Genomic DNA, 285,748 nt, shown 5'->3' with positions numbered 1-285,748 from the left:
AACGATAGTTCAGGTATACATGCCGACGTCGCAAGCTGAAGATGAACAGATAGAGAAAGTTTATGAGGATATTGAAAGGGTAATGCAGTATGTAAAGGGGGACGAAAATCTAATAGTCATGGGCGACTGGAATGCAGTTGTAGGGCAAGGAGTAGAAGAAAAGGTTACAGAAGAATATGGGCTTGGGACAAGGAATGAAAGAGGAGAAAGACTAATTGAGTTCTGTAACAGGTTTCAGCTAGTAATAGCGAATACCCTGTTCAAGAATCACAAGAGGAGGAGGTATACTTGGAAAAGGCTGGGAGATACGGGAAGATTTCAATTAGATTACATCATGGTCAGACAGAGATTCCGAAATCAGATACTGGATTGTAAGGCGTACCCAGGAGCAGATATAGACTCAGATCACAATATAGTAGTGATGAAGAGTAGGCTGAAGTTCAAGACATTAGTCAGGAAGAAGCAATACGCAAAGAAATGGGATACGGAAGTACGAAGGAATGACGAGATACGTTTGAAGTTCTCTAACGCTTTAGATACAGCAGTAAGGAATAGCGCAGTAGGCAGTACAGTTGAAGAGGAATGGACATCTCTAAAAAAGGGCCATCACAGAAGTTGGGAAGGAAAACATAGGTACAAAGAAGGTAGCTGCGAAGAAACCATGGGTAACAGACGAAATACTTCAGTTGATTGATGAAAGGAGGAAGTACAAACATGTTCCGGGAAAATCAGGAATACAGAAATACAAGTCGCTGAGGAACGAAATAAATAGGAAGTGCAGGGAAGCTAAGACGAAATGGCTGCAGGAAAAATGTGAAGACATCGAAAAAGATATGATTGTCGGAAGGACAGACTCAGCATACAGGAAAGTCAAAACAACCTTTGGTGACATTAAAAGCAACGGTGGTAACATTAAGAGTGCAACGGGAATTCCACTGTTAAATGCAGAGGAGAGGGCAGATAGGTGGAAAGAATACATTGAAAGACTCTATGAGGGTGAAGATTTAGAAGAAACAGGAGTCGATTTAGAAGAGATAGGGGATCCAGTATTAGAATCGGAATTTAAAAGAGCTTTGGAGAACTTACGGTCAAATGAGGCAGAAGGGATGGATAACATTCCATCAGAATTTCTAAAATCATTTGGGGAAGTGGCAACCAAACGACTATTCACGTTGTTGTGTAGAATATATGAGTCTGGCGACATACCATCTGACTTTCGGAAAAGCATCATCCACACAATTCCGAAGACGGCAAGAGCTGACAAGTGCGAGAATTATCGCACAATCAGCTTAACAGCTCATGCATCGAAGTTGCTTACAAGAGTAATATACAGAAGAATGGAAAAGAAAATTGAGAATGCGCTAGGTGACGATCAGTTTGGCTTTAGGAAAAGTAAAGGGACGAGAGAGGCAATTCTGACGTTACGGCTCATAATGGAAGCAAGGCTAAAGAAAAATCAAGACACGTTCATAGGATTTGTCGACCTGGAAAAAGCGTTCGACGATATAAAATGGTGCAAGCTGTTCGAGATTCTGAAAAAAGTAAGAGTAAGCTATAGGGAGAGACGGGTCATATACAATATGTACAACAACCAAGAGGGAATAATAAGAGTGGACGATCAAGAACGAAGTGCTCGTATTAAGAAGGGTGTAAGACAAGGCTGTAGCCTTTCGCCCCTACTCTTCAATCTGTACATCGAGGAAGCAATGATGGAAATAAAAGAAAGGTTCAGGAGTGGAATTAAAATGCAAGGTGAAAGGATATCAATGATACGATTCGCTGATGACATTGCTATCCTGAGTGAAAGTGAAGAAGAATTAAATGATCTGCTGAACGGAATGAACAGTCTAATGAGTACACAGTATGGTTTGAGAGTAAATCGGAGAAAGACGAAGGTAATGAGAAGTAGTAGAAATGAGAACAGCGAGAAACTTAACATCAGGATTGATGGTCACGAAGTCAATGAAGTTAAGGAATTCTGCTACCTAGCCAGTAAAATAACCAATGACGGACGGAGCAAGGAGGACATCAAAAGCAGACTCGCTATGGCAAAAAAGGCATTTCTGGCCAAGAGAAGTCTACTAATATCAAATACCGGACTTAATTTGAGGAAGAAATTTCTGAGGATGTACGTCTGGAGTACAGCATTGTATGGTAGTGAAACATGGACTGTGGGAAAACCGGAGCAGAAGAGAATCGAAGCATTTGAGATGTGGTGCTATAGACGAATGTTGAAAATTAGGTGGACTGATAAGGTAAGGAATGAGGAGGTTCTACGCAGAATCGGAGAGGAAAGGAATATGTGGAAAACACTGACAAGGAGAAGGGACAGGATGATAGGACATCTGCTAAGACATGAGGGAATGACTTCCATGGTACTAGAGAGAACTGTAGAGGGCAAAAACTGTAGAGGAAGACATAGATTGGAATATGTCAAGCAAATAATTCAGGACGTAGGTTGCAAGTGCTACTCTGAGATGAAGAGGTTAGCACAGGAAAGGAATTCGTTGCGGGCCGCATCAAACCAGTCAGTAGACTGATGACCAAAAAAAAAAAGGTCCAAACATTACGTGAAAGACTCGCTATTTTCTGTAAGTATCAGTACACGAAAGATGAAGTATTTTACTGTATTGTTAACATTGGAAACTGTTTTATCTATCAAGATATTGAAAGGTCTCAACTTATTTTTCTAGTGAAACGTTTTATCTTTTTAACAGAATTCTGTAACCAATGAAAAAGAGAAGAACAGTGTTATATAAAAAGCACTCTTATTATTGAATCTTATCGCAAAAACGACCAGAAAGTGGGTCAGCCGTAAGCGTGAACTCTGCTGATGGATCACAGATTCATCTAGGCAGTCACGTAAACATCGCCTGAAGGGGCAGAAACTGAGGTCTTCCGGCGGACGCCGTCCACGCACACTGCATGGCAGAAATAGTGGAGGACCCAGAAGATGCGGCCGGATACCAATGTAGCTCCGTACACGTACACACCGTCGGTGATTATCCAAGTGACTAGAGTTACAATTCTCTCTGTCAGGTAGCACGGCCACGAGAGTGCATTAGCTTTGTTCGCGTTTAGTGGACCGAGCGAGGTGGCGCAGTGGGTGGCACACCTAACTCGCATTCGGGAGAATGGCGTACAATTGTATGAGTAGAATGGTGCTACTGCTTCATGATAACGCACTTCCCCTTATTGCGAATGTCGTAACGCAGAAGTTACAAAAATCAGGTGAGAACACTCTCCGTATAGAATCATCACGCGTTAGGTGCATCAAAAAGTGTTTTGAGTGATCGACACGACAATTCCTGCCGGACGAGGATGTGCAACAGGTAGTTACGGAATTCTTCACGCAGCGGACACAAACGGATATCTTGAACCTGGTGCGTCAGTAAGACGATTGCCTGAATGCTCACGGCGATTTTGCCTGATTGTCACACCGGTTCTAGAGTGTACGGCCTGCGAACGGAAACTTCCTCACCGCGTCTACATCTCAGAAATTAGTACTGTGATAGAAGCCACTGCAGACGCAGAACGTACATCATTTCTGAAGTACTGTTGCATAATTTTCTATGCAGCACCGGATATTTTCACACGTGGCATGGTTCATGGCTTATTCTAGACAGTGCAGGGCTTGTCAGTTCAAATGGTTCAAATGGCTCTGTGCACTATGGTACTTAACTTCTGAGGTGATCAGTCCCCTAGAACTTTGAGCTACTTAAACCTAACTAACCTAAGGACATCACACACATCCATGCCCGAGGTAGGATTCGAACCTGCGACCGTAGCGGTCGCGCGGTTCCAGACTGTAGCGCCTAGAACAGCTCGGCCACTCCGGCCGGCGCTTGTCAGTACAACTGTCGTTTTATAATGGCAACGGAACGGGAGTCTTCAGACACAGTGCACTTACACTTACTTAAACGTGACACAAGACAGAAACGCGTTATTACCGATTAAAAGAATTTTTTCTGTGTTCACCGCACAATTTGTCTTCACAGCTCACAGCAAACAGGGTTTAGCGTCCCGTCCATGACAATACCATTGTACAAGGACGAGCTCGGTGTGGTCGAGGGCGGGAAAGGGAATCGGACGCGTCCTTTTCAAGGAAAGCACCCGCCATTTGATTTCCACGATTTAGAAAAAACCACGTAAAACTTAAATCTGATTAGCCGCACACGGACTTGAATCGCCGTTTCCTCGATTGGGAAACGGGTGACGAAACTAGTTCGCCACCTCTATCGGTGAAAATCTAAAGGAATGCTTCTACCGATGTCATTACGATTACATTTCTATGTCTGTGGTGTGGTACAGCGCTAACTGTTCTCGAATAGTGTCGATAGGTACGGGGTGTCCCGAAAAAGTGGTGGAACGCCACAATCGGGAAGTGCGTATACCCAGCCAGCAATACATTACGACACAGAGATCGCATTCTGAGCCAGCTGAGTATCCACACGCTGCTGAGATGAAAGAGGTGCGTGGTGGCGGGACGGCACGCTGATTGCAAAGGTGTACTGGGAAAGCTAAGCCGAATCTATGAACGGTCGGCTGCACTTCTGCGAACTGGCACGTAGCTCGGAGCGCTCACCGGCGCCCTACATTTTCCACTCCTCGGGATTAATTATGCGTAATCGGTCCTGACCATCATTGTGATGTCCCCTCGACGAAAGCTCGCCGGTTTCTCCGAGCGACCTTAATCACACACTGGTGGGCCTCTGCTGGCGCCGGGGCTCTGGAGAAACCAAAACATCAGCTGACCCGGATGCGTGCATCGCGGCGAGCGATCCAAGAGAGCAACAGCGAGTGGGTCAGCGGCCTCAGATAGCGCCTAGTTCTCGCCTCAATGCGTTCCGCCAGCGTTCGCGGTCTAGGCCATTCGGCGTCTACCGTGAAGCCATTTATTGCCCCCTCACTGCGCGGAGTGTCTCTGAGGAAAGTAAATCAACGCGTGTGTCGGGCTTAATGTCTCGGAAAAGGCTAGTAATGTACGTAGTGATCCTGACATACGCAAAAACAAACAGTCGAAACATTCGTTCGTAAAACATTTGTGTCTTGCCACTGACATATTCGAATGGCTTTTTTCTTATCCTGGCACGAAAATATTTTATTTTTCGATGAAACCGCTGTATATGCTATTAATTATATATGATAAATCATTATCACCATCAAAACAGGTTCCAGTAAATCACAGATGGTTTCAGTGTTCCATATTAAGAGAACATTGCGAATGAACTGCTTGCACTGATAATATTCTGAATGTAAAGTAGAAGTCGATGCCCTTCTTGAAATCACGTACGTTTTCTACATATTCTAACGTGTAATTTCCAACAATCGCAATCGGCCACTTTTGGTGCCACGAATAAACAGCTATTAAAAAACTTCAGTAAAAGTAAGTTGACTTACTTTTTTTTCTCTCTTTTCTTTTTTTTAGAATGCAACTTACTGATTTTTACTATATCACTGTTTATATTTCTCAGAGGATTTATATGAAAACCTCAAAGATCAGTTCTAGAGATCTTCGAGGGTTGAACAGAAAGTAATGCACCGTATTTTTTTTTTCTCAGCCGAAAACAATGCTATGAATGCGAAACGTTACGTATGTATTATTTGAAGTCTTCTGACTGAGTGCGCCAAGTTTCCGGCACTTCCAACACACAGCGTAGCTGCAGGACAGCTTCAAAATCGCGACTGTAGGTGATGTACGTTACAAGCAACGTGCCGTCATTGAATTTCTCACTCCAGAGAAGGATACTGTGAGGAAAGTACAAAGTCTATGGAGCAACATCTGTCGACAGAAGTACATTTAGTCGCTGGGCACGGTGAAATGAAATGATCGTATGGCATTTATTGGCCGGGATTTGCAGCGGTCGGGGACGCGATCCACGGTTGTCACACCTGACATATTGCAACGAGCTGATGTTGTCATTCGCAGTGAAAGGATGCCATTCCTAGAGGATATTTTGAGGAAGATGAGAAGGTGGTTCACTTAACGAAGCACTGGCTCCGCCACCAGGACAAGGATTGCTACCGACAGGGCATAAACACCCTTGTTTCGCGCTGGAGGAAGGCCACAGAACGAGATGGAAAGTACGTCTAAAAATAGGATGTGTAGATAAAATACTATTCTTTCGTGTGTGTAACTGCCATTATGCTCAATAAATAACTGTTGAAGAAAAAAGATGTGCTGCATTCCTTTCTGGGCAACCCTCGTAGAGTAGAGACACTATACTGATTATTAATGCGTTTAGCACGTTCAAAACCGACCTTTTATGTTATAGATCTCTTAGATGCATATCATTTTGGTTTTAGGAATGATAAAGCCATCAGATTGGCAGTTCCGAAATTGGGCTCGATACCGGAAGTAAGACTGGAGAAAAATCAAGACACGCACATAGGAGCTGTAGACGTAGAAAAAGCGTTCGACAATGTAAAATGGTGCAAGATGTTCGAAATCCTGAGAAAAATAGTTGTAAGCTGGAGGTAAAGGCGGCTGCTATACACTATGTACAAGAAACAAGAGGGAACAATACTACTGGAAGGCCTAGAATAAAGTACTCGGATTGAAAATGGTGTAAGACAGGGCGTAGTATTTCACTACACATCGAAGAAGAAATTATGAAAATAAAAGAAAGGTTCAAGAGTGGGATTAGAATTCAAGGTCAAAGGATATCAACGATAACATTCGCGTGTTTGGAATGGAATGAACAATCTATTGAGTACAGAACATGGTTTGAGAGTAAATCGAAGAAACATGGACACATGGCAGAAATGAGAGCACGAAGTAGACGAAGTTAAGGAATTCTTCTACACGGTAAATAATAACGGCCAAACAATTACAGAATAAAGATTTATTGAAATCCTTGACCACGGTTTCGGTATATCTAAATACACTTAAGCAGGAAGACATCTTCATTAGCAAAAAATTTAGCAACATAACTAACAAGGGAACCTCCCCATCGCACCCACCTCAGATTTACTTATAAGTTGGCACAGTGGATAGGCCTTGAAAAACTGAACAAAGTTCAATCGAAAAAACAGGAAGAAGTTATGTGGAACTACGAAAAAATAAGCAAAATATACAAACTGAGTACTCCATGTGCAACATAGGTAACATCAACGAGAGCGTAAGCTGAGTATCGCCCTGGTCCCGTGGTCAGCGTGAGCAGCTAAGGAGCGAGAGGTCCTTGGTTCAAGTCTTCCCTCGAGAGAAAAATTTAATTTCTTTATTTTCGCGAAGTTATGATCTGTCCGTTCGTTCATTGACGTCACTGTTCACTGTAATAAGTTTAGTGTCTGTGTTTTTCGACCGCACCGCAAAACCGTGCGATTAGTAGACGTAAGGACGTGCCTCTCCAATGGGAACCGAAAACATTTGATCGCAAGGTCATAGGTCAACCGATTCCTCCACAGAAAAACACGTCTGATATATTCTATACGACACTGGTGACGGCATGTGCGTCACATGACTGGAATTTGTTGTTGACCCACCTAACTTGTACACTTGGCGAATGGGTTAAAAGATTCTTCTACCTTGCCCGATTCAGGTTTTCTTGTGGATGTGATAATCACTCCCAAAAAACTGATGAAAACATAATAGTTTGTCACATCAAGTGAAAATAAAAAATTAAACTTTTCACTCGAGGGAAGACTTGAACGAAGGACCTCTCGTTCCGCAGCTGCTCACGCTAACCACGGGACCACGACGCTCCGGTGCCAGTACTATCCTTGTTGTTGCCTATCTTCCGCATGGACTACTCAGTTTATATATTTTGCTCATTTTTTCATAGTTCCACACAACGTCTTCCTGTTTTCTCGATTGATGTGTGTTCAGTTTTTCAAGGCCTATCCACTGTGCCAACTGATAACTAAATTTGAGAGGGGTGCGATGGGGAGGTTCCCTTGTAAGATAGAAGAAAAAATTTTTTTTTCCTTTATTGTAATTTTAAAACCTGTGGAACAGGTAGGCTGGCAGCAGCACAATACGCCGCTCTTCAGCCGAAGAGAGTACAATGGCATAAACAGAGAAGAGACAGCATTTGGAAAAACGGCGGGAAAAAACAGTAGACACATGAACATAAAAAAACATGAAGCCGTTCACACTCGATGACAATCCACACTACGAACTGTTGACACGACGCACAAACACTGAAGAAGACGATGGCACTGGTGAACGATGGAGTGTGACGGTGAACACTGAACACTAAACATGACGGCACACACGAAACACTGATGGCGGTGATCTCCGGCGCGCGAATGTCCACTTAGCGTGTGCGAGTCCGGGGACCTGCCAAGAGGGGAACAGGGGTGAGGTGGGGAAAGGGGAGAAAAAGGATGCCAATGGCTGAGGAGACGGGGGCAGGAGGAGAGGGACAGGGGAGGGGAGGCCCGGGGGAGGAGGGGGGAGAAAGGGAGGAGGGAGGGAAAAGGGAGAGAAGGGAGGGAGGGAGGGTGCCCAGAGGAGCAAGCACAGGAGGAGGGTGGGAGGATCAAAGTTGGTAGGAGGGGTAGATGGAGGGGAGGAGGGCATCATCAGGGAGGGGGAGCTGGCGGAAGCCACCTTGGGAGAGGGTAAGGAGGGTGGAGAGATGGAGACCGGGTAGGACATGCGATTACAGGCGCGGCAGCGGGCGGGGGTGGGAGAGGATCGGGGAGATGAGCGGGTGAGGAGGATCAAGTTTGCGGGAGGTGTACAGGATCCGTATCCTTTCAAGGAAAAGGAGGAGGTGGGGAAAGGGGTGAGATCGTACAGGATCCGCGTGGGGGAGGGGAGACGGATGCGATAGGCGAGGCGGAGAGCATGACATTCAAGGATTTGGAGGGATTCATAAAAGGTAGAGGGGGCGGAGATCCAAGCCGGATGGGCATAACAAAGGATAGGGCGAATGAGGGATTTATAGGTGTGGAGGATGGTGGAGGGGTCCAGACCGCACGTACGGCCGGAGAGGAGCTTGAGGAGATGGAGTCGGGAGCGTGCCTTGGCTTGGATTGTCCGGAGGTGGGGAGTCCAGGAGAGGCGACGGTCGAGGGTGACGCCAAGGTACTTAAGGGTGGGAGTGATGGCGATAGGACGGCCATAGATGGTGAGATAGAAATCAAGGAGGCGGAAGGAAGGGGTGGTTTTGCCTACAATGATCGCCTGGGTTTTGGAGGGATTGACCTTGAGCAACCACTGGTTGCACCAAGCGGTGAACCGGTCAAGATGGGACTGGAGAAGGTGTTGGGAGCGCTGTAGGATGGGGGCAAGGGCAAGGAAGGCGGTGTCATCGGCAAACTGGAGAAGGTGGACGGGGGCTGACGGCGGCGGCATGTCCGCTGTGTACAAAAGGTACAGAAGGGGGAGAGGATGGAGCCTTGGGGCACACCGGCAGAGGGGAAAAAGGTGTAGGAATCTGTGTTATGGATGGTGACACAGGAAGGGCGGCGGGAGAGAAAGGAGCCGATCAGACAGACGTAGTTAATGGGAAGGGCGAAGGTTTGGAGCTTGAAGAGGAGACTGGAATGCCATACGTGGTCATAAGCACGTTCGAGGTCCAGGGAGAGGAAGATTGTGGAGCGACGGGAATTAAGCTGTTCGGAAAGGAGATGAGTGAGGTGAAGGAGAAGGTCGTCGGAAAAGAAGAACGGCCGAAAGCCACACTGAGTAACGGGAAGGAGGCGGTGCTGGCGGAGATGCTGGTGGATGCGGCGGGTGAGGATAGATTCCAGGACCTTGCTGAAGACCGAGGTAAGGCTGATGGGACGGTAGGAGGAGACGGCGGACGGCGGTTTGCCAGGTTTAAGGAACAGAAGGATATGGGAGGTTTTCCACAGGTCGGGGTAGTAACCGGTGGACAGGACTACATTGTAGAGCCTGGCCAAGGTGGAGAGGAAAGAGACAGGAGTTTCACGAAGGTGACGGTAGGTGACACGATCGTGACCAGGAGCGGTATTGCGTTTTGTGTGGAGTGTAACAATGAGATCCTGTGTAGTGATAGGGGCATTGAGTTCCGTGTGTGCAATGTTGTCCAAGTACTGGAAACCAGGAGTGAGGGGAGGGAGAGAGGTGTCAGTGCGATCGCGGATATCCAGGAAGAGGGAGTAATCGAACTGGGGATCATCGGGGATGGAAAAGACATTGGAGAGGTAGGAGGCAACGTGATTGGCCTTACTAAGGGTGTCAGGGAAGGGGTGATCATCATGGAGAAGAGGATAATAGGGGGAGGGTTTAGTTCCGGTAAGGCGACGGAAGGCCGACCAGAACTTGGACGAGTTGATTGGTAGGGTAGCATTTAAACGGGTGCATGTCTGTCGCCAGTCCCGGCGTTTCTTAGCCGTGAGCAAATTACGAATGTGTCGCTGGAGTTGCCGGTGGCGTCGTAGTGTGTCCGGGTCACACGTGCGGAGGAAGGCACGGTAGAGACGATGGGATTCACGGAGGAGGAGGATGGCCTGTGGGGGTAAGGTAGGACGGTGGGGGTGGATGGCGACAGTAGGGACATGGGCCTCCACGGCCTCAGACAAGGTCTGCTGGAGAAAGGACGCGGCATGGGTGACATCGTCAGGGTGGTGGTAGGTGAAGGGGTGGCTATCGACCTGGGTGGAAAGGGTATCCCGGTAGGCATTCCAGTTGGCATGGGAATAGTCATGGACGTACTTGGGGGGAGGGACATTACGAGGGTCGGGGTGGGGGCGACGACCGTCTGAAACGGTGAGGAGGACAGGGAGATGGTCGCTACCAATAGGCTCCAGGACATCCACCGTTATGCGGCCAAGGAGGTTGGGGGAGGAGAGGATAACATCAGGAGCGGAGTTGGATTCGGGATGGGTGTGCTGGGGGATGGGGATGAGGTCGCCTTGAAGGGAGGAGAGGAACCGATGCCACCGCTGTAACTGGGTAGCGGAATGACTATGGATGTTGAGGTCGGCGGCGATCACGCAGGAGGAGAAGGTACGGACGACGTGGGAGAGGAAGTAGAAAGGAATAGGGGCGTTGGAGCGGACATAGATGGTGGCGCAGGTAATGGTAAGGCCGGGGAAAAAGAGACTAAGGATCAGGTGTTCGGTGGGGTCGGGAAGGAGAGGTTGGAGCCGAACGGGGATCTGGCGGTGGTGACCAATGGCAACTCCGCCACGCGCAATTGGGAGGGGATTATCAGAATGGTGGAGGAGATAGGGTGAGGAGTGGATGGAGTGGTGGGGTTGGAGGAAGGTTTCATTGAGGAGGAAGGCATCCACGCGGTGGGTGGCAAGGGGAAGAGGTTCTTGTTGGCGGGAAGGGAGCGGATATTGTTGAAAAGGATACGTTGCTGTCGCGCCATGACAGGGATTTAGACGAGGGTGTCAAGACGGGAGAAGGTGAAATGGGCCTAGTTGTTGGAGTAGGTGGCGTACATCTTGAGTTGGAAAATGGAACGGGCGGAGGGTGTGGGGTGGGGGCGCTGAAAAGGATGAACATTCTGAAGGACAATGGTGAGGAACCTGATGATGTCCTCAGCGGGGGGGGGGGGGGACGAAGGGAATTGCCAGGAGGGGTGGGGGTGTCCAGAGGACAGACAACAGACAGGGACGGTCAGTTCAGGAGTGGTCGGAGGGGGTCGGGCTTTACACTTTTGGGAGTAGGTGGGATGGGAGAGGTTGCAGGTATTGCAGGAGGGAGGGGATTGAAGGTTAGGGCACTGCCGGAGGAAGTGCGCTTGCCTACAATGCGAGCAGGTGGGGGCCTCGCGGCACTCAGCTGTTCAGTGTGTGTTATAGTGCAGACACCTCTGGCAGCGCAGGGATTGAGGAGGGGAATGGGAGGGGTCGACCTTGTAGCGCTGGTTGAAGAGGAGGGCACCCTCCTTCAGGAGACGGTCAATGGAGGGGGCGTCCTCGGAGAAAACCCGCATAAGGCGAGTGGGCCCGGCCGAGTTGAAAATGTGGCGGACTGCCCGCACCTCCAGCGTGGGATGCGCCTTGAGCTCCACCAACACCTCCTCCTCCGTGATCGACGGACTGAGCCGAGTGATCACAGTGGTGAGGGTTGGCGGGCGACGTGGGGGTTGGGGTTGGTGGGTAGGAGATGGAGAAGGAACAGGGGTGAGGGAGGCGTTGGGGCCAAAACAGGTGATGGGGAGGCGGGAGAGGATGTCAGTATGGAGGGTTGGGCTGGGGGAGGAGATGAGAACAGAATCCCGTCTGGGAGTGAGGAGAGAGATGGGGGCACCAGGGAAGTGTTGGCGGAGGAGGAGGGAGAGATTCCGGGCCTCGAGAAGGGAAGGATCGGGACGGGAGAGGAGGTATTTGTATAAAGAGGGGGGGGGAGGACGAGGAGGAGGAAGAGGAGGAGGAGGAGGAGGCGGAGGGAGCAGGGCCAGGTGGGGAGACATCCATGGCACCCTGGGGGAGGGGGGGGAAGGAGGACGGGGCAGGGCCTTTTTGGTAGCGGAGGAGGTGGTGGTGCCACTAGGGCGTTTTATGGCGGCAGAAGGGCGGGTGGTGATATGAGGGACGGGAGCTATAGGGAAGCGGTGGGAAGGGACAGGTCCTGGCGTGGACGCAGCAGTCGGCGCCGGAGATGGTGACGGTGAAGGCGACGGCGACGGCGACGGCGACGGCGACGGTGGCGGCGGTGATGGCGAAGGCGATGGGGAGAGCTGGGCATGGACAGTGGCCCGACGGGCCACCACCCTAGCTGGAGCGGCAGTGACAGGCTGGGGGAGTGGGGGGAAAGGATCTGAGCGAGAGGAGCGGGAGGAAGAAGCTGGAGAGGGGGCGACAAAGAGCGAGGGCGAAGGGAGAGTGAGAAGAGGTGGGATGGAAGGAGGGGGGTGTGACTGGGCACACCATGTTATAGTGGTGGTGGCGGCGGAAGGGGAAGTATAAACTATGGCTGTGGTGGTAGTGGTGGCGGTGGTGGTGGTGGTGGTGGTGGTGGTGGTGGGGGCGGACATGACGACAGGGAGAAACAAAAACGCACAGGACGAAAAAGAAAGGACACAAACTGGGGACGGACGAAAACCAGGGACGGCGACGGCGACGGCGACGGCGATGGCGGGTGGCAGGAACGCCGCAGCTGCTGCTGCTGCTGCTGCTGCCGCGGACGGGGCCGGGGCCGTGGCTGCTGCTGCTGCTGCTGCTGGCTGGCTGGACCGCTGCCGCTGCTGCTGCTGCTGCTGCTGTTGCAGGAGGACTGGCTGGCTGCTGCCGGCTGGACCGCCGCTGCAGACCAGGACCGGGACGGGGACCGCTGCTGCTGCTGCTGCTGCTGCTGCTGCTGGACTGCTGGACTGCTGGCGCCTGCAATACACCTAATGCTTCGATTAGTACCGAAAGGTCAATCGAAGGGCGGTATCCTTCCGGATTACCGCCGAAGACGTACAAAAAAAAATACACTTATAGCTTTAAGTAACCATGAAAAACACCAAAGTATTACAGGCACAAAAACGTTTAGTCACTTACTAAAATCACATCCTGCCATGGAGATGCATAAAACAATCGTGCCAAAAGCGTCGTCAGTAGTTAAAATTAAAATATCACCTCCATCTATACAGCATAATTACAAAGAGATGGTCGATGCGAACACGGCATACTATCAGTACTTAGGCTGTGAACTAGCGTGAAGAGGGTATGGGAGCACTAGGGCAGACAATTTCACCGAGAGAGGGCACTTGTCTGCGCGAGTAAGACACTGGGATACATACTCATGCGCATCAAAATTTTAAAGGTTGTGCTAGCTTAAACCCTCTGTCTTAATAAAGAAAACAGATCAGAACCGCCGGCCACGGTGGTCTCGCAGTTCTAGGCGCGCAGTCCGGAACCGTGAGGCTGCTACGGTCGCAGGTTCGAATCCTGCCTCGGGCATGGATGTGTGTGATGTCCTTAGGTTAGTTAGGTTTAAGTAGTTCTAAGTTCTAGGGGACTAATGACCTGAGAAGTTGAGTCCCATAGTGCTCAGAGCCATTTGAACCATTTTTTTTAGATCAGAACCATTTGAAACACCTGCATACAGTAGAAAATTTGAACACCAATTTGCCTGTGTCCTAGTGTCAAACAGGTGAAGCTTGCGTTAAGGAACATAGCAAACGAGAGAGGGCACTAGTGTTATGCGCAATAATCTCGCGCAAATTAAAGGCTAGGATACATATTAGCGAAAACAAACAAAATGTTGTAAATCGAAACCGTCTGTCGTCATGAAAAAAAAAGACATAACGGAATCATTTAAAATAGACATACACATCGAAAACCGCGAACAACAATCGTCAATAATATGTTTGGTCGTTATCACTTACCGTAAAGATTTTCAACAGTTGCTGCTTCAGTCATGTTTAAAATTTTGGAATTCTGCCACCTTGGACGCAACATAACCCCTGGTAGACGAAGCAAGGAGCATATAAGAAGTAGACTAGCACAGGAAAAGAGGGAATTCCCGGCCAAGAAAATTGTACTGGAATCGAACATAAGACTTAATATGAGAAAGATGGTTCAAATGGCTCTGAGCACTATGGGACTCAACTACTTAGAACTACTTAAACCTAACTAACCTAAGGACAACACACACATCCATGCCCGAGGCAGGATTCGAACCTGCGACCGTAGCGGTCGCGCGGTTCCAGACCGTAGCGCCAGAACCGCTCGGCCACCAGCGGCCGGCATATGAGAAAGAAATTTCTGTATATGTATGTTTGCATCGCAGCATTCTACGGCAGTGAAAGATGGACTGTTGGAAAATCTGAACAGAAAAGGAAAGAAACATTTGTGATGTGGTGCTAGAGAAGAATGTAAAACATTAAGTGGACTGATAAGGTAAGGAATGATGAGGTTTTCCACAAAATCAGTGAGGAAAACATATGGAAAACACTGACAAGACGAACGGTTAGGACGCTGGGACATGTGTTAAGACATCAGGGTATAGCCTCCATGGTACTAGAGGGAGCTGTAGAGGGTAAAATCCATAGGGGACAACATAGATTTGATTACATCCAACAAAAAATTGAGGTGTAAGTCTTGCTCTAAGATGAAGAGGTTTACACGGGATAGGAATTCGTGGCGGGCCGCATCAAACCAGTCTGAAGGGTAATGACACACAAAAAAATCTTTAAGTATGCTTTAGAACAGCCCTGTGACTTGCGCGGATTAGTAATGTAACGCATCAGTGGCCACACCCTTCATGTTGCAATTTACTAGTGATAGTCAATTCCCGTTGTCCAGGTGTTAATAATCTTTTTCGTCGTTTCTAAAAATCTCTTTCACACGTTGAGGGTTAACATGAAATGAAAAACCCATTAACTTTGGGTCAGACGTAACGCTAAGTATCTCAAAAAGATTCATCGAATTCCACAATACTATAAATTACACATTCCTGAAAGAAACGCGGTGTAGATTTTAACTCACGCATCGCAACCAATAGTTTAAAATGGTTCATATTGGCTCTGAGCCCTATGGGACTTAACTTCAGAGATCATCAGTCCCCTAGAACTTAGAACTACTTAAACCTGACTAACCTAAAGACATCACACACATCCATGCCCGAGGCAGGATTCGAACCTGCGACCGTAGCGGTCGCGCGGTACCAGAATGTAGCGCCTAGAACCGCTCGGCCACCGCAGCCGGCGGTACATGTCAAGAATCGAGAGGAAGTGATAGCGGAGATCCGAGTACCATGTGAATGGTCCAGGCGAAGCTTCGGCCTAGGTTTACACCATGGAGGTGTACGTGAATGGACCGTGAGTATAGGTGGTGAAGGCAAGGACTCCACATCAGGCAGAAGAGATCGGACGAGAACCGCAATCGTAAGCCCTGACCTGGGCCTCCATTGCAACCAAAAGTTTAGCTCGGCGCCAGTTGTGAGCTACCAATCGAAGTTGTTGGTAGGACTGTCGGTGTTGCAGCTAGTTCGCTCACTCGGCTGCGAGAAACACTTGTCTGGATGTGTTGGCGCTATGGTTTTCTCCATGCCGAAAAATTTCATTTTTAGAGGGGCAGAGCACCAAGGCACACGCACATACATGTAAGAGCATACATGTAGGAGCAGTGAGCTGCTTCAACGATGTGTCGGCCGTAAGGGGCCTACAGATTTTGCATTGTAACATCTCACGGTATGCGATTCTTTTTAAGGGGTCCTGAAAGACTCCGTCATGTTCTTCCCCTGTCAACAACTTTGAACGAACTGCGACACCGTGTAGCAGCAGCCTATCAGGCGGACTTCGGTCGTGCATCCTGTGGAGTGCACATTGACCAATTGTGACAGATAAATGAGAAGTTAAATAGGTTACTCGTCGTCTTTAGCAAATGTGATAAAACTATTATTAAGAACAGTTTTTTTTTGTTATTTATTCCATTCTACTTCGTCTTCCACGTGTATGTGTTGAATATTTGCATTTGTATAAAGCACTTTCAATGTACTTAACACATTTACACTCCTGTCCAATGTCCTCTCATCATTTTGCGCGTTTTTCACGCAAAATGAGGGAAGGATAGTGGCAGTTATTCTATATGACTGTAAATGTGAAACTGCGGAAGAAAGAAGCCAAAAAATAAAGAAAAAACACATAAATGGGAAATTTGATCCAACACGTAATTGTAAAAAGTACCCAAGACATAACCTTGTAAAATCGAACGGTTCTTTTCATAATAAATAAATTAAATCACTGAGAACCATAATGGCCCAAGGCACAGGGCAAAGTTATGAGAAAAATGGATTTTTGTGAATATCGAATTTGTAGTCAAACCATCAGGCCCCATAGGTCTCACTTGTTTCTTAACCAAGTCTCAGCACCCTATATTTTATATAAAAAATAATGTACCAACTTTACGTTATGAAAATGAATTAATTTTTAGGTTTATATTTATTACTAATGTTAGTGCACAAATTTTCCGTAACTGACTATTGACAATAGCGTGTTCTGACAGTTGTAAAGTTTGCAATTAATGAGAAACTAGAATCTTAACATAAAGAACAGATATAAAGGCACCACACACAATAACACATCTTGATCCGAGTATCATCATTTTCACTAAGCATATTCAGTGGCTTGAGGTTTAGATGAAACTGTCTATATACCTCCGCTTACGAAGTACTACTACTACTACATACATGACATAGACAATTATCTTGGAAACCCAAGATAACAACTGAGGAGTGCAGTGTGCAGGCTTTCAATAAGAATGAAATGAGTGGCCCTCAACTACGTACCCTCACATTCAGAGTTGAAATATTAAAAGTGTTGGCTGGTTTCGTTGTCTAGAGGCTGGGATACGTAGTTGACGCACTACAAGCCAAATACTGCTGAGTCTACATTATACAATATCAATATACACATGAGTCGAATGGTCGAAGGTTCCTATCACTCGGCAAATTGCGAATTTTGTAAGTTATATAGAAATTTATAAATAAAAGATTACAATTAAATAAAATCTGCATGTACTATTTTAACCACTTCAAATGATGAGTACGATACCAGACGTGTCTTTAAGAATGCTCTTTATTATTGTAAAACACTTATTGGTGTCGATGGTCCAGCAATTAAATAAAATATAAGTTGAATAACTGGGAAACAATAGATTCCCACTTCACATAATTAGTTATGAACAACAACATAGCTTGCGATATATTTACTTCTAAACGCATACTACGTCTTCACTGCAGAAGCCATGGGAGTCTCACAAGTGCACAAGTCGGCACTACGAAATATTTCTATGTCCCGCGACCACGCGCAAACTGCTCCACTCTGTCTTTTCCGCGACCGACTATCGCGCCTTCTCGTCCAGCTCCCTCTCTCGTGTCCTCTCCCGCACCTTTCTCCTACTTCCACCCAGTCTCCCCATTCGCTGGCGCTGTGATTGACTAGAGCGCTCCAACCATGTCTTCAAGCCAACCCACACTCACAAACATGATGAAACACATTCGAAATACTGGATTTACATTTAAATAACTTGAAATTAACTAAATATTCCTACAGCTGGACCATAAAAACTGTGGTGTCACCGCCAGACACCACACTTGCTAGGTGGTAGCCTTTAAATCGGCCGCGGTCCGGTAGTATACGTCGGACCCGCGTGTCGCCACTGTCAGTGATTGCAGACCGAGCGCCGCCACACGGCAGGTCTAGAGAGACTTCCTAGCACTCGCCCCAGTTGTACAGCCGACTTTGTTAGCGATGGTTCACTGACAAATTACGCTCTCATTTGCCGAGACGATAGTTAGCATAGCCTTCAGCTACGTCATTTGCTACGACGTAGCAAGGTGCCATTATCATTTGATATTTATCTTGTGATGCATGTACCGTCAGACCGATGTTCACCAATTATGGATTAAAGTTAAGTATTCCAGAAGCTCCGTACTTTATTTACTAGAATCAACTCCTTTAACTGTTCCAGACCTCACGCCAGCCTGCGTGAGCTTAAACGCGTGCCTTTCGGCTATCTCCTAGTGGCTTGGCTGTCTTGCCAAGTCACAACAAAAACTCTCTCTCTAACACACATTATTAAATACAAAAACAAATCAAATAAACTTGTATCAAAGGGATAGAAACAAAAGTCGTCCAGTAGCCTAATGTCTCTGTGCTTTCTAAAACACAGTAAATAATTAACCAGTTTCTTCATGAATAGGATATATCGGATATAACCAAATAAATAGACGAATAAATATATTTATAAGCATTCTGCCACCGCTTTTTCGTGTCACTGTGGAATACTTATGGCCTGTCACCTGACGCAACTGGCCACTTTGACCTCCGATAACTCATGTGCTATTCAAGTTATATGCCTGTAACTCATACCAATTTAGGTTTACACTAATTGCTTTCTAAAGACACGTCGATCGACAAAATCGGATGAACCGGTTAGTTTTGGAAATACGTTGCAAGGTGTTACTGGTATACTAAATTTTACTGGTATACTAAATTTTAAACTAATAAAGATACTGAAAATCTGATTACACCATCAGAATCGTCGTGCAAATAATGGTAATGTAGATGTTTATTTTTAAGGTATCATGATTGCTCTGGTTATTATTAATTTCTACATGAGCTGTGTAATGTCTGCCACTATGGTTTCACAACGTCCGCCATCTTAGGCACTTCGTGGTATACAAATCTCCTTCATCGACACAAAGCCCATTCCGCAACACAGTGCTAACATGGAATTCCCAGCCACGTGGTCGGCCTGGATCACGCGCTGGGGCTACCCCTCTTGCTCCAGCTAATGTACGGCACCACTCGGTCGCTGACGAGACCCGATTAGACGACCGGCCCAGCGGCCACCCCAACTCCGAACTTAGAATATTTTCAGGGTGCCACAATTCGCCTGTTTCCTCACAAGAGCAATAATATTATGCTTCATGGTGGTGCTTACGGGCGCTCAACGGAGAGGTATTATGCTTTGTGCTTCGGGTGCATACAGAAATGAATGTCAGAGAAATCAGTGACACAGACTTTCGCGAATATTCATAGATACAATGTGGACCAACAGCATAGATAAATAATTTACACATATTGTTCGGGTGATCTGATGTTGTAATTTATAATATTAAATACCAAGATCGCTTGATGTGAAATACTTTCTTTCACGACCAGTTTTGACTGTAGCTAGCTGCGTCCTCAGATTCTCAGCTCTCCGACAAACATAATAATTACACATCACTCTCGTCGCATACTGAGAACACGCTCCATTTATAACAACACAGCTCCACATTGATTTGTCAGATATATAAAACTTCAAAATGGTTCAAATGGCTCTGAGCACTATGCGACTTAACTTCTGCGGTCATGAGTTGCCTAGAACTTAGAACTAATTAAACCTAACTAACCTAATGACATCACACACATCCATGCCCGAGGCAGGATTCGAACCTGCGACCGTAGCGGCCGCGCGGTTCCAGACTGTAGCGCCTTTAACCGCTTGGCCACCACGGCCGGCATATAAAACTTGCTAAGTAACCAATAAGGTGCACGGAAGCAAGAACAGGTACACGAGTAAAGACGATGCGTCGTCGACAACTCAGGAAGACCACGGAATACATGGTGTGAACATTTTAAACGTGCTATGAGGCAGCTATTTCTCCGAGACTGTGAATACTAAATGTTTGGAAACGGAAGGAATTTATCCTGAGAATTGTCAAGAAATAATAGAGGGACGTAGTTTCATAGAAAAACGGAGTATCTGCAGTCACACGGTTGGTGTTTTCTTTACATGGAACCACTTTATATTGTACGCGTACTGGCAGAACGGACGCATACTATGTAATTCACAAACTATAGAGCACAGCAGAGTTTAATTGATGCACCTCCTCCATATTTAACAAATTTATTTCTAATCTTCAAACCAATGAAATTGGTAACAAGGCATCTTGTGTTCCTTAAAAAGTAGAAACTAAAACTACAGCCGACCGGAGTAGCCGAGCGGTTCTAGGCGCTACAGTCTGGAACCGCGCGACCATTGCGGTCGCAGGTTCGAATCTTGCCTCGGGCATGGATGTGTGTGGTGTCCTTAGGTTGGTTAGGTTTAAGTAGTGCTAAGTTCTAGGGCACTGATGACCTCAGACGTTAAGTCCCATAGTGCTCAGAGCAACTGCAGCGAAACATGTTTTATGGAAGATAAAACAGAACATACAGTAACATCAACCAGCACGTAGAAAGTTAACAGTCATCGAAATTATTACCATTTTATTAACATGCTCCATTATACAGTGTAATACCACGTCTGTAGGTTTACTTAATTATGACAAAAAGATAATTTAAATATTACATAATTTTTCTTACATTGGCTACTGCCTTAAAGTAGTACAGAGATTGGTTTGGTACCGGTGACTGATATTTAAACATTTGGAAACTCGTTTATTAAACTTGCCAGTAGCATGTTTCTCTGCCTCTCCAAGCTGCTGAATTCCACTAACATGTGGTCGACAGTTGATTACGTTTAGTACATGGACACATGGCTCGTTGGTTATTCTGAATCGATAGGAGTGGTAATTAACCTGCGGTGGGACGTATTTAGGGCTGACTGATTTACATTCGTCAATATCAAAAAGGGATGAATTTTAACAGTCACCACCCTCAAGAGGATGCACGCTGATACTGTGGCGCAAGGGTTACTGAACGCTAATTTGCTTTGGCCCTCATACGTATACGAGGTGACTAAATTCTCACAAATACAGTTGCTACAGAAATTATGTGGTAGCCCCTCCAAAATGCGTGAACTGCTAAAGGAAGATAAGTTTCGACCACGAACCGAGAAGACTTTGTGCTAAGCTATAGATTTATTTGGGTAAGGACTAATTAAAACTTGGATCTCAACACAGAAATTAGAACGGGAAGTTGTACAAAAATCACGAACATGAAGAAATAGTTCAAATGGCTCTAAGCACTATGGGACTTCACATCTGAGGTCATCAGTCCCCTAGACTTAGAACTTCTTAAACCTAACTAACCTAAGGACATCACACACATCCATGCTCGAGGCAGGATTCGAACCTGCGACTGTAGCAACAGCGCGGTTCCGGACTGAAGCGCCTAAAACTGCTTTGTCACAGCGGCCGGCCGAACATGAAGAAGATTTGCTGTTTGTTTGCTAACAATAGATGCCTGTGTTCCTAGTTTGACTACAGCAAAACGTGCTGTCGACTCTGCTGTGAGTGGAGGGCCGTTCATACTAACACAGAAAATGCCTAACAAAAAAAGCGATTTACTACCCATAGAAAAGCCGTCGTTTTACATGCAAACAGAGAGGCGCTGACTGCGGCTACTGCAGATGGCAGCAAGGTAGTAAATGATGGTAATGCAGCTCAGCATTCGCTACCTGCCGGTGCTGCGACATTTTACCAAAACCGCAGTCGTATGGCGTGAAACACATGGGTGTACGGTGCGCTGCAGAAGCTGCAAGAGTCAACAGCCCAGCGTCCCTTCTGCGCTACTCCGGAGTGGAGCACGATTAATTCGAGGCTGCGTTAATTTTCGACGGGATGTCCGGACGAGCACAAGTCTGTGCCGTTCTCTCCGTGGACACCACAACACGAACACCGAACCCCGTTGCTCTCGAAAATTACTAATCGTAGCACCAATCATGGCCCTGAAAGAGACGCCCTATGCTCCCACTACAAAAACAGAAAAATGCCCTGCGCCAATCTCAAAGCGTCCCGTTAAAACCAAAAAGCGACGTTGAACGTAGGCTGACGTCACAGACCGCCCACCAATCACAGGCTCCGCCAAGTAGGGATGCGGGACAACTCAAGCTAGGCGTGCAATGACAGACTATGTAAATCTGCCGGTCTACTTGCGCTGTCTCTCCGGCGGGCGTCCCATAGAGCCATAGGGCAATTTCTGCGTATTCTAACACACCAAGCCGTGAGGGCACTGCAGCCCTGCACTCTGCCATGTTGCAACAAAGACGGCTTCTAGCAACGCAGAGAGCGGTAACTTAAAAGACGGAATGTAACTGTGAGGACCTTCGCCACTTTCACGTATCGTTCTCGCTTTCTACCGGGTAGATCCCGCACTCGCCACATTATGTGCCCCCTGGCCACCCTAACTCGGCCGAATGCACCAGCCACTTACGGCGGGCGAAACGTAGCATTAAGAAAAGAAACCCTTCCCCTCATCGACGAAATTCGCCGGACATGCAGGTCCTGTGACCTCAGTCACCGATTCGTGCCTCGTATTCCATAACAGAAATAAGGCGACAACATGTGGATTATGATCTATTTGCATGTTGCAGTACTAAAAGAAAAAAAAGACAGAAAAACAAACGAAAGGGAAAGGACCTTATGGGCCTTCCAACGAGAGTCGAGGGAACAGAAGGGCCTGTCACATTTCAGTAGCAAAACTTCAATTTTCCGTGTCAATTCAACATCGCTGTGAAATTAGGTGAGATCGGTCATTTGACGGCTCGTCTTTGGTGACCCGTTGGAAAATACTCTCTTGTAATGATTCCTTTTGTAGTCTATTGACATTATTTTTCCCTTTCTTCCAGAGCTGCTGTGCGTGACATTTGTTTCATGAAGTTCTGAGATGCTTGATACATTATGTGCGAGTGTATCGGCAGACATATTCACTGCTGTTTGACAGCCACTAATGTCGTGGCTTAGTACTGTAATGCATGACAGTTCTCCAGTTATAACAATACGGGAGTGTACCTACATACAGGGGTTAACGCATATAAATGCAGAAATTTTCATATGCGCTACTTTAGTATGTACCCACTTCAGTGTATTACTTGTTTCTTCTCTGTGTATAACAATCTTCCCACAAATACGTCACATAATTTACTACGTGATGTTTTCTGCGCGGCTCGTAGTGGCACCACTAAATGGATTATGCCTGTCAGTATAGACTCACCGTTTTCTGTCAACGTTTCCACACTTCAACAGCTGATCTGCTACCCAAGGAAAATCTGCATTCATGGCTTGCTCGTGCCACAAGTACTTGGAGGTACTACCCAACCCAGAAGAAACATACGACTTGTTACAGCTATAATTATTAATCTACTAATGACGTAAATACGGATGTTATGTTGTTCAATACACCGTCCTAAGTCACCAATAGAAATATCTGCACTTATATCCGTTATACCCTGCGTATGTTTTAACTTCATCTCTCTCTTTCCCGGAAGCAGACACAACGTTGGTATCACTGCACCTGGGACAACATTTGCAATTGTAACACAACAGCAAAGTCTACATTTAGCAAGAAAAGGAGATTCTAAACGTCTCTCAGTGCTTCACTTTTCTGTCATTTATTGCGTTGTTGCAATAGAAGATAAACCATTTTGGGTGCTGAGCCCGGTATTAACCACAATACATAACATACATGCAGCTGTTATTAACAGATGACTTGAAACTGCGAATGACAATAAGGAAACTGAAATGCTAAAAGTTTTTTTTAACTATCACCACACATGAATCAAGATGAAAAATAAATGCAAAAGAAGACACAAATGAAAATGGCTAGCTTCCAACAAAGAGGCACTTTCATTGTATACTCAACTTTAGAACAGTGGAACAAAAAAATTAATCTAGGATTTCAAGAGCGTGAAAAGCGCTTGGCGAGAAAATGGGATACATGCACAAAGAGGTACCATTGTTAAATAACGAATCTGTTTCGTTGCAGTAACACTGCGCGTTGCCATTCGCTTTCTTCATTCATTTAAAGTTTCACGTTGTCACTATGATTTGATATGATCAATAAATTTGACCATATCAAATCATACTAACAACTACAAGCTCTGAGACTCGTTCTGATACTCGATTCCTGAATGCAAGCGACGTGAAGCGAGAAGAAAGTAATTCCCAAGTGTGTGAGGTCTACGAACGTTGTGTAACGAATGATGCAATGGCCTCGAAGTGGGCACGAAAGTTGAATGAAGGTAAAGAGGTCAAGATAACGGTACTTGGCCACCCATAGCCAAAAAGAAACGAAACACTGACTTGGTACCATGTGGCTTTCATCTCTTCCGGGGGCTAAAGGAGTTTCTTGACAGTGTTTCAAGGAGGCTGAAGAGTACTCGAGGGACGATTATCGTCACGGGAAGTCACATTCTTTGGACAGAGCATACATAAGATGGCTCAAAGCTGTGAGAAGCGCTTGATCAGTAGCATAAAAGCAAACACAAAATTTATGGTGGATACAACGTGATAAAAACGAAACTATCGCTGAAAAATATTACTACATACATGAAGTCTTAACGTTCTTTTTGAGATAAGCCTATTACTATGTGATACCATAAAGATATAGTGAATGATAAAACATGCTACTTCATTTGAGCTAAAGAAAATACACCGATGAACCAAAATATTATAACCACCTGTTTAATTGCGTGTTGGTCGACTTTTATTACACAGTACAGCAACGAATCTGCTTGGCATGGATTCTAGGAATCCTTGATTGGTATCCAGAACTATGTGGCACCAGACGTCTTCTCACGGTCACTAAACTCCCGCAAATTGCAGATCGGTGGTTTGTAGGCACGCAGCTAGCGCCTGATGTGTGTTCCAGTGGGTACAGATCAGGGGAATTTGCTGATTAAGATATCAATTTGAGTTCACTATCATTCTCCTCAAATCACTGCATCATGATTATGGCCTTGTGTAGCGGAGAGTTATCCTGCTGGAAGATGTCATCGCCTTCGGAGAAGACTTCAACCACCAAGGGATGCAATAATGGGCTCTTCAAATGGCTCTGAGCACTATGGGACTTAACTTCTGAGGTCATCAGTTCCCTAGAACTTAGAACTACTTAAACCTAACCAACCTAAGGACATCACACACATCCATGCCCGAGGCAGGATTCGAACCTTCGACCGTAGTGGTCGCGCGGTTCCAGACTGTAGCACCTAGAACCGCTCGGGCACCCCGGCCGGCGATGCAATAATGTCCACGTAGTTCACTGCTGTCATGGCGTCTTCGAGTCCATAGGTCCCATAGAAGCCCAATTCAGTGTACCCCATAGCAAAATTCTGCCCTCACCGGCCTGCACCTGTGGCACTGTTCGTATTTAATGCAGCCATTCTCGTGGATGACGGCATGTAAGGACTGAACCATCTACATCTACATCTACATCCATACTCCGCAAGCCACCTGACGGCGTGTGGCGGAGGGTACTTTGAGTACTGCTATAGGTTCTCCCTTCCATTCCAGTCTCGTATTGTTCATGGAAAGAAAGATTGTCGGTATGCTTCTGTGTGGGCTATAATCTCTCTGATTTTATCCTCATGGTCTTTTCGCGAGATATACGTAGGAGGGAGCAATATACTGCTTGACTCCTCGGTGAAGGTATGTTCTCGAAACTTCAACAAAAGAGCGTAACGAGCTACTGAGCGTCTCTCCTGCAGAGTATTCCACTGGAGTTTATCTATCATCTCCGTAACGCTTTCGCGATTACTAAATGATCCTGTAACGAAGCGCGCTGCTCTCCGTTGGGTCTTCTCTATCTCTTCTATCAACCCTATCTGATACGGATCCCGGAATGCAGAGCAACACTCAAGACGTGGGCGAACAAGCGTACTGTAACCTACTTCCTTTGTTTTCGAACTGGATTTCCTTAGGATTCTTCCAATGAATCTCAGTCTGGCATCTGCTTTACCGACGATCAACTTTATATGATCATTCCATTTTAAATCACTCCTAATGCCTACTACCAGATAATTTATGGAATTAACTGCTTCCGGTTACTGACCTGCTATATTGTGGCTAAGTGATAAAGGATCTTTCTTTCTGTGCATTCGCAGCACATTAAACTTGTCTACATTGAGATTCAATTGCCATTCCCTGCACCATGCGTCAATTCGTTGCAGATCCTCCTGCATTTCAGTACAATTTTCCATTTTCTCGATATACCACAGCATCATCCGCAAAAAGCCTCAGTGAACTTCCGATGTTATTATCCACAAGGTCATTTATGTACATTGTGAATAGCAACGGTCCTACGACACTCCCCTGCGGCACACCCGAAATCACTCTCACTTCGGAAGACTTTCCTCCATTGAGAATGACATGCTGCGTTATGTTATCTAGGAACTCTTCAATCCAATCACACAATTGGTCTGATAGTCCATATGCTCTTACTTTGTTCATTAAACGACTTTGGGGAACTGTATCGAACGCCTTGCGGAAGTCAAGAAACACGGCATCTACCTGTGAACCCGTCTCTATGGCCCTCTGAGTCTCGTGGACGAATAGCGCGAGCTGGGTTTCACACGATCGTCTTTTTCGGAACCAATGCTGATTCCTACAGAGTAGATTTCTAGTCTCCAAAAAAGTCATGATACTCGAACATAATACGTGTTCCAAAATTCTACAACTGATCGACGTTAGAGATATAGGTCTGTAGTTCTGCACATCTGTTCGACGTCCCTTCTTGAAAACGGGGATGGCCTGTGCCCTTTTCCAATCCTTTGGAACGCTACTCACTTCTAGAGGCCTACGGTACACCGCTGCAAGAAGGGGGGCAAGTTCCTTCGCGTACTCTGTGTAAAATCGAACTGGTACCCAATCAGGTCCAGCGACCTTTCCTCTTTTTAATTGTTTTTCTATCCCTACCATTTTGCCATGGCTCTGGTGTGACAAGAAATACGATTCATTGGACAGACGACACATTTCTATTGCTCAACAGTGAAAACTCAGTGATGCTGTGCCCACTGCAAACGCAACTGATGACGTGTTTGGGTAAACACAAACAGGTAGGGGTATTGTGATGTGGAGCTCCGTGCTCAACAACGGTCTCTGAATGATGTGCTCCGACAATTGTGCCTGCACTAGCATTGTGCTCTGTCGTCGGATCTGCCACAGATCGCTGCCTGTCCTGGATTACACAGCGGGGGGACCCCGACAGCTACGATTTTTTAGGAGACCTGGTCGTCCAAAACCATACGGTCTAGTTGTTATTTTATCATCCGTGAACCACTTTCTATCGGTGCTTACGACAGTAGTGCGCCAACAGGCGACCAGCTTCGCCGTTTCAGAGATTCACATTTCCAGCCGCAGTGACACAACAGTGTATTCTTTTGCAAAACTGATTATCTCAGTGGATTTCCGGTTTTGCGGCCTGTATCTTCCCTATAATGCCCGAATGACTGCCCATTCGTCTCTGTTCCGCTTACACTCTTTCCTTACTGTGTCATGTTTCCCCAACACCACCAGGAGGCATTCAACGCATATCACTGACCTCAATTTGAAGTAGGAGTTTGGAGCATAGACTGTACTCTAACATTATGAATCACCTTGAAGAAAATGAGTTATTGATGCATAACCAACATGGGTTCAGAAAATATCGTTCTTGTTAACGCTGCAAGCTCTTTATTCCCATGAAGTAATGAGTGCTGTCGACAAGGGATCTTAGATCGATTCCACATTCCTAGATTTCCAGAACGCTTTTGATACCGTTCCTCACAAGCGACTATTAATCAAATTGCGTGCATATGGAGTATCGTCTCAGTTGTGTGACTGGATTCGCGATTTCCTCTCAGAGAGGTCACAGTTCGTAGTGATACACAGTAAATCACGTAGTAGAACAGAAGTAATACCTGGCGTTTCGCATGGTAGTGTCATAGGCCCTCTGCTGTTCCTGATTTACATAAATGATCTAGGTGATAATCTGAGCAGCCCCCTTAGATTAATTGCAGATGACTCTGTAATTTACCGTCTAGTAAAATCATCAGACGATAAATTCCAATTACAAAATTATCTAGAGAGAATGTCTGTATGGTGCGAAAAATGGCAATTTTCACTAAACAAAGAAAAGTGCGAGGTCATCCACATGGGTACTAAAAGAAATCCGATAAATTTTGGGTATACGATAAATCGCACAAATCTAAGGGCTGCCAATTCGACTATATACCTACGAATTACAATTACGAGCAACTTAAATTGGAAAGACCACGTAGGTAATATTGTGGGGAAGGCGAAACAAAGACTGCGCTTTGTTGGCAGAACACTTAGAAGGTGCGACAAACCCACTAAAGAGACAGCCTACATTAAACCTGTCCGTCCTCTGCTGGAATATTGCTGCGCGGTGTGGGATCCTTACCAGGTAGGATTGACGGAGGACATCGAAAAAGTGCAAAGAGGGGCAGCTCGTTTCGTGTTATCGCGCAGTAGGGGTGAGAGTGTCACTGATATGATACGAGAGTTGGAGTGGCAGTCACTGAAGCAAAGGCGGTTTTCTTTGCGGCAAGATCTATTTACGAAATTTCAATCACCAGCTTTTTCTTCCGAATGCGAAAATATTTTTTTGATACCCACTTACGTAGGGAGAAATGATCACCATAACAAAATAAGAGAAATCAGAGCTCGGACGGAAAGATTTAGGTGTTCCTTTTTCCCACGCGCCATTCGAGATCGGAATGGTAGAGAAGTAGTATGAAAATGGTTCGAGGAACTCTCTGCCAGGCACTTAAGTGTGAACTGCAGAGTAACCATGTAGATGTAGAGGTAGATGTAGAACTTCGCGGAAAGCAGCGGTCATAATGTCTTGACCACTCAGTGTATTCTCCCTGTTGAAGTAATACGCATGTCCAGAACGTATAGTTTCATACGACAAGTAATGACATGCCCCTTCTATTTTCTCTGTTCACACTCAGCATCTAGCGACGTATCAGAGTCATCTCAGCCAAACGTCATTTACGAGAACGCCTACGCAGCTGTCATTAAAACTACAATGTGAAGGTTGCATTTAAGAAAGAAATTGGCAAGAAGTGTACTTTGCGCTTGGATATTCAAGCGCAACCGCATCAAACTAGTAGGAGTAATTTCACATACATTCTGTGTACAAGGGAAGATTACGTAGCGGATTTGACAATCAGAAATTGCATTTGAATATTGGTTATTTGTGGGAGGGTCGCATATCGGCGTGTGCTTCCCTATCAACATAGGCCGGAATTCCGTTAGATAGAGAAATACAGAGACTGGTTTACGTGGCAGGGACTTGACAAGTATTTGGAAGTCCCCAGCAGAAATATTGATCCATGATGCCTCTATAGCCGCAGTAGGCTTAAAAATGTATTATTAGCAGTATTGCAAAATTCTTCAGCGTGTGATGAAAAAGGCAAAAACTGTGTTCTATGCACAAAAAATTCGAAATTCCAAAAAGAAAAGCCTTATGGGGTAGCCGTGCGGTCCGCGCGGTTCCCTCCGTCGGAGGTTCGAGTCCTCCCTCGGGTACGCATGTCTGTGTTGTCCTTAGCGGAAGTTACTTTAAGTTAGATTGTTGTTGTTGTGGTTTTCAGTCCTGGGACTGGTTTGATGCAGCTCTCCATACTACTCTATCCTGTGCAAGCTTCTTCATCTCCCAATACCTGCTTCAAACTATATCCTTCTGAATCTGTATACTGTATTCATCTCTTGGTCTCCCTCTACGATTTTTACCCTCCAATACTAAATTGGTGATCCCTTGATGCCTCAGAGTATGTCCTACCAACCGATCACTTCTTCTAGTCAATTTGTGCCACAATTTTCTCTCCTTCCCAATTCTATTCAATACCTCCTCATTAGTTATGTGATCTACCCATCTAATCTTCAGCATCCTTCTGTAGCAGCACATTTCTAAAGCTTCTATTCTCTTTTTGTCTAAACTATTTATCGTCCACGTTTCACTTCCATACGTGGCTGGACTCCATACAAATACTTTCAGAAAAGACATCCTAACACATAAATCTATACTCGATGTTAACAAATTTCTCTTCTTCAGAAACGCTTTCCTTGCCATTGCCAGTCTACATTTTATATCCTCTCTACTGCGACCATCATCTGTTATTTTGCTCCCCAAATAGCAAAACTCCTTTACTATTTTAAGTGTCTCATTCCCTAATCTAATTCCCTCAGCATCACCCGAGTTAACTCGACTACATTCCATTATCCTCGTTTTGCCTTTGTTGATGATCATCTTAATCATCTTATATCTTCCTTTCAAGACACTGTCCATTCCGTTCAACTGCTCTTCCAGGTCCTTTGCTGTCTCTGACAGAATTACAATGTCATCGGCGAACCTCAAAGTTTTTATTTCTTCTCCACGGATTTTAATGCCTACTCTAAATTTTCCTTTTGTTTCCTTTACTGTTTGCTCAATATACAGCTTAAATTACATCGGGGATAGGCTACAACTCTGTCTCACTCCCTTCCGAACCCTGCTCCCTTTTCATGCTCCTCGACTCATAACTCCCGTCTGGTTTCTGTACAAATTGTAAATAGCCTTTCCCTCCCTGTATTTTATCCCTGCCACCTTCACAATTTGAAAGAGAGTTTTCCAGTCAACATTGTCAAAAGCTTTCTCTAAGTCTACAAATGCTAGAAACGTAGGTTTGCCTTTCCTTAATCTATTTTCTAAGATACGTCGTAGGGTCAGTATTGCCTTAAGTGTTCCAACATTTCTGCGGAATCCAAATCGATCTTCCCCGAGGTCAGCTTCCACCAGTTTTTCCATTCGTCTGTAAAGAATTCGCATTAGTATTTTGCAGCCGTGGCTTATTAAACTGATAGTTCGGTAATTTTCACATTTCTCAACACCTGCTTTCTTTGGGGTTGGAATTATTATATTCTTATAAGTTAGATAAAGCAGTGTGTAAACTTAGGAACCGATGACTTATGCAGTTTGGTCCCATAAGATCTCACCACAAATTTCCCAATTTTTTTTCCAAAAAGAAGGCAATGTCAATTTGGATTGTTACTAGGCATGAAGAAAATATACTGGGCAAGTCAAATGACACCGAAGTCTAAGAGCACAGTATCAGTGAAAGGCATGATATGAAATCAATTCAACCAAATTTCCTAACATTACCTAAAAAGACAGAGACAAAAACCGGCCCATCGAAAGCAGATCCTATACATGATTTTTAGAGGCAATGCATGCAACACCACTACTAGTCATTTTTGCCAATGTATTTTATGAAACCTCGTGGTAAACGATTAAGTTATGTGTTCATTAACTAATAGGCCTACCACGTCCAAACCTCTTAATGATACTCTTCACTAGCCTGTCTGCCACGGTATTATTCTACTTCAACATTGTCTCTTATAGTGTTGGTTATGAAAGCAATTACGACCACAATAGTACTTCGTACATTCGTTAGCAGCCCACATGTACTTACCGTATGTGCCAGCTGAACCAACATTTTATTATGAGACTCGGCCACTCAACAAGGAAGACTGGAAATTTCAGTTGGCTTAATACTATGATGGTCTTCTATACCGGCATTTAAAAAAGGATTATTTGGAACTTGCCTTGAAACTTCATGGCAGATTAAAACTGTGCTGGACCGAAACTCGATTCGGGACCTTTGCCCTTCGCGGGCAAGTGCTCTACCGACTTTTTTTATCTCATTTGATCGTTATTGTTCGTTCTCTTTGTTCGGGGCGGACGTCCCATGACACTTTTCCAAGTTCAGCATTGATACATTAACCCATATTATTTTATTACAGACCGACTGAGATACTCGAGCACGACTCGCACCTCGACCTCGAAGTTTTACTTCCGCCAGTACCTCGTCTCCTACCTGCCGGTAGAGCACTTGCTCGCAAAAGGCAAAGGTCCCGAGTTCGAGTCTCGGTCCGGAACACAGTTTTAATCTGCCATGAAGTTTCATATCAGCGCACATTCCGCTGCAGAGTAAAAATTTTATACTAGAAGTGGCCTCCTTGTTTTTCTCCTTGTATTACATAGGTAAGTCAAGTAGGTCGGCCTAGACTACCTCGTTTTCACTATGGTCAGCACTTATCACAATACGCTCATTCTCCTCTAACTATCATGCCTGAAAATACGCCGCCGCAACCAGCTCTTCACTCTCGGCTGCAGTGAATTTCTTGGATTCTGAAAGCCCATCACCACCCGCCGCTCCAGCCGGAACGATGACCCGTGTGACAGCAAACGCCCATCAGCCTCTGTTGTCCGCCCGTCAGGCGGCCTTGCTGATCCGCCATATCTTTCCTGCTTTCTATCTCCAGGAAGTGGTTCCCGTCCTACAAACCGTTACCAATGTTCCGTTCGCTGGACGATTCCCGCCTACCTCCGTTCCATTGCGACTGCCAGTCGGTAGTAGGGCTCCGAGCGTTGCCGTTTTCTGCGCGCGATTTCTTGTGTGTTCCGTCGCCATATCAATTTAGAAACACACCACCGGTAGTGGGAAACATGAATGTGCCTTCATAAAACATTAACGTAGCCATACCAGAAGAACTGTCACACCCGCTTGTTCACAGAAGTTATAGAAATACATAAACACGAGATAGCTCCAACAAGACAGAAGAAAGCCTCAGAGTAAATGGATCCTGGCTTCCCGTGCTGCAGCGAACGACCGTCGCGGGTAGCAAGAGAACCGCACCGGGAATGACCACGGAGAAGCCCTTGGACGTTGTCGCCCCAGGGCCCCAGGTACATTTAGTTTGCGGCCGTGAGCTCGGCTCCAGTACACCACCAGCAATTGGGGGGGGCTGAAACTTTGACGTTGCCAGCCACTCGTGCTGGCGAAACATCAGAAAAATCATCAGACGAACATCGGCCGAGTAGCCCGAGACAGAAGCCAACAGGAAGTTCGTCACATAAAATTCATAAACGCATCGTTTCTCACTTACTTTGCAGCCTATTCGTGACATTAAGGCATATGGATGGGTCGGAATAACCGTAGGTGTACCCTGTTTCGTTTGCCTAATCTTACACTCCTTTTCCCTCTTCCCAGGCACCTCACTCCGCTCCCATCTTGGAAGACGCTGCTGACAATGGAGGTGTCGTATTTGGTGTTCCTTTAAATGGCCGAATACGGCCTATGTGCACTGCAGTGGTGAGCGTTTGGAATTCTAACTCAACATCAACAGTGATGTCATTTCTACCACTTGATGAGGTAGGTAAGGCGTAACAACTTTCTGAGTCTACCCTTTCGGCACATAAGTGTTGGCTACCATGACCAGTTGTCCGACGTGATATTCCTGTAGTATAGCTTTCTCATTAAGGGGGCCTTCCTGTCGTTCCAAAGCCTAAGCGTTCATCTGTTTAACTTGGTTCCAAATAGTTCTTAACGTCTTTTAAAATAACGAACCATTGACACATCTTCTCCTGGAGAGTGTTAATACAGCATAGCTCAAAAGAAGATGGCGTCTTTTTACTGCAGAGAACCTTGTGTTGGGATAAGCCTGCACTCTCGTGGACTTTTGAGTTATACGCTGCTACTACAGAAGGGGAGTAGTGTGTCCTTGCCTTTGTGTTGTCAGCTCATGTTGTGGCGAAACAAGCGTTGTATCATTGAAGAGAGGCGATCGAGTGTGCCGGCACTTACCCAAGTTCACTGCCAATAGCGCCACGTCACCACAACGCGTCTGTGCGTAGCACACAAGTATTACACCATAAGTTAATTATGGAATTAAAAGTTAGAGTTGCTTTTCCGAACTTCGTCATAAAGAACTGAACTGTAAGATTTAATCTGGTAGTAAAGAACTGAGGGATAATAGCAAACACTTAAGGAACATTGAGTCTAGCAATAAAGAACTGAATGATAGTAACAGAGCATTAAAGGATAAAGTGACCTCAAAACTGAATAGTTTAAATTATAAAATTGATGCTAATCATTATGATCCTCAAATCAGAGTAAGGCAACAGATAAATAAACTGCATAGTACTTTCGAAAGCGAAATTGGCAAAGTTCGCAGAGAATTCAAAGACGCAGATGAACTTCTGGAAGGGAGAATGTCAGAAAGAATAGGTAACGAATCCAAACTATGGTCTAATCGATTTGAAGAAATAACTTGTAGAGTAAAAGTTTGTCAAAAATATATTAAGAAAGTTAAAGCAGATTGTGTGCAATTAATGTGAACATGTTGACAAAACACGTTCTGACAGAGCGGAAGCAGTAGAAATAAAAGTAGAATAACTAAGTACTGGTATTACTAACATAGAAAATAACCTCTGGTAGTTCTAGTACAGCTATTGTACAACATGTGGCTTCAGTTGACGCCACTTTCATCGGATGTCGTCAGTTTTTCCGTTTTGATGCACACAAACAAGTTCACCCATTAGAGCTCTGGAATGATTTTGAGGATTCTTTGTCTAATGCATGGTCAGCGCAAGAGAAAATTTCTTTCATAAGAAGTCATTTGTTAGGAGATGCTTTGCGGTGGTCACCTGACGTAATAATAAGATGTAAAACTCTTCCTGAATGTAAATCTACGTTTCTTAATGAATACTGGTCACACAATAAACGAAACGATGTTTTAAGATAGTTTTTCAGCGGTAAAAGGTTGCTCCAGGACGTGAGTCAATAAAAGAGTTCTCTACGAAGTGGGTTTCACGGCAGTCACATCTGACAGAAAAGATGAAACCGGAAATGATTATCATGGGACTAGGAGGTAAGCTGCCTCGGTACTGGCAGTAAAGGATCATTTCCGCACCTAGAGATAATGTGGGTAGGTTCATTGAACATTTAGGGCGAGTAGAAAGAGCAGCTGCTACTGAGGAGCAGATACACAATAATAAGAGGTCTTTTAACAAACAGGTAAACAACAGAAATAATGACAGCGGGAACGTGAATGTTAGAAATGTGGAGATTCGGAATACGAGGCCTAATTATCATAATTAAGGCCGTAGTAGAGGAAGGGGGGGTAAACAAATGGTTCAAATGGCTCTGAGCTCTATGGGACTTAACTTCTGAGATCATCAGTCCCCTAGAACTTAGAACTACTCAAACCTAACTAACCTAAGGACATCACACACATCCATGCCCGAGGCAGGATTCGAACCTGCGACCGTAGCGGTCGCGCGGTTCCAGACTGTAGCGCCTAGAACCTCTCGGCCACTGCGGCCGGCGAGGGGGTAAACAGTCACCACGCTTTTGCAACAGTTACTACGACGAAAGCAGAAATTTAAATCATGTGCCGTTGAGATAAGACGGAGAACAATATGCTACCCTATCTGATTCAGTATCAAATGAACATAACACGCCCCATGTGGGAAACTAAATCCCAACTATGAGGAAAATGGCGCTCGCAAGGCGGAAGCAGTAACACAGCCAGAAACAAAAACACAGACCATAGTCAGCCACCACATGCAAATAGAAAACAAGGATGATGAAATAGGAACAAATAGTACCAGTGATTTGTTAAATCACTCTCATAATATGGTTGACTGCATTTTGGATATTTTCGAAAAATGGGTCAAGGAAGAGAAAGAAAACGCTATAGTTAATATGGCGGAAGAAATTAAAGGGTTTAAATCTAATAGGCACGAAGATGAAATATAGGCTAACATCTTCGACATTGATGGCAATCTGAAGACAAAAGTTGCGGTAGAGGAAGTAGAATCAGTTTTGCAAGGCTTTGAAGAGGAGGAATTGATGGATGAAGGGGAATGAGGTCAAAGTACCTCATAGCTGTATTGACTTGCCACAAACTGCCGACAACAGTATTATAGGTAGCAATGCTGCGCAAGGACGCAGTTGCTTACAGATAAAGATTAGTTTAGCTGATGTGTAGCAAACGGAAGTGGAGGTAGTCGTCAAGTGTTTTGATTAAAAATTGGTGGACATGTTGGAAAAGGCAGCTAAAAATGTAGAGATTGATTACCCCCAGAATCTAAGTGTGAATTTACTTGCTACTGACCAAAACTACTTTAGCTGGAAACAAATTGAGAAGGATTCATTAGAAGATGTTTATGAGAAACCTGTACAGAGTAAAATAACCCACCCTAATATAAAAACTAGCATCTCAGGGGTAACAGTGCGATGTCAGATCTTGAAAGTGGCAGTTGGTTTGAAAATAATAAGTGCTACTTATTATTTTGGTATAGGTGACGTGATAATAGCTCATCTTGTTTAACAGTAATCAGTTTAAGTGTTGAGATATTAATAGGCACAGATTTCTTATCAAAGTATCAGGGGAGGATTGATTTTGACTAGAACAACTTAATTTTAACCTTCCTGACTCTCAGGTAATACAGTAATCTTTTACAGGAAGTTATAAAGGCATTAATAATGAAACCTTGGCACTGCCTATTAGTGTGATGAGGAATAAAGTATACTTACTGGAACATATTGAATTCAGCAATAATGTGCAAGATGCTAATGCAGATGGGAACTATATCCTAGAGGAAATAGATGCTAAAGTACGCCAACAAATCAAATTTCTGATAAAAGGGCTTTGAACAGAAAAATAAGGCATGATGCGAAAGCGTTTCCTACTAGTTCTAGCATTGATAAGTTAGTAGCAGTCAAAACTAAAGAAAGATCTAAAACCAAGCAGCTTATGCACGTTTATTGATAAACATGCATAAACTTATTGGTTTTAGATCTGGTAATAAGTAAACCTCATGCAAACCCATTCCGCTTGGAATAGCCAAAGAGTACGAAAGAACTAGGTCTGCGAAATATTGTAGATCTGAAGAAATTTAAAAATAACAGTATCTAGGTACTGTAGGGAGTCTGCCACTCTTTGGGGGATACACAGTTTGGAAAACTGTGCGGTCCCAGCTGGATGAAACTTTATTTCCCTTTGAAGTTTCATTCCCTTCTTCTGTCCTATCTTAGTAAGTAAGGAATAGATGTCTTCATGTTGTATATATGCTATTAGTTTGTAACGTCTTCTTAGTGATCAAGAGTGAGTTCCGAACATGACTATACCCAAACGATAACTTACAGCCCGCATCTCGTGGTCGTGCGGTAGCGTTCTCGCTTCCCACGCCCGGGTTCCCGGGTTCGATTCCCGGCGGGGTCAGGGATTTTCTCTGCCTCGTGATGGCTGGGTGTTGTGTGCTGTCCTTAGGTTAGTTAGGTTTAAGTAGTTCTAAGTTCTAGGGGACTGATGACCATAGATGTTAAGTCCCACAGTGCTCAGAGCCATTTGAACCATTTTTTTTGATGACTTACAACAGAATGTAACAGGTAGTTTGCAGGAGTAAATTACAAAGGTTAAAATAACAATGGGTAACTTTTGAGCACCAAAGGATAGTAAACTCGTGGCTAAAATAAATAAATAATAAATAAGATCCATAAGAAGGGTTAGTAACTAAGAAACCCGGAGCACTTTGCATTAAGAGAAGTTATTAAAGCTGGAATGTCCTAAAATCTGATTGGTTGGTTGGTTTGGGGTATAAAGAGACCAAACTACAGGATCATCAGTCCCTTTTTCCTGACGCAAGCAAGGCTCAAGTTATAAAAACACCCAACACTACACCTAAAAAGAAAACGAAGGGAATGAACAAAAACGTGGAAAACATACACCACAAGGAAAAGTAGAAGAAGGTATTAAAATCATAGAGCAGTTGATCTGGGGTGGTTGATCACCATAATAAAAGAGTATGAGCCAGCCACTCTGCAACGCATTAAAATGTCCACCCCAGAAATACAAGGAGAGATGAACACATGTAAGGAAAAGACGACCACCAAGACAAACAAATGCAAAGAAAATGCGACAAAGTTAAAATGGAGGGAGGGTGGCGACCTCAGAGAGAATGTTAAAAACATCCTCACAAATAAAACGTAAAACTAAATCTGCTGTTGAGGCATTGTCGCTCAACACCGAAGGCAGGGTGCTCGGAGTTGTCGTTTAATGAAGTCTGACATGTGCTCGATTGGAGACACATCTGGTGATCAAGAAGGTCAAGGAAACATACCGACATCTAGAGCATGTTTGGTTACAACGGCGGTATGTGGACGAGCGTTATCCTGTTGGAAAAGACCTCCTGAAATGCTGTTCATTTATGACAGCATAACTGGTCGAATCACCAGACTGACGTACATGTCTGCAGAGTGCGTGGGCTAACCACGATAGTGCTCCAGTTGTCATACAAAATCGCAAGCCAAGCCATAGCTCCAGGTATAGGTCAAGTGTGTCCAGCACGCAGACAGGTTTGTGGCAGGCCCTCAACAGGCCCCCTAACCAACATACGGCCATTACTGCCACCGAGCTTTAACCAGCTTTCATCAGAAAACACAACAGACCTGCACTCTGTCCTTTAGAGCTCTCGATGGGCACCATCGAAGACACAAATGGCGGTGCTTTCGTGTCAGTGAAACACACGCTACAGCCCATTTGGCTCGCTGCTGTCCTCTAAAAAACCGATTTGTAACAGTTCGTCGTATCACTGTGGTGACACCTGCTTCTCAGACTGCAGCTGCGGATGTACGATGGATGCGCCAGAGCAATGTCCCGAACAAAATACATGGTTTTCCCTTGCGGTGGTGCCCCGTGATCGGCCGACGCCCAATCTTCTTGTGAGCTTACTTTCTAGTGACCATTGCTGACAGCAACCGTGTACCTGCCAATCCAGCCTCTCGTGGCCCTATTGAACGACCTCTTTCAAACTCAGTGAGGTGTTGTTAATGGCATGTTTGTCACCTTAAAGTCATTCTTAACCAACATCAACTCAGCACATCCAATCTCAACGGTAACTAACGCTCAAAATCGTTACAGCGTGTAATTAAAGCAAGCCTGATTTGCATCCTCATAGTGGCGCTAATAGCGCCACTCTCATGTGACTGGAACGAAATTTGAATAATCACCTTTCAGATGCAGAAACACGCCTACCATCTTTCGTTATTTCGCGCAACTCCTTCTTGGTGTTGCGATTTTCTTTTCACCAAAGTATACAAACTGATCTGACACGTTGTTGAATCTATTATGCAGTCGTGTATGTGACTCCTTTCTGCACTAACGTTGTCCTCCCCACCACCGTCTTGATGTCTTTGCAGAGTTTGTTTTTGATCCTTGTACTTTATTCATGGTTTTATTATTTTTTGGGTAACGAGAGAAAAATATTTGTAACAACTAAGAACATTGATGAACAAATATTTTGTGAAGCTGTTGTGTAAATATCAATTGTTTTGAAGAAGTTTCTGTAGCGCGTTCTCGAGTTAACACCATTGAGCCATGCTGTGGCTCGCATTGGTGCCGTGTGTAGTTTCTGCCAGACCGTATCTTTTAATTGGCAAGGTTGCATTGTTTGTCTTCTTCTTGTGTTCACTGGCGCCACTTGGTTCCGTAAGCCTTGCCAGTCGGCTAGTGGCAACAGCGGCGCTTATCGATATGTAGTTCTGCTGCCCTATCTTTGGAGCGACCCCGTTCCTTTTCCATGTGCTGTGGGTGTGGAGTTCGGTTTTGGACGCAGGAGCAGCAAAGTCTGTGCAGAGCGACAACAAGCTGGGACCGCTCGCGTAGGGTAGTGGTCATTAGGGTGCACGACCTCGTCGAAACCTGGTCCTGCATGTTTGAGTGCTTTGCAATTCGCGTAGAGAAACCTACACCACTGTAAATCTCACGATTCTCCATTGACTTGGGTCGCGTTGCTGCTTGTAGTGTCGCCCAGGCGAAAAGCAGTGAGAGGAGTACCTGGGAAAGGGGGATTTGATTAGCCTTCCTGAGCTTCTAATTACTATTTACTATTTTCAGCTTCTTACATTGTTAAGTTCAACCAGCAGTATTTTTCTGTCTTGTGGCCGCTAACGCCCCAGTTACTTGCCCTGGGGGTTGTGTATGTAACGGCAGTGTACGTTTCCTCGCCTTGCCGCCGCTGTCCGGTGAGGTGTATAACTTTGACACCTTCTTGATTCTAGGTTGAGTGACGTTCTTCTACTTTAGTGGGAGTCATTCCTTCTTGTTCCGGACGCTCTAAAGACAGTATTATGCAGGCTGAGCCCCAACTGCCAGTTCCGGTTTTGGCGTAATTTTACATCTTGCATTTGTTTTGTTGGATGTGGCTCTGAGCACTATGGGACTTAACATCTATGGTCATCAGTCCCCTAGAACTTAGAACTACTTAAACCTAACTAACCTAAGGACAGCACACAACACCCAGCCATCACGAGGCAGAGAAAATCCCTGACCCCGCCGGGAATCGAACCCGGGAACCCGGGCGTGGGAAGCGAGAACGCTACCGCACGACCACGAGATGCGGGCTTTGTTGGATGTCAGGTAGCCTCACCAAGATTATCATTAGTCGCTCGTTAGACTGCCACTAGTCCGAGTTACCATCTTGTGATCTTAATGCAACTCTTAGCTACCTTTCTCTTCACTCGCAAAAGTGTTTTTGGTGTGACTTACTCAGAGATCGATTCCTGGAGCACCGTCTGTCACTGGCCCTTGTGTTTTATTTTATTATTGTGTTATTAACTTACCATCATTTGTCTCACCTGTTTGGTGATCTGTTGTTTGTTTTTTTAAATTAACTTTTGCTATGCAATTCGCCGTCTGACAGTATATCTGCAATTTTTTTTTATAACTGCCATTTTGGCGTTAAAAGGTCTCCAGCCATGATTGTGGTTACTTGCTTTAAAATTCTGATTGCTACTACATTGTGTTGTTTTCAAAAATTATTTTCTGTCTGTATTTTATGTGTTAGCTAAATTTTTTTAAATAATTGCCATTTTGGGCGTTAAAGGCCTTCAGCCGTGATTGTGCTTGCTTGCCTTAAAATTCTGATTGCAACCACATTGGCTTGTCTTCAAAATTATTGGCTGTCTGTATTTTATGTATTTGTTAAATTTTAAATAACTGCCATTCTTCGCGTTAAAAGTCTTCAGCCGTCATTGTGGTTACGTGCCTTAAAAGTCTGATCCCGACCTCACTGGCTTATTTTCAAAAATTATTTACTAAAATAAATGAGTGAAATTGCAAAACAAACCAGTAGTAATTGATTCGGGCCCTGTCCACAGTCGTAACCCAATCCTGCCATCCTTAACTACCAGGTCTCAATCATATATAGTTCTTCTAACACAACTGGTAAATGAGTTGTTCAGGAACCTTTTTCTCTAGTGAAGACCCCAATATTAAGAAATTAAAAGTGTGCTCTAATACTTTAACTGGTGATCTAGCACTCCTTTCAATATGTAAATTATCTTTAAAGTAGTCTTCACCTTACGCTTCTTTGTACAAGTCAATAATGCAACAGTACATCATCATAAAGTCACTACACATTATTGTACGATGTACCTTATTAGTTATCAAAACTGACTGGTGAATCAGCAGACGACAATGACACCTCATACATAATTAGAAATGCAAGCATCTTCACTGTGTTGCATTGCTTGAAGTTTAATGACCCAACAGCTGAGAAACACCACTTCCGTTGTCCACCACGAACTGAAATCCCCTGTTAAAAGCAATCCGTGACGATGAACTGCCCGCTGCTCACGCAATCAGAAACCACAGTGTGGGCAGTGTCTTTCCGAAACGCCTTCTGAGTTGCAGTCTTTCTGTTAATTTGTATGGTACACCAGTGAACCCGTGTAGTTATCATGAAAATGGAACTTTACTGCTCGATGTAGTTTGTTTGAGAAAATTTACGTATGTGAACTCGAAATAGACAATTCAAATGTAAAAATTAGAAACGAAAAATAAAAAAACTTCTGAACCTCCAGACAGTAGACACCCTGTAATGAAGCACATAATTGCGTAGAACGTTGGTCAAGAGGCTTTTGTTAAGAATCGCTTCACCTGCTGATAGTAACGTGAAACGACAGCTAGTACTTAACTTTCTTGCAAGGTTTTCACAGCTATAATTTTGTTCATAGGTTCTGTTCGAATAGTTAGGTAAACACAGAGTGCGGTGTTTTTCGGGGACCAAAAGATGTGGCGCGGTGTTTAATACACGACACGTTTTCGGAAGAGCGGCTGTTCAAATATCTGTTCGGTCATCCAAATTTATGTTTTCTGTGATTCTTTAAATCCCGTAGGGCGAATGCTGAGTTGCTTTCTTCGAAAGGCCGCCGCTCATTTGCTTCCCGCTCTTTCCCCAATCCGATATTCTGCTCCGTCTCTAACTAGTTTGCCGTCGAAGGGACGTTAAACTTTTATTTTTCTTGCTTCCACCATTCCTGAATAAGTGCTAAATAAATCGCAGGTTGAAGTGGTAGAATGCTGGTATAATGTATCACCTTTCTCAAGCATCTATATCGCACAAAATTAATCAAAGGAATCCGTTTGAAGAAGCAACACTGTTCAATGTGTGGAGGACATAAACAGAGATGTAGACTTCACTTGTCACCTCAGACTCGTAGTATCGAAAGAGAAAAGTGTAATACCAGGTGAAATGGAGTGACGAGAGTGAAGCTATAGAGAGCTGGTTGGGAATAGGAAGATACTGCGACCAAAAGTAAAATATGTTTAGAAAACAGTTTGTTAAAAACAACCAACCTCGTTGCAATAACAAACATGCACCAATATTAGGATGACAGTAAGCATTAAATATTTTAAAATTAAAAAAACTGCTGGACATGAAGGTAACAAGAAGTTGCAGATAGGTAACAAGGAGTTAGGGATCGAGAGCTGGCAAATAAAACAGCTTAAGGCTAAATAACAAGTGACTTGCACATATCAGCAAAAAAACCTGAGGCTTCGGTTCCCACAAATTTAAAAGAATGAAATAATAAACACAACAACTAAGAAGTGCTTTAAGGCATTACAGAAGGTATGTTTCATCGGCAAGCCAAAATAATTTAAATTACAAGGAGGAACAGTACAACAGTTAACAAAGTTACAGCGCAAGGCTAATCCAAAGTTATTCTTAGCAATTGTGGAAACGGCATAAGGCCCAATAATAAAAGCTTACCATAGTGACGTACGCAGAGTGATTATACGAAGAAATTAAGAACGACAAAGGCAAAACATACATTGGACTTTGGCAGTATTCAGACAAATTATATCATGTGCAGGTTAATAGAATCACGGCCGATGGCCATGCCAGAAGTTTTACAAGCGGTGAAGGTGCCGATGGTGAAGGCGCCGTAAAGTTTGCCTGAAATTCGGCTTAGGAACAAGAAGTCCATATGTAACCATACAGCGAACTTCTCACCGCAATGGCCAAACAAACAGAACACTGAACTTGTACTAAGGGTCGCTTCTAGGTGTTTCCGCTTAGATTTACTTAAATGCAAGGGGTGAATTTAAAAGAAACATTTACATCAAACCACATACAATTGAAACAATTAAAATATCAGGACGAGTCGAACACTTAACGCTAGGCACTAGCCGCTCAAATACACAGACAGAATGGCGGCACATAAACAAATGACAATTAATTATCACACAGGTGACTAGTTCGAAAATAGCAAATCACAATGCGGACCTGATGTAGTCAGCTGGCCAGCCACCTTAATGAAATAACCCACAGGATCGGGTAAGGAATACAAAAAAATGGTTCAAATGGCTCTGAGCACTATGGGACTTAACAGCTATGGTCATCAGTCCCCTAGAACTTAGAACTACTTAAACCTAACCAACCTAAGGACATCACACAACACCCAGACATCACGAGGCAGAGAAAATCCCTGACCCCGCCGGGAATCGAACCCGGGAACCCGGGCGTGGGAAGCGAGAACGCTACCGCACGACCACGAGATGCGGGCTAAGGAATACAGCTAGGTCCCTGATAGATAACACACTATATAAAGACTGATCTGTCCTGTAACATAAACATATTGACAGAATCAAATATTATTCCAGTTACTTTTGAAACCACTGGGTAGAATAAGTTCGATAAGAAGTGAAAACATTAACAGTTTTGAAATACGACTGGGGTGGGCAACAAATAAAGTCAAAAGGCAAGCATTTGCCGGCAAATTCAAAACATACAAATAAGTGAAGATATAAATAAAGAAATTACGCGAAGCGAAATGTAGTGTGAGGAGGGCTATGCGAGAGGCGTTCAATGACATCGAAAGTAAAGTTCTATGTACCGACTTGGCAGAAAATCCTAAAAAATTTTGGTCTTATGTCAAAGCGGTAGGTGGATCAAAACAAAATGTCCAGACACTCTGTGACCAAAATGGTACTGAAACAGAGGATGACAGACTAAAGGCCGAAATACTAAATGTCTTTTTCCAAAGCTGTTTCATAGAGGAAGAGTGCACTGTAGTTCCTTCTCTAGATTGTCGCACAGATGACAAAATGGTAGATATCGAAATACACTCCTGGAAATTGAAATAAGAACACCATGAATTCATTGTCCCAGGAAGGGGAAACTTTATTGCCACATTCCTGGGGTCAGATACATCACATGATCACACTGACAGAACCACAGGCACATAGACACAGGCAACAGAGCATGCACAATGTCGGCCCTAGTACGGTGTATATCCACCTTTCGCAGCAATGCAGGCTGCTATTCTCCCATGGAGACGATCGTAGAGATGCTGGATGTAGTCCTGTGGAACGGCTTGCCATGCCATTTCCACCTGGCGCCTCAGTTGGACCAGCGTTCGTGCTGGACGTGCAGACCGCGTGAGACGACGCTTCATCCAGTCCCAAACATGCTCAATGGGGGACAGATCCGGAGATCTTGCTGGCCAGGGTAGTTGACTTACACCTTCTAGAGCACGTTGGGTGGCACGGGATACATGCGGACGTGCATTGTCCTGTTGGAACAGCAAGTTCCCTTGCCGGTCTAGGAATGGTAGAACGATGGGTTCGATGACGGTTTGGATGTACCGTGCATTATTCAGTGTCCCCTCGACGATCACCAGTGGTGTACGGCCAGTGTAGGTGATCGCTCCCCACACCATGATGCCGGGTGTTGGCCCTGTGTGCCTCGGTCGTATGCAGTCCTGATTGTGGCGCTCACCTGCACGGCGCCAAACACGCATACGACCATCATTGGCACCAAGGCAGAAGCGACTCTCATCGCTGAAGACGACACGTCTCCATTCGTCCCTCCATTCACGCCTGTCGCGACACCACTGGAGGCGGGCTGCACGATGTTGGGGCGTGAGCGGAAGACGGCCTAACGGTGTGCGGGACCGTAGCCCAGCTTCATGGAGACGGTTGCGAATGGTCCTCGCCGATACCCCAGGAGCAACAGTGTCCCCAATTTGCTGGGAAGTGGCGGTGCGGTCCCCTACGGCACTGCGTAGGATCCTACGGTCTTGGCGTGCATCCGTGCGTCGCTGCGGTCCGGTCCCAGGTCGACGGGCACGTGCACCTTCCGCCGACCACTGGCGACAACATCGATGTACTGTGGAGACCTCACGCCCCACGTGTTGAGCAATTCGGCGGTACGTCCACCCGGCCTCCCGCATGCCCACTATACGCCCTCGCTCAAAGTCCATCAACTGCACATACGGTTCACGTCCACACTGTCGCGGCATGCTACCAGTGTTAAAGACTGCGATGGAGCTCCGTATGCCACGGCAAACTGGCTGACACTGACGGCGGCGGTGCACAAATGCTGCGCAGCTAGTGCCATTCGACGGCCAACACCGCGGGTCCTGGTGTGTCCGCTGTGCCGTGCGTGTGATCATTGCTTGTTCAGCCCTCTCGCAGTGTCCGGAGCAAGTATGGTGGGTCTGACACACCGGTGTCAATGTGTTCTTTTTTCCATTTCCAGGAGTGTAGAGAAACAATTAAAATCGCTCAAAAGAGGAAAGGCCGCTGGACCTGATGGGATACCAGTTCGATTTTACACAGAGTACGCGAAGGAACTTGCCCCCCTTCTTGCAGCGGTGTACCGTAGGTCTCTAGAAGAGCGTAGCGTTCCAAAGGATTGGAAAAGGGCACAGGTCATCCCCGTTTTCAAGAAGGGACGTCGAACAGATGTGCAGAACTATAGACCTATATCTCTAACGTCGATCAGTTGTAGAACTTTGGAACACGTATTATGTCCGAGTATAATGACTTTTCTGGAGACTAGAAATCTACTCTGTAGGAATCAGCATGGGTTTCGAAAAAGACGGTCGTGCGAAACCCAGCTCGCGCTATTCGTCCACGAGACTCAAATGGCCATAGATACGGGTTCGCAGGTAGATGCTGTATTTCTTGACTTCCGCAAGGCGTTCGATACAGTTCCCCACAGTCGTTTAATGAACAAAGTAAGAGCATATGGACTATCAGACCAATTGTGTGATTTGATTGAAGAGTTCCTAGATAACAGAACGCAGCATGTCATTCTCAATGGAGAGAAGTCTTCCGAAGTAAGAGTGATTTCAGGTGTGCCTCAAGGTAGTGTCATAGGACCGTTGCTATTCACAATATACATACATGACCTTGTGGATGACATCGGAAGTTCACTGAGGCTTTTTGCGGATGATGCTGTGGTGTATCGAGAGGTTGTGTCCGCCCCTCGTGGTCTCGCGGTAGCGTTCTCGCTTCCCGAGCACGGGGTCCCGGGTTCGATTCCCGGCGGGGTCAGGGATTTTTCCTGCCTCGAGATGACTGGGTGTTGTTGTGTCGTCTTCATCATCATCATTCATCCCCATTACGGTCGGAGGAAGGCAACGGCAAACCACCTCCATTAGGACCTTGCCTAGTAAGGCGGTGCGGGTCTCCCGCATCGTTCCCCTACGCTCTGTAAAGAAGCATGGGACTTCATTTCATTTCATTTCATCGAGAGGTTGTAACAATGGAAAATTGTACTGAAATGCAGGAGGATCTGCAACGAATTGACGCATGGTGCAGGGAATGGCAATTGAATCTCAATGTAGACAAGTGTAATGTGCTGCGAATACATAGAAAGATAGATCCCTTATCATTTAGCTACAAAGTAGCAGGTCAGTAACTGGAAGCAGTTAATTCCATAAATTATCTGGTAGTACGCATTAGGAGTGACTTAAAATGGAATGATCATATAAAGTTGATCGTCGGTAAAGCAGATGCCAGACTGAGATTCATTGGAAGAATCCTAAGGAAAAGCAATCCGAAAACAATGGAAGTAGGTTACAGTACGCTTGTTCGCCCACTGCTTGAATACTGCTCAGCAGTGTGGGATCCGTACCAGATAGGGTTGATAGAAGAGATAGAGAAGATCCAACGGAGAGCAGCGCGCTTCGTTACAGGATCATTTAGTAATCGCGAAAGCGTTACGGAGATGATAGATAAACACCAGCGGAAGACTCTGCGGGAGAGACGCTCAGTAGCTCGGTACAGGCTTTTGTTAAAGTTTCGAGAGCATACCTTCACCGAAGAGTCAAGCAGTATATTGCTCCCTCCTACGTATATCTCGCGAAGAGACCATGAGGATAAAATCAGAGAGATTAGAGCCCACACAGAAGCATACCGACAATCCTTCTTTCCACGAACGATACGAGACTGGAATAGAAGGGAGAATCGATAGAGGTACTCAGGGTACCCTCCGCCACACACCGTCAGGTGGCTTGCGGAGTATGGATGTAGATGTAGATGTAGATGTAGGAGGATCGTCGTGTACAGTGAGCGAGCTCATCGGCTGGTATGGTGATTGAGCGCCTTGTAGCACACAATGATAGTCTAGGAGGATTACAAATTTTTGTTACTATTACGTTTTTCCATACATGTAATTTATATTGGTAAAATGCGCCATAGCTTTGTACATGGATCAGGTGTAAAGATTTACCTTTGTGATTCCAAAGTATATAATACGCTTTTTAAATTGTGTAAAATTTTCACGAGACTAATTTCAAAATATTTCAATATATCCCCGTCTAATACGATGGCACCACCTGACGTCTACACGGCAAGTCACAAGGGCTCCGAGGCGCCTAAATTTAATCCATGTGAGGCCATCGGTATGAAGTGTAGTTTTAACTCTACTGGTGCTATGGAAGTTATAATTTTATCTTTTATTCATTTAACAACCCAACTGGGAGCACTCTGTTTTATAAATGGCAAATCATATGGAGTTTAATGTATTTGTGTTTTGTTTTCAAAATGTCAACGACACTTGTATGTGAACATGTATGCAAAGGTATGTAAAAGCTTTTGTAAAATTTGGGTCATCCCAAAAAATGGTTGTGTCATGTGCAGATTCCCGATTACCTATTTTCCTTTAATACAGTGTAATTCCAATAGAAGATGACAGCACGATTCTGTAGAAACTAGTAATTGGAATAAAGGTATTAAAATCAAGTGATCTTGGGCTTCACGAAAATTGTAGGTAATAGGAATAAAATAAAAGACACCTTAAAAAAAATCTAGCGAGCGTGACATAAAAGATCATGACAAGAAATTTACAGAGTGAAATTAATGAAAACGCCTGATGACACTATAAGTCCTCCACGCCGGCAGCAACGCAGAGAGAAGACAACAAATTTAATGCACGTTCGCCAAAATTTTTGAATACATGGTTTACATGAAAAATACAACCGAGCGTCCTTGGCTCAGAATACCCGACCGGAGAAATGATACAAACATATGTGGGTGCAACAGCAGGATGCAGTTACTAAGCGCAAAATTAAAGGACCTCGCCATGGTTCATAATATTGGCAAGCAACGGTTCCCCATACCCGAGTTCCTTCCTTCAATGGTCAGATCGCTGACAGTTAAATTCCCGACGGTTGTGATGACGCCGAGAAGACTCCGCATTCGAGGCTTCCGCCTTCCATCAATGTTCGGAGAAAACGGAGCGCCCAGACGACCCTTGTAAACGCGGACCCCAATCTACCACTGCCGCTAGCCATTCACTTCCCACATAGCTAGCCAAGACCGGGCATGTACGTCCGTTCACCGCTGCTTACGCGCGCACTCTTGAGGACAAACGTGCTCTGGTCTCCCAGCAGCGGACCAGAGACAAACCTAGCGCAGATAGAATCGATAACAGAAAAGATGTCGCTCATGCACAGTGCAGGGAGTTCGTTCTAAAATTAAGTGAGACCAAACTTACGTACTTGTTTGCAAACAATACAGAACTTCCAGGCAGGTTAGCTGAGGACGATGTCCTTCTCAAAAACGAACAAGAATTCTTCTACTGGGGAGTAAGATGACAGTACATATCAGAAATGAAAGGGATGTTGGTTGTAGTGTACAACAAGGCAAATTAGTTTTCAACATAATAGGGAAACTATTTGTGTGAAACGAGTTTAGAACGTTTTAGTATTTTAACTCCTATATAATATTTTTAACTCTGTAACGAATTTAGAACTCGTTAGTATTTTAACTCCTGTATAACATATTTTAACTCTGTAACAGATACACGTGGACTCCGCACAAACAGTGATGGTCACTTGGTAAACAGCCTGTTGGTCCACCGCTGTAATGCAATACAGTTCCGCAATTCTGCGTGATATGGGTTCGATTAGTCCTTGCTAAATTTCCGGATACATGTGACAACAGATGTCTAAGCACAGGTCATGCAATAAATTACGGGCTAGTAGTTTTTGGAGGATATCATCCCAGAGGTCTTCCATCGGACTCAGATCAGGCGATTTTTATTGACAAGATATCAGCGCGAGTTCACAACCATACTCCCAAAACTACTGAAGCACGATTCCGTCCTTGTGACATGGACAGTTTACCTTCTGGAAGATTCCGTCGTCGTTGAGGAAGACGTCAAGCATTGAGGAGGACGGGAGTGCAGGTTGTTCATAATGGTACAAACGTAGTATGCAGCTGTCGCGGTGCCTCAGACTACTACCACAGGTCCCACTGACGCCCGCGTGGATATTTCTAACAACACGGTACTTACATTACCGGCCTGTGTCCGTGACGGGGGGCATCTTTCGAGCAGTCGCTCCCCTCAAAGAAGGCAGCCATGACCATAGAACTGGGCAAGCCTCTGAACTGCAGGTTCTGTGACGCATACTCGTGCTTTCATCGTCCATCAACAACTTAATATAGATGCTCACGACAGTAGCACAGAAGCAGATTCAGCTTTGCCGTTGCCGACATGACCCTTCCCAGATGTCGGCTCATAATAATCTGGTTTCTGTGAAAGTCACTTATGTCAGTGAATTTCGCCATTTTCAGCCCGTGTCTTCGCCAGAATGGCTAATTTGAAGGAAGGACGATTAAACGTTCCATCGACAACGAGCTCATAGAGACGAAGTGTAGATTAAGGGAGGATGGCGAAAAAAAAATCCGCCATGCCCTTTAAAAGGAACCGTCCTGGCATTCTCCTCGAGGGAAGTCAGGGTGGCTAGACAGGGATCTGAACCTTCGTCCTCCCGAAAGCATTTCGTCTGGCAGCTGGAGAGCCATAATGTTTGTTACGGTAGTGGTCGAGATTTTACTAATATAGAGGGTCATTCAAAATAAATAAGGCGAAAAGAAAGTATTCCTTTGACTAAAGTAATTAATATATTCCATAAATACACTTGTAAAGTGTAAGGTTAAATTTCATAGTTTGAGTTGTCAACTTTGAATAAGGGACAGTCGCCATATGTTTCATCTCTGATGTTAGTATTCAAAACGGTAGCATTCGCGATAGGAAAAGGCGTATTGTGTCATAGAATACACAGAAACACCATCAAGAATCGTTGTTCAAAGACGTTTTCTGATAGAGTCTGGTAAAGTGGTACTACTCCAGCACAACATTACTAGATGGTCACAGCAAAGCGAGGAGGCGAGATATATATACAAAGCAGAAAACAACAGGACGGCCATCAATCGAGAATGAAGTGGCGGATCACATTCAGAACCCCAGAAAATCCACGCATCGTGCAAGCAGAGAAATGAATGTGTCGCAGTCAACAGCCTGGCGTTGTTGTGCAAGAGCCTGCAGTTTAAGGCTTACAGATTCAAACGTAGCACTCGCTAAAACCATCCAATAAACCAAAACAGAGGCAATTATGCATTTCCTTTCAAGCACGGATGGCGGTGGATGGTTTCGCAAGCAGACTTGTGTTCTCTGACGAAGCCACGTTTCACTTAAGTGGCAAAGTGAGCAAGCACAATCCAAGAACATGGGTGCACGAAGTCCGCATGTCTCTCTGGAACATGAACGTGATTCTCTGAGACTTAATGTTTTTGTGCTATGACCAATGGCAGAGTCTGGTCGTTTCTTCTTCTCAAAACCTACCGTAATGTATCTCGATGTGCTTTCTTTTGGTTGTTACACTTGGCACAAGCCGACTTCATTTTTCAGCAAGACGGACTCCCGCCACAGTGGCGTACCCTCGTATGCAGTTACCACAATGACCATCTTTCACAGCACTGGACTGGTCGTACTGGGTCGAATGAAGAGCCGTTCATATTGTGCCCCGCCCCCCTCCCCCTCCCCCGGTCGCCTGCCCTTACACAGGTAGACTTTTTTCTTTTGGGGATGTGTGAACAACATGGTTTACATAACATTTTTTCCGCAGGAATTATAGTAACTAAGGCACCAGATGGTGCGGTTCTTTCCACTGAACGTTGAAAAGGGTCTGGCTGGCTCTGCAGCAATGGATAGAAATCTACAGTGTCACAAATGCAGCCCACAGCGAATAACCGTGTGAATGTCCGTAGGAACTGTGAGAGTTAACCTCTCTGTCCACATGTGTATTTCTGAAATAAAGTCATTACTGTAATCGGACGGACACTTTTTTGTCCATTTTTAATCAACCTGTATGTTCTTAAATTTGCATTTCATTGCGCGAGACGCGTACTAAATCAAATGAATCACAGTGTCTTAATCTGAACTTGAGTGCGGGATATCCACATTAAATAAAAACATATCACGATATCTTGGATTGCACGAGTGCAGCAATTGCAAATTATATAAAAGGACTGGGGATGCCAGCCGCAAGAATATAAAGAGGTTGGTCACAAACTTTCATTTTTATAAACAAATTTGCCGTTGGACTACAGTTATTGAACTACGCATTGGAAGTTACTTTTATTCATGAAGAAGGAAATAGTAATTTCCCCATTATCAGTTACTAGGTTCTCAGCGTCGTCAGGACCACTACGGTCGCAGGTTCGAATCGTGCCTCGGGCATGGATGTGTATGCTGTCCTTAAATTAGTTAGGTTTAAGTAGTTCTAAGTTCTAGGGGACATGACCTCAGATGTTAAGTCCCACAGTGCTCAGAGCCATTTGAACCACTTTTCAGCGCCGTTAGTGTCTAAACCATGGTCGCTGCAAGACGAACGGACCTGGCAGGCGAACTTGCACGGTAGCTGCAGTGTATTTTTTGGGGCGATAATCAGGCTGCTATCAGCATGGCGGGTGGCAGCATCCCGCATCAGCGAGAAGCCAGCTGGCAGGCGCGCTGCAGACTGCTGACCGTATCTCCCGGCAGGGCGTATGGGCCGGGCAGAGCCGTCTAGATCACCAGAGCCTTCTTTCCCGTCTCGCCAACACGTTTCACTGCTTCGCTTTGCAGGAGAGCCTTCAGATTTCACTCAGGATATTACTTAAGTCCATTTGCAGTTCGCCAACTGCTTTAAGGATAACACGCAGACTGTATTCAAATATTGGGCTGGTGCATAAATTCGTAGCGTTTTTCCATAAGTCTAGTAAACACAACAGATAACGTAAAAGGGACTTTAGTCATCAGTAACATATTCTCCTTCGCTATTTTCAACAGTCTGCCAACACCGGGGTAACTTTTTGATTCTGCGACTGTAGAAATGATGTGATTTCGAGGAGAAGAACATGTCGAACCATATTCTGAGCTCATTTTCATCCTGAAAGGAAACAGAAAAGATTGTAACAACTACAGAAGTATCTCTTTAATCAGCGTTGTGGGTAAAATCTTCTCAGGTATTATTGAAAGGAAAGTGCGAGTATGAGTTGAGGACAAATTGGATGAAAATCAGTGTGGGTTTAGGCCTCTTAGAGGTTGTCAGGACCAGATCTTTAGCTTACGACAAATAATGGAGAAGTGTCACGAGTGGAACAGGGAATTGTATCTATGCTTTATAGATCTAGAAAAGGCAAATGACCGGTTCCTAGGAGGAAGTTATTGTCTGTTCTACGAGATTATGGAATAAGAGGCAAACTTTTGCAAACAATTAAAGGTCTTTACATAGATAGTCAGGCAGCAGTTAGAGTTGATGGTAAATTGAGTTCATGATTCGGAGTAGTTTCAGGGGTAAGACAAGGCTGCAACCTGTCTCCACTGTTGTTCATATTATTTATGGATCATATGTTGAAAACAATATTATGGCTGGGTGAGTTAAGATATGTGAACACAAAATAAGCAGTCTCGCATATGCGGATGACTTAGTTGTGATGGAAGAGTCTATTGAAAGTTTGCAAAATAATATTTCAGAGCTAGATCAGAAATGTAAGGACTATGGTATGAAGATTAGCATCTCCAAAACGAAAGTAATGTCAGTGGGAAAGAGATATAAACGGATTGAGTGCCAAATAGGAGGAACAAAGTTAGAACAGCTGGACGGTTTCAAGTATTTAGGATGCATATTCTCTCAGGATGACAACATAGTGAAAGAACTGGAAGCGAGGTGTAGCAAAGCTAATGCAGTGAGCGCTCAGCTACGATCTACTCTCTTTTGAAAGAAGGAAGTCAGTACCAAGAATAAGTTATCTGTGCAATCTTTCGACCAACTTTGTTGTAAGGGAGCGAAAGCTGGGTGGATTCAGGTTACCTTATCAGTAAGGTTGAGGTTACGGATATGAAAGTAGCTAGGATGATTTCAGGTACTAGTAGATGGGAACAACGGCAGGAGGGTGTTCACAATGAGGAAATCAAAGAAAACTGGGAATGAACTCTATAGATGTAGCAGTCAGGGCGAACAGGCTTAGATGGTGGGGTCAGGTTACACGCATGGGAGAAGCAAGGTTACCCAAAACACTCATAGGTTCAGCAGTAGAGGGTAGAAGGAGTCGGGGCAGACCAAGGAGAAGGTACCTGGATTCGGTTAAGAATGATTTTTAAATAATAGGCTTAACATCAGAAGAGGCTCCACTGAATAGGGGGTCATGGAGGAATTTTATAAGGGGGACTATGCTCCAGACTGAGCGCTGAAAGGCATAATCAGTCTTAAATGATGATGATGATGTTGATGATGATGATGAAGGAAGTTAGTTAAAAGTTGTTAGATAGAAAGCGGAAAAGGTGAAAATCTGAGAACGCCAGATGTAGATGGGAGCAGGCTTTCTGGTTGTTGTCCTTGGATTGTCTCTGAAAGACGTCTCAGTTGTTGACAATAAATGTCAGCAACTGACAGCACACCACATCGTCGCTGTTCCACAGGATGTATAACACTATCTTTCGTCGATGTGTTCAGGTTTTTGTACGGGAAGTTGCTGCTTTGTTTGAGCTCAACCATGCCTTTATTTTCCTTATGTTAGCATAAAGAGACAATTTCTCGTCACCAATAACGATACAGGATAGGAATGTTCGGCGTTGTTAACGAGCCATTTGATGACGAACAAGCAGAGATGCACCTTTGGCAACCCGCTGATTTCTGTGATTTTGGTTTATAACATGTGGTGCCCATGCACCCGATTTTGAACCTTTCCCACGGCATGCAAATGTCGCTCGACGGTGGAATGATCTCAGTTCATCACATTTGCCAGTGCATCCGATCCACTGACGTAGATAATTGTGGATTAATGTGTCTGAACGATCTTCATCAAACGCCGAAGGTCTTGTTGAAGAGTCACAAATGTCGAAACGATCCTCCTTAAAACGAACCAAGATCTTCCCCATGTATTATGCCCATACACGGTGCAAATATTTCTGGATTCCTCCGCTGCTGTCACAGCCTCTATTGAACTCATGAATATGTCGGAAATGTTCCGATTTCTCCACTTGGCACTCCATTTTCTAGCGTCCACAGCTCCATTCACTATATCCAAATGACAAAATGACAACACATAAATTCAGCTAGCAACAGAGAACCACAAATAAAAAATAACACTCGCTGAATCAGCCAGTAGCAACCGGAATACCAACAGGCAAAACAAAAACGCTATGAACTTATGCAGCAACCTAATAAAGTATATGTTGTGTAGTAGAATACGCGCATACAAATTTCAAGTTATTTACAAAATGTACTAACGGGCATTGTTACTAATTAATGACTTCAGAACAAAAACAGCCCCATCCTACTTTCTTTTTTGTTATATGTGACGACAATCACTGGTATTATTTTTAGAGTGAGCAATTTTAGCTGTGATCTACAACTAACTCACATCTAAATATGGCAACAGTAAACAAAAGCAAAAATGAACAACTTCGTTATAGAAGAAAACGATTGAAAGTGTCACACCAGAGTTGCAGCATAAATTTCTTGGTAACACACAAACGTATGTGTGTCGTACGGCTTAAAATAGAGCGTAAAAGAGTTTATCAACAAACAATGCTGTCTAGCGATAAAGTAATATACGTAGATTAGTACATGTTAGCCAAACTTTTCGATAAAATATAAAACGAAGGATCCATGTTACGAGACATCTAATGCTGCTACACTTACATGATACTTATAATGATAGTAAGATGGCTGTAGATTACTGCTGAACCGGGTCATCGTAAAAATAAATCAGTGATTGAAGTCAGTCATAACAACATAAGAGAAAATAGTTAGGTTTCCAATCATTGCCTTTTTCCAAATTGATAATCGCTGTATTTCTCACAAGCAGTCTCAATCGCAATGCTTTTTGCGATTTGTACGAAAATGTTCAAGTCGTTTTTATCAGAAGTGAAAACTCAAGACGTAATTTTTATAGCTCTAGACCAACTTGTTTCATCTGTCAAGTGCTCATATATGGAACGTGCAGGAAAACTTTAGAATGTTCGAAGTTCATAGATGGAACATAAAATATTTAAGTTCGGAAGCTGCCAGCATTACAAATACTTGGGCACTTGCTGTCGATATTTCACTGCGCAGAATATTAGGGAGAATCCAGAATTGAGGTACATTCACCGACTTAGTTCCACAAAGCCAAAAAGTCGTACTCACTGGCACTGCGCAGTACGCGCTAGCCTAACGTATCGGATGACTTTACTTAAATAACTTCGCTGAATTTTCACGTCTTCCTAAGCAGAAATATATGCTGCCCTACTTATTTCGGTTAATCTATCTTAAAATTATTTTAAATTTACATCAATATTTTATAGACACCTCTTAAGCTATAAAGCTTTCGTAAAAGCTCAGAAATAATAAATTCCTCAAATCTGAATAGTCAGGAAAGTTGCTACTATAGCGTAGTTTCCGTATTTTGTTTACGTCTGAACTTTGAAACCTCATCAAATACGTCAACGAAACATTAATTTGTGCCCAATGTTCGAATCAAAATTGTAGATATTTAGAAAACATAATTCTAAAATATGCTCTATCGATGTACAACATTCAAGTTATTGTTTAAAAGGAAATCAATTTTATTCCTACTATTGGGATTTTTTTTTTTTTTTTTTTTTTTTTTGTGTAACTTCCTGTGGGATCAAACTGCTGAGGTCATCGGTCTCTAGGTTTACACTCTACTTAAACTAACTTGCGCTAAGGACAACACACACACCCATGCCCGAGGGAGGACTCGAACCTCCGACGGGGGTAGCCGCGCGAACCGTGACCAGGCGTCCGAGACCGCTCGGCTTTACTGGTGGGCAATGTCTTTCTGCATGACTATGTAATGTAGCGACTATACAATGACGGATCTCGTAACCTGCAGTTGAGCTGTCAGTCACATTTTTTTCGCTTCGTAGTTACCGAAGTAGGTAACTTTAAGACGTTTTGAGACGGGATTGCGTGTTTATCACGACCTCTAACGTGTGACAGCTGTATGGGCGCGCTGTCTTATTGCCTGACTGAGGCAAGGACGCAACCGGCTCAGCAACACGCCCGAAAGGTTTGCCTGATCATCAGGCGCTATACAAACAGTATGTTCTACACTATTTTGCTTCTTTGTCTTTTCCTGTTATATCCTCCATATGAAACTGTGACCACTATTCAGAGGTAATGTATTTTGAATCAGTTGTCATTAGATGTGATGTATGTCACCATCTCATTCTTCGGATAAATAATATTTAAAATTGATAATCTTTTTCGTAATTACATCATCGCCATATATTTCTCTACGAAAAATAAATCGAATTAGCTTATCATGAACAATGACAAAATATACAACAAACACCGTCAATTAATTTATGAACTGTATTGAGCAATCAGGCACCACATACCACACTATAACCAAGGAGCAGTTGTAATCGCTACGCCTACAAAATCTAAATAATTCTGTATTCGCCAGAAACCCAACGCCAACTGTTAACCTGTAACCATTCTTTTAGGATTATGAGTCAACCTTTCATGATGCGGGCATAGGTAAAATTGGAAATGTACGAAAACAAATGGAACATTTACCATAACGCACGAAATTCAAAGCATATTCTTAGTGGAGGAAATGACATTAACAAACTAAACATGACTTTCATAATCGAAGAGTACGGAAGGACCATGACTACTGTCCAACCCAGAAATATAATAACTGCGAAAATAGTAATCAATTAATATTAGCCAATAAAATAAAAAATTATTGATTAATATTAATTGATTACTACTTTTTATTGAGAATATTATATTAGACCGATGATGATATATTTCAGTGAGAAAATATTTCGTTCTAAATTACAAATAGTGCTATGGATACATGTATCTATCATTTAAGTCCTCTTCTTCGCCAGAAATAACAAGCTTACTCCCATTATAAAAGCATTTAAAGATAAAGATGTAAAATGTAATGGATTATATTGCAGGACTTGTTGAGTAGGGTGAACAGAATGAGCCCACACTATGAACAAAGAGTAAACCGAAGAAAAACGAAAGAAATACGTAGGAAAAATGAGATTAGTAATAAAGTTTACAGACATATTAAAAACTACAAAGTAGACGAAATGAAGTTATTCTGCTACCTTAGAAGCGGAATAGCGTACGATGGGGGAAGCAAGGAGGACATAAAAAGTAAACAAGCAAAGGCAAAGAGGGCATTCCTGAACAAAAAATTCTGATAGTATCACACATTGGCCTTAATTTTGGAAAGAAATTTATGAGAATGGACAGCATTGTATGGAAGTCAAAAAAACGAGAACGTAAGAGAATCGAAGTGTTGAGGATGTGGTGCTACAGATGTATGTTGAAAATTAGGTAAACTGATAAGCTGCGGTATGAGAAGGTGCTCTGCAGAACCGGTAAACAAAGGAACTTATAGAAAACACTGACAAGAAGAAGGGAAATGTTGGTAGGACATGTGTTGAAATATCAGGGAATAACTTCCATGGTTCTATAGGGAGCAGTAGAGGGTAAAAACTGAAGGCGGTTGAGACAGAGATTGGAATAAATCCTACAAAAAAGGCGATAAGGTTGAGTGCAAGAACCGCTCTGAGATAGAGAGGTTAACACAAGGGAAGAATTTATGGCTGGCCGCATCGAATCAGAGTACTGGTAACCCCCACCCCCCAAAAAAGCACCAGATATAAATCAGTCACCCCTTCCTCCCGCCCAGAGACCATTAACATTGCCAACATGCCTTTGTTTTGGATTGGGGGTCTCATGACTGGCTTGATACGCAAACTTCTTCCATGTGGAAACCACATCATCCCAGAGTAGCATGGATATGTTCCGGCATTTGTTTTTCCCTACAATTTTTGCATTCCATAGCTCCCTCTAGTACAATGGAAGTTATTCCCTGGTGTTTTGAAACATATTCTATCATCCTGCCCCTTCTTCTAGTCAGTATTTTCTAATGTTTGTTTCCTCCATGATTCTGCGGAGAACTTCGTCATTTCTCATCAGTTCACTAAACGTTCAACATCTTTCTATAGCACTACATCTCAAACGGGTCGATTCTCTTCCTTCACGGTTTTCCATACAACGCTGTGTTCTATAACAAGATTCTGAGCTAAACGTTTCACTAATTAGGGACTTCTTAGAAACTTGTAAATTTCTTTTAGCCAGTAGTACCCTGTCTCCATATCCTAGGATGCTTATTGTGTTCTATTCGTTTCGTTTATCATACGTTGTTTTATTTCCAGGGGAGGAGAATTCCTTAACTTCGTCAGCCTCATTTCGCTCAATCTGTGCGTTAAGGTTATCGCTAATCACAGTTCTGATCCTCCTCTTTATTTCTTTTACTATCAGAACATAGCGTCGTCTTTAGACTGTCTTTGACTTCAACAGTCCTGTAGTTCTTCCACCTTTTCACTGGGGATAGCAGGGTCGTCAGCGAATCTTATCATCGATATACTTGTGAAATAGCCTTGTGTGAACTGGTTCCTAGCCATAATCCATATGCAACCTTAACAGCCAGTGCAGGCTGAAATGATGGGGTTAAACAAGTTGAAACGCAAAGACGGTGATGATCCTAACATTAAAACGTAGGGTGGGGGATCGCAATTTTGCTGTTAAATTTATTACGAATGGTAAGGAGAACAGCTCACTAAAAGAATAAGAATCAAAACACAATTAACTAGTTCGTTTATAATAACTAAAAAAATCTTCAGGGCATTAATCAATGAGAAATGTACAGCCATGCTCAAAAGTATCCGAACGACCTGAATTGCATTTCGCCTGATTCGCATGCAACCCACATAACGCAGCTGTCTAGCAGGTACTCTAATCGCTCCTTGGTACAGTCGTTTGACTATTGAAACTGGTTCCCACAAGTCACCACTAGAAAACACTGCACTGTATCGCAATAAATCAAGATGTAAAGTTATACCGTGATACTAGAAATATCAGAGAACACTATCACTGATAAGACTGCCCTTAAGGCTTGTAAACTCACATTTATTGCAATATATGACATTCGTGAAATTTTACCACACTCATTATTACGTCAGATAGGTAATGCACGTAGTAATACCGTACTTGTTATTTAACACAAAATGACATTAAAAATTTAAGTTATTCACGAGCTGCTAGTTGAGAATATGTATGAACTTCAAATGACACGACGAACCGTCTCATTCTGCATATGGATTCAAACTCACGTCATGCAGACTAAGATTTCGTGACTGACGGAAACTAAATGTCATTCCTAACTAGGCATACAGAGAGTGATATACCTCACTTTAAGACAGTATCAATTAACAAATATCAACTTTAAATTACATAACGTAAACATTTTTAACGGACGCGAATTCCTACCCAGCAGCTATTGTCCCTGTTAACGAACTACGAGAGATATTAAATATTGGTTCTTCACAAGTAACTTACTTGAAATGCTGCTTTGTGTGGGACAGGCATTCGAACCCAGAACGTAATTGGATTGTTATCGAAGCACAATCAACAGTGACATATCGGATTTTCTCGGCAGTAGCTTAATGTTTTAACTGAAATGACGAGACGGAACTTTAATTTTTTCCTTCCCTTGACTCCAACCTGACACCTATCGCTGTTATATTCTAGAGAAAACGAACGTTAAATATGGGTTTATTACACCAGCAGCGACATGTTTGAACTAGAGATAATATAACGAAGAGTTCAGTGCTGACTGGCAATAGAACCACACATATATCGTTGTTGACTTGACACAAACAGACGTCAGCTACCGAATTATTCTCTACCAGCAATTCGGAATAACGTCCTTGAACTTACAGTGATCTCTCAAATAGTTCTGTCTCTCACTGCAAGTCAAAAACGTCAGATATCTCTGGTGTTGAAAACGACTGAAAATGCATTAAAAATCAAAATTATTATCCATCAGCAGATAGGTGTTCTCACGCTAGAGCTTGATAATACATAATGAAAACTTTAGTGCCAAGCCAGGATTCAAACCCATTCACGCGCAATATGCAGAGACATTGAGGAATCTGCAGTTTTGAACAAACAACAAATAGTAGTCGAGCTGTATTGTCACGAAGGGATCAAATATCCTTGTTAAGAGCGGTCTGAGTTGCATTCCCAGTTCAGAACCAATTTTATGGATGCAGAAAAGCTCAAATAAAAGATGGAATAAGTGCCCTGTGACCCTACATAGCGTTTGTTTCGTCACTAGAAATATATAACTAGTATAAGAAAGGTTACTGGTGATAGAGTTCCCACATTTCGCCACTCCTGACTTAATTGTGATTCAACCTAACGTCTACTTGGTAGCGAAGGAATATCATGTTTAATGTGAATTTCATACCACAATGCCATTATACCTTCTTCACTTGGCATAGCCAGAAGAGAATAGAATCAGTCTGTCCCTATTAAAAATCATTGGCAGAAGTTGGAATAGAAACCAGACCATCATCACAGGAACCTATCATCAACCGTACAGACCACCAAACCCTCTTTGCTTAGACTTATTTTTCCATCATAACACCGTTGCGGCACACTCGATGAGAATTCTGACACACAGGCTCCCTGTAGTGGTTTGCAGCATGTTCAGTACATTCATTTACTTGGTTGACCGAATTGCCATGAACTAACTGCCTCAGCTACCCAGTACATACATTCGCCTCTGTTTTGTAATCACCGAAATAAAATCAGGTAACTGCTACTTACATAGAACTGCCAACAGTGTAGGATGCAGAAATTTAAATAGGAAGTGTTCCTTTCCATTTGAGCAGAAGTCTAGATTGGGCCATACGCATTATCTCACAGTACTGTGGAATGCGGAAGTTCTGGAGGAACTGTTGTTGACTTCTGCAGCTGCTGTAACTACATGATAGCTAGCAGCGTAACGGTATGCACCGCGCCCTGTAAATAAGATGTCGCGAGTTCTATTACACGTGATGCTACATTATTTTAAACGCAGTTCTGCCGTCTGCTAAAGTTATCAGTTTAATGGAACTTTGAACATAATTCCCTTCACTTCTCAACCCAAAATAGCCGCATGTGGAAAAAGGGCTAACTTCTGTGACATTTTGTTCTTTTCAGCTTTAATAGACGGCCAGGCAGCAGATGCATCTCGAAGCTTTTGTATTATGTATGAGGACAGCGCATTGTACCAAAACAGAAAAGTATTAAAGTATTTTCTACATTAGCTGTTGTTTGGTTGTGACATTTTATTCTTCTTCAAACCTTGTTTGACAGCTTTAACTCAGAACAAGTTTTCTACATGCATGGAATCAGTAAACTGCATGTGCATTGTCAGACTGTTATAGATAACATCAGAGAATTCGCATGTAACGTTGATGATTAATTTCTCTCGCATGTTTCCTATTGTTTTAACAACACTAAAAGAAACCTTACGAAAACTGTGCACTGTATTACAAGAAATGAAATAAAACTACCCACGATAACCTTATGACGAAAGTCTGTTTTAATAAAACTGTGTATCTGTACACAAGCGTGCCTCTATCGGTACGAATTAGTAAGATATTACTCACTTAGATTTCAATTTGGTCTGTGTTTAATTGGTATGTTGTGTCATACTCAACAGGTGGCATTTCATAAATAATGTTATGTATTCCTAGAAACCCACAATTTGCTTGTCAGCAGCAGACAGAGCCATTACTTGTTGTGCAGCATTGTAATTTATTCACCATTGCACTATGAGATGAAAATGAGAATTAATACTGTAATCCTCAAATCCTAGAAAAAAAGCTAAAAATATATCTATTCAAAAAAGCAGATAAAAATTCACTTGACGCATTCCTGAGAGACAATCTCCACTCATTCCAAATTAATAATATAAGTGTAGACCAGATGTGGCTTAAATTCAAAGAAATAGTACCGGCAGCTATTGAGAGATTTACACCAAATAAATTAACAAACGAAGGAGCTGATCCTCCTTGGTACACAAAACGTTCTAGAACACTGTTGCAGAAACAAACATGCCAAATTTAAACAGACGGAAAATCCCCTAGATTGGCGCTCTTTTACAGAAGTTCGAAATTTAGCGCGGACTTCAATGCGAGATGCTTATATCAGTTTCCACAACGAAACTTTGCCTCGAAACTTGGCGGGAAATCCAAAGTGATTCTGGTCGCATGTGAAGTACGTTAACGGCAAGAAACAATCAATGCCTACTCTGCAATATAGCAATGGAGATACTATCGAAGACAGTGTTGCCAAAGCAGAGTTAATAAACACAGCCTTCCGAAATGCCGTCACAAAAGAAGTCGAAGTAAATATTCCAGAATTCGAATCGAAAACAGCTGCCAACATGTACGTAGAAGTAAATATCCTCGACAGTGTTGCCAAAGCAGAGTTAATAAACACAGCTTTCCGAAATGCCGTCACAAAAGAAGTCGAAGTAAATATTCCAGAATTCGAATCGAAAACAGCTGCCAACATGTACGTAGAAGTAAATATCCTCGGATTCGGAAGCAACTTAAATCACTTAATAAAAGCAAGTCTTCTGGTCCAGACTGTATACCAATTAGGTTCCTTTCTGAGTATTCTGATGCATTAGCTCTATACTTAACAATCATATACAACCGTTCGCTCGATGAAAGATCCGTACCCAAAGACTGGAAAGTTGCACAGATTACACCAATATTCAAGAAGGTAATAGGAATAATCCACTAAATTACAGACCCATATCGTTAACGTCGATATGCAGTAGGGTTTTAGAACATTTATTTTGCTGGAATATAATGAATTATGTCGAAGAAAACGCTCTATTCACACACAGTCAACATGGGTTTTGAAAACATCGATCCTGTGAAACACAACTATCTCTTTATTCACTTGAAGTGGTGAGTACTATTGACGGATTTAAGATCGATTCCGTATTTCTGGATTTCTGGAAGGCTTTTGACACTGTACCATACAAGCAGCTCGTAGTGAAATTGCGTCCTTATGAAATATCGTTTCAGTTATGTGACTGGATTTGTGATTTCCTGTCAGAGAGGTCACAGTTCGTAGTAATTGACGGAAAGTCATCGAGTAAAACAGAAGTGATTTCTGGCGTTGCCCAAGGTAGTCTTATAGGCCCTTTGCTGTTCCTTATCAATATTAATGATTTTGGAGACGATCTGAGAAGCTGCCTTCGGTTGTTTGCAAGTGACGCTGTCGTTTATCGACTAATAAAGTCATCATAAGACCAAAACAAACTGCAAAACGATTCAGAAAAGATATCTGAATTGTGCGAAAAGTGACAGTTGACCCTAAATAACGAAAAGTGTGAAGTCATCCACATGAGTGCTAAAAGGATTTGTTACACGATAAATCAGTCTAATCTAAAAGCCGTACATTCAACTAAATACCTAGGTATTACGATTACGAACAACTTAAATTGGAAGGAACACACAGAAAATGTTGTGAGGAAGGCTAACCAAAGACAACGTTTTATTGGAAAACCACTGAGAAAATATAACAGATCCACTAAGGAGACTGCCTACACTATGCTTGTCCGTCCTCTTTTACAATACTGCTGTGCGGTGTGAGATCCGTACCAGATAGGACTGACGGAGTACATCGAAAAAGTTCAAAGAAAGGCAGCACGTTTTGTATTATCGCGAAATATGGGAGTGTCACAGAAATGATACAGGATTTGGGCTGGAAATCATTAAAAGAAAAGCATTTTTCGTTGCGACGGAATCTTCTCACCAAATTCCAATCACCAACTTTCACCCCGAATGTGAAAATATATTGTTGACACCGACCTACATAGGAAGGAACCGTCACCTATATAAAATAAGGTAAATCAGAGCTCGTTCGGAACGATATAGGTGTTCATTCTTTCTGCACGCTATACGAGATTGGAATAATAGAGAATTGTGAAGGTGGTTCGATGAACCCTCTGCCAGGCACGTAAATGTGATTTGTAGAGTATCCATGTAGATGAAAGTATTTTCTTGCGATTTCCTTATCGATGTTTGATCTGACTGCTCGTAGATCTTTCACAGAAAGGATAAATACGTTACAGTCTGTGCGACTGGAACCGCGAACCGCAACAGACGCCATTTCACAGTCAGCAGGTTACCACAGAGCTAGCAAAGACGTATATGTCTGGGCTTCCTCTTGCAAGACCAGTCGTGGCTAGAACTCGTAAACCGCTATTTAAATGACGAGATTAGTTGCGATTTCTACGTGCAACGACTTTCCTGGGCTGAAAACCGTAAATTTACAATCTTTTGTTACACCTCAAGCGATAATAACTCAGATTATTCAATGGAAATGACAGGTAAAATCAATTGAACTTTGAGGCTTAATTACGTGCACACCAGGAAGTAACTCGTCGAACACAGAGTTGCAAAACATACCTTGCCTTGTTGCCAAATCTCAGTTACAGTACCAGCAGGAAGAAGACGTACCGATGTCATCCTACAGCGGGCTGGGAAGTGACCATAGCTTGCGTCTCAAAGAAGCAGCTGCAACGACCTGGAATACGTAATGCGTCTGATTCGCATTTCTGTTACTAAGTTTAGGGACTGGAGCGTAGTTACTAAAAATACTCACAACTGACTGCAAACCAAGCATCATAAACCAGTAACTCTCATTGTTGTTATTGTATTTCTTTCATAACTGTACTCAAAATTAAGAAACTCATTCACGGACGTTTTCATGCCTTGCCGATACCCGAGCACACTAAAAAAATAAAAATAAGAAAAGAATGTGTGTGTGTGTGTGTGAGAGAGAGAGAGAGAGAGAGAGAGAGAGAAAGAGAGATAGAGAGAGACAAGAGAGAGAGGGCGAGAGAGACAGAGAGAGAGAGAGAGAGAGAGAGAGAGAGAGAGAGAGTGAAATAAAAAAAAATGAGAGAAAGGGTAAAAAATTGTTGAAAAGAAATTGAATACTGGTCTGTAGAGAAATCTTTCACTAAAATGACACGTTCCACATCATTACGAAATGTCGTATTCATGATCTATTCAACAAGTATTAATCTAATCTAATCTAATCATACCATATTCCTGACTAGCTGTGAAGAGTCATGAATTACCGAAATTTTCGCCAATTTCAGTAACCAAATCTAAACTTGAAAATAAAAGACGACAGTTTTTGTAATAAACCGGGACTCCTATCACGACCCTTTCATCCCTGTTAACTAATCAAGAACGATGTCTGATATACCTCCGTTCAGAAGTAAGAAAGTGAGTATGCATTTAAAGATGAAGCACATGATGTGAAGTTCTGTGATGGAGATACGAACCCAACACGTAATCGGATTGTTAACTAAGGAAAATCGAATGTTAAGTGTCGGTTTTGCTTACCAACTGCTAGGTGTTTGGATCTAAAATAAGGATACAAATCTTTGTGCCTGAGCGACAATCGAACCGCACTCCTACCGTTCTTCATTATCGTCCACGAATATAGCTTAAGAATCAATTGCTTACTCACCAACAGTAAGATGTGTACGTGTTTCACCAGAAATTATTGGCAACACAAGAACAGACATTAAAAATGCACGTCAACTTTCACAAGAAGACCGGTGTGCACGTGATAGGGCTTGAAATGAAATTATGAATATTTTTGTACTGGATCAGGAATCGGACCCACATACTTATCTTTGGAGGAGACCTAGACAAGACTGCAGTCTTGGAAAAAGGAACGAAATGATTGAACTATACTGTTCTGAGAGATTCAGATCCTCGAAAGAGGACATACGAATTCGAATCACAGTCCAGCACCAAATTTTTCAACGTCTCTAGTTCAATCAGGTACAAGTAAAATAAGAGCCCTGTTCCTTTAAATGGCTATCGGTTCATCAAAAAAAAATTTCTAATGTAAGTAAGTTTACTGGCGACAGTATTTTTGTTTACCATGACCTCCACCTATGTCATTTCTCAAAGTAAATTGGCTCTGTCCAGTTGGGAACAAAGGAACGTTATGTTTAATGCTGATTCTGGATTATAACGTCTTTTTCTTGAGGTTGCCAGAGGTAAAGTAAATCTGTTTCTGCCTCTTAAGAGTAAATGCCTGAACCCACGCATTGCACTTGTCATAGTTCGTTCCACAAGACCACATTTCCCAGCCCCAGGAGTGTGCTGTAACGGATGATGCGTTTAGCTTACAAACGTTAGTTACGGTGGAAAAAGTGCGAGTCTATGAAATGGTTAAGTAGAAGGAAGCTTCTGACGCGGAGATTGTGCTGTTCTCACGTCAGCAGGATGTAAAGACTCTTCTAGGCATGAAAGCCTCGATGTGAAGTCATTTTGACATTTTCACTAATTAAGGAAATTTCTTAGTTCGAGAAAATTCACTGTGAAGTGTGAAGTTACCGGATAAATCAAGTATTAAAGTCATTATTACTATCATTTTCATCATACCGCTGCTGGAACACATGCGCTTGAAGATCATTTAAGGCCTTTTGGTCATTATAGAAGTAGTTGGCTAAAAACAGGTTCTTTCCCTGTCTATGGAATCCTTTTCATTTTAATATCAAACATCGGCAATTACTCGTAGATTACATTAAAACTAAAGTAATTAATGAATATGTTACTTGATAGCAAAAACGAGCTGCCTTTCTTCATTTACTTGCGCCTAGAAATAGCTGTCGAATACTGCCAAACCAAAAGCCAAGGGATATACGTCGCTGTCAGTTCTTCCATATGATCTGGTCGACGTGACCCGTTTCAAGTTATGTATGACAGAAAATGTTTTAGAAAATCAATTGTTTTCCTTTGCAATAAACAGAAATATTTTCATTCTAAGCTACACAAGTTCAAAATTTTCACAATATTAGTTCAAATTTAATATTCACTTCTATAATGTAGGAAAGTGTTTCACAGTTGCAAAACCCGCATCCGGCTCATTGTCCTTACACTTAGTCGCTCACCATAAATTCTAGTTCAGAGTGACACCAGTTTAAGTAACCTAATGTAGCGAAGACTGTTTGCCAGAGGTCTTTCACACCGGAAAATATGCAATTCACTCATTGGGCTCCATAAGTACACTGCAACAGTAATTTCTGTGTGTATGCAATGCATGCGAATTGTAGAATTTAGTGGTGCTCTCTCTTCCATTTCTGTATACAATATGCCTGACCTAGGCGGGCCCTTTATCATTACAGGCCCTGGGCGGTGCAACATCATACTGACAACAGTAATGTGCTTCTACTTGCAACCTCACTGTTCTTTTTACCTGATTTTGTAATCACTTAAATAAAACATGACCTTCCAGTGGGAGACATTTCGCCCCCTTTTCCTTCTGTGAAATTTGCCAGTAAGCTTTTTGCCTTCCAGCCAGCTAAATGCGGCAGAGTACGACCGGTAAACGATTCACAAACCACGATTTAGTGAAGTTAAGACGATTTCTTTAAAAATTAGCGTAGCTTAAGGAATTTAGTTTCTTCTTAAATCGTCTTATGCAGCAACTTTCAGAGATATTTCAAATAGGAAAAGCTCTTTATCCAGGTACGAAGGTTGTAAAACAAACTTCCCACAGTTAGTGTCAGGTTGATCTTTTCGTCTGATAGCACTGCGTACGTATTTTGTCTAAGAGGTGTCACAAGTAGTGTTACTGTAGCTGTGGGAATCATTGGTTGAAAACGAGTTTAACACCAATGGGTACAGCAATGCTAAATCTTCAGAATGATTATCAGCCTAAGTCTGAATTCATCCACAAACTGAGGCGTATTTACAATATTGAAGCTAGATTATGTATCCTTGTCTTCCTTGAGTGGGCATTGGAAGGTGTTGACACACACGCATACGAGGGAAATCCCAAAAGTAAGGTCTCCTAAGGGAACGCAAGTACTAACGCAGACACAAAGGAGAGATCATTAATTTTAATGCCAAGTAGAAACCACGGTAGCAGCTGCATGGTGGCAAACTGATAAAGAGCAAGACTACGGGTACGAAGGTCTCAGGTTCTATCTCTCGTCAGGCCAACGTTTTTTATGTGCCCTTTTGCACTTATTTCCCCTCCTTTTTCCAAGACTGCAATCTTGTCTAGGTTTTCTCCAAACGTAAGTATGTGGTCCGATTCCTCATCCAGTACAAAAATATTCATAATTTCATTTCAAGCCCTGTTAACGTGCTTTTTTAATGTCTGTTCTTGTGTTGCCAACAATTTCTGGTCAAACACGCACACATTTTACTGTTTATGAGTAAGTAATTGATATTTAAACTATATTCGTGGGCGATAATGAAGAACGATAGGAATGCGGTTCGATTGTCGCTCAGACACAAAACTTTGTATCTATTTTAGATTCAAACACCTAGCAGCTGGTAAGAAAAACCGACACATAACATTTGATTGTACTTAGTTAACAATCAGATTACGTGTTGGGTTCGTATCTCCATCATAGAACATCACATCATGTGCTTCATCTTCAAACGCATACTCACTTTGTTGCTTCTGAACGGAGGTATATCAGATATCGTTCGTGGTTAGTTACAGGGATGAAAGGGTCTTGATAGGAGTCCTGGTTTATTACAAAACTGTCGTCTTATATTTTCAAGTTTAGATTTGGTTACTGAAATTGGCGAAAATTTCGGTAATTCATGACTCTTCACAGCTAGTCAGGAATATGGTATGATTAGATTAGATTAGATTAATACTTGTTGAATAGATCATGAATACGACATTTCGTAATGATGTGGAACGTGTCATTTTAGTGAAAGATTTCTCTACAGACCAGTATTCAATTTCTTTACAACTATTTTTTACCCTTTCTCTCATTCTTTTTTATTTCACTCTCTCTCTCTCTCTCTCTCTCTCTCTCTCTCTCTCTCTCTTGCCCTCTCTCTCTTCTCTCTCTCTCTCTCTCTCTCTCTCACACACACACACACACACACACACACACACACATTCTGTTCTTGTTTTTATTTGTTCGGTGTGCTCGACTATCGGCGAGGCATGAAAACGTCCGTGATGAGTTTCTTAATTTTGAGTACAGTTGCGACAGAAATATAATAACAAATATGAAAGTTACTGATTTATGATGCTTAGTTTGTAGTCAGTTGTGTTATTAGTAACTACGCTCCAGTCCCTAAACTTAGTAACAGCAATGCGAATCAGACGCATTACGTATTCCAAGTCGTTACAGCTGCGTCTTCGAGACGCCAGCTATGGTCACTTCCCAGCCCGCTGTAGGATCACATCGGTTCGTCTACTTCCTGCTGGTACTGTAACTGAGATTTGGCAACAAGAAAAGGTATGTTTGGCAACTCTGTGAAAGACGAGTTCCTTCATGGTGTGCATGAAATTAAGCATCAAAGTTCACTTGCATTTTCCTGTCATTTCCATTGAATAATCTGAGTTATTATCGCTTGAGGTGTACCAAAAGATTGCAAATTTTCGGTTTTCAGCCCAGGAAAGTCGTTGCACGTGGAATTGCAACTAATCTCGTCCTTTAAATAGCGGTTTACGAGTTCTAGCCCCTCTTGAACTCGAAAAAGGTAATCACATTGCATACCTCATCGCTAGCTCTGGGGGCTGTGCTGACATGTGAAACAGCATTTCCAGTCACCCTGACAGTAACATTTTTATCCCTTCTGTGAAAGAGCTGCAAGCAGTCAGATCAAACATCGATAAGCAAATCGCAAGATTATACTTTCAGCTCATAGTGTAATGGTGAAAAACTTATAATGCTGCACAACAGGTAACGCATCTTTCTGCTGCTGACAAGCAAATTTTGGGTTTCTAGGAATCATCATCATCATCTTGGACAGTTTCCAGCCACTGGCTGGGTCTGTCGGGAACACAAGCCTCTCCATCGTGTTCTGTCTTTCCACCATTCCCCCTCTTCCACCTTCGTCCAGTTCTCTCCTCTTCTCGTCACACATTCCTTCACTCCCTTCACCCATCTATCACTTGGTCTTCCTCTGGGCCTCTTCCCCTCCAGTTGCAGATCAAACATGCTCTTTGGAATTCTTCCCTCATCCATTCTCTTCATGTGTCCATACCACTGCAGTCTTGATTTTTCTATCCTGTCCTGTACTGGTTCCTCCTTTAGTCTTTCCCTCACATACACATTTCGCAATCTGTCTCGTCTTGTTACACTCAACCTGCTCCCCTGGAACTTCATTTCACTAGCCTGTATTCTACTTTTGTCGCTTTTGTGCATTACCCATGTCTCACTTCCGCATGCCAATATGGGGACGAAGTAGGTTCGGTATATAATTCCCTTGGATTTCTGTGGCACCTCCTTGCTCCAAATAAGCCCCCTAATGCATTTGTAGAACTGCCCTGCTTTTCTGCACCTTTCATTTATTTCCATTGCGTTTCCCCTCTTACTTTCAATCATGCTTCCCAGGTACTTGAAGTTCTCTACCACTTGTAGTTTTTCCCCTCCACAAGTGATATCCACATTTGGCCTATTCTTCTTCCTTGTTGTGACAATTATTTCACGTTTCTTTGCAGAGAAATGCATTCCATATTGTGCTGCCGTTGCCTCCCATGCATCTAACTGCTCTTGCACCTCCTTCTCGCAATTTCCCCATAACATCAGGTCGTCGGCAAAAAGCACTGCTTTCATTTTATGATCTCCAATTGCATCTGATACTTGCTGTAGGATTTCATCCATAACAATAACAAACAATAAAGGCGAAAGTTCACTTCCCTGTCGCAGCCCATTTTCCAGCTTGAACCATGCAGTACGTTCCCTCCCCACTTTCACACAACTCTCACTTCCCTCATACATTTTTCTGACTTTTCGTGTTATTTCTTCATCTATCCCTTTTGCGTTCAGCACATCCCAGAGCTTGTCCCTACAGATACTGTCATACGCCTTCTCAATATCTAAAAAGGCCATGATTAAGTCCTTCCCGTACTCATAGTGCCTTTCCTGCAGTTGCCTTACCGCAAATATGAGGTCCGTTGTTGATCTTCCCGGTCTGAAACCCTACTGCTCTTCTTGCAGTCTACTTTCGATGCTGCTTCTTATTCTCTTCTCCAGGATCTTTTCATAGATTTTTCCACAGTGGCATAGCAGGGTGATTCCTCTGTAGTTCTCACATCTCCTTTTATCCCCTTTCTTGAAGATCGGGACTATAATTCCTTTCTTCCAATCCTCAGGAATTCTGTTCTCCTTCCACACCACCCTCAGCACTCTGTATAGCCACTGGGTTCCTACTTCTCCTGCTGCTCGTATCATATCCACTGTTACTTCGTCCCAACCTGGTGCCTTGCCCCCTTTCATCCTCTTTATGGCTTCTTCCACTTCATTCCAAGTTAGATCATCAATTTCCCCACTATTATAATCGTCTGCTGCCTTATGCTCTCCATCGCTGTTAGGTACCCGCTTGGCGGCATTCAACAGATCTTCAAAGTACTCCTTCGAAATCTTTTTGAGCTCATGCATTTCCTCCACAACTCTTCCATTATTATCCATGATCCTCAGGCACTCGCTTCTGTCGATCCTCTTATTTCTTACCATGGTGTAAAGTACTTTTTTGTTCCCTTCACATTTCTAGGAATACATAACTTTATTTAAGAAATGCCACATTTGCATACCTATTGAGTATGACACAGCATACCAATCAAACACAGACCCAATTGAAATCTAAGTGAGTAATATCTTACTAATTCGTACCGATAGAGGCACGCTTGTGTACAGATACACAGTTTTATTAAAACAGACTTTCCTCATAAGGTTATCGTGGGTAGTTTTTTTCATTTCTTGTAATACAGTGCACAGTTTTTGTAAGGTTTCTTTTAGTGTTGTTAAAACAATAGGAAACATGCGAGAGAAATTAATCATCAACGTTATATGCGAATTCTCTGATGTTATCTAATACAGTCTGACAATGCACATGCAGTTTACTGATTACATGCATATAGAAAACTTGTTCTGAGTTAAAGCTGTCAAACAAGGTTTGAAGAAGAATAAAATGCCACTACCACACAACAGCTAATGAGGAAAATACTTTAATACTTTTCTATTTTGGCACAATGCGCTGTCCTCATACATAATACAAAAGCTTCGAGATGCATCTGCTGCCTGGCCGCCTATTAAACCTGAAAAGAACAAAATGTCACAGAAGTTAGCCCTTTTTCCACATGCGGCTATTTTGGGTTGAGAAGTGAAGGGAATTATGTTCAAAGTTCCATTAAACTGATAACTTTAGCAGACGGCAGAACTGCGTTTAAAATAATGTAGCATCACATGTAATAGAACTCGCGACATCTTATTTACAGGGCGCGGTGCTTACCGTTACGCTGCTAGCTATCATGTAGTTACAGCAGCTGCAGAAGTCAACAACAGTTCCTCCAGAACTTCCGCATTCCACAGTACTGTGAGATAATGGGTATGACCCGATCTAGACTTCTGAAAGACAGGGAGTTACAGCTCTTCTTTTGCACTGCACGACGTTTTCAACAAACAGATAGAGCAATAGAGTAGCTCAAATGGAAAGGAACACTTCCTATTTAAATTTCTGCATCCTACACTGTTGGCAGTTCTGTGTAAGTAGCAGTTACCTGATTTTATTTCGGTGATTACAAAATAGAGTCAAATGTATGCACTGGGTAGCCGAGGCAGCTAGTTCATGGCAAATCGGTCAACCAAGTAAATGAATGTACTGAACATGCTGCAAACCACTACAGGGAGCCTGTGTGTCAGAATTCTCATCGAGTGTGCCGCAACGGTGTTATGATGGAAAAATAAGTCCAAGCAAAGAGGGTTTGGTGGTCTGTACGGTTGATGATAGGTTCCTGTGATGATGGTCTGGTTTCTATTCCAACTTCTGCCAATGATTTTTAATAGGGACAGACTGATTCTATTCTCTTCTGGCTATGCCAAGTGAAGAAGGTATAATGGCATTGTGGTATGAAATTCACATTAAACATGATATTCCTTCGCTACCAAGTAGACGTTAGGTTGAATCACAATTAAGTCAGGAGTGGCGAAATGTGGGAACTCTATCACCAGTAACCTTTCTTATGCTACACTCCTGGAAATCGAAATAAGAACACCGTGAATTCATTGTCCCAGGAAGGGGAAACTTTATTGACACATTCCTGGGGTCAGATACATCACATGGTCACACTGACAGAACCACAGGCACATAGACACAGGCAACAGAGCATGCACAATGCCGGCACTAGTACAGTGTATATCCACCTTTCGCAGCAATGCAGGCTGCTATTCTCCCATGGAGACGATCGTAGAGATGCTGGATGTAGTCCTGTGGAACGGCTTGCCATGCCATTTCCACCTGGCGCCTCAGTTGGACCAGCGTTCGTGCTGAACGTGCAGACCGCGTGAGACGACGCTTCATCCAGTCCCAAACATGCTCAATGGGGGACAGATCCGGAGATCTTGCTGGCCAGGGTAGTTGACTTACACCTTCTAGAGCACGTTGGGTGGCACGGGATACATGCGGACGTGCGTTGTCCTGTTGGAACAGCAAGTTCCCTTGCCGGTCTAGGAATGGTAGAACGATGGGTTCGATGACGGTTTGGATGTACCGTGCACTATTCAGTGTCCCCTCGACGATCACCAGTGGTGTACGGCCAGTGTAGGAGATCGCTCCCCACACCATGATGCCGGGTGTTGGCCCTGTGTGCCTCGGTCGTATGCAGTCCTGATTGTGGCGCTCACCTGCACGGCGCCAAACACGCATACGACCATCATTGGCACCAAGGCAGAAGCGACTCTCATCGCTGAAGACGACACGTCTCCATTCGTCCCTCCATTCACGCCTGTCGCGACACCACTGGAGGCGGGCTGCACGATGTTGGGGCGTGAGCGGAAGACGACCTAACGGTGTGCGGGACCGTAGCCCAGCTTCATGGAGACGGTTGCGAATGGTCCTCGCCGATACCCCAGGAGCAACAGTGTCCCTAATTTGCTGGGAAGTGGCGGTGCGGTCCCCTACGGCACTGCGTAGGATCCTACGGTCTTGGCGTGCATCCGTGCGTCGCTGCGGTCCGGTCCCAGGTCGACGGGCACGTGCACCTTCCGCCGACCACTGGCGACAACATCGATGTACTGTGGAGACCTCACGCCCCACGTGTTGAGCAATTCGGCGGTACGTCCACCCGGCCTCCCGCATGCCCACTATACGCCCTCGCTCAAAGTCCGTCAACTGCACATACGGTTCACGTCCACGCTGTCGCGGCATGCTACCAGTGTTAAAGACTGCGATGGAGCTCCGTATGCCACGGCAAACTGGCTGACACTGACGGCGGCGGTGCACAAATGCTGCGCAGCTAGCGCCATTCGACGGCCAACATCGCGGTTCCTGGTGTGTCCGCTGTGCCGTGCGTGTGATCATTGCTTGTACAGCCCTCTCGCAGTGTCCGGAGCAAGTATGGTGGGTCTGACACACCGGTGTCAATGTGTTCTTTTTTCCATTTCCAGGAGTGTAGTTATATATTTCTAGTGACGAAACAAACGCTATGTAGGGTCACAGGGCACTTATTCCGTCTTTTATTTGAGCTTTTCTACATCCATAAAATTGGTTCTGAACTGGGAATGCAACTCAGACCGCCCTTAACAAGGATATTTGATCCCTTCGTGACAATACAGCTCGACTACTATTTGTTGTTTGTTCAAAACTGCAGATTCCTCAATGTCTCTGCATATTGCGCGTGAATGGGTTTGAATCCTGGCTTGGCACTAAAGTTTTCATTATGTATTATCAAGCTCTAGCGTGAGAACACCTATATGCTGATGGATAATAATTTTGATTTTTAATGTATTTTCAGTCGTTGTCAACACTAACGATATCTGACGTTTTTAACTTGCAGTGAGAGACAGAACTATTTGAGAGAGCACTGTAAGTTCAAGGACGTTATTCCGAACTGCTGGTAGAGAAAAATTCGGTAGCTGACGTCTCTTTGTGTCAAGTCAACAACGATATATGTGTGGTTCTATTGCCAGTCAGCACGGAACTCTTCGTTATATTATCTCTAGTTCAAACATGTCGCTGCTGGTGTGATAAACCCATATTTAACGTTCGTTTTCTCTAGAATATAACAGCGATAGGTGCCAGGTTGGAGTCAAGGGAAGGAAAAAATTAAAGTTCCGTCTCGTCATTTCAGTTAAAACATTAAGCTACTACCGAGAAAATCCGATATGTCACTGTTGATTGTGCTTCGATAACAATCCAATTACGTTCTGGGTTCGAATCCCTGTCCAACACAAAGCAGCATTTCAAGTAAGTTACTTGTGAAGAACCAATATTTAATATCTCTCGTAGTTCGTTAACAGGGACAATAGCTGCTGGGTAGGAATTCGCGTCCGTTAAAAATGTTTACGTTATGTAATTTAAAGTTGATATTTGTTAATTGATACTGTCTTAAAGCGAGGTATATCACTCTCTGTATGCCTAGTTAGGAAAGACATTTAGTTTCCGTCAGTCACGAAATCTTAGTCTGCATGACGTGGGTTTGAATCCATACGCAGAATGAGACGGTTCGTCGTGTCATTTGAAGTTCATACATATTCTCAACTAGCAGCTCGTGAATAACTTAAATTTTTAATGTCATTTTGTGTTAAATAACAAGTACGGTATATTACTTTGAAGAGGAAATCATGAGTATGACAAACTTACTACGTGCATTACCTATCTGACGTAATAATGAGCGTGGTAAAATTTCACGAATGTCATATATTGCAATAAATGTGAGTTTACAAGCCTTAAGGACAGTCTTATCAGTGATAGAGTGTTCCCTGATATTTCTAGAATCGTGGTATAACTTTACATCTTGATTTATTGCGATACAGTGCAGTGTTTTCTAGTGGTGACTTGTGGGAACCAGTTTCAATAGTCAAACGACTGTACCAAGGAGCGATTAGAGTACCTGCTAGACAGCTGCGTTATGTGGGTTGCATGCGAATCAGGCGAAATGCAGTTCAGGTCGTTCGGATACTTTTGAGCACGACTGTATGTAGCTTTCCGATAGTACCTTACAATAACGAACATAAAAATCTTTCTGAAGCTAATAAGTAACAAAATTGCAGGAGGAGGATGGAATTTATCTAATAGTTCGTTCATGAAACTGTACTGAATGTTTGTCTTGCTTACACATTGATTACAGTGGCTGACCGTCTGTTACAACAAGATATAAAAGAGAGTCATGGATCTTAGTGTGCAGTGATAGAAGGAAAACCCCCACCCTTATTGTTGACAAGATTCCAATAACCAATCTTGCCCATGTCGCATTCTTGTTTACCATAACATTAGATCCCAAGTGAACTGTGCGATGTTTAAGCGACTAGCTATGAACCAGTACAGCACTTTCGAAGATCTGCTTGTGTAGTCTGCCGTCGGTAGTGGACCCAGCCCTGCATAAGATGAAATATGTACGAACTGTCTTGTTTCACTGCTCGCGAAGGTCTGTACAGTTCGGCGCCCCGGTATCCAATGTTGTTTATAGCTTGTTCTAAAACTGCATTCCGGTTACTACCCACCAAGAGTTACGAAGGCCAGTCATATGCTAAACAAATCTCCTACATCCATCTGACGTCACCGAGCAGCTGATCAATCGGTGCCTTCTGTTAAAATAGCTAGCCTCGTAATACAGTCTGCAGGAAAACTGAAGGCTCGGCGAGAAGCTAGTTTCTCAAACTCCCAGCTCTTCCCAAACTCATACTCTGTGTTGGACTTTTGCAGAAGCATTCTGACAGTCGGTAGATTTTATCACAGGGGCGATTTTTACACACCACGGAAGCCTTACGTCAGACGTACCACCGTTTTGCTGTTTTGTGGCTCCAATGGCCCCAAGTTACAATATCCAGCGCCTCGCTGGAAACGGTCACCCCCTGCTATCTGGGCTGAAATTCCCAGACTGAGTACGTCATAGCACGTGACGCTACAGGTTGCCACTGTGTGTTTAATTGCAAGCAAACTCTCGACACCACGCAATAAAGTTACGACCTTAAGTGGAAATTTTTTCATTGACACACTGATTTCAAGTGCGCCCCGCATGGAGCCAAGCATTTGCTAAGTATAGCGGACAAGGCGACAAGCGTGAGGTCACAAGTTCGTTGCAGGGTTCGTATTTCCCATGGACCCCATTGACACCCAACCATCCAAATTTGTACTTTTAGTTCATCCTCAGCAATGAGATGGAGTTCATGGCTCGCTTCCAAATTCAGCAGAAGAAGTTATCAGCACCAAGTTGTTTGTAGTGCTAATTACAAAATGAAAATAAGCCTCATCAGCCACTGTAACGCAAAAACATCTTTTCTTTAACTAATACACTCCTGGAAATGGAAAACAGAACACATTGACACCGGTGTGTCAGACCCACCATACTTGCTCCGGACACTGCGAGAGGGCTGTACAAGCAATGATCACACGCACGGCACAGCGGACACCCCAGGAACTGCGGTGTTGGCCGTCGAATGGCGCTAGCTGCGCAGCATTTGTGCACCGCCGCCGTCAGTGTCAGCCAGTTTGCCGTGGCATAAGGAGCTCCATCGCAGTCTTTAACACTGGTAGCATGCCGCGACAGCGTGGACGTGAACCGTATGTGCAGTTGACGGACTTTGAGCGAGGGCGTATAGTGGGCATGCGGGAGGCCGGGTGGACGTACCGCCGAATTGCTCAACACGTGGGGCGTGAGGTCTCCACAGTACATCGATGCTGTCGCCAGTGGTCGGCGGAAGGTGCACGTGCCCGTCGACCTGGGACCGGACCGCAGCGACGCACGGATGCACGCCAAGACCGTAGGCTCCTACGCAGTGCCGTAGGGGACCGCACCGCCACTTCCCAGCAAATTAGGGACACTGTTGCTCCTGGGGTATCGGCGAGGACCATTCGCAACCGTCTCCATGAAGCTGGGCTACGGTCCCGCACACCGTTAGGCCGTCTTCCGCTCACGCCCCAACATCGTGCAGCCCGCCTCCAGTGGTGTCGCGACAGGCGTGAATGGAGGGACGAATGGAGACGTGTCGTCTTCAGCGATGAGAGTCGCTTCTGCCTTGGTGCCAATGATGGTCGTATGCGTGTTTGGCGCCGTGCAGGTGAGCGCCACCATCAGGACTGCATACGACCGAGGCACACAGGGCCAACACCCGGCATCATGGTGTGGGGAGCGATCTCCTACACTGGCCGTACACCACTGGTGATCGTCGAGGGGACACTGAATAGTGCACGGTACATCCAAACCGTCATCGAACCCATCGTTCTACCATTCCTAGACCGGCAAGGGAACTTGCTCTTCCAACAGGACAATGCACGTCCGCATGTATCCCGTGCCACCCAACGTGCTCTAGAAGGTGTAAGTCAACTACCCTGGCCAGCAAGATCTCCGGATCTGTCCCCCATTGAGCATGTTTGGGACTGGATGAAGCGTCGTCTCACGCGGTCTGCACGTCCAGCACGAACGCTGGTCCAGCTGAGGCGCCAGGTGGAAATGGCATGGCAAGCCGTTCCACAGGACTACATCCAGCATCTCTACGATCGTCTCCATGGGAGAATAGCAGCCTGCATTGCTGCGAAAGGTGGATATACACTGTACTAGTGCCGACATTGTGCCTGCTCTGTTGCCTGTGTCTATGTGCCTGTGGTTCTGTCAGTGTGATCATGTGATGTATCTGACCCCAGGAATGTGTCAATAAAGTTTCCCCTTCCTGGGACAATGAATTCACGGTGTTCTTATTTCAATTTCCAGGAGTGTATATCAGTGCCTATGTACTCTACTTCTTTCCGATCTCAATTCGAAACCGAATAAGAGAAAGTCCACCTGCCTTGCCGCTTTTCATCCTTTTACGCTAAACTTTAATACCACTCCTAAATCTTTATTTCTGCCGTTATTTCCTAGCTGTACAGGTGGAACAGTAGGGGAGAAGGACTGCATCCCTGGCTTACGCTTTTTAATTCTAACACTTTGTTCTCGGCCTTTTGTTCATATTGTTCCCTCTTTGTTCTTGGAGATATTGCCCTGATAGTGCCTGTGTACGACGGAGAAGTGTGTTGAGAAGTTTCTTCAGATATTCCATCTCCCGTTGATGCCGCCCGCTGATGATTAGATCCTGCAAAGCTACCAAACTGCTGGAATGTATATCGCGATGTTTCATCCGTTGTTGCAAGAGTCCCAGATTTTCTGTGGATAATTTTGCGGGCCAATCGAGGTGCAATAAAGTACCTGAGTGTACCTGATACGAAGTATGTATGGGTGCACTCCTGTGAAAAAGTTTTTGTCACCTTGGAAGGCTGTAGTGTATACAGCACATTCACCATGAAGATGAAGAAGAAATGGCAACACTACATCATCGATAATACTGAAATAAACTTTGTTATTCATGTTCATGCCTAATCAAACGAAGCAAATCAGGGAAATACCTTTGGCGTGAACTATACATTCCACACACTGCGGAGTGTATGACTCTTAGGGCCGTAGGAAATAGCAGATAAATGGAAAGATACAATGAAGGTATCTACGAGGGGGACTAAATGTCTGCTGACATACGAGTGGGGGTAAATATCTGCTGACGTTATAGAGGAAGAAACTGGAGTGGATCTAAATGAAATAGGAGATGCAGAAATAAAGACAAAATTTGAAAGATCTCTGAAAGAAGCAATCCAATGTCAAAGCGGGTGCAAACAACAACTCTTCAGAATTTCTAAAATCATTTGGAGAAGCGGTAACTGGAATATTGTTCTTGTGGAATCTACTACACTGGATACATATTATCAGACTTTCCAAAAAAATATCATAGACACAATTCCAAAGATAGCAAGGACAGAACGAGTTGCTGACAAGAATAATATTTACAGAAATATGAAAGAGAAACTTGACGGTCAATTACATGACGATCACTTTGGTTTTAGGAAAGGCAAAAACAATACAAAGGCAGTTCTGACGTTGATAGTGGAAGTATGACTTGAAGAAAGTAAAGAAACTTTCATGAATTATTTCGACCTAGAAGACGTGTTCGAAAATGAAAAATGATGTAAGATGGTCGAAACACTCAAAACATAGATGTGATCTATAATTAAGACGGTTAATACAAAATATGAATGAGAACTAAGAGGAAAAAATAAGAATGAAACACCAAGAACGCTGTGCTGGCATTAATAAGGGTGTCAGAGAGGAATAGAGCCTTCCAGCCATACTTTCAATTAGCACATCGAAGAAGCAATGACGGAAATGATAGAGGGATTTAGAAGTGTAATTCAAGGTAAAAAGTTTTCTGATTTTTTCCAGTTTCCTTGGCCCATTAAAAATACTGTCAGTCAAAGACTGTTTTTAAGTGTTGGGTGTGTTTCAGTCTGAATTTTAACTCCATAATTAGTTATTAACAACTCGGTGCTCTTGGAAGCAATTAATTGTCTAGTAAACTGATTTTTCTGAAAAAATTATTTCCTCATTGATGTAGAGATGAAGACGCCTTCAGGAATAATGTGTTACCCTCATTCTCAGCGGAAAGAAGGAAATCTTGGATATCGACTCTAGAAAAACAAATCATAACCATTCGTTGCATGATTTTTTTTTCTTTTAGATGTCTAACAAGACACGTAATTACTTTTAATGTTGACGTTCATTGCTCTTGACATTGACAAGGTTGTTTAAAATGAACTAAACACAGTTTCGTGTCACAAAGATGTCTCCGCCAAATAAATGTCGTTGTATATTTGAGCTCCTAATGAATAGTTTCACGAATTATTTTCATTGCGATTTCGCTACACAGTGTGGAGAAATAGTTGTATGGATTGGCCCATACATATGATTAATGGACCATGAAGCTGCTTTCACGCTCAACATTTTAATCCGTTGTTTCAGAAAGAACATACTTCAAAAAATTCCGAAGATGACACAGAAAAGAGGCACCTATCTCGAAAGGACAATTTTGTACTGCATAACTGGAACACCGTGGCCTCAATTCTTATCTCGCTATTCACTGACCGTGTTATTTTCTGAAGGTAAGAGCGACTTACGTTGGTGTACCGTCGATAAGGCAGAGCGACAGAAGAACCGCTATAGATGTCGCTAAGACGGCGGGACCATGTAAGTTGTCCACTATTGACAATTTCACGTCTTTCACTCTATGGACGGTGATGTGGCATAATAAGACCTGGTCACATCACATTAAAAAGTCCCTCAACCAAATTTGAAGGTTGCCATCATTCATTCTACATCATATTCTGCAAACTTCTGTGAAGAACTTGACAGAATATGCTTCTCATTGTATCAATTATTAGAACTCCTTCCGTCCCATTCACCTATGGAGTACGGAAAGAACGATTGTTTATTCGCCTATGTGCACGCTGTAATTAATCTAGTCTTTTCTTCGCGGTACCTACGGCCGCTATACGTAAAGTACCCTTTGTATATTCCTAGGTACATCATTTACAGTTAGTTCTTTAAACTTAGTAAGTAAACATAGTAAGTGTACGGTCCGTAATCGAAAATGTTTCTTGATGAGCTCTCCATTGGCAAAAGATACCGGACTAGCGCCCATTCGCGTCTCCGGAAGGATCTCCGGGAGGGGACTGGCAATGGAGAGGTGACCACGAGAAACAGACTGAATAACCAACGAAAGGATAATGTTCTGTGAGTCACGCCGTAAAATGTCAGAAGTTTGTGAGTGGTAGGGAAGCTAGAAATTCTGAAAAGGGAAGTTCTAAGGCCCAGTCTAGAGATAGTGGGCGTCATTGAAAAGAAATGGAAAGAAGGCAAGGATTTCTGATCAGACGCGTAAAGGGTAATATCAAAAGCAGCAGAAAATGCTATAACGGGAGTAAGATTCGCTATTAAATAGGAAGGTAGGACAGAAAGTGAGTTACTGTGAGCAGTTCAGCGACTGAGTTGTTGTCATCAGAATCGACAGCAAACCAACACCGACTACAATAGTTCATCTATACGCACCGACGTCGCAAGCAAGAGATGAATAGCTAGAAGAACTATATGAGGGTACAGAACGTATAGGTTCAGTAAGTAAAGGGAGATAAAAATCTAGTTGTCAATGAGGTTTGGAATGTGTTTCTTGGGTAAGGGGTAGAAGAAAGGGTTACCGGAGAATATGGGGAGGAATAAGAGAGTAGAAAGACAGACTTCTGCAACAAATTTCAGATGGTAATAGCGAATACTCCGTTCAAGAATCACAAGAGAAGTAGGCTGAAGAGACTTGTCAGGAAGAATCAATGCGCAAACAAATGGGTTACATATATACTAAGGAATAAAGAGATACCCTTGAAGTTCTCTGCGGCTATAGATACTACGATAATAAATAGCTCATTGGGCACTTCAATTGAAGGGGACATCTGTAAAAAGGGCAATCACAGAAGTTTGAGAGAAAACTGTAGCCGGCTGAGGTGGCCGAGCAGTTCTAGGCGCTACAGTGTGGATCCGCGGGACCGCTACGGCCGCAGGTTCGAATCCTGCCTCGGGCATGGATGTGTGTGCTGTCCTTAGGTTAGGTAGGTTTAAGTAGTTCTACGTTCTAGGGGACTGATGACCTTAGAAGTTAAGTCCCATAGTGCTCAGAGCCATTTGAACCATTTTTTTTTAGAAAACTGTAGGTGCAAGGAAGGCAACTGTGAACAAACAAGGGGTAGGAGAAGGAATACTTCAGTTGGGCAACAAAAGAAGGAAGTACGAAAATATTTAGGGAAATTCAGGAATGCAGTAATGTAAATCACTTAGGAATGAAGTGCAGGGAAGCTAAGACGAAATGGTTGCATGAAAAATGTGAAGAAATGGAAAAAGGAATGACTGTCGGAAGGACTGACTCAGGACATAGAAAACTCAAAGCAACCTTCGGTGAAATTAAAATCAAGGGCATCAACATTAAGAGATCAATGGTAATTCCACTGCTAAATGCCGAGGAGTCAGCGAATAGATGGAAAGAGTATATTGAAGGTCTCTGTGAGGAGAAGGACTAATCTGATGACGTGATAGAAAATATACAGGATTCGACAGAGAAGAGATAGAGGATCCAGTATTAGAATCAGAATTTAGAAGAACTTTGGTATTTCCAAAATCATTGGAGTAAGTGGCGACAAAATGATTATTCATGCTGGTGTGTAGAATGTACGAGACTGGCGGTGTACCTCTGACTTTCGGAAAAACATCATCCACAATTTCCCAAGACTGCAAGAACTGACAATTACGAGAATTATCGCACAATCAGCTTAAAAGCGCACGCATCCTAGTTGCTGACACGAATAATATACAGAAGAATGTAAAAGAAAATTGAGGATCTGTTAGATGACGATAAGTTTGCCTTTATGAAAAGTAAAGGCACCTTAGAAGCAATGCTGACATACAGGCTAATACTGGAAGCAGGAATGAAGAAAAATCAAGACACGTTCATAGCATTTGTCAATCTGAAAACAGAATTCGATAGTGTAAAATGGTGCAATGAGAAAAATAAGTGTGAGCTAGAGGGAGAGATGGGTAATACACAATATGTACAAGAACCAAGAGGGGATAATAAGAGTAGAAGACCAAGAACTAAGCGCAGAAATAGTGGAATGAACTCTTTCGCGACTTACTGTTCAACCTATATGTCAAAGAATGAATAACGGAAATAAAAGAGACGTTCAAGAGATGAAAGTATATCAGTATTAAGATTCGCTGATGACATTGTTATCCAGAGTGAAAGTGAAGAAGAATTACAGGACCTCTTGAGTGGAATGAATACTGAGTACAGTATATGGATTGAGAGTAAATCGAACAAACACGAAAGTAACGAGAACTAGCAGAAATGTCAGTGAGAAACCTAGCATCGTAATTGGTGATCACATATTAGATGAAGTTAATAATGTACTACTATAAAACATAGGTTAAATTTAAGAAAGATTTTTCAGAGAATGTACATTTAAGGAACAGTAGTGTGGCAGTGACACAGACTGTGGGAAAACCAGAGTAGAAGAGAACGGAAGCAAAAATGGCTCTGAGCACTATGGGACTCAACTGCTGAGGTCATTAGTCCCCTAGAACTTAGAACTAGTTAAACCTAACTAACCTAAGGACATCACAAACATCCATGCCCGAGGCAGGATTCGAACCTGCGACCGTAGCGGTCTTGCGGTTCCAGACTGCAGCGCCTTTAACCGCACGGCCACTTCGGCCGGCCTGAGCACTATGGGACTTAACATCCATGGTCATCAGTCCCCTAGAACGTAGAACTACTTAAACCTAACTAACCTAAGGACATCACGCAACACCCAGCCATCACGAGGCAGAGAAAATCCCTGACCCCGCCGGGAATCGAACCCAGGAACCCGAGCGTGGGAAGCGAGAACGCTACCGCACGACCACGAGATGCGTGCAGAGAGGAAGCATTTGAGATGTGGTTCTACAGAAGAACATTGAAAATTGGGTGGATGATAAGAGTAGTGTGGAGATTGCGGCAGAAGAGCAATTTTGATAACAAATTGATAAGCAAGTTAATTACATCCCCACCCACCCCAACCTCCAGGTGACGTCATGTGTTTATGTGTTTTCCTCAGCCAGCACATCCATCCCCAACCCCTTCCGCTCCCCACACCACTTCTTCCCCAACCCTACTGGCGAGAATTTAGAATTTTGGGGATAATTTCCAATTCTGGTGGGAATTATTTTGACCCAGTGATATGTTCACGTTAACCCCCTCCCCCCCCCCTCCCCCACACACACACACAAACACACACCCGGGAATTGGAGAGAAATTAAAAATGACAGTGCCCTTTCTGGGACATTAGCCCCAGTCCTTCTGGACAGAAACACCAAGTGCACCAGCCAACACATGGAAACTGTCCAGATGCAGGACACGAAGTCTAGGTTAGTGTACTTCATTTATTTTCGTTGGGAAACTAAAGTAAACATCGTATTAATCATAAAGATCGGTCCCAATTACACAACTACACACATCAATAAAATTTTGCATCATTTCGGTTCCGAGAGTTCCAGAACCTGTACAGAAAATTGGAATAGAGATCAACATAAACATCATTTCCGCCCTTTTTATTCCTCATGGAAACCACACATTGCGTGTTGCACCACCATACAGCGAGACCTTCAGAGGTGGTGGTCCAGATTGCTGTACACACCGGTACCTCTAATACCAAGTAGCACGTCCCCTTGTATTGATGCATTGTCGTGGCACACAAGTTCATCAAGGCACTGCTGGTCCAGATTGCCACACTACTTAACGGCGATTCGGCGTAGACCCCTCCGAGTGGTTAGTGGGTCTGGTCAACCATTAACAGCCCTTTTCAAACTATCCCAGGCATGTTCGATAGGGTTCATGTCTGGAGAACATGCTGGCCACTGTAGTCAAGCGATTTCGTTATCCTGAAAGAAGTCATTCACAAGATGTGCACCATGGGGGTGCGAATTGTAGTCCATGAAGACGAATGCCTCACCAATATGCTGCCGATAAGGTACCACTATCGGTTGGAGGATGGCATTCACGTATCGTACAGCGGTTATGGCGCCTTCCATGGCCACCAGCGGCGTACATCGACCACACATAGTGCCATCCCAGAATAGCAGGGAACCTCTACCTTCCTATGTCTAAGGCGTTCATCCTGACCGGGTTCCTCCAATCATGTCTGCGGCGATTGTCTGGTTGAAGGCATATGCGACACTCATCGGTGATGATCACGTGATGCCAGCCCTGAGCGGTCCATTCGGCATGTTTTTGGCACCATCTGTACCGCGCTGCATGGTGTCGTGGTTGCAAAGATGGACCTCGCCATGGAGGTAGGGAGAGAAGTTGCGCATCATGCAGCCTATTGCGCACAGTTTGAGTCGTAAAACGACGTCTTGTGGTTGTACGAAAAGCATTACTCAACATAGTAGCATTGCCGTCAGGGCTCCTCCGAGCCATAATCTGTAGGTAGAGGTCATCCACTGCAGTAGTAGCCCTCGGGCGGCCTGAGCGCGGCAAGTCATCGACTGTATCTCCTCTACGTCCGAACAACATATGTTTGAAACTTCCTGGCAGATTAAAACTGTGTGCCCGACCGAGACTCGAACTCGGGACCTTTGCCTTTCGCGGGCAAGTGCTCTACCATCTGAGCTACCGAAGCACGACTCACGCCCGGTCCTCACAGCTTTACCTCTGCCAGTATCTCGTCTCCTACCTTCCAAACATTACAGAAGCTCTCCTGCGAGACGAGAAAGGCAAAGGTCCCGAGTTCGAGTCTCGGTCGGGCACACAGTTTTAATCTGCCAGGAAGTTTCATATCAGCGCACCCTCCGCTGCAGAGTGAAAAGCTCATTCTGGGAACATAGGTTTGGTTCACACTAAGACGCCTCGACATTTCCCTTGTTGAGAGCCCTTCCTGGGACAAAGTAACAATGCGGACGCGATCGAACCACGGTATTGACAGTCTAGGTATGGTTGAATTACAGACAACACGAGCCGTGTACCTCCTTCCTGGTGGAACAACTGGAACTGATCTGCTGTTGGGCCCCCTCCGTTTAATAGGTGCTGCTCATGCGTGGTTGTTTACATCCTTCGGAGGTTTAGTGACATCTCTGAACAGTCAAGGGGACTGTGTCTGTCATACAATATTCCCAGTCAACGTCTATCTTCAGGAGTTCTAGAAATCGTGGTGACGCAAAACTTTTTTTGATGTGTGTATATGCATAGCACTACACAAGGAGTGTCTAAAATCGCAATAGAGCTCAAAAATTGACGATGCCATACAACTGATGTTATCTTGCTGGGAAAAATTTCACAACACGACTCGACACTACTAGCAAACGTACTCACTGTGTGTCCTTCACATACGAGCTTGCAGGAAAAAGACTGGGCTGTAAGGCGCTATCTTTTTTTTTTTTTTTTTTTTTTTTTGTGGGACATATTTTCGACTGACGACATACTGGTGCTGGACAGAGAGGAGTTTAATAAGTGTCTTACCTGCTAGCATATAGCTCAAAACTATCTATCGTCGGTCATATTTCGCTACAGACGCCTCCTGCTGCATTGTTCGACAATAACCTTGCGACCCAGGTAACCGAAGCCAAAACATGCTGCCACTGTTATAATGAAACATCAAAATTATCTTAAAAAATAAATGTGTGTTAATGCAACAAATGTCCTCGGGTTGGGAAAAAATCATCGTAATAACACAATTACTACAAAAAGCGACCCCAGAAGATTGCAGAGATGCAGCAGTTGCAGGTGTGTCGTCTTCGATGGGCGGTCATGAAATAACTAGCTTGGAGGCAGTCTTACCCCCTTCCCCACCCATCACCAGGTGTCACGCCTCCCTCTCCTCACCATAGGTAGCGATAGACCAGTTCTATCTTGTTGCTGATGGTCCACAAAGAGATCCTTCTGGTGGCATTGATACACTGTCTAGTCTTCAGAAATCAGTCACAGCTAGATAAGAACAGGCCACTTCATGCAATCTGTTAAACGTATGTCTCAAAAAGGCTGCGACCCCCCCCCCCCCCCCACCCCACCTGGAACAACAACTACATTATTAGAGAACTCTCCAGATCGCTTTTTAAAATGTCTGCTGCTTGGAGAACAGGTACCTGACCACCCATGCCGACCGCAGCCCCCGGAGCAGCCTCCCGTCGATCTGGTGGCGGGGTCTTCAGTACAATGCATCCCTGTCGAGCAAGTGGCTGTGCGTTCAGCGCTATCGATGCCAACAAAAGCCACACATCCAACAGACTGCTATGCTGGCGTCCCTCAGAACAAAAGCGAGATAAATGACAGCTGTTCTGACTTCAGGATGTTTGTCTAAAAAAAGTAGCTGCGACCTCCTATGGAACACGCCCACCATGCCTCTAGTAACTCCACCCGCAAGTGCATGTCATTCTGAGGGGGAAACACTTCACCACAACGGGTCTATCTAACGTCAGTGCGCCTTCTATAAGCTAGCATCTGTTGAAAAGGTAAACACAGTCGCGACGGTAATAAATGTCCTCTTTCCATGAAAACAGGCGCTGTCCATTTTCTTTTAGTTTTATGAGCAAAATCGGTATAGTTTCTACGTTAGAATGCAGGATACAATTCGCATCTCATTATTTTACGACGTCCAACGAAGTGCAAAACCTGCAGCACCACAGTCGATTGCAGATGACCGGACTGCAAGGGCCTGTACATGTCTGCCCTGCATAAAATCGCGGAAGATTCAAATGGTTCAAATGGCTCTGAGCACTACGCGACTTAACTGCTGAGGTCATCAGTCCTCTAGAACTTAGAACTAATTAAACCTAACTAAACTAAGGACATCACACACATCCATGCCCGAGGCAGGATTCGAACCTGCGACCGTAGCGGTCGCTCGGTTCCTGACTGTAGCGCCTAGAACCGCACGGCCACTCCGGCCGGCATCGCGGAAGAAAACTTTCACCATTTTCCCACGAAAACTACCGATCGCCGCAAAAGTCCTCGTTAATTCGAAACCGTCATCGGAGTAAAGAAAAAAACAAGAATTTAAACTCCAAAGAAAATCCTCCATGTTAAGCAATTGCTTTCAGCTTCATGGACAAACTACATGATATGACCTCAGAGTGTCTCTCACGTTCAAATTAGTGTCTGCAAATAAATTGCTAAGCATGCGAGCATTACAAACATTTCAGACACGTGAAATAACGTTACAGAGCACAGCCTTTCATGCCATTTGCTCACATGTCGGAAAAACACAATTATTTTACATTCGACATCAACAAGCTTTACTTCAAGAGGATGTTGCAGTTTTGTACACTATGGCAGGTCACGTTTTACAAGTGCAATGCTATATCACACTGGCGTTTACTAAACAAATAATGAGAGCCTGTCTTGTAATAGAGGTTTCTATAAAATTTTACCGCATCTTTCTCTCTTTTCCAGTACATCGAGAACAAATACTGTCTGTGTGCATACATTTGACATTTTTGCTCCATAACTCGCCTCTATCGACCTGGGAGTAAAATGTGTTTCATCCAGTAAACAAACTATCGCAATAGCACCAGATTCTTGTGTTATAGTTCTGTAAGCAATTTGATCATCACAACCTGTTTCACACAATCTACTCATATGTCAGGAAAACACTATCATTTCTAGGCTCCACAACGAGCTACAATTCAAGAGGTATCTACTTCATAATTAGAGGTTATGAGGTATGAAATAATACAGGACTTGCGGTAACAACTATTTGTAAACACGCAATCATGACGATAATAATAAAAAACATCATGGTTCCAACAGAATAGATACAGCCGATTTCTATTAGTTTTATGAGCAAAATTGGTGTAGTTTTAAGAGCATTATTTGCATCCAAACTTTCACCAGTTATACCACTCCTTGTAATAGAACCTTCTATAAGATTTTACCACGTCTTTCTCTTCCGATATATTCAGAAGCAAATATCATCTGTGTGTTGACATAGTGCATATTACGTATACAAGTTTCGCTCCATTGGAGCAGCTGGCCTGTCGTCGAAGTCGCTTGCACAGACAGGCGTAAAATTTTGTCAACTGTACTGGAGGAAGACCATACCCAACAGAAAACCAGGAGAGTGTCACTGTATTCTTGATTCATAAGCACTTTAATACATTGTTTTTTCGGCTGCGGCTATTTTCGTGGAAAGAGCACATTTATCGTCATGATAGTGTTTTTCTTTCCAATAGATGCTCGCTTATAGGAGGTGCGTTGACGTTAAATACAACTGTTACAGTGAATTGTTTTCCCCTTAAATGGTGTGCACTTGCAGGCGTGTTCCGTACGGGGTCGCAGCTGCCATTTTAGACAAACGAACTGTGGTCAGGATAGCCGTCGTTTATCTCGCTTTTGTTCTGAGGGGTGCCGGCGCCATGGCCTGTTGTATGTGGAGCTTTTGTCGGCATCAGTAGCGCTGATCGCCTAGCCGATGACTCCACCACCAGATCGGCAAGAGGTGCTCTGGGGACTGCAATGACGTAGGCGGTGAGCTAACCTGCCCTCCAAGCAGCGTTGAAAAAACTATCTGGAAAATTCTCCGGAATTTCTATGTTGTTCCAGGGGGTCCGAAATATGCATTTAACAGATTGCATGAAGCGTTCTGTTATTGCATTTTGTCTAGCTGTGTCTGATTTCCACAGACTGGAGACAGTGTATCAATGCCAGCAGATGGATCTCTTTGTGGGCCATCAGTGACAAGATAGAACAGGCCTCTATCCTTACCTATGGTGAGGAGAGGGAGGGCTGAAGGGTGGTAGGGGAGGGGGAAGACTGCCTCCAAGTTGGTTAATTCATGACCACCGATAGAGGAGGACACAGATGTAACTGCCACTCCTCTGCAATCTTCTGGGGTCGGTTTGTGCGGTAGTTGTGTTATTACGATGACTTTTTTCCCAGTCACCAGTACCTATGTTGCATTACGACCCATTGATTATGAGTGCTGGTTTTTTTTACAACAATTTCAGTGTGTAATTAGAACAGTGAAGCATTTTCCATCAGTTGTGGTAGCATGCATTGGCTTCGTTTACCTGGGTTGCAGGGTGATTGTCGAGCAATGCAGCAGGATGTGTCCCGCGATAGATTCATTCTTCAGCTGTATGCTTACAGGTTATACACTTATTAAACTTATTAAAACATATTTCCACCAAACACTATAGACAGTTCCTTTCACTCCAGCCTTTTTCCCTGCCTCCTTGTATGTGAAGGTTGGGGTCTGAGTACATCCGCCACTAGTTTCGAATGGTGTTGTGAAATGTTTTCCCAGCAGGAGAACACCACTTGTATGGTAGCCTCAATTTTTGAGCTGTTTTGCTATTTTAGGCACTCCTTGTGAAGTGCTATGCATATTGTTGTGTAATTAGGACCGATCTTTCTGAATTATGTAACTAGGACCTATCTTTACTTCAGTTCCCCAACCAAAATAAATAAAGTACACTCGCCTAACCTTCCTGTCCTGCATCTGGACAGTTTCCATGTGTGGGGGGTGCACTTGAGCTTTCTCTCCAGAAGGCCCAGAGTTTTGCATCCCAGAAAGGGCAACGCCATTTTTAATTTTCCGCCAATTCCTGGGTTTGGGGTGAGGTTGCACATCATCACAGAAATGGGTCAAGGTAATTCCCCCAAAATTGGAAATTCTCGCCAAAATTGGAAATTATCACCAAAATTCGGAATCCCCACTAATAGGAGAGAGGAAGTGGGGTGGGGAAGGGAAGGGGGCGAGATTCACGTTCCGTCTGAGAAAAACTCATGATATCATCTGGGGGTGGGTGAGGACGTAATTAATTTATCAATTTAATTAATTTGGGTATAAATTTGATTTCAAAACTGTCCTCGTGCCACCACCTTCCTATTACTGATAAGGTGGGGAATGAGAAGGTCCTCAGCAGAATCGGCAAGGAATGGACTGTATGGGAAACTCTGACAAGCAGAAGGAATGGGTTATAGGACATATGTTAAGACGTCAGGGGTAGCTTACATGGTACTTTGGGGAGCTGTTGGGGGTAAAATCTAGAGGCAGACAAATACTGGGTTACATTCAGCAGATAACTGAGGACGCATTTTGCTAGTGCTACGGTGAGATGAAAATATTGACAGAGGAGAGGACTTCGTGGCAGGCCGCATGCAACCAGTCAGAAGACTGATGAAATAAATAAATTAAAATAAAAGACGAAGTCTGACACCTGATTTACCTGTGACTTAATACTAAGTTTCTTCGTTTCATGAATGTCACAATTTTGCATTTCTGAACGTTCACAGCAAGTCGCCAATCTTTGCAAAACTTTGAAATCTTTACAACATCCGTCTGAATATTTTTCAGTCAGTACTTCATTAGACAGAAATGCGTCATCTGCAAAACGTCTTAGGTTACTGTTAACATTGTCTGTAAAGTGATTAATATGTAATATGAACAGCAGGGTCCGAACACACTTCCATAGATCACACCTGAATTTACTTCTACATCTATCGATGTCTCTCCATCGAAGATAACATCCCGCATACGCCCTGCCAAGAAATGCTAAATCCAGTCACAAATTTCGTTTCATACCCCATACGCTCTTACTTTAGATAGTAAGCGTAGATGTGGTACTGAGTCAAATGCTTCCCGAAAATCAAAAAATATTGCATATTCCCGAGTGCCTTGATACACGGCATACAGAATGTCACCTGGAATATGTGTTATTTGATTTTCACATGCTGGTTGGCATGAAGGAATTCATTTTGTTCGAGGTATCTCATTACGTTTGAGCTTTGAATACGTCCCCAGATTCTACAACAAGTGAATGTCCAGGTTATAGGAGGGTACTTTGGTGAAACATGCTGCTACCCTTCCTGTAGAGAGTGTGACATGTACTGTCTTCCAAGTAGTGGGCGTCTTTGTTTCGTTCGAGGTTTATGCGGCAGCTTATGGTTATAAGAGGGGCTAACTCACCCGCAAATTCGGTATAGAATCAGATCCTGGGTTTGTATTCAATTTTAACGATCGGCAGTTTCTCAACACCACTGAAACTGTTATCTATAATACTCCTCTTTTCAGTAGTGCGAGAGTAAAATGTAAGCAGCACTCCTGGATTTTCTTTTGTAAAGGAACTGAGCCGTGCCACGAGCCCATAGGTCGCATCCGGCTTGCAAGATGGCTGATCTTTGGCCAGGTGGTGCGCTGATACAATGCTCAGTTTGTGGCAGCGGCGCGCGCGCTTTCGCTTTCTTGGGGTTCAACTGGTTCAAATGGCTCTAAGCACAATAGGACTTAACATCTGAGGTCATCAGTCCCTACAACTCAGAACAACTTAAACCTAACCAACCTAATGACATCACACATATCCATGCCCGAGGCAGGATTCGAACCTGCGACCGTAGCGGTCGCGCGGTTCCAGACTATAGCGCCTAGAACCGCTCGGCCACTCCGGCCGGTTATTCATTTACTATTTTCCCCCAGGTGTATATGTACATGTTGATTACAATTTACGTTAAACTTTCAAATGGCTGTAGAAATAACACCACTGGCCAGAATATTATCGGAGAAGGGGGAAAACGTATGGTACAAGAAAAATAAATAGTTACAAAATGCAGCAATAGAGGGCGCTGTAAGCGTCATAATTTAATAATGGTCGACTAAAAATGACAAATGAATCATACAACAATGCCTAAGGTGTACGTTTGACGTTAAACAAAGTGTACTAGTCATTGTGCATGGGTGTACAGGTGTGATACTGTTAGTTACGTAAGGCCAACCATCATGGCAAAGTCATATTACATCGGACGGGAAAAATCAGTTTTTAATTATCCTGAGGCCAAAAATCTCATACAAAGCATCAATCAAAATGAAATCAGATTATTGATTTCCATGTGACTGTTGAAAAACATGTTCAATATGCTGTCCACCGTTTTCTGCAACAAGTTGAAATCGAGAAACAGCTTGTTCCACAACTGATCGAAGGTTTTCCGGGGTCACGTTCAGAATGTGTTGCGCAATGCGTGCCTTCAATGCACCTAAGTCTGCAATTGGAACTCTGAACACAACATCTTTCAGATAGCCCCACAGCCAGAAGTCACACGGATTAAGATTAGGTGACAGGGAGTGCCATGCTGTAGGGAAGTGGCGGCTAATTCTATCATTTCCGAAATGGCGCTTCAGCTGCTGCTTAACTGGATTTGCAATGTGCGGAGGTACGCCATCTTGCGTGAAAATGATCCTGTCCACACATTCACGATGGAATGACATGGTTGCCGAAAAGACACTCATAGAGCTTACCAGTGAAGGTACAGGTAACAGGACCGGAAGCACATGTCTCGTCGAAAAAATATGGCCCTATGATAAATGATGCTGTAAACCCGCACCACACAGTGACCTTTTCAGGATGAAGCGGTATGCTCGATTTGCGTGTGGATCCTCCGTTGCCCATATTCGACAGTTCTGTGTATTGACATGTTCTCAGATGGAAGTGGGCTTCGTCCGTCTACAAAATCTTCCACGGCCAATCATTGCCACTTCCATGCGAGCAAGAAATTCTAAAGTAAAGGTCTCTCTTGCTGTCAGATCAACAAGAAGCAACTCGTGCACATGGGCAATTTTGAATGGGTAGCAAAGAAGGATGTTTCGTTGGATTCTATGCACCATGCTCACGGGTATGTCCAATGTTCCGTGCACTACACGTTTGCACACCACCACTCGTCTCCTCCTGCAGTGCTGTGGCCACTGCTTCCCCTGACGTCGAATCAGTACGTTTCCTCCCCCTTTCAGGTTGCACACCAAAAGACCCGTCCTTTCGAATTTCCGAATCATTTTATGTAGATCCACGGCAGTCACCGGATCAACGCCTTTTTTCAAACCCTTCAGTGTCCGGAACTTCCGCAGAGCGGCTTGTGCACAGTCATCATTCTTGGAATACAGCTTTACGAGCAGAGCGCGATCCTGCATTGAGACAGTCATGGCTGTTTATACCATCTTCAATAGACTGTGCCCATGACAGGTGCTTTCATTTACGTATTATGACACATACAGCGCCATCTACTGCAACGTTTTGTAACTATTTCTTTTTCTTCTGCCAAACGTTTTCCCCCTTCTCCGATAATATTCCTTTACAATTTGACGTCATTGTGACCAGTGGTGTTATTTCTACAGCGTTTTGAAACGGTAGCTTTAATTATAATCACCCTGTATATTAAAGTTTTGCTGAGTTACAAATTTAATGTTTCTTATGGATTCTCTAAGACTCCCTTTGTGTATTTCAGAAATTACATCTGCGGATGTCGTTCCATCAAAAATACCTTATGGAGTTCTATCGCCTACAAACTCCTGAGCGTGTGTTTTATTCAGATCTTCTCCCTGAGGCTGTGTTCTATTTGGATCTTCTCTACCGAAGCATTTAGATCCTGCTGCTACAATTTTGTTCAAGAACCCTTCCAGCTATTCAAGAAATGGACTCTCGAAGAAGATACCAGCAGCAGAGTGACAACTTTAAGATGGAGGAAATTTCAGCAATGACGTCACATACAGCTTTTAGATTGCTGTTTGCTGCAAGAAATAAGGCGCAAGGACAGATCCCTACAATATGATACGAAACCTAGTGAACAGAAAACCTGAGTAATTTCCCTTGTCCTCTCCCCTATCCAAATGAAGTTATGAAGAATTGTTGCTTCCTTGACTTCATTCTAATGGATAGCAAAGTTTTTTTTGTTCTAGTATTGAGAATGAGTTCTCATAAGCTTCACATTAACATCGCCTCAGCCGAACAGGACTGAATACGACGAGGTGACGTTAGGGCAGTAAGAGTCTCACTACGTAGACGACTAGCGTGACTGACGTGAAGCAACCCGCGACAGGTTTACTTATCGCGAAGATAGCAACCACGTTCACGCCGCCGGCCTGTGTGAGTTGCCCTCAGTCGGTGCGCCTTGCCTTTACAAGCCACGCGACCGGCCGGCCATGGTGTTCACCAGCTTCAGTCTCCACACGATACCCATATTTTTGCTGACGACCCTACTCGTTCCGTCAAGCGTCAACGCCTACGGTATGTTCTCAAAGGTCATTGTGTGAAGCGTCTTGTCAAACATCTCTATCTGTTAAGGTTTCCTGTTACCGTTTCCTTCTGTTTACTGTATACGAAAGCTCCAATAGCAACTCAAATGCTCGACTGTCTGCGGCTGAAATCCATATTTTGTTTCAAGTTGTATGTCTCAATAGTTTTTCGACACACTAATCCATTTGAAACTTCCTGGCAGATTAAAACTGTGTGCCCGACCGAGACTCGAACTCGGGACCTTTGCCTTTCGCGGGCAAGTGCTCTACCAACTGAGCTACCGAAGCACGACTCACGCCCGGTCCCCACAGCTTTACTTCTGCCAGTACCTCGTCTCCTACCTTCCAAACTTTACAGAAGCGAGGTACTGGCAGAAGTAAAGCTGTGAGTACCGGGCGTGAGTCGTGCTTCGGTAGCTCAGTTGGTAGAGCACTTGCCCGCGAAAGGCAAAGGTCCCGAGTTCGAGTCTCGGTCGGGCACACAGTTTTAATCTGCCAGGAAGTTTCATATCAGCGCACACTCCGCTGCAGAGTGAAAATCTCAGTCTGGAAACTAATCCATTTGCTTTCATAATTTGTCCGTACAACTACACTGATGGACCAGAACATATGGACACTGCCACCGCGACGTTGGTTGCCGCCTGGTGGGGTTGCAGGCACCGAAGGCTGTATAGGGAGAAATCCTCTGATAACTGACTTTGACAAAGGACAGAGCCTTTGAATGAATAATCCTGCGAAGCTGGTCGAATGTTCATGTGCTACTGTCGTGAGCATCTACGGAATAATATAGGACAGTGAAACTACCACTAGACGCTAAATGGTTGGTCGTCCACGACTCTTCACAGAATGTGGGGTCGGAGGCTTGTCTGCTCTGTAAAGTAGGGTAGATGGTGAGCTATGGCATCTCTACCGAAAGAGCACAATGCTGGTGCACGCTCAGGTGCTTCGAAGCAAGCCTTTCATCGTACAGTGTTGAACATGGAGCTTCGCAGTAGACCACACCTACGTGTTCACATGTTGACCCAACGATATCGTCAATTACGATTGCAATGGGTCCGGGACCATCGGGATTCCACCGTCGATCAACGGAACACTTTTTTGCTACACTAGGTCGCTTGTCGTCACAAACGCCGTCATAGAGGTGAACGGCGGCTCGAAACGTGCAGTGTGCCACTGACGCAAGCTGGTGGGAGAAGTGTTATGCTATGGGAGACATTCTCCTGCGTTTACATGGTAATAATCGAAGATACGCTGACTGCTGCGAACTATCTGCATCCCTTCATGCTTGATGTCTTCCCCGAAGCCGATGTCATCTTTCAGCAGTATTATTGCCCGTGTCTAGAAGCCAGAACTTGTGGTTTGAGGAGCCTTATAGCGAACTCGCGTTGATGTAGTGGCGACCAGATTCGCCTGCTGTAAATCCTATAGAACCCATGTGGGTCGCTATTGAGCGGCATCACGGTGTACGCAAATCAGCTGGCCGTTATTTAAGCGAATTACGTGACCTGTGCGTAGACATCTAATGCCATATGCCTCCACAAGCCTCCAAACAAACTGCCGGATCGTTAATACGCAGAACAAGTGATGTATTTCGTTCCAATTAGGGACGAACGAGCTATTAAGCAGGTGGTCATAATGTTCTGTCTCATCGGTGTATGTGAACATACATTGGTTCACAGATTTCAAATGATACAATATCCAAGTAGATCCCTTAGTACGAAGTTTAACAAAAGATGTATTCTGGCAGTAATACAAATTTTCAGTTATCTTATACCACATAAAAAACTTAAAGAGCTGGAGACTATGAACCATACAGAAGCACAGAAATATTCATATGGTGAATAACATTTTGGGATCAAGTTTTACCACAATTCTATATGAAACATGATAAAAGTATGCAACTAAATAGTGCTGTGATCTCCACGTTATAACCTGCTCATCAAAATATGTCAGTTTGCTGGTAATAAACATTATGGAGAAAAACTCTTCTTATTGTGCTGCATGAAAGGTGACGCAAATGTACAGTAAAATACCGCTTTGATCTCCAATGATAATCTGGTTGCCAAATTATATTTTTAGAAACACACACAACCAACTATACCTAGCCACTTCGTTTGTTGCTGCCCACAGCTGAAGACTGATTGAAAACTGATGTAAAAAGAATACTTTTTCTCTTTGTATCCCTATTCCTTTGTAGCCCATTTGGTTGCTACTGTTTTTCGTCGGGCTGACAGAGTGTGGTACTTCTATAGGTCTTGTGAGAGCTTTTCTTGAATTTTCGATGTGTCAGTATTACAGTTTTTTGTTCTTAATGTTTTGTCTTATCAAGCCATAGACCTGTGGTAGCTAATCGATGAATTACTGCACAGCTTGGAAGCTTCTGAGCAATTCTTCTGCCAGTTACTTCCCAATTGTTTTCTAATTATAAGAATCTATTACTGGGAATTTAGATAGGCTCATTTTCAGGTCCCGTGTTAGAGAGTATTTCTTCGTTTACAAGTATTCTAATATTTTACAATTGTCACTATTCATCCCAAATAAAAGATCAACGTTTGCGTTACTTATTGGGCGAGTTTTTCGCTGTTGCAACGGAGATTCGTTTCCTTCAGCCTACAACGTGGCTAACCAGCCCCTTTACCTACAAGCTTGGCTGTGACCGGCAAATAATGGAGCTGGTGGTGTCTGGTGCTAGTACGTAGGACAAGTGATTTCAATTGAAGAACACACTAATTAAGTTGCATTCCGTTATAGTGCCTTAAGTCTCCACACCATAAGGAAATAGTCAGACTTATCCTTACATTACGGGTTCCACATAAAGGGTGGCCAGAAACAGTCCTTAAAGGTTGTAAGGTTGCTGCAAGCCATGTTGTGCTGAGAAATAAATGTTCAGAAAAAAAATCGATACGTTGCGAAGTCTTCGAGTTATTTAGCATTGAGGTTAGCCAATCCAGTCGTCTCGCGCGCAAATTCAAGCACTTGCCGAGCGAGAAAGCGGTAATGCACAGGCATCTGCGGGTATGTGAGCTATCACTTGTTGAAATACTTATTACATATTAAAATGTGCCATTTTCGGAAGTGATAAATTTAAATCAGGTGCGCAGAAGCTATGTTTGTTTGTTTCAGAAAACCAAACGAAGAATACGATTAGCAACACCGTCTCTGGCAGGCTACTTAAATTTGCGAGTGCAGCTACCTCACTGGCTAACTCCAATGCGAAATAACTCATAAATGGTGCAACATACTGAGTTTTCTTCTTAAAAATTATTTCTCAGCACAACCTCCCCTGCAACACCTTTTCAGACAGTTTATGACCACCCTGTACATGCATCTATGTTGCTCTTGCTTGTTTCCTAATGCCATTTATTCACCTTCAATTACGCCACCGTCTTCATATTCTCCTTTACCTTTTATAATCGAACAAAGACAGTTTATATATGACCTACTCGGCTAGAAATATGTTCCACCCCTCTCCATATCATTTACACTACACTCATAGTCATGTATCCAGTTAAATCTTGTTCCTTGATACCTTAGTATGTTTCCTGTCTCTCTTAATAATTTCCAAACTGCATCCCTCTCTGCGAGAGAGTTTCTCAGTAATTTTCGGAGTTAAGGTTCGTGTATCACTACGCCACACTTTAACAACTAACACACACTGATTGTAAAAATTCCGTTTCAGGCACACTGGAAGCACAGTTTTGAGACCCCTGTTTAATTTACCAAAAGCACTTCAGATTATTTTTCAATCATCTGTTTTTATATTTGTGTCTGTCCAGTAACTTTCTTCAGCTCCTCTCAATATAAAAATTTACCTGCTGGTTATATCAAGTCTCATGTAAATGTATTTGAAAATTTTTAAATAATAATCTTCCTTATAAAGATAACTTTTGACAATTATTCATCTGAATTTAAAGGATTTTACTAATTTCTCCTATCCATGGACATCCCTATTACCGTAAAGAAAAATCAGTTGTTTCTTTTTATGCATAACAAATCTAGTGGCCAGCATTGCACTGGGCTGTGCCAGAAAAATTTCTTATAGGAGCAGATATACAGGGTGGATCATTGATAGTGACCCGGCCAAATATCTCACGAAATAAGCATCAAACAAAAAACTACAAAGTACGAGACTTGTCTAGCTTGAAGTGGGAAACCAGATGGCGCTATGGTTGGCCGCTAGATGGCGCTGCCATAGGTCAAACGGATATCAACTGCGTTTTTTTTAATAGGAACCCCCATTTTTATTACATATTCGTGTAGTACGTAAAGAAATATGAATGTTTTAGTTGGATCACATTTTTCGCTTTGTGATAGATGGCGCTGTAATAGTCACAAACGTATAAGTACGTGATATCACGTAACATTCCGCCAGTGCGGACGGTATTTGCTTCGTGACACATTACCCGTGTTAAAATGGAACGTTTACCAATTGCGGAAAAGGTCAATATCGTGTTGATGTATGGCTATTCTGATCAAAATGCCCAACGGGCGTGTGCTATGTATGCTGCTCGGTATCCTGGACGACATCATCCAAGTGTCCGGACCGTTCGCTGGACAGTTACGTTATTTAAGGAAACAGAAAGTGTTCAGCCACATGACCTGCAACAAATGATGATGCCCAAGTAGGTGTTTAGGCTGCTGTCACAGCTAATCCGCACGCCAGTAGCAGACAAATTGCGCGAGAATCGGGAAACTCAAAAACATCGGTGTTGAGAATGCTACATCAACATCGACTGCATCCGTACCATATTTCTATGCACCAGGAATTGCGTGGCGACGACTTTGAACGTCGTGTACAGTTCTGCCACTGCCCACAAGAGAAACTACGGGACGATGACAGATTTTTTGGACGCGTTCTATTCAGCGACGAAGCGGTAACGTAAACCGGCATAATATGCACTACTGGGCAACGGAAAATCCACGACGGTTCAAATGGCTCTGAGCACTATGGGACTCAACGTCTGAGGTCATCAGTCCCCTAGAACTTAGAACTACTTAAACCTAACTAACCTAAGGACATCACACACATCCATGCCCGAGGCAGGATTCGAACCTGCGACCGTAGCGGTCGCGTGATTCCAGACTGTAGCGCCTAGAATCGCTCCGCCACTTCGGATATCCAGGATGGCTGCGACAAGTGGAACATCAGCGGCCTTGGCGGGTTAATGTATGGTGTGGCATTATGGGAGGAAGGATAATTGGCTCCCATTTTATCGATGCCAGTCTAAATGGTGCAATGTATGCTGATTTCCTACGTAATATTCTACCGATGTTAGTACAAGATGTTTCACTTCATGACAGAATGGCGATGTACTTCCAACATGATGGATGTCCGGCACATAGCTCGCGTGCGGTTGAAGCGGTATTGAATAGCATATTTCGTGACATGTGGATTGGTTGTCGAAGCACCATACCACGGCCCGCGTGTTCACAGGATTTGACGTCCCCAGATTTCTTTCTGTGGGGAAAGTTGAAGGATATTTGCTATCGTGATCCACCTACAACGCCTGACAACATGCGTCAGCGCATTGTCAATGCATGTGCGAACAGTACGGAAGGCGACCTATTCGCTGTTGAGAGGAATGTCGTTACACGTATTTCCAAATGCATTGAGGTTGACGGATATCATTTTGAGCATTTATTGCACTAATGTGCTATTTATAGGTAATCACGCTGTAACAGCATGCATTCTCAGAAATGATAAGTTCACAAAAGTACATGTATCACATTGGAACAGCCGAAATAAAATGTTCAAACTTACCTACGTTCTGTATTTTAACTTAAAAACCTACCTGTTACCAACTGTTCGTCTAAAATTATGAGCCATATGTTTGTGACTATTACAGCGCCCTCTATCACAAAGCGAAAAAAGCGGCCCAACTAAAACATTCATGTTTCTTTACGTACTACACGAATATGTAATAAAAAATGGGGGCTCCTACTTAAAAAAAACGCAGTTGATATCCGTTTGACTTCTGGCTGGGACCGATGACCGTAGCAGTCTGGTCCCTTTGATCCCCCAAACCAACCAACTTATGGCTGCGCCATCTAGTGGGCCAATCATAGTGCCATCTGGTTTCCACCTTCAAGCTAGACAAGTTTCGTTCTTTGTAGTTTTTTCGTTTGACGCTTATTTCGCGAGATATTTGGCCGGGTCACGATCAATGGACCACCCTGTATATGCGTTATCCGGCGACTTAATTGAGGTAAGATTTTTTTCAGTTTATTCAGAATGACTTTTCAGGTCCATGACGCAGCATTGCTGATGTGCAGATTTACCAGTTTAGGTTGACAGTCAGTTAATTATTGTAAGGTTATATGTGAGCCAACATTTTATTGAGAGATAAGTCACATTTTATTATTCCGAGGTTACGGAAGTAAACTGTTGGGAGGTTACACTATGTGAATGTTATAATTAAGTAAACTGTTGGGAGGTTACAATAGCATGATTATTTTAGCTTCCTGTTACAAATATTGTCCACTCAGCGAACTAACACCAAACGGTGGATCATACAGTCTGAAGCATAATGTTTGTGGGAAGCAAAGGCTCATTGAATACCCCCGAATGTAGGAGACTGTGTACCTGTTTTTCCTGTGTGTTTTAAGCTGTTGGCTTCTTGTGTCGATGTCAAGATAAATATCTAAAAATCTTTCTACTTAAGTATCATCATTTCTAGGCGCCCTTTCTGTGTTCACACTTCTAACCACATTGAACATCTAATCTAGCGTTACTTTAGAAATATCATTACTTTTATGATTGGCCATCAGTGTTTCTGATTCATCTCTTGAGTTACACAGATATTTAAATATGTCATGGAACGTTTGTACAATCTTCTCTCTCGTGTTAGTTATTTTCCTGTCTGCCATTTCATCCGCTGAGATACGATATCGACCCATTATAAATTTCTGTTTAATCTTCTTCAGATTCTTACTGCTTTTAACTGTTGCTCAATTGCAGATATTTCCGAATAATTTTATATAATTCTGCCTGTCCTATCAAGTTTCTGTTGCCACTCTAGCTTCAGATTAAAATTGCACGTTATGATTTTCTAGTGGGTTTTGTTGTAATTTATCTTCTGTTATTCTTCTTAGAAGTAATCAACTTCATCATTTGTATGTGACCACATTGATGCTTAGATTTGAATGATTTCCATTGAATATCTATTGTTTATTTTTAAAATAAGTATTATTATTTTGAATACTAGATTAAATTTTGGCGTTTGGAATTAAGTCGCCAAAGGATACGTCCTGATTTTAATTCTATTTGTTCTTTATTTTATTAGCCACACTTCTAAAACGCTATTACGTGTCTTTCAATTTTGTTTAAGTCCTCTTTAAAACGTGCTATCTTTTCTTTCTTGAACCTGCAATTCTCCAAAATAAGAAGTATTGGGACAACAGGAATTCAAAGGTCCATGTTATTATTTGTACAAGCCGGCCGCGGTGGCCGAGCGGTTCTAGGTGTTTCAGTCTGGAACCGAGCAACTGCCACGGTCGCAGGTTGGAATCCTGCCTCGGGCATGGATGTGTGTGATGTCCTTAGGTTAGTTAGGTTTAAGTAGTTCTAAGTTCTAGGGGACTGATGACCTCCGATGTTAAGTCCCATAGGGCTCAGAGCCATTTGAACCATTTTATCTGTATATCCAACCTACACGGGGAAAGGACTAGGGCGGAATACAGAATTCGCTTGAAACTTTACGTATCAGTAGAGCCTCTGACTATACTAATCAATGCACGCTAGCTTTCCATGGCCGAAGACCTTGGCGAAACATGTAATCAGCGCTAAGGCTGACCAGTTGGCATGCTATCATGTACCAGCAGAGCCACCCATCTTTCAGTCAGCATTGTCATTTCACTATCAGTCAGTCTTTGTCCCACCAGTGGTACATTTAGTCGATAAGGTAGCAGGCTTTGACCCACTACAGTGTCTGCATTGTAGATTGCTGAACGGTCCATGCACATTTGTCCCCCACAAAGTAAACCATCAAGACTGTGACCTTAAGGATATGAACAACGGCAAGGCATGACGGACTAGTTTGGAAATTCCACCCTAGTTGATTCCCTGAGACGTAATGAAGGCTCTTCCATGAGTTCATACGTGTTTCACTTTTTGGAGCATATAATATGTGATTATTAAGAAATGTTTCCGTCTCACATCTTATTTTGTACCACTTGGGGCTCTGCATTTAACTAATATTATTAAAATAGATTTACCAAAATATATTTTCAGATACTTTAGCGAATACTTCATTCTAACATGTTCTGATTCCACTTTTTTTTAGATCAGTCTTTTGACCGTTTTGATACCCTTCTGTGCCAAACACTTCATCTCAGACTTGTACCCAACGTCCACAAATACAAGTATCTATTGGCTGTACCCTTTTTTTGGTGTGAACCTGCTGTGGTAATTTCTCTTGGTCCAAAAGAAATTCTTTCATGAAATTATTGTATTCGAATTGTCCTTAGAGCTCAGAGATTATTAGTTTTTCGGAATTTCTTATTTCATTTATAGCTCCAAGCTTAAAATGACGAAACTTCATATTTTTTGGTCCACTCAGTGAATGCATCAGTCTGACAGGCAGCAAAGCAAGTTTTAAAGCTGGCATAAAAGTCATGGAAGAACCTTCATTTAAAAAATGGTATCCAGTAAAAAAACTAGTTTTAAGTGTAGTTACATGATTAGGACTGCAAACTTAAGTGTTCATTATTGTTAAACTATCAGGTAAACATACCCTCCAAAATTACTCGTTCCACATCATTTCGATCAAAGAATCGTTCAAATGGTCTATGGAACATGTAACTAGGTAAATAAATAAACTGTCATTATTGATAGAAATGTTTAGCCATATATCAGTGATACGAATCTGTAATTCCATTCATGAATGACGTAAATGTTATAAGAAAAAGGCCGAGAAATATCAGTATTAAAATTTGTTGTATTATTTCCAGTACTTGGTAGCATGCTAATAAAATAACGATAACTCTTTGCGGTTTATGCGTGAATTTTTCCTTCTCTGTCTCATGTATGTATACTGATTTTTGATTCTGATGAGCTAGATTTGTGCATTGCTTTAATGTGGAACATAATGGAATTGTTTAGATCTTCTACTGCGAGAAATTGCTGACTTGAGAATAAATTATTTTTGTTAGGGAGTATACCGTGAAACGTCGAAACAAACGGCCTGTTTCGGACATAGTCATCCACTTCCCATGATGACTGAGTACAATAACAACGCGAGTATGTGCCTCTAGGTGCAGTTACAACAGCTTCTTTCCCTTTCTTCAGTTCCCTTGGAGTGTAGCATGATTATGTTCTACAAATCGCACAGTTGTTCTGGTTTTTGATTTCTGATATGTTGTGCACGTTGAATTTCTACGTCTTATTAATGAGAAAGTAACTCCTTCATGTTGAGTTCTTCGAAGAAACTACGTATTATGTTGTTCTTGTGGGGGACGATGTCCTTACGTTTGTTTTCTACATTTATGCTGCTACAGATTCTCGTTACTGAACCTTTTTAAACATATTTCCAGGAAAAAAGCGCTATTTATTTTACACATACAGTTTATGCATCAGAAGTGAACCCTGAGGAAGGTCCTTTAAGTCATGCACACGATATGATTGGGGAGTGGAGCCCTGGGAATTTGTGGATGAGAATCAGCTGTGCTCTAACAGTCCTTTCATTCAGTCCCAACCCTGTCACAGACATCAACCCAGGTCGACCAGCTTCATGCGGTTATCAGCGACCATGCGAATGTCGGAGTTGTTGAGCGTGGTAGATAAATTGGAGTCAAAAGCGATTTTGTTCTGAAACAGAGATACGTACAACGAATGTTATCTATTGAAGATTTTAATCTCCTTCTCACTCCGACTAATAACACAACTGGATGGCAACTTCGTATTTAAAACACACCACAAAAAACGTGCCACTGAACAACAATTTAAAGGTTTTTGTTCAGCGATACATTCCCTGATCACAATTAACTGAGTACTTCAAGAAAGTAAAATTATGGAATCAAAGAATATTAAACGTCAAGGTATACAACGTGCTTCAATTCATTATCATTCAGTTGGTAATCAAGGTATACCACTTCACACTAACGCGACCACCTGCCGGTACCGATTAACATACAGGTTAACGGTCACCATCGGTTACAATTAGCAAACAGCCATAGGAGAGTTAGTTATATATGTAACACAGACATTACCGCGTACCCAGTAATGGTTTCTACGAATTAGTAGTCACTAGCGGCTGCTCACTAAGCTACACTAAGCTAACTTTTAACCTAGAGCATTCATTCGATGTTTATTAACTCTAATGACGATAGTCTTACAACACAGCCTGTTGGCTGCTATAATCTGCACACGTTGGACCAACCGAGAAACTCGGAAACGGAAATGACTCTGTCACACAACCTGTTTAAACAGTACGAACGGAATGGCCCTCTTAAATGAATCCTTGATGTTGATTCTTAAGAAAAGCATCACAGGTTTAATAACTATAAGGGGGTTCATCTAACTACTGAATTAAAAATCTAGGCCCAATTTGATCGTATTTTATTGCAATAACTCCTTGTGAACACATAGATAAACAAGAAATCAATACTTACACAATAACATAATTAACAAAATACAGAGTGAAAGGAACTAACAATTGTGGCCACAGAAACAAACTTAAACCAGAGCTGTTGATTTGGGCCGGCCGGTGTGGCCGTGCGGTTCTAGGCGCTTCAGTCTGGAACCGCGTGACCGCTACTATCGCAGGTTCGAATCCTGCCTCGGGCATGGATGTGTGTGATGTCCTTAGGTTAGTTAGGTTTAAGTAGTTCTAAGTTCTAGGGGACTGATGACAATAGATGTTAAGTCCCATAGTGCTCAGAGCCATTTGAACCATTTTTTTTTTTTGTTGATTTGGCAGAACCCACAAAGAACAAGTGGGGTAGGAGTGATCATCATCTCAACAGGTCGCTCTCGAAAAACAATTACTGCCGATGACTGTGCAGTGACTGCCCCGACCGTGCCAGGAAGAAGTGCTAAATTCACATGCAAATGACAAACCCTGCTCGGTCATGGATTAATCCTCGAACACAGGACCAGGTGTTAAATTACAGAACATAATCAAGTTTAAACCACTGCACAGAGAAACACCAAAATCTCTGCTTTCCAGGTAGCCTGTGCTGCCAGATATTCTCACCGTAGCTGATAAGCTGGAAAATAGAGTCTTACATGTTGACAGGACTCCTGCCAACTAGTATTCATCAGCAGCTGTGTGATGTACTGATGCTTAAAGAAAAAAGAAAAGCCTATCTTCTGCCGCGTCTCCGAAGTCAACGTGTCCTCTTCCATATTCCGATCTAGAGTTTCTGTTCCTCCCCATCTTGAAAATCCCGTGCCCAAAAATTCACTTTCCCCTCTGATCTGCATAAAAACCCGCTAAAAGGTACCTCACCTATGACAAATATTGCTCTATGATAAATATTGCCCAAAGCTATATTTAAAAAAAAAAAAAAAAAAAAACAGAGCCAATGCTCCGCAAAGCAAATGTTTTTTTGAGTGATCCAATGAGCTGTCTTCTCGTATGTAAAATCCTAAGAAAACCCAGTTCAAACTTCCACTTCTCAGATGTCTTTTTACCTCGCCGAAATGGGGTTTCCTCCCACGTCTGAGTCTTGTAGAAAAAGGCGTCCTAAACTCCCACTTTTTTAGATCACCCAATGAGCTACCTGGCCTCCAGAGGTCGTACTTCCGCCCCCACAATGGGAAAAGCAAAATTTTCAACAATAAACAGCAGTTGAGCTTCTCATGTGAGAGGAGAGACGAATATCTGTCAACTAGCCTAGTATCCTCCAGTTTTCTAGGAAAAGCGAAAACATTCCGTAAAGCTGTTTTTGAGCAGAGGGCTGACTTGTAAAAATAATTCATTATAATGGCCTTTTTGGCTAGAGTTCTGGTGTGCACAATACTAGGTTTGTGGAATCTTGCCCGCACATGCCTTGACGGTGCCATGGTGGACAATACGAGACCCATAAACTCTTACCTGGCAGTAAGTGTCCAGATTGCCGTTCCCTCCAAACAGCCTTATCTTTAAAACTTGGCTATTGTTCCTAAAAAGCTCTGGGGGCTGATTGCCAAACGTTCTTGTCCTCTCCTATTATGTTGCCAATCCGAGGCTCGTAAAACACAACAAACTGGCTCAGGCAATTAACTACACACGTAGCCAGAAAGTAAGACACTTGTTAGTGACTCGATCTTTGCAATCACCGATATCGCCTATATTATCAGCATATTTTCATCAGAAGTACAACTATGACACGGATTACGATAAATTGAATCAATAACAATGACACATCAGACTTGTCAGACGTGCCAGTCCATCACTTGACTGAAACGTTTCACTACTAAGGCAATAGCCGTTTGTCACAGGATAGCACTTACAACTCTCGTAAAGTAACCTTCTTATCCTAAAACGGCTCTAAATGTAGCGTACTTGCATTTTCAGTATATAGTGGGGAAACAGCCCATTTATAAACACACAGGTTTTAGCTTGGTTTATGGTGGCAATAGAATACAAGCATATGGTTGTACTCTTGGTTGTAATCAGCGCATTAACGCTGATTTATCTCTCGTATAATTAGAACAGCTCTAGGTGTAGGCTTTTGCGGTTAACAGCTCAAGACGCCCAGTGAGCAAAGCACATAAACTGTTCCTCACAACCAATTTTCGGTGTTTGACAGTAATACTTGTATGTCCGAAGGAAATTATACTGTGGCGACTATAGCCATTACGAAATACATGAAATGTATTCACAGTTGCGAATATGGAAAACCGTCAGCTATCAAAGGGAATGACGACGAAGAAATTTGTACCAGACCGGAATTCGAACCCGGGTTTCCCGCTTCACGCGAGTGGTCGTCTTATCTGCTTTTGCTACCCATGCACGACTCACGGCCACACCCTAAAGTCCATATGTTGTCGTTCCTGCGTCACAACCTGTAATCGCACACACATTAATTCCCGTACAGGGGAGGACATCTTAACTGAAAATCGCTACCTGGTACCGGCGGATAAATACAATGTTGTAGTGCCGGTGGTGTTAATAATAACGATTCAGTGTTCCTGCAGGCATGTATACATAATGCATATAGTACGAGCACAGGTAGTGACGCAGGAACGACGACATATGGAAGTTTGGGTCTGACCGTGACAGCCAAAGAGGTGAGCTACTGCTCACATAAAGCGGGTAACCTGGGTTCAATTTCCGGTCTGGCGCAAATTTTCACTGTAGTTATTCCCTTACACAGCAGATGGTTGTTCGTATTCGTAACTGTCAATACACGTCATGTGTTAAACTAAATGTGCACACGTGTATGCCCAAAATACAGCAACAAGATTAAGAAAAAATCATAAAACACAGCCACCCAAAACTAATGCTCGCTCGATCATATCTTTCATAAACCACACCACGGTGCAGAATACGTACATGGACACACCAGACTGAATGACAGATTATATAAAACTGGTGCAGCCACGAATGCTTAACGTTCTAAACAGTACAACAAGCGAGAATAACTGATCGTTTCCTCCGAAATGATGTGCGGAATTCATTCCCCATCATCAATTCGCTGGACAAGTAATGCAATCCCTAATGCAAATTTCAGTCAGATTCCTTAAAGTCATAGATCTCAATAGACAACAGACGGATCGCAAAACCAGACACATGAAACACATTGCCAAGTCGTGGTACCAGGAACCTAGACGCTCACCGAACTCACTGTAAAGCCATATGGACGTCAGCGTTTCGGTGCCTGCAGTAGGAAAGATAAGCACTAAATGACAGCCGCCAGAACATGTGCGGGCCGGAGTGGCCGACGGTTCTAGGCGCTGCACTCTGGAACCGCGCGACCGCTACGATCGCAGGTTCGAATCCTATCTCGGGCATGGATGTGTGTGATGTCCTTAGGTTAGTTAGGTTTAAGTAGTTGTAAGTTCTAGGGGACTGATGACCTCAGACGTTAAGTCCCATAGCGCTCAGAGCCATTTGAACCAGAATATATCCGACTGTGGTTGGTGCTTTACACGCCGTAGGACAGCTGAAGGAAACAACTCAAAGCACTTACGCTTCATGTTCCCTGGACACGACGGCAAGATGGGAACCTGTTACATCAGTATCTACATATGCCACTTTCCGCCTAAGCGTTTCAATGATGAAAACACCTGTCACCACAAAAACTAGAGAAGACCAATACTGTTGCCGAGTTCCGCTCTATTCCATATCAAGAGAGGAAGGATTCCGTCTCCGGCACTCTGCATGTCTTAAGTGGCGAATACGGCCGCCGGGCAGCGCCACTTGGACAGAATAACGCAGAAACCTGTTATTGTGTCCCACTACGACACAGAAATTTGAAATATATCTCAAAGGTGCCTACGACAACAACAACAACATTGTAAAAGCGTGGCTTCCTGTGACGTCATCTTCACGCTCCATAAGTGTTCAAATAGCAAGGTGTCCTCATTCGAAAACTGGACAAGAGCTCAGAAGTTCATGTGAGGTGTAAGGTGGATTAATGATGTCACATTGGCACCAAGCTTCGCCCCCACTCGTTTTTCCTCTCCTCCCCCCTTTTTTCCCCTCATCCGTCCAGGTAACCCCATTCCCCCCTCCCCATCTGCCCTTGGCTGTGGTGTGTCACTTCGTGCCGACTATTTAGTGCGGTGTTTCCAGTGAGTGTTAAGTGTTGTGCGTCTTTTCCGAACTGTTGCGAACGGAAATAATACTGTCGCTGGGTGTGATTTTTATATCTCTTGCGAACAGAAACCAGACTGTCGCCATGTTTTCTAATTGTCTGTCAAATGTTTTACCTGTCTGCTTCCTGTGTATTTTATTAGCATCGCCAACCCTTTGTTTTATGTTTAAACTTTCCACAATTTTCCGCCGTTTTACAATTTTAGTCACCGTTTTATCGCCTGCTTTTTTATTTCTTATATTATTCTTTTGTTTTGAAAATTCTGTAGGCTGTAGAGCAGCGTATTAAGTTGCTGCCAGCCCGCCCCCTTCGGAGGGAATCGAAATTCAATATAGGAAAAAAAAGCATCAAGTTACATCAGAATTCTTGTAAGGTGTCAGGCAAATCCAACACCTTCCATGAAAACCCTGACATGATAAGCAAATCCAGTAGTATGTCACATAGCTCCGAATAAATCGTGACATTAAATTAACCAAAGTAATAAGAGTAACGAGTGAGCAAATGGAATACCACAGACTAACACAAGAATGCCTAAATGCATGTCATACCTCCCCACCGTGGGACAGACGCAGTTCCGAGGGGAGAAACGAGAACAGAAGCTGAGAGCAGAACCGTGTTAAGCTGGAAGGCCCTACGATAAGGGACGGACCCACGTCGCCAGCTAACTGCTAGGACCACACCACCCGTAAGTTTTAGTGTGAGACTTTTTCGCGTCTCTGTTACGTCAAGACCACCCCCCAGCCAATGTTAAAAGCTAGAGCCCTTCAGATGAACAGTATAGATCTTACGATAACACAAAAAGGACTACACCACCCGCAAGTTTTAGCGTGAGACTTTTTCACGTCTCTGTTACGTCAAGACCATCCCCCAGCCAATGTTAAAAGCTAGAGCCCTCCAGAAGAACAGTATAGATCTTACAATAACACAAAAAGGACTAAACCACCCGCAAGTTTTAGCGTGAGACATTTCGCGTCTCTGTTAAGTTAGGACCAACCCCCAGCCCACGTTAAAAGATAGAGCCCTCCAAAAGAACAGTGTAGATGTTACGATAACACTAAAGGACCACACTAGCTGCAAGTTTGAGCCTGAGACTTTTTCGCATCTCTGTTACGTTGCAAACTTTAAAAACATTGCCCCACCACGAAAAGTATAACGTTCCTCATTGGATAGACAGAATTTTTGTAGGCGGAGCTTAAGGTTAACATTGAGACCCTGATTGGTCAGATGAAAACACAGCCAGATAGTTTTTTTTTTTTAAACCAACTTCGGTAAATTGTAGTAAGGAGAAGTTAGGGGAGAGTTGCTTCCGAGACGACGAGGTGAGCGGAGCTGTGCTGTCCGCCACCCCCTGACGAACACCGACAAGGTAATGAACACACGCGATGCCGCATAACAGTGCATAAAGCTTCACTCAGAACTGCAGAAGTCTCATCTGTTACATCCCCTTTTTGCGTAATACTAGTGTCGATCGTCAATTAAAGCTCATGGTGTTCACATTTGCCACTTGAAGTAAAAATCTGAAACGCGATGATTTTTCTGTTATATAGTTATTGAGAAGCCACATCAGCCACTGTAACTTACGACAAGTAATTAAAGATAATTGAGGGTCACTGTAGACCATTTTGATAGTTTTCTCTTTTGTGAAACTTAATTTAAACCTAGATTATAGATGTGATATGGCATAGGTCATCCTTAGATCCATTGTAGAACTTGGAAACCCATTCAGGGAACATTCGTTCACATTTTTGTTGAACGCAGTTGGTTTTTACCATCCTGTATTAAAACATTTCCTTTTATCAATAGTGCAATTTATAAACGATGTTTTCTGAGTAGCATAAAATTTCCAGTGGTAAACTTAACTGCTTTTTCGACGTTATTTTACCAGCTAACTAAAAATAGGAAAGCCTTGAACCCCTTCCACTAAATTTAGTTAGTATTAAGATTCTTTTTCAGGGAGTGCAGTGGAGCTGACGCTGAAATCATTAAGTATTTGGTTATATCATCGCTAGTCTCACTGAACTCTTCTGAATTCTATATGTCATGTGTGGTCTGACGTCTCCTTACCAGCAACAGGTCCCAGGTTCAAACTAGTCAATTCCCAAAAAAACACGCTCAGAGCGTCGTTGCGCGAAAGTGGTAGGGAGACACGATATAGAACAAACAGACACCACGCAGAATGTTTAGATTCTGTCCAACGCCACCGGGCACATAATGTGAAGATTGTTACACCCCTTCTTACCCACGTTTCACCCCTTCTTTCGACGCTTTGCGACGGAGATCAGAACTGCGACGCCCAAAGTTTTAAATCACGCGGTTTCTTTTTGCTGACCGAGGGAAACATTTCAGACCACGGTCGCTCATTATCGACACGAACAGGCTTCAGGAGGTGGCGTAAGGCACGTGAATGAAACCGCTTGGGACTTATATTCCTACACATTTCGCAGAATAAAACGAGAATTCGCAGCGCAGGAAAACGTTCTTGACAACCTTTGCAGTGCTGACACCCCCCAGGACTATTCAACCCTTCTAAGCACATCGTAGGCCGCCTCCATACCATCTGAACGTGATCACACCCCTTTGTAGCGCCACTAAAATAACTGCTCTGGTTTACAAGGGGGGGGGGGGACCACTAGAAACCGTTCAAAACCATTCATTGAACGTGATACGAAGCAGCAAACAATGTTCATGTTTTTTTAGTCCTTCGTGTCATCCTCCGACGTTTTCACGGGAGGCAGCGGGAGCAGAGGGGGGGGGGGGGGGAGGTTCGAATCCTCCCTTTTTCGGAGGGGTGCAACATTGACACATGCGTGAATAAAACGGCAGAGCGATCACTCTTAGATCCGCAGATCGGCAACACTTGTAATGTCACCCGCGTACCATTGTTGAACACTTTAAAAATATAGCTGTACACTGATTTCTATGCGCGGGTTGACAGTCAACCATTTCGACACACCTGAGCTATGTCACTGAACAAGCGCCTGCTCGCGTTTTGTTCATATATGCCACAGTAGGGCGTGCACAGGAGAGCTGAACAAGCGTAAACATCTTTTGCTGCTTCGGAACACGTTCAAGTTTCGTCCTATGCTTTTGAACGGTCTCTAGCAGTTCCACTAGCGCAAAAATTGTAGTCGCGCAACACTCCAAGGGGTGCGATGATGCGGTTGCAGGCCCACCATGTCCTTAGAGGAGGTATGAATAGTCCTGTTGCCCACCACACAACGAACTGTCGTTTTCGACCGCAAAATGTGTGGGAATCAACGCCCCGTAATCAGAGGTGGTTATATTAGCACGCTTGATGCCATCCCCCGAGGCCTTTTCGCTTCCATTCTGAGCGGCAATGCGTCTGAAATACTGGTGATATCATTAACCCATCTTACACATCACATGAACTTCTGAACTCTGGCCTTTTTTTTCGCATGTGTCTGCACCTTGCTGTCTGAAGAGTTATCGAGTTCGAAGGTGACGTGGCTATTAGGTGGCGACGAAACAAAATCTCTCTTCACACTTATAACTTACTTGTGTAATTTATTTATTTGTTTATTTAAAAATTTGAGAAGAGTTTATGGAATCCAAGCACACTAAAAACTTAGCAGACACTTTTAAAGCTTAGGAGAAAGCAATCCCCATGCCTCTGGAACAAGTGTAATTGCCAATAGGTAATAGTCCATCGCCTTCGAAGCCTCCTCGGAGGGTCTTTCTGTGAACCCGTCTTTGAGTATACAGCAGATCTCTTCATAGTGAACACGTCCTCCGACGCGATTGTAGTTATGGTGAGTAGAACTAGAAGGAAACTGTTAATTTACAGAAGTTAGTGTTTTGGATTCCAAAAGCTTTTAAAAGGTGGTGTAGTGTAATTGACGTGCAACATTAAGAGCAGCAAAATCTTTATGAGAACTGTCTCCATTAAAGACGCAGATGTCCACGAAAGTCAAGACGACCACAACCGTGCAGAACTACCAGATGATAAAATTCAGAGGCCGAAAACAGTTTGTGAGCTGCTGAGGAAATCTACGGAAGATGTTAAATTGTGTAATAGAGTGATGTCGACAGTTCAGGTAAAGATAGGTGTAAAAGTCTTCCGAAATTACCGACTGGTATCCAGGGGGTTCATATTGTTTTGAACGCACTGAGTGTGAAAAATACGGATCGGGTGGATCTTTGTGATGCAATATATGTTGATGTAATATTCAAGTACCGAGCGAGGTGGCGCAGTGGTTAGACACTGGACTCGCATTCGGGAGGACGACGGTTCAATCCCGCGTCCGGCCATCCTGATTTAGGTTTTCCGTGATTTCCCTAAAGTGCTCCAGGTAAATGCCGGGATGGTTCCATTCAAAGGGCACGGCCGACTTCCTTCCCTAATCTGATGAGACCGATGACCTCGCTGTCTGGTCTCCTTCCCCAAACCAACCAACCAACCAATATTCAAGTATTGCACCAAGTTTTTTTTTTTTTTTTTAAGTATTTGCGACCCATGGACTTGCTGATGAACACTGCATTCCAACGGCTTTTTGTTAGTTAAACGATACGAAATCTTCTTTTTATCATACTTATAGGACAAAAATTCGCTTCAGGTGCCAGTAATTTCTTAACTTATTCCACGACCTGTTTCGAAGTATGATGTCACCAAGTGCGAACAAGTGGAGGGGCTCCTAGCACACGAGTAGAATGGGGTTAACATATCAAAATGATAGCTACAGTTGTGGAAAGTGGTATACTCACAAAATTATGGGAACATAAGTGTGTGGCTGTAGGGCAAGTCGGTCGTGGAAGGTCACACACACGTAAAACGAACACATGGAACTGGAACAGAAGCGCTAAAAACGCTGGAGGATTCTCAACAGAAGTGAACATAATAGCGTAAATAAATAAGTCAACTACGCGTAAGATCAACAACCACAACGCGCATGGACAGCACGACACAGAAGCGGCTCGTACAGACTGCACAGAAGCAGGTTGACAGCGGCGGAGGAAGCGACTGACGTAGGAGCCAATGGGATGGGAACGAAGAAGATAGCTGCAAAACGGCGGGAATCGGGGGCGGACTGATCCGTCTGCTTACATAAGTGTGGTGTACAATATGGATACAATATCGACTCGTCTTAAAAAGCAAAAACATCTTAGTATAAAAGGCTTAGTTAGGCTTGAAATGATATACGCAACAGGAATAACAATGTACACTTAGAAGACAACACTGTATATTTACACGGCATCAGACGCAATAAAAATAAGCGAGAAGTAAAAGGCACTTTAAACTAGGACTAGGTAAAACGATAAAAGAAACTAAGCCTACGTGTAGTGATGGGATACCTGTAGTCGGGTTACAATAGGATTAATAGAACAGATTCGTTGTAATGAAGTAACATAAACCATGTTACATACATGGGAGCGTTATCGTTAAGACACTGAATATAATAATACGTAAACGTAAGTGTTCGGGGGAAATGTCTAAGAGTCAACGTGACAGAACGCATGACAGTAAAAAGATAAAAGATAAATATGCAACAAAAGTAGGGAGTACAGATAATGAACAAAAATATATTAAAAATTGAGCAATAATACGACGATAGCGGAAGGACGGCAAGAAAATGATGGCAACCGCTGCGATTGGTAATCATGTATGCCCTCGTTTTCGGGAGCCAAAGCAAGGTCGTAATATGGAAATCTTATTCCGGATAAAAGTGCTATACAGAACAGGAATATCAATGTAAACAAATAAAACAGATCGGTGTATCACGTGGCCCCAAACGTCGTAAAAATGAGAAGAAAAAAAGGGGCTCTAAATTTGAACTAACGCAGGGGAGTAACGAAACTAAGTATATATGCAGTGGATAAGAACACCAGGAATTCGAGTGCAATACGATAAATGTAACGACAGACATTAAAATAAAATAGTGAAATTATGTTGCAGACATCGGAGTGGCACTGTTAAAATAATATATCAGTTACTAAAGAATCGAAGCTTGGTAGATTTAGACAACTGTGCATCATTTAGTGGTTCAAATGGTTCAAATGGCTCTGAGCACTATGGGACTTAACATCTATGGTCATCAGTCCCCTAGAACCTAGAACTACTTAAACCTAACTAACCTAAGGACATCACACAACACCCAGTCATCACGAGGCAGAGAAAATCCCTGAGCACGCCGGGAATCGAACCCGGGAACCCGGGCGTGGGATCATTTGGTGCTTCAGAAGTTCATAGTTATTAAGAATAAACTTGTGTTTAACCATAATTTAGCGTAAGCTCGGTGTTATCAGCATGTCTTTTCAACCGTTGTTGATAAACGGTTGGCCATGGTTAGCACACATAAGCTATAGTGACAGCCGCTGATAGTGAACAACATCGAGCGCGAGCCCCCGCGCTCCGCAGGCGAAAACACATAGCATGTCCGCACTACACGGCTGCGAAAACTGAACTGCTTCGGCAATGGAGACGGGTTTGTAATGTCCTAGCTACTGCTAAACCTGTATCCATAGCGTAGGGAAGTGTGAATTCTTCATTCGAAGTTAACTATTCGTAAAATATGGGTTACTGTGACCTACGATGCAAAGGGGCGATCAAGAAGTTTCTGTTTAAGGGCATTGCTACAATGTATATTTAACGCAGAGTGACTCCGATACGGATGTGTAAGCACTGACATATAGGCGAAGGATCAGTGTGTTATACGTCTCTTTCCGACGAGGATCACAGAGTCAGCTTTTGTCTGAGACCCTGCACTCGGCTCCAAACAAAAGGATCTCGATCAGCTCTGGGAAAAATGATGAAATTCCGAGCTCTGTTTGCACCTCACACGCGAGGCCAGTAGTCTTCACCATATCCGCCAGCCGACTGTAAACTGAGGATGGTCTCAGAACCCATGCGACAGGCGTCGTTGGTGGCGACGTAAGCCACAACTTGTAGACGACTGCACCCTGCACGCACGCTAGCCGCAGGCAAGGCCGCGTCCATATCTCGACGAGGCTCCTCCGGCAGACAAACAGAGTGCCTCATTGCACGCTGTTAATGAAGGTACGAGCCAATGGAATAAGTTCACAGGTATGTGAATCTCTCGAAGGCTTCTTAAGTGGTGTTGTCCTCGACGGCGAGTGTTTATCAGAGACAAGGGTATTGACAGGAGTGACCCAGGGAAGTGTGATGGGCCCGCTGTCGTTAAAATGATTTGGCGGACAGGGTGGGCAGCAATCTGCGGTTGTTTGATGTGGTGTACGGTAAGATGTCGAAGTCGAGTCACTGCAGGAAGGTAAAAGATGACATAGAAAAATTTACAGATGGTGTAATGAATGATAGCTAGCCCTAAATGTGGAAAAATGGAAGTAAATGCGGATGAGTAGGAAGAACAAATCTTTAATGTTCGTATAAAGTATTACTACAGTCCTGCTTGATATAGTCAAGTCGTTTAAACATCTGGGCGTAACGTTGCAAAGCGATATGAATGGAACGACCATGTGAGAACTGTGGCAGGGAAAGAGAACGGTCAACCGGTTTATTAGGAGAATTTTAGGAAAGTGTGGTTCGCCTGTAAAGGAGACTACATATAGGATGCTGGTGCGACTTATTCTTGAGTACTTCTCGGGTGTTCGGGGTCCTTATGTTTGGGCGTCTTACCAGGTCGGATTGAAGGAAGACATCGAAGCAATTCAGACACGGGCTGCTAGATTTGTTACCTGTAGGTTCGAACAACACGTAAGTGTTACGAAAATGCTTCGGAAACTCAAATGGGAATCCCTGGATGGAAGGCGACGTTCTTTTCGAGAAACACTATTGAGAAAGTTCAGAGAACCGGCATTTGAAGCTGATTGCCAAACCATTCTATTGTCCTCAACATAAACCGCGCGTAAGGACCACGAAAATAAGATACGAGAAAGTACGGCTCATAAGGAGGCATATACAGGGTGTTTCAAAAATGACCGGTATATTTGAAACGGCAATAAAAACTAAACGAGCAGCGATAGAAATACACCGTTTGTTGCAATATGCTTGGGACAACAGTACATTTGCAGGCGGACAAACTTTCGAAATTACAGTAGTTACAATTTTCAACAACAGATGGCGCTGCAAGTGATGTGAAAGATATAGAAGACAACGCAGTCTGTGGGTGCGCCATTCTGTACGTCGTCTTTTTGCTGTAAGCGTGTGCTGTTCACAACGAGCAAGTGTGCTGTGGACAACATGGTTTATTCCTTAGAACAGAGGATTTTTCTGGTGTTGGAATTCCACCGCCTAGAACACAGTGTTGTTGCAACAAGACGAAGTTTTCAACGGAGGTTTAACGTAACCAAAGGACCGAAAAGCGATACAATAAAGGATCTGTTTGAAAAATTTCAACGGACTGGGAACGTGACGGATGAGCGTGCTGGAAAGGTAGGGCGACCGCGTACGGCAACCACAGAGGGCAACGCGCAGCTAGTGCAGCAGGTGATCCAACAGCGGCCTCGGGATTCCGTTCGCCGTGTTGCAGCTGCGGTCCAAATGACGCCAACGTCCACGTATCGTCTCATGCGCCAGAGTTTACACCTCTATCCATACAAAATTCAAACGCGGCAACCCCTCAGCGCCGCTACCATTGCTGCACGAGAGACATTCGCTAACGATATAGTGCACAGGATTGATGACGGCGATATGCATGTGGGCAGCATTTGGTTTACTGACGAAGCTTATTTTTACCTGGACGGCTTCGTCAACAAAACAGAACTGGCGCATATGGGGAACCGAAAAGCCCCATGTTGCAGTCCCATCGTCCCTGCATCCTCAAAAAGTACTGGTCTGGGCCGCCATTTCTTCCAAAGGAATCATTGGCCCATTTTTCAGATCCGAAACGATTACTGCATCTCGCTATCTGGACATTCTTCGTGAATTTGTGGCGTTACAAACTGCCTTAGACGACACTGCGAACACCTCGTGGTTTATGCAAGATGGTGCCCGGCCACATCGCACGGCCGACGTCTTTAATTTCCTGAATGAATATTTCGATGATCGTGTGATTGCTTTGGGCTATCCGAAACATACAGGAGGCGGCGTGGATTGGCCTCCCTATTCGCCAGACATGAACCCCTTTGACTTCTTTCTGTGGGGACACGTGAAAGACCAGGTGTACCGCCAGAATCCAGAAACAATTGAACAGCTGAAGCAGTACATCTCATCTGCATGTGAAGCCATTCCGCCAGACACGTTGTCAAAGGTTTCGGGTAATTTCATTCAGAGACTACGCCATATTATTGCTACGCATGGTGGATATGTGGAAAATATCGTACTATAGAGTTTCTCAGACCGCAGCGCCATCTGTTGTTGACAATTGTAACTACTGTAATTTCGAAAGTTTGTCTGCCTGAAAATGTACTGTTGTCCCAAGCATATTGCAACAAACGGTGTATTTCTATCGCTGCTCGTTTAGTTTGTATTGCCGTTTCAAATATACCGGTCATTTTTGAAACACCCTGTAGATAGTCTTTTTCTCTCCCTCTATTTGCGAGTGAAACAAGAAAGGAAATGACAATGGTACAGGGTGCCCTACGCCACGCACCGTGCGTGGCTTATGGAGTATCTATGTTGGCGTTGATGTGGGTCTTTTGCTCCTTTTGTTATTATTTTGTCTAGGTTATACTCTGTATCCCGATCATGATCATTGATCAAATGAGGCCACGACCGTATCACATTATGAACATAACTGACGCGCATTCAGTGCCTTTATTCTTATTCTGACAGGATAACAGACTAATGTAATTTCCAGAAATGAAATCGTAGCAGAAGATGAAAATACTGCCTCTGAACTATTCATTGAACATCATCCACTGTTACATATAAAGGGCGAGTAAAAAGTTTCCGTTCGATGGTAGCACAGTCCAGAATCAGGTGAAATCGCCGTGAGTATTGAGGCAATCATCTCTCCAATGCACCAGGTCGAGGTTACCCGTCAGTTACAACATTATAACATTGGTGTAATACCGTGTCCTGCTGCGTGAATAAATCGTAAGTTCCTGCTGCACATCTTCGCCCGACGGAATCGTCGACACTTCAGGGTCTTGTTTAAGGGACCAAAGGCGTGATAATCGAAGGGGAGGGATCAGGACTACAGGTAAGGTGCTCGAGTGACTCCCACTTGAGTTAGCGTAACTTCTGTGTTATGACATTTGCCGTACAGCGACATGCGTTATCAGAAGCACTCGTCGCTCACCGTGGCACAAAGGTTGTTTTCGACAGATATGCTGCACCATACATATCCTTTATTACCGGGTGCTTGTCTACCCGTGTTTGCCTTTCGGCAGCCAAGAAAAGAATAAGCACGTTAGTCCTGTTTGGACGCATTTGGCAATAACGACGCCATAATTCACATTTCTGCATTTACTGCAAGCACGTCGGAAAGACACGAATACCTCACTGACCCTTCGCCTACATGTCAATGCTTATATATCCGCATCGGAGTCACTCTGCGTTGCATATACGACGGCCTCGTTGCATATACATTGTAACAGCGCCCTTAAACAGAAACTTCTTGATCGCCCCTTTGCATCCTAGGTCATAGTAACCCATATTTTACGAATAGTTAACTTCGAATGAAGACGTCACACTGTCCTACGTTATGGATACAGATTTAACAGTGGCTAGGACACTGCAAACCCGCCTCCATCGCCGAAGCAGTCCAGTTTTCGCAGCCATGCAGTGCGGACATGCTATGTGTTTCTGCCTGCGGAGCGCGGGGGCGCGCGCTCGATGTTGTTCACTATCAGCGGCCGTCACTACCGCTTATGTGTGCTAACCATGGCCAACCGTTTTAGAAAATCCGCATTACTATTCAACTTCTGCAATGATAACACCCGACGAAAAGCTTTGCTAGTGGAACGCTTCCTACGTGTCGTAGCGAAATCCCAGCCGCCGACATTTTTGGTATCCATTGTTCATCTTAAGTAGTACAGTGTAATTTAGTCATCAAGGACGTGGCGTGCGAAAGAATATTTCGGTGACACCAAACAGGGACTACCCTTTTGCCATGCAGACGGCAATGTCAGTGCGGTCACTATCGACCACGCAGGCCTGGGCGCGCGCACCGTAAGACTTTTCGAACTACCCTTCGAACTCCCGGCGAAAGATGTTATAGCGGCTTTCCATCCCTATGGCACTGAACGATGGGCGCAATTCCAAACGTATTCCATTCTTAATGGTGTATTGTAGGTCACCTTAAATCTCCGTTGTCTCGTGGCCTCACCTAAAAATCAGCGGGTGCTGCGCGGTCATTGTATACATTGGCCAACGAGGAGCTTTTCCGGGGGCGGCAAAGAATGCCACCTCAGGTCTGTCTTCAGCAGCGCAACACCCAACTGCCGGCCTCTTCCGCGGCACCTCCGACTCTGGCGACTGTTTCATCGATCGCCTACGCATCAACGCTCTCTTCTCTTCCCGCCGACCGTCGTCAGTCGGACCAGGCACCAGTGTAACGCCGGGATCGAGTGTCACACTCGCAACATGACGCGACTCCTGCGCTATCTGCAACTGGCGATCCAAATGTTCAAATGTGTGTGAAATCTTATGGGACTTAACTGCTAAGGTCATCAGTCCCTAAGGACAAACACACGCACCCATGCCCGAGGGAGGACTCGAACCTCCGCTGGACCAGCCGCACAGTCCATGACTGCCAGCGCCTTAGACCGCTCGAGCTGGCGATCCCCGCCCGGCCGATGATATGGACGTCACGTCGCTTAGCGTCCACGGGACAGCCTTTCTCCCGAACCTCCGTGACTCTCTCCCGTCTTCCGACACAGGGGGACGGATACGCAAAGGGACACGCAAACAAATTACACCTAAACGGCACAAGAGGAGTGTCGTACGGTCTCGGAAAGAGACAACCACACCTTCCCCTGAGCCTGCAGAGGCCATCCGTCCTCCACTCCCATGGACGAGGTGGAACATATAAACGGCATGACGACAGAGCCCTCGATGGTGTGGAGTAACGAGGTTGACGATGACCCGAACCACTCACAGGGGACGCAGTTTTTGGAAAATTTGGAAATTTGTGGTAAGGTTTTATGGGACCAAATTGCTGAGGTCATCGGTCCCTAAACCTACACACTGCTCAATCTAACTGAAACTAACTTACGCTATGGACAACACACACTCCCATGCCCGAGGGAGGATTCGAACATCCGACGGGGAGAGCCGCACGGACCGTGACAAGGCGCCTGAGACCGCGCGGCAACCCCGCGGCAAGGACGGAGTTACCGCAGACGGAGACCTATTATACACTCCTGGAAATTGAAATAAGAACACCGTGAATTCATTTTCCCAGGAAGGGGAAACTTTATTGACACATTCCTGGGGTCAGATACATCACATGATCACACTGACAGAACCACAGGCACATAGACACAGGCAACAGAGCATGCACAATGTCGGCACTAGTACAGTGTATATCCACCTTTCGCAGCAATGCAGGCTGATATTCTCCCATGGAGACGATCGTAGAGATGCTGGATGTAGTCCTCTGGAACGGCTTGCCATGCCATTTCCACCTGGCGCCTCAGTTGGACCAGCGTTCGTGCTGGACGTGCAGACCGCGTGAGACGACGCTTCATCCAGTCCCAAACATGCTCAATGGGGGACAGATCCGGAGATCTTGCTGGCCAGGGTAGTTGACTTACACCTTCTAGAGCACGTTGGGTGGCACGGGATACATGCGGACGTGCATTGTCCTGTTGGAACAGCAAGTTCCCTTGCCGGTCTAGGAATGGTAGAACGATGGGTTCGATGACGGTTTGGATGTACCGTGCACTATTCAGTGTCCCCTCGACGATCACCAGTGGTGTACGGCCAGTGTAGGAGATCGCCCCCCACACCATGATGCCGGGTGTTGGCCCTGTGTGCCTCGGTCGTATGCAGTCCTGATTGTGGCGCTCACCTGCACGGCGCCAAACACGCATACGACCATCATTGGCACCAAGGCAGAAGCGACTCTCATCGCTGAAGACGACACGTCTCCATTCGTCCCTCCATTCACGCCTGTCGCGACACCACTGGAGGCAGGCTGCACGATGTTGGGGCGTGAGCGGAAGACGGCCTAACGGTGTGCGGGACCGTAGCCCAGCTTCATGGAGACGGCCACCAGGTGACGGACGGCACAGCTCGCCGCTGCCTCGTCATCTTCACGCCCTCCTCCCCCCCCCCGCCCCCTCTCCCCGCCGCTGATGGAGTTCCGCTCCACGGCGGGGCTCGACCCCAAACGTACGAAATAGCAACAATCAACACTAACAACATTAGCTCCCGAGTGAAAATTCGACTGCTGCGACAGATAATACTGGCATCGGGCGTCGACATCACACTACTACACATGGCAACAAATGGTTCATATGGCTCTGAGCACTATGGGACTTAACTTCTGAGGTCATCAGTCCCCTAGACTGAGAACTACTGAACCCTAACTAACCTAAGGACATCACCCACATCCATGCCCGAGGCAGGATTCGAAACTGCGACCGTAGCGGTCGCGCGGTTCCAGACTGAAGCGCCTAGAACCGCTCCGCCGCTTCGGCCGGCGAGGTTCTGTACACACGGGAGGGGTGCTGAGGCATCGTGTGAGAGGCCGCTTCCATTGGACATCGCCGAGTATTTACACACATTCATGGTACTGCCTGCTGCAGTTCCATACGTTGATATCAAATCGAGAACCAGATGTGTTTCGGTCCAGGAGCGACTAAGAGAAGGAAGTCGTCTGCATACTCATGATAACGAAATGTGTGGTGTCGCAAAGTGATACCAGGAAGCTGGGTCGTCAGGCTGTGAGTGGCTCCAGCATTATGGCATAGTCTCGAAAGAGGGAATCCTTGGCATATGGAGCGCGTATTGTCACTGGTCCCGCCTCACGGCCATGGACCTGAATCAGGGATTCGGGGCTGCCGTGTAGGCGCCGGATGATAGCAATAAAGGGGGATGGAAAACCCGTTTGGTCCATTATGGAGAATAGAAAATGATATCGCACCTGGTCAGATGCACTGTCAAAATCAATGGCAATCACTGCGGCGCAGAGTCTGCACGCAGCTGCCAGTCTGAATAAGTCGAACGTTCCCCTGTGGCCGTTTGTATATTAACTGAGCCATCACGAGTCGTCTGATCTGGGGACAGAACGCAAGCGAGTATCTTGAGGCAACGCGTCACCAGGAGTCGTGTATAAATTTTACAATCTACGCTAAGCATAATAAGGCAGTGGTAATTTGCTGTCGTCCAGTGTTAGTTTGTGGATAGATATAATAATATCCTTGACAAAGGATTTCGGTACATCGTTGACCATCGTCAACATTTCACCGCGACGCCATTAGCCTAAGGAAGGCGCGATAAAACTCTATTAGCAATCCGTCGACGTCGGGTGTCTTATTTAAAGCACCTTTGTTGATCACACCGTGGACCTCGTCGCATGTAATAAGCGCCTTCAACTCGTCCGCCTCGTCGCCAGCGAGGTGTGGTAGCACAACCTCCTCAATACGTCTGTTGGTAGGATCCTCCTGGGGCATTGCGCCGTAGTGACCTACAAAGGCATTGACGATTTCGACCTGGCAAGTGACGTGCTGGGCGCGACAGGTATAGATCTCGGTGACGAGTCGCTAAAGCCGTTGTCCCCCATTAGAGGCGATATGATGCATGGTGGGGTGTTCCTTTGACGCCGAATCCTGACTTCGGACCCCCACCACCATCCCGTGCAGTCTACGGCGTGTCAGTGTCGCTTATTGTGCCTTCTGCATTCCCACTAGGTTTCGGAGGCGGGCGCCTGGGTGTCCAAGTCGCGGAGAACGGGTTAAAAATTATCGGTAGTATGTCAGTGGCACGTAGCTAGTTCCTTGCCATACTGGATCAAGGTGCGTCGAATGGCAGGTTCTCACATTCCAGACACCAGATTAAGATCGTGCATAACTGAGAGAAGCGACGTTTACAAGTGGCCCACGTCTCGGTAACACCTTGATCGTGGAGGTGGGAGGTGTTTAACTTCCACGGTACTCGACTGCGCCAGACCACTTGTTGCTTGAGGAGAATGTTGAAGATGTAGTGGTCCGAAAAGGCCAAGCGGTGTTCTGCAGCTTGGAGAGCAGGTGTGAGTTCCCGAGAGACATAAGTCCTGTCAAGGCGGCTCACGGAATGACATTTCTGTTAAGTAAGTCCAGGTGCGTCGCCGTGCCGAAGTTCCCAGGTATCGCGGAGCAGCAGATCACCGACGACAAGGCGCAGTTCTCGACAGGTGTTGCAGTGGGGCATTTGATTCTTAGGGTGCAGGACACAATTAAAATCAACCGTCAGCAAGTAACGGTCACAGCGCTCAAGAAACAAAGGACTAAATCCTTCAGAGTACAAAGTGTGCTTTGTCCTGTGTGTGGGTGGAGCCTGACGGAGCATAAATGTCGAAGATACATTCCCCACTATGATCATCATGCCTCTGGCAGATCAGCTACGGGGATGCCCCCGTGGGCATGAATGGTTACGCCACGTCCCAGGTGGTCAATGGGAAACGGATAAATGTTATAGACCGTGACGTCCGGAGGTGTTGCCAAGTGCCGGCCGCGGTGGCCGAGCGGTCCTAGGCGCTTCAGTCCGGAACCGCGCGATTGCTACGGTCGCAGGTTCGAATCCTGCCTCAGACATGGATGTGTGTGATGTCCTTAGGTTAGTCCTCCGCCGCTATCAATATTAAGCGTACTCTCCAAATTATCCGCACGGCAGTGCCGACTCGATTCTTTTCAACTTATCGAATATCTCAATCACATGTGGCGTCCAAGATGGTCCACAGTGCCAACAACTATTGATTACGGCTGGTATGCTCTGTAAGGTCCGTTACAAAACATTAATTCTCCTCTCGCGAGTGGTGGGCCTCCGTCTTGTCAATTTGCGACTCCGAGAGGCGTCTTTGAACATGGCCTCCATCCACAAGCAGTGGAACAGGGCCATTTCCCATATGCGTAGCTTGCTGGGCGGTCTTATACCAAGCCCCAACTGGGACACGTTTCTCATTTCATCCTTGACTTCAGTTACGCTCACACTCACTCGCACTCACTCGAACCGAAGATATCTACTCCCCACTACTCCGCTGCAAATCCTGCAACAACGTCGAACTCGAACTTCCATCGACGCGTTGGCCCACGGTTTGACGTCATGTCCACCAGCGTTTCCTTCCCTCCAAAGTCTATGCACCATGGTACCATGTCGCACGTGGAAAATTCCACACAAATCAATGGCTGCATGCAGTCGGTTTGTTGAACACTTCGCTTTGCACAATTTGCCACCTCGTGGACGACTATGCCCACCATCCGACGTGTGCTGCCACCAGTGACGTCTGGTAACTGGATCGACAGTTCGTTGCCTGCTACCTCTGCACACCGCCGGACTCAACTGACCCGCGGCCTTTTATCCACCCCATGGATACTCATTTCCCTGCCTCCAAAAATCATGTGGTTGTATTAGTCAAGGGATGGACGATCACTTATCTGTACACTGACGGTGGCAAGTCATAGCTTGACTTCTACAGTGGAATCGAGCACCGACCGCGGCACCGCATCTTCTTCGCCAATGCATTTTCTTCGCCAATTACTTTCACGCGATCTTTACGTCTGAGCCCTGTATGGCTCGTGTTCGTGCCATATCTCATTTGACATCCTGTTTTTACTGTACTACCACCTCGTTATGTTAATTTCAATTAATGGTGTCACTGAGTTGCCGCCTTGCCTGCTCGTGAGCGGCAGCAACGGTGCTTATCGATATAAGCCCTGGCGTATTATATTTGCTGACTGCTATTACTTCCCGGTTGTCCTGTGTTCGGAGTTAGTTCGGATCTGCCAGTCAGTTGGAACGTGCCAGGAGTTAGTTCGGACCTCGCGGTGTTTGAGTTGGCAGGCGCAAGTTCATTCGGAGTGCGGCAGCAGTGAGGTCCGGACCGCCATGACTCGCCCGTTGGTCGCCGACACACATGATTGGAGTAGGGACGACTTCGATTGGTTGTCGGTCGGTCGTCTTGCCATGTATTTGGCTGGCGATCGATTATGGGTTGGTTCTGTGTGCTGACTCATGATTCGTCCCTGTTATTGTACAGCCATTGCCTTTAGCATTGTCTAGTTCTTCGTCCAAGTGTTTGTGAAACTATGTGCAATTTTGACTGACAAGTTATTTTAAATGTTGTCGGCGTACTGGCTCTGAGCAGTCGGTCGGTTGGTGTAGATCAGCCAGGAAATCTCCGCGGGGCGCAGTGGGCCGGGCCCAGTGGCGGTCTCTACTAGAGATGGGCAAAACTGTTCTTTTCAGAGATCGGATCCGAACTGTTCACTCCCTGAAATGAACTAGGTCTTTTTCATGACTCACCACTCATTCACAATAGAAAATAAAGGGAAGGCACATTGCCCTTTAAACTTGGTTTATTCCAGTACTATACCTGTATTTTGATCTTATTTGATCCTATTTTGAAGTAACACAGATAATGAGTAACAATTTTGTATTGTTTATTGAAATTTCCACGATATGACAATGTTTTTGATTATCGATTTATTTTGCACTATCGTGGTTTTTTGGGTGATCGGAAAATGTTGTAACTTGAGATTTGCATTAACAATGTATTTGGCTATAATGTATTAAAATTTCATTAACCTCGTACAAATACATCCCAAGCCATATATTTTTAAAGTGAACATTTCCTTCCGAAGACGCCCAAAATCCCAAAATCCGTACTACAATTAGAAAAAAATATATAAATTTGACTGTAAGACCAAAGTGCTGCATATAGCCTTATGCAGAATAAAACAGGGAAAATATTGGTGTGTCACATTTTGCGATACGTTTATTGGTTCGTTCGTAATTAAAGTGTAAATTCGAATGTCCATAATAAAAAATCCTATAGTAAGAGGAGTCGTCAGGAACCTCATCTGATCAGTTTAAACAAATAAAAATAAAATAAAAACAAATGATGTATACATAACATAATTATGTAATATACATATCGGTATTAGTACGAAGAACAATATCCAGAATAGACGAACTCCAATGCAGAGGCGCTGAGTCAAGCCGGTCGAGCCGCGAGCTGTATTGTTGCGTGAGCTAAGACCGCAGAGACCAGAGTGACACCTGAGTTGCTTTGCTCAACGCTCTGGCTAGAGTCGAGAACGGTGGGGTGAGCGTTGAGTGGGCGAGTTCCGAGGGTGGGGGGAGCGGTGAACGGCCACCACTCACCCACTCCGAGACAAATCGTCCATTCTCTTGCGAGCAGGTTGTTGCAAGTAGTTGTTATGTTCTCCGCTAGAAGGCTCTCTGTCTTGTTGCTCGCATCAACCGCCCAGAGGGCAGGATGTGTGACTGAAACGATCGCCGACGGAGTGCGATGCTAAGGTGCGCCAGACACTGCACGCGGCAGAGGAAGCACAGCGACGGCACGGCATATGTGAAACACAAAACCCAATGGGGCACTGCACAATGCAGGCAGCCAAGGCAGAAGCAGGGCAGAGGCCGGCGCTGGCTGTGTTGTGTGGCGTGCAGTGTGCTCTGACCAGCAGAGGCCCCGCTGACCTGCTCCGACTCTCTCTCTCTCTCTCTCTCTCTCTCTCTTCTGTGTGAAACGTTTGGAGCTACCATTCTTTTTTTCTGAATCACTGATTGTTCACTCCTTTGAAAGATTCAACTCTATAAAACAGTTCAGGAGCGGATCCCCCATCTCTAGTCTCTACGCAATGTCGGAGTGTGTGAGAGCTGTTCCGATTGCTACGGGGTTCGTGGCTCACCGACCCAGGACATCAAAGTTGAGTGGTGATTTAATTACCGAAGCCAGACTCTTCACATTGTGCCGCTGGTTTCCTTGGTTGGCTGTTGGGGGTATTGCCATGAGCAACAGCGAGTGCTCGAGTTGGCGAAAGTTTGGCCACCATCCGGTGGAGTTTAACTGTATTTTAGTTATTTGAAGTCCAAGTGCACCAGAGGAATTTTCTGCCTCGTGGCCGTTAGCGTTCCGCTGACGTAAAATTCAGGCAGTGTCCTTTCCTCACCGTGTTCTCGCTGTCCAACATGTGTGTGTAGTTTTGACAGCTTACGCATACTTGGTTGTGAGCGGCTACGTCTTTTACGTTTTGGCTTCGGAGTTCCTTGAGCACTGGTCGGGTGGAAAGCAAGTCGTCGGTGGGTCCGTTGGCTGACTCTTGGTTGGGTTGCCGACGGATCGAATATAGTTGGACCGACTACATGTCTCCCCTATGCGAGCGTTACTATTTCAAGTACAGACCGACCCCCGGAAATTTCTGAGCGCCGCTGGCTGTACTGCCTTTTCTTATTGGTGTTCTGAGTATTAGGCGGATCATTTCACGTTACCGAAATACTCAAAATGGAATAAATGAAGGCAGAAATAATAAATTACTGGATGAGTACTCAATACAGAATGAACGAGACAGTCTGACTGTGCAGATACAACTCAGCTTCCCACATTCTATTACGACGGAAACCGTAAACGGTATACATAATGACAGGAAAATAAGAAGGAAATTTTTGAAGCTTGTCTAAGATTAATAAAATGAACTCAACATGTAGGGAGTATGATTTTATACTGTTGTTAGAAAATGAACTAGTAATTGGTCATACTGTAAAAAAAGTGACTCTGTCTATTGCTTCTTTGAAAATTAAAGATGTTTCGTACCGTATGCTGCCTAGACTTTTGATTAAAATGATCAGAATTAGTGAAATTAATGAGAGATGGGTAACAAAATGACCTCACATCCACAGAATCTGAAAAGTTACTTCCAAGGTGCAAAATATATATATATATATATATATATATATATATATATATATATATATATATATAGATAATGTGTGTGTGTGTTACCGGCCAAACTCGATTTTAGGATGAACTAGTTTCGCTTAGGTCAGACTCGTTCATCCTGTTACCGATAGTATAAAACAGTGTAGATTATTCGAATTGCTTTATCCTAGTTAGAATTTACATGCTTTAGGATAAACTGGTACGTCCTGGTCTGAACTAATTTCACCTTGTTTGTAACTCTATAAGCTTCTCCAAGAAAACTGAATAATGTTTAGCCTTGGTCGAATCGGTTTATCCTAGTTAGAATTTACGTGCTTTAGGATAAACTGGTACGTTCTGGTCTGAACTAATTTCACCTAGTTTGTATCTTCTATAAGCTTTTCAAAGCAAACTGAATAATGTTTAGCCTTGATCGAATCGATTTATCCTAGTTAGAATTCACATGCTTTAGGATAAACTGGTATGTCCTAGTCTGAACTAATTTCACCTAGTTTATATCTTCTATAAGCTTTTTAAAGTAAACTGAATAATGTTTAGCCTTGGTCGAATCGATTTATCCTAGTTAGAATTCATATGCTTTAGGATAAACCGGTATGTCCTGGTCTGAACTAATTTCACCTAGTTTGTATTTTCTATAAGCTTTTCAAAGTAAACTGAGTAAAGGAATAGAAATAAAATAGTCAATATGATTCATTAAAGTTATTTATTAACTAGTCACTAATTTTATATCCATCACTAGATCAACTTACATACATACATCCACAGAAATCGCCTTATCTGCAATTTGCTTATTTACTTATTTTTCCAAGGTTTACTTTGTTGGCACTTAAAATTGCAGAGATACTTTTTTTTCTGTGTGGGTTGTGCGATGGCCAGGGCTCTACCTCCAGAGGAGGTTGGAACCCCAAGTGTGCGGGGTAGGGTAGATTATTGGGGACACCATTTATTTGAAAAATGGGGCACCTTATTTTTCGTTTGGGAGCCTTTGGGCATGGTATTTCGGTTCTTGAGGCCCACAATCTTGGTATTTCGGAAGATATTTTCTGCTGTTGTTCCGGCTTGTCCGTTGTATGTTCTGGTATTACAGATTAATTTGAGGTACTTCGTTGTTCTTTAATCGTTCTGTAGGATGGACAATGGAACACGTATTTTATGCCATTGGGCTGGTTGAACTGTTGCCGATTCTCGGAGTTGTTGTCTAGTAGGTCTGAGCCGATCTATTTTGTCAAAGAGTCTTCTTGCCGTGGTATTGATCTGGATGTCGATTGTCGGCATGTTGAGTTCTGCATGGATTTGGTTTGTACAGGTCCACCATAGGGCGTTAAGTATGAGTTTTAACCATCTGTTTTGTAGAGTCTGTAATGGTTTTCTGTTCGATTTGCCGGTTATGCCCCACGACTAGTAGCCGAAGAGTATCATGGTTTGAACTATTGCTTTGTAGATGCTGAGTTTAGTTCTGTGGTACATTTCTTTACTGGCCAGGAGAGGATGCAGAGTACTTTGTTTGTCTTACGATTGCATTTGTTTGTTGTACAGTTTTTCATGCAACTGCATTTCACGAAGCCTTGCCCTGATCCAACTGAATGTTTTGTGGGTGCAGTCCTAAAAGATATTTCAATATCCTGGTTAGTATCTCTCACATCTAGAAACGTCTGAATGCAGACGTCAAAATCCTAAAATAATAAAAAAGAAATTAAAGCAAATATTTTTTATTATTTCATTACAAAATTTTTTAATAAAGTTATACGTGCAATAATGTTTTTGAAGTACGCTGTATTTGGTGCCAACTTTGTAGAGCCCCCATCAGTCTTTTGAAGTACTACACCAATTATGTTTCGAAAGTCACCTCTGCCTTTATCTACATCTGGAAAAGATAAATGCAACACTTCAATGTAAAAGTAATTATTTGTTTTTTTTTAACTTTCATTTACAAAATTAAAGAGAAGTCTATAGTCAGTTTCACAGAAGATCACCATTGAACCAATTAAAAATACAATGAAATTTCAAACTGAATCCTGCGTCCTCACAGTAACATACGGGGGACAGGCAAAATAATGTGAACACCTCTACTTACTTGAGTATGGTTAAAATAAGGTGTTGGCCTCCTTTTGTGCTGTATACAGTTGCGATTTTTCTAGGAATACTGTAATATGACTGTGTAGTCTCCATTGGGATGTTATGCCACTCTTCGCTCAGAACCTCTTCTAAGTCCTGTAGTGACAAAGGAGGGGAAAATCTGCTCCAGAGTCTGTGCTCCAATACCGCCCACAAGGGTTCGATAATGATCAAGTCCGGAGACTGTGCTGGCCAGGGAAGACGCTGCTCCTCATACCACGATCGTATTTTCCTGTATATGTGAAAGGGGGGGGGGACATTATCGTCCTAAAATATGACATCATTGTTGGGGAACAACTTTTGAACCGTGGGGTTCACCTGACACCCAAAATGTTCACATAATCGTTGGCTGTAACGCGGCCTTTGAGAGCAATGATGGGATCAGCAAAATACCATGATACGGCTGCCCACACCATCACACTTCCACCCCCATGCTTAAACATTGGAATCAAGCAGTCCGGATTGTAGGCTTCTTTTGGCGTTCTCCAGACGTGAACCCACCCGATGTTGGAAATAACGAAAACGTTGACTCGTCGGACCATACGACGTGTTTCCACTGATCAGCCGTCCAGAATTTATACTCCTGAGACCATGTTTTACGCTTCTTTGCTTAGCAGCTCGTCCATGAATATTCGGTTTATGCAGTTCTCAGCGGACAGTGCCGATAGTTACAGGGTCTCGAATATGGCTTTTGAGCTCTGCAGTCACTTAGCCGCCGTAGGTTTGTGTTGTTTTGACACAATTCGTGTTAACATATGACGATCTCTGTCATTTAGTTTTGCACTCACTATTACGTTCACACAACGATGTCTTTCCATGTTTTGTGTAGGCTGACATGACTGTTGAAACAGTTGCTCTTGAAACACTCAAGAAGTCGGCTGTCTTGGTTACTGATGCTCCAGCTAATCGGGCCTCAACAATCTGCCCTCTTTGGAAGGCCTTTCGTTGCACGTCGACCTCGGCGCCTGAATGCGAAAACGAAGTGTGTACTAGTCGCAAACAACCCGCACTGATACCTAGTCCGTACTGAGCACGCACAGTCCAGCGCAACACGTGCCTTCCCTGCGTTGTTGACCTTGAAATAGAAACATCTCATTACTACCACTGTTTACATTATTTTGCCTATCCCCTGCATACTGCTTATTACCCTGTCATTTCGGTTATAATCATTGCTTTTATTGAATAAGTACTAGTTACAAATGGAACATAGCAACTGTAAAGGTCAAGACGTGACCGTTACAGTTGCGGGCGAATCGTCTGCTGACAAGTCAAGATGGAGTGCCATTTCTCCACCCTGGACTTGGGCTGCGAAGGTGTTGGTGACTGGAATTGTACGGCTGACCCTCAGCAAAATATACCTGGTTACGAAAGTCTTTTATTCATGTCAGTCGCTGCGTCAGAATCGTGACTGGAGGAAAGACTGTTGTCGTCTATGACATGTCCAGCCACTGTCGCATGGCGTGCCCGTGTCAGCAACTTGCCCACCAGACAGGTAGTACTTCAGAGTGGTGGCGGCTGTGGCGTCAAAAAGCAATGGGATAGTTGAAAGAAATGATAATTAAATCAAGATCCTAAGATGTCTACAGGCGTTGATATACAACAGCGGGGACAGTTGAAAATGTGTGCCCCGACAGGGACTCGAACCCGAGATCTCCTGCTTACATGGCAGACGCTCTATCCATCTGAGCCACCGAGGCCACAGAGGAGAGTGCGATTGCAGGAATTTATCCCTTGCATCCGCCCAGAAGAAGGTCAATGGCCGGTTGGCCTTAACTATATGAAGATGGTATCTGTTCTTTCGGACATCTTCATATAAATGGGATAGTTGGTGTTTTCGCTGCAGTGCCCATATATACTCCTGGAAATTGAAATAAGAACACCGTGAATTCATTGTCCCAGGAAGGGGAAACTTTATTGACACATTCCTGGGGTCAGATACATCACATGATCACACTGACAGAACCACAGGCACATAGACACAGGCAACAGAGCATGCACAATGTCGGCACTAGTACAGTGTATATCCACCTTTCGCAGCAATGCAGGCTGCTATTCTCCCATGGAGACGATCGTAGAGATGCTGGATGTAGTCCTGTGGAACGGCTTGCCATGCCATTTCCACCTGGCGCCTCAGTTGGACCAGCGTTCGTGCTGGACGTGCAGACCGCGTGAGACGACGCTTCATCCAGTCCCAAACATGCTCAATGGGGGACAGATCCGGAGATCTTGCTGGCCAGGGTAGTTGACTTACACCTTCTAGAGCACGTTGGGTGGCACGGGATACATGCGGACGTGCATTGTCCTGTTGGAACAGCAAGTTCCCTTGCCGGTCTAGGAATGGTAGAACGATGGGTTCGATGACGGTTTGGATGTACCGTGCACTATTCAGTGTCCCCTCGACGATCACCAGTGGTGTACGGCCAGTGTAGGAGATCGCTCCCCACACCATGATGCCGGGTGTTGGCCCTGTGTGCCTCGGTCGTATGCAGTCCTGATTGTGGCGCTCACCTGCACGGCGCCAAACACGCATACGACCATCATTGGCACCAAGGCAGAAGCGACTCTCATCGCTGAAGACGACACGTCTCCACTCGTCCCTCCATTCACGCCTGTCGCGACACCACTGGAGGCGGGCTGCACGATGTTGGGGCGTGAGCGGAAGACGGCCTAACGGTGTGCGGGACCGTAGCCCAGCTTCATGGAGACGGTTGCGAATGGTCCTCGCCGATACCCCAGGAGCAACAGTGTCCCTAATTTGCTGGGAAGTGGCGGTGCGGTCCCCTACGGCACTGCGTAGGATCCTACGGTCTTGGCGTGCATCCGTGCGTCGCTGTGGTCCGGTCCCAGGTCGACGGGCACGTGCACCTTCCGCCGACCACTGGCGACAACATCGATGTACTGTGGAGACCTCACGCCCCACGTGTTGAGCAATTCGGCGGTACGTCCACCCGGCCTCCCGCATGCCCACTATACGCCCTCGCTCAAAGTCCGTCAACTGCACATACGGTTCACGTAAACACTGTCGCGGCATGCTACCAGTGTTAAAGACTGCGATGGAGCTCCGTATGCCACGGCAAACTGGCTGACACTGACGGCGGCGGTGCACAAATGCTGCGCAGCTAGCGCCATTCGACGGCCAACACCGCGGTTCCTGGTGTGTCAGCTGTGCCGTGCGTGTGATCATTGCTTGTACAGCCCTCTCGCAGTGTCCGGAGCAAGTATGGTGGGTCTGACACACCGGTGTCAATGTGTTCTTTTTTCCATTTCCAGGAGTGTAACTGAACAGGATGAGATGTGCCTACACCTAGTGTTTAGACAGTGACAGTGTAGCTGGACAGCTAGGTGGCCCCAGCTCGAACCTGGGGCTCACTGCCGCATGGCTGTCGGAAGAAGGCGGTCATCCTTAAGGTGACCCAGTGGTGCGAAGACACCAAGCTGACAGCATGCAGACTTCCGCCCAGACAGAAGCTTGCGGCCACGTGTTGGCAAAGTCTGTGTTGGTTGACTCATCTTGTATCACAAGTGGTCCTCGTCTCATAGTCATCAGCTAGTGAGAACTGTATTGTTCTGCGTACTGTACATACTGAATACTGCTGAGTACAATGAGCCTTTGAGAGTGAGGGTCTGAGTGGACGACTAGTCTTCCTCCAACCAGCACTCCCACCTCAAAAACCTTAACAGGCTGGAGCGGCCAGGCACTGCCATTGAGAAGCGATGACGTCATATGTGTCCCTGTTTTCCTGTCAGGTCAGCTTCTCCAGAAGCCCTACTGGAGCTATACGATACCGTAACTTAGTTTTCAAGGTCTCTGGCTAGCGTATTCTGCATCGTCAGCTTACTGAATGAATGTTCTATCGCACTGAATACGTTCTCTTGATCAAAAGCGTCTGGTTTTCAAGCTGACGGACGCTTCTCCTTCTATGACATTGTTCTGCTAATCTATGGAGGAATAGTTCATCCTTCCAGCTAAGCCGTGCCGCATCTTTCCTTCTCCCAAAAATATGATTCATGTTTCACAGGTTGATGTAAAAATATTATATTCTCCACTTTCCCTTGTTCTGATTCGGTGTAAACGACATGTTTCGTTTGACATATGTTCGTTCTTAAGATTAAACCAGCTGGTGCAGTGTGAACTCAATAGGTCGAGAAATTCTCCACGTGAAGTAGACATAGGCTACACAAAGCAGAGTCAGGATCACAGTTGTACCAGAAACAGGGACGCTCATGGCCATGATTTTATCACGCTATTATCATTGTACTGACGCACGTGCTAGAACACCTGCTCAGAGGCAATATGACCTTTCTGCATGGCTATAAGTTCATTTAGCGAATGGAGTGTGAGGTTTAGGTAGTTCAGATATTAGATTGGTAATAAATTCAATGGTTTTTCTTGTAATACAATGAGAGCTGTGTGGTATTCATTATAGCGAGCCCAGTGATAATAGCTGGGAGTCGAAAGGTTATTCCTGCTATATCACAGGTGGCACCATTAACCAATAACCCACTACAGCCGCTTTATTTCCGTGGGCCGACCCTGATCGTAAAAGGGTTATAATCACAATTTCTGGTAAATCCAATGCACACCACTCATTCGAAGTAAGGTGCGGCGCCAGGGTATCCCTTTCCCACCCTACTGCATACAGTTAATCCAGGAAAAACTGTATCTGGCACGATATCATGTCGTTCTGGAGCATTTCCTCTTGGGCTTGACAAAGCTCATGTCATCCATGAGCATCAGTGCATAGCTTCCCGTCTCCTTGCAAATCAGTATTACTTCTCGTGTCTTTAATTGTGTATATTTCCCAGAGCTTCCCATTTTAGAGAATGGGGTTGGACCGCAAAACATTCGTAATACGGGTCAGGCTCTACTGCTGCTAATTTCTACTGTTTCCATAGTATGGATAAAGATGCGCTCTGCTCTGTAGGTTTCAGTATATGCTGCAGTTCAAGTATTAGTTCTTCAGTAGTCCTTGTTGGTAACGCCAGCTTGGGGAAAAGAATACTTATCTCTCTCCCTCCCCCTACCAAAAGACTAGACGCACGTAGTCTCTCATCACACACTAACAATGAACAACTCATTTCATTATATTAACATGCTTATGTAGCGCTCACTTGCTGTGCCGTCAACCCTATTACTGAAAAAAACAACATATCAAATGAAAAGACAAATCTCTCTATCTTAACAAATGTAACAATACAATAAAAAGACAATGATACGATGATAACACAATTCAGTGGAAAGCTTCTTTAGGCATCCCACAAGCCTCAAACCTTATTCCTGAAACCTGATTACCTAGAGACCAGTTTATATGCATCAAAAAAGCATAAAAATACATGCAAATATGCGTGAGAAATGCTTAAAAATGCATGAACAGTGTCCATATATGAAATATCAAATAATAAAAACAAATATGGTAGTTACTGCATGAATTATATCTCAAAAGCCAATCTGTGCATATTACTTACGAGGAAGAGCGCCGGCCACGCGAAAAATTTAGAACGCTGATACCATTTTCTGAAAAGCTTGAGGCACAGGTTAGGAAGGGGGTCTTCCTGGGATTATTTTCTAAAAATCTGAAAAATAGGGACGATACCGTGTTTCAAGAATTGTTCCTTCTTTGCTATTTTTAGTCGGTGACAAGCGGATGCGATGCGAGTGAGTCGCAGCGAAAGAGTCTATAGGTACAGGACCAACTTCGAAATACATCGCACACAGAGGGGCACGCTCAAACACTCCGTAATACTTTATTTGGTGGTGGTGGTGGTTAGTGTTTAACGTCCCGTCGACAACGAGGTCATTAGAGACGGAGCGCAAGCTCGGGTTAGGGAAGGATTGGAAAGGAAATCGGCCGTGCCCTTTCAAAGGAACCATCCTGGCATTTGCCTGAAACGATTTAGGGAAATCACGGAAAACCTAAATCAGGATGGCCAGAGACGGGATTGAACCGTCGTCCTCCCGAATGCGAGTCCAGTGTGCTAACCACTGCGCCACCTCGCTCGGTCGTAATACTTTATTTTAAAGACAACATACAATCATGATTTTTTTTGATCAGCATTAACTTTTAATCTATTCTATTGGACCAAAGCATCATTTACAACTTATTTTGCAATTTTCTACTATTGTAAACATATACGAGCAAGTACTGTTGCGGATGTTCGGTAGTAAGATTGTGTCTTCGATCACTCAGCACACTTTTATAAGCAGAAAAGGACCGTTCTACATCATCTGAGGTAACTGGCCAGTATTTGAATTTGTGTAATATGAAGGGCACTTATTGTTTCTGGTAAAAGTCCACCTGTCCCATTACTAAAACTATCAATTTCGCACAAGGGTTCAAAGCCTGGGCTATTGTTCGAAATATTTTCTTGGAAATACCTCCGGCAGTGAGGAGTTCACTAGAATAATTTTATTCGTTAACTGAATAGATTCATTCAACGTCTGATCTTGAGTTTCAAGCTTTTTTAATACTTGCAGGGCCGGCCGATGTGGCCGAGCGGTTCTAGGCGCTTCAGTCTGGAACCGCGCGACCGCTACGGTCGCAGGTTCGAATCCTGCCTCGGGCATGGATGTGTGTGACGTCCTTAGGTTAGTGTATCCTGCGGCGGTAAGGCATGGCTGCGTGCTGCGTGCTGCTGCTGCCTGCAGTCGACTGACGCTGAAACAGGAAGCGCGCCGAGACCCCAGCGCCAGCCTCCTGACCGCAACTTCCGGTGCAGCCTCTTATCGCTATTGCGCAATCTTGATTATAGTGAAACACGGGCCTAGTAAATCTAGGGCCCGTGTTCCCTGCCTGCCTCGCTCAGCGGCTAAGTCCCGCTCAAGGACACCCGCCTATAAGGCGGCGCACACAGCCATAGTTCTAAGTTCTAGGGGACTGATGACCTCAGATGTTAAGTCCCATAGTGCTCAGAGCCATTTGAACCAATACTTGCAGGTATATGGGAAAAATGAGTGCTAATCACAGCAATGTCTTTTTTAATACCGGAATCATTAAAAAGCTTCCTTGCACTGGCAAACTGTCAAAGCCTCTGCACTATCGGAGTCGTTTGCTACCCCTCTAATGGCCTCGAAATGTTCATTGTAAAACAACACAGCTTCGACCCACGTACCCCAACGAGTTACCATTGATTCGGGAAGTAAAGGCACATTTGGTAGTTTTTCTTTGTAGGTCTTGATGGGAGCGGGAGCCTTTAGAAACACTTTATTTGTGGATGAAATCAGTTTATTTACATTCACAAACGTGGAACGTACTTCTTCAGCAAGGCGATATACTCCATGAGCAAAGCACGTCACATGAATCAAATTGGGATAAAATACTCGGAGGTCTCTTCCTGCTGCGCTCATATAGGGAGCAGCATCTGAAATAAGCACAAATACCCTTCCATCTGCAGAAGATTCTGGAAATATTTTTCTAATACCCTCATTCACAAATCTGGCAATCGTAGAATGACTTACCTTTTCAAGTTCTTTGCAGGCCCCTATACAGGAAGAAGAAGGCTCTTCTTTTAATACACTAACAATTAAATTTGCAATGTAACGGCCGTAAGTGTCTGTAGTTTCGTCAACTGAAATACACATAATGCTGCCTTGAGTTCATTGTGTATTTCTTCCAGAACTGTCGGAGCGTAATTTTTACGCAATGTTCATTCATAAAATGGCTCTAAGCACTATGGGACTTAACATCTGAGGTCATCAGTCCCCTAGACTTAGAACTATTTAAACCTAACTAACCTAAGAGAATCACACACATCCATGCCCGAGGCAGGATTCGAACCTGCGAGCGTAGCAGCAGCGCGGTTCCGGACTGAAGCGCCTATAACCGCTCGACGACCGCGGCCGGCTGGTCATTAATTTGGCAAATTTTGATTTAAGCAATATTTGCGCAGGAAGCCTTTGAGGATAGGTTTTGTAAGTCTGTGACGAAGAATATTGCTTTCAGTGAAAGCTTCACATAGATCCATGTTAAACCGACTTTTTTGGGTACCTTTGGGCAAATCCCTGCTATTGCAACTTGCTGTCATCAGAAGTTTTAGTCGTGGTCCTTTCTTCTGCATTCCTGCGATATGAAGACTTGTCTTGACAGGCTGGTCTACTTGAAACTTTTTTTTTTTTTTGCATGAAACATTTTTCTCGCAAATTCGACAATATAAAACAGTTCCGTCATATGCAAATGTTCCAGGATGGTTAGGTATCCAGAAAACGACGTTTCTTTTTTCGGGCAGCATGGGGCACAACACGTTACACTCTACACGTTGTAAACTGGAGAGTGATCTGAAATGAACAGAAGCAGGCCCTCAGGCAACGCATGAAGAAGTTGTGGGAAGATAAAAAGACTGTGCCTTTGTCTTATATTCTAAGAGGTCAGTAATTGGCCAAATTCTGTAATTAAAAAATAGTACGAAACGTTGCGTAGCACTAACCCTTACGGCGAATCGAATACTGCCATACACTGTCCCGTTCCGAAAATTATGTCTAGAAGTTACAATGGCAGAAGAGTCCACCACAGCGTCAGGGGGCCAAGTCGCCGTCGCCCCCTCTCACACCCGTTCGCTGTGACTGACAGGAAAACCAGGAAAGCGGCTCCGATATCGCCGCTGTTGGAGCTGTCTACTCTACGGCTTGTGACGGTACGATGAGACGTTGCGGCTTTGGAATGTTGCAGTATGCGGGCTGACGTCGGGCAGCCGCGTCGTGGGCGGCGTGAAGGCTCCGGCGTACGCCTACCCGTGGTTCGCGGAGCTGCTGCTACGCGGGGAGCCAGACAACGGCGTCTGCGCAGGCGCGCTCATCTCCCGGCAGCACGTCCTCACCGCCGCTCACTGCTTCGTCGAGGTGTGAGTGTCTCGCCTGTCATGTGTGAATACGTTGTTGTTGTTGCGGTCTTCAGTCCAGAGACTGGTTTGATGCAGCTCTCCATGCTACTCTATCCTGTGCAAGCTTCCTCATCTCCCAGTACCTACTGCAGCCTACATCCTTCTCAATCTGCTTAGTGTATTCATCTCTTGGTCTCCCTCTACGATTTTTACCCTCCACGCTGCCATTCAATACTAAATTGGTGATCCCTTGCTGCCTCAGAATATGTCCTAATGACCGATCCCTTCTTCTAGTCAAGTTGTGCCACAAATTTCTCTTCTCTCCAATTCTGTTCAGTACCTCCTCATTAGTTATGTGATCTACCCATCTAATCTTTAGCATTCTTCTGTAACACCACATTTCGAAACCTTCTATTCTCTTCTTGTCTAAACTATTTATTGTCCACGTTTCACTACCATATATGGCTACACTCCATACAAATACTTTCAGTAAAGACTTCCTGACACTTAAATCTATACACGATGTTAACAAATTTCTCTTCTTCAGATACGCTTTCTTTGCCATTGCCAGTCTACATTTTATATCCTCTCTACTTCGACCGTGGTGAGTTATTTTGATCCCCAAATAGCAAAACTCATTTACTACATTAAGCATCTCATTTCCTAATCTAATTCCCGCAGCATCACCCGATTTAATTCGACTACATTCCATTATCCTCGTTTTGCTTTTGTTGATGTTCATCTTTCCTTCTTTCAGGACACTGTCCGTTCCGTTCAACTGCTCTTCCAGGTCCTTTACTGTCTCTGACAGAATTACAATGTCATCGGCGAATCTCAAAGTTTTTATTTCTTCTCCACGGATTTTAATGCCTACTCCGAATTTCATTTTGTTTCCCTTTCTACTTGCTCAATATACAGATTGAATAACATCGGGGACAGGCTACAACCCTGTCGCACTCCCTTCCCAACCACTGCTTCCCTTTCATGCCCATCGACTCTTATAACTGCCATCTGCTTCTGTACAAATTGTAAATAGCCTTTCGCTCCCTGTATTTTACCCACGCCACCTACAGAATATGAAAGAGAATTTTCCAATCAACATTGTAAAAAGCTTACTCTAAGTCTACAAATGCTAGAAACGTAGGCTTCCCTTTCCTTAATCTATTCTCTAAGATAAGTCGTACGGTCAGTATTCCCTCACGTGTTCCAACATTTCCACGGAATCCAAACTGATCTTCCTCGAGGTCGGCTTCTACCAGTTTTTCCATTCGTCTGTAAAGAATTCCTGATAGTATTTTGCAGCCGTGGCTTATTAAACTGATAGTTCGGTAATTTTCACATCTTTCAGCACATGCTTTCTTTGGGATTGGAATTATTATATTCTTCCTGAAGTCTTAGGGTATTTCGCCTGTCTCATACATCTTGCTCACCAGATGGTAGAGTTTTGTCAGGACTGGCTCTCCAAAGGCTATCAGTAGTTCTAATGGGATATTGTCTACTCCCGGGGCCTTGTTTCGACTTAGGTCTTTCAGTGCTCTGTCAAACTCTTCACGCAGTATCATATCTCCCATTTCATCTTCTTCTACCTCCTCTTCCATTTCCATAATATTGTCCTCAAGAACATCGCCCTTGTATAGACCCTCTATATAATCCTTCCACCTTTCTGCTTTCCCTTCTTTGCATAGAACTGGGTTTCCGTCTGAGCTCTTGATATTCATGCAAGTGGTTCTTTTTTCTCCAAAGGTCTCTTTAATTTACCTGTAGCCAGTATCTACCTTACCCCTAGTGAGATAAGCCTCTACATCCTTACATTTGTCCTCTAGCCATCCCTGCTTAGCCATTTTGTACTTCCTGCAGATCTCATTTTTGAGACATTTGTATTCCTTTTTGCCGGCTTCATTTACTCCATTACGTAGTAGCGGCAATTTTATTCTGCCGTGAATCATTTCTTCTTCTTCTTCTTCTGCACTTACAAGGAGAACACACAGCAGTCCGATTTCTGTAATCCATATACACTGAAGAGCCAAAGACACTGGTATCCCTGCCTAATATCATATAGGGCCCCCGTGAGCACGCAAAAGTGCCGCATCACGACGTGACATGGGCGACATGGACTCGACTAATGTCTAAAGTTGGTTTAAGTGAAATAAAGATGATGGTTGAAGTGATCGCTGTAGGAAAAATCTACCAATACCAGTATTGCTGGCACCTGTTTTGACCACAACCGAGATAGAATCTTCCTACAAGTCGGTCAGGTGTCTGCAGGTGCCGTAGTAAAAGGCCGAAACTGGTTGCCAAACAAAATAAGTTAGGAAAATAGACGGCTGTAAGGTGCTTGATATCATGTATCGAACAGCCCAGTGCTGCAGCCATCTCTAAAAAGATCTACATACATAGAATGTCTGAAGTAGTGCTGGGGCCAACTGACACCATGAATTCTGCAGGGTAGTCCATAAATCCGTAAGAGTACGAGGTGGGTGGAGACTTCATCTAAATAGCATGTTGCAAGGCATTCCAGATATGCTCAATAATGTTCATATCTGGGGAGTTTGGTGGTCAGCAGGAGTGTTTACAATCAGCAATTCTGCACGTGTGGGGGGTCGCATTGTCCTGCTGAATTGCTCAAGTCCGTCGGAATACGCAATGGACATGAATGGAGGCAGGTGATCAGACAGGATGCTTACGTACGTGACACCTGTCAGAGTCGTACGTAGACGTATCACTCCAACTGCACACACTCATTACAGAGCCTCCACTACCTTGAAGAGTCCCCTACTGACATGCAGGGTCCATGGATTCATGATGCTGTCTCCATACCCGTACACGTCCATCCGCTCGGTACAATTTCAAACGGGACTTGTCCGACCAGGCAACATGTTTCTAGTCATCAACAGTCCAATATCGGTGTTGAAGGGCCCAGGCGAGGCGTAAAGCCGTGCAGTCATCAAGTGTACACGAATGGGCCTTCAGCTCCGAAAGCCCATATTGATGAAGTTTCAAAAAAAAAATGGTTCTCACGCTGACACCTGTTGATGACCCAGCACTGAAGTCTGCAGCAATCTGCGGGAGGGATACACTTCTGTAACGCTGAACGATTTTCTTCAGTCATCATTCCAGGATCCTTTTCCGGCCGCAGCGATGCCGGAAATTTTGTTTTACCGGATTTCTGGTGTTCACGATACACTCGTGAAATGGTCGTACGAGAAAATTCCCGCTTCATCGCTACCTCGGAAATGCTGTGTCCCATCGCTCGTGCGTTGACTGTAACACCATGGTCAAACTCACTTAAATCTTGATAACCTGTCCTTGTAGCAGCAATAACTGATCTAACAACTGCGCCAGACACTTGTTGGCTTGTATAGGCGTTGCCGACCGCATCTCTGTATTCTGCCTGATTACATCTCTCTGTATTTGAAAACGCATGTCTACACAAGTTTCTTTGGCACTTCAGTGTATGTTGTAAAGATTGATGTACATAGACAGGGTGGTCAGAAGGAGTCTGAAAAGGTTTTAAAGGTGTTACAGGGAAGGCTGCGCTGAGACTTATTTGCGCTATATCCGAGTTAATCAGCATTTAAGTTAGCTAACGGGCTGTTGCGCGCGCAAATTCAAGCGGCCTGCCAGATACAAATTACTGTCAGCTATTCTTATAGCGCAGACGATAGTGCACGAGACGGCCTTTGGCTCGGATTCAGTCCTAAATTCCGTTCACCTAAAGTTGTTGTACCGCTCTCTTCTTTGGTTTTAGGAAACCAAACAGGGAACGCATTTGGCGACACCGTCTCTGGCAACCTCAATAATTTTTCCCCCGCAACGGTTTGATTGGCTAACGTCAGTGCTAATTAATTCAGAAACGGGGCAGTGTATCGCAATTTCCTCTTAACAGTTATTTCTCAGAAAAACCTACCGTGCAAGACCCTTACAAGTTTTTCAGGTTGTTTCTGACCACCCTGTATGTTCCATATCTCCTCCTAAACCACTAGACTGATTTCAAACTCACTACACATATCACGTACTGTTTGCAAAGAGACACAGTGGGGTCCACCTACCTATCAAGAGTGGGGGAAGGGGGGGGGGCATGGGGTGAGAAAGCAGTGTAACCTATGACGCGTGAATACGTATTCTTGAGCCAACTAGTATTTGAGAATAAGAGCACTTAATGACTTGCAACAAACTATAGACATAATTTCAAACCCTTACGAAACTTCTTCCCGCTGACATGCCCCATAAAATGATGAAAGGAAAAAAGTTTATCGATTACTACACTTTAGTCCGCAGCTCGTGGTCGTGCGGTAGCGTTCTCGCTTCCCGCACCCGGGTTCCCTGGTTCGATTCCCGGCGGGCTCAGGAATTTTTCTCTGCCTCGTGATGACTGGATGTTGTGTGATGTCCTTAGGTTAGTTAGGTTTAAGTAGTTCTAAGTTCTAGGGGACTGATGACCATAGATGTTAAGTCCCATAGTGCTCAGAGCCAGAACTACACTTTAGCTCTTTATCTCTGAACCTGAAGCATGAAGTATGACGTTTTTATTTTATTTCTTCTTTAATACTAACTATATTCGCAACGTATTTTGCATACAGTAGTTGTATATAACGTTTAATGTACCTCAAAATTAAATTATTGTGCGACACATAAATCAGAAGATAGGACGTCATAAAACGGAGGTGCGTGAAAAACAGCAGCACCGTGTTTGACGTTTTAATTTATTTCGTCTTTACTACTAGAACTATTCACAACACATTTTGCGTACGGTATCAACATATGTAGATGAGTTTATCTACAAAAATATATCGTAGTATGACTTAAAGTTCAGGAGATACGACGTCAAATACCGAGATGGATTAGAAACCACGGCACCAATGACGACGTTTTAATTTATTATTCCTTTATTGCTAACTCTATTCGAACACAGTTCACAAACACTACTCACACAAGCCGCTGAATATACCTGGAAAAATAAATAGTTGTACGACTCATAGTTCAGAAGATAGACGTGCACTGAGATGCGTGAAGAACTGCCGCATATACTTGCAAAATTATATCACTGTACAGGTACGATGTCATAAATACTGTTGTATGAAAAGGAAACTGCATGGTAAAATTCACTAGAGGTGAATTATATGTAGAAATATGTGTGAAATACGTTAAACATATGTTAAATACGCTGGCAAAGCCACGAGTGGAAAGCTCATTCTAAAGCCCTGGAACTATTTCAACCAAATTTGGTACACATACTACAGTACTGGCCATTAAATTGCTACACCATGAAGAAGACGTGCTACAGACGCGAAATTTAACCGACAGGAAGAAGATGCTGTGGTATTCAAATGATTAGCTTTTCAGAGCATTCACACAAGGTTGGTGCCGGTGGCGACACCTGCAACGTGCTGACATGAGGAAAGTTTCCAACCGATTTCTCATACACAAACAGCAGTTGACCGGCGTTGCCTGGTGAAACGTTTTTGTGATGCTTCGTGTATGGAGGAGAAATGCCTACCATCACGTTTCCGACTTTGATAAAGGTCGGATCGTAGCCTATAGCGATTGCGGTTTACCGTATCGCGACATTGCTGCTCGCGCTTGTCGAGATCCAATGACTGTTAGCAGAATATGGAATCGGTGCGTTCAGGAGGGTAATACGGAACGCCGTGCTGGATCCCAACGGCCTCGTATCACTAGCAGTCGAGATGACAGGCATCTTATCCGCATGGCTGTAACGGATCGTGTAGCCACGTCTCCATCCCTGAGTCAACAGATGGGGACGTTTGCAAGACAACAACTATCTGCACGAAAAGTTCGACGACGTTTGCAGCAGCATGGACTATTAGCTCGGAGACCGTGGCTGCGGTTTCCCTTGACGCTGATTCACAGACAGGAGCGCCTGCGATGGTGTACTCAACGACGAACCTGGGTGTACTAATGGCGAAACGTCATTTTTCGGATGAATCCACGCACTGTTTACAGCATCATGATGGTCGCATCCGTGTTTGGTGACATCACGGTGAACGCACATTGGAAGCGTGTATTCGTCATCGCCATATTGGCGTATCACCCGGCATGATGGTATGGGGTGCCATTAGTTACTCGTGTCGGTCACCTCTTGTTCGCATTGACGGCACTTTGAACAGTGGACGTTACATTTCAGATGTGTTACGACCCAAGGCTCTACCCTTCATTAGATCCCTGCGAAACCCTACATTTCAGCAGGATAATGCTGGACCGCATAGTGCAAGTCCTGTATGGCCTTTCTGGATACAGAAAACGTTCGACTTCTACTCTGGCCAGCAGATTCTCCAGACCTCTCACCAATTGAAAACGTCTGGTCAATGGTGGCCGAGCAACTGGCTCGTCACAATACGCCAGTCACTACTCTTGATGAACTGTGGTATCGTGTTGAAGCTGCATGGGCAGCTGTACCTGTACACGCCATCCAAGCTCTGTTTGACTCAATGCCCAGCCGTATCAAGGCCGTTATTACGGCCAGAGGTGGTTATTCTGGGTACTGATTTCTCAGGATCTATGCACCCAAACTGCGTGAAAATGTAATCACATGTCGGTTCTAGTATAATATATTTGTCCAATGAATACCCGTTTATCATCTGCATTTCTTCTTGGTGTAGCAATTTCAATTGCCAGTAGTGTACTTACGATCTGGAAATGAACACTGTGGGGGTAAGAACAATCAGCCTCCAATTGGGTTGAACGTGATAACTTGAAGAGATAAAGTGTGATGAAGGAACGGACAGACGTCGAGGGAGAAGGAAGTGTTGGAAACAGACAGGAGAGAGCGGGAGATGGTCAGAGAAAGGAATGAAGCGGTGATAAAGACACGGGAAGAAAGAGGCAGGAAGAGTGGGGAGAGGAAATGAACAGAGTGAGCGAGAGGAATAAATTGGCAGAAGAAGGGAAGCCTGCCGTTTTTCAAATGATATGCTGCGAATTGTGGATGAAGGACAACAAGTAGATTTCATATTTCTAGATTTCCGATAAGCACTTGGCACGGTACTCCACAGCAGACTGTTAACGAAGTTACGAACATACGGAATAGATTCCCAGATATGTGAGTGGTTAGAAGACATGTTAAATAACAGGACCCACTGTGCTGTCCTCGCCGTCTTGTCCGTGCCGCTCCATACGTCGGAGGTTCGAGTCCTCCCTCGGGCATGGGTGTGTGTGTTGTCTATAGCGTAAGTTAGTTTAAGTTAGATTAAGTAGTGTGTAGGCTTAGGGACCGATGACCTCAGCAGTTTGGCCCCATAAGACCTTACGACAAATTTCCAAAATTTTCCGAGTGTTCGTCAGAGACAAGGATATGGTCAAGAGTGCCCCGGGGAAGTGTGATAGGACTGCTATTATTTTCTGTATACATAAATGATCTGGAGGACAAGGTGGGTAGCAACCAGCAGATACTTGCTGATGATGATTTGGTGTGCGAATATGAGTGACTGCAGGACGATACAAGACGGCAGACAAGATTTCTATACAGTGTGATGAATGGCAGCTATTTCTAAATCTGGAAAAATGTAAGTTAATGCGGATGAGTAGGAAAAACAAACCCGTAATGTTCGGATGCAGCATTAGTTGTATCCTGCTTGACATAGTACGCAAGTTTTACGGAGAACTCAAATGGGAATCCCTGGAGGGAAGGCGACATTCTTTTCGGGGAACATTGTTTAGAAAATTTAGGAGAACCGACACTTGAGGCTTGCTACAGAACGATCCCACTGCCGCCAACATACACTTCGCGTAAGTACCACGAAGATAAGATATGAGAAACTAGGGCTATGGACAGACGTTTTTCCCTCGTTCTGTCTGCGAGCGGAACAGGAAAGGAAACGACTAATAACGGTATAGTAGGGTGGCTTGCGGAATGTATATGCTAGATGTAGATGAAGAGGAAGAAGTGGACAGAGAGACAGTGGAGAGGACGACATGGACAGAGAAAGGAAAGAGAAGAAAAGGAACAGGGGAAGTGGGAGTAGGAGATGGACAGAGAGAGCGAGGAGGGGATGGAGAGAGAGATGAGGAGAAGTAGGGTGCGAGAAGGAGGTGGATAAAGAGAAGGGGAGGAAGATACGGAATTAGAGGAGGAGGAGATGGACAGAGGGGAGAAAGGAGGAGATGGACTGAAGGAGGCAGGAGCAAATGAACAGAGAGATTGGGGGGGCGGGGGGGGGGGGGGGTGGAAGAGATGGACAGAGACTGGGGATGATGGAGGAAATGGACTGAGAGGGGGTGTAGGGGGAGATGGACAGGGAGGGAGTGAAGGGAAAGATGGACAGAGAAAGGACGAAGGAGGAGGTAGATTAATAGAACATTAGGACAAACACATCTGGGCAATGCCAGGTACTCAGCTAGCTTTTTTTATATTGACGGAACATGAAGTTCAAAGTTCAAATAACAATCACCCAAAGCAATTGGATGAAAATATCAAAAATTCTCGAGAAAATCGACATTGAAGTTTCCCGAGCGTCTTTAATACCCTAAAGTGAAGACGATTTTTCGACAGGCAGTGTGGCCCTGTGGTAAAATATTTTGGCCTGCTATGCACGGTTCCCATCTTCGATTACTGACAGACGCAAATTTGTAAACAAAGGTTCATATTCTATGAGCATTTCTGTAAAGGGTAAAATATAGAAACAAGAAAGAAAAAAAATCTGTAGCACTCGAGATTGGTAAACGTTGGACCACTGGCTTGAGTCTCTTTTTTATCATTATTTCTTCCGTTTCTTCTTCAATTTTGTTCGAATACCGACACCATTTTATGTAAAATTCTTCAAATATATACTAACTACCATATGTCTGTCATTTTTATGAAAAATACACATCTCCTTATTTCTAAGTAATTGCAAAAATTATCCAGTTTTCATTGCGTGTATAAATTCTTCATTACCGAACTTTTATAAATGATTGCTTATAAGGATTGTTTAAATTTAAAAAAGCATTACAAAATTGATTTATATCATCATTATGTACATTACGCTTCACGGAAATGCTCACGTAACATGTGCCTTTGTTTAACAACTTACCACAACCGAGAATTAAATCCGGGCCACCCACATGGTGGGCGCGCATGGTACAACACGGCCAAGCAGCCGACCGAGAAAAATTAAATTATTTAGGATATTAAAGCCATTTGGATAACTTCAAAGTCGATTTTCTCGAATATTTTTGAAAGAAACATCGAACTGTTTCGGCCGATTGGTGTTTGCTTTCTGACTTCACGTACCACAAATATAAGAAATTATAAAAGACTGACTGCCGTGTGGTGTCCTTATCAGTCATCTAGCCAAATGCCTGTTCCTACAAGAAGAGAAAGAAAAAGACGGAAAGACAAGTTTACGAAAAACTGTGGATGTCTACAGTATGTTTTTCCAGCCTTTATCAGAGAAAATTTAGAGAACCGACATATGAAGCTGACTGCAGAACGATCCTACAGCCGCCAGCATAAACTTCACGTAAGCACCACGAAGATAAGATACGAGAAATTAGGGCTCATACGAAGGCGTACACACAGTCGATACCGTACAGCGGCTTGCGGAGTTTGTATGTAGATGTATAGTAAGTAATGTGACGTGGCTTCCACCTTGAGGCCTCTCGACCTATCAGGGTTTTGATAGAGGTTTCCTTGCCCTAGGTTTCGAAACCAACATAAACAATCTCGACAGCAAGAAAAATGGTTCAAATGGCTCTGAGCACTATGGGACTTAACTTCTATGGTCATCAGTCCCCTAGAACTTAGAACTACTTAAACCTAACTAACCTAAGGACAGCACACAACACCCAGTCGACAGCAAGAAACCCTTATTTTTGTGGTTACCGGTTTCGGTCAGTTACTGGCCAACTTCAGACCTCATACTACGAGTAAAATATGAACTTATTTAGAATGCATTAAGAGGAATTTGTATGAACAGTAGTAACATATAAAATACATCTTACGTAACAAACCCACGTTGGTAGGCGGTGGCTGTATAATTTCTTCTTTTATTATTTGTTATAGAAGACGTATTTCATATGTTTCTACTACTTGTACACATCCCTCTTATTGCACTGTACGTTCGTATTTCAATACGAGATCTGAAAATGGCCAGTAACTCACCGAAATCGGTCACCAAAAAAATAAATATTTCTTGCGGTCAAGACTGTTTATGTTCATTTTAAAGTACTAAGAAAAACCGCTGTTCTCCATTAGAAATGTTCTCAAAAATTACTTGCTATAGTCGATTTGCGTTCTCCACAGCTTCGGAGTCTCATCTACTCTGGATTTAATCCCGTTCCTGGACTAGGGAGGTGTGGTGTGCGTACTGTAAGACCTTCGGTACACACCATCAGATTATTTGACTCGTCGCTCTAACGAAGTAGGCGAGTGTCAGCAATATGTCTCGTGGTCTTATCGTGGCCTGTTTATCTTCTGCTGTTAGACCAGATGATAGAAATGCCACTTGCACGCTTAGAGTAGCAGATTGACGGTGACCAACTTTAAACAGAACTTGATTAATTTTCACACACATTTATTAAAATAATAAAAAGCATATACATTACGTAACTATATTCTGGATTCTGTTTACAATTGACAATCTAAAGTTCCTTTGGTCTTGGTACGTTAATCTTATTCTCACATATTGCTGATACTTGACAAAGTGTCTATTCATTTATCTTCATGGCTATGTACAGGAATATGGTAATCTTATTAGGTGCAGAGTGAAACTTGACTATAGACTGGTACAGACTAATGCAGACTGGTACAGACTAATGCAGACAAATGCAGACTAATGCAGACTGACTAATCGGAGGTCTGTACCGTCGTTATAATACCTCGCGCGTTCATGTACCACTGCGCGAGTGTGATCCGCAAGGATCAAAGATTCTACGTTAGCAGCCATCTCATTGGCTGCGTTACATATTAATACGCGGATCGGCGAAAGCAGAATTTGGTCCGTCTCTAAGGCAGCGCCATCTCGTAGTGCGGAAACGGACGAGCGCTGCGCCTACGCTGTTGTGCTTAGCGGAGCGCGCTCTAGTGGGAAAGTTGTGTAAGCGCTGAGTACGCGAAACTATGTACACAACAGGAGGTTTGCCCCTTCCACCAGCTTCGACGAATCAGTCCCCTCTCTACTGCTCTCGCTACCGTTAAGGTCTTCGTCGCAAACCTAAAACGGGGGCTTACGAAGTAGTATCACCCAGAACCAGCTCTTGCTCCTCCCCCTCCTCCTGTCTCAAACGGGCCTTGGACCGGCTATGGCCGAATTCCGTGGATAACTTTTATGAAGATGTTTGACATGTGGTGCTATTACACACTGCCGGAACAAAAATTAGCGCTTCTGGAAAGACGACGACGATTTCGATTCGCTAACGGCATATGCCGCCTGGAGGACAGTGAATGCACTGGTAATGGGGACAGCGTCGTCTGCCAATAGGTAGCGTAGTGGCATAGCTACTAGTGCGCCATATGTCTCTGCCCTTTAATAGGGAACGCTCACAGCCCAAAGGCTCAGTGTGATGCAAATGTGTAAAGCAAGCAGGAGGGGGGTGGGGGAGGGGAGGAGGGGCAACCATGTCACAGAGACGCACCTGCGTTTCCTGCAGCCAAATGAATGAGTTTGAAAGGGGTCAAATTGTGGCCTTCCGAGTGGCGGGTTGGTAATTTCGAAGAATTGCCTCAAGTTGGACGTCCTGCCTCTGTTGCGCAACGATGCTGGTGTCAGCGGTCACGTAAACATTCTCAAACCCATAGATGAGGTTCTAGATGTCCACGCAGCACAGACGCCCACGATGACTGTTGTATTGTAAGGACAGCAGTGGCAGATCGTACAGCTACCACAGCACAGAAATAGCTTTTGGCTTGGAAGACATGGAGTATAACTGAGAGTGGAGGACTGCTTTCCAAGGTTCCCTATGGTACTTTGGTGCCAGATAAGCCGTTTACTTTGTCAACACGCACTGTTTGGAATTGGTTATTAGCAGTCGAGCTACGTTCACGCCACTCACACCACAGCAGCGACGCGCATAGCTCGAGTAGTGCCGTCATAGGATTACTTGGTATGGTGCACCATGGTCTTGAGCTATCAAAGTTGATTCTGCCTGCATGCAAGTGGGGGCCATTTGCGAATGCCACATAGACATCGTGAGCGCTGTCTCATAAAGCGCTTTTATCCAAGACACACTTGTCCCCATCCCATGGCTTATGGTCTGGGGTGCAACAATACACAACTTTCGTTCACCTTTGGTGTTTCTGGAATTACGCTAACTAGCGCTCGGTACGTTCAGAATGTTGTTAGGCCCATTCTTTTGCGGTTCTTGCAACAGAGAAGGGATGTGTTATTCCAACAGGATAATGCTCGCCCACACACTGCCCTTGACTGGCAACGTGCTCTGCAGGACGTGCAGCAACTTCCCTGGGCAGCACGATCTCCGGACGTGCCTCTAATCGAAGGCATGTGGGATATGATAGGACGAGAAGTGACTCGTATGAGTCTTCAACCAATAACGCTTACATAACTATGTAAACAGTTCGAGCAGACGTGGAATAACGTATCCCAGGACAAATTTCGCCCCCTGTACGATTGACAGGATGCCAGAGACAGCGCCTGCGCTATGGCTCGTGGACTCTGCATCAGGTACTAATATGCGTTTTTCAGCATCGGTCGATAGCTAGTACCTCAGAACCGCTTGTGCTAATTTTTTGTACTCCACGTACACGGTTGCGACAATAAATCGTGAGTTAACTTTAAACATCTAAAAGGCAAAACTAATTTTTTTCTGACAATGTAATTTAAAAAAGATATTTCATGAACACAGGCTCTTTAGTCTGACAAGAATCAGACAAGTAGTCGGCTGTGACCTTACAATGTTGGTATTTGCGTGAGGTAATTTAAGTAAACCACGGAAAAACTGTATCTCGAGTGCCCAAGGGGGATGAGAGTTTCCATTCTCCCGAACACAAGGTCAGTCTGTAAAAAACATCGCAACATCACTCTAATTATCCCTAGTCTAAACTACACTTTCGTTTGTACATTCTTGCAAAGAAATTATTTATCAATGTAAAAAGCTAGTGCTACACTGTTCAGTTTTCATCAACCACTGTACTCACAACAGAAACTATATAGACACCGTCTGCTGACATCAGGACTATGATGATGATGTTTTACATTCCTGATTCTCACAACGTTCATTTGGAACCTCTCGTCTCTCTTTTTCTGTTTCTAAAATACAATGGCAGCTACGCAAGCTGAATCACAGAACTCTCTAAAATTCTACACAGTATTTTAAGACCGAAGTGTTAAAGAATAGCTGATACGAGAAAAGCACTTAGCGGATAAGAGAAATACCCAGTAATACAATATCCAAAAGAATTTCCTGATTTCTGAAGTAAGTATATGAAAAGATGAATGAGATTAAGTAGGCTCTGGAAGCAGAGTGGTGCTGGTAGAGGACATTTTCATTAAAACAAACATCGCTGCTGTTAATATAAAAGATTTAAAGATATGCCATGGCATCATATCGTAAATAACTATCACCAATGAAACCAGCGTTTTAGCCACGATTACAGTGGCCTTCTAGGTCTGCTGGTATACTCCGTCTTTGTTTCTTTTAATTGTTATTTTATACTCTTCTCCCCATATGGGCGAGGGGTGGGCTGCCGGCGGTACAGCATCCCACTCTTCATCCACGAATTTGAATCAAAATTTCTACTAAATATGGGCTTTAAAATCCGCACGTTATGACCTGTGGGCACTTGTTTATCTTCGCTAATGTGAAATACTTCTGTTCTACAGAATAAGTGTTCATAGCTTTTAAGAACCCGTTTAAGATCCCATGTTTACTCGACTTTTTTGCTTTGAATGATCGTTTCTGTCATATCCCTGAAAATTGCCCATTCTTTCTGGGACTCCCGGCATAGGCCGTTGGATATTATCAGTGGAAATGAAGGTGTGTGTTAGGGTGGTAGTGGGACGACGAGCGGGAAGGCAGGAGTAATTTGACCGGTGGTGGGGGAGGGCGGCAGGGGGGGGGGGGGGGGCAGGGCTGTGGTATCAGGAGGGGAAGGGATAGGGACAGATAGAAAGGGAAGAGGCAGGAGTGGAGGGAAACCCTGATGTGCAGTGGGATAGGTGGGGAACAGTTATGGTTGGTTGAATGGATAAATATCGGATCGGATTTCATTGTCTGGGAGAGGGATTCGGTCGAAGTCACGTTGGGACAGGATATGGAGTGTGTGTAGGGGTAGAGATGGTGGGATATCTTTTTAAAGGTACGGCAGCATACGAAGTTTGGTGATCAGAGGGGAAATAATGGGGTTATTGGGGTCTCGTTTAGTCTTGGCGTAGAAATGCGGAGGTAATCAAAATGGATGAAGAAGTGTTGGCTTTTGGTGAGGTGGTAGATGATCGGGATGGGGGAGTGTAAACAGCCACAGAAAGTTAAGTCAGAGTGCTTGACGTACAAGACTGATGAAACTTTGTAGGGGCGGACATCCATATATCGTATGCATGGGAGAGGATGGGTCGAATTAAGGTTTTGTAGGTGCAGAGTGTGTTGGAGGGGTACAATCTGCCCATTTTTGGGCTGTTGGTAGTTTTGACCCATTAACGGTCCGTCTTAGTTGCGGGCGAAGGTTAGTCCAAAAAATTTTAGTGTAATGGTTAGCTGGATAGGATAGCTGTAACTTACGAGGCAAAAATCATGGAGGTCAAAGCTGAGGATGGTTTGTCTTATATTTCTTGTCTGTGTTTCGGAAGGAATGAACTTGAGGAGCCACTGTCTGCACCATGAGGAAAACTAATTGAAGAGGAGTTGGAGAGATCGTTTTGATTTCTGGAGTATAGGATAGAGGGTGAGGTAAACTGATTCATTAGTATAGCGTAGGAGGTACACTAACAGAGGTGGTTAGGGAATGTCGGCAGTGTACGGGAGATATAGGAGAGGAGAGAAGATGGAGCCTCGATGCACACCTGCTGTGGAATGGAAGGTACGGGAATTGGGTATTGTTAACAGTGACAAGGAATAGGCGATTACATAAGATGGATTCAATAAAACGGACGTAGTTAATGGTGCATGCATCGGTCTGCAGTTTGAAAATCTCCTTGTTGGAGATATATACAACCTTCAAACTTTTGCTGTATTGTACTCAGATCCTTTATCAAGTATAAAGCATTTCCATATATGCCTAAGAGATGATAGTATGCGTTATAGACTTTCAGAGAGACAGAATAAATATGTTTTCTCGTAGTACTTCGCAAAAAGCGTTCTTGTTGCAAAAACTGGGTTAATAGTTGACTTAAGTAACCTAAGGCCATGCAGTTCCTCCTTGAGTATTGGCTTAACAGGTTTCCCTTTCTGCCGTTAAGGACTAACTGCTAGATTTCCAGGTCACGAGGCAGCCAAGTTCCTTTCTTTAGTAGGTGTACTTCTTCCCATAACCTTTTTAAATAGCATCATAATGATTCCCTGCATTCAATCACTATGTGAAAAGTATTGTCTCGTACTCTATCGAGCAGTTAGTAAAGCCATTGCTGACCAATCTCTTATAGTTCTTTGATCGAGTGAATACTGGATTTAGCTGGCCTAGCTACCTTGTTTTTTCAGTTTACTTACTGCTGCCTCCACCTCCACCTACATCGAAGTACCTGCATTTATACTCTCAGTATCATCAACGTGCAATTCATCAATCCTTGTAGTATTAGCCCCTCGTCTCGAGTCAGCTCATCAGGGAAGTTCTGTTTTTTGGAGACGCTTTATCCGTTCTTCTGTTCTCAGTTACGCTGTACAGCTTTTTTGAATCTTGTCTTGTGTTACTCTACTTGCAAGCCCTCCGTTTCAACTCTGCTTTGCGGTTGAATACAAGTACTTAATAATTGCTTTCTTACAGACACTCAGTTCTCCTACATTTCACTTTGATTCCTTGAGTTCTTAATTGATGGAAGACTGTTTTGGTACATTGCCTATCCCAGACAGCTTTTCCAACGTTCTCATTCCATTAGATGGTCTCTTTAGGTTTCCGTATTCGTTTCTGTCGTCCACATACTATACGTGTTGAGTCTACTCTAGCAATTTTCGGTACCCTGCTCTTCACGTATTGAGATGCTTTTTATCACTTCTGGAAGTTATCTTCTCAACAAGATGTGGAACTAACATAATGATTTTTCCATTCGCTGTTTCCCGTTCCTCGTAAGATGAGAGTATACAATCTATGTGCAGCGGTTTTATTATCGCAGTTGTATTCTGTGATTTTCTGAGTATCCACTTACTTGACCTAAGTGTTATTTTTCTACACAAATTTAGTTAACGATCTCACTCTGCGTTGTTTCTTTCTCTTATTTCCATACCAGAGGAATCAGTGTGAGTTCATGTCTTGTTCATTGTGAACAAGCCTTTACACTAAAATCACCCACTGAAATATTTGCACTGTCTATATCCAGGGGGCTTATGGGCGCTCAACATCGAGTCTATATCTTCTCCCAATTTTTTATAGCTCCGTCTAGTCGGGTGTGAATTTAGCTCACGGTCTGTGAACGACGTGATTATGCTTTCACTAACAAATTGAACCTGTATAAAAGAAACCATATTTTTATGAAAGACATATTTCGCTCCATTCTTCAGCTTTACTACATTTTTTGGACAACACAGTCTGTAATCCACTCTGTTTTATTATTTCGATTCTGTTCCCCTTCGTTTCACTTAATCCCAAGATCAGAATGTTTTCGGTCTCCCAAACCGATAAATTGTTCAGTTTTATTTGTCAATTTCAGAATATTTACTCGTTTTCTCTTGATTCTCTACTTCAAATCCTTACGTCAAGCTGACGTATTTTACACTGACTTCAGCATAGTCCCCGAAGCTATCATTTTAACAGGCAACACCTTGTTTCTTTATTACTGCTCTATACTTTAGGATATAATTTTCATTAAGATATTGTAGGAAGAGAATGGCACATTTTCAAGGTAAATTATGTTTTTTTTATAACAGACGTACTTATTTTAATAAGTTATGGATAAATATGATACAAGAGATGTGGTGGAAGATGCTTATAAGAGACGTGGTGAAACTTAAGGCGTTCACAGAAACAAATCAAAATTTCGAGGACTAATTATTTTTTTATGGCAGAAATGTACAAAATACATAGTTAAAAACAGAATAGAGAGATTTTACAACGTGAACAAGGACACGAGAAAATGTATATGTCCAGTATTAAATTTACAGGTTTTTTTCAACTACAAAAGTTAGTTACTATGCTGAGACAAGGTTTAGTACAGAAAGTCAGCTCAAAACGAATGAAATGTTACTTAACAGTCCACTCAGCGCTCTTTATTAATATGAAAACTGATATAATTGTAATCATTCTGAAGATTTCATGAGCACACAACGGTTATCAATACACCCCTCTCCTCCTCATGGGCATATTTCAGGTCTAAGTTGTGGTGTCACCGCTAGACACCACACTTGCTAGGTGGTAGCTTTAAATCGGCCGCGGTCCATTAGTACATGTCGGACCCGCGTGTCGCCACTGTGTGATCGTAGACCGAGCGCCACCACACGGCAGGTCTAGAGAGACGTACGAGCACTCGCCCCAGTTGTACGGACGACATTGCTAGCGATTACACGTACGAAGCCTTTCTCTCATTTGCCGAGAGACAGAATAGCCTTCAGCTAAGTCCATGGCTACGAACTAGCAAGGCGCCATTAACCATATCTGGAGAGAGTCTCACTTGTATTATCAAGAGAAATGTACCACAATGAAATAAAGTTAAGTATACGAGAAGCTCCGCTCTTTTCTTTATAGCATTCATAAAGTATCCTGTTTCAGACTTAACGCAAGACGGCGTGAGTTGACGCGTGCCCTTTGGCTACTTCTCAGTGTGGCGTAGCTAGCTTGTTACGCCACAACATAAGTTGCGGTAAACAAAGCACGGCCATCTGCTTCCGAGCGAATAGATGGGTCATCCATTTATGGTGTCTCATTTATAGCTGAAGTAAGTTGTACGTTCGTTTAGAATCACTGGAACTAAAATATGTTCCGTGAGAAATTTTTCCCCGACTGTCCTCATTTCGGCCTGCCGCTGGTTAGTTCTGCAAACTAAGGTAATTGCTTGGCGTTCCTGGAATTATCGGGCTACCTTATCACCCGACGCGTCTCTTGTCAAAAGTCACTTACTGTCTCGTCGAGGACAAACGTTTCTCTTTGGGTCGATGGAAATTAGAAATTCCGCAGTCCTACTTCCACGTGCTTTTTTATGTATGCTGTAAACCAGGATTACTTCGGTCCATTTTTTGTGTGTGGTTTTTTAGTGGCAAGAAAGATAGAATAGTGTCATAGACAAAATCTCAAATACGCCTGTAGTATTGTAAAAGAATTGTACCACCAATTAAAAAAGATACAAAACAAAATACATCACTTATGTTGCTGTGGCACCAAGAAAAAGTGGGAAATTGTTACCCACATTCGGGGCTACTTTGACCTACTGAGTCATTTCTTCACGAAAAAGTGATGATGTGATGTTGGGACAAAGTTGACTCAACGAATATTTTTAGAGTAGACATTCAGGAGCATGAGGAACAAATAAAATACTTAATTTTGAATGCAAGGACAGGAAATATTAAACTTTATTCAGAAAGTGACACGGTAATATACAAATGTAGTACATTTCATCAACTAACTAAATAATTTTCAAATTACATATTACACTACGGTAACTATATGCAAAATAGAATATCTAATACGTTAAGAATATTGTATAGTACGTATATGAGCCTCATTACGCAAATTACTGAAGCTCCAGTTCTTGAAAGTAGCCATGTTTTGTTAGTCGTATTGGACTGATAATTCTTATTAAATCGTACCAAGGATAAGATAGTTTACCTTTTTCTTCTGACCGTTTGCAAGAGCACTTATTTCTTTCCCATGCAACTCTCCAGTTTTCTTTATCTCCCTCATCAATCACCACAGTCGAATTCCGGAATATTCTTCTTTATCATATAAAACTGTGTCCTATTACCCAGTCACTAATCTATCTTTCAATATTTTGTCGTTCTGGACATCATGTTACACATCAGAGAAACTTTCAGAATCACCATTGTCACCACATCCTCTTATTAGGATTACTTTCAGCCGGGCTAAAGTAATACAATATTTTCCAAAAATGTTCACCATTATACAATGTGTTAAATGTATTGCCTAAACTGAAGTTCACACAAATGTTAGTTTCTCTCCCTTGCCTAATACAGACAGGTCGCAAGACTACACTCACTGTATCTTTAGCTTAACTGATGTAAAATATACAGGTAGCAGTTATTGGGATGTAATAGCTGTGAAAATATTCATGATCAACACTGAGTCCAGTGCTGTCAACACGATATTATTTCATGGAACTCACAGCCTTCTATTCATTATTGACACATTGTAAATGCATACTGCCTTGTTTACGCAATGCTGCTTATGTAATTTTAGCGAGAAAAAAATTTAAACCCTTTTCCTGTCAGTGGGCTACAGTTACCTGCAGAAGGTCAAAGTAACTCCAACTTACGGTATTCTCACGTTTGGCTATTTACATAACTCAGAGCGGCTTGATAAGGAATTATGTCATTATATCCTCATTTTCCAACAAAAGTTACTCAAATACATCAGGTTTTCTTTGTAGATCCATTAACTCAGTGTTTGGGCTAAAATCTCTCGTTGCAGACTGGAAGGTGTTCCCAACGACAAGAAGTATAAGGTCGCGCTGGGGATGTCGAACCAGTGCGTCAACCAGAACACGAGGAAGATCTACGACGTGGCCCGCGCGGACGTTCACGAGCGCTACAGTTCGGCAGGGAACGACTACGACGTCGCCCTGCTCACACTCAAGGAGCCCGCGCATTTCATGCCGCTCTGTCCTCCGTGGGAAGGTCAGTACCCGCCGCTGTTGCCAATAAGTCTGTTACCTTACACCTGATCCAAAGTATCCCGACAGCCCTAAGCAACTGACCTATGGAACTGATCACTAGGTGACGTGAGAGGCAGACCAGAGAGAAAAAAAAGAACGAGCAAGGTGGCGCAGTGGCAAGCACACTGGACTCGCATTCGGTTCAAATCCTCGTCCGACCATCCTCATTTAGATTTTTCGTGATTTTCCTAGATTGCTCCAGGCAAATTGCGAGTGGTTCCTTTGAAAAGTGCGTGGCTGATTTCCTTCCCCACAGTGTCCTAACCCGAGCTTGTGCTCCTTCTCTAACACCGCGCTGTCGACGGGACGTTAAACCCCAGTCTTTCTTCCGCCATTATAAATGATAGCAGGAACTATCCTGCTGTCAGGGGAGAAGCAGTAACAGCAGGATGCGACTGTCATGTGGTCTCGGTGATTTCTAACGTGAACTAGTAGCTGGATGTCACCTGAGTAACAAAACCATCAGGTACAGTTCTACCATTATAAATATGTCCAATCGAATGTTGATGATGTGAGTGTGAAGTGGAAACGTGAAGGAACAACCACAGATAACCACGATCACGCTGACATCATGTACTGCCCGACAGAGACTGTCGTTCATTGCTGAGGGTGGTTTTAAAATGTCGTATCAAATCACCGGAAGGCATTACTCGTTAGTTCCAAAGTGCTTCCAGCATTCCAGCTAACACTACGAATGGTCGAGTAGCTTCTCATAAGCAACACATTTCGTACTCAAAAATCAGAAATGGATCACGCTGTACCCTGTGGCAATCCGATGGCAGGATTTGGGTTTAGCTGCCATTATCTGTAGTACTAACCATTATCTCTAGTACCTGGATATTAAGAGCTCCGATGGTAACCCAGTTCTAAGCAAAGAAGGGAAAGCAGAAAGGTGGAAGTAGTATATAGAGGGTCTATACCAGGGCGATGTACTTGAGGGCAATATTATGGAAATGGAAGAGGATGTAGATGAAGATGAAATAGGAATACGACACTGCGTGAAGAGTTTGACAAAGCACTGAAAGAACTGAGTCGAAACAAGGCCCCAGAAGTAGACAACATTCCATTAGAACTACTGACGGCCTTGGGAGAGCCAGGCCTAACAAAACTCTACAATCTGGTGAGCAAGATGTATGAGACAGGCGAAATACCCTCAGACTTCAAGAAGAATATAATAATTCCAATCCCAAAGAAAGCAGGTGTTGACAGACGTGAAAATTACCGAACTATCAGTTTAATAAGTCACGGCTGCAAAATACTAACGCGAATTCTTTACAGACGAATGGAAAAACTGGTAGAAGCCGACCTCGGGGAAGATCAGTTTGGGTTCCGTAGAAATGTTGCAACACGTGAGGCAATACTGACCCTACGGCTTATCTTAGAATCTAGATTACGAAAAGGCAAACCTACGTTTCTAGCATTTGTAGACTTAAGGAAAGCTTTTGACATGTTGACTAGAATACTCTCTTTCAAATTCTGAAGGTGGCAGGGGTAAAATACAGGGAGCGAAAGGCTATTTACAATTTGCACAGAAACCAGATGGCAATTATAAAAGTCGAGGGACATCAAAGAGAAGCAGCGGTTGGAAGGGAGTGAGACAGAGTTGTAGCCTCTCCCCGATGTTGTTCAATCTGTATATTGAGCTAGCAGTAAAGGAAACAAAAGGAAAATTCGGAGTAGGTATTAAAATACATGGAGAAGAAATAAAAACTTTAAGGTTCGCCGATGACATTGTAATTCTATCAGAGACAGTAAAGGACTTGGAAGAGCAGTTCAATGTAATGTACAGTGTCTTGAAAGGAGGATATAAGATGAAGATCAACAAAAGCAAAACGAGGATAATGTAATGTAGTCGAGTTAACTCGAGTAATGCTGAGGGAATTAGGCTAGGGAATGACACACTTAAAGTAGTAAAGGAGTTTTGCTATTTGGGGAGCAAAATAACTGATGATGGTCGAAGTGGAGAGGATATAAAATGTAGACTGGCAATGACAAGAAAAGCGCTTCTGAAGATGAGAAATTTTTTAACATCGAGTATAGGTTTAAGTGTCAGGCAGTCGTTTCTGAAAGTATTTGTATGGAGTGTAGCCATGTATGGAAGTGAAACATGGACGATAAATAGTTCAGACAAGAAGAGAATAGAAGCTTTCGAAATGTGGTGCTATAGAAGAATGCTTAAGATTAGATGGATAGATCACATAACTAATGAGGAGGTATTGAATAGAATTGGGGAGAAGAGGAGCTTGTGGCACAACTTGACTAGAAGAAGGGATCGGTTGGTAGGACATGTTCTGAGGCATCAAGGGATCGTCAATTTCGTATTGGAGGGCAGCGTGGAGGGTAAAAATCGAGAGGGAGACCAAGAGATGAATGTACTAAGCAGATTGAGAAGGATGTAGGCTGCAGTACGTACTGGGAGATGAAGCAGCTTGCACGGGATAGGGTAGCATCGAGAGCTGCATCAAACCAGATTCAGGACTGAAGACCAAAACAACAACAAATCTCTAGTACCAACAGTGAAGAACAGGGGAGGATATGTTATGGTGCTGCAGTGTTGGAAGGCTCTACTCACAATACTCCAAATGCTCTCAATTGGGGAGGGATCCTGGGACCTTACTGGCCAAGGTAGGGTTTGGCAAGCACGAAGACGACCAGTAAAAACTCTCGCCGACATGAAAGTGCGCTGTCCTGTAAAGGTGTTGCGCATGACAACCAGTGCTGTCTGATCTGTTATGAAATGGAATGGTACCCCAGACTGTCACTCCCCATTGTCGGGCAGTATGACGGACGACAGTCGGGTTGGTATTCCATCGTTGCCAGGAGCGTCTCGAGACACGTTTTCGCTGGTCATCGGGGCTCAGTTTTAAGCGTAACTCATAACTCAAGAGAACTGTACTCCAGTCAATGAGATTCCAGGCCGAAGACATGTCTGGAGACGCTCTGGACAGCTGCGAGAGTTTTTACTGATTTTCATCGTGCTTCCCAAAACCTACCTTGACCAGCAAGGTCACCGAATCTCTCACCCATTGAGCACGCCTAGAGAATTTTGGCCAGTGCCCTCCAACCATTTCGAGATTTTTAGTATCTAACGCGCCAGTTGGACAGAATTTGCCACGAAGTCCCTCAGAAAGACACCCAGTAACTCCATCAATCAATGCCAAACCGAATAACTGATGCATAAGGCCAGAGGTAGGCCAAAACGATAGTGACCTGCTCAATCAGTGAAGCACTTTTTTTGAATAAATCATAGAATTGTTTGGAAACTGTAATTACTTGTTTTTCTGTTCATGTACGAGGTGCGACAATAAAGTAATGAGACTGATGTGAAATAAAATGTTGCTTACCGTTTTAGTCAAGTTTAGTGTTGTCTCCTTCAAAGTAGTTCCCTTCTGATTGCACACACTTTTCCCAGCTCCTCTGCCATTGATGGTAACATTTCTGGAACTCATCTTCTGTAAAATCCTCCAAGACCCTCGTCACAGCTTGTTGGACATCTCGTGTTGTTTGATAATGGTGTCCCTTGACCAGCGTTTTGACTCTTAGAAATAGAAAAAAGTCGCATGGAGCGGTATCTGGTGAATAAGGTGGCTGTGATAGTACTGAAATTTTTTTTAAGATTAAAAATTGCTGTATGACAGAGCAGCATGGGATGGCGCATTATCCTGATGCAGAATCCAATTATCAGCAATGTTGGCACGGACACGAACAACTCTTTTACGAAGTCCTTCTAAAATTTCTTTGTAGTAATATTGGTTAACTGTTTGTCCACGAGGCACCCAATCTTTATGAACAATTCCCTTGGAATCAAAGAGGTTGATGGTCGTCCACTGCGGTCTTCATCTTCAACATTCGTTCTGCCTTCACTAAACATTTTATGCCAATGAAAAACTTGAGCTCCTGACATAACCTCCATTCCAAAAGTCTTCTGAAGCGTATCATAAGTTGTCGCCGCGTTTGAACCCAACTTAACACATGTTTGTGTCTCTCGTCATGGAAAGGGAACCGCATAATATTGTGCAACGGTATGGCATTTCTTTTTGCGTTAACTTATTATAGCACAACTCACGACTGAGCGGTTGCATCGATGTCCCGCTTGGACTAGAAGCAGCTTATAGACCAACGTCAAAGATATTGTGCCTACGCAAGCCTGCAGGGTTTCCACATCTTGCAAAAAAAATCAGTCTCATTACTTTATTGTCGCACCTACTACACCACATTTACCGATTCCTTCCCATTTGGGTAATTCCTTCATGGTGCATTTTTTGTCTTAGAGTGTATTAATAAAGTGAAGATGTTGGTATAGAATATTAATGTAAAGCCCTGTCGATAACGAGGAAATCAGAGATGGAACGCAAGCGCGGGTAGAAGGAAATCGTATTTGCCCTTTGCGAAGGAACCACTGGGAAAAAAGATGGGGTTTAACGTCCCGTCGACATCGAGTTCATTAGGCACGGAGCACAAATTGTCAAGGATGGAGAAGAAACTCGGTCATGGCCTTTCAAAGGAACCATCTCGGCATCTGCGTGGAGCGATTTAGCGAAATTAAAGAAAACTAAAATCAGGATGGTCGGACGCGCATTTCAGCCGTCGTCTTCCCAAGTGCGAGTCGAGTATGCTAAACACTATGCCACCTCGCTCGGTGGAACCATTAGGGTAACTGATATAAATGATGTAGGGAACCAAGGAAATCATAAAACAGGATGTAATTCGAACGGCCGTCGTTCCGGATACGAATCCCGAGTGTCTCTCCACAGCACTACATTAGTGTGCATTCGACACTTTTGTAAATGGTCTTGAGAATTTCATCTTATTAATCCCAGTAGAGAAGTATATTTAAAACACTTCATTTTGGTGGTGGCTAAGTCAAGATAAGGAACGATTCTGAAACCCAGTTCACCAACTTTCGTCATCGTGACAGCTGCTTTGTCGCCAATAGTGTTGCACTCTAGAAAGACAGTTTCTTGCTTTCGGTTATATCCCAATGAACTATTGATTCAGATGCAACAATAACGTATCATAACTATGCTCACTTATGGATTTGCTTTTCGCCAAGGTAAACTTTTTTGTTACATTATCAGTCTTAAACTACAAGGAGCGGATGAAAAACTTGTACTGGACACAGATCGATGGACGGAGTACATAGACAGTATATGCGATGAAGAGGAACTATCACCAAGAGTGAAAATGGAAGAAGAGAAAATTGATGTAGGGGAAATACACTCCTGGAAATGGAAAAAAGAACACATTGACACCGGTGTGTCAGACCCACCATACTTGCTCCGGACACTGCGAGAGGGCTGTACAAGCAATGATCACACGCACGGCACAGCGGACACACCAGGAACCGCGGTGTTGGCCGTCGAATGGAGCTAGCTGCGCAGCATTTGTGCACCGCCGCCGTCAGTGTCAGCCAGTTTGCCGTGGCATACGGAGCTCCATCGCAGTCTTTAACACTGGTAGCATGCCGCGACAGCGTGGACGTGAACCGTATGTGCAGTTGACGGACTTTGAGCGAGGGCGTATAGTGGGCATGCGGGAGGCCGGGTGGACGTACCGCCGAATTGCTCAACACGTGGGGCGTGAGGTCTCCACAGTACATCGATGTTGTCGCCAGTGGTCGGCGGAAGGTGCACGTGCCCGTCGACCTGGGACCGGACCGCCAAGACCGTAGGATCCTACGCAGTGCCGTAGGGGACCGCACCGCCACTTCCCAGCAAATTAGGGACACTTGTTCCTGGGGTATCGGCGAGGACCATTCGCAACCGTCTCCATGAAGCTGGGCTACGGTCCCGCACACCGTTAGGCCGTCTTCCGCTCACGCCCCAACATCGTGCAGCCCGCCTCCAGTGGTGTCGCGACATCTACATCTACATCTACATCTATACTCCGCGAGCCACCTTACGGTGTGTGGCGGAGGGTACTTATTGTACCACTATCTGATCCCCCCTTCCCTGTTCCATTCACGAATTGTGCGTGGGAAGAACGACTGCTTGTAAGTCTCCGTATTTGCTCTAATTTCTCGGATCTTTTCGTTGTGATCATTACGCGAGATATATGTGGGCGGTAGTAATATGTTGCCCATCTCTTCCCGGAATGTGCTCTCTCGTAATTTCGATAATAAACCTCTCCGTATTGCGTAACGCCTTTCTTGAAGTGTCCGCCACTGGAGCTTGTTCAGCATCTCCGTAACGCTCTCGCGCTGACTAAATGTCCCCATGACGAATCGCGCTGCTTTTCGCTGGATCATGTCTATCTCTTCTATTAATCCAACCTGGTAAGGGTCCCATACTGATGAGCAATACTCAAGAATCGGACGAACAAGCGTTTTGTAAGCTACTTCTTTCGTCGATGAGTCACATTTTCTTAGAATTCTTCCTATGAATCTCAACCTGGCGCCTGCTTTTCCCACTATTTGTTTTATGTGATCATTCCACTTCAGATCGCTCCGGATAGTAACTCCTAAGTATTTTACGGTCGTTACCGCTTCCAATGATTTACCACCTCTGGCATAATCGTACTGGAATGGATTTCTGCCCCTATGTATGCGCATTATATTACATTTATCTACGTTTAGGGAAAGCTGCCAGCTGTCGCACCATTCATTAATCCTCTGCAGGTCTTCCTGGAGTACGTACGAGTCTTCTGATGTTGCTACTTTCTTGTAGACAACCGTGTCATCTGCAAATAGCCTCACGGAGCTACCGATGTTGTCAACTAAGTCATTTATGTATATTGTAAACAATAAAGGTCCTATCACGCTTCCTTGCGGTACTCCCGAAATTACCTCTACATCTGCAGATTTTGAACCGTTAAGAATGACATGTTGTGTTCTTTCTTCTAGGAAATCCTGAATCCAATCACAAACCTGGTCCGATATTCCGTAAGCTCGTATTTTTTTCACTAAACGTAAGTGCGGAACCGTATCAAATGCCTTCCTGAAGTCCAGGAATACGGCATCAATCTGCTCGCCAGTGTCTACGGCACTGTGAATTTCTTGGACAAATAGGGCGAGCTGAGTTTCACATGACCTCTGTTTGCGGAATCCATGTTGGTTATGATGAAGGAGATTTGTATTATCTAAGAACGTCATAATACGAGAACATAAAACATGTTCCATTATTCTACAACAGATTGACGTAAGCGAAATAGGCCTATAATTATTCGCATCTGATTTATGACCCTTCTTGAAAATGGGAACGACCTGCGCTTTCTTCCAGTCGCTAGGTACTTTACGTTCTTCCAGAGATCTACGATAAATTGCTGATAAAAAGGGGGCAAGTTCGTTAGCATAATCACTGTAGAATCTTACGGGTATCTCGTCTGGTCCGGATGCTTTTCCGCTACTAAGTGATAGCAGTTGTTTTTCAATTCCGATATCGTTTATTTCAATATTTTCCATTTTGGCGTCCGTGCGACGGCTGAAGTCAGGGACCGTGTTACGATTTTCCGCAGTGAAACAGTTTCGGAACACTGAATTCAGTATTTCTGCCTTTCTTCGGTCGTCCTCTGTTTCGGTGCCATCGTGGTCAACGAGTGACTGAATAGGGGATTTAGATCCGCTTGCCGATTTTACATATGACCAAAACTTTTTAGGGTTCTTGTTTAGATTGTTTGCCAATGTTTTATGTTCGAATTCGTTGAATGCTTCTCTCATTGCTCTCTTTACGCTCTTTTTCGCTTCGTTCAGCTTTTCCTTATCAGCTATGATTCGACTACTCTTAAACCTATGATGAAGCTTTCTTTGTTTCCGTAGTACCTTTCGTACATGATTGTTATACCACGGTGGATCTTTCCCCTCGCTTTGGACCTTAGTCGGTACGAATTTATCTAAGGCGTACTGGACGATGTTTCTGAATTTTTTCCATTTTTGTTCCACATCCTCTTCCTCAGAAATGAACGTTTGATGGTGGTCACTCAGATATTCTGCGATTTGTGCCCTATCACTCTTGTTAAGCAAATATATTTTCCTTCCTTTCTTGGCATTTCTTATTACACTTGTAGTCATTGATGCAACCACTGACTTATGATCACTGATACCCTCTTCTACATTCACGGAGTCGAAAAGTTCCGGTCTATTTGTTGCTATGAGGTCTAAAACGTTAGCTTCACGAGTTGGTTCTCTAACTATCTGCTCGAAGTAATTCTCGGACAAGGCAGTCAGGATAATGTCACAAGAGTCTCTGTCCCTGGCTCCAGTTCTGATTGTGTGACTATCCCATTCTATACCTGGTAGATTGAAGTCTCCCCCTATTACAATAGTATGATCACGAAACTTCTTCACGACGTTCTGCAGGTTCTCTCTGAGGCGCTCAACTACTACGGTTGCTGATGCAGGTAGTCTATAGAAGCATCCGACTATCATATCTGGCCCACCTTTGATACTTAACTTAACCCAGATTATTTCACATTCGCATTCGCTAATAACTTCACTGGATATTATTGAATTCTTTACTGCTATAAATACTCCTCCACCATTGGCGTTTATCCTATCCTTGCGGTATATATTCCATTCTGTGTCTAGGATTTCGTTACTGTTCACTTCCGGTTTTAACCAACTTTCCGTTCCTAATACTATATGCGCACTATTTCCTTCAATAAGCGATACTAATTCAGGAACCTTGCCCTGGATACTCCTGCAGTTTACCAATATTACGTTAACTTTTCCTGTTTTTGGTCTCTGAGGACGGACGTTCTTTATCAACGATGCTGATGTTCTCTCTGGTAAGCCGTCAGGTATTTTATCGTTTCGCCCAAGGGGGGGTCCCTCTAACCTAAAAAACCCCCGTGTGCACGCCACACGTACTCTGCTACCCTAGTAGCTGCTTCCGGTGTGTAGTGCACGCCTGACCTGTCTAGGGGGGCCCTACAGTTCTCCACCCAATAACGGAGGTCGATGAATTTGCAACCATTATAGTCGCAGAGTCGTCTGAGCCTCTGGTTTAGACCCTCCACACGGCTCCAAACCAGAGGACCGCGATCGACTCTGGGCACTATGCTGCAGATATTAAGCTCAGCTTGCACTCCGCGTGCGATGCTGGTTGTCTTCACCAAATCAGCCAGCCGCCGGAAGGAACCAAGGATGGCCTCAGAACCCAAGCGGCAGGCGTCATTCGTTCCGACATGTGCTACTATCTGCAGCCGGTCACACCCAGTGCGTTCAATAGCTGCCGGAAGGGCCTCCTCCACATTACGGACGAGACCCCCCGGCAAGCACACCGAGTGCACACTGGCATTCTTCCCCGACCTACCCGCTATTTTCCTGAGGGGCTCCATAACCCGCCTAACGTTGGAGCTCCCTATAACTAATAGGCCCGCCCTCTGTGACTGTCGGGACCTTGCCGGAGAATCGGCCACTGGCCCAACAGGCGAGGCATCCTGTGGTGACTCGGAAACGATCTCATCACCACTAGGAAGCACCCCGTACCTGTTGGAAAGGGGTAAGGCAGCTGCCACGCGGCCAGATCCCACCTTCGCCTTTCGGCCAGGCACACGCGAGCCCACCACTGTCCGCCATTCACCCTGGAGTGATGGCTGACCGGTAAGATGCTCACTGCCGGAAGACGCAGCGACATCAGGGGTTACATGTGATTCCAAGGCCACCGAAGTAGGCATAGGTCTCACCACAGTTGCCCCAACGCCACTACGAGCCGACGCCTGCGCCTCGAGCTCGATGAGCCTAATGGAGGGACGAATGGAGACGTGTCGTCTTCAGCGATGAGAGTCGCTTCTGCCTTGGTGCCAATGATGGTCGTATGCGTGTTTGGCGCCGTGCAGGTGAGCGCCACAATCAGGACTGCATACGACCGAGGCACACAGGGCCAACACCCGGCATCATGGTGTGGGGAGCGATCTCCTACACTGGCCGTACACCACTGGTGATCGTCGAGGGGACACTGAATAGTGCACGGTACATCCAAACCGTCATCGAACCCATCGTTCTACCATTCCTAGACCGGCAAGGGAACTTGCTGTTCCAACAGGACAATGCACGTCCGCATGTATCCCGTGCCACCCAACGTGCTCTAGAAGGTGTAAGTCAACTACCCTGGCCAGCAAGATCTCCGGATCTGTCCCCCATTGAGCATGTTTGGGACTGGATGAAGCGTCGTCTCACGCGGTCTGCACGTCCAGCACGAACGCTGGTCCAACTGAGGCGCCAGGTGGAAATGGCATGGCACGCCGTTCCACAGAACTACATCCAGCATCTCTACGATCGTCTCCATGGGAGAATAGCAGCCTGCATTGCTGCGAAAGGTGGATATACACTGTACTAGTGCCGACATTGTGCATGCTCTGTTGCCTGTGTATATGTGCCTGTGGTTCTGTCAGTGTGATCATGTGATGTATCTGACCCCAGGAATGTGTCAATAAAGTTTCCCCTTCCTGGGACAATGAATTCACGGTGTTCTTATTTCAATTTCCAGGAGTGTATATACTCAAGTGACAAGTCATGGGATAGCGATATGCACGTACACAGATGGTGGTAGTGTCACGTACACATGTTATAAGAGGCCAGTGCATTGGCGGAGTTATCATTTGTACTCTGGCGATTCGTGTGAAAAGGTTTCCAACGTTGCCGTGCCCGCACGACGGGATTTAACAGGCTTCGAATGCGGAATGGTAGTTGGAGCTAGACGCACGGGACACTCCATTTCGAAAACCGTTAGGTAATTCAATATTCTGAGACCCACAGTGTGAAGACTGCGCCAATGATACCAGATTTCAGGCATTACCTCTCACCATAAGCAACGCAGTGGCCGACGGCCGTCAATAAACGACCCAGAGTAACGGCGTCTGCGTGAGTTGTCAGTGGTAACAGAAGAGAAACAATGCGCGAAACAACGGCAGAAGTCAATGTGGAATGAAAGACGAACTTATCCGTTAGGACAGTGCACCGAAATTTGGCGTTACTGGGCTGCGGCAGCAGATGACCGACGCGAGGGTTTTTGCTAACAGCACGACATCGCCTGCAGCGCGTCTTATGGGTTCGTAACCATATCGGTTGGACCATACACTGGAAAATCGTGGCTTGGTGAGATGAGTTCCGATTTCAGTTGGTAAGAGCTACAGGTAGGATTCGAGTGTGGCGCAGACCCCACGAAACCATGGATCCACGTTGTCAACAAGGCACTGTCCAAGTTGGTGGTAGCTCCATAATGGTGTGGGTTGTGTTTACGCATGGAATGGACTGGATCCTCTGGTCCAAGATCCTCTGGTCCAACTGAAACAATCACTGACTGCAAATGGTTATATTCGGCTACCTGGAGACCATCTACGGCCATTCGTGGATTTTATGTTCCGAAACAACGATGGAATTTTATTAATGATAATGCGCCATGTGACTGGGCAACAACTGTTCGCGATTGTTTGAAGAACATTCTGGACAGTTAGAGTGAATGATTTGGCCATCCAGATCGTACAACATGAATCCCATCGAACATTTATGCGACATAATCGAGAGGTCAGTTCGTGCACAAAATCCTGCACTGGCAGTACTTTCGCAGTTAGGGACGGCTACAGAGGCACCATGGCTCCGTATTTCTACAGGGGACTTCCAACGACTTGTTGAGCCCATACCACGCCGAGATGCTGCAATACGCCATGCAAAAGGATGCCAGACACGATATTAGGATGTATCCAATCAGCTTCATCACCTCAGTGTTGATTTTCAACTAATGCGGTCTTACTTTGACAGGGTACTGAGTGACTTACGCTCAAACAGGTCAACAGGAATCCATGATATCCCGTTGGTGTTATTCAAACGGTTCAAATGGCTCTGAGCACTATGGACTTAACTTCTGAGGTCATCAGTCCCCTAGAACTTAGAACTACTTAAACCTAACTAACCTAAGGACATCACACACATCCATGCCCGAGGCAGGATTCGAACCTGCGACCGTAGCCGTCGCGCAGCTCCAGACTGTAGCGCCTAGAACCGCTCGGCCACTCCAGCCGGCGCTGGTGTTATTGAAATCCGTAGATGATTTAGGAAGTAGAAGGCTACTCGAGAGGGATCAAAGTCTATGAAAAAGGTGATTTACCATCGGATATCCAGAAAAACATTATCACAATTTTACCAAAGAAGAAATGGGCCCATAGTTACGAAACTGTGCGGTGATAAATCTGACAAGTCATACATTTTAAATACTCATTGGAATAAAATAATAGAAAGAAAAATTAACAACATGCCGAAGAGAAGTTGCTTGAAACAGTTCTACCATTGCAGATTGAAAAAGTATCAGTTGACATAGAGAAAGCCTTCGACAATGTAAAATGGAATAAGATCTTCACGACGCTTAGATGGCACTAAAGTACAGACAATAACCTACGACGTCCACAAAATCCAAAGATTAGTAATGGAGAAATGAAGGAAGACAAGTTTATATTAAGTAAGCTGTAAGGCACAGCTGCTGCTAATCGCCACCACTGTTCAATTTGTGCATCGATGAAAGAGTAAAGTAAACTAACAGAACATTTGGGAGCAGAAATAGAAGTTCAAGTGGAACACATTTCAGCGTTGAGGTTCGCAGGGGACATGACCTTCTGGTCGGATGTAAGGAAACTTTGTTGCACGGAAGATGACTTAGAATAAACAGAGCTTGGCCGAAGGTGATGGAGAGTAGTAGGAGAATAAAGAATTGTTTAACGTCAGGAAACGAACGAGAGGTGCAAGAATATACTGTCTGTTGCAGAGCAATCCTATTTCTGGGTGCACTAATAAATTTTCGAAGCTAGTGCTCAACATAAATGAAGAACCAAGTCCAACTAAGACCGTAATCTAGCACGCAAAAAGTGCCAGTGTTGCAAAAGCTGGGCAACGCCTGTAGGTCACTGCTACACAACGAGTCACAGCAAGGAGCACAAACGGTGTAGTATGAAGGCACCCGAATTCTACAACACGGAGCAGTAACATACAACATCCAGTCCCCGCCACTCCGAAGCATGCCAATACTGTTGTCGAATGAAGAGGCAGGACAAACCGTTCGTACTTGAGATACCACGGTGAGAAAAAGATCACTGACACCTCCGTTTAACTGAGAGCAAGTGGCTGCGTAACCTGCTACAATGACGTGAGATCTATCTTGAAATACCCCTGTTCCGTACAGCTCGTCATTAGTGTGTCTGTTCATTCCGACCCCGACGGAATCAAAGTTTCACCAGGTTAGGGGGCTGCTGGCGAACCGTGATGTGCTGCTTGAAGCCTATCTGAAGACTTCTACTACTAGACTACAGCCTGACGGCTGTGGGTGGACTTCGTCGCCCCACGCCGTCGCTCCCGATTGGTCGTAGCCTTGACTATTGGAAGATGCAGACCTATAGGGTGTAACACCTACAGCGCCTCTCGGTGTTGAAAAAACAAAAATAGCTCCCAAATTAGCTCTCATGTCCTTAAAATATCAATTCACAAAATGACCCAAGTCCCTCCACAAGTAGTAATTACGAAAAATAAATAAAAAACAAATAGAGGGAAATATCTAGTATAGAAAGCAAAAGAAAGGAAAGGAAATTTTAGAAACATGGGAAGGGGGAAAACAGTAGGAAATATTAAAATATTAGTTATTCCAATACGTAAGAAAATCAATATTATAGTCATAGAACGTACGTCTGGGACACCAAAGATAGTGTTTATTAAAGTATAAATAGCCATACGTTGTAATTACGATACTCCAGTCTCTAGTCTGTTCTAGTTCGGAAGTTATTTAGGATGTACAGCTTTAGAGAACAACAATTGGGACTTTATTAAACGAGGATCAAGAATAGATCGTGACGAGATTTTTTTTGAGGATTGTCAATTTAAGACTTTAATTTGGACATTTTTCAGATTAGATAAACGGGAAGGTGAATAGTAATCGCTTTGGCTTTAATGTCAATTCGTGTGAATATTTAAACGCTTTACTGGATTGAGAATTTTAACCGGATTCGGACTTTGAATTGTGAAAGTGGGAAACTTTAACTTCACGCGACTAGTGACCATAGTTAATGACAGTTTGCGAATATGAAATAGAAATAACTTATTTACCGAAAGTGACAGGGTATTATCTAACATCTCTGATGCTAGCGGAAATCCTACTTAGACATCTAATTAAAGAACTTCTTTGAATGAGATCGTACGAGTGAACCTATTTATTAATAATTCTTGTCAATAAACTGACGTTGTTAATTTGAAACATAATACAAGTCTTGAACATTAATTTAACTTAGAATAATAAACGTTAAGGTTACGTGATCGATGCCAAGAACAAACTAGCGATTCGTAACTAAAACAACTGAACGAAAGGTTCAAGTATCGTCGTCTGTAAACATTGGTAGTAAAGCTACTAAAGATTTTTTTCTCTCAGAGTTGGGAAGACTATACGTGTAGTGACCCACGTTTAACATTGGGTTTTAAAAGTAATCAAACTGATACTTAGCCGGGACAATATTAAATAAAAGTAAAACCATTCAATGACAGTCAATGTGTAAAAAATAAAATCAAACTTTCACCTATTAGACGAAAAAGCGAAAACAGAAGAAGGTCTGCTATAAGAGTCTTCTTTTGGTGAAGGGCCTAGCCCACCTACTACAAGCTGCCGTCTACTGCTGGTGGTAGGGCACCTGAGTGCCGCCTGGCAGGCTGTACGTGTACCGCCTTCCTGGCTTATGCTGTGTGTGCCAAGGGAGCCCAGGACTTCCGGCTTCACGACAAACGCCATTCGGACGATTTTGTGGGCACAGGTCTAATCTCGAGTCCCTCGTCGCGTTCACCGAGGCCTTAGAGTTCACCGCGGCGCGTCCGTATGCCGACACACAGGGTCCCTTTGCCGCCCCCTCGCTGCTTCGCTGTCTGATCTGCCACAAAACTATCCAAGCTGTTTGGGTGCTGTGGGCAGCATTTCTCATTGACGCCTGGGCGAACATCCCGGCCTGTTTCGTGAACAGCGGAGAAAATAATATTCATTGTAGCAAACACTTTAATAAAATGTTACTTAAGAAACCTCTATCTCTCTGGCGCCTTCGGACATAAGACTGACAAGGGGCGGCCGCCAATTGTGAAATTCACATTCGATTCATACTGCGCATAATAAAAACTCATGGGCAGAGGTGTAATGTGGCAAAGCACCAAGATGCACTTCTCAGCCGTTGTCGAGAAAATCGAAAGTTAAAAGAAACCGTTGCGGTGAACTACTCTCTACGATTAATAATTTTCTACAGCGTCGTGGCGCAGCGGTAAGCGCTCGGGTTTGTAATCCGAAGGTCGCCGGATCGAATCTCGCGCCATGCAATTTTTTTATTACTAGTTTTTTGTAATTCATATATATATAAACTATTAATGAATTGCTTATGCATGTTGGTGAAGGCGGATCGCTCTCCAATTGTACCGCCTCCATTTGTCCGTTTGTTTAACAGGGTGTACCAAAGCTCTCCCATCCGTACTGATTTTCGACGATGTTATAAGTTGCGCTAGGGACCGCATCTACCTTCTTTCGAAGTTAGCAGGCAACTACGCTGTTATGCGGCGGCTCGTTTCGGCCCATTCAACATCTGACCTTCAAGTGTAACGAGCGAGTAACGGAGTTTATATTTCATACCTGCCACAGCAAATTTGTGTTCGTGGGGTCTCTATTCTAATTCGAACGTTTGACTTACGCTATACGCATTCGGAATATCGTTTCTACGTCTTCCGTTAACTATACGTGGTTAGCATTATGAAGACAATTAATAACATTTGTGAAATACAACGTTGTTTGCGGAAAACATAATGATGTTCGAAGTCGCCAGTTTTTCCACGACAAACGACTTTCAACAACTTATTATATGCATAATTGTTGCAACTGATTGCCGGGAATGTGTGTGTGTATGTGTGTGTGTGTGTGTGTGTGTGTGTGTGTGTGTGTATACACATTTGAATTACAAAAAACAAATACTAAAAAAAAAAAGTTGCATGGCGCGAGATTTGATCCGGCGACCTTCGGATTACGAACCCGAGCGCTTACCGCTGCACTACGACGCCGTAGAAAATTATTTTACCGCAACGGTTTCTTTTAACTTTCGATTTTCTCGACAACGGCTGAGAAGGGCATCTTGGTGCTTTGCCACATTACACCTCTCGCCATGAGCTTTTATTATGCGCAGTATGAATAGAATCTGAATTTCACAATTGGCGGCCTCCCCTTGTGAGAGACTCACAGTCCTCGGGACTCGGCCTCTGTTGCATTATAACGTCACCGCTTCACCCGTCCAACCTCGTCTCGACCTGAGGCGTGACCTTGACATATCTAAGATAGAAGACCACTCAGAATGGCGTAAGCAAGGAAGATAGAAGCAGACTGGTACAGTTGCAGAAAGCTGTCTTCAATAAAAGAGCTCTACTGATGTATATTGAAATGGAGTTGAGGAACAAGTTCCTAGATTTGTACGTCTGGAACACAGCATTGTATGGACGTGCAACACGGACTACTGGGAGCGCAGAGAAGGAGAAACTAGAAGCATTTAAAATGAGGTTGAGCCGTGGCGCCATTGAGTTAGTAGACTGTTCTGTCTGGCTCAGGTGTAGTATCGACTATCCCTCTTGCGGCCCCATTGCCAATATCTATGAGGAATAGCTGGTATCATATACAGGACATAAAATCCCGTCTGAGGCCTGCAATCACTTTTATGTTAATAATTGGTAACCAATGCATTGGTTGCCAATTATTAATTTAGAGTTGGTATCTATGGGTTGTGCCCTTAGAATGTCTTTGCTTGCCGATATACATACGTAGTTCGCTGCACTGAGAGATAGGCACGAAGATTCGTGATTGGCGGTAGCGTTGGGACAAGAGGTGATGACGAGGTCCGAGCGGCTGAAAGCACTTGCTGCGCAAGGAGGGCCTGCGCAGAGTAAAGATACCGGAGTACTTCACCTGGGTCAGCATCGACTACAAGCAGCAGGCCGACATCACGTCGGTTGGGTGGTAAAATTCGTGTCGGACAACCGCTCGTAGCCCAGCTGCCATCTTCTACCTGCCTTTCATCGGCACCACTCAGTAACCGCTGCGACGCACCGTGGATCCATGGAGCTGCTTGCTGATAAAGGGGAGTAACATTCTGTAATACTCGTGGTGATTTATATAATTATCTACCTGCCCTCCTTATTTTCTGGTTTGTACCCGATCCTCAGAATTTTACTCCGTCAGCTATTTGGTCGTAAATATAGGCCGTAGTATTATACTAAGACACTAGTTGTCGTTTGAAAATTTGTTCCAGTATTATATTTCCTTTCCTTTCTGGTTCGTATCCGATCATTTATATTCTAATGAATCAGCCTCTGGTTGTAAATACAGCTGGAACAATTGTGCTAAGGCACAGGTTGCCGTTAAACAAAAGAGAGACCTTGTGGTTAGATTTAGATGTTAACCGGTTCAGTTCTTTGAGTGTAACTGCATTTCTCAGTCATTAGTTATAATCTGACCAACCTGTTGTACTAAGCTGCTCGTTCTGTGTTTCAAAGACCGGGTAATTATTGGTGTATTTTAGCTGGATCTTGTGGTTCCGACGACTGAGTTCTCTTGTAATAAGTGTTCACAAGTAATATTTTAACACGTTCAGGGCGGTCTTAATAACGAACAGTCAGTTTAACATTGAAAATATTAACAGCCAACTGTCACCAGGGCATTAGTCAAAATAAAATTGTCAGAAGGGACGGGTTGGGATCCAGTCGCACCTCGGTTGCCGATTGAAATTAAGAGTTTGGTTGGTTTGAAGTAAGCTTTATCATTGTCATGTTGTTTCCTAATCTGTTTAACCTTTAAGCACAGATGCGCATAATAACCCAGAACCTTTCGACATACAGCTTTCAAATTAAAAGTTACGTCATCTGTCTTGGGTAACTTAATCACTCTTGTCATCAATGGCGATTATTTAGTTTTCATGTATTGCAGAAGAACATTTAATAAGACAAACTGTATCCAGTGCGGTAGTAAACACCGCTGTTTCACCCGGTAACTGGAGGGCTGCAGACCCGGCCGTCTTGTAATCATTGTTATATTGTTTACTGTTTTTCAATATAGCACTCAGATTTCTTTTGCAAAAGCTTATTCAATTTAAGGTTTAATGTATAAAGAATTAGAAAATTTGTACATTTTGTTAAAGAAAATTTTTATGGTTATATATTTTTAAATAAAGAGGTTGCGTGAAACTAAAGTGATATTGGTGGGTCCTCCCTTCCACATTTTCCTTAATTCCAGTAAGTATCACGTATCAGAGGTGCTGTCGAAGAGAGACAAAATACGGAATGAATATTTACTAATAGGAACAGGTGTAGAAAGAAGTTTATGAAAAGACCATGATCAGGGAACGGACACGTTAATAAGACATTTGCTACAGGATCCAGGAATAATGAACCTCTTCAAAATGGTTCAAATGGCTCTGAGCACTATGGGACTCAACTGCTGTGGTTATCAGTCCCCTAGAACTTAGAACTACTTAAACCTAACTAACCTAAGGACATCACACAGATCCATGCCCGAGGCAGGATTCGAACCTGCGACCGTAGCAGTCGCACGGTTCCGGACTGCGCGCCTAGAACCGCGAGACCACCGCGGCCGGCAATTAACCTCTCACTGGAAGGACCAATAGATGGGAAAAATAGTGGAGGCACACTAAGACTACAACATCCGAAACGGTATATTTGCAGAGGCTTGTAGGAGAATGGTCCTAACACACACATCAAAAAAAGTTTTGCATCACCTAGGTTGCGAGAGTTCCGGAACCTGTACAGGAAATTAGAATAGAGGTCAACATAAACAGCATTTTCCCCCCTTTTATTGCTCATGAAAACCACACATTGTTGTACCACCATACAGCGAGACCTACAGAGGTGGTAGTCCAGATTGCTGTACACACCGGTACCTCTAATACCCAGTAGCACGTCCTCTTGCATTGATGCATTCCTGCTTACTATCGACTAGTCCATCAAGGCACTGTTGGTCCAGCTCGTCCCACTCCTCAACGGCGATTCGGCGTTTATCCCTCAGAGTGGTTGATGTGTCACGTCGCCCGTAAACAACCCTTTTCTATCACAGGCATGTTCGATAGGGTTCATGTCTGGAGAACATGCTGGCCACTCTAGTCGAGCGATGTCGTTATCCTGAAGGAAGTCAGTCACAATATGTGCACGATGGGGGCGCGAATTGTCGTCCATGAAGACGACTGCGTCGCCAATATGCTGCCGAAATGGTTGCACTATCGGTCGGAGGATGGCATTCCCGTATCGTACAGCCTTTACGGCGCCTTCCATAACCACCAGGGGCGCACGTCGATCCCACATAATGCCACCCAAAACAGCAGGGAACCTCCACCTTGCTGCACTCGCTAGGCAGTGTGTCTAAGGCGTTCAGCCTGACCGGGTTGCCGCGAAACACGCCTCCGACGATTGTCTGGTTGAAGGCATATGCCACACTCATCGGTGAAGAGAACGTGATGTCAATGCTCAGCGGTCCATTCGGCATGTTGTTTGGACCCATCTGTACTGCGCTGCATGGTGTCGTGATTGCAAATATGGACCTAGACATGGACGTCGGGAGTGAAGTTGCGCATCATGCAGCCTACTGCGCACAGTTTGAGTCGTAACACGACATCCTGTGGCTGGACGAAAAGCATTATTCAACATGGTGGCGTTGCTATCAGGTTTCCTCCGAGCCATAGTCCATAGGTAACTGTCATCCACTCCAGTAGTAGCCCTTGGGCGGCCTGAGCGAGGCATGTCATCGTGAGTTCCTGTCTCTCTGTATCTCCTCCATGTCCGAACCACATCGCTTTGGTTCATTCCGAAACGCCTGGACACTTCCCTTGTTGAGAGCCCTTCCTGGCACAAAGTAACAATGCGGACGCGATCGAACCGCGGTATTGACCGTCTAGCCATGGTTGAACTACAGACATCACGAGCCGTGTACCTCCTTCCTGGTGGAATGACGAACTGATCGGCTGTCGGACCCCCTCCGTCTAATAGGCGCTGCTTATGCATGGTCGTTTACATCTTCGGGTGGGTTTAGTGACATCTCTGAACAGTCAAACGGACTGTGTCCGTGATACAATATCCACAGTCAACGTCTATCTCCAGGAGTACTGGGAACCGGGGTGATGCAAAACTATTTTTGCTGTGTATAGTTACTTGTAGATGAATATGGTGAACATCCAACCATCCAAAAGATTCATAACTCAAAACAAGTCATGTGTCAACATCTTCAAGGAATTTTTTGAAGTATTGCATACCTGAAGACCTGTTACCTAGTTTTTCAAAGTAGGTTGTCATTTTACAGCTTTCATCGTATAATAACATAATTTTTTGCCACATTACAACCAAATATTTTTCTCACCAGAGAAAAATCATATAAATAATAATGAATTAGAAAGAAAATTAAATAAAACAGAAATTTCAACTTACTTAAAGGAAAGGGACGGTGTCAAAAAAATTTAATAATTTAGAAGAAAAAAAAGAAAAGATAGGATCGAAAAAATAGTTGCTCGCCACCTACAACGATCGGAAGAAAAGCCTTGGAACTGAATCAAGCCTTTCCAAGTGGTTTTATATTACAAGTTTCATCGGTCCGTGCATCACAGTGCACGGTACCAGTATGTTCCAAAACCCCGCCCGCGCAAAGGCGAATTTACAAGGGGTCATATTTTCGGTTCTGTTGATAATAGAGGTAAGGGTCCAAGTGCGTTTTGGATAGCCCGTGGCCTAACTATCATATGTATACTGCCATAACAACGGGCATTCTGTACCTATCCTACAGCACATGATATAAATTTATACATTACACACTTCCCCCGGGCCGGCCGATGTGGCCGTGCGGTTCTAGGCGCTTCAGTCTGGAACCGCGTGACTGCTACGGTCGCAGGTTCGAATCCTGCCTCGGGCATGGATGTGTGTGATGTCCTTAGGTTAGTTAGGTTTAAGTAGTTATAGGTTCTAGGGGACTGATGACCTTAGAAGTTAAGTCCCATAGTGCTCAGAGCCATTTGAACCATTTGAAGCCACACTTCCCCCAGCCCAGGCAGACTGAGCAAATCGGTTGGTTCTTTTGTATTATGGTGATCTAGGGCGGGCTTTAGACGTCTTATAAATGCACAATATGTTTGTAGGTAGTTGCTAAGAAAAACCGGAAAAACCATGATTTTTGGGTATCAAAAGTATCAATTATGGGGATAGACATTTCTATAATTTCTATTCATGGCAAATCCACGAAATTTTTACCATTTGTTCTTGCACTGATGTTCTCGGGGACCTTTGAGACATTTTTGGAAGTCATTGTCCGTTACCGAGATCCAGAGGATCAAAGTACTGTACTGAAGCACGTAAAATATAGACATAACATCCGGCCTGAGGCGTTGTAACTGACATAGTGGGCACGTGGCAAAGGTTCTGGGGTCATCGCAAGGGTTTCCAGCACGCCAGACTATGCTTTTAGTCGCCGTCTTTTCCCCAGATGTATCTGCATAATAGGCACTTCATGTCTATAAAGACTGTCTGGATCTGGAAGTTATTCTATTGTGCGACCTTATAAAAAATATTTTGTCATACGAAATTCTATGTGCTTGCAAATCAAAAATCGCACCTTTTGGTATACTGAAGGTGTTTCCTAAAAACGTTGTGTATTTTTATGTTACAAAGTGTAGAGTGAACTTGGGTTCTACAGGAGATGATTTTGTTTTAACTTTATATTGTGCATACCTATTTGTTGTTTATATGTGTCAAAGTACGTAAGTGTGTCAAAGTACATAAATAAACTTATACACACCCTGTTGTAGCAGGGAACCAGCCGAGAAAAATACAAATCTGCTAATATGTTCCTCTTCAAAAGAGTCTAATGAATAAGTGGGGAACCAGCTGCCTTAGTCATCATTCAGCCTTCCTCACCAAAATGTTTTCATGCGAACATATTCGCGCTTTTTGTGCTGAAAGACAGTATCAGAGAGACAGTGACGGTAGAAGAGAGAAGACACAGTACCTGTGGCAGAGAAAGAGAGGCTGGCAGAAAAAAGAAAGAGAGGTGGGGAAAGACAGTAGGAGTGGGAGCCAAAGAGGAGGAGATATTGATGGCCAATGAGATGCAGCGGCACTAAAATGAAAATGGAGATGAATTGAAACAGTAGCAGTGGTAGAAAAAGTGATAGAAGTCTATGGAAATCAAAAACAGATATGAGTTGAGACCATACATAGGCTTGAGGGTCCGGAGGGAGGGAGGGGGGGGGGAGGTTATGGAACCACCCGCTCCTCTCAAAGACCGGCGAACTTTAACACGAAAACAATTTTCTCACTTTCCCAATCCGCTATAGCCACGTGATAAGATTGCCGGGCCTAGGGGTCAAAACCTCGAGGAAGCCATCCCTAGGGACATGTGTGGGAAAGAGGCAACGATGGTTGAAGAGAAAAACAGCAGACCATAAGCGAGAAAGCAGGAGACATTGGCAGTGGGAGACCAAAAGGAAGAGGGCAAGTACAGTAGCGGTGGGACAGAGTGACTGACAGAGAAGGACACAGCGGGGAAGTAAATGACAGTGGGAGAAACGGCAGGAAAAGTGTCAGTGGGAGAAAAAGGAGACAGTGGGAGAGAGAGACGTATAGAAAGAGGCAGAGAGAGGGAGATGCTGCATATGAAGGCTTCACTACAAAAAGAGACTGGGTAACAGGCTTCAGATAAAAAGGATCACATTCTCCTTCTTTGCGCTCCGATAGAAGCATTTTTCAGCTGTATGTATCTTTGACTGTATGTTAAGGGTTAGTTTCCTCGTAAGTTTAACTTTTTGAGCGACCATTAGGCTTCAAAGATAATTATTATAGTTGTTATGACTCTCAGTATGGGGCATGTCAGAAAGGCATATCTCAGTTTGAGGTTGTCGAGTTATGCATTTTTGATCAATATTTTCTTTACTTGTAAGTTTCTATGCATTTCGATATTTAATATTCTAGGTGTTAATATACTTTTATGTCTACGTCTGTGTTTTGTGTTACCTTGTCGTAGGGTGTGTCTGCTTCATCTCCTGTTTCTGTAGGAGTATCCGATTTTTCTGTGTCACCATTTCTGTCATTTAGTGCTAGGATTATGTTTGGCCTGGGTGCAGAACTATACAGTCTCTCTCCTGCGTTGCTTCTTGCAATACTCTTGAAATTGTGTCCGCTGTTCTGTCTAGGTCTGCCTATTGATTTGGCTATCTGAGAGAGAGATATACAGGGTGATCCTACCGATAGGTTTTATGCAACCTGCAATAACTTCAAAATAGCCCACACGAGATTTTCATAATATCTCCCTCGCTTTGTGCAAACTGTTAGTCCTAAACAAAAAAATGAACATGGCCTTTTAGTAGGAATTTTAATGTAGTTAAATTTTGTACTGGGATATGTTTTCACCAGAGGCCTCAGTTTTCGAGTTATTATAGGAAACGCTTTTGAAGGTAATTTTTGTATGTTTTTCTTGAATAGCTGGAAAACTTGGGCCTCTAGCGAAAACATGTTAAAAACAAAATTTAACTATATTACATTTCCTACGTAAAGGTTCCATTTATTTTTTCTCTAGGACTAACAGTTTGCGCGTAGTGTTTGAGAGAATATGAAAATCGTGCAAGTGGTATTTGAAGGCGTTGCAGCAACTGAATCACCCTCTGTATTATTGAGTCTCGTCATTTGTCGTTTGACCGGTGTTTGCGAGGCGCAGTGTAGTATTGCATGTTCAGGGAATCAAATTTCCCTACATGCGCACTCTTTGCTAGTATGGGTGCTCATCTGACGTAAATGTGTTGGACAAAGCCCGGTTAAGAAATGTATAATTCCACGGTTCAGGGTATCGTGTCTTACTCCTAATCTTGCACTTACGTTAGCAAAGAATTCATACTCTCTGGCCCTTTTCGCATGTGTTCAAAATGGTTCAAATGGCTCTGAGCACTATGGGACTCAACTGCTGTGGTCATCAGTCCCCTATAACTTAGAACTACTTAAACCTAACTAACCTAAGGACATCACACACATCCATGCCCGAGGCAGGATTCGAACCTGCGACCGTAGCGGTCGCCCGGTTCAGGACTGCGCGCCTAGAACCGCGAGACCACCGCGGCCGGCTTTCGCATGTGTCCCAGTGCATTTTCCATGTCTTCACTCGCCATCTTTTAGGATGGCTTTTACCGGTGATGTCCTCTGTGACTGCTCATATTTTGTCTATAAAGCCTATCTTCATCCAGTACGTTCCAGCACGGCACCTAATGGCTGCTGTCGGTTGGAAAGACGCCCAGGACCATTTCAGAGATGTAGTTCCAAAGGCGTCTAATAACCGTAGGAGTGCACCCCTCTGATTGGCCTCGCATCTCTTTTGTTTGTCGCTATTAGGAACTTATGTACCCATGCGTTTGCTGCTCATATTTTGTCTATAAAGCCTACCTTCATCCAGTACGTTCCAGCACGGCACCTAATGACTGCTGTCGGTTGGAAAGACGCCCAGGACCATTTCAGAGATGTACTTCCAAAGGCGTCTAATAACCGTAGGAGTGCACCCCTCTGATTGGCCTCGCATCTCTTTTGTTTGTCGCTAAAAGGAACTTATGTACCCATGCGCTTGCTGCAAAGCATATAATGGATTCAAAGACTGTACAGTGATATATTGTCATGTTTGTTGGTGGAGGTCTGAAATATATGTCTAGTTTTGCCAGTTTCTGTAACGTTTTTCGGCCTTGTCTGAAGTACTTTGTATGTCGATCTGGAAGGAGAGTCCCTCATCAGTAGTAATTTCTAAGTATCCTGTCGTCTGTTTTCATGTTATTTTACCGACAGGTTTCTAACGAGTCTTCCTTTAAGTAGGCCATAAAGTGTTTCGTTTGAGGAAATTGTCAGTTTACTTCGTGTACACAAGTTCGTGATATGTTGTAAAATACCACTGGCTCTCTCCCCAAATTGTGCTCGGGAGCTTGCCGATGCTACCATCGTACCACTAGCAGGTCGTTGTCATTGCCACGATTCCGACGGCGTAGTCAAGGCTCGCTACCGAGATGTAAAATGGGTCCTGTTGTTACATCCCAGAAGCTGTACTCGCAGATCGATCCTTGTCGGCATCCATTAGTGGATCTTTTGACCACTTCCCTGTTGCCTGCTCGCCAGTCATTAACCCTGTCTCTACAGTAACCCCATTGACTGTGGTACAGGATGGCGGGTACCTGTGGCTCCCTAAGACGCGCAAACATCATAGGCCACTAGACGTTGTCAAATGCGCCAGTGAGTCTAGCATTATGGCAATTACATACCCTCGATTTGTGTTTCCTACTATGCAGAGAACTTGTATTATTCCGTCGTCAATTGACTTGTTTCTCTGAAATTCGTATTGATATAGGTAAACCTCATCAGCTCTCTGTGGACAGGCACGACAGACCGTAACGTTTTCTTCGGGTTTGTTTCCAGTAGGCACAGCGCGTTCCACTATCGTATTAATGAGGTCGAAGATAAGAGAAAGTCCGGCCGGTGTGGCCGTGCGGTTCTAGGCGCTACAGTCTGGAACCGAGCGACCGCTACGGTCGCAGGTTCGAATCCTGCCTCGGGCATGGATTTGTGCGACGTCCTTAGGTTAGTTAGGTTTAATTAGTTCTAAGTTCTAGGCGACTGATGATCTCAGAAGTTAAGTCGCATAGTGCTCAGAGCCATTTGAACCATAAGAGAAAGAGCAGCATCGGTCGTATATTTTTAATCTGTTTATTCCAGATTGATTTCAGCTATTGTGTAGCCATCTTCAGCGCAGTTATATTCAAGTCGTGATGAGTCATCGTAAATAAAATCGCACTTGGTATCACTCGGCACAACATTTAATAACCAGTTAAACTGTTCACCCCATAAATATAAATTGTAAGACTTAGCACATTTACATCTAAGAAATTAATTCCATCAGAGATATTTACATTCCACTTTCAGTATTCTTATGGTGAGCTCATTTTGACTTTAATCAGTTCAGCGTCATGGTTAACTGACCGTTTTTGAACAACAGAACTTGAAAACTAACACACACACATGTTCTTAATAAATGTCCATAAAAAATAACAACCGTTTAAGAAAACGAAAACTACTTATAACACCGATAACTGACCATTTCTTTGAACAACATAACTTGAAGACTAATACATACACATGATAATTGTACACAAACAAAAGCGTAATAACAATTTAAGAAAGTGAGAAACTATTTATCAGACTTCGTCCAAAGAAAACGTGAGTCTCTTCATAAATACATTATCTGATTTTACGCTTCCGCGCTTCTCATCTAAGATTTCTGTTCATGCCACATTTCAGTACATTGTACCCAAATCAAGGCAAATTATAGTACTTTCCTTTATAGATATAGTGTGATATCTAATAATTCTCAGAACTTCTAGTCCCGTGGTGATTTGTGCAGTAAACAGGACCGTATCCCTGAACATACTACAGCAGTATTATCTTAAATACTAAACTACTTTCCTGTACATATATGTTTGTGACTAATGTATAACAAAGACTATAAAAATATAGGTTTCCTGTTCAGTTTACCTCATTTCTCATATACATGTCATTGGCAAAAAGTTAGTACCTTCAATACTTTCTGAGTTCAGAGAACAAAATTATTACTGTTGCACAGGTAGATTTTTTTCAGATCCGGGTGGCATCAAAGTCCTTTAATTCTACCAGATTTAGGCGAGGCCAAAAGATAACTACCTGGGTACGATATGTTGACTATTTTATTGAGTCCTGTAAACAATAATTGACATTTGCTATTTCTTTTATATACTGTAAAGATTTTGGTTGAGATTTCAGTAGTACTGATTCTCCAAGTAACTGCTTTTGTGCATGATATAAGTTTTTGTCATGTGTGTTCTTTCTGGCTCCAGAAACAGTGGTGGGTGGAGTGAGCATATTTCGTACCTCTTCCTCCAGTGCGGGTTCATTAGACAGGCGTCAGGATGGGTTAATCCATTCGTTGATTTCTTTATGGTCAATAAGTAGTTCTGAAGGAGTGTATAGCATTGTGTAAATAGGTAAATTGTTTATAATGTTTTCAAACGGATCAATAAATTCTATCTGTAGTGTGTGTTATGTACGGGCTTAACTTCTTATAAATTGGTTGAATTCTCTAAAAATGCGTTCCATTGGATTACTTGGAAGATGATAACGGGATATCAAAATGTACTTAATATTATTGTCTTGTAAAAAATCTTCTCATTTCTGCATGTAAACATCGACGCATTGAACATGAGAAAGGCGACAGGTTTGCCAACTGTTGGTATGTAATGTTTCAGAATCCTAGTGATGGTGAATACTGTCATCAATCTTGTGTCATACAATTTGACATAATTTGAAAATATATCATAAAGAGGTACTAAGTACTTAACAGCACCCCATGCAGAAGGCTTTGGCACCTAACATAAGGGCTAACAATTTGTAGTGGCTGTGTTGGTAATATAGAGAGTAATTCCATGTAGCAACACTTATTGGTAGGTTTTGCTTTCTGGCACAGTAGAGAAGTTTTTAATAGCTGTTCAACATACCTCCACGTATTTGGAAAGTAGCAATATAAATTCAGTTTTCTTAAACATTTCTTTGTACTGTAATGACCCGAAATATAATGTATATGCCAAATTACAATCTCTTTACAAGAATCATGAATGCATACAAATTAGCTGTCATTACAGACATTACATCTGTAGAAAAACACATTGTTTTGAGTGTAGTAATGCTGCAAAATTTTCTTAGGTGTGTTTTGTGTACGTAGTCTTTATTCCACCTTGGATCTGCATCTTGTAATGTAGCCATGTTGTTACATGTATCTAAATACTATTGTCTGCAGTACCTGTCTTTCATTCTGTTAAATCCGAAAGATCAGTCAGTCTTCTGGTGGATGCGACAAAGAGTCAGTTACAACTTTCTTACCTTTTACGTGCATTTCCTGGAGAAAAGCTGTCCACCTCGTAACTTTATATTCCTACTTGCTCTTAGATTAAAATTATGTGAAATACTGATCTTAAGGTACTATCTCCACAGGTCCAGCAGCTGGCAAGGCTTCTCTCATATCCCATGTACTAATGATTCCAACCGATTTACCCATTCATTCTGACTTCTATTCGCTATCGAGGTCCCGGTCGAAATAACAACTAAGAAGGTCAGAGAGAGGGGGCGGGGGGGGGGGGAGGAAGAGATGAACAGAGAAGGGGAGAGGAAATGGAATTAGAAAGGGGAAGGGTAATATGGACAGAGAGATTAGGGTCGAGGATGTCTGTAGAGAGAGAGTGTGCCGATGTACAGATATAGGGGCAAGGAGATGGACAGAGGGAGGGGGCAGGAGGAGAGAGAGAGAGGGAGGGAGAAGGAGATCAGGTCTAATACCGAGATTTTAAGTTCAATGACAATGGCCACGGAAGAATGCTGACTTGGCACATAAAGACCATTGATAGGCGGCTCATAGAAAGGAGGTTGGGCTTTCAGAGCTCCTTGAGCCGATTACCATCGACCACTGTACACCAAGAATCCCATTTGCGTGGTGTCGGGCACATTCATCTAGAAATATCATTGACTCGATCAGAATTGTCTTCAGTGATGAGTCCAGCTTCGAACTGAGCTCCAATAACCAGCGAAGATTTCAGGAGAGGCTCCAGGAAGCGGAGGGATACCAATCTGACTGTCGTTCGCTATTCTGCCCGAAATCAGGAGTGATGATCTGGGATGCTATTTCTTTCGATAGTAAGACCCTTTCGTTGTCATCCGCGACCCCCTTAGAGCACGATATTCTACGGCCCCTTTTGTTGCCCTTTATGGCAAGCCATCCAGGGCTTACATTTATGCAAATAATGCCCGCCCGCGCACGGCGGGAGTTCCTACTGCTTGCCTTCGTGCTTGCGAAACCTACTTTGCCCAGAAAGGTCGCCGGATCTCGCTCCAATTGATAACATGAGGAGCATTATGGGCAGGACTCTACAACCGGCTTAGACGATCCAACGCGCCAGTTGGACAGAATTTGGCCCAACATCCCTCAGGAGATCATCCAGCAACTCTGTCAATCAATGGTAAGCTGAATAACTAAGGGCCAGAGGTGGGCCAACGCGTTGTTGACTTGCTCAATTTGTCAAGCTGTTTCTCTTCAATAAATCATCCTAGATTTGTGGAACTGGAATAATTTGTTTGTCTCTAGATACACATCATATCTACCGATTTCCACCCCATTCGGCTAATTTCTTCGTGTTCGTCCTGCGTCTTTTTTTTTCTTTTTTGTCTTAGAGTCTTTTTAATTTAGCTACGATTACAACCCTTGTAAGTCAAAAGGCTGTTGGTAGTGGTGATAGTGGTAAAAAAGTGAGTGTACGAGAAAATTTAGTATCAGACAGTTTTCTATAAATGATCTGCTAAAAAGGCCCTTTTCCAGTAGAAACTTTGTGTTCTGCCTTACGTCAGGTCTTGTCATGGGGGAAGCCCCGTCAGAGAGGTCCACTGCATGAGCGTCTAGGGAAGTGATTCCAATGGTGGTTTCCCTTTGCCTTCCACTGATGATGAGGAAATGATAATGAGGACAACACAGCACCCAGTCCCTGAGCGGAGAAAATCTCCGACCCTGCCGGGAATCGAACCCGGGCCCCTTGGCGTGACAGACCACTCCTATTGGGGTGGACTTTTCAAGTAGAAGAAAGTAAGATTTTAAGGTAAATGTAAATCTAACAACAGCACACCTTATGATGAGGCTCACAAATTTGACTCAAACTATGTGAGTAGAAGCAGGCAGATGCCTCTTTCAAGCTCCTTGAATTTTTCACCTGAGTGAGCCGTAGGGAAAAATAAAACGCTGTCTACAGATTTACGCGTAAAATATGAGAAATTTCTGAGCTGCAGGTCATGATTGGCCCGGCAGTGCAGTGGTCAAGCACACTGACGCAATTTTTCGACTCGTGTACGGTTCCCACTGCTAATATATTTTTTCATTTTCTTTTGTTCCTCAAAATATAAAATGATTAACTATGAAATTAAATTATATATAAACAGTTCAATTTATATACGTAAAATTAATATATTCAACTAGCCAACCAAACAGTGCTTCGCAATTGCTAAATATTTATGGGAACTGAATACATGCCCCCTTCTCCCCCCCTCTCGCTGTCCCTCTCTTCCTCCACTTCCTTGCAGGCCGCGGTGGCCGTGCGGTTCTAGGCGCTTCAATCCGGAACCGCGGGACTGCTACGGTAGCAGGTTCGAATCCTGCCTCGGGTATGGATGTGTGTGATGTCCTTAGGTTAGTTAGGTTTAAGTAGTTCTAAGTTCTAGGGGACTGATGACCTAAGATGTTAAGTCCCATAGTGCTCAGAGCCATTTGAACCATTTTTTTCCACTTCCTTTGTCCATTTCCTCCTCCTGCCTCCTATCTCTGTTGATATCCTTCCCCCACTCCTTGTACATCTCTTGTCCCACACTCTCTCTATCCATCTCCTCGTTCCTTATCTCTTTGTCCGTATCCTCCTTCCACCCTCTCCCCTTTGTCTGTCCATCTCCTATCCCGTCTCTCTCTGACCTTCCTCGGCAGCCAGAGGCTGTGGTCATGCGAGCGTGACTTTGCGTTTGCGTGAGTGAGCGTGCTTGTGTGTGTGTGTGTGTGTGTGTGTGTGTGTGTGTGTGTGTGTGTGTGTGCGTGTGTGAGTGTGTCTGTCTGTTGTCTAATTCCGATGAAAGCCTTTTTGGCGGGCAGCTTTCTTGTCTGACAATCTTTTTGTTGTGCCTATCTGCGACTTACCGCTTCCAGTACATGGTGAACAGTAATCCATTCTCTTCATAGGACTGATCTTATTTAATGTTATTGCAAGCGGAACCTTGATTGCGAATAGAAGTCAAATTAATGAGTAAATCAATTGGAATCCGTTGCTGTATTTGCGAAGATAGAAGCTTTTATGACAATAATTTGTATGGTTTTATTCTTCGAACAGTTGGGATTATAAAGTTAGCCATAAACACAACTTTGCCGTTTTCTGTTAACAACAACTTAGAAGAGGAAAGAACAATCGTACATTTTCAGAGCACTGCTTAGCATGTTCTTTATCGCTGCCGGTTTAATAGAAAGTGTCCTATATATAACATGTTCACAGATTGTGTTCTGTTGGTTTGTTAGTTAATCAAAATTAAATTCATCTGGCTGAATCTTTACTTGTGTTTGTGTGAATTGAAACAATCAACTAAAGTACAGGGTGATTCAAAAAGAATACCACAACTTTAGGAATTTAAAACTCTGCAACGACAAAAGGCAGAGCTAAGCAATATCTGTCGGCGAATTAAGGGAGCTATAAAGTTTCATTTAGTTGTACATTTGTTCGCTTGAGGCGCTGTTGACTAGGCGTCAGCGTCAGTTGATGCGAAGATGGCGACCGCTCAACAGAAAGCTTTTTGTGTTATTGAGTACGGCAGAAGTGAATCGACGACAGTTGTTCAGCGTGCATTTCGAACGAAGTATGGTGTTAAACCTCCTGATAGGTGGTGTATTAAACGTTGGTATAAACAGTTTACAGAGAATGGGTGTTTGTGCAAAGGGAAAAGTTCTGGACGGCAGCGAACGAGTGATGAAAATGTAGCACGCATCCTGCAAGCATTTGTTCGCAGCCCAGGAAAATCGACTCGCAGAGCTAGCAGAGAGCTGCAAATTCCACAATCAACTGTATGGAAACAACTTAGTATGAACGTGACTCGCCTAAGGTGAACGTTTTCTGTGCCATTTCAGCCAATAAAGTTTTTGGTCCCTTTTTCTTCGAAGGTGCTACTGTAACTGGACTACAGTATCTGGAGATGTTAGAGAATTGGCTGTTCCCTCAGCTCGAACAAGAAGCACAACAATTCATATTTCACCAGGATGGAGCGCCACCACATTGGCACTTATCTGTCCGTAACTACCGGAACGTCAACTACCCGAGGCGATGGATCGGCCGCCAGGCAGCCCGTGACAGAGCACTTCATCACTGGCCTCCAAGAAGCCCTGATCTTACCCCCTGCGATTTTTTCTTATGGGGGTATGTTAAGGATATGGTGTTTCGGCCACCTCTCCCAGCCACCATTGATGATTTGAAACGAAAAATAACAGCAGCTATCCAAACTGTTACGCCTGATATGCTACAGAGAGTGTGGAACGAGTTGGAGTATCGGGTTGATATTGCTCGAGTGTCTGGAGGGGGCCATATTGAACATCTCTGAAGTTGTTTTTGAGTGAAAAAAAAACCTTTTTAAATACTCTTTGTAATGATGCATAACAGAAGGTTATATTATGTTTCTTTCATTAAATACACATTTTTAAAGTTGTGGTATTCTTTTTGAATCACCCTGTAGAATCGTGTAATTATTGAAACACAACAAATCAGAATTTATTGTTTCGATAATAATATTTTGGTGTTTTCATTGCGTTCGTCACAACGTTTGGTGATGAACGACATTCTTCGCCTGTTCGTCCGGAGAGAAAACGAATAGAGCCGATGATCTACAGACTCTCGAGCACGCCACGCACAACTGCCCAAGGGAAAAAACATATGCAGGTCAAATGTGCTTCCAGACGCTGTCTGCGCTCTTCATCAGTCTCATGTACTCATAGTTGACCCGCGTGTCGTGTACGCCGAGCATTTGTTTCCAAAGCAATAACCCACGAAGTAACATCAAATGAATGTTTGCAACACACCAAATTACCACGAACTGACATCAATTCAATCTTTGCAACACACCAGAGATATAATCACCACCGATAGCTGACTGAAGTATTTCAGTTGTATGCTTTTTCGCAAAATTTCAACATTCAATGCAGAATTTGATGGTGTTATGAAAATAAGCGACATCAGAACTGTCAACCTAAACGTCACATTTTTATGGAAACATGCGACAGCAGAACTGTCAGACTGACCGTCACATTTCTTTCGTTAAGATTCGTACAGAAACACCATCCAAATTTCCGACTTTTCCAGTGGATTTTCAAAATATTTTCTTCGATACAAGCTTTGGCCTGACAATTACGAACACAACCAAAAAGAAATCAGCCAAATCGATCGAGCCATTCTAAAGTGATGATCGTTCATACATGAGGCAGCTGATTTTTATTTATATAGATTTAGTTACTAATTTTGTACGCCAGAAGGCTAAAGGCCACCACATTGATGCACATTGGTAAAATTTCGCGCGAGCCAACTGTGGTAAAATTTCACACGAGCCGCCTGCGCCTCGCGAGCAGTGCGTCGCACAGCCGGGCTGCGTTCCCTGTTGCAGTGCAGGGAGCTAGCCGGCTGATCTTGTGGGGCCGGCCGGCCGACGCGCCGAAGCCGCTGGTGCTGCCCGACGACGGCGGGCGCACGGGCCTCGTGGCCGGGATGGGCACGACGCGGCCCGGCGTGTCCAGCAGCGTGCCCTGCGAGATCCGGCACGCGCTCGTCACCGTCCTCACGCGCCGCGAGTGCCTCAACACGCGCCTGCCGCGCGCCGAGGCCATGCAGCCCGGCATCATCTGCGCCGGAGAGCTGGCCGGCGGCGTCGACACCTGCCAGGTGAGTCCGGCGTCGCACGGCTCTACGTGCTAGCGAACTGCATCCGCCACTCGGTAGCCGTTCCCTAGCACTCGTTACCCACACGAACGACGTCACGTAAAAGCAGGCCTGCAGTTGCTTTTTTCTTCATTGTCATTTCGTCCCGCACGCAACATACCAGCAGGGGGCGAGCTGTCAGAGGTTCAATACTCCGCTCATCAGCCAACAGCATTTATAAGAATATAACAAAGACTATAGAAAAATAAAAGCATCGGGAATATTTACATTATAAATTAAAAACGGTTTATGACAGACAGCTAACAGGACGAAATATACACTACTGGTCATTAAAATTGCTACACCAAGAAGAAATGCAGATGATAAACGGGTATTCATTTGACAAATATAGTATACTAGAACTGACATGTGATTACATTTTCACGCAATTTGGGTGCATAGATCAGTACCCAGAACAACCACCTCTCGCCCTAATAACGGCATTGATACGCCTGGGCATTGAGTCAAACAGAGCTTGGATGGTGTGTACGGGTACAACTGCCCATGCAGCTTCAACACGATACCACTGTTCATCAAGAGTAGTGACTGGCGTATTGTGACGAGCCTGTTGCTCGGCCACCATTGACCAGACGTTTTCAGTTGGTGACAGATCTGGAGAATGTACTGGCCAGGGCAGCAGTCGAACATTTTCTGTATCCAGAAAGGCCCGTACAGGACCTGCAACGTGCGGTCGTGCGTTATCCCGCTGAAATGTAGGGTTTCGCAGGGATCGAATGAAGGGTAGAGCCACGGGTCGTAACACATCTGAAATGTAACGACCAATGTTCAAAGTGCCGTCAATGCGAACAAGAAGTGACCGAGACGTGTAACCAATGGCACCCCATACCATCACGCCGGGTGATACGCCAGTATGGCGACGACGAATACACGCTTCCATTGTGCGTTCACAGCGATGTCGCCAAACACGGATGCGACCATCATGATGCTGTAAACAGAACCTGGATTCATCCGAAAAAATGACGTTTTGCCATTCGTGCACCCAGGTTCGTCGTTGAGTACAACATCGCAGGCGCTCCTGTCTGTGATGCAGCGTCAAGGGTAACCGCAGCCATGGTCTCCGAGCTGATAGTGCATGCTGCTCCAAACGTCGTCGAACTGTTCTTGCAGATGGTTGTTGTCTTGCAAACGTCCCCATCTGTTGACTAGGGATCGAGACGTGGCTGCACTATCCGTTACAGCCATGCGGATAAGATGCCTGTCATCTCAACTGCTAGTGATACGAGGCCGTTGGGATCCAGCACAGCGTTCCGTATTACCCTCCTGAACCCACCGATTCCATATTCTGCTAACGGTCATTGGATCTCGACCAATGTGAGCAGCAATGTCGCGAGACGATAAACCGCAATCGCGATACGCTACAATCCGACCTTTATCAAAGTCGGAAACGTGATGGTACGCATTTCTCCTCCTTACACGAGGCATCACAACAACGTTTCACCAGACAACGCCGGTCAACTGCTGTTTGTGTATGAGAAATCGGTTGGAAACTTTCCTCATGTCACCACGTTGTAGGTTCGCCACCAAATTCAGAGATGTTCAATGTGATTGACGAGGAGTGGGAATTTGATAAGATGGTAGAGGATCTATGTGGGGCAAGGTAAATGGATGTGGAAAACGATCTGGAGTGCATCGGGTTTGAAGATATGGAGGGATTTAAAGAACTTTGGTAGCCGGCCGAAGTGGCCGTGCGGTTAAAGGCGCTGCAGTCTGGAACCGCAGGACCGCTACGGTCGCAGGTTCGAATCCTGCCTCGGGCATGGATGTTTGTGATATCCTTAGGTTAGTTAGGTTTAACTAGTTCTAAGTTCTAGGGGACTAATGACCTCAGCAGTTGAGTCCCATAGTGCTCAGAGCCATTTGAACCATTTGAAAGAACTTTGGTGGAGCACACGTATGTGTGACAGTGACACAAAGGATGGATCACTTAAGGATTTTATGAGTGTGGAGAATAGTGGATGAGTGTAATCCCCAAGTTTACCCCATTAGTAGTTTTAGTCTGTTGCGGGCTTTCTGTTGGACAGTTAGTAGGTGAGGTTTCCACGTTAGTTGTCAGTTGAGCATGCCTCCAAGTGCCTTGTGGGCAACAATAAATATGGGCTGAACAAACGTACAACAATAAATATAGGCTTGAGCACACGTATGTATGACGTCAGCAGTGTAGTGTTCATGGCCAACAACAAATGCTTGTCAATGCCCTTTTTGTCAAATCTTCGACAGGGGAGCTTCTATCGAAGATCTTTGATAAACATTAGAGCAAGGGCCTAACTTTGATCCAAGTTCACCATTCTAAACATATATTTTCGCTTCCTTCAGTAGCTTTAAACTTTAAAAGGACGAAGTACGTTTGGTGAGTGGCTACCATCGTAGTGATCATTGCAAAATACAAAGGCGAGGAAACCCTTTATAACACAAAGCAATCTGACTACAAAAACCATAATAAGTTTTTGGAATTTTATAAAGAAATACCTGCAGCAATCAGTAGCATTCGAAATGGCTGCACTGTGGATGATATTACGTTTACATACAGGGTGAACACTAATAAGACCAACAAACTGCAGGGACGGATTCCTGATTGGAAATGGAGTAAAAAAGGGCCTATGAGCATGTGTCCAGAAATAGACGGTGTGTGTGCAATGACAAAAAATCGTCCAAGTGGCGCATTGCATGCGCTCACACGTCGCACGATAGATTTCCACACTCTTTCCCATGTTCCGACCTCCCTCTGAATAGCGTCACAGGCATCATTAACATGTTGTTGAAGGGTCTGCATATCAGGAATGGTTCAGCATACACAACGCATTTTAGATGTCCCCATAGGCAAAAATTCAGGGGATTTAAGACTGGCGATCTGGTAACCCATGCTACAGGGCCTCCACATACTATCCAACACCTGAGGAAGATGATTCTGGGATGTTGGCGAACTATAATGCGGGATTGGAAAGGTGCTCCATCATGCAGAAACCACAGAAGCCGTCGCATTGCCAAGGCACATTCCCAAGCAGTCCAGGCAGAGTATTCTGCAGAAGACTAGGAATTGGCATTGTGGAATAACAAATAGTCCAAGTATGTAGTCACCAAGAATCCCTGCCTACGTAGTGATGCTGAACGTATAGAGATGAGATGCAACAACCATTCCCTGAGCATTGTCTGTAACCGACAGATGACGATTATGCAGATTGATGCCAGTTCTGGTAACGCTTGCTTTGTCGGTAAAGATGACTGATGAAGGAAAACTCATAATTGTAATGCTGGTGCAAAAACCATCGACAGAATCTTTCCTGAAGAGGGAAATGCCCTGCTGGTAATTCTTGAACTCATTGCAGGTGCTACAAATAGTAGCGGTTGTCACGCAAGATACACATAATCGTACCTTGCCTGGAGCTTGTGCTAGGGTTCGTCTCAATAACCTATAGAACCCGGTGCTCCAAATCTGCTGTATGCACAGTCCGCCACCTCACTGTATATTCGTCTGTCTGAAAGCACCAATTACCACACGCAAAATGGGTCTGAAATGTTGTGTGATGTGGTTGGTGTCTGTGAGGGTACTTGTTTTGGTATAGCCGTGCTGCCTCTAGACCATTTCCATTTGCTTGGCCACACACAGCCACCATCCCAGTTTGTTCCAGACACGAATACCCGACCATTTCTCTGCTTACACCACGCTCAGTCACATAGCCTGCTACACACAAGGAACATATGGCACATGGTCAGAGGAACTTTGATTCACCAGCGCCATGTACCGTGGCTACGACTCATCATCATCATCATCATCATCATTTAAGACTGATTATGCCTTTCAGCGTTCAGTCTAGAGCATGGTCTCCTTTATAAAATTCCTCCATGATTCCCTATTCAGTGCTAACATTGGTGCCTCTTCTGATGTTAAACCTATTATTTCAAAATCATTCTTAAACGAATCCAGGTACCTTCTCCTTGGTCTGCCCCGACTCCTCCTACCCTCTACTGCTGAACCCATGAGTCTCTTGGGTAACCTTGCTTCTCCCATGCGTGTAACGTGACCCCACCATCTAAGCCTGGTCGCCCTGAATGCTGCATCTATAGAGTTCATTCCCAGTTTTTCTTTGATTTCCTCATTGTGGACACCCTCCTGCCATTGTTCCCATCTACTAGTACATGCAATCATCCTAGCTACTTTCACATCCGTAACCTCAACCTTATTGATAAGGTAACCTGAATCCACCCAGCTTTCGCTCCCATACAACAAAGTTGGTCGAAAGATTGAACTGTGCACAGATAACTTAGTCTTGGTACTGAGTTCCTTCTTGCAGAAGAGAGTAGATCGTAGCTGAGCGCTCACTGAATTAGCTTTGCTACACCTCGCTTCCAGTTCTTTCACTATGTTGCCATCCTGTGAGAATATGCATCCTAAGTACTTGATGGAGGGAATATTTTGAAGAGTTGCTCAATGTAGGTGAAAATGCGATCAGTAATGTTTCAGATTTCGAGGTAGAATGGGATAGTAATGACGATGGAAATAGGATCACATCTGAGGAAGTGGAGAAAATGGTCAGTAGATTGCATTGCAATAAAGCAGCTGGGGTGGATGAAATTAAGTCAGAACTCGTCAAATACAGTGGAATGTCAGATTGTAACAACTACAGAGGTATCTCTTTAATCAGCGTTGTGGGCAAATTCTTCTCAGGTATTGTTGAAAGGAAAGTGCGAGTATTAGTTGAGGACCAATTGGATGAAAATCAGTGTGGGTTTAGGCCTCTTAGAGGTTGTCAGGACCAGGTCTTTAGCTTACGGCAAATAATGGAGAAGTGTTATGAGTGGAACAGGGAATTGTATCTATGCTTTATAGATCTAGAAAAGGCATATGACTGGGTTCCTAGGAGGAAGTTATTGTCTGTTCTACGAGATTATGGAATAGGAGGCAAACTTTTGCAAGCAATTAAAGGTCTCTACATGGATAGTCAGGCAGCAGTTAGAGTTGACGGTAAATTGAGTTCATGGTTCAGAGTAATTTCAGGGGTAAGACAAGGCTGCAACCTGTCTCCACTGTTGTGCATATTATTTATGGATCATATGTTGAAAACAAGAGACTGGCTGGCTGAGATTAAGATTTGTGAACACAAAATAAGCAGTCTTGCATATGCTGATGACTTAGATGTGATGGCAGATTCAATTGAAAGTTTGCAAAGTAATATTTCAGAGCTAGATCAGAAATTTAAGGACTATGGTATGAAGATTAGCATCTCCAAAACGAAAGTAATGTCAGTGGGAAAGCAATATAAACGGATTGAGTGCCAAATAGGAGGAACAAAGTTAGAACAGGTGGACAGCTACGACTCATTTCCTAACAAATGTTCATAGGACCTTGTCTCCTCATTTTTACTCAGGAATCTCTCCCTGAAATTTTTCGGTTTTATTTATGTTCACCCTGTACAGAAAGAAAGTATAGTAACTGGAATATGACACGACCAGGAAACACTAGCTGACCAGCCGAGGGCATTGACAGCGACTTGCCAAAAACCACGAAAGACAACAACAGCGGTGGACGAACAACAAGACAATATGACAGAAAGACAAGTGTGGAGTGTAAACCAAATATCGAGCCAATGTGTAGCAATATCTGAAATGAAGCAGCACTGCATACAAGAAACGATACAAGAGTGCTGTCAGAACATGGCAGAGGTCGGGGCCCCTCCTCTGCTCCTACCGCTCATCTCCATAGTTTCTCCTACCTAACAGACCCCCAATATTTCCACCCACAGCCCTCAACCTCACTCTCAAGCACTACCTCTCACCTTAGCACAGGTCCTTCAGATTTTAAGTGACAGTGCAGCGCTTCAGTGTATTCACCAGAAGAATTTCACCTTCAGAGATATGTTGGCGGTAGTAACGCGTACACTAGGTATAAAAGGGCGGTGTATTGGAGTAGTCATTTGCACTCAGGTGATCCATGTAAAAAGGTTTCCGACGTGGTTGTGGCCGCACGACGGGTATTAAGGGGCTCCGGAACGCCCTATACTTGCAATGTTAAAATAACGCTTATAAATTACATCTTTCCTCACAAAGTATTTGAGGTAGGAAGTTGAACTTTTTACAGATTATTTATTGGAATATGGGCTACAACTTAACACAGGGATTTTACAAAATTTTAGTTCAGTTATTAAAGATGATTTTTTTCAATTGTAATGAAAATTCACAACATTTTTTTGCAATTTTTTATTTATATATTCAAAAATATACAGTTTTTTGGAAAAAGGCTGTGTTAAATTATGCAGAAGGTACTGTGTAACATTTACTGAAAGGTTGAAACAAATACGTTTGGAAGATCCTTAGAAAACATGTAATTAGTATGAGAAAATAAAAGTTTTGGGAATCGAGCGACAAAGATTGGATTAACTTTTTAGTGCATTCCAGGTCCATAGGATGGATTATCTTCATCCTCTGCAAACTCCTCCTCCAGCTTCCTCTTGTTCCTCCTCCTGTTTACTCTTGCTTGTATTTCTAGACTCTTTACAGCCCTGTCTGCAGCCTGAAGGCGTTCCTTGTCTCAAGCAAGCATCGCTCGTTGTTGTGTTCGTAGATTTTGCTACCATTTTCTTCAGTAGCAGTTACTGCAACACTGTTCCAAAAGGTGGTCATGTATGAACATTTATCACATTTCAGTTGTATTTCACTAGCAAGTCCTACGTGCTTTATTATGGAGAGTTCCAGACCAACTTCACTACAATGAATACATCTTACACAGTTTGAAAAAATTCCTTTGAGAACCGACATATCAAATATTTCATTCACATCCGATTCGCCCATAAAACATTCATAGTTTTCACTCATTGAACCAAGCTTCTTCTGTGAAGTATTTTCTTTCCCACTTTGACTGCTATCGGCAGGTGTACTTTCGAGGTTAGGTTCACTCACTTGGTTATCGTCTTTATTGTTTACAGTAATAACACATACCTTTGGCTTTCCAACATTTCTCCTTTTCTTAAAAGCCTTCAGAGGATTTCTAATAACTTTACTTTTACTCATTATTATACTTCAACAAAACAGAGACTCAAGAAACAGAATTAATTACGAATATTTTCGAGATAACGACAGAGTAAATAAACATGAAACAATCGACAATCACACCAGCGATATATATTGAACCATCACAGGTTAGCCACAACACATACTTTATCTCACATCACTAAAATGTACCTGATGAACACGGACGTTAATAATAACACCATTTGACAGCAGTTTAACAGCGCCACAGTGGGTCACGCCCATGTAGAAAACATTTAAAAAAAAAATTTAAAAACAGTTGTAGTCTTCGGAATTGAATAAATTATATATCTATTAAAAGGTAATAGTCTGCAGATTCAGAAAACGCAAAAAAGAAAAATTGAACTTTTCATGATTTTGAGCCTTTCCGGAGCCCCTTAACAGATATTGAAAGCGGACTGGGACATTCCATTTCGAAAATAGTTAGGGGATTCAGTATATCGAGATCCAATGCGTCAAGAGCGTGTCGAGAATACCAAGTTTCAGGCATTGTCTCTCACCGTGGGCAACACAGTGGCCGGTGGCCTTCACTTAACGGACGAGAGCAGAGGCGTTTGCGTAAAGATGTCAGCGCTAACAGATAATCAACACTGCGTGAAATAACCGCAGAAATCAATCTGGGATGCACGTATGACGAACGTATCCGTTAGGACAGGGCCCCGAAATTTAGAGTTAGTGGGCCATGGCAGCAGACGACCGACGTGAGTGCCTTTGCTAGCAATACGACATCGCCTGCAGCGCCTCTCCTGCATATTGGTTGGACCTTCGGCGATAGGAAAACCGTTACCTTGTCAGATGAGTCCCGATTTAACTTCGTAACAGCTGATGATGGGTTTAGAGTGTGGCGCAGACCCCACGAGGCCACAGAGCCAAGTTGTCAACGAGGGTCTGTGCAGGCTGGTGATGGCACCATAATGGTGTGGGCTGTGCTTACATGGAATGGACCGGATGCTCTGATCCAACTGAGCCGATCATTGACTATAAATGGTTATGTTCGGCTACTTGGAGGCCAAACAAAGTGTAGGTCGGTTTTAAAAGAGAGTAGGCAGAAAAGATTCTTGGTGCTAAGTATCAGCCATGGCAGGCATTTAGGCCAGATGATACACCACAAATTAGGTACAGGGTATCAGGTCACAAGTATGGTGAAGTCAAGTGTTAGATGGCTGACTTTGTTGCAGAAAATATATGACGGAGGGGGGGGGGGGCATCAAAGGAAGCAAGATCCGTATGATTACAGATGCCAGAGAGGTAACCTTTAGGTCAGAATCAGGATTCAGGCACTCTGTTTTGAAAGAAGTCAAAATAACAGAACAACCCCCACAAAACGCTTAAGAATACACAGGAACGGAGGATCAGCTCATATCATCAAAATATTAGAGGACTGAGTAAAAAGTTACTAAAGCGTTTCGACTGTTTGGAAAATTTAGAGATATCTGAAAAGATGGACATCATGTGCCTATCTGAGCGCCACATAACGACAGAGTTAGATAAGTTACATATAAAAGATTGCGCTCTATTATCTTACTCATGCAGAACTAAATGGGAAACGGAAGAACTGTTACATATATTAAGACAGAATATGTGCTCAAAAACAATTACACAAGTACATTTTGTACTGATCAGCACACAGAAGTGTGTTCCTGTGAGTTAATAATGAAGTAGTTAATTCAGTTTTAATTATAACTGTATATAGACCCCACTGATAAATTTTGAACTGTTTATGACGAATTTGGTTTCTTTACTGTGATATCTGTCAGACAGCATCAAGCAGTTAACCGTTTGTGTGTCTTTTACAAGATTATGAAAGGAAAAATGATCTGGAAATCTTATTTGGTCTTACAATATGATCTCAGTAATTAAAATTCCAGTATAGGTGCATAAATACAGTTGGACGCAAATTGAAAATGTTTTCTTTATTCAAATACAAAGCAAGAAAATAGCAGCTTACCCAATAACAAACACTGTCTCCTATCATGATGCACAGTTTTGTTAGAATCAATAACAGAGTGCCTTGTAGTGTTGGTACTCTTCATGGAAATCAAGTAGAATTACTAATGACTCCAAGAAAACTGTTTGTAAGAATGATACTTATAAGAAAGAAATTTATAATGAACATAATGCTAATATAAAATGTATACTATTCCATGATAAATTCGTATCATTATTTGAAAATAGCTTTCCACATAAACTAATCAAACATTATATTAAACAGCCCGTATATCACTAGAGGGATTAAAACTAACTTGTGAAACGAAAAGGGAAGGGTATCTGCTGGAAAGAGCAAGCAGAGGTCCTGCAGTAGTTACACTCTATAAGAACTTCTCAAAATTGCCAAGGAAAGTTATAAACAAATCAAGAATCATGCACATTATCTTAAAAAATCAGTAATAAACACAACAGACTGAAGATTATGTGCAACGTAGTAAAAAGAGAGACAAGACAACCCGCCAGAGAACAGGATGACATCACTATTGAACCGAATGGAAGGGCTATAAATAATGAGTCACAGGTAGAAAATATTATATTTAATTATTATTTCTTAAGTACAATAGAAAGTATAGAGGCTAACAGTTCAGGAGAAAAGTAACAGAAATTCGGTGAAAACGGAACATTCATAAAATTTAGTCGTATAAATGCATCAGAACTTCTCTGAAATTAAGAAAATTATACTCTCTTTCTCCCAAAAATAAAAGTTCATCTGGAATTTACGGTGTTTACAATACAGTATGTAATATCCGTTCTCACATAATAAGCCCTATATTATCGTAAATATGTAATGTATCATTCTTCCTGAGAGACTGAAACATGCCCCTCTTTAAGAAAGATAATAGAAGAGATGTCAATAACTACCGACCTGTTTCACAACTAACATCATATTCCAAAATTTTTTAGAATGTGATGACTTCCAGAATAGTATCTCACATGAGCAACAATAATATCCTCATAAAATCACAGTTTCGATTACAGAACAATTTATATACTGAGAATGCCAGATTTGACAAGCATTAAAAAACAAAATAGCGTCGCTTGGTAATTTCTGCGACCTATCTAAGACATTTTACTGTGTGAATCACAATGTTCTTCTAGATAAAGTGAAGTTTTATGGGGCTGACTGTGTAGCCAACCGAAGGATAGTGACACATTAAGCAAAAAAATGCATGAAGTTGTATTTAGTAATTCAATCAATGTAACCAGGAAAGATTCTTCTGCCTGGGGCGAAATCACGTAAACGGTTCACCAAGGGGAGTTAGAACGAAAAAAAAATTCCACATTTTCGGATTTTTATTTCATTATAAAATTTGCAATTTTCTGAATAAAATGATATATATATATATATATATATATATATATATATATATATATATATATATATATCTCATCACTTGTAAACTCACATAGGAAGTATTTATTTAATTTTTTGAAGATAATCTGCACCGGTAGAAAATGTTAGAATTTTAATGTGCATTACTTCAAGAGCTAATACAATCGAAAATTTTATATAGAATGCTGTGGATTGCTGTGTTATAAATGTTAAATTACGTGTTTGTATTGGTAGCACTGTCAAAAACAGTATCGTATCAAATGGTTCAAAAGGCTCTGAGCACTATGGGACTCAACTGCTGAGGTCATTAGTCCCCTAGAACTTAGAACTAGTTAAACCTAACTAACCTAAGGACATCACAAACATCCATGCCCGAGGCAAGTATCGTATCGTTTAACAGTATAAACAAGAGATCTATGTCGAAGTGCTAACATTTTTCCGAGGAAAAGTGACGAATAGATTGGTAAATCTCTCAAAAAGTGAAGTATGACGCCAAAACGAAGTGTTTTTAAGAAAAGTGGGTTTCACGGTAATAGATTTTCGAATAAAGGGAACATTGTGTTCGACATGTGGCGTGTGAAGTTACAGATAATGAAATACGGGCAAACTCGTCACTATCTAGAGAAACACCCATTAGTGCTTCGAAGATTATAATATAAAGTTGTGATATACAGTTTTCTAAAAATAAAAGTGATGTAAATGGTAGTTAGGTTATATTCTGATAGATTTACATATCCTAACAAGTGTGTTAGGTGAACGTGTTGTAAAATATGTGGAGGGTCTGTTAGTTTACACGAAGACAGTGAGGTATGAAATGGACTAGACAGGAAACTTATCATTAATTGTGCCAGTTGTAAATACACGCATTCATTTTGGGATTCTGATAAGTGTAAAGATAATTATTTTGAAGTAAATGTTAAGTGGTTTTATGGATTGAGAGCTATCGGCAAAGGACACACTGCAGCAGAAACAATGTGTGCCTTGTTGAATATGCCACGGCCACATTGTAAAATCGACAAGTACACAGGATTTACGGGAGATGCTGCGGAATTTGTTGAGTGTGAGCCAATGAAGGGTGCTGCAAACGAAGCTGTTGAAATAAATGATGGTATGACTGACATACCAGTAGCTCTTGATGGCACTTCGCAGTAGCGCAGCTTCAGTTCTAAGAACTCTGTTGCTACAGTGACCAGTGTGGATACTGGAAAGATTTCCAGATTTTTACCAAACATTGTTATAAGTCTAAATCAGGGCATATCTGTGACAGAAATTATGAAAGAACTAGTGATGGCATGGAGGCCTCTGCAGGTATTGAAATTTTTAGTCGATCTGTGAACGAAAGGGGGGTGTGTACACTAAGTTCTTAGTTGATGGAGACTCAAAAGCATATAATAGTGTAGTAACTGCTCAGCCTTATGGTGAGAAGATTATCACAAATCTGGAATTGTTAGTCATGTCTAGATGGACACAAGGTTGAGTAAGCTGAAACAAAGTTTGAGAGACAAGAAACTTTCTGATAGTAAAACCATAAGAGACAGGCTGACAGACAAAATAATTGATGAACTACATCAGTATTATGGGATGGCCATTAGAAATAAAACTAAGGATTTGTTGAAAATGAAGCAGGTAGTATGGGCTACCTTCTTCCACAGACTGTCAACTGATGGAAAATCAGTACACCACCTTTGCCCTCCTGGACCTGATTCATGGTGCAATCACCGCAATGCCCAGTACTCAAACAGTTCATACAGCTATAAATAATTCATCCCAACAGCAGTCACGGATATCATAAAATTTTACAGAGACCTGGCAAATCCTGAATTACTGAAGAAGTGTCTGCATGATCAGACTCGAAATCCCAATGAGTCGTTCAACAATCTTATATGGACTCGCTTACCAAAATTTTTTTGTTGGAATGAAGACACTGAAGTGGGGGGTCAGTGATGCCGTTATTGATTTTAATGATGGCAACATTGGTAGGGTGAAAGTGCTAGTGCATATGGGAATTAATCCTGGAGCAATCAGAGAACTTGAACAGATGAACAAGGTTCGCGTCGATAAAGCAGAGTATGCAGCACAGTTGGCCACTACGGAGTCCAGAAAGAAGAAAAGAAGAAAAGGCTTGGAAAAAGATCAAGAGGATGATATACAGTATGGTGCGGGATGCTTCTGAGTGGTTAAAAATAAAAAATTAAGCATATATTGAGTTACAGTCTTTTGAAACTTTAGAAGCTGTTCCTGAAAATTTACTTTTTCTGTTGCATTTTTCCCTAAATCACAGAGACATCTTCGTGTGGAGTATTCTACTTTTCAGAGAGAAATAACATACATATCCTGAGTCCACTGAACAAGAGAAGAACATAACGTTATGTATAATTAAAATTATTTAGGATAACGTACAAAAAAGTATACAAAATTTTAACTGTGTAATTAAAAATTTTATTCCCGTAAGCAGTGCCTGAAATGCAATTATTGTAGTTCAGTAAACTCAGAACATAGACTTTAAAGTCCTGCTAAAAGTTTCATGTCAATGGCTATGGTGGTTCCTGAAAGTCACTAAATTTAACGTTGTCGTGATAGGGTGTTCCAATTCTTAAGTCTGCAATTGTTCCTCACACATATAAACAATCTTCCATGTAATACATAGCTAGTTCTTTTTGGAGATGACTCTAAATCATTCGAAGCATACATACATAAATACAAGAGAAGAAATGATACATAAGGTTCTTAAAAATATCATTGATCAGTTTTCTGCAAATGGTCTCACCCCCAACATTAAAAAAGACACAAAATATTAAATCCTGAACTTCCTAGTGTACCACACCAACGATAAGTGTACCCCATGGTGAACGAATTACATGTGCGGCAGTGAAACGCGTGAATTGGCATCCCTGTAAATAGCACGTTAGGTTCGGAATTAGAAAACGGAGCCGTTCCATCTGGACAGCAAACCTTTGCCGTTGCCCCTGACATCCATGTTCAGTCGAGATGTCGTCTTCGATCGGTTAACAACGTGCTGTTTCCGTGATGGCGCTCTACTTAAACAACGACAGCTATGTGGCTGCGCAGAGTGTATTTCATGCTCATTTCAATCTCTCATGTCATGCTCTACTCCCGTAGGCACATTCTATCCAAGTGTGGGTAAAGAAATGTGAAGAAGTGGGTGATACCGTGCGAAAGAGGGGTGAAAGTGCAAAGCGCGTGTGCAAACCAGAGAGTGTTGCAAGAGTGGAAGAAACCTTCAGCAGCAGTCCCAGGCGTTCTGCATGCAAGACTGCGCTGCAACTTGACATGTCGGATCAAAGTGTACTGTGAATATTGCACAATGAACTGCAATATCATCCATACAAAATATCTGATAGTGCAACAACTGAGTGCGGACGACCATCCAAAAATATTACAATTTTATAGGGAATTACTGGAACTAATGAAAGACAACACAGGCCTATGCGACAGTCTGATGATGAGTCATTAAGTTAATTTTCATGTTTCAGGCTTTGTTAACAAGTAGAACTGTAGATACTGGTCACATGAAAATCCTGAAATGATGCATGAAATGTCACTTCATAGTCAGAAAGTTGTAGTCTCATTTGTAGCATCTTCGTCTGGAATCTGTTACTGAGAATAAAGAACGTTTTGTTCCCATGTTGAACTATTTGCCAGTGCGATAGCTTTCTGATTTTCCTGTAACTGCAAACACGTTCTTCCAACAAGACAGGGCGACATACCGTACTTCGCGGTTTCCATAAACGTGCTACAGAACATCTTTCCTGATCATCTCTTCTCCAAGAACGGGGACATTTCTGGGCCTTCAATATCTCCTGACCTTTCAGCGTGTGATTTCTTGTTTTGGGATTATTTGATATCCTAAACACCACCCAGGAACTGAAGGATCAAATTTCTCAGGAAGTTAATAGAATTCTAGTGCTAGTCCTGCAAAATATGATGTTCAACTACCCTAAAAGACATGAAATGTATGTGAAGGAAAATGGCGGCCACCTACATCATGTCTTTTTCAGTGATGGACGTTTTAAATAGTAAGCTTTGTAAAATCATGTTCTGTTTCTTTCACACGACTATATAAACATTTGTATCGCTGGTAGAGGTTTCACAATCGCACTTTTCATTTCTGACCCTGTTAATAAATCTTCAAAATCGTAGATGTGATTACTGATGATCATTTAAACTGGAAAAAGCACATTTTGGACCTCCTAAAAGAACTTAGTTTATTCACATTTGAAAATAGAATCACTGAAAATCTTGGGGAAAGACAAATCAGTAAGTTGACACATTTTGCGTTTTTTCATTTCGTAATGTTACAAGGAATATTACTGTTGTGTAACATATCTTTAAAACATAAAGTCTTCATTGCTCAAAAACGTGCTGTAAGATTAATACATACCACTTACCCATGATCATCTTGTAAACGTCTGTTAAATGAGTCAGGCATTTTATTATTGCTTCAGAGTATATTTATTCCCTCATGTTATTTATTGTAAATCTATTGCATTCGAAAGGAACAATGAGGTACATAATTACAATACCACAAGGAAAACTTACATTCATTATTCCCCTTTAAGCTTGTCTTTTGCACAAAAAGGGCTGCGCAGTGCTGCAACAAAAATGTTTGATGACATACTCGTGATACAAAACGTCTGAAGAGGCAACAAAGTAAAAATATCTTGTGGATCTGGTGGCTGCTGCAGAAAATCTGTTTGAAACCTCGTCGGAGGAGGACGTTGCCCAGTCGTTCACAGGCGCCCTTCACATTTGATGTGTACTAGTGGAAGCTTCTCTTCCTTGCGCTCTTCTCTAGTTTCGTTTCAGTTGGCCTTGGTAGCTTTTCTTATAACGTTTTTCATAGCCTTTGGCGCGAAACGTGTGGTGTAGCTCTCTCAGTTCGTCTTTGATGTTGTTAGTGTCACTTATCTGGTAGGTACAGGTAGTAAGCGTGCGTGGAACGCAATACTTCTGAAGTGGGTGATGGTGGCTCTCCGCATGCACATAATGATTGTGTGGGTTGGCTTCCCGTACACTTTGTGTCCCAGTGCACCATCCGCAGTTCTGTATACTTCCACATCCAAAAATGGTAACGCACCGTTGTTTTCGATTTTGTCGGTGAACTGTATGTTCTTATGCAGGTTGGTTAAATGTCGGCTCGACATCAGTTGCCTCCACTTTTAACTATAAAGATGAGTGATAACTCGAGTCGAACAATACAAGAGCAAACAACCTAAAGATTATGAATCACATTCCACATCTTAGTGGTGGTATTACTGTTAGTCTGAGGCACCCGTAGCCTAATATAAAATCTAACCGTCCAACCCCCGTTGCGGGCTCAAAACTTCGCACTGTGCGCTGTTCTCATTTCAGCTGGCTCAACGATTTCAATTGACGAATTGCTGCTGCAAGTCGTGCCCTCGGTTCGCTTGCGAGGAGCTTATGCAGAATAGGTTTCTACTATAGTATGCCATGGAAGCCATCATACGCTGATGGCTGCTCCACCGCCCAGTACAGGATGGAAGACTTCTGTCTCGAAACAACGAAAGCTACTGCACAACGAGAACTTCTTAACTCCGAATACGAGCAGTTGGTCTCTACAGACCAGACCTCCCACTCTGGAATCAAATTGAGTCCCTCTGTGCAGTTCACTACCTGAGCTCGGAGCAGTGCGCACTTTCCTCCCCACGACAAATAGTGATATAGGCACGAAAAGTTCCTCCCAATTAAAAGAACTAACAATAATATGTAACTCCCACCAGGGTAGTCAGCACAGACCAGCCAACTGAACACGCTCCTGCCTGAAGCAGATGTGCACCCAAACTCACCATTCCAGCTTCTCATGCAGGATTCGAGGGCCTTCCTACAAGAATGCAAGACAAAATCCAAACATGTAAGCTTAAGTGCGCCATGCCTTTACGATACTCAGGAGAAGATATTATCTGTACTGAGACACACTGCTGTAGCATTCCATAGGATCATGGTTTTTAGAAAACAAAGTTTTCGAGCATCCATTCGTCGGGCTAAGTGCTGCTGAAGGCTTAGTTTTCTTACTTAAAGAGTCTCTCTGCATTGTTCACTCCCTGTTTCTACATAAAAGGCATTGTCTTGCGAGTCTGAAGAACATGGTCAGTGTGACGCCCCCTGCCGTCTTCATATACAAATAGGTGCCACAGCCCAATAGTAAGTGTTCCAGCGAAACATCGCCGGACTTTCCATCTCACACACTCGTCCTGGAAGGTTCACAAACAGGAAACTCATCGTATATCAGTTTCAATCCATGCAGGAATACAGAACTTTGGACGAATGCTAGCCTCCTGCTTACTGTACCTATGCACTAATAATATACTGAATGGAAGAAGATTATAAGGAGATGAAATCAAGTGGAAACCCATTGTATATGAACCATGTAATTACTCACTATCTGTTTGTAAATTTACCCCACCCACTGAGCCACACCACCTGCAGCTCTGGACTACTAGCGCCCTGTGTCGCTGTGATATAGAACAGCAGGTGCTAACCATTCAACCCCACTCGCACTTGCAACCAGTTAGTTACGACACCATAGTTCATACTTAGTTCAGAAAGTGTCTTCCTTGTTGCAGTCCGGAACCGTGCGACTGCTGCGGTCGCAGGTTCGAATCCTGCCTCGGGCATGGATGTGTGTGATGTCCTTAGGTTAGTTAGGTTTAAGTAGTTCTAAGTTCTAGGGGACTGATGACCACAGCAGTTGAGTCCCATAGTGCTCAGAGCCATTTTTTTTGTCTTCCTTGTTGACGTTGACAGCTGGACTCTATTTCCTGCTGCGTTATTTGTAATGAGTCTTCGTACATTTGGAGAAATACAATTTAAGTAAACATACTGTTTATCCTGTTAATGCGTTCACTAATCATTTCTGCTTCTGTTCAGCTTTCCTGCTATGACAGTTGCCTCACCACTCTATAGCCCACCTCTCCTTATCATTCTTACCATTATGTACGAACATGTATACAACAAAACTAATAAGAGCCTCACGTAAATTCGATTTTAGATTAGCGAAATATTGAATTAGAATTGTGAGAAGAGGAGGCCTGGAAAAAGCTGACGCCTCTCAGGACCAGTATCTCAATGGAAATACCCATCACCATGCCCAAAAGAGGGCTTGGAACTACACCCTCTGAAGTGTGATGTATCTTGGATAAAGGCTTACTTAGCACGAAAATAATGTATATAACTTCTGAATCTATTTGGTGTATTCTACCATGTAAACTTTGTGAGTCAAATGCAGAGATACTTCCTGTCAATCGGTAGAAGATCGACTTTATAGAGTTCCTTCCATTCTATGAAGCAGTATGGAATACAGCTGGACAAAGTGGGTTTGAAACTGATGAAGAAATAGAGATTTTGGGCAAATCCAACGTTTCTGTGGTAAGAACTACGTCCGACAATCTGCTCGAACAGTATCCAAATTCAGAGCTGAACACCAACAGCATGTCTCATACACTATGTGATCAAAAGTATCCGGACACCTGGCTGGAAATGACTTACAAGTTCGTGGCGCCCTCCATCGGTAATGCTGGAATTCAGTATAGTGTTGACCCACCCTTAGCCTTGATGACAGCTTCCACTCTTGCAGGCATACGTTCAATCAGATCCTGGAAGGTTTCTTGGGGAATGGCAGCCCATTCTTCACGGAGTGCTGCACTAAGGAGAGGTATCGACGTCGATTGGTCAGGCCTGGCACGAAGTCGGACACAGGCCGTGCATTATGAACAGGTGCTCGATCTTGTTGAAAGATACAATCGTCATCCCCGAATTGCTCTTCAACAATGGGAAGTAAGAATGTGCTTATAACATCAATGTAGATCTGTGCTGTGATAGTGCCACCCAAAACAACGACCACACCGTAGCATCACCGTCTCCGAATTTTACCGTTGGCACTACACACACTGGCAGATGACATTCACCCGGCATTCGACATACCCACACCCTGCCATCGGATCGCCGTGATTCGTCACTCCACACAACGTTTTTCCACTGTTCAATCGTCCAATTTTTACGCTCCTTACACCTAGTGAGTCGTCGTTTGGCATTTACCGGCGTGATGTGTGGCTTATGAGCAGCCGCTTGACCTTGAAATCCAAGTTTTCTCACCTCCCGCCTAACTGTCGTAGTACTTGCGGTGGATCCTGATGCAGTTTGGATTTCCTGTGTGATGGTCTGCCCATTACACAACACGACCCTCTTCAACTGTCGGCGATCTCTGTCAGTCAACAGATGAGGTCAGCCTGTACGCATTTGTGCTGTACATGCACCTTCACTTTTCCACTTCACTAAGACATCGGAAACAGTGTACCTACGCGTATTTAGGAGTGTGGAAATCTCGCGTACAGAAGTATGACACAAATGACATCCAATCACCTGACCATGTTCGAAGTCCGTGAGTTCCGCGGACCGCGCCGTTAAGATCTCACACGATGTCTAATGACTACGGAGGTCGCTGATATCTTATTCAAATAGAATCAGTGATGTTTCAGATTACTGTAACCAAGCATTAAGAGAGGCAATAAAATCAGAGTGTGTGCTAAATTTTAGAATTTAGGCTAATCACTCAGCAAAGCTTTTTCGAAGGCGATTGTTAACGACAAAGTATAGAGTTGTATCTATTATATATCGTGACGAGGAAAATGTTATTGCGTACGACGAACACAACCGTGTCGTTAAGGTTTCGCTGGTACGACGCCTGATATAATATTTAGTTGCAGAGGCCACTCAATAAAGCCTTTATATCTGAGGATTCGCATCACTGTCTGATAGTTGCTTTCTTAACGAGCAGCTTTCTCTCGAAAGCTTGCAATTTTATAATAGTTTGCATGACAAGTCACCCGATAGCACCTTATTTAACAAATCCGTAGCCAAATCCTTCGTGATTGTTTAACTAAGAAGAATGACTACTAATATGACCCTATTATCACATAAGCGTCTTGTAGATGGACGCACATTGTTCCTCTATTCATCATCAAAACTGGCTCTTGTAACTCCCTACTTAGGTTTTCGTCGAATATTAGGCGTCTTTCCTCGAACAGTGCCGTTCTGAATCTTCAGGATTCCTATGACTCACGTGAACCAAACAAATTTGCGTCCGTTCGTACATTTCTTTTTCGTATATGCTTGCTGATGTCTCTTAGCCCAGTGTTGTAGGAAACTCTCGTACACTCGAGTAAAATGGCGTTATAGATCGTACGATTTTTTAATAGGTAACTTTTCCACGTAAACTGTATTGCCTTAGTGTTCTGCCAATCAACAAGTCTGCCACTAGGCACAGCTAGCAGTCTATGCAGACACTTCCGTCGCTCTGTTGTAAAAACACAAACGACAGTATTATTTTTTGGCTATAATGCTCGGTTTTCCTACTAGTCAGTGTGGAATTTCTGTTAAGGACCTACTTGTATATTTGTTATGCATAGTACAGAGGCGTAATCTCATTCAAAATGGAACAGTTTATTACAAATGTATCACAATTGCAGTACAATATACATATGGTTATGACTCGTATAGTGAACATATGTCTAGTGTGACATGTATCTATCGTCGTAATGCGTCTCTTGTCAATTTTAGATTGTTGTCATTAAGCTCAAAAAAATGTTGAAATTACATCTTTCAAAACTGCTGGCGGTACTCTAAACATCCCATGCAATGACTTAATTATATATGATCCAAATAGTATTCCATCTCCCACCCACGTTCTCTCTCTCTCTCTTTCTCTCATACTTGCATAATGAAGTATCTTCACACGTGTCTATGGTCAACGAGTTTAGCTACACCACTGAAGTAAGTGAGGATAATGGGTGGCATTGTGCAATGTGACCATGAGCGCTCAAATTTTACAGCAGACAGTCATAATACCGATAATGAAACTGCAGGCCGGTTTCCGCCGTAGAACAAAGCCTTGAAGTGGTATAGTCAAGATAAGGAAAGTGTTTTGGACTAAAGCCGAACGAAAAGCAAACGAATTCTTTAAAGTTACTTCTAAGAAGATGAGAACATAGGAACACAAATATAATATTGCCAAGAGAAACATATTGAAACTCAGTCCAAACCTACAATTAATGACTGCTTTACTAATTCAGTGACAGTATGCAGTGGAATTCTTTGTAAGTGGGGTCACGTCACTAGAGACTGTATCATCAAACCAAACAGGATAATCTCTACAATTGCGAAATCAATTTTTTATCATTTTCCCATTACTGTCGTTGGTTCTGTGGCAGTCATGGTGAGGGCGTTTATCACGACATAAACCACTCAGAATGTTAACGTGTAGTCGCCGCCTTGTAGAATCATGGATTCTTCCAAGAGCACAGTGCGTGCATTCTATACGCTGACAAAGTAGTTCAGTGTTGTGAGCGTGTTCTTAGTCAACTAAAACTTCCATGTAGCACGACAGATAATAACATTACTGAATTCAGCGTAGGAAATGAGCAAGCCATCTGTCACGAAAATATTCGTTCTACTTGTTTTTGGTCACTGGACTAAAATGTCTTACTTCGGAGTCGTGCACGAAACCCATACGTCTTCCAAAATTTTCATCATTCCACTCGTTTCGTCAATATTCTTGTTAGTCTGATCTGTTAACCGCACTTCTAGAAGAAAGACATTGTTAAACTGTCTGCACAAGGTTGATGAAGTGTTAATTTCGAAGCTGAAGCAAACCAACTAGAAAGTTAACTCGTTCCTAGCCATTGTGCATGTTGAAAATTCATTGCGCACAAGTATTCTCGCCACACAATGATCCACAATAGTTTCATGGCGATGCTGATTTTTTTCGAACACTTCTGCCAGAATAATTTTAATACTGGTCCATAAGTGGTCCCTGAAACTCATCATTCGTATACAAATCTGCTTGTAACTGTCCATCGGTAGCTTTTAAGCGATCTTGCTTTTCACTGTCGTTCGAGTATTTGTTGTGTAGAAAATACTTGTTGGAAAAGGATCCACGTACAAACGCCCGGCTTCTGTTGAGTAAAAATGTGGCAGTTTCGGGAATTAAATGCGGAACAACTATTTCATGATTTATGTAATTCATTTCTTCACACGCTTAGCACACAGGACGCTACAAACTGCACTAATTAAGACACCAAGACGAAGTGACCGGTGCCAAGTACCAAGCAGACCATTCGAGTCATGTACAGCAGAAGTGTCACTGGATGCTCAGAGGCATCGATGACAAACGAATCATTGTCCGGTAACAGCGAATGTTACCACAACGGGAATTGCTGGAAAAGGTACAGGATCCATTACTACTTAAACCCCGTCATAATATCGTCCACCCCTAGGTTTTTCAAATTATTGTTCGCCGCACAGCTAGAAACGAAAGATAACTCTAACAAACGTTCATACAGGCTTTCATCTCCCGCCCGCAGATAACTTCGCGAAATTCAGAACACCAGCTTCACTTTTTGTAACAAGCTTTTTTCTTGGTCGTTAGTGAGTATTTGTTCACCTTCTTCCAATGTGTTGCTTTGAGCTGCTGTCGCTAGATCGTCAGCGTAGGTAAACTTTTCAGAATTTGTCGCTGGCGCACAAGTTAGGAGCCATAACCGAGCCCTGTGGAAACAATTCTCTATGGCAGACAATTTTCTTGCAGTTTCTCCAATATTAACTTTAACAGAGCGTTTCGAAATATATTTTCCATCATTGCTGTGATCTTTTACCTTGGAACGATCTGACTTGGCTCATAAATCAAGTCATCCAGTCACACGGTGTCATACACTGCTGTGAACTCAATAAATTCCACTGAGGTTTTAGGTCGAGAAGTTGCTCGCGGCAGCTTCGATGGTCTTTTATTTTTTATGGCTTGTTCCTGAACTTTTTTTCGAAAAGTGGATCAACTCTTACTTTTTCTGCCCGTTTCTTTATTTGTAACTCTACTTGGGAAGATAGCTTTTGGGATGACTGTTGCTCCACCTAGTTTCCTTAAGAGAGAGCATGGTTTCCTAATGCTGTTAATGAAATCTAGATTTTCTGTATTGTCCGCCCATCATTTCTCTCGTGATACATTAACAGTTTGTAAGATCCTGTCTCCCAGAGGTGGGTTACCTGTTCTTTGATATTCTCTATGTAGGGAGTATATTCTTTTCTGTAACCTGACGGAATATGTCGTTTTGTTTTTGCTATTGTCATTGCAATATATGTGTTATAAATGGCCACTCTAAGTGTTATCAGCTGTATGTTATAGTCAGTTTCTTTCCAGTACGATTCCTACGCAATATTGTTACAGGTGACGAGTTGTTATGTCCTTATGTTAACTTCTTGAGACGCAATTAATGAACCCTAACCAAAGACATCTCCTTCAGCAATCGGCAGCGTGAACAGACAATATTTGGCATTTGGTGGCACAAGCTGCGAGCATCGCAGCCGGCATTCGTTCCTGTCTACTGATACGCCTTTCTGTGATAGTGTAAGAAAAACAACCATAAAAACGGCACCGTTTGTTGTTATTGCGCGGTATACCCGCATTCACTCCGCTGTTTTCACGAAAAGGCTATCGAGGAATTTTTTTGAGAATCCATTCCTCATGCACTTATTCTTCTGATCTTGTACTCTCAAATGCTTACCTTTCGCGCTACTTATCGAAGAACCACTAATAAAATCAGTTTCGAGACAAAAACGTACTTCAAACGAGGCTTGACAACATCTTTAGCTTCGAACCAGTAGCTTTCCGCAGGTGTGGGGTCGATAATCTACCTGAGCATTGTTATGACAAACCTTAAGACAAAAACTTATTTTAATTATACACAAAGTATTTGTAATACAAGCATAGCTAAATTGACGTCATTTAGTAAGATATTATGCTTTTTGGACTTTGAAACCTTAAAAATTGTGTGTCTTCTCAAACAGGGCAGGTTCGAGAATATTTTTCCACATAAGTGACTTATTATTTGGCAACCTTCCCCCCGCCCCTCCGTCCCCCTCCTTTTTTCCCCGTACAGTTTCACGAGTATCAGTTTACGCTACTATTTGTTGTACGGATTGTATACGAATGTTATATTTGGGCGCAATGTCTTAAGTTTTTCACCCTTAGACTGTAGAGTACTCAAATTCGCGAGACGACTGCTAAGGGAGAGGTTTTCTTAAGATTATTGTTATTATTATTCTCGTGTCAGAAACATTCAGATACATGTACATACATTATACACAGTTATGATTAAATTACTTTTGACCGAAACTTGGCCACTTCCAGTGCATTTTCTGTTGTTTGTTGAATATCGTGTTCTGTACAGGAGACTAGGCACAATCGACACCGAAGCATGTGCCGAACTGTCTGTTGTTCTCCACAGTCACACCGAATATCATTTGGATCAGTGTATCCCCATCTTGCCAAGTTAACTTTTGATCTTCCAACTCCGGATCTCAGTCTATTCAGGGACATCCAAGTTGTCGATTCCCCGTCATGGCCTGGAGGTAGAGCTTCAACAACTCTTTTCCAACCAGGGGGAAGGTAGGTCGTAGCCCTCCATAGTGGTAACCTAACTTTTCCAGCAGTGGTTCTAAGTTCCTTTGATGTCCCAAGGAAACTCTTCCTTGACTTCAGTCGTTGTGGATGCGGCTCATGCCCATACACAGGTTGGGTAATTTCTTGTTCCACTGCCTTTCTTTCCTTGTTCGAAGCTATCTCTCTTCGAACTGGTTGTGGTGCTATTCCTGCGAAGTAGTAAAGCCATTCGACTGGAGCGGATTTCAAGCAACCTCTTATAATTCTGCAGATTTCGTTCACAGCTACAGGGTGTTTCAAAAATGACCGGTATATTTGAAACGGCAATAAAAACTAAACGAGCAGCGATAGAAATACACCGTTTGTTGCAATATGCTTGGGACATCAGTACATTTTCAGGCGGACAAACTTTCGAAATTACAGTAGTTACAATTTTCAACAACAGATGGCGCTGCAAGTGATGTGAAAGATATAGAAGACAACGCAGTCTGTGGGTGCGCCATTCTGTACGTCGTCTTTCTGCTGTAAGCGTGTGCTGTTCACGACGTGCAAGTGTGCTGTGGACAACATGGTTTATTCCTTAGAACAGAGGATTTTTCTGGTGTTGGAATTCCACCGCCTAGAACACAGTGTTGTTGTAACAAGACGAAGTTTTCAACGGAGGTTTAATGTAACCAAAGGACCGAAAAGCGATACAATAAAGGATCTGTTTGAAAAATTTCAACGGACTGGGAACGTGACGGATGAACGTGCTGGAAAGGTAGGGCGACCGCGTACGGCAACCACAGAGGGCAACGCGCAGCTAGTGCAGCAGGTGATCCAACAGCGGCCTCGGGTTTCCGTTCGCCGTGTTGCAGCTGCGGTCCAAATGACGCCAACGTCCACGTATCGTCTCATGCGCCAGAGTTTACACCTCTATCCATACAAAATTCAAACGCGGCAACCCCTCAGCGCCGCTACCATTGCTGCACGAGAGACATTCGCTAACGATATAGTGCACAGGATTGATGACGGCGATATGCATGTGGGCAGCATTTGGTTTACTGACGAAGCTTATTTTTACCTGGAGGGCGTCGTCAATAAACAGAACTGGCGCATATGGGGAACCGAAAAGCCCCATGTTGCAATCCCATCGTCCCTGCATCCTCAAAAAGTACTGGTCTGGGCCGCCATTTCTTCCAAAGGAATCATTGGCCCATTTTTCAGATCCGAAACGATTACTGCATCACGCTATCTGGACATTCTTCGTGAATTTGTGGCGGTACAAACTACCTTAGACGACACTGCGAACACATCGTGGTTTATGCAAGATGGTGCCCGGCCACATCGCACGGCCGACGTCTTTAATTTCCTGAATGAATATTTCGATGATCGTGTGATTGCTTTGGGCTATCCGAAACATACAGGAGGCGGCGTGGATTGGCCTCCCTATTCGCCAGACATGAACCCCTGTGACTTCTTTCTGTGGGGACACTTGAAAGACCAGGTGTACCGCCAGAATCCAGAAACAATTGAACAGCTGAAGCAGTACATCTCATCTGCATGGGAAGCCATTCCGTCAGACGTTGTCAAAGGTTTCGGGTAATTTCATTCAGAGACTACGCCATATTATTGCTACGCATGGTGGATATGTGAAAAATATCGTACTATAGAGTTTCCCAGACCGCAGCGCCATCTGTTGTTGAAAATTGTAACTACTGTAATTTCGAAAGTTTGTCTGCCTGAAAATGTACTGTTGTCCCAAGCATATTGCAACAAACGGTGTATTTCTATCGCTGCTCGTTTAGTTTTTATTGCCGTTTCAAATATACCAGTCATTTTTGAAACACCCTGTACATCCACCTGTTTGGCATGAGTTGAATTATACTAAACAGGACAGGCATACTCTGCAGCAGAAGAGAATAGTGCCATTGCAGATGTTCGGATTGTCTCAGACTGGCTACTCCACTGTGACCTGGCCAGTTTCCGTAGGAGATCGCTCCTGGTGGAAACTTTCGACTTGCATTTCATGCAGTGCTTTTTGAAAGTGAGAGATCTGTCAAGTGTCAGTCCTAGGTATTTTGGAGTCTCGTAGCGTTCCAGTTCGACCCCCGACCGTACTATTTTCAACTGGCGAGTTGCTTTCTTAAGATTACCTTACCGATTTTCGATCTGGTTTCTTATCGTTCTATCACAGAAAAAGTAAAACGTTGACCTCCATCGAGACAGGAACGCCTAATGTGAACCCAGGTTTCACTTTACACCACGACTGTTACCTCAGATGTAGCAAACAAATGTAGCATTGATCTCCACTTAACTCCCCAGTGGTGGGTGGCGAGGACAGATAAATAGCAAAATGTAGGACGAGATTACTTTTTGCATAAAACGATCTTTCTAAACTCAGAACCATAAATTGATAACCGATGGCACATCTTTATTGTTAACTACTTAGATTATTCACTGAAAATGGCAAAAATATGTCAAGTGAGTTTTTCAGTAAATTTCTGTGCCCTCCAGGAAATATCTCGATGATCATAGAGCTGCTAGACATATCATATATTGCTGCCAAGTTTCAGCTATACTACAGGCAGGAAGAGTACGTGTCCACCACAGATGTGTTTCTTGAGTGGCCTTTGAAGACGGCACAGCTTCTGTCTCAACTACGTGGCCGCTGAGGGCCGGAAAGCAAAAAGTATAACCCAATGTGTTTCATTCCCATTTTTGTAACTAGATTTAGTAACTAGAGCTTGCTTATCAATAATACTCATATGCACCGTTGGCAAACTAAATATCTTAAATCAATAACTCTCTTACTTATTTTTGTTTTTCCGTCGTAAATATACTGAAAACTGAAAAACTCACGCTGCAGACATAGTCCTCTATTTTGAAGCGTCTCCTGTGATTATACTGTAAACATTATAGACTTCAGAAAGTTTTTTTAAGGATGCTTTCGTTGGTACTAATCACACAACAGAAGATTCTAATAGAAAGATTACAACACAGGATTGATTACAAAACGTGAACACTCACAGAGAGACTTTGTTTGTTACGAATGACAAAAATTTCCAATCGAACAAAATCTACTGAGCCAGAAAATTGTTTACAGTGACCGAAAACCAAATTCAAAAAGCTGTGAAGAAAATTAAATCAGCAAATGTGTGCAATACCTGTTCGATTGCTTCTGCTGCTGCTACGAAAGGAGAGCTAATTGTGATCAGAACGTGGAACAAGTGACACCATAAGCTGACCGTAATGTCTAGGAAAACTTTTATTCAGCTTATAAATACTGAAAGAACGACAAGTATCATTAACTTGTAATGACTGTAATATGATCGCTTCTGTCGCTTTGTCAATAAAAGTGCGAAGTGCCTATGTTGAAGAGATTTCTAACTTGCAGTACGCTGAAGACAGGACACAAAATAAATTATTTGTGCTAACTTTCTATTCATTACCTTTCAAATGGCGTGTTATTAATTTAGTCCCTAATGGTTTCATACGAACGACGTCTCTAGGATGAGAATTAGCAAGCTTAAATGTTTTGGCACAGATGGGCAGAGGCCTCTGGAATCTGGAGAGGCTGTGTATACGCTCCAGATTCCTGACGTCAAACTACCACTACTTTAATTTACCTGTTCTCATTGTTAGCCAGATTACAGCTATAACTCAGACTTAATTGCCGCCAGTGTCTCTTATTATCGCCTCCCTAGTCAGCGAGGTGAGTGGTAGTTAATGTATATGAGTAAGGAAGATCATGCCCTGAGAAGTTGGAGGTGGTCTCACCACTAGCAACTACAATGTTATAATCTTCACAGTTCGCTCCTGTAGAAATGAGCTCAGAGATGACGATGTACGTATGAAACACGTTAGAGACACGATACAGCATTAGGGAATGTGACTGAAACCACCTGAGAAGTATTTTCCGCTTTCGAGACTCAGTAGAAGTAGATGATAACATGCACATCAAAGCTCAAAAACTCGTCACCACAACACAGCAGGTCATAGTAGCTTCAGTACCAATCGTAAGACAGGCGGCTGGAGACCGCAGATACTATGGGACAAAAGTTTCCACAGACTGAGATCAGAAGTTTGAAGGACAAAAATGATCCACCAGAGAGGTCGCAATGCGGAAGAAACAGCTCGCATACTGAGCAATTTAGAGATCATCTGCAGCAGCAAGAACAGACTCCTGGAACAATTTGTGGCTCAGAAGCTACATTTTGACCTACGACGTATAAAATCATCTGTCAAAAGATAAAATTTCCGTCAATGTTATCAACTCTAAAACGAGAAGACGAACGCGTGACAGAAATCTTGCGGCAATTTGCAGTTACTAATGGACGCTCTTTACAGACGACATGAAGAAGACGAAGTTGAAGAAGACAGAGCACTGCTGAACAAAAATTGGAAAGCAATACGGTGGAGTCGAGATGATTTACCTTCTTTGAGATGAGGTGGTGAGGAAATAAATCCTGAAACTGAAAAGGAATAAATCACCTGGTCCTGATGGCATCCTTGCTGAAGTTCTGCACGCCTTTCATATGCACATACACTATGTGATCAAAAGTATCCGGACACCTGCCTGAAAATGACTTACAAGTTCGTGGCGCCCTCCATCGCTAATGCTGGACTTCAGTATAGTGTTGGCCCACCGCCGGCCGCGGTGGCCATGCTGTTATAGGCGATGTAGTCCGGAACCGCGCGACTGCTACGGTCGCAGGTTCGAATCCTGCCTCGGGCATGGATGTGTGTGATGTCCTTAGGTTAGTTAGGTTTAAGTAGTTCTAAGTTCTAGGGGAGTGATGACCTGAGCAGTTAAGTCCCATAGTGCTCAGAGCCATTTGAACCATTTGAACCATTTTGTTGGCCCACCCTTAGCCTTGACGACAGCTTCCACTCTCGCACGCATATGCTCAATCAGATGCTGGAAGGTTTCCTGGGGAGTGGCAGTCCATTCTTCACGGAGTGCCGCGCTGAGGAGAGGTAAAGATGTAGGTCGATGGACCTGACACGAAGTCGGCGTTCTAAAACATCCCATAGGTGTTCTATAGGATTCAGTTCAGGACTCTGTGCAGGCCAGTCCATTACAGGGATGTTGTTGTGTAACCACTCCGCCACAGGCCATGAATTATGAACAGGTGCTCGATCGTGTTGAAAGATGCAGTCGCCATCACCGAATTCCTCTTCAACAGTGGGAAGCAAGAAGGTGCTTAAAACATCAATGTCGGCCTGTACTGTGATAGTGCCACACAAAACAACAAGGGGTGCAAGCCCCCTCCATGAAAAATACGACCACACTGTAACATCACCGCCTCCGAATTTTACCGTTAGCACTACACACGCTGGCAATGACGTTCACCGAGCATTCACCATACCCACACAATGCCATCGGATCGCCACATTGTATACCGTGATTCGTCACTCCACACATCGTTTTTCAATCGTCCAATGTTTACGCTCCTTACACCAACACAGGCGTCGTTTGGCATTTACCGGCATGATGTGTGGCTTATGAGCAGCCGTTAGATCATGAAATCCAAGTTTTCTCACCTTCCGCATAACTGTCATAGTACTTGCAGTGGATCCCGATGCAGTTCGGAATTCCTGTGTGACGGTCTGGATAGATGTCTGCCTATTATACATTAAGACCCCTTCAACTGTCGGCGGTCTCTGTCACTCAACAGACGAGACCCGCCTGTACGCTTTATTGCTGTATGTGTCCCTTCACGTTTCCACTTCACTATCACACCGGAAACAGCGGAGCTAGGGATGTTTAGGAGTGTGGAAACCTCAAGTACAGACGTATGACACAAGTGACAGACAATCGTCTGACCACGTTCGAAGTTCGTGAGTTCCGCGGAGCGCCCCATTCTGCTCTCTCATGATGTCTAATGACTACTGAGGTCGCTTATATGCAGTATCTGGCAATATATGACAGCACAATGCACATAATATCAAAAAAGGATGTTTTTCGGGGTGACCAGGTACTTTTGATCACATAGTGTAAGTTTACTTTTGTGCCATCTCAACAATGCTTGTTTGCTACAGGCGAAGAAACCAGACATATCTAAGAAAGCAAATGTGATTATATTGATGAAGGGTGAAGAGAAGGATTCCCTAGCTCCGAAGAGCTACCTACCAATTATTCGCCGGCCGGAGTGGCTCAGCGGTTCTAGGCGCTACAGTCTGGAACCGCGCGACCGCTACGGTCGCAGGTTCGAATCCTGCCTCTGGCATGGATGTGTGTGACGTCCTTAGGTTAGTTAGGTTTAAGTATTTCTAAGTTCTAGGGGACTGATGACCTCAGAAGTTAAGTCCCATAATGCTCAGAGCCTTTTGATTTTGAACCAATTATTCCTCTCAATACCTTAGAGAACGTGCTAGAGAAATTGCTATATGGTGGACTAAAGGAGAAATGGCTTCATGAAATCAACTCACAAGAATGCGGATTTTGAAATGAGACGTCAAAAAACGCCGTAAATGAAGCGATAAGATTTGCAAGAAAAACATCGGTGTAATTGGGTTGTAACCATAATGATGGGCATCGACTGTGCGTTCGATCACTTACGGCTGTCAGAAATTTTTGACTGACTTAAGGACGCTGACTGCCCACTAGCGTCATACAAGTGTTTTAAAAACTATTGTCAGAAATGAGAGTCAACTCTGTCCTGCTCACGAGAGAGACTTACAGAAGAAATTTCGAAAGGCTGGCTACAGGGGCCCTTGTGTGGCTCTGACTCCTGGTATCTGCTACTCGACCCGGTATTATCAATGCTGTAGCATAGCCCGCATGTCAAAAGCTTCAATGTGGTAGAGAATCTAGAAAATTTGGAAAGGGAAATGCAAAGGTTCAGTCTAGATTTAGTTGGAGTCAGTGAAGTGAAATGGAAAGAAGACAAGGAAAATATCAATAGCAGCAGAAATAGTATAACAGGAGTAGGATTCGTTATGAATAGGAAAGTAGGCAGAGAGTTTTTTTCTGTGAACAGTTCAGTGATAAGGTTGTTCTCATCAGAATCGACAGCAAAGAACACCGACAACGGTAGTTCAGTTATACAAGCCGACATCGCAAGCTGAAGATGAAGAGAAAGTACATGAGGATATTAAAGGGGTAATAGAGTACGTAAAGCGAAATAAAAATCTAGCAGTCATGGGGCACTGGAATGCAGTTTTAGGGGACGGAGTAGAAAAAAAGGTTATAGGAGAATATGGGTTTGGGACAAGGAATTAGAGAGGAGAAAAACTAACTGAGTTCTGTAACAAATTTCAGCTAGTAACAGCGAGTACGCTGGCCAAAAATCACAAGAGGAGGAGGTATACTTAGAAAAGATTGGGCGATACGGGAAAATTTCAGTTAGATTATATCTTGGTCAGACAGAGTATCTGAAATCAGATACTGGATTGTAAAACGTATCCAGAAGCAAATATAAACTCAGATCACAATGTAGTAATGATTAAGAGTAGCCTGAAGTTTAAAGAGATTAGACAGGAAGAATCAATACCCAAAGAAGTGCGATACGGAAGTAATAAAGGATGACAAGACACACTTGAAGTTCTCTAAGGCTATAGGTACAGCAATAAGGAGTATCTCAGTAGGCAGTATAGTTGAAGAGGAATGGACGTCTCTAAAAAAGGCAATCACGGAAGTTCTAACATGTGTGTGAGTGGTCCTGATCTATCTTCCTACCACACTTGCTCAAGGACACTGAGTGAGTGTTCTAGGAATTTGTGTTAAACCTATGGCCTGCAAGGTAGGAAGGTACCATCTCACTCATGCAGAGTTCAGAAGAGTGCAATCAGTGATCTCAATGTCGGAAACGTTATCGCTAACAGAAATTGGTGTACGGGTTCAGGCGTAAAAATATGTTAGCAAAAATGGAAATCTTAAATTTTCGTTATTCACGTTTACATTTTTACTCTAAGTATGACTTCATAATATCATAACTATAAGACGTTCATAATGGTAAAATACTGACATGGGTGTTCACAACTGTGAAGCGAAATTCCTAACTATTCTAAGGTTCTCTTATAGTAAGATGGTTGACGACCATGGCTGGGAGTCGATAAAATACAAACAAATTAAATACAATTTGGACCACAGATATCAATTACGCTAAAATGCACAGTTAAAATAACCAAATAATCGATGGGGATCGATAAGGAGCAATCAGAAAGAAGTACACAATTGGTTCAAAATGGTTTAAAATGGTCCTGAGCACTATGGGACTTAACATCTGAGGTCATCAGTACCCTAGAACTTAGAACTACTTAAACCTAACTAACCTAAGGACAGCACACACAGCCATGCCCGAGGAAGTATACAGGTAAAACAGTTCAATAATTTCAGAGTGTAAAGTACTCTACAGTGGCTGATCAGTTCTTTTGATTAAATCGGATATCTCGCTTTTATGCTTCAATTAAGCCTGACAATCTTTAATATGTTTAACTACAGGTAATGGCTGAATGTACAAAAGATGTGGAGATGAGCACAGTTCTGAGTATCAATTGAACATCACTTGCTGGCGTAGTACCTTTCGTCGGTTGGCGGCAGTGGCTGCTGTCGGCGCGATCTGTGAAACTGAGAATCTATTCTAAATCTCTTTCGACTGTTAAACACCAGTCTGATACATTTCCTACGTCTTCGGTGAAGCCGAGACTCCTAGTCGTTCCCTAGGTAAGATAATTGGCATTGTACACGCTATTTCACTGGATTAGCGTGTTCGTCGTTGCTCTCAAATCGCTCGCAAGCGTTAACTGTCAGTGCTCGGCGCAATGCTCAATACTAGAAGACTTTACAGTTTAACTCCTTAAGAGTTAAGACGAGCTATGAACAAGTGTTCACATAATTACTCTTGCAATCGTCTCAATGCGGCTCGAGTCGCCTTTCTCAAACATTCGACGATTTGCTGCAAGGGAAGAGCGAATTTCTCTGTCTGCATTTGTCTATATCAAAGCTGGTGGCCACGCTTTTTCTTTCTGGCCAATCAGAACATTCATACTTCTTATAACTCCACCCATTAGAGTTTCTGTAGCCTATCACAGGCGTCGTTTCTTTCGTAGGGCAGAATGTAACTTCTGCTATGTAATACTGAGAGAAACAGCTTTCTTCCACACGGGTTTTTACGCAGGTGGCCACAGTTAGTCACCATTGTCTTGAGTTGGATTTCTCTGGACGTTTATCTGCCATCTCCAGCTGTGTTCCTGTAGAAAGGCTTTCCGAAGGGTCATCTTTAAAGCAGGGAAAAGGGCAGCTTTTCCCGGCGGCCTGCACAGTGGCTCTGGTGTCGCATTGTGTCCGGTGAATGTCGTGCTGTGAAGGTTCCAGCCTAACATTGCAACGGGAGTTGCCATCGTAAAATTCTCCTTTCCACAGAACTGTGTCTTGTAGCTCGGTTTTGGGAAATTACTTGCGTGCAATTATTAGTGTGAGTGATAGTGGTTCATATTCATGAAATGCCGGCTTACTTATCCGATTTTCCTATCAATAAAATTCGTACAATTTCACATTGTGTTGTGTGACATATCGATTTATCTGGAACTGTTTCAGGAAGTCAATGTAAGGTGTGTTATTTGTCTGACACCTTACGTGGTTGTAGAAAAAAAACATAGGTACAAAGAATGTAACTGCCAAGAAACCATGGGTAACAGAAGAAATACTTCAATTGATCGATGAAAGAAGGAAGTACAAAAATGTTCAGGGAAATTCAGGGATACAGTAATGCAAGCTACTAAGGAATGAAATAAATATGAAATACAGGGAAGCTAAGACGAAATGGCTGCATGAAAAATGTGAAGAATTCGAAAAAGAAATGATTGTCAAAAGAATTGACTCAGCATACAGGAAAGTCAAAACAACCTTCAGTGAAATTAAAAGCAAGGGTGGTAACATAAAGAGTACAATGGGAATTCCGCTGTTAAATGCAGAGGAGTGAACGGAGATGGAAAGAGTAAACTGAGGTCCTCTATGAGGTGGAAGATTTGTCTGATGTGATAGGAGAAGAAACAGGAGTCTATTTAGAAAAGATAGGGGACCCAGTGTTAGAATCAGAATTTAAGAGAGCTTTGGAGAACTTAAGATCATATAAGGAAGAAGGGATAGATAACATTCCATCAGAATTTCTAAAATGGTTGGGGAAGTGGCAATAGAACCACTATTGACGTTGGTATGTAGAATGTGTGAGTCTGACGACGTACTATCCGACTTTCGGAAGAAATATCGTCCATACAATTCCGAAGACAGCAAGAGCTGACAAATGTGAGAAGTACTGCACGATCAGCTTAACAGCTCATGCATCCACGTTACTTACAAGAATAGTATACAGAAGAATGGAAAACAAAATTGGGGATATGTTAGCTGACGATCAGTTTGACTTTAGGAAAGCTAAAGGTACCAGAGAGACAATTCTGACATTGTTGTTGAGAGCGGAAGCAAAACTAAAGAAAAATCAAGACGCGTTCTTAGGGTTTGTCGCTCTTGAAAAAGCGTTTGACAATGTAAAACGGCGCAAAATTTTCTAAATTCTGAGAAATAGGGGTCATGTACAATATGTACAACAACCAAGACGGACTACGAAGAGTGGACGACCAAGAACGAAGTGCTCGTATTAAAAAGGGTGTAAGGCAAGGATGTAGCCTTTCGCCCCTACTGTTTAATCTGTACATTGAGGAAGCAATGATGAAAATATAAGAAAGGTTCAGGAGTAGAATTAAAATTCAAGGTGAAAGGATATCAGTGATATGATTTGCTGATGGTTGAGAGAAAGTGAAAAAGAATTACAAGATTTGCTGAATGGAATGAACAGTCTAATGAGTATACAATATGGACTGAGATTAAATCGAAGAAAGACGAAAGTAATGACAAGTAGCAGAAATGAGAACAGCGAGAAACTTAACATCAGGGTTGATGGTCACGATGTAGATGAACTTCAGGAATTCTGCTACCTAGGCTATAAAATAACCAACGACGGACGGAGCAAGGACATTAAAGGCAGACTAGCACTGGCAAAAAGGGCACTCCTCGCCAAAAGGAATCTACTAGTATCAAACATAGAACTTAATTTGAGGAAGAAATTTCTGAGAATGTATGTTTGGAGCGCAGAATTGTATCTTAGTGAAACACGTACTGTATGAAAACCGGAACAGAAGAGAATCTAAGCATTTGAGATGTGGTGCTAGAGACGAATGTCCCAAATAGGTGGACTGATAAGGTAAAGAATGAGGAGGTTCTTCGCAGAATCGGAGAGGAAAGAAATATGTGTAAAACACTGACAAGGAGAAGGATGATCGGACTTCTATTAAGACATCAGAGAATGACTTCCATGGTACTATAGGGAGCTATAGAAGGCAAAAACTGTAGAGGAAGACAGAGATTGGAACACATCTAGCAAATAATTGAGGACGTAGGTTGCAAGTGCTACTCTGGGCTGAAGAGGTTGGCACGGGAGAAGAATTCTTGGTGGGCCGCATCACACAAGTCAGAAGACTGATGATAACGAATGATAACGAAGCTGTTATAGGCTTAGTGGCATATGCCGACGATCTGATGATCCTTGTGAAGGCAGGCTCCCAAACTAGCCTAGAAGAAGAACGTATGTTAGCCCTCAACAATTACCTCAGTGGTGCTAAGGAGATGAATTTTCTGTTGCGCCTGAAGATACGACGCACAACTGTAATCATTTTAGTGATCCGTCAAGAAATTAAGCAATTGGTCCATAAAGAGGAAGTCTCTTGCCGGATACCTAGGCACCTTCTTGGACGAGGGACTGAAATATAGTGTACTTACTGAAGAGATACAGGAACATGAGGAACAACATTAATAGTCTAGCCAGTTACGATTATAAACTACCAATACAAAAGATAAGAACGTGTCTAATTTGCAATCCTGGGATGCTGTGCCAGTATTTGGACTTGTCTTCTGCTAACAACGCCAGAACAGGTGGTTAACAGGATGCGATGCAGAATCCTCGGTTTGGTACTGCGTCAGTTGAGGAGCTGCAAGTAATACTTCGAATATGTCCACACTATCTCCAGATGCGAAAAATGCGGCGATGTACTGCCTGAAGGAAAGCAAGATCATCAAGTGCTGTATTTAATAGGAATGGAGGTCACAGGCAAGAAGCAATCCACAATCAGATTATCCTGCAGCAGAAATAATAGTATGATGACCACACAACGAAGCGCACCTAAGGTTTTCCCCCAAATATAAAACGCATATTTGGCATAAGGCACCTGAGTCCTGCCAGAGGCCTGACACATTTCTAGACGGGCCATGGAACTTATGCCGCCTACTGGCAAGGAATTTCTCGAAGACATATGTCGGAATGTGCCTGTGATGAAACCGCACACCATAACATACAATCTGGGTTCAAATGGTTCAAATGGCTCTGAGCACTATGGGACTCAACTGCTGTGGTCATCAGTCCCCTAGAACTTAGAACTACTTAAACCTAACTAACCTAAGGACATCACACACATCCATGCCCGAGGCAGGATTCGAACCTGCGACCGTAGCAGTCGCACGGTTCCGGACTGCGCGCCTAGAACCGCGAGACCACCGCGGCCGGCCATAGAATCTGGGGCTGTCTGCTGTAAGCAGACGTCGCTGATGCTAATCGGCAGCAACCGAATCGACGCTGAAGACTATGTCAAAGAGATGCTCATTTGTGTGACAGAATGGTAGATCCTGGAGAATACTGCCGGTGCTGTTTCAAGAAAGACTATGATAGTGCGCTACGTCATCAATCAACTCCCGTCTACTACACTACAGGAGGCTGCGACAAAATATCGAGAAGTAACGAAATGAAGACAGCTAAAGTCAACAGTTGAGGCACACGAACAGCCTACAGCACATGCACGGCGATCATAACAACAACACCAAAACGGAAGCGCAGCCGTGCGCCATGTCTCGCCGTCCAAAAACAAGAATTAGGGTTACTTGGGCAGGGCATATGGCTGCGTTCCTCACTGCCAGTAATGGTGCTCCCTCAGAGCAGAAGAACCGTTCCCAGTAACCAGGGAGACGACAGACAACGTAAGAGGCAATGCAAGCACAACACACTCCGCAGTGAAAAAGCAACTGGCAGGGTTTGCCTGTGGACCAGGTAGCGATAGTGCATTGTGGAATGTGAAAGATGAGAATTGGCGTCACAATCTGTTTCAGTTAGTTGTAGTGCATATTAGTTGGTTCAAATGGCTCTGAGCACTATGGGACTCAACTTCTGAGGTCATTAGTCCCCTAGAACTTAGAACTAGTTAAACCTAACTAACCTAAGGACATCACCCACATCCATGCCCGAGGCAGGATTCGAACCTGCGACCGTAGCGGTCTCGCGGTTCCAGACTGCAGCGCCTAGAACCGCACGGCCACTTCGGCCGGCACATATTAGTTACAAACAGGTGAGAAACAAATTTTGGGGTAATTAAAGTTGTTGGTGATGGGAAGTAATATTGTAACAATGCATGTTGTATCGTTAGTTGCTTATGTATAAAAACGATTGTTTTTGATAGTAATAATTCGTGCAAGAATAGGGTTTTTTTGCGAATAGCTGCATATAATAGGTCTGTGTTGTGTGTGGGCTACAGGGGTATTGATGTCGTTTACACAACAGTGTGTGAATAGTTTCAACACACCTGTACACCACACATAACACTGAACCATTATATGCCAGCTAATCGCAGAAAAATGCCCTATGCTTGCGTCTGTCTGCCAAAAACTTAATGTCTTTCGCAGAAGACTGTCAACTCGTTTTGCAGGCAATAAGCAAAGAACAAGAGTTACAGTAGTCGATCACACAATCGTTAACGTCCATTACTCACCCTACCCCCCCCCCTCCTTGCTCTCCCTTCGCCATACACATCCTATATGGGTGCCTCGTAAATTATGACAGTGGGTGCAATCGAACGTTCTGTAATTTCAGTACAGTTCCCTATCTCAACTAATTTACTTTGGTGAGGAGATGTTCCAGAATGGCGTCACTGACTATGTCATTAGTGGTAGGTAAATTACAGCGTTTAACTACATTCCTTGAAGTTTCAGAGATGTCCAAAATCAATCAAAAAATTTCCATACTTACGTAAAGACTTAACTGCACATCAGAAGAAAAAATTATAGGACAGTTAGCACCTGCTACGCACTATTATAGCTAGAGAATGCAACTAATTTCTGAAATACGATCGTATTTGTGACAACCACAACTAAAAGCAAAAACCATCAACGTTGCCGGCGGGGGTGGCCGAGTCGTTCTAGGCGCTACAGTCGGGAACCGCGCGACTGCTACGGTCGCAGGTTCGAATCCTGCCTCGGGCATGATGTTTGTGATGTCCTTAGGTTAGTTAGGTTTAAGTAGTTCTAAGTTCTAGGGGACTGATGACCTCAGCAGTTAAGTCCCATAGTGCTCAGAGCCATTTGAACCATTTGAACCATCAACGTTATCCTCAAACACAGCAATATCCAAACTACACTGTGCAACACCACTTTTCCGAAAACCCGTAATTCCCACCCACTGCGACGATTAAGCTAGAAATTCGGCTCAAGGATGCGAAAAAGCGAGGCGCCACGTGACGTTGTCACACTCGGGATCGACGAAGCTTCAAACAGCTAGGTCTCGGAACATGAAGAAAAATGGCCACAGTGCAGAAGTTCATGTGAATAGCGAGGTGCATTAATGATGTCACATTGGCACCAAATTTCACCACAATTCTGCCCACCGTAGAAGCGCCGTACGATCGGAAGGTCGTCACACTCCCTATTACCCACATTTCAACCCTTCCTTTGACGCCTCTGGTTGAGGTTTGAATTGCTACAGCCCGCGCTCAAATCAGGCGGTTTTCTTACCAGCGGCCGAGGAAACAATTCGAAACACACCCCGCTCAGGATCGATACGAAAGGGCTTAAGGGGCTGGCAAAACTGGCATAAGGAATCTCAATGAAACCACCCCTTCCCTTAAGGAGTTGATTTCCACACATTTCGTGGATGAAACGACAGTTCACAGTTTGATGAAAGAGCAACAGGAAGCCCTTGTCACTGCTGACACCCTCAGGCGTTTCAAGGACACTATGGGGCTGGATTGCTACCAGACGTGATCGCATCCGTTTGGAGCGCACCACTACTGCAAAATCATTCGACGAAATTTGAACGTGATCTGAAGCAGCTAAGGGTGCTCCTATTTTGTGTTCTCTTATGGCGTGATCACGGAGGAATGCGATATTGGCATTTGCATCAATAAAATGGCAAAGGGTTCCTCTAAGAATCTCCAGTTCGGCAAAAAACTCGGTAGAACCCGCCCACCTTTATTGAGACTTTTAAAAATGCGCCTGTACAGACAACATGTGAAGCTGTCCTAGGCGCTTGTAGACTGGTAACCCTTTCGACACTGATTCTGGGTGGCCTACTATCGGACAAAAGAGCAGCAGTGCAGTGGCGAAAGACCATGAGCACAGTCTGCCTGCGGGCGCCTTGAATTCCCGTCACGGTTTTTGTCTGCACAGGTATATTTTGAAGGTATTCAACAGCGGCAGGTGGGTGGCACCGAGGATTTGGCCGAACTGGGGTCTTTTCCGTTTTGTTCACGTATGTGTCAGTGGTCAATGTCGCACTCTCCATTCCCCCTCCGTAACCACGCCAAAGAAGGACGCGGGATAGGAGGGATGAAAAAGCATAAGTACCATTTCCTGCTACGGATCACTCGCAAAATGATGTTCCTAGAGGTTCCAACCTGTATAAGAGAATAAAAATTGCGGTCGTGCTGCTCTCCAAATGGGTCAGACCCCGTTTGAGAGGGATGCTGCCACACAATGTCCTTAGAGAAGAGTTGAAACGTCTGACGATGTCAGTAGTGTCAAAGACTGTCAAGAACATCTTCCTTTTTTCATATCGGACAGCTAACTTTCGGTTTCGCCAGCTAAATGTGTGGGAGTTAATGCCCAAAGCAAAGGGTTTGCGTCATTGAGGTTCCTTATGTCACCCTTGAGGCCTTTTCATGCCGATTGTGAGCAGCTGTGTGTCTCCAACGTTTTCCTTGGTTACTCGTAAGAAAATCTCGTGATTTCAACGCTGGGCATCAGGCTCTAACCTCCATCGTACAGCCGCCAAAAATTGGAATAAAATTTGGGTAATGGGGGGGGGGAAGGGGGGAGGAGTGTGACGACCCTCCGATTGTTTGACATGTCCACGGTGGCGTTGGGCAGTTTTGTGGTGAAGTTTGGTGTCAATGTGACATCATTAACCGCCGGCCGTTGGTGGCCGAGTGGTTCTGGCGCTACAGTCTGGAACCGCGCGACCGCTACGGTCGCAGGTTCGAATCCTGCCTCGGGCATGGATGTGTGTGTTGTCCTTAGGTTAGTTAGGTTTAAGTAGTTCAAAGTTCTAGGGGACTTATGACCTCAGCAGTTGAGTCCCATAGTGCTAAGAGCCATTTGACATCATTAACCCACCTCACTGGTCACTTCTATTTCTGAATTGCAGCCCTTTTTTCGCATGTGTGGACAACTTGCTGTCTGAAGCGTTGTCAAGCCCGAGCGTGAGAACGCAGAGCGCCACACTTTTTCACCATTACACAGAAAGGTTGTACTCACCTTTGAGCCAAATTTCAGACTTAACCGTCGCAGTGAGTGGGAATTAATGGGGTTTCGGAGAAGTGATTCTTTAACTCTATTGCGCAGTGCAAATCTCACAACAGAAGAAAATCAATCGTAATGAAACTGATTGTTAAAACTGCCACAGTGATCAGAATTTTGTACAAAACGTAGCCAATGATGATTTATACATGTGAGAGGTTATTTATTTATTAGAGTACTGTCAAGATAAGTTACGATTTTCAATGGAACAACATTCACTCCTAATAAACAACGTCAGTCTGTGTCGATACACGAAACCAACTATATTTCAAAAAGAATATTATGCACGCTGTATAGCACTGGCACCATTTGAATACATTCTGAAATAACTGGATGTTGCCATTGTGTGCAGAAAGAAATTGAATAGTTCTTGACAATATTAGTTCTTGACAATACTTACTCAATATCAATTCGTTGCTGCTAATCAGAATTAGTTAACTGTGTACTTGTGGCATTTATAACTAATAAGTTCAAGTTGCATATAATTAAAATTTGCGTTCCGTAATTACGACTAATTTGACGATGTTGACTGGGGCACAAACGGGAGAGAAAACTTATCTAAAACTAGTCTAGAAACCTGACTGCAGTTGTAAGAGTCGGAGAACATGAAAGAAAGACAGTAGCTGAGGAGGGAATGAGATGGAGGTATAGTCTGGCCCCTTGTCATTCAGCCTGAAACGGAGCACTTAATTTTTTTTCTCGATGTCATCGTATATCTATTGTCAGCAAAGGAGGCAAGTTGAATTGAACGGAACGGTTAGTGTCACCGAAAGGTAGTATAAGCAGAAGTTCAACAAAACTAATTTACGAGAACTAGAATGTATTCAAATCAAATCAGATAGTGCTAAGTAAAATAGATTAAGAAATGAAGAAACACAATCAGTTGCAGAATTTCGCTGTTTAGGGAGCATCAACTGAAGATGTCAGAAGCAGAGGTGACATAAAATTCAGACTGGCAAAAATAATAAAGGTTTTTCAGAAAAAGAGAAATAATTTGTTACTGAATATAATTTAAAGCGTTAGGAAGGTTTTTTTTCTGAACGTGTCTGGAATACAGTCTTGTACATGAGTATGATGTGCTGATGAACCGTACAGACATGTGAAATAGAATTTTTTGAAATATGGAACCGTAGAAAAATGCTGAAGATTAGGTGGACAGACCGAATAACTAATGAAGAGTTACTGAAGCGAGATGGTGAGAAAAGAAATTTATGAAATTTACGGTAAAATTTCACTAAAGAAGAGATTGGTTGACAGTAACCATTAAGAAAAATTTGGTTTTAAGAGGAAGTGTTTCGGGAGAAGGAGGGGGATATTGTCGTGGGTGAGCAAGTGTTGAGTAAAGCAAGCAGGTTTCAGTGGGCCTTGGTTGCAGTAGTTATGTAGAGTCCGAGAGGTTTTCATAGATTAGACTAACGTGGAGAGCTGCATCAAAACAGTCCTTGGAGGGAAGACTACGGCATCAATAACTGCGACTTCCTCAACTTAACGTTACTTCGAGCACTTAAGAGACGAGATTCACTTTATTTGTCTAGTGATTAACATGTATTTATCCACATAACAGTTGTAACTTTTCTGAATAGCCGCGTGGGATTAGCCGAGCGGTCAGGGGCGGCTGGTCTCGGCGGAGGTTCGAGTCCTCCCTTGAGCATGGGTGTATGTGTTTGTCCTTAGGATAGTTTAGGTTAAGTAGTGTGTAAGCTTAGGGACTTGTATGAATATCAATAGCTCAGATGGAAACCCAGTTCTAGGCAATGAAGGGAAAGCAGTAAGGTGGAAGGAGTATATAGAGGGTCTATACAAGGGCGATGTACTTGAGGGCATTGTTATAGAAATGGAAGAGGATGTAGATGAAGATGAAATGGGAGATATCATACTGCGTGAAGAGTTTCATAGAGCACTGAAAGACCTAAGTCGAAACAAGGCCCCGGAAGTAGACAACATTCCATTAGAACTACTGACAGCCTTAGGAGAGCCAGTCCTGACAAAACTCTACCATCTGGTGAGCAAAATGTATGAGACAGGCGAAATAGCCTCAGACTTCAAGAAGAATATAATAATTCCAATTCCAAAGAAAGCAGACGTTGACAGATGTGAAAATTACCGAACTGTCAGTTTAATAAGTCACGGCTGCAAAATACTAACGCGAATTCTTTATAGATGAATGGAAAATCTGGTAGAAGCCGACCTCGGGGAAGATCAGTTTGGATTCCGCAGAAATATGGGAACACGTGAGACAATACTGACCTTACGACTTATTTTAGAATCTAGATTAAGAAAAGGCAAACCTACGTTTCTAGCATTTGTAGATGTGGAGAAAGCTTTTGACAATGTTGACTGGAATACTCTCTTTCAAATTCTGAAGGTGGCAGGTGTAAAATACAGGGAGCGAAAGGCTATTTACAATTTGTACAGACACCAGATGGCAGTTATAAGAGTCGAGGGACATGAAAGGGAAGCAGTGGTTGGGAAGGGAGAGAGACAGGTTTGTAGCCTCTCCCGATGTTGTTCAATCTGTATATTGAGCAAGCAGTAAAGGAAACAAAAGAAAAATTCGGAGTAGGTATTAAAATCCATGGAGAAGAAGTAAAAACTTTGAGGTTCGCCGAAGACATTGTAATTCTGACAGAGACAGCAAAGGACGTAGAAGAGCAGTTGAACGGAATGGACAGTGTCTTGAAAGGAGGATATAAGATGAACATCAACAAAAGCAAAACGAGGATCATGGAATGTAGTCGAATTAAGTCGGGTGATGCTGAGGGAATTAGATTAGGAAATGAGACACTTAAAGTAGTAAAGGAGTTTTGCTATTTGGGGAGCAAAATAACTGATGATGGTCGAAGTAGAGAGGATATAGAATGTAGACTGGCAATGGCAAGGAAAGCGTTTCTGAAGAAGAGAAATTTGTTAACATCAAGCATAGATTTAAGTGTCAGGAAGTCGTTTCAGAAAGTATTTGTATGGAGTGTAGCCATGTACGGAAGTGAAACATGGACGATAAATAGTTTGGACAAGAAGAGAATAGAAGCTTTCGAAATGTGGTGCTACAGAAGAATGTTGAAGATTAGATGGATAGATCACATAACTAATGAGGAGGGATTGAATAGAATTGGGGAGATGAGGAGTTTGTGGCACAACTTGACTAGAAGAAGGGATCGGTTGGTAGGACATGTTCTGAGGCATCAAGGGCATCACCAATTTAGTATTGGAGGGCAGAGTGGAGGGTAAAAATCGTAGAGGGAGACCAAGAGATGAATACACTAAGCAGATTCAGAAGGATGTAGGTTGCAGTACGTACTGGGAGATGAAGAAGCTTGCACAGGATAGAGTAGCATGGAGAGCTGCATCAAACCAGTCTCAGGACTGAATACCACAACAACAACAACAAGCTTAGGGACTGACGACCTTAGCAGTTAAGTCCCATAAGATTTCACTCACATTTAAATATTTTTTCTGAATAAAAATGAATGATATGGTAAATATTGTGAACTAACACTGTACTGAACTGAACTAGATTCCTATCTTTGACTTCGCGTATGTCTGTGTTGTAATCCTGAACAATGTAAGTGGTGTAATTACGGAAGCGCTATCTGTTAAGAATGAATCGCCAAAACTATTTCAAGGTGTATAACTGTATCTGAATTAATTTTTGCCAAACTAATCAGAAAACCTAAAACTGTATGCTAAAGTACCTGTCCTCTGAAACTATATTATGCAGTTTACTGAACAGTGCTACAATGTATGACGACACAGTGCGCGACTCCCAGATCCAATAAATAAAGCTAAAACAATAAAAAAGTGCTACATAAAATTACAAATAGAATTTTGAAAGAATAACAGAGCCATTCGACAACCACGGAAAGAATGTCCTCATCTTTCAAAAATCTACCCCCCTCCGCCCCCAGGTCTTCTTTCTCGATAGCCTGCAGTCGATGTGGCTGGCCCTCCTTCCCGATAACCACCAGTATACAGAGAAGTTGCAGCATTAGAAAAGTGCAGCGAAATGCAGGAAGATCTGCAGCGGATAGGCACTTGGTGCAGGGAGTGGCAACTGACCCTTAACATAGACAAATGTAATGTATTGCGAATACATAGAAAGAAGGATCCTTTATTGTGTTATTATATGATAGCGGAACAAACACTAGTAGCAGTTACTTCTGTAAAATATCTGGGAGTATGTGTACGGAGCGATTTGAAGTGGAATGATCGTATAAAATTAATTGTTCGTAAGGCGGGCTTCAGGTAGAGATTCATTGGGAGAGTCCTTAGAAAATGTAGTCCATCAACAAACGAGGTGGCTTACAAAACACTCGTTCGGCCTATACTTGAGTATTGCTCATCAGTGTGGGATCTCTACCAGGTCGGGTTGACAGAGGAGATAGAGAAGATCCAAAGAAGAGCGGCGCGTTTCATCACAGGGTTATTTGGTAAGCGTGATAGCGTTACGGAGATGTTTAGCAAGTGGCAGACTCTGCAAGAGAGGCCCTTTGCATCGCGGTGTAGCTTGCTGTCCAGGTTTAGAGAGGGTACGTTTCTCGATGAGATATCGAATACATTGCTTCCCCCTACTTAAACCTCCCGAGAAGATCACGAATGTAAAATTAGAGAGATTCGAGCGCGCACGGAGGCTTTCCGGCAGTCGTTCTTCCCGCGAACCATACGCAAATGGAACAGGAAAGAGAGGTAATGACAGTGGCATGTAAAGTGCCTTCCGCCACACACCGTTGGGTGGCTTGCGGAGCGTATATGTAGATGAGTACACCTACTTATGTGCGCTCTTGGTCAAACTGTTAGCACCATTTCACTATGGTTGTACACCACACTATATTTGGTCCATACACCGCCAGAACTTCACATTGAATCTGTGTGCAATTTAGGAATCGTATGTCAGCTTTCGAGTATGTTTCTAGCTGCAGGACGCACTGTGAGGTACCTGTTAGCCACGCCACCGCAACTCTCTGTCTGTAGGAGACGGGGAACGCGTTCTCTCTTCTCACTATACTCCACTCTAGTCACGTAATAACCTTAGCATGGAACGACATATTTACCTCACTTTTTGAAGTCCCTATGTATGTGACAAAGAAATTGAGATGTCTCTTTAGGACGGAAATGATTAATCGGATGTAGATGTTAGATAAATGAGATGCCAGCTGGAAAGGACACTATGGACTGGAGCATTCATTTGGAACCAGTTGGGCAGAAAGGAGGATTTATTTCATGGATTAATTCATGGTGTGCGACCGGGAGACGATTTCAGTTACGCTGGCAAACAACATGGTATGTTTCCAGGTGAAGGAAAGGTCGAACTCTTTGATTAAGACGCGCAGCAGGACTGTGTGCTCATGGATGGGAGAGATGAGAGGGTGTTAGAACCCAAGTAATTTATGGGAGATGTAGAAGAGGTGAAGGTGTTCCAGATGTTTGATGTGTATAAAAGGAAACATTATTGATACGTCGTGGTATGGGAAAACTTAACGAAAACGTAAGGTAAGCAGAGCTGAAAGGCTGCAGGGAGTGAAAGCGTGGACCCAAATGAGGTTACAGTTTCAAATACAATTTAATTTTATTAAACATTAAAAAAAACTTTTTCACTGGTACATATATATATATATATATATATATCTCACAAAACACAATAAAAAAATTTTAAACTCCAGGCCTGAAGGGCCGCTGAACATTCACAACTGTAATGTCAGAATGACAACCTCAAGATTCAACATAAGGAGATAATCACGGTCTGAAGGACCCAACACCTTTGATTAATTATTGACCAATACAATAAGTTACTGAAAGGAATGAGTTTAACCATTCGGCCAGAAGGGCCAATAAAATATAACCACAAATGCTGTTTTGATAATGCTACAAGAATGCAAAACCAACAGTTAATTTACTTCGTCCAAAGGAGCAGTAAACACCAAAAGACAAATTCATATACCTTAGGTTTTTCTTAATGAAACAACCTAACAAGATAAAATTAATAACCAAAAAGGGGTAGTGACGTCGCCACTCGGCCTGAAGGGCCTGAATATCAGTAGTAATAAATATTTGAGAATGGTTGAAGTTAGTGAGTTAGCACATAAAACCAGCCCGTGCTCCTCACCACTAGTAAAACTTTACAATCAGCTGTGCTAGGACCGCCTGCTTTAGCAATATGGCACAGACCAACAGAACAACTAGAAACTTCACCACAGTGGCGAATCGTCCACATAGGGCATGACAGCAACTCTCTATAACACACAAAATAAAAATTACTAAACATTGAAACACATGGTTCAAAATATAACGCCTATCTAGGCAGGAACTGTTAATGACGCCCACTGGCCTTCGTAAATCTTCGACTTAGTAAATGTGACGGCCAGTACAAAATAATAATACCACTCAACAAATTGTAAAATACAAGATCGTTATTGCACTTGGGTCAGAATAAAATTTCAACCACAGATAATATTTTAGGTTCAGTTAATAAGGCACAGAGAGTTAACACTCTCTTCTAGTGATAGTTACACTTGACAATATAACAGCAGATCACTGAATCGGGATTTCGGGCACGCCTGAGCCTACTAAAATTGCGAAACACCGTGGCACACGACCTTAGAGCAAAACTCACCCGACGACACGGGCAGAATTGAGTGAGACACATCAAGTCAAGAAATTCTCACCGTTAGTCCAGAAGGCAGACAAGCATTCGGCGACAGGTTGCAACCAGCACCAACTCGAGTTATGTCAATCGCTCCAGTTCCGCCATAGCAACTACTGCCACACAACCGGAAACTAAACTCCCCGTCTCACTCCGGCAGCAGCACTCGATACTCTCGTCGTCAGCAGGTCTCTCCCCAGAACGCAGCGCCCTCCGAAATTTAAAAGCAAACGGACCAATCGCGGCAGAGCAAGGCCAAGGCTCCGGAAGACGACACACCACACCTAGGCAACGATGAAGATGATACGGTTCAATTATGAGCTGCACAATCGCAGAGGTAGTCAGATACGGAATTTAATAAAACTTGTCACAATCGCAGGAGGTTGTGTATACTAGACAAACAATCGCACACTAATGACCCATGACGAACAAGTCCTCAGTATCCCGAACAGTTTGTTTTCTGTCTGTCTTCATTTACAATTTTACGTCTGCACACAAAAGGTATTAAATTTTATACAAATATCATTAAACATAGAGAATCTTGCTGTTAAAGTCATGTAAAGAATACGACCCATATCCGCTGATTGGTTCGTGATAGTGAAGTACTGTGTATGCCAATGGAATATGAGTGATCGACATGGGGACGTGACAGAAAGAGAGATAGGGCCTGTCGTGTTTGGGCGTCCCCGTGACCCTGCTACGAATGAATTACTTCTCGTCTGGTGCGGTCTCTCCAGCGTGTCTACAAGGAACGGTGTATCACTCGGAGCCACATAACAAAGGTCATGAAAGGTCTCATATTTCAATTAAAATAATATTGTGATTCACGTTTCAGCGAGTCGCGTGACAGAGGCCAGAAGCCAGCCAATCGCAGTTCTTTCTCAAGCGCCACACTCTCGCTTTGTTGCCTTCTTGCAGTTACGTGCATATGATTGCTCCTTACCGGCAACGTTGTCTCCCGCCAATGCAACTGTCAATCACAAACTTACTTTATTCGAGATATAACCGACAGAGACCAGGCGCAAGTGTCACTCCTTGCCAGTGACCATGGCTTTAAATCGGACTCGGAAACGGTGTAAGTTTTGTCAACTATCCTCTTAATGACCATCTCTTACGGTCTCTTTCGTTCGCGTTGTGACTTAATAGATAATGTTTTTCCTCTTCCCCTGCACGCAGTATAAATATTCGATACGGCGCCTCTTGAAGCGCCAAACACTTCGACTGCCCTGTTTATGGAAGCACTCACCATACGAGCACCAACAATATGCCCACCTTCGAATTCACTTAGCTCCAACATAACACACTCTTAACTACAAAGAACATTCTTCTGAACAAGACTGACGCTTGCAACATATGAAAGACATTACACAGGTGCCGTTTGAGGTCAAATACAACAGCGCAAACTGCAGGCTTGCCTAGCGTCTGCATTTGTGATCAAGCATACATTTCTCGCGGTGTTCCCATGTTTTTGTCCAATTTCTGTAGTTCCGTTTCTCATGCCTGGATTGTTGAGCAGTTTTGCTGAAGTGGGCCATGGACCGCTACCTTGATCAAATTGTTCAAATGGATCTAAGCACTATGGGACTTAACAGCTGTGGTCATCAGTCCCCTAGAACTTGGAACTACTTAAACGTAAGTAACCTAATGACATCACACACATCCGTTCCCGATGCAGGATTCGAACCTGCGACAGTAGCAGTCGCGCGGTTCCGGACTGAAGAGCCTAGAACCGCTAGGCCCCAACGGCCGGCCGCCTGCCCTGGCTGAGGGCAGAGACTGCCATGTGGCCACTGCCGTCCCCAGAGAGAAGTTGAGCACTATGTTTTTGCCTTCCTATACGGACATCTAAGGACGGGACGCCGTGTCACTGCCTGATCGGTGGTAAAGAGTCGGTTGCTTGCTCTCAAAATTTTTCATGCATCCAGTCGAATGAGTGGCCCCGCCACCTTGTTTGGCACAAAGAGGCTGGCCAGTGTACCACTGCTCCAGACCAATACCAATTTATTATTTGTTAACGTGTGTTTTGTACATAAAGAGTGGAAGTAGCAAGATTCTGGTTCGTCACATTTGCAGTAGCACTTACTTGCGTGCTCTAAGTGGAGTTTCTTTTTTATTGAAGTTGGGAGTTGAGGGCGGGGAAGGAAGTGTTTCTGGGCTACTCCTCTCCCAAGCCCTGTCCGGTGCTGATTGGTGCACCTTGTCTGCCTTTTGTGGAATTGTACGGGTCGCAATCTTGGTAGTGTGGTCCATATTCTGAGCGATCCGTCCAGATGAGGAAATCTTTCTGCGTGTTCTACATACAGACTTCCATATATATACATTGATACTCCTCCCCCACTGCCCAGTAGTGTAAGCGTCATTTACTGTAATTTCTACTGAGATTTTAGAGAACTTTGCTCTCCATAAATTTTACGTGTTTTGTGTGTATTACAGAGAGCAAATAAAATCTGTTATACTCAGACTTGACTTAGACTTGAAGATCCTCAATTATCCTACAACTTTCCATGTTTAGGCGATCCACAAATAACCAGTATAAGCTCTTGTATACTTAAGTTGTTGTCCTCACTGTAACAGTGTCACCGTTGTGTACAGTGACCGAACGCAACCAACTGCTGTTCGAAGTTAAAAACAGACCCACATCTAGTTTCAAACTTTCAGAGCACTATTGAGCACATTAATAACTTTAAAGTTCTTTTAGGTCTTATTAACAATTTGCATATTATTTATTTAATGCAATTATATGGTTCAGTCAAACACCTTTATATGTATAGTAACGTTTATCATTTTCTGGATGTTAATTTCTAGAGGCACCACCTTTCATGTGTTCGTGCGCTGTTTTCTTTGGCCTACATCCCCACTAATCAAGAGATCGATGTACATAAAAGGCGCCTCGGATTCGTTTTTGTTCATTTGTTTTCTCATAGCGACATCAGCTAGTATTGGACGTTCACGTTAAATATTCGTTTACCAACTAAAAAAGTTCGAAACTTGCGTTTACCGACGATTCAATCTCTTACTTTGCAGGGAGACAGCGGTGGTGCGATGATGACCAAGTCTGGCCGCCAGTACGTCGCCACAGGTAAGCAATTTAGCTCATGTTAGCTCCGCTGTCTGGATGGCGTCGTTCCCAGTTGGAATCATTTTACATTTTAACATTCGCAGTGAACAATATTAGAGACAACTAATATACAAGCCACCAATATTGTCATGAAGCCTGTTCTCCTTAACTGGCCTCATCCAACAAATACTGTCTTGTTGGTGCACAATGTGCTTCATTTCGTTATAAAGGCACCAGCTTCCGTGAACTATTCCTGTCACCAGCTTCTGACTTAAGTGAAATGTTCCACTTGGCTCGTTGGTTTGATAGCGCTGCTGGCACCAACAAATGTCGATAAGTTATGCAGAGAGATTTAAATTTTCATATTCAACTAAAAATAGTTTAGCGATGGTTAGGGACCACTATCTCCACTCCAGGTCAACACAGATCTTTGCACTGCCGTTCTCATTACAGAAGTGCAAATACAGTGCTCCTGTGTTGCTCACTTTACCAGGTAAACCGACTTCTGTCACAAGTCGTCGTCTCCATTTCAGTGTACTATGTATCACGAGTCATGGGGTCTCACCTTCAGATACTTAGGCTTTACTTACACCATCTCTTGAAAACAGATGGTCACTGGTCCTGTTAAGCGTCAAAATTTATGCTACATCGTGATATAATGTCCTGTATTGCAGCCACACATTTTACAAAACTAAGAAAGGAAAGAAAATTTCCTACTGTTTCCAGCAGTGGTTACATACTTTTTACGTACAGCATGTGTAAATAGATTTTCTTGCATATAATCACTTTTAAATTCACAGCACATTTACAATAAATTTATACTATTAACTATTCACAAATTATCTTAACCTAAACATGTTTCACACGCGCGCACACACACATATATTGCAAGGGGGCTTAATTAAAAAGAAAAGACTAATATTAATGAATAAATGAAATAATTTTACTAGCTGTGTGACCAGCTACGAAGTCTCGCAACCGGTTGGCCCTGACCAATATTAGCACGCCATCTGACTGCATAAAATTAAAATAAAGAATGACAAGGAATTTCCATTAACACAATTGATTAATTAAGTCTTCTGCAACTATAAAAGCTACGAAACAATAAAGCACAAATGTAACTGTTCTGTGTGTGGTAGTGTGGCTCAACGTACATGTATCTGGCTCGGTTCTTTCCCAATACGACAAAATATTTTAAACACCATTTACAATGAACTAATTGAAAAACCAGAAATACTATAATTGCACATAGAAACCAGAATTACAAGTATAATAAATGAACACGAGCCAGATGCTTTGTTGACTGTACCTGTGAGCAAGAGGGATTGTTATTAAAGAAAACTGTAATACCTTTTTACCTCATTATATATTGACGAAAATATTCCATTACACCAGCATCATAAATCAAAAGCCCATCTCCTTTCTCAAATATATTCTGACAATTGCATCTTCTTCCATCTATACATTACATCAACCGAACAATACAACGTTTCAGTCAACACTCAGATCGTCTACTCTCTCGCCCAACAGAACAACGACTGCTCTCGACATCCTCTGAACTACTACTGCACCCAGTGGAGGCCGCGGAATAAAAATCTTTGGCGCAATCTCTGGCGCTGTGACTCAGTATATATATATATATATATATATATATATATATATATATATATATATATATATATATATATATAATGTCTCCCCTAAGAGACGTTAGGCGCATTTTTCTCTAGTGTTTGGCAAATATCTGCAGTTTCGTTTTTGCAATATGCAGGTGGCGTCAGCCCAAACAAATACTGTTCACGCGTTTTTCATGCGACACCCTGATTCGACAGAAAGTGTCGGTTTGTTTCTCGTTACAAACAAAAAGATTTTCGAAGCGCTGTTTTACGAGCCCATTCGATAGAGTGGTCAGAAACTAGTTTAGTGCGATATTCGTTTTATCGTGGTATATTAATAGGGACAACACAACACGAAAGAATACCCGGTACTCCAGTAGCGACAGTACTGCCCTAGCCCGCCCTGACTGCTAGCGGCATACAACGGAGCTGCAAAGTCGTTCCTTTAATACATAAAACAAAATTCGCACTAAACTAATTCGGAAGCGCTCTGCCGAATTGGCACGTAAAATTCCGCTTTAAAAATATTTTTTTTTTTTTTTTTTTGTAATAGGAAACAAACCGACGCTTATCGTCGACACTGGGCATCGCATGAAAAATGTGATGAACAGTATTTGTTTGCAGAATGAGATTTTCACTCTGCAGCGGAGTGTGCGCTGATATGAAACTTCCTGGCAGATTAAGACTGTGCGCCCGACCGAGACTCGAACTCGGGACCTTTGCCTTTCGCGGGCAAGTGCTCTACCAACTGAGCTACCGAAGCACGACTCACGCCCGGTACTCACAGCTTTACTTCTACCAGTTGGTAGAGCACTTGCCCGCGAAAGGCAAAGGTCCCGAGTTCGAGTCTCGGTCGGGCACACAGTTTTAATCTGCCAGGAAGTTTCATATCAGCGCACACTCCGCTGCAGAGTGAAAATCTCATTCTGGAAACATCCCCCAGGCTGTGGCTAAGCCATGTCTCTGCAATATCCTTTCTTTCAGGAGTGCTAGTTCTGCATGGTTCGCAGGAGAGCTTCTGTAAAGTTTGGAAGGTAGGAGACGAGGTACTGGCAGAAGTAAAGCTGTGAGTACCGGGCGTGAGTCGTGCTTCGGTAGCTCAGTTGGTAGAGCACTTGCCCGCGAAAGGCATAGGTCCCGAGTTCGAGTCTCGGTCGGGCACACAGTTTTAATCTGCCAGGAAGTTTCAAGTTTCAGTATTTGTTTGGGTTGACTCGAGCTACATATTGCAAAAATGAAATTGCAAATATATGCCAAAAAGCTCAGAGAAAACGCGACTGTCGACTCTTAGGTGGGACACCTAAATACCTCAAAAACGTCACATCGTACCAAAGAAATGTTTTAGGTGAAAAGCTAATATTAGTAAACAGGACATGTATTTGTTCTACAAATGGCCACCTTCTAACTATCACTCCTGTGCGGGGTCAGCTTCGTATTTTCAAATGGGAACCACCGATTTTTTTCGCATATTCGTATTCTACGCCAAGAACTAGTACGGTGTACTCAAGCCAGTGTTTCCCACTCGTAGTAGATGGCGCTGTAATCGACAAATGTTATTTGTAAGCCTATTTCAATTAAGAACAGACGCATTTGATTTTACATTTCATTTACGATGTAAAGGAAGATGAAAGTGTAATAGTCACGGGGGATTGGAATGCGGTTGTTGGGGAAAGGGTAGACGAAAGGCTTACCGGAGAATATGGGTTTGATAGTAGGAATGAGAGAGGAGGAAGACTGATTGAGTTCATTTGTAAATTTCGGCTAGTAACAGATAATGCAAGAGGAGGAACTATACGTGCAAAAAGGCCGGGAGATATGGGAAAATTCCAGTTAGATTACTTCATAGTCATGCAGAGATTCCAAAATCAGATATCGGATTGTAAGAAGTACCCAGAGGTAGATATAGACTCAGATCACAATTTAGTAATGGTGAAGAGTAGACTGAAGAGGCCGGCCGCGGTGGTCTAGCGGTTCTAGGCGCGCAGTCCGGAACCGCGCGACTGCTACGGTCGCAGGTTCGAATCCTGCCTCGGGCATGGATGTGTGTGATGTCCTTAGGTTAGTTAGATTTAAGTAGTTCTAAGTTCTAGGCGACTGACGACCTCAGAAGTTAAGTGGCATAGTGCTCAGAGCCATTTGAACCATTTGAACGGAACATTAATAATGCAGTGGGAATTCCTCTGTTAAATGTAGAAGAGAGAGCGGATAGGTGGAAAGAGCTGAGGGTCTCTTTGTGGTGGAGGACGTATTTGATGACGTGATAGGCGAACAAAAGGAGCTGACGGAGAAGAGATAGGGGAGCCAGTAGTAGAAGCAGAATTCAGAATCTTTAGAAGACTTACAGTCATATAAGGCAGAAAGGATTGATGACATTCCATTGGGACTGATGACCCTGTAGGTCCCTTTAGACCCGAAACCAACCAACATTCCATAGGAATTGCTACATTCATTGGGGGAAGTGACAACAATACGACTATTCACGTTGGTGTGTAGAAAGTATGAGACTGGCGATACAGCAGCACACTTTCGCAAAAACATCATCCACACAATTCCGAAGATAGCAAAAGCCGCCAAGTGCGAGAACAATCGCACTATGAGCTTAACAACTCATGCATCCAAGTTGCAGAGAAGAATAATATACAGAAGAATGGAGAAGAAACTTAAGGAGTATGTTACATGACAATCAGTTTGGCTTTAGGGAAGGTAAAGGCACAAAAGAGGCAGTTCTGACGTTGCAGTTGATAAGAGAAGCAAGAATGAAGAAAAATCACATTCATGTGATCCGTCGTCCTGGAAAAAGCGTTCGCAGTGTCTAATTGTGTGAGATATTCGAATTATGAGAGAAACAAGAATAAGCTATAACAAAAGACGGGTAATACGTAATATTACAAGAATCAGGGAGAGGAGAGAGGGGAGACAATAAGACTGGAAGACCAAGAACAAAGAGCTGGGATTAAAAAGAGTGGAAGACAGGGATGTAATCTTTCGTCCCTCCTGTTGAATCTGTACATCGAAAAAGCAATGACGAAAATGAAAGAAAGATTAAAGAGTGGGATTAAAATTGAAGGTGAATACATATCAGTGTTAAGATTCGCTGATGACATTGCTATTTTTGGTGAAAGTGAAGATGGATCACAGGATATGTTGAATGGAATGACCAATCTACTAAGTACAGAGTATGGGTTGAGAGTAAATCGAAGAAAGACGAAAGTAATGAGAAGTAGCAGATATGAGAACAGCGAGAAACTTAACAGCAGAATTGATGATCACGAAGTTAAGGAATTCTGCTACCTAGGCAGCAAAATAACCCATGACGGACGGAGCAAGGAGAACAAGGACAGCAAATTAACACTGGCAGAAAGGGCGCTCCTGGTCAAGAGAAATCTACCGGTGTCAAAATGGGTCTTAATCTGAGGAAGAAATTTCAAAAATGGTTCAAATGGCTCTGAGCACTATGGGACTTAACATCTGAGGTCATCAGTCCCCTAGAACTTAGAACTACTTAAACCTAACTAACCTAAGGACATCACACACATCCATGCCCGAGGCCAGATTCGAACCTGCGACCGCAGCGGTCGCGCGGTTCCAGACTGAAGCGCCTAGAACCGCTAGGCCACTCCAGCCGGCTAAGAAATTTCTGTGAAAGTATGTTTAGAGCATTGTACGGCAGTGAGACTTGGACTGTGGGAAAACCGGAAGAACAGAAGAGAACCGAAGCATTTTATATGTTGTACTACAAAAAAATGTCGACAATCAAGCGAACTGATAAGGTAAGGAATGAGGAGGTTATCCGCAGAATCTGGGAGCAAAAGGAATATGTGGAAAAGAGTGACGAAAAGTAGGGACAATGTGATAGAACATGTGTTCAGACATCAGGGAATAACTTCTTTGGTACTAGAGGGAATGTGTAAAAACTGTGAAGAAAGAAAGAGACTGGGATGTTCCACGCAAATAATTCAGGACGTACGTTGCAAGTGCAACTCTGAGATGAAAAGGTTGTCACAGTAGAGAAATTCGTGCTGGATCAGATCAAACCAGTGAGAAGACAAGACTGATGTATCTGAGCCGTGGCGGGGTTTATGGCGTTGCCTGTCGAATTACTGGTACCACTAGCTCGATCTGTCGTGTGATGTACCTCTGGTTTGAGGCGACTAAGCTCTTTGCTCGAGATTGTTGGGGGACGGGGCGTGTTGTGACGTGGCGAGTTGTGAAGTGGTAACGGAGCGAGGAGGACGGTGTGAGAGGTCAGCCCGGCGATAAGGCGAGCGCTCGTGCAAGCGTATTAGGCACGGACACCGGCGAGTGATTGCTGGGCATATTTGGGGGCCGATTTGAATCCGTGGCTGCCTTTGAGTGCCGTCTTCGTGCTTAGCCCGGCCAGCCAGCTCTGGGGCGTGGCATACCGATGAGAGAGTTGAAGCCAGTTTTGCTGTGCCGAATTCTGGGCCCCCTTTGGAACCGGCAAGCTCCAGCTTCGATTCGTGAACTTCAGGGCATCTTAACTTTGTTAGCCGATGGTGTTTCCTAAGCGATAACGTGTTTCTTCCATGTCGCGCAGTACCTAGATGGTTGGGCTTTAGGTGACATGCCTACCAAACGTCTTCGAACACCAGATAAGTATCTTTCTCTTGTAATACGGCCGGGTGCCGGTAGCAGAGCGTGGTTATGATCTAGCACACTTCCACATCAGTTTAAATCTGAAATTATGGATAAAGGGAGGGCCCATGTACCATTATGTGTCATTTCCTGTTACTACCCCTGAAACAGTTAGGTTTTGGCAATCACAATTTCAGCTAATTACAACGCAGATTGAGTAAGATATCAGACCTCAATAATAGGCAAAAAACGGGTATCCCTTGATTAATGAGTGTTTCAGCTAACCCAAAATATGAAATAGCTGTTAATTCAATTAAAAGAGAAGTGGCAGGCCTTCAGTGATAACACCTTCAGTTAAGTACAATTACCAAATACAAAACAGGGAGGCCTTCAATGATAACAGCTTCAGTTAAGTATCATTCCCACAGGCATCCCTTCAGTAATAAAAGTTTAGGTTAAGTAAAATTACCAAATACCAATAGGCAGTCCTTCTTTAATAACAGCTTAGTTAAGTAAAACTATCAATTCTTTAATAAAAGCTTCAGTTAAGTAATACTACCAAACAGAAAGCAGGTAGGCCTTCGTGAATAACTGCTTCATTTAAGTAACCAAGAGTTTGAATTGCCTCCTCACAAGGGCTGCACCAGAAAGACAGGAAAGGAAATAACGAGAGGACCGGCCTTCGAACGCCCTTTTTGTTGGATGCAGACCGCCAGAAGAACTATTAACATAGCAAGGTTAATTACATAAAAGCAATGAGAACTAAACAAACGGTATACCCGCATCACTGCAAGATACCGCCTCTACAATGATGGCGAAACACCCGAAAGAAAGCTAGGTTGCCAAACCCAATTACATAGCCTCAGCAAATTACAAATATGGGGGACGCAGGCACCTCCTGAGCCAATACAATTAACAGAGTGATGACGCCTGCAATGCCCGAAGATATGTCGAAATGGCACCCGGCCGTTTTACAAGAGAAAGGTACTTTTCTGGTGTTCCAAGACGTTTGGCAGGGAGGTCGGCTAAAACGCAACCATCTAGGTACTGTGTGACGAGAGGGAATTCGGCCACAGCATAGAAGAAACACGTATCGCTCCAGCTCAGGAAGCACCAGAGGCTCACACAGTTTAAGATATCCTGAAGTTTACGAATCGAAGCTGAAGGTTGCCGCTTCCAAAGGTAGCCTAGAATTCAGCACAGCGAAACTGGCTTCAACTCTCTAATCGGTGTGGCACACCCCAAAGCTGTCTGGCAAGGCTACGCACGAAGACGGCACTCAAAGGCAGCCACGGATTCAAATCGGCCCCCAAATATGCCCAGCAATCACTCGCCGGACTCCGTGCTAAAGACGCTTACGCAAGTGTTGGCCTTACTCGCCGGGCGGACCCCTCACACCGTCCTCCTTGGTCCGTTACCACTCCCCAACTAGCCACGCCACAACACACCCCGTGGCCCAACAACAACCCCGAGCAGAGATCTTAGTGGCCTCAAAGAAGAGGGACATCACACGACAGATCGAGCAAGTGGCACCAGGAATTCGAAAGGCAACGCCAGCAACCCCGCCACTGCTCAACTTCCCCTCCTTAAACCAATGGATCCCGGTCCATCCTACAGGAGAAGGAAGGGGATGTTAATTAATGGGCTTAAGTTGATTAAGGTGCACCCTGAGGACCCTACCAGTGGCCAGGTGCGTGACAAGCAAGTTAACCGGATCCACAATTTTGATGATAGAGCATGGGTCTATGAAACGATTAGTGAATTTCCCTTTACTGTTCTAGCAATCTTCCCATTTTTACAATGTCGTTCAAGATGTTGCAAGCTAATCCATGACTTATTTTCACGTTTTCCACAAACGCCTCTATGATTATACGCTGCTCATGGAGCAAGGGGCCTCCGGTTTTCTCGTGCTTCTCGGTTCTTTAGAGAGACGAGGCCGGCCACTTCGTCCTTCGGACTTGTTTTACCACAGTCGTAGCCTCTGTGCCACATAAGCACAGTGCCATATGATGGTACACTGTCGCTTTACACTTGTACCAACTCAACATCGGATGTTTCTATGTTGTTCCCCTTCCAACGTAGAAAAGGAGTTATCGCACGACACTCCACTTCGTCACTGGGCTTTGCCATCTTGTTTTGTCTGCTCTAGCGACGTGGTGCGGTACTATGGCGCTGGAATTTCAAAGTGTATCAGGGCCGTAGACATGTGACTGCAAGTAAACAAAAATTAATTAAATAATTTTATTTCCCCGACGAGAGAAAGCTTCATGACTACAACTCATAGCTGGCATGCAGGCGTCATTTTTCTTTACATTCTCCAGCAGAAGCTTCTTGATATTTGGTCACCTTTTTTGTTGCAGGCATTGTGTCGTACGGCTACGGCTGTGGGCAGCGCAACATGCCCGGCGTGTACACGAACGTGTCCTACTACAAGGACTGGATCGTGAAGCACATGGGCGCCGGCTACCAGCAGCGCCTGCGCGCCAGGACCGGCGCCGGCGCAGGGTCCGCAAGGCGGGCTGGCCGGCGAAAGGGAGGCGTCGCTGGGAACGCCGACTGAACCTCGTCCCACGGCGGTCACCAGTGCTGCCAGAAGGCGCGCCTTCAAGCTAATCCTCGTGACCACTCACCGCGTGACCGTCTCCCGATGTCATTACTTTCAAATTATCTGGGCTTCCATAGCCGCGATTAAGTACACAATGAATGTGCCTCCCAAATTCATATGAACGTTCTATCGCTGTTCCTTCGTTTGAGTTCCTCGGTACGTAGATAATGAGATGCTATTGACGCTTATTAACGCCATTCCGTGTTTCCGATACTTCAGTAAATAGGACTTGGTTCCACACAAATTAAATTAAATAGTAGGTTTCACATAGAACCGAGAAATAAAATTTTTTAAGAAATATATTGTAGTCTTCTTTTCAAAAACCAGTTTATCAGCCAAGATATCTATGTTGACACAATTACTGTAGTAGTAGTTTCGACATATCTCTTGCCTTCCTCAGTTCTATAAAAAAAGAAAATATGTCGACGTTGTAGTTTACAGTATGCACTATACTAATTTCATATTAACATTTCTTCTGTTAATTCCAATGTTAAACAGAAATGTGACGCTCTTGCAGTAGTTGTCTGTAACTGATGTTAGGTAGAGAGCCTATATAGGGAGAGAGTGGCCATAGGTGAAGTTGCCCGTGATTGGTTGATTAGCTTCGGCGCCATTTTTCTGCCAAACGTCTCTCGCGCTTCCTATGTTCGCCGTGCTTTTGAGTTGAATTCAAGTTCATAAGACTTTTGGAAACGATTAAAAGGTGTTTGAATTATTGAGGGACTTTTTATTCGTTGTGCATGCATGTTCGATTTAGTTGTATATCGTTTTTAGTACGTAATTAGCGTTTGTGTGCATAGTGGTAGCATCACAAGCTTTACTGAAGCCAATATCTGACAGTCCTTGCTGGAAACGGAAAGTTCCTGTAATTGTTGTGCCATGCTCATTCGACTTTATAGCGTCAAACTGTATTTCGTTGCGAATCAGAACACTAGGCATTATTTAGGTTTCAGTATTATTTCCTAACTGTTGACGCAGTCAAGTTGTAGTGTAAGCACGTTTTCCGCAGTTGTCGTGGTTGCTGAAACATTATTCGTAGTAGATAATTGTAGGTACTCTTGAAGACAGTTTTTAAAAGGCCTACATACTGTGGGGTAGAAGGGATACTGTAGTTTTCTTTTTATATTTGGTCGTTATTACAGTAGCCTACGTTTAACATTACCTGACTTTTGTAATCTTTTTCGTTTGTTATCTACGAGAGGTATTCCAGTTGTTTACTTGTGACACGCAAAAAGTTTGATGACGTGACAAGAAGTACTAATACATCTCAAACTTTTTGCATGTCACAAGTAAACAACTGCTTACGACTTTCATTCATCTGACGTAATACAGGTACGTTAAATCTTTAGCGTTATGCACTTGCGATACAAAACAAATATTTTTTTTATTTACGTTACTTCCATTGCAATATGTCAAGTAAACGAACTTTAAAGGAGATAAATGCAAGTAACGAATTATTTTTACAGCCACTGTATCCAATTTTCCTGTGCCGTACGTAGTAGGCTACTATGAGTATATTATAGCTGTAAAGAAAGGCATTTAACGAATGATTTCGCGATATTGTCTTGTGCTTTTGATTCGGTGAGTGTGTACTCCACTACTCCACTACTGGCCATTCAAAAGTCCCGCCCGCAGTTTGTCAGAAAAATGGCCGCCGTATCGTCCGGTTGGCCACTCTCTCCCTATACAGGCTCTCTAGTGTTAGGCAGTGCAGACAGCCATCTCGTGGTACCTTTCAGTACCAAACCCTGACAGTTGCAGTGGACTGGGCGCGGTAGCTTCTCGGTCTGACCTCGACCAGTAGCGTGATGCGATTTTGTAAACGTCTCTATGGCAACGCCTCAGTGTTGTCACAGCTCTGTAGGCGGCTAATGTTTTCGCCTGCAGCCGTTAGCCCTTCGCAGTTGAAAGCTGGCAACAGTGCTGTGAGCTGTCAGGGATCTCCTTATGCCATCTCGACTACAGCTTCCATTATACTCCAAATCCAGTCGTCAGTTGCTCTGTCACAGTCATGGCTTTAGACCACAAAGTGGCAAGATGTGCCATGTACCTGTCTTGTTGGCGCCATGCACACTAAATGTTGTACATACTTTATGACGGGACACCTGGCATGTCATTCTAGCGCCTCGACTTTTTTACAGCATGCTTTTACTTAAAAAATTTTGCTTGTTAGAGATATTCATTATTATATGTTGACTTTGGATTGTATCCGCCCATATGAGCAGAATTTTATGAGGGTTGTTATTTTACACCATACTGTATATTTCTCATGTGACAGAGTGGTGTAAGGATTGTACAGGGTGTGATACAAAAGTTTCAAGACTTAACTCAGAACTAGAAATTTATTGGACATTTAAGTACAGCGGACTAAAATTGTTCAAAATATGATCCTTCAGCATCAACACAACACTGCCAGCGCGTCTTCCACTGTTTGTATCCCTTCTGGAAGGCCTCGAGCGTCATGCTGTCAAGGGCTCTCATTGAAGCCTGCTGGATGGTGTCGATGGAGTCGAATCGCTTCCCTTTTAGGCCTGTCTTGATTCAGGGGAAGAGGAAAAAGTTACCTGTCAGAGCTGTAGGGTTGCTGCGGCAGTGTTGTCACGTTGTCAAAACTTCGGCGGCAGTGTGAAACGTGTGAGCGGGTGCATTGTCGTGGTGGAGAATCCAGTCACCACTGATGGCCAGGCGGACGTGGCGAGCTCGATCCCTCAAGCAGCAGAGCACTCACACTAAGACGACGGTCATTGTTTAAAAGTTCCCGCACTCTCTCCACATTTTGATCTGTTCGGCTTGATGATGGCCTCCCAGAGTGGTCGTCATCATTTTCAACATTCCTGTGGCCATCTCTGAAACGTTTGTGCCACATGAAAACCATTGCATCAGACATGGCTTCTTCCTTTAAGCCCTCTTGAATCATAACAACAATCTCTGCGGTGGTTTTCTTCGGTTGCACGCAAAACTTAATCGCATAACTCTGCTCCAAGTGCTGCTCCATTTCCGACTTTCCCACTTTTTGACCGAGCTCAATGACATGCACTCACGCTGCAAGCGATGCACACTCTCCAGGGTTCTGGAGTAACTGCCACAGTGTCAGTTCGTTCCCTGAGACCCCCACAACTTCTCCCACCCAGCGGAACCGGTCCGCACGCGCTCCCCTACTCAGAAATGAATCAGTCTTGAAGCTTCTGAATCACACCTTGTATGATGTAACTACCACTGTCTGCGTTCATAGTTATGTAATTTTTGCCATAGAACCATAGCAGTGCCCTACTAAATTTTTAATTTTTTGAGTGTAACCCTGTAAACTCGACAAAATGTTCAAATGTGTGTGAATTCCTAAGGGACCAAACTGCTGAGGTCATCGGTCCCTAGACTTACACACTATTTAAACTAACTAAAGGTAAGAACAACACACACACCCATGATCAAGGGAGGACTCGAACCTCCAGCAGGAGAGGCTGTTATCTCGACATATTCACTTTTTATAGATCTGAGTATGGCAATACATATTGCCAAAATTAGTAATCCAGTATTGATATTAACATAGCGATCCTGCCACATAATTTTGTTTTCAAAAGAAGACTACAATACAAAATTCTAGGTCGCCACCTGAGCTGAATGACAATGTCAAGTAAACGCAAAAAAAAATGTTCACTTGAAATAAAAACTTCACGAAAGCTATTCTGCATTACATTACTAATTTTTTTTTTATTTGGCCTCCACAGTTTGTACTCTATTTAGCCATACAAAACACATGGTTGCGTGGAACACATAATTTTACAGAGAAAATTGTCCATATTAACAGAATTTAAAGCTCAGCCGCCACAATTCTTTTTTTCCAAAACAAAATTTTAACAAATAACATGACAAGTAGACATTATTGTATTATCAACTGACACTATTTTTTAAATTTAATCGTAAGCGATAAATATTGTTTTCTTTCTACAATAATTTTTATACAGTCTGATGCCTGTTATCTAACTGTGTAAATAATTGAAAATACAACTATGAAAAATATTTAACTTCTGCGAAATACTGTGACTGATTATTAAATAAAATTGATAGTGAAAGCGACTTCCTTTGCTCCACAACACTTCAACTTTTCGTTACATTGTTCACTGGTTGGCATGAAATAGCAATATAAATGTTCTTTAATTTGTGCAATAAAAGTTCTATCCTTTGTGAATAGCACAACAAAGAAATTGTATCACTTCAGCACAATAAATTATCGCTGAAACCTCGTTCTGTCAGTATGAATGCAAAGTGAATGCCTTTCCTTTTCGTGAATGTCATTTCATATGTTCAGCGATACCGTGTTGCATCAGAGCTGAAATGCGCTAATCTATGATTATACATTAGAAAATACTTTAACTTTTAATTCAGGGTTCTGCATCGTGACTGTAAATAACAGGGAGCTACGTGTGGAGTGAGCAGGCTGTAAATTAGTTGTACGCCCTATTGCAATAGACTGTGGCATGTTACTAGTAGATGTGCACAGCGTATCATTACATAAAGTTAAATGTTCTCACATTTTCAACACAATTCATAGATTATTTACGCACAGAATAAAATATAAAATTAAAAATAGTTGGAAAAGTCGTCACAGAAAAAGTGATAGCGAAATACAAATTAAAATACGGGTACTGTTAAAATCTACAGATTTTCCCTATACTCCTAATGAAATTAACAATACTTTACCAACTCGAATGTCTTTAGTAACCAAAAGAGATGAAGCTGCTTGAGGAAGGTGGTAACCTGTAGTCATCAAAGACTGCAAAAATTCAAATCGTTCATAGACAAATTTGGGAGACTAAAGCAATATGTGGTTTACATCAGCTTCTGACTCAGAATAACAAGCATTAGCAGGGACATCGCACATGTTGGTCCTGTACAGATGTAGAGAAAAACAGGCATGGTAAGCGAAGTCGAATAATGGTGGATATAGCCGATCGGTCCAAACGTGTCCTCGTAAACCACGGTCTTGTAGGAACTTGAGATTGTAATGCCACATTATGATATCTTTCGTCTGTTAGGACATACACCACATCTCTTGCCATTGTTGTTTCCCATGGCTCTTGACTTCTCATAAGCAGTTTGTGCATGGAAATTTCGAAACGAGAACAGTTCCTGTAGACAGAACTTGCTTCACTAAGACATTAGCTCGTCCTTATGGCCCATGCCTACGTGGGAATGCTCCCATAGCAGATTTCTGCCCTCTCCATGTACAGCGAACATATCTCACTACCAGATCCAAAATACAACAGCTAGTTGTTTTATTCCATCTCCGGTATTGAATATTTTAAGAACATTCTGGGAGTTGGATACCATTAATATCTTTAAGAAGGAATTGAAGATGCTAACCTGATTGGTTCAAAACTTTCCACAGGCTCTGCTTTAAAAATTGAAGCACTTTTAGGTAGTTTGAAGGCTTTACGGACTTGGATCTGAGGACGCAGAGAAGCATTTCCTATGCACTCTTGCAGAATTTCGGATCCATTGGAATATACAGGGTGTTACAAAACGATAATGACAACCTTCGAGGGATTATAGAGTATGTCTTGAGGAACAAATTAAGGATAGGCATCCATGTCCGAAAATATCATTCAGTGATGCTACGGATCATCAAATTTGTAGGCACTGAGCCTGCTGCAAGGCCACCTCTTCAGCAGAAAATGCGGCTTTCTACCCTGACAGACCATAGGCACAGCGTATCGCAATATTGTTTGTTATTCAGTGATCACAACTGATTGCCACAGCCGCCAGTGGGGAACATGTCGCTAACTGCTGCGTCGTTGTCTCCTATGGATGCAATGCTTTGTTGCCTCAGTGGATACCCGTTTAGGGCACAAGTTTATATCCACTGTTTAAAATTGGAAATTTTAGAGGGTCCCAGATGGAAACACATGTCCGAAACTACCATGCAACGAGACAACAGGCCTGTCCACGCAGCAGCGGCCTCAGTCTTCTCCATTGGTGATCGTGGCAGGCAATCACGATCACTGAATAACATACATTCTGTCCATGGTCCGTCACTGTACGAACACACGTTTGCTGCCGAAGGTATGGCTTAGTGGCAGTCATGGCGCCTGTTACTTCGACACTTTGCAGCGTCATTGGTTGACGTCTTGGGAAAGGAGTTCCTATCCTCTCATTGTTTCTCAAGACACCCTCTACAATCCCTTGAAATCTGTTGGCATCGTTTTGTAACACCCTGTATACAGATATAACCTGGCCATTAAGCTTCAGCAAGACGATTAAATATACAATTTACACCAAAACTCAATTCAGTTCTCATATTATTGTTGTGGTGTCTTCCGCCACCGAATGTATCAGGATGACCAAATGTAGTTGGAAGACACCAAATGAAGTGGATGGGTGCCAGGAGGTGCCATATTAAAACTCGGTGAGAACTTTCCAACTGATTTATTTGTCTCCACTTCAGCGCCCCGTTCACCCCAGTCCGCGTCACAGGGTCCTGTAATGCTGAGGCCACCGCCCCAGTGACCTAGTGCAACACACTGCAGTGTGTCGGCCTTGTAGGACCACATCGTCAGGGCTGCAACTGCAGCCGGCTCAGCAGCCTTCTTTTCTGTTGACTCAGCGCTGCTCCACTGGGAGCCATAGGCCGGCCCCACTGCTGTTTTTTTCCTCGCTGGTGAAGCTGAGAACGCGGCCCTCACCTTGGGAACTCTCCAACATGTGTCGGGAGCCGAGATTACTGCCCGCGGTAGTGAGCCAAAGAGTCGCATATCGCTGACTGGCTGCCGACCCCGCGTCGGCCTCAGAGGGTCGAACCAATGACCTGCCGTGGACTGGGACGCTGGCGCCCCATCTGTTGCTGCGTGTAGCCCGGCGGTGTGACATGCCACACCGTCCAGGAGAGCTGCCACACTTGAATGAATCTCCATAGAAAACAGCACCCATTTTTTCTCAGCTGTGCATCTCTGTTTTCCAAAGCACGCCACTATGCATCACATTTGCATAAAACTTAGGCTGGCCAGTGGCCCCCTTCTGCCTGTGACTTGCGCCATGGAAACTACTGAGTGCGCCATCTCTGACAGTTCTACGCCTCTGTGACCTCTATTTGCCTTTGCAACTGCTGGTATACGTAACTTACTGCAATCTGGCCTGCACCTGGCTGTAACTCATGCTCCGAATATCGCACAAAACTAACTTTACCTATCCTAAACGGTGGTGCCGCTCCGTTATAATAATGGACTGCAGTGTGACAGCTGAGTGTCTCAAAAATCACATTCACATAAAGGCATACAGTGTGTGATAGACCAAGCATCAAAGGTGGTGCAGACGGCTGGAATTTTAGTTCCTTTGCGGAAGACAGTTCGTAATTAGTATATGCAGTCTCTACTTTTGCAGACAGGGCTATCCATGAATGAAAAATTCATTTGATAGCATTTGCTGTCTAATATTAAAAGGCATCTTTCATGAATATACTAAAAGGGTTGGTAGGTATCGAACACATGGCTCCAAGACAGGTACGAATGGCTCAAACGGAACATTTGCCGGACACTGGCGTGAAGCCACCGTTATACCAATACCTAAGCCTGGTAAGGACAAAAACCATCCTTCTAGCTACCGCCCCATCTCTCTTACCAGCTGCGTTTGCAAGATGATGGAACGTATGATTCATGCCTGTCTGGTATGGTGGCTCGAGTCTCGCAATTTACTGACGAATGCACAGTGTGGATTTCGAGTGCAGCGTTCTGCAATTGACCATCTAGTTACTTTGTCCACCCATGTCATGAATGGTTTTCTGCGAAAACCCCAGACTGTGGCCGTGTTTTTCGTTTTGGAGAAGGCCTATGACACCTGCTGGAGAACTGGTACCCTCTGTACTCTTTACACCTGGGGCTTCCGTGGCCGCCTGAACTGTTCCCTTCAGGCATTTTTAAAAGACAGGGTTCTCAAGGTGCGTGTGGGTTCTGCCTCGTCAGACACCTTTACCCAGGAAAACAGTGTGCCTCAGGGTTCCGTCCTGAGTGTCGTCCTCTTTGCTATCGCCATTAATCCTATAATGGTCTGGCTTCCGCTGGGTATCTCCGGCTCCCTTTTTGTTCACGATTTGGCCATCTATTGCAGTTGTCCACGGACCAGTCTCACTGAGCGGCGTCTTCAGCGATGTCTTGATCGTCTTTACTCCTGGAGCATCACCAATGGCTTTCGCTTTTCCACTGACAAAACCGTCTGTATGAATTTCTGGCGACGCAATTGGTTTCTCCCACCATCTTTACTTCTTGGGCCTGTTGCCCTTCTGTTCATTGAAACTTCGAAATTACTGGGGCTCATGCTCGATAGGAAACTCTCTTGGTCCTTCCATGTGTCTTACCTAGCAGCCCACTGCATGTGATTCCTCAGTGTCCTACATGTCCTCAATGGTACTTCCTGGGGTGCTGATCGAACCACCCTCCTCCGTTTGTACCAGTCTCTTGTCCTTTTGAAACTCGACTATGGGTGCTTTGTTTACGTGTCTGCACTTCCATCCATCTTACACCGTCTCAACACTATCCTCCATAAGGCATCCATTTGGCCAAGGGTGCCTTCATCTTACACCGTCTCAACACTATCCTCCATAAGGCATACATTTGGCCAAGGGTGCCTTATACAGTAGCCCAGTTGAGAGTCTGTATGTTGAAGCTGCTGATCTACCACTGTTGTACTCCCATGACTTTTTTCTCAATAGGTATGCATGCCGTTTGTCTGCCATGCATGGACACCCATCCTATGCCTCCGTCTTTGATGATTCCTTTGACCGCCAGTATGGGGCGCATCCTTCTTCTCTGTTACCTCAGGGAATCCCCTTTCGGCACTTGCTACGGCACCTTAACTTCACACTACCTGCACCATTCCCAGTGGGTGTAACCCTTCACCACCTTGGCTTCGTGAAGTGGCCTTCATTCGCTTCCTAAGGATACTCCAGCCTCAGTCTATCACCTTCCGTTTCACAACCTTCGCATGGAAGTTCGCGATATCACTGATGGCTCTCGGACTGACCGTGGGGTCGGGTGTGCCGTGTCTTTCGATATTGGCTTCCGGCACACTGCTGAGTATCTACAGCCGAGCTCTTCGCCCTGTATCAGGACACACAGTACATCCAGCGACACAGCCTTTCCGATTGTTTCCTCTGCTCAGACTCAGTCAGCGCCCTTCAGAGTCTATGTGCGCTGAACAACGCCCATCCCTTAGTGCATCGGATCCAGGAAAACTCTTGGTGGAGGCAGTGTGATGTTTCTTCCGCCAGGAAACGAGGCTGCTGACGCTGCTGCCAAGGCTGTAGTCCTCGTACCTCAGCCCACGTGTTCCTGTATTCCCTTCACTGATCTGTGTGTTGCCCTCTGTCAAGAGGTGGCGTCCCTTTGGCATCGCCAATGGTCCTCGCTTCACGGAAATAAGTTCCAGCTAATTAAGCCCCTCCCAGTGGCTTGGACGACCTCCTATCGGCCCTCCCGCCTGGAGGAGGTCATTTTAACTGGGTTGAGTATTGGGCACTGCCTTTTTAGGCATCGTCATTTGATAAGTGGCATTACCCAACCACTTTGTACACATTGCGCCCAAGTTTTAACCGTCTGCCACGTCCTGACGGACTGCCCATTTTTTAACGGTTTACGTTCCCGCTTGGGTTTACCGTCTAAATTATCGGCCGTTTCAGCAAATGACGCGCGGGCTGTCGACCACGTTTTACTTTTTATCCGCCAAAGCAACCTAGCGAAGGCCATTTAATTTTTAGTTTTCGACCTCCGTCTGTGTATGGTGACTTTTTTTTAGCCCTGTTTTTAGCTGTCTTCTGTTATGTCAATTCGGACTGACGTATAGTCGTTTTTTAACTGGCCGGCCGGACTGGCCGAGCGGTTCTAGGCGCTACAGTCTGGGACCGTGCGACCGCTATGGTCGCAGGTTCTAATCCTGCCTCGGGCATGGATGTGTGTGATGTCCTTAGGTTAGTTAGGTTTAAGTAGTTCTAAGTTCTAGGGGAATGATGACCACAGCAGTTGAGTCCCATGGTGCTCAGAGCCATTTGAACCATTTTTTTTTTTTTTCCTTTTTCAACTCCTCTCTGTCTTCGTGTTCTATAGTTTTGACTTGGGCGCGCATGACCCCAGTTGTTTTTTGCGCCATAAAGCAAAACAAAACCAAAACCAAACCGTACTGAAGATTATCTAATTTGGTGAGACAAATCTTAAATGTGTTGTAATATAGCTTACAGCCATAGTTCAGTCTAGATCGAATAATCCCTCGCTACATTTTGAGTAGAATACTTTTATCCGCTCCCAGACACATACGAAATAAGTTTCGTCCTTCTTCGTATTTATTAACAATAGATCGTATGTGAGGTGCCCACCTGAGCTTAATTTCAAATATTTTTCCGAGGAATCGGGCGTGAGATCTTACCTAGAAAGTACGCTTTCTACTTGAGGCGTGATCAACAATGCCAGCAGCGTTCGATTTGTAAAAAGGTATGACACCAGTTTCACAGCCGTAAAAGAAAAACAAAGGCTTCAACCACTTCTTTGGAAATGATGGGTTATACCTGATACTGTAAAAAATGGTTCAAATGGCTCTGAGCACTATGGGACTCAACTGCTGAGGTCATAAGTCCCCTAGAACTTAGAACTACTTAAACCTAACCAACCTAAGGACAACACACACATCCATGCCCGAGGCAGGATTCGAACCTGCGACCGTAGCGGTCGCGCGGTTCCAGACTGTAGCGCCAGAACCGCTCGGCCACCAGCGGCCGGCACCTGATACTGTAGTTATATGCAAAATGAAGTATGTAACGCTCATGAAAAACTTTCTATATGAATGGAAGGCACATCTCTTAAAGTAGCCACACGGCACACACTTTCGTGTAAATGAGCACAACAGAATGATAAAATCCATCGTACCTCTAGAATAACACAAATTATTAAGCAAGTAAAGCCGAAAAAGCAACATTTAGTGCTAGTGTGTGTTGTCTTCTCGCTTATAGCGATCGGCAGCACACTGGGGCTTTTTTTCCAAAGCTGTACTGATGATGTTTGGTCTGTAGGGCGCTCAACTGCGCAGTCATCAGCGCCCCTGCAAAGTTCCAATTTTTACACAATCCAATTTTTTACTCAGTCGAATCTAGCCTCTGCCACGAATAATGATGATGATGAAGAAGAAGAAATGATGAGGACAACACAAACACCCAGTCCCGGGGAAGAGAAAATGCCCAACCCGGCCGGGAACCGAACCCGGGACCCCGTGATCCAGAGGCAGCAACGCTAGTCACTAGACGACGAGCTGCGGTCCCAAAGCTGTACTGATTAACTCTCCTTGAATGCGATAATTATCATTTAAGAACCCATTCAATAGGGGTCCGGCATCTCTCGTACGTGAAATAGTAATAGTTTTGTGACACACGTAACACACCAGCAAACAGCAACACAGGAACGAACGTCGACACACCTCTCTCAATTTCTGAAAAACTAAATGGAGTGCAAAATATTTTGCTGAATTCTGTCATTTGCTTCCAACCATGCCGCATGATATTGAACTTAATCATCAGAATTACTTTCGCTTCAGCGTTTTACTTTGTCTGTCCTTGTAATTTTTATGTCTAACAAAGAATAGTTATATCAAGTTGTGTTGTGGCTGTGTATCTGATTACGTGCATCTGTATGTTAACCTGACCTTGTTTTAAACAGTCTGTGTACTAGCGAGAAAGCAATACCCGTAAACCCAAACTAATTAAAACTTGTGCACAATAATGACAAATTAGAGGTAAGTACATTCGGATCCATTCGATCTTACTACGGCCCTGTAAATCTTAATGAGTACAAAAGTTGCCCCAGTGCGAAAACCCATAAACTGTGTCAAAAACTTCTTACCTCGTATTGGTGTCGCCTTGGATAGCCCGTTGTTCTGCTCTCAGCACGACTAAATTAACCATAGTGACAAAAGCCAAAATGGAAGAGTTTTGACTGGGAAACATTTAGAATTTCTTTAAATTAAAACGACTTGGAATTGGGAAGCGCAACATGACTGAGGGGAATGACTGTAATATCTTACTTGGAAATCTTACTATATTGTGAAACTGACTTGCAACGATTAAGCCATATCATAAAAATGATCTTTGCAAAAAATACAACAGAAAACTTGGGGTTACATACAAAGCTGGTCTCGTTGAAGTTTGTTCTACAGCTAAAGATCATAAATATATGACTATTGATTACCCCATTGTAGATCGGTGTAACAATATGTAGAGAGATTCACCAAAATTTCATAATAATATATGTAGCATTTTCTTAATTTTACTTTAGATTTTATTTCTTCCACAAATCATTAATATACAACAATGAAATTATTACACTGAATATTTAATACTAAGTGACTGCCACTCCGAAGCATCGCAACACATACGAGGTGTGGCTAGAAAAAAACCGGACTAGTACTGGTGAAACAATAAAACGAATGTAATGAGGCTGAAAGTCGCGTGGCCTGTCACGTGACTCTCGCTCCGCCTACTGCTCGAGTTTCATCTGCCTCCTGCACTCAGTCTGCCAGTGACAAGATCGCCGTTTAACAATCAGAGCAGTGTCTGAGTTAACAGGAGTTGACAAGGAAAGTGTCGAACAAGTTTACTCGATTTTTTCAATGTTTGCATCAGTTTTTGCTGACAATGGTCTGCCAGTGCGAGTGTCATCACTGGTGTCTTCGCGGCCATCTTTAAATCGTTTAAACCACTCAAACACTTGTGTTCGCGATAAACAATCATCGCCGTACACTTGTTGTAACATTACAAACGTTTCACTTGCAGATTTTCCTAGTTTGAAACAAAATTTGATGTTAACACGCTGTTCTTTCTGTACACTCAACATTTTCCGACGCACAGACAAAACGTCAACTACTTAAAACAGACGCCACGGGCAGACTGAGTGCAGGAGGCAGATGAAACTCGAGCAGTAGGCGGAGCGAGAGTCACGTGACAGGCCACGCGACTTTCAGCCTTATTGCATTCGTTTTATTGTTTCACCAGTACTAGTCCGGTTTTTTTCTAGCCACACCTCGTACTGCCAGCCCCTGGCGCACTATCCTGTTACATCGGAGCAACAACTGCCTACAACTGCACGACCAAACATAAGTTATTTGTTACAGATATTCTACCTCAGCGATAGCTGCCTCGCAGCGTTCTTTCACATGTACATCTTTGTAATCGATATATCGCTTATGCTCTTGGATAATATGTTAAAATTTACAATTTTCATTATATGTACCTATTTTCAAACCTACAGCCTCCCTAACAAGAATTTCGCCGGGTCGTTACTGATTGTAGCCATGACAAACCTACAAATTCTTAATATGCAATAGAAAAAAATGCTGTTGAAGTGAAATAGCGTATGCAATTATTTGTCTATGGATACAGCTGTTCTAATCGTGAGAGTGATTATCAGAATTTACAGAGAGTAACTGATTGTTGTGCTCAGTTGCACTAGAATTGTCAAAATATAATCTTAAATTTACAAAACTTTTTGTTACTGAAAAATTATACCTAGAAGATACAAAACAGTGGCATTATAGCATGTGTGTAGGGCTGAAAAATGATAATACTTACATTATTCATTGCAAGTAGTGCTCAGGTGCATTATAATTCATGAAACATATTGCACAGTGGAAGATAGCCTGGCATATGGCTCATAAGCAACATATCGCTATGAACCTATTTAGAAATGACAGTGCAAAGTATATCATAACAACGGATATAAGGTAAAGAGAAAGGAATAAGGAATAAATCAGGATAGAAGTCAGTCATGGTTTTAGATGAGTCTGATTTCATGCACTCCACACATTAAGTGTCCATGGACAGTGGCTGTACCACATCATCATAAGTGTAACTATAATAACTCATTTCATTCGATGTTCATTACACAAAGTCGCCTGAAGTTGTGTGTTGTGTTCTAGAGCATCTGCAATAATGTCTGTGGGAAAATATAGTACCCATTATAGCTCAACCATCTGACACACTGAAGTCTCATAGGCCCAATTCTAGATGCAATGACATATATCCTCACAGCCTATGATTTATTGAAGAATATCCTCGATAGCATGTTATTCATATTGTCACACGCCTTTGCAGATGTGTGATTAAATTGATTATTCCATGACCACTGGATGAACAGGACTATAATGGAATGATTAATTGGTAATGATAGATACAAACATTTAGAAATATGATCTAAAAGGTGCAACTGACAACCTGGTATATCTCATGTGAAAATCATGGGTGTGCCAGTATGAAGACATAGACAACTCCTATGCTGTAAATAATTAATGGTTAATATAATATTCATAACTAATGGTGCTTAGTACAAAATGTTGGCAAACTCCTAGACTGAATAATTTACCATGGAAATCAAAGAAAATTTTTATAGCTAAGTTAGTAATCTATGAGTGAGAACTTGTCTCTATGATCGAAGTATATTCTTAGTATTTACATCATATAATATCTAGTATCAAATTATACAAATTCATAAAGAGAATTCTGAAGGAGACTCAATAAGATGCTTGAACTTACAGATAATAAGTGGCAACATGAGGCATATCATACATAGCAGGTAATAATGATAAGATACGTGAGTGATAAACAGTATGTGGCAACTAAGGCGTAGAATGCACAGCAAATCATAGCAATAAAGTACATGAAATAGTATACTAAGAGGCAACTTGTGGCTATAATAAAACAGGACTATAAAGTGTGGAAGTTTTCATTAGTAATTGGCAACACAGGACCTAACATACGAGTACATAGTAACCACTAACATACATGAGTGATAAATAATAAGTGGCAAGCTAAGGCCTACAATGCATAGCAACTCATAATGATAACATATATGAGTGATAATATGTGGCAAGCCAAGGCTTACTATGCATAGTTGATCGTCCATGGATAAATATTTGTAGCATAAATTGTCGGGTATTGGGGTGTGCACATGTCTACTGGGATATGGATAGTGTTATGGTAAGAAAAAGTGCACTTTGTAGGTGCAAAATATGAACTGTAAGCGCCCATAGTCATGCATCACTGGTCAATACAAAATAATACAGATGAAAATTTCTGATCACGTGCTAGCTAAAATAGTGGCAAAATAACATAGACATGCAAAAATGCTTGTTAACTAGAAGCATATGATATACACAACAAAAAGGTTTTGCATCACCTCGGTTCCGAGAGTTCCGGAACCTGCACAGAAAATTGGATAGAGATCAACGTAAACATAATTCCCGCCCTTTTTATTGCTCATGGAAACCACACATTGCATGTTGTACCACCATACAGCGAGACTTTCAGAGGTGATCGTCCAGATTGCCCTACACACCGGTACCTCTAATACTCACTGTTGGTCCGGATTGTCCCAATCCTCAACGGCGACTACGTTTGGATCCCTCAGAGTGGTTGGTGGGTCACGTCCTCTGTAAACAGCCCTTTTAGATCTATTCCAGGCATGTTCGATAGGGTTCTTGTCTGGCCACTCTATTCGAGCGATGTCGTTATCCTGAAGAAAGTCATTCACAATATGTGAACGATGGAGGCGCGAATTGTCGTCCATGAAAACGAATTCCTCGCCAATATGCTGCCGATATAGTTGCACTATCGGTCGGAGGATGGCATTCACGTATCGTACAGCCGTTACGGCTCCTTCCATGACCACCAGCGGCGCACTTATGCCACTCATAATGCCTCCCCATAACAGCAGGGAACCTCCACATTGCTGCATTCGCTGGACAGTGTGTCTAAGGCGTTCAGCCTGACCACGTTGTCTCCAAACGCGTCTCTGACGATTGTGTGGTTGAAGGCATATGCGACACTCGTCGGTGAAGAGAATGTGATGCCAATCCTGAGCGGTCCATTCGGCATGTTATTGTGTCCATCTGTACCGTGCTGCACTATTTCGTGGTTGTAAAGATGGACCTCGCCATGGACGTCAGGAGTGAAGTTGCGCGTCATGCAGCCTGTTGCACACAGTCTGAGTCTTAACATGACATCCTATGGCTGCACGAAAAGCATTATTCAACATGATGGCGTTGCTGTCAGGATTCCTCCGAGCCATAATCCGTAGGTAGCGTTCATCCACTGCAGTAGTAGCCCTTGGGCGGTCTGAGCGAGGAATGTCTTCGACGGTTCCTGTCTGTCTGTATCTCCATTTCCGAACAACATCGCTTTGGTTCACTCCGAGACACCTGGACACTTGCCTTGTTGAGAGCCCTTCCTGGTGCAAAGTAACAATTCGGACGTGATTTAAACGCGGTATTGACCGTCTAGGCATGGTTGAACTACAGACAACACGAGCCGTGTACCTCCTTCCTGGTGGAATGACTGGAACTGATCGGCTGTTGGATCCCCTCCGTCTAATAAGCGCTGCTCATGCATGGTTGTTTACATATTTGTGGTGGTTTACTAACATCTCTGAATAGTGAAAGGGACTGTGTCTGTGATACAATATCTACAGTCAACGTCTATCTTCAGGAGTTCTGGGAACCCAGGTGATGCAAAACGTTATTTGATGTGTGTACTAGTGCAGTAAAGCAAACCATAGAAGGATGAGAATGACTAATGAAGATGGTTGTACCTGTAAAGTGCAGTTCGATATTAGGGTGTAATGTGAAGGGCATATATTAGAAGCACAATAAAATTTTATCATTTACAGTTCATCAGAAGAAAATGAACCGTGTAAGAAATGTATTATACGCAGTCACTTTCCTCAAAATCAGTTCTAATCAGTGTCCACAATGAGTTAAGCAAGTGAACCTTGAAAATATTGTACATATATACACATATTTTATAATGCAGCAGCATCATCATATATCTCATAGAAAAGTAATCACTCATTTCATAAAATCTTTATAGTATCAGCACCATTTGACAAATATCCTCATATCAAAACATAATAAACATCATATGCATCCTTAAATCTAATATCATCAGTAATAATCTTAACCTCAATATTTCATGGCAAATTGCTTAGTTCCTGTGGGCTGCTGAAAGAAATGGTTAGTAAGCGAAGGAAAAAATACATAGTGAGTAGTGTTTTATCTTTGTATTTTTTTTACAAGACCTAGAGAAAAAATATTAGTTCGTGAAAGGAATTATTTGTGCACCATTTTGTTTTTTTTTTATATTCCTGCGTTTCTGTCTTGACTTATTTTAATTGTCGATGCGATCTATGCGCGAATTTAGCGCTTAATAAAGGCATAATATCTCAGTTGGTATAATTACATAGTAAATCAAAGTCTTACCGTAGATCGATGTAACAGTATGTAGAAAGATTCTTCATCAAAATTTCATAATAATATTTGTAGCTATTTATTAATTAATTTTGCTTCAAATCTTATTTCTTCCATAAATTATTAATACACAACACCGAAATTATTACACTGAATATTTAATACTAAGCGATTGCCCTCTTCGGTGCATCGTAACATACACTGCCATCTTCTGGCGCGCTACCCCCTACTACTATGGAGCAACACTGCCTACTACTGCGTGACCTAACATAAGCCCTTTGTTACACATACTCTGCCTCAGACAAATATCCTCATAGCAAAACATAATAAACATCATATGCATCCTTAAATCTAATATCATTAGTAATAATCTTAACCTTAGTATTTCATGGCAATACGTTCTTCCACACGAATATCTTTGAAATCGATATATCGCTTATGCACTTGGATGATTTAAGATTTTCATTATACGTACCTATTTCATCCTCACATCGACAAGATGACGGCGCCCTGTTTTAAGCAAGTTCATGTAAATCATGAATAGGAGAAGGTTATGTCTAAGAAATAATTATGCAACAAGTGCTGTTCATACTCATTTGCAATATTTCTTATAAATAAGAAAGCAATTTATAATCTCAAGGCTACAGTCCGTTTCATACTAGTACCATTTACAAAACCAAGCTTCTATCGTCGGATACGCAATCCGACACCATCCACAAAAACAGACCTCGCACTTCTCGAAAATACTGACACTGAAGAATCGAATACAAAACAGAATCAAATGACGTTATAAATGATGCAATAATCAGTTTCTAACTTCTTAATAATTCGCGCGGTATCGACGAAATCTTTGCCGATCGCACGCGGAGAGCCGCGCGCCGCTCACAGCTACGCGAAAGACGGCACTTCTGAAACTCCCGACAGCGCCCGACCCTGTGGGATCGCTTTGCCTCACTCGTCGTTCTCCGACGGGTGGCGCCACGCGTCCCACCAGTGGACGAAGAAGTGACGTGACTTCGCTGCAAGCAACTCTGATTGGCCAGCGCGTCCTTTTAGGCATTCGAATTCATAGCTCACCCTAGACGCAAACCCAGTGGCACACGACATAAAGACGTCCATACACACTTAACTCCTGCCGTACAGATATGGCAGTAAATGCCGTTAATGCGAACACTGCTCGCCAGCACATACTCACAAGAAAATGCGATGCTGCTGCTTGCTTCACATAAAACGCAGCTGGAGCCTTAACATTAGGATAGAATCCCAGTGGGTGTAGGTGGTGTGGGTGGTGCTGGGTTGGAATGGAATACTCCAAAATTTAGACATCACTAAAAACGTTTATTAAAATCTGACCATTAGTACATTCCAAGAACGTTGGAACATTTTACTTACCCCCTATAATAGGGGGGTAAGATAATATAGATCTGCTACGTTTGTCTCTTTCTCTATCAAACTGCGTCACTTACACGTTCGTCAGAAAATTTACATTCATTCACATTCTCCACAAACTTAAATAATTGACATAACAGGGGAAACATTTAGAACAGAGAACATTTCACTCAGAGTTAATTAAAGTTGCAACTCCTGGACGTTGTCGTCCAACAAACACACTTAGTCCTTCCCCATACCGACAACAAGTCACAAGAATTCAGGTAACGGGCACGACATCAGAACTAATTTAGATCGCACTTACATAATCAGGAAAACAACGGACTGTCATCCACCGTGACGCCCTCGTTCAACCGCGGACAACACCACGCCGACTCGTGCAGCAGAGTTGAATTGCTGTGCATTTGTCAAATGGTTCCAGAGATCTTTTCAAGTCTCGAATATCTATGATACATACACGGAGACTGAAGTGACGAATGAAAATTTGTGTGAAGCCTAGGATTCGAACTCGGGTCTCCAGTTCACTAGGCAGATATGCTAACCACAACGCCATCCTGGTACAATGGCTTTGTACAGCTGCAAGGGGTACAATAGCGTGCCTCCCTCGTCAATCCAAATTACCTTTCGCTCCACAGCCTACTTGGTATTTCCCATAAACTGGAACAGCATTGCAGGGGTTCTCCAACTGTATTGGAATAGCACCTCAGCATTGAACGAAACGGGGGATTCTGGCTGAAACCGGGTCATAGGTGCTTTAATGAAATGAAGCTATATGGTTCCAGAGACCTTTTCAAGTCACAAACATCTACGATGTATAGATGCAGACTGAAGCAACGAATGAAAATTTGTACCATCCCAGGACACGAGGTTCTAGGCGCTCAGTCCGGAACCGCGCGACTGCTACGGTCGCAGGTTCGAATCCTGCCTCCGGCATGGATGTGTGTGATGTCCTTAGGTTAGTTAGGTTTAAGTAGTTCTAAGTTCTAGGGGACTGATGACCACAGATGTTAAGTCCCATAGTGCTCAGAGCCATTTGAACCATTTGAACCAGGACACGAACCAGGAAACTTGAAAAGATCTGTGAAATCATGCAGTTTCATTTGATTAAAGCACCTATGCCTGGGTTTCAGGCAGGATCCCCGTTTAGTTCGATGCTGAGATGCTATTCTAATACAGTTGGAGAGTCTCTGCAATGCAGTTCGGGTTTATGGGGAATACCAAGCGGGCTGAGGCATGAATGGAAATTTGTGCTGCGGAGGGAGGCATGCTAAGGGTGCACCGTGCATTTGGACAAAGCCACTGTGCCAGGGTGAAGTTGTGGTTAGCACATCTGCCTAGTGAGTAGGAGACCCGGGTTCGTATCCCAGCCTTCGTACAAACTTTCATTCGCCACTTCAGTCTGCGTATATGCGTCATTCATGTGTGAGACTTGAAAAGGTCTCTGGAACCATACTGATTAATTTGATTGTCAACATTAGCATGGAAGACTGCAGTGAGGACAGTTTATCCATAGCACGACGCTACCAAGCATTATTAATATTCAGAGACGTATGCACTGTCTGGTCACATTAATGCGACCACCCGACAGAAGCCTCAATTATTGCCATTTGCATCGCAGACCGCTGCGAGAGGTGTAGGAAGAGACTCGATGATATCGGCAGGGACGTGGAGCCACGCGTCTTTGACGCCTGCGCGAGGTTTCTCGGTTGAGGATCCATGGCGCGAACTGCCCGATAGAGATGGTCCCACAGATTCTCGATTGGGAGTTTGATCGCCAGGGGAGTACAGTCAACTCATCCTGGTACTCTTCAAACCATGCACGTACACTGCGAGAGCTGTGTGACACGTTGCATTGTCCTGCTGGCAGGTGCCATCGTGTCGAGGAAAACAAAACTACATGCAGGGTGAAGATGGTCGTCAATCATAGATGCATACTTGTGTTGATCCATAGCGCCTTCCAGAACGACGAGATCACCCAGGGAATGCCACGAAAACATTCCCCAACTCATAACGTTCCCTGCGCCAGCCTGGACCCTTCTACAGTTTTTGCAACGTTCTTTGAGGAAACACAGTTGAAGCACCTTGGTTCATCTGGGCGATCAGTTGCTCAACAATTGCACGTCTACTCTCAGATACAGGTCTCCGCAGCCATCGTTCAGTCCTGTCACCTGTGGCTCGGGTTGCCTCGACGCCGGTTTAGAATAGTGCTATTTTGCCAGGAATACTTTAACCACAGCACCATGCGAAAAATTTAAAAACGTAGATATGCTTCCATCCTTGGCCCGAAAGAATTATCATGCCTATTTGGACGCCAGGTAAATCGCACTTTTTCCGCGTTACGACAAAGACTGCACTGTTTTCCGTGCCCCTCAACACACTTAATATACCCTCCACTGGTGGTGTTGCCACCTGCCGTCACGTTGACGTCGAACATAGGTGCTTTTCACATTAATGTGATTGGGCCATGTATAAGTGTATAAACAATCAAGACTATCTGATTCTATTATTTGTATATAACTCAGCTTCGCAGCAGAGCCTACAGCGTTCAAAGTAATGTATAACTCATTCATTAAGTGTGCACAGTATTCGCATGTTACTTTTTGTCAAGTGTCTGATTATATTTATTTTCCACCACGAATACTGATACAACAATTTTCAACCTCTTTAAGCCTACACAACTGCATGCGAATACGCCGACTCACATCGGTGATCGGCATGATTGAAAACCACTATAGAAACAGGAACTTGGCTCGCCATCAAACTACGCTAACATCAGAACAGTATTCCAGCTCCTGAACTAAACGTATCTTAAGGCGCTAACACTAGAATCAAATGAAATAGCTGACCTCCTTTCGAAGAAGGAAGCGTACTGCTTCTCTGCAACCTAAGTTTGTGATGAGCTGATAGCGAGTCAGTCGGTCACGAAATACACTCCTGGAAATTGAAATAAGAACACCGTGAATTCATTGTCCCAGGAAGGGGAAACTTTATTGACACATTCCTGGGGTCAGATACATCACATGGTCACACTGACAAAACCACAGGCACATAGACACAGGCAACAGAGCATGCACAATGTCGGCACTAGTACAGTGTATATCCACCTTTCGCAGCAATGCAGGCTGCTATTCTCCCATGGAGATGATCGTAGAGATGCTGGATGTAGTCCTGTGGAACGGCTTGCCATGCCATTTCCACCTGGCGCCTCAGTTGGACCAGCGTTCGTGCTGGACGTGCAGACCGCGTGAGACGACGCTCCATCCAGTCCCAAACATGCTCAATGGGGGACAGATCCGGAGATCTTGCTGGCCAGGGTAGTTGACTTACACCTTCTAGAGCACGTTGGGTGGCACGGGATACATGCGGACGTGCATTGTCCTGTTGGAACAGCAAGTTCCCTTGCCGGTCTAGGAATGGTAGAACGATGGGTTCGATGACGGTTTGGATGTACCGTGCACTATTCAGTGTCCTCTCCACGATCACCAGTGGTGTACGGCCAGTGTAGGAGATCGCTCCCCACACCATGATGCCGGGTGTTGGCCCTGTGTGCCTCGGTCGTATGCAGTCCTGATTGTGGCGCTCACCTGCACGGCGCCAAACACGCATACGACCATCATTGGCACCAAGGCAGAAGCGACTCTCATCGCTGAAGACGACACGTCTCCATTCGTCCCTCCATTCACGCCTGTCGCGACACCACTGGAGGCGGGCTGCACGATGTTGGGGCGTGAGCGGAAGACGGCCTAACGGTGTGCGGGACCGTAGCCCAGCTTCATGGAGACGGTTGTGAATGGTCCTCGCCGATACCCCAGGATCAACAGTGTCCCTAATTTGCTGGGAAGTGGCGGTGCGGTCCCCTACGGCACTGCGTAGGATCCTACGGTCTTGGCGTGCATCCGTGCGTCGCTGCGGTCCGGTCCCAGGTCGACGGGCACGTGCACCTTCCGCCGACCACTGGCGACAACATCGATGTACTGTGGAGACCTCACGCCCCACGTGTTGAGCAATTCGGCGGTACGTCCACCCGGCCTCCCGCATGTCCACTATACGCCCTCGCTCAAAGTCCGTCAACTGCACATACGGTTCACGTCCACGCTGTCGCGGCATGCTACCAGTGTTAAAGACGGCGATGGAGCTCCGTATGCCACGGCAAACTGGCTGACACTGACGGCGGCGGTGCACAAATGCTGCGCAGCTAGCGCCATTCGACGGCCAACACCGCGGTTCCTGGTGTGTCCGCTGTGCCGTGCGTGTGATCATTGCTTGTACAGCCCTCTCGCAGTGTCCGGAGCAAGTATGGTGGATCTGACACACCGGTGTCAATGTGTTCTTTTTTCCATTTCCAGGAGTGTATTATGTTTCCGATGCAGAGGCTGATCAGATGATTTACGAAAGTATCAGCATCGATATATATGGAAGCTAGTTAACTTAGTACCTCAGAGACAGTCGTAAATAAATAGTTGTAAACAAATAAAAAAATCTTGAGAAAAGGAAAACAGATGGCTAGTAAATCACAGCGCCAACATATAAGCACCTTTCTAGGTGTAAAGAATTTGATACACATAGGCCCTACTGGAAAAAGATGCTATGTTGCTATAGAGGAATACGACATAGCTGAAATTCTAAGGGTTCAGTTAACTAAATGTCCCTGTTGCAAAATCGAAACGAAACCTATGTAATATGGTTCTGTTGTTGTGGTACTCAGTCCAAAGACTGGTTTGATGCCGGTTTCCATGCTACTCTATCCTGGGCAAACCACATGATGTCTGAAAAACTACTGCAGGCTACACCCACTTTAAGCTGCTTACTACATTCATCCTACGGTCTACCTCTATAATTACTACCAAACAAACGATTTCTTGATGAGCCAGGATGTGTCCCAGCAACCGATTCCTTCGCTTAGTCAAGCTGTGTCATAAAAATCTTTTTTTCGATTCGATTCAGTACCTCCTCATTACTTACTCGATGTCTCCGTCCAATCTTCAGCATCCTCCTGTAGCACCACATTTTTACTGCTATTCTTTTCTTGTTTGGTCTCCTTATCTTCCACGTTTCATTTCTGTATTACGCCAAACTCCGTAATTTTCAGAAAAGACTTCCTGCCACCAACAATTATAGAAGAAGTTAACAAACTTCTCTTTTTGATGAGTGCTTTTCTTGCTACTGCCAGTATGCATTTTGCATATTTCTAATTTCGGCCATCATCAGCTATCTAGTTGCCCAAATAGCAAAGCTGATCTACTATTTTTAGTGTCTCATTTACGAATTTAATTCCTTCGGAAAAGCCCGATTTAGTTCGACTACTTCCCATTACCTTGTTTCACTTTTGTTGATGTTCATCTTATAATCTCTTTCCAAGATATTATCCAATCCTTTCACTGATCTTCCAAGTTCTTTGTTGACTCTAGCGAAATTAAAATGTCATCGGGAAATATCCAAGTTTTATTTTTTCCCTGAGCATTAACTAGCTTTCCAAATTTCTCCTTGGCTTCCTTTACTGTCCTTTCAGTGATCAATTCCCTTTTCATACATGGCTTCCTTTTCATTTCCCTCGATTCTTATAATTGCTGTCCGGCTACTGTACAAGTTTTAAAAAACCTATCACTCTATGTATTTAACCCCTGCTACCATCAGCCCATCCTCTAAGAGAAGTCGTAGGGTTAGTACTGTCTCGCGTGTTTTCTCCGGAATGGAAATTCTCCTTCCCTAAGGTTGGCTTGAATAAGCTTTGCCATTCTTCTGTAGCTACTTTATCACCGCATTTTTCGAATATGACTTACTGAACTTTTAATTCCATAGTATTCACGCCTGTCAACATCTGCCTTTCACGGTTGTGAACTTGTAAGTGTGAATTATAAGTGAAACTATAAGTGTGAGCGTATTTCCCCTGACATGTATCTTGCGCACCAGGAGGAATAATTTTGTCATGGCTGGTTATCCCAAGGATTTCAATAATTTTGAGGGAATATCGTCTACTCCATGGACATTGTTCCGGCTTATGTTTTTTAGTGCTCTGTCAAATTCCTCTTGTAGTATCTTACCTCTAATTTCTTTTTCATTTCTTCCTCTTCCATTAACCTTGAAGTTCATTACCACTATTTAGCCCTTCTATAAACTTCTTCCGCCTTCTAACTTTCAGCTTTCCCTTCTCTGTTTAGAACTGGATTACCATCTGAGCTATTGATGATCAAACAGCTGCTTCTCTGCTTAGTACAGGTTTGCCATCTGAGCTCTTGATAGTGCTACAACTGCTTCTCTTCTCATCAAATAATTTTACTTTTTGCAGCATCTATCCTAACCTTTACTTACGGATGCTTCTGAAGCCTTGTATTTCTCCTCTAGCCATTCTTGCTTAGGATTTTGTACTCTCTGTCAGTCTGATTTCCTAGACGTCTATATTCCTCTTCGCCTACTTCTTTTGCTGCATTTTAATACTTTCCCCTTTCGCTACTTACATTTGGTAATTCCTGTGTTATCCAGGGATATCTACAAGGCCTTGCCTTTCTATGTGTGTTATCCTCTGATACCTACCTTATTTCATCTCTCAGAGCTACTCATTCGTCTTTATTGTATTCCTTTCCCCGTGAGTCGAGCGTTGCCTGATGCTCCCTCTGGAACCCTCAAGAACCTGTGGTTCCTTCAATTTATGCACTTCCTGTCTACTAAATTTTCCTACTTTTTTGCAATTTCTTCAGTTTCATTTCTGCAGTTCATAACCAGTAAATTATAGCTAGAGTCCACGTGTACCCCTGGAAGCGCCTTATAGTTTAAAACCTGGTATCCAAATCTTTGTCTTTCCACTATCCAATCAATCTGAACTCTTCCAGTGTCCCCAGGACCCTTTCATGGATACAGTTTTCTTTCATGATTCTTAAACGAAGTGTCAACGATGACTGAGTTATGCTCTGTTCAAAATTCTACTAGAAAGCATCTGCAGTCAGTCTTTCCCCCCATTCATGCTCTCCAACCATTTTTCCTTCTCTTACTTTACTCACTACCGAATTCCAATCATCCTTCGTAATTAAATTTTGTTTCCGTTAACCATCTGAATAATTCCTTTACCTCAGGGTACATCATGAGTGGAGCTAGTTAACGTAAAAACCTTTAGTACTATCAGGATTTCTGTGCCTGTGTAGCTCGGAATTACGATGCAATGATCCTTCGGACATGCATGCTCGGATAGTCTAACAGTAACGGTCCGGTACAAGTTTTCATTTTCGTCAATCCATTATACAGCTGATGGTTGTATATATTCGCAACTGTGGATACGCTTCAAGTATTTTAGTATTGTGGTGGGTGTTGGCTTCATGTCCTTCTTGGAAATTTTTGAATATTTGTGGTAAGTTCCTATGGGACCAAACTGCTGACGCCATCGGTCCCTAGGCTTATACACTACTTAAACTAACTTACGCTAAGGACAACGCACACACCCATGCCCGAGGGAGGACTCGAAGCTTAGACGAGGGGAGCCGCGCGAACTGTGGCAAGGCGCATAGACCGCGCGGCTATCCCGCGCTGCCTCCTTCTTGGCTACGAAAATGTTTTCACTACGCTGTTGACAGTGGCTTACCCGCATTCGTATTTTGTTATTCATTATTAGCTTACCTGCATTACCCCTATTTGATTTTGTGTTGGTAACCCTGTACTGACTTGCCAGGAGTCCTATTCTACCAGCCACACCGCTCTTCACTAGTTTCCACTATATCTATCTTCAACCCATTCATTACTCTAACTTACCTACCCAATTAAGTGATGCGCCATTCCAAATTTCGACTAGTAGAATGTCAGTTTTGTTTTGCCTGATAATGACATCTACCCGAGTTGCCCCAGTTGGAGATCCCAATGTGGGAAGTATTTTACCTCTAGAATATTTTACCCAAGAGGATGTCATCATCATGTAACCATACCACAGTCTTCTCTGCCCTCAGGAAAAGTAATAGTGGCGGTTTGCCCTTGCTTTCAGCCTTTTGCAGTACTAGCACAGCAACACCAGATTAGCCAGTCAGCCAGACTATTGCCCCTGCAACTACTGAAGGTTGCTGCCACTCTTGAGGAACCATGGCTTAGTCTAGCCTCTCCACACAAACCCTCCGTTGTGGTTGCAACTACTCTACAGCTATCTGTATCGTTGAGACACGCAAGCCACCTCACCTCGGCAAGATCATGGTTCCCAAGTAGTAAGGTTGAGAAAGTATACTGCCTGACAACTGCTAAGAAACACCTGACACTTGATAGGGAATAACGGCCAACTGCTTCGGTGCGGCCGACAATTACTATGGGACACCCGACCAAAGAGAGTAAAAATAAATGTAGAGGGCGGGACTTTTTACTTGCAGCGAAGCCTGTGCACGAACGCTCTGTATGCATTCGATAGTTACCGCATGGTACGGTGTCTGACGAAGGTTTTTGTAGAACCAATTGGGGCAACATACCGTGTGGTACGGCAAAATGTCAACAAGACATCATTTGAGCGCTGAAGATCGTGAATGAGCAGTTGGACGGCTCGAAGCTGGTCAAAACACCACTACTGTGGCCACAGCAATGCGTGTATCCAAAAGTATCACCTCGCGGTTAAGATAGGCCGCTGAAGTTAGAAATGCGATGCGAAAGCATGCCGGTGTTCGTAGACGGATCACCACACCGCACGATGATCGATACGCAGTCCTAATGGCGAAAAGGAACCGACATGTCACTCCAAGGCAGATCGCTGCAGACCTTGCAGCCACTACCAGTACACGTGTCTCTGTCAGAACAATTTCGCATCGATTACGTCAGGCTGTTGGAACGTTTTTACTTAACACCTTCTTTGTTTAACCTTTAAATCTAAAGGGAGTGGAAGGGCTGACCCAATAAAGTAAACATTTCAATTCCAATACGTTTATTAACTACCAAAAACAATCTCACATAAAAATTGACAGACGCCACTCAGGCAATATTATTTACGAAACATTCATTGCATAAAATCATAAGCAAGTTAATAAATCATTAGCCAACGATCTCCCATAAACATTGAGAAACGCCACTAAGGCTGAATTTGACCATAACTTCAACAAAACAATATCGTAAGCAAATTAAACACTTGCTAATAATAGCTCATGAACTAACATTCTGCAAATACATCAATATTATGCGGAAGCAGAGCACACGCTTAGTAAGAGGCATCAAATGAAACCGAACACACATAACATCACGCATCCGGCAACGTCTTACTATACCAAGAGCTATCACAACCACAGTTAACTAAGCGCTCTTAGTAATTAGACTGCTTAACTTGGTGTCTTGACGCTGGGGCGATTTTGCGAAGATGTCAGACCATCACTTCGCAAGACCTTAACAGCGTGTCCCTCCAAGGAAGCTGTCACATCCACAGCTCACGAGGTTGCCGGAGAATGCACAGCGCCGGCCAACTCCGGCCGCCTCCAGTATAACCACGTGATAACCGCCAACCGGTTTCAGGCTCGACGTCTTCACTTCTGCCCACCAGCCAATCGCCGACTCGCGCACCGCCGCCTTCCATTCTCAAAGCGTTCTTCCTTGCTCGCGGTCGGCACTCCCTTATATCCAGAGCCGGTCCAAACCCCAAGACAAACCTCTCTACTAGGAGATCGATCGTACTCGTGTCAGAGATACTACTGGCGCCGGTCCCGCCACGGCTCAGATGGTTTGTATGCTCGGAAGCCTATTAAATGCATCCCATTTCAACCATGCCATTGTCGAAGAAGAGTTCGTTGGTTTAGGGAGCATTTTGGTGGGGATCGTCAAGAGCGGTCCAGATTGATGTTCAACGACGAAAACCGTTTCACGTTGGCAAGCCAGCCGGGCCAGCGGTTAGTGTGCAGAGAGAGTGAGACATGTTACACAGTACTACAAAATGTTCACGAATGTCATCGGTATGGCCTAGGCGTTTTGGTGAGGGCAGGCATTACGCATAATGGCCGAACGCCGTTGCATATCTTTGCGTCACGTACCGTTACAGCAGCGTGGTACTACAAGGATATTATTTTGGACCACATCCGTCTGTTTAGGGCTGCGGTAAGTCTCGACTTTGTGTTTATGGACAACATTGTCCACCCATGCAGGACTGCTGAGGTGTCGGACACACTGGAAAAGATAGATATTGAAAGTATGGCAGGGCCTGCGTAGTCGCAGGACCTAAACCCTATAGAACGTGCCGGGGATGCTCTTGGCAGACGTGTTTCTTAGCGAGTACACCCTCTCGGAATCGTGCAAGAACTGAAAACCACCTTAAGAGAGAAGTGAGACAATATTTCCCAAGGACCCCTCAATGTTTGGTAGCCAGCATGAATAACAGGTACGAATTGTGCAGTAGTGCCCGATGTGGGCGTATTCGTTACGAGAGACCGATATCGACCTTTATGTTCAGAGTCTGACCTATGTTAAACACGAAAGTTACTTGCGTCTGATATCCTGCTTTCCTATGCGGTGAAATATGCTCCGTTTTCATTGTAAATATACCACTCCATATCTGTTACGTATGTATTTTGTTTCATGTCGTCCATCATTGCCTCTGATTATTCCTGCCCAGCAATATCTCTGTTCCTTAGCAATTGTCAAGCACTATACGTTCAAGTAAGTAATATTGAGTAGCTTAAGTGTATTGATTCCAATAAATTTATGAGAAATGATGAAGTTGTAATATCTGATCGTGAAACCGTGTCATTAATGAAGCACCATCTACTTATGAGCAACAGGAGCAACTGAAACGGCAGGCAGGATCGAAATATGTCCTTCGACGACAAAGACCAAATTCAAGTAAAAGATGGCGTCGCTCTTGTGATGACAGTGGACTAATCAAACGATTTAGCTTTAGTATGTTGGTTTGGCAGGAAATATATAAATTTCGTGTCAGCATATTCATGTGTTGAACCCGTGGAAATATGTAGATGTTATTCTGTACCAAGGCCCGATATTATAGGATAGTAATAGAAACAGAGCATGGATCTTGCTGACATGCTGACAGAACCGTGTCGGAAGGACTTAAGAACGGGAAGGGGCGCGTGCGTATTGCTGTAGCAGATGTCAGTGAATACTGACTTAATCGAGGGCATGTGGTTCGTCGTGGGAAAACTACAAGGACTTGACTGTTGCAGTTTCACCGCACATTTACTGTAGGTGTTTTACTGTCAGGTAAATCAGCTTCCCAAAAAAATAGATGTATATGAAGTACCAATTACGGACTTGCCTTTCGATGGTTTCGATAGAAGAGAGTTTAGTGATAAGTGTGAACGAAGTCAGCTACAAAAATTGTTTGCATCAAGTCCAAAGTGGATCTGTCTCACACTCTAGATAAAACGTTTTAACGGATACTTCATAGAAAATAATAATATTTGACAACGCCATGTTGTTTTGCGCCGGTCGGGGTGGTCGAGCGGTTCTATGCGCTACAGTCTGGAACCGCGCGACCCCTACGGTCGCAGGTTCGAATCCTGCCTCGGGCATGGATGTGTGTGATGACCTTAGGTTAGTTAGGTTTAAGTAGTTCTAAGTTCTAGGGGACAGCACAGGCCTGCATTGATGTTTTAAGCACCTTCTTGCTTCCCACTGTTGTACACCAATTCGGGGATGGCGACATCACAACACCACAACAAAACTGCCTCCGAATTTTACTTTTGGTATTATACACGGTGGCAGATGACGTTCACCGAGCATTCGCCACACCCACACCCTGCCATCGGATCACCACATTGCGTACCGTGATTCGTCACTCCACACAACGTTTTTATACTGTTCAGTCGTTCAATGTTTACGCATCCTTACACCATTGAGGCGTCGTTTGGCATTTATCGGCGTGATGTTTGGCTTGTGAGCAGCCGCTCGACCGTGAAATCCAAGTTTTCTCACCTCACCTCTAATTGCCATAATATTTGCAGTGGATCCTGATGCAGTTTGGAATTCCTGTGTGATGGTCTGGATAGATGTCTGCCTATTACACATTGCGACCCTCTTCAACTGTGGGCGGTCTCTGTCAGTCAACAGACGAGGTCGGCCTGAAGGCTTTTGTGCTGTACGTTTCCCTTCGTGTATCCACTTTACTATCACATCTGAAACAGTGGACCTAGGAATATTTAGGAGTGTGGAAATCTCGCGTATAGACTTATCACACAAGTGACACCCAATCACCTGACCACGTTCGTAGTCCGTGAGTTCTGCGCAGCGCCCCATCCTGCTCTCTCACGATGTCTAATGACTACTGAGGACGCTGATGTGGAGTACCTGGCAGCACAATGCACCTAATATCAAGAGAGTATGTTTTTGGGGGTGTCCGGATACTTTTGATCACATAATGTAGCGGTATAGGGAGAAGAATGGGGTGTTATGGTTGAGGAGCTACTCAGCAGCGCCACATGTCAGTAGTCACTGCTAAGAGACAATCGATGTGATGTAAAGAGGGATGCCACTGACAGTGACTGACTGTGACTAGTGATTTGTTGCGACGAATCACACTATAACATGTAGCAATCCGATGGACCTCTATGGCTTTGCAAAAGCCTGGAGAACGTTGCTCGTCATCATGTGTGGCCCAACAGTGAAATAAAGAGAAGGTAGTGTTACGGTATGGGATTATTTTCGTGGTTAATGTGCAGTCCCCTGATAGAGCTGAAGAAAACGCTAATGTGGGGGAATATGAACTAATTTTACGGCATTGTGTACTGTGTACACTAGAGGAACTATTCGGAGATGATTTTTGTGGTAGCTTGGCAATGTACACATTCAAAAAACAAACATCCATGAGGCAGCTTTTTGCGGATGGTAACATTCCTGAAATGGACTGACTTGCCCAGTGTCTCGACCTGAACCCAATGGAAAACCTTTGAGATGAGTTAGAACGTCGATTTCGCTCCAGACCCCAGCATCCGACATCACTACCTTCTATGGTTTCGGCTCTTGAGGAAGAACCGGCTGCTATTCCTCCTTTGACATTCAGACAATTCAGTGAAAGTGAAAAGGCTTACCGACAATCATTCTTCCCATGCACTATTTGCTAGTGGAGTGGGGTTGGAGGGATCAGATAGTGGCACCGAAAGTACCCTCCGCCACACACCATTAGGTGGCTTGCGGAGTATGATGTCCTCAGTAAAGTCTTCACGAAGGCGAAGGGTGGACATACTACATACCAATGCCCGCCCGTAGACATCCGGATACTTTTGTACAGGTAGTACGAGGGTTATTCGGAAAGTAAG

At 43.7% G+C, this 285,748-nt stretch overlaps 1 protein-coding gene and 1 non-coding gene across 2 annotated transcripts; one reads left to right on the top strand and one right to left on the bottom strand.

Moving 5' to 3' along the window:
• The first annotated feature begins 95,957 nt into the window (after positions 1-95,957).
• LOC126259961 (coagulation factor XI-like) lies at positions 95,958-257,836 on the top strand. Its single transcript, XM_049957071.1, has 6 exons — positions 95,958-96,069; positions 141,355-141,526; positions 161,181-161,386; positions 194,651-194,925; positions 245,048-245,102; positions 253,654-257,836. Exons 1-6 carry the CDS (start codon positions 95,985-95,987, stop codon positions 253,851-253,853), a joined length of 993 nt encoding a protein of 330 aa, XP_049813028.1. The 5' UTR covers positions 95,958-95,984; the 3' UTR covers positions 253,854-257,836.
• Positions 247,386-247,460, bottom strand: Trnas-cga (transfer RNA serine (anticodon CGA)). Its single transcript has one exon. It is a non-coding gene; the product is annotated as a tRNA-Ser (tRNA).
• Positions 257,837-285,748: the final 27,912 nt, after the last annotated feature.

This window comes from Schistocerca nitens, chromosome 5 (genome assembly GCF_023898315.1).
Source record: "Schistocerca nitens isolate TAMUIC-IGC-003100 chromosome 5, iqSchNite1.1, whole genome shotgun sequence".
NCBI lineage: Eukaryota > Metazoa > Arthropoda > Insecta > Orthoptera > Acrididae > Schistocerca > Schistocerca nitens.
This window is presented reverse-complemented; position numbering and strand designations above follow the sequence as displayed.

Excerpts from the sequence above, each read along its gene's own strand:
- LOC126259961 (XM_049957071.1), top strand. The coding sequence starts at position 95,985 with ATGGTGTTCACCAGCTTCAGTCTCCACACGATACCCATATTTTTGCTG. Across the intron at positions 96,070-141,354 it reads GTCAAGCGTCAACGCCTACG|TATGCGGGCTGACGTCGGGC; the intron begins GTATGTTCTCAA and ends GGAATGTTGCAG. Across the intron at positions 141,527-161,180 it reads GCTCACTGCTTCGTCGAGGT|ACTGGAAGGTGTTCCCAACG; the intron begins GTGAGTGTCTCG and ends CTCTCGTTGCAG.